The 262117-nt window shown below is 45.9% G+C and overlaps 10 protein-coding genes, 1 long non-coding RNA gene and 2 pseudogenes across 35 annotated transcripts; 5 read left to right on the forward strand and 8 right to left on the reverse strand.

Annotated features, from left to right (window-relative positions):
- Positions 1–257: 257 nt before the first annotated feature.
- CADM4 (cell adhesion molecule 4) lies at positions 258–13954 on the reverse strand. Of its 2 annotated transcripts, XM_036107325.2 has the most exons (9): positions 13822–13953; positions 4823–4969; positions 4345–4497; positions 4015–4149; positions 3474–3638; positions 3255–3345; positions 2667–2839; positions 1699–1827; positions 258–1153 (listed from the first exon to the last, which is right to left on the reverse strand). In XM_036107325.2, exons 1-9 carry the CDS (start codon positions 13883–13885, stop codon positions 1044–1046), a joined length of 1167 nt encoding a protein of 388 aa, XP_035963218.2. In that variant the 5' UTR covers positions 13886–13953; the 3' UTR covers positions 258–1043. The 2 variants fall into 2 exon arrangements, with proteins under 2 accessions (XP_035963218.2, XP_035963219.2); XM_036107326.2 differs by lacking the exons at positions 258–1153; positions 1699–1827 and adding an exon at positions 2350–2483 and having other exon boundaries at positions 13822–13954.
- Positions 13955–21567: 7613 nt separating this feature from the next.
- On the reverse strand, positions 21568–35152 carry PLAUR (plasminogen activator, urokinase receptor). Its single transcript, XM_036107354.2, is given in 9 exon segments — positions 21568–22116; positions 23222–23276; positions 23278–23309; positions 23312–23368; positions 24769–24903; positions 25481–25639; positions 31891–32034; positions 33343–33453; positions 35001–35152. Coding segments are annotated over 9 exon segments (1005 nt in total). The 5' UTR covers positions 35059–35152; the 3' UTR covers positions 21568–21862.
- Positions 35153–70532: 35380 nt separating this feature from the next.
- Positions 70533–71976, forward strand: LOC118545220 (interferon-inducible GTPase 5). Its single transcript, XM_036107360.2, has one exon. It carries the CDS (start codon positions 70533–70535, stop codon positions 71925–71927), a length of 1395 nt encoding a protein of 464 aa, XP_035963253.1. The 3' UTR covers positions 71928–71976.
- Positions 71977–75210: 3234 nt separating this feature from the next.
- LOC118545223 (interferon-inducible GTPase 5-like) lies at positions 75211–77073 on the forward strand. The gene is made up of 2 exons (XM_078063572.1): positions 75211–75814; positions 76433–77073. Exons 1-2 carry the CDS (start codon positions 75211–75213, stop codon positions 77071–77073), a joined length of 1245 nt encoding a protein of 414 aa, XP_077919698.1.
- A 1442-nt stretch (positions 77074–78515) lies between these two features.
- SMG9 (SMG9 nonsense mediated mRNA decay factor) lies at positions 78516–98838 on the reverse strand. Of its 7 annotated transcripts, XM_078062619.1 has the most exons (15): positions 98563–98837; positions 96355–96420; positions 95855–96010; positions 93164–93238; positions 92810–93074; positions 92610–92707; positions 90957–91069; positions 87040–87151; positions 85100–85195; positions 84610–84695; positions 81659–81765; positions 80826–80933; positions 80528–80656; positions 80109–80289; positions 78516–79038 (listed from the first exon to the last, which is right to left on the reverse strand). In XM_078062619.1, exons 3-15 carry the CDS (start codon positions 96002–96004, stop codon positions 78960–78962), a joined length of 1599 nt encoding a protein of 532 aa, XP_077918745.1. In that variant the 5' UTR covers positions 96005–96010; positions 96355–96420; positions 98563–98837; the 3' UTR covers positions 78516–78959. The 7 variants fall into 7 exon arrangements, with proteins under 7 accessions (XP_077918745.1, XP_077918746.1, XP_077918744.1 ...); XM_078062620.1 differs by lacking the exon at positions 96355–96420 and having other exon boundaries at positions 80528–80611; positions 98563–98838; XM_078062618.1 differs by lacking the exon at positions 96355–96420 and having other exon boundaries at positions 98563–98836.
- ZNF283 (zinc finger protein 283) lies at positions 98757–212614 on the forward strand. Of its 12 annotated transcripts, none has more exons than XM_078062607.1 (8): positions 98757–98895; positions 99711–99765; positions 100514–100656; positions 189550–189603; positions 194950–195052; positions 196941–197028; positions 198830–198956; positions 207010–212614. In XM_078062607.1, exons 5-8 carry the CDS (start codon positions 194988–194990, stop codon positions 208710–208712), a joined length of 1983 nt encoding a protein of 660 aa, XP_077918733.1. In that variant the 5' UTR covers positions 98757–98895; positions 99711–99765; positions 100514–100656; positions 189550–189603; positions 194950–194987; the 3' UTR covers positions 208713–212614. The 12 variants fall into 12 exon arrangements, with proteins under 12 accessions (XP_077918733.1, XP_077918732.1, XP_077918731.1 ...); XM_078062606.1 differs by lacking the exon at positions 98757–98895 and adding an exon at positions 98915–99272; XM_078062605.1 differs by lacking the exon at positions 98757–98895 and adding an exon at positions 98915–99154.
- KCNN4 (potassium calcium-activated channel subfamily N member 4) lies at positions 107407–123218 on the reverse strand. Of its 4 annotated transcripts, none has more exons than XM_078062624.1 (10): positions 123126–123218; positions 119839–121748; positions 116617–116712; positions 114973–115400; positions 112853–112988; positions 110602–110712; positions 110362–110480; positions 109963–110032; positions 108436–108603; positions 107407–108011 (listed from the first exon to the last, which is right to left on the reverse strand). In XM_078062624.1, the coding sequence occupies exons 2-9, from the start codon at positions 119995–119997 to the stop codon at positions 108439–108441; spliced, it is 1284 nt and encodes a 427-aa protein (XP_077918750.1). In that variant the 5' UTR covers positions 119998–121748; positions 123126–123218; the 3' UTR covers positions 107407–108011; positions 108436–108438. The 4 variants fall into 4 exon arrangements, with proteins under 4 accessions (XP_077918750.1, XP_035963254.1, XP_077918749.1 ...); XM_036107361.2 differs by having other exon boundaries at positions 119839–120047; positions 123126–123205; XM_078062623.1 differs by having other exon boundaries at positions 119839–123212.
- LYPD5 (LY6/PLAUR domain containing 5) lies at positions 131740–136139 on the reverse strand. 3 transcript variants are annotated; one of them, XM_036093646.2, is made up of 5 exons: positions 135998–136139; positions 134014–134142; positions 133302–133478; positions 132942–133088; positions 131740–132524 (listed from the first exon to the last, which is right to left on the reverse strand). In XM_036093646.2, the coding sequence occupies exons 1-5, from the start codon at positions 136053–136055 to the stop codon at positions 132280–132282; spliced, it is 756 nt and encodes a 251-aa protein (XP_035949539.1). In that variant the 5' UTR covers positions 136056–136139; the 3' UTR covers positions 131740–132279. The 3 variants fall into 3 exon arrangements, with proteins under 3 accessions (XP_035949539.1, XP_077918752.1, XP_077918751.1); XM_078062626.1 differs by lacking the exon at positions 135998–136139 and adding an exon at positions 135333–135837 and having other exon boundaries at positions 131740–131956; XM_078062625.1 differs by lacking the exon at positions 135998–136139 and adding an exon at positions 135333–135469.
- Positions 142307–143937, reverse strand: LOC118536653 (elongation factor 1-alpha 1-like; annotated as a pseudogene).
- On the forward strand, positions 164904–165387 carry LOC118536657 (centrosomal protein of 19 kDa pseudogene; annotated as a pseudogene).
- Positions 212615–228691: 16077 nt separating the features above from the next.
- On the reverse strand, positions 228692–249604 carry ZNF404 (zinc finger protein 404). Of its 2 annotated transcripts, XM_036093652.2 has the most exons (6): positions 249474–249604; positions 249112–249191; positions 238781–238856; positions 238497–238572; positions 236149–236275; positions 228692–230768 (listed from the first exon to the last, which is right to left on the reverse strand). In XM_036093652.2, exons 5-6 carry the CDS (start codon positions 236180–236182, stop codon positions 229246–229248), a joined length of 1557 nt encoding a protein of 518 aa, XP_035949545.2. In that variant the 5' UTR covers positions 236183–236275; positions 238497–238572; positions 238781–238856; positions 249112–249191; positions 249474–249604; the 3' UTR covers positions 228692–229245. The 2 variants fall into 2 exon arrangements, with proteins under 2 accessions (XP_035949545.2, XP_035949544.2); XM_036093651.2 differs by lacking the exon at positions 238497–238572.
- Positions 249605–250096: 492 nt separating this feature from the next.
- Positions 250097–251944, forward strand: LOC118536658 (uncharacterized). Its single transcript, XR_004917784.2, has 2 exons — positions 250097–250504; positions 251285–251944. It is a non-coding gene; the product is annotated as an uncharacterized LOC118536658 (long non-coding RNA).
- Positions 251945–258422: 6478 nt separating this feature from the next.
- Positions 258423–259341, reverse strand: LOC118536656 (zinc finger CCHC domain-containing protein 17-like). The gene is made up of 2 exons (XM_036093653.2): positions 258954–259341; positions 258423–258735 (listed from the first exon to the last, which is right to left on the reverse strand). Exons 1-2 carry the CDS (start codon positions 259277–259279, stop codon positions 258423–258425), a joined length of 639 nt encoding a protein of 212 aa, XP_035949546.1. The 5' UTR covers positions 259280–259341.
- Positions 259342–262117: the final 2776 nt, after the last annotated feature.

The following is a 262117-nucleotide window of genomic DNA, read 5'->3' on the forward strand; positions in this document are numbered from 1 at the left end:
GCTTGTACTGTCCACCAGCAACCATCTTACTCCTCTCCCTCCTCCCTCCCTTAGTTCAGTTCCCCTCACAACATAGTGCAGCTCTGGGCAGAGGGACAGACACACAGCCACCCCAGACACTTGTTCTCTCCTCAGTTTAATGGTGGTTAGTGGGATTGCCAAACCCCCTCCCCGTCCCCTCCCCATACAAAATGTGTTTGTTTGTTTTTTTTTTTTACAAGAAAAAGGGGGCAAAAGCCAGGAATGAGGGGAGGGGGGTGCAATCTGATATTTTCATACAGATTTTTAATTTTTTTTTAATATATTATATATAAAACCATAGAGAGCAACGCACCCCCCAAACTCCTTTCCCTCTCCCTGGAGGGCCTGGAGGAGAGATGGGGAAGGCCCCCCCAGGAGTGGGTGGAAAGAGAGACAAATATGGATAGGACAGATATGGGGGGAGGAGGTGGAGGGAAGGGGAGCCCAGGAACCTGGGGATTGGAGAAAAGGGTTGGGGCTGTCTCCCTCACCGCCCCCATCGAAGTTATGACACAAAGACACAGAATCCCTGTTTCCATGCCCTCCCCCCACCCTTACCCCCACCGTGCAAACATGGCTTTGCAAAGAGGTGCCCAGAGCTCTGTGGAACTCCTACAATGGCTGGCATGGGGTCTGGGACCCCCAAAGAAATCTGTGTTCCCCTTCCCTGCCCACCCCACCCTTCCCAGAATCTGACCCCTTCCCCACAAGACCTGGTTCTGCAGCCTAGGGGCCCTGGCCTTCCCCCAGTTATCTTCCCCCAACCCAATCCCTACCGCCCTCCCTGGACTTGGGGGGTCTGGACCTTTGGCCCCTGCCCCCTGGGGGGCCCAGACCTCTGGGCCCTTGCTTCTGGCCTTTGCAGAGACCCAGGATCCGACACCCCCATCCCTGCCCAAGCGTCTGAGGTGTTAGTGGTGGGGGGAGAGGCCCACCATCCCAGACTCTGGTAAATGTCTTTGCAGCTGGCAGTGGGGTGGACCCCAGCCCAGGACCAGGCCCAGGCCTGGGTAGAGGTGGGGTCAGATGAAGAATTCTTCTTTCCTCTTGTGTCCGTCGCTGCCATTGAGAAAGGCTTCTCTTGCTTCTCCCTGCTCATCCAGGCCACTGGCCTCATGGGTCAGATAGGAGCCTGAGGGGTGGCAGACCCCCAGGCACAGGCGACACATATGTGGACCCAGGAGTTGGGCAGAAATATACGGGAAGACGGAGACAGACAAGACATACCAGGCGAAGAAAGAGGGAGAAAGGGAACATACAGGGAGAGGTCATCACGTCCAGGGGATAGCAAAACAGGGGCAGAAAAGAGGTAAAAGCAGAATTAGGAAGACTCCAAAAGTTCACAGAAAGACCACCCTTATCCGTTCTCTTGGCGGTGTCCCCTTGCTCTTCTCCCAACGAATCCAACAATTAGGAAGATAAATGTTTTATTCAAACCCACGGCCTTAATTGGCCTTCAACGTTTCACCCCTTTTAGAGTCGTGGCGGAAAAGTCCGCCCTTTTGGAATCTTGGCCTCAGGTCCCGCCAGATTTCGAATCCCGGATCTAGGCTCCGCCCCCTTATCACCTCGGCTGTATGCCCGCCCTCTTTCCAACCCGGACTCTAGGCCCCGCCCCCTTCCGGATCCCACAACCAGCCACACCTCTCGCTGAATTCAGACCCCGCCCCCACTCACCCTTCTGCCGTACTGAGCACCAGACCATGCCCACCAGCACACATATGATCAGAAACACCAGTAGCGCCAGGATGCCGCCCACAATGGCGTAGGGCACCGACGTCTGAGCCTCTACCACCGCACCCGGGTCTGCCAGAGAGACAGGGCGCAGGACCAGGTCATCGGAGGACGACCCCAGCCTGGCCCCATCGCTGTGGATCGCTTAAACCAGTCCACACACTAACCGCGCTTTTACGTGTCACGCCCCTCAAGTTATTGCCGCTCCTGGCCCCTTGTCCTGGCTCCACTCTTTCCTGATGCTCCACTTCCACAAAGAATGCGCGCGTGTTGGTTTGCACACTGCCCGACCCAGCCCCTGAGTCCTTTTGCCAGTACTATCCCACTTCCTTCCCCCACCCCATTCCCCACAGAACAGAAACAGCACATCCCTTTTCTTTGGACTCCTTGACCCACAGAACCTCAGGTCCAAGTCCCTTCCCCCCTTGTCTAAAACGCTCCAGGTATTTAAAATGCTGAGCTATAGGGCCCAACAACTTCCAAAATTCCTGCCCCACCGTTATAAGGGCTAACCACATAACACTTATTTTGTGCTAGGGGCCATTTCAACCCCTTTATATATTTAGCTCATATAATCTTCACAACCCTATGAGGTAGGTGCTATTGTTTATTTCCACTTAACCGATGAGGAAACTAAGGCGCAAAGTTACCCGCAATAGGATGCTGCAGAGCCCAGTGTGTGAACCCAGACGGTCAATCTGGCCGCAGAACTCCAGGAATTCTGTTGGCTGTTGACCCCAAGGAATCACCCTTTGCACAGGCCCCTCAAACACCCTTGGCAGGTCTTGAACCATCCAATCCAGCTCGCCCATTCCCAAGGCCCCGCCCCACCCAGGACACCCGGAGACCTCCTCCGAGGCCCCGCCCCTGCCTTGAGCCCCGCCCCCAGGCCGGCCGCTGCCTGCCCTCACCGTAGACCACGAGTACATAGAGCGCCCTCGCGTGGCCGTGCTTGTTCGACGCCTCGCAAGTGTAGGTGCCATTATCGGCTGATACCAAGCCTGGCAGAGTAAGCGTCTCCCCGACCGCCTCGGCCCGCTCTGGCAAAGATTCATTCCCGCGGTTCCAGCGGATCTGGTTTGGTCTGGGCATGAGTAAAATATAGTGAGAGTTAGGGACACAGGTGCCAACATCCAATTCTGAGTTCTCAGTAATCTAGATATGTAGCATCTCCAAATAAGAGGGTCCTTACTAGCCAGCCCTATCCTTCCAATATAACTTGCAGTCCCGGACCCAGCTTCCACCCGACACCAGTCTCAAGAATCCTAGCCTCCCGCCCCCCGCCCGTTCCACCGTCAGAATCCAGGAGTCCAGGGCCCCACAGCTTCCTTCCTCAAGATCCACAAGCCCAAACGCCCAGACTCCTCCTCCCTCAGGGCGCAGAAGTCCGGGCCCCAGGCCCCTCTGTTCGTCCAGTCCTCTCTTTCCCGAGACACAGGTGTCCAGGTCCCCGGTCTTCTTCTTGTCAGGACCCAGGAGTCTCGGGTCCAGCAGCTCACCTGGGGTTCCCTGTTACAGCACACGTTAGCACCAGCGTGTCTCCCTCCCTCACCACAGCTTGGGAGGCATGGATCCGGGCCGTGGGAGAGTCTGTGGGCGGAAATGAGATGGGAGAGAGGTGGTCCGGGTCATCACGCGGGGCTGGAAACCCTCCCGGGGGCAAGCGGCTGGCGTTGGGACCCTCCGGCCCCCCGGGTCCCGACCCGCCGGGCACTTACACTGCACGTCCAGCACGTACTGCGTCTGCTTGCTGTGTCCGGAGGGCAGCGCCTGGTTCTGCGCCTCGCAGATGACGATACCGCCGTCGTCCTTGCGGTCCACCCGAAACCGCACTGTGCTCGCCACGCTCCAGACCTTGCCATTTTCCTGGCCGCTGCTCACTCCTGCCAGACGGGGCAGGGAAGCTGTCAGGCCAGGGTTCCGGCTCCGCCCACCGAGGGTGTACCCCCCGGCCCCCCCCCGCCCAAACCAAAGCATGTCATTTGCCAAGCTCCGCCCCTTATCCGCAGGCCTCGCTATGAGTCCTCCAAGCCACGCCCCTCCCCGAACCAAGCCCACCGCCCCAGGTGCCTCGTCCCAAAGCTCCTCCCTCTTTCGCTCCCACGCCCTCTCCTCTATCAATTTATTCCGTAGAGGCGTATTGAGTGGCCAGTGTCCGCCTGTGCGCTCTTCTCCAAGCCCCGCCTCCTCTCAGTCCCACCTCCCGCCGGCACCTCCCCTCCCACCCCGCCCCGTCCCGCCCCCCACCCCAGGTAGTACCTTTCAGCTCCTTGCGGTCGCGGTACCAGCGCAGAACCGCGGCAGGGCGGGACCGCGGAACTAGGCAACTGAGCTCCACCTCGCCTCCCTCCACCGCCTGCTCCCGAACCTCCACCACGGGATTCTCTGGGGCCACTGCCGTAGGGAGGAAGGGGTAAGGGGAGGCGGTCAGCGGAGACACCGAGGGAGACTCAAAGTAACTAGGTGGAACAAGGATCCCGGGTGGCAGAGGTCAAAAACAACCAGGTTAAAAAAAATCAGGTTTCAGGATAAGAGAGAAGCAGAGGAGAAAGGAGGAGGGGATGAGTCTGAGGAGGGGGGTGGCGTTACCCAATACAGTGAGCGTGGCAATCTGGTGGTGGGTATCCTCCGTGTAGAGCTGGCAGAAGTAGCCCCCCTCGTCCTCCAGGCGGGCATCTGAGAGCCGGATCCGCACGCGGCGGGGGGAGAACTCCTCAAGCTGGAAACGCTCGTCCTTCAGGGCTAGACAGAATGAACAGGAAGGGATGAAACTGGGGAGTCCTGGCCTCAGGGGTCCCGCCCTTCCGCCAGGAGCTTAGAGACCTGCTCTCGGCGTCCTCTCTCCAGCCAGCCATACCTGTGCCTCTAAGGGGCCCACCTAGTTACTCCCTTGGGGACCCAGAACGATTCAGGCCCTCCTGCCCACAGGACCAGGAGTCCAGACCCCTAGCTCCATGCTCTGTCAGGACCCAAGAGTCCACACTCTCCGCTCTGTCCTCTTTCAGGACACAGGGGTCAGGTCCCAGCCCTCCTCTTTCAAGACAGCATTCCCTACCCCAGCACTCACCGCGGGTGCCGTTGAAGAAGAGGGTCTGCCTCGCTGGGTTCTGAATGACAACTATGGACCCATCATACTGGTGCAGATGGCAGGTTATCTCGGCCACCCCTCCCTCAGCCACGGTCACATTCTCTGTCTGTACTTCCTGTCCAGCCCCTGGGCCAGTAGACAGAGAAACTCGTTGAGGGCTGCAATTCCATCTTTTCTCTCTCCCTCTTTTCCTCTCCCACCCAAACCTCCAATCTCTTTCTTTTCCCTCTCATTCAGTTCATTGCACCCAACATTTCCTGAGGGCTGGACTTTGGGAGATGGAGAAAACCTGCTCGAGAGGGGCTGCCAGTCAAGATCCAGTGGTATGTGCTCTAATGGGGGCAGCATAGAGCACACTGGGAGCCCAGAGGAAGGGGAGAGACTAAGGCCACCTAGGGAGATGGGTGATTAGAGAAGGTTCTGGAAGGAAGCTCCATTGGATCCACATCTTACAGTGAGCAGGAATCACCAGGTGTGGGAAGCTGCTATGTGCTCACCAAATCCTGTCTTTCACACCTGGGCACACATTGTAGTTTGCCTGCAAAGATGGCCACAATATTCTTCCCATCCTTGTGCATGTCCTTTGTAAGTTGACTTCTCTCCTCCTCTCATTAAGGAGGCACTCCGACCCTGTGAATCTGGGCGGGCCCTGTGACTTGCTTTGGCCAACAGAATTTCCTAAAAGTGATATTGTCTGAGTTCTGGAGCCCAGGCCTTGCAGTTTCCATTTGTGCCCTCTTGCTGTCCTGAGACCATCGGGTGAAGATATCCCTCCTAGCTTCCTTGAGGGCAAGGGACCACATGGAGAGAGAAGCCCAGCCAGGAGTCAGCACCAACTGCCAGTCATGTGAGTGGGGCCATCCTGGGCCCTCCAGCCCCAGGTGACTGCAGGCACATGAGTGACTCCAGCTGAGACCAAGAGAAGAACTGCCCAGCCAATTCAGTCCGAATCACTGACTCCCAGAGTCATAAGCAAATAACGCGACTGTTGTTCCGAGCTACCACGTTTTGGAGGGTCTGTTACACCGCTAAAGTTAACTGGTACAACACACGATTGGGCTACATTTCCTAGGATCTCTTATACTTAGTTGGGGCCATGTGACCAATTTCTGGCCAATGGGATGTAGGTGGAACAGAGAGACACCCCTTCCAGCCTGGCTCCTGTCACTCAAAATCCTTCTTGCTGCCTGAATGGAGAGGACCCCGAGGAGCCTTAGGAGGACAGGATCACAAGCTGGAAGGAGCCCGGGGCCCTGACTGACTGTCCCCTGCAACCTGCATGCACAGGACTGTGACACGAATGAGAAATTCACTTTTTTGTTAAGCCGTTGAGATTTCAGGGCTCATGTTATTGCAGTCAACCTAGCCTGATTAATCCATCAGAGGAGCAAGGTAGGGGATTAGTAAGGGGGTATTTTCAGCAGAGGCAGTAGCCTGGAGTAAAGCTCAGAGCTGGGATTAATCAGCATCAGCATCACCATCATCATCGTCACGGTCATCTTCAAAATAAAATAACCACAGAGTGGTAGCTGGTGTTTATTAGGCACTTGCAGTGCCAGGCTCTGTGCTAAGGGTATCAGCTATACAATTTCCACCTCATCATCACAATACCCGGATAAGGTAGGCACTATTATCAATCCCCAGGTTTTTTTAATTCCCATTTTAGAGATGAGACAATTGGTCCAGAGAGAGAAAATGACTTGTTCAAGGTAGTAGTCAGAGGGGCAGTGGGGAGGGGGGCAGGATCTGCATCCAGAGCTCTCTCTAATTCTACAGTTTGCTTTCACATCCCCTCTTGGCTGTCTGGGTAGAAGGAAATGTGCAAGAGGGGTTGTGGGATTTGCTAGTGAAGGGCCACAAACGCCAAGCTCGGGAGATGAGCTTTTATCCTGAAGGCCGGGGGAGGGAGGTTTTTAAACAGGAAAAGTGCCATGATCAAATGGGGTTATTTCCCTTTAAATGTGGGATAACTGTAGCTTCATGTCTCTGACATTCTGGCCCATTCATTCGAGTGTTTCCTGAGCGGTAGGTAGGTGTTTAGGGGCCAGGTGCCCAGAGATGAGTCAGATGAGATCCCTGCCCTGGAAGGCCTTCCAGATTTACAGGGAGATAGACACAAATCACTGTAATAGCCCATCAGAAGCGTTATGTTCCCTGTAAGAGGACTAGGTAACCTGATTTGGCTGCCGAGGGGTAGAAAAGATTAATTCTGGAGGATGGAGGCAGAGACAGCTGGCTTTCTACCTGGCATCCATAATTCCCTTTTCTTCTTAGTAAAAGAACCCTGATTGTATTTATGGATGCCCTATGACCCGCAGAAAGAGATATTTCCCAGACTCCCTTGCAGCCAAGTGAGGCCATGTGATAATGTTTTGTCCAATTTGATAGAAGGAAAAGTAATTTCTCTGGTAATTCATGTGGTAATTTTGGGAGGACTCCCTCAAGAAAGGGGACAAGTCCTTTTTCTTCCAGGTCACCTTTATGCTGCCTGGAAGTAGGATGTGATGCCTGGAGTTCTGGCAGCCATTTTGACAAGAGGACAAGGGCAGTAGGGATGGTGGAACTAAGAGCCAGAAGGTGCCTGAGTCTCTGGTGATGCTGTGGAGCTGCCTCAAAAGCCCTGGATGCCTACTTCTGGACTTCCCTTAGGTTTGAATATCATGCTTTGTGTATTTAAGCCACTATTAGGGGTTAATTTAGCACCTCCTGGCACATCAAGCTTGACATGTCCAATCCTGGCCCCAAATATTTTCCTCCCCATGTTTTCTCAATCTCAGTAAATATCACAACCATCCATCCAGTTGCTCAGGCCTAAAAACCTTTCCCTCACTCTCACATCCATTCCATCAGCAAGATCTATCCATCTACCTCTAAAAATCATATCCCAAATCAATTCATATTTGTTTACCTCCTCTACCACCACCCTAGCCCGATGACACCATCTCTTACCTTGACCTTCAAGAGCTACTCATGGGGCTCCCTGCTTCCATGCCTGCTTCCCCTCAGGCCATTCTCCACACAGCAGCCAGATGGATTTTTCAAGAAGGTAAATCAGATCAAGTCACCTCTCTGCTTAAAACGCTCTGAAGGCTGCCCATGACACTGAGAATAAAATCTGGTCTCCTTCCCTGGGCCTTCAAGGTGCTATGTGGCCTCGCCCCTCCCTGACTGCAGTTCCAACCACCCTCCCGCTACTTCTTCACTCCAGGCTCATTGGCCCTTGATGTTCCTCAGACTCACTGAGCATGATGCCACCTCAGGGCCCTTGCACTTCCCTCTGCCTGGAATGTCCTTCGCCCTTGATCTTCCACGACTCCCTCCCTCCCACTCTCAGTTGGATCTCTGCTCACATCCACACCTCCTCCTGGAGATCTCCACTCACACCCCGTCCCACCACCTCCAGAACACTTTGTCATTGCCATTGGCTCTATTTCTTCTACAGAAATGTCCCTGAAGTTATTTTGTTAATTTGCTTACTTGTGTATTGTGTTTGTCCCCCATCACTAGAATACACACCGCACACACCCCATGAAGGCAGGGGTGTCATCCGTTGGTTTTACTGCTGCACCCCTAGTGCCTAGAAGTGTGCCTGAGACTTGGTCCGTGTCTGGGAGATGGATGAATGAATAGCTTGGGTCAGGCAGGATTTCATTTCCACCTCACAACGACTTTGTGACATCGTCATTCTCCTCCTAAACACCTGGGTTGATCCCAGCTGGACCACCGGCTGTCTTTGTGACCTTGGGCAAGTGGCGTGACTTTTCTGATGCCTTCCATTTAAAAGGGGGTCGATGCCAGCGCCCGAAGCTCAGGGAGCCCTTCCTGCAAACCTGCTGTTATTACAAGTCCAGAAACATGCCCGTGCACATGAAAACTGGCCTGTCTGCACATTTTGGTGCTTAAAAAAAAAACAAACAACAACAACAAACAAAAACCATCCTGAAACCTATCCATGGATTCTGGACCTCAGGGCTAACCCAGTGCTACCCCCCATTTTACAGATGTGAAGAATGAGGCTCAGGGTTCCCAGGCAAGTCAGTGGCAGAAACTCAACATTTCCTGGGAGCCATCAGGACCTCGGTATCTCCCCCCCCAATTATTCCTCTGCTCTCTGCTTGAGGGTGCACATGGGGTGAGGGTGGGGGGCTTTTGTCTTGTTCCCTCCCCCTCCTGAGGAGTCAGTAACCAACAGTGTCTGTGCCTGGAATATTAATGTCCCAGGAGCTTTTGTTTCGGGGTTGGGGGGTTGGGGGGTGGTGAGGCGGGACTTTCTGGTCTGAGAGGGCTAAGCTTTTGGGACTGGGGCACTGGCCCTTTAAACTGTGTTGACAGCCTGGAGTCGTCATGGGGATGGTGCCTGGAAAAAGGGACTGGGGAGGGCTTGGGAAAGAGTGGCCGAGCAGGTGATATGTAGAGACCCAGAATCCAGCCCTCTCTTCCCTTAGACCCAGGAATCCAGCCCCCCAACTGCCTCTTCTCCCAGGATCCAGGAGTCCAGGCTCCTAGCCCCCTTCTCCAATCAGGATCCAGGAGTCTGGGTTCTTAGCCTCCTTCTCCTTCAACTCCAGAAGTCCTGAGCCCCAGCTTCTCCCCCTTCAAACCCAGGAGTCTGGGCTTCCAGCCCTCTCCTCCTTCAGGACCCAGGAGCCATGGGTCCAGAGTACACAGCTGCTGGATGTTTCCATGGAGACTAAACGGGGTGGGGGGAGCACTTCCTGGGTCCTGAGTCAGCGAATACCCAAGGGAGTCTCAAGGTCATGGTTCCGGGAAGGTCACAACCACCCCCTCTGTATCCGCTCCCCAGGGGGCTCATGGCTTCATGCCTCCTTCCCCCACTTCCTCCCCTAGGGAGGTGGTACATCCCTGCGTCCTGAATGAACCCCCCCTCAGCCCCCCATCAATGGCGGAGTCCGAACATCCTAGCACAAAGCATCAATTCTTCCCCAGCTCAGCCTTGTGAAGGCGCCTGTATTCGCAGGACCTAGGCATCAGGGTCCCAGCCCCTCCTCCCTCCGAAACCTGGAGTGGGACCCCCCGGCCCCTTCCTCTCCCCAGGACTCAGTAGTCTGTACCTCCATTCCTAGGAGTATGGACCCTCAGCCCTCTTCTCCCCTTAGACCCAGAAGTCCAAGCCCCCAGCCCCTTCCTCCCTCTCACACACATGTCCAGGACCCTTAGCCTCCTCCCTCAGACCCAGGAGTCCAGGCCCCCAGCCCCTCCTCCCTCAGACCCAGGAGTCCAGGCCCCCAGCCCCTCCTCCCTCAGACCCAGGAGTCCAGGCCCCCAGCCTCCTCCTTTCCCAGAAACTTGACTCCCGGGCCATAGTCCTCAACCCTCAGAACCACAGTCCTGCCTTCCCCCAGCCCCCTGTCCCCCTCCCACCTGGGGACCAAGCATCAGGTGGGGGCGTAGGGGTGAGTCAGCAGCCTCACACACAAAGTGCCCCCTGTGGCCCCCACGTTCCTGAGATATTCGGAACTCCCTAGATTCCAGGCCTCAGGCCCAGCCGGGGGTGGGAGATTCCCCCTGGGTGTGGGGTCATGGGGGAATTCTTGCTCCCTCCAGGAAGGGTGCACGCTGGCACTGAGCCCTCACTGTCCTATCCTCCAGCCCCAGTGCCCTCTATTCACCCCCTCCCAGGAGAGCCCAGGCTCTGTCACTGCCCTCTTGCCCCACTGAGTGCCTGCAGAGGAGCCTTGGGGCCCGGTTCCCAGAGGACCTATGGGCCTGGGATGGGCCTGGGGTCCGCACTGGCAGGAGCCAGTGGGTGCTTGGGTCTTGGTGCCACAGGCCATTGGGCGCTGGCAAGTCTGACTGTCTCCAGCCCCCCCACCTCCCCCACCCAGAGAGAGAAAGCTGCCTTTGTGTTCCCCAAGATGGGGACAGGCCAGGCTCGCACGACATTAACCCACCCCGGGCCCCAGCCCTGCTGTGTCTAAGGTCTTGGAATCCATTGCAGAACCTGACCCCTGCTCTGGGGACTCAGGCATCTGGCTCATGGGTGGGTGGGGGTCAGTGACAGAAACCTCCCAAGACCTGCACCCTGGGGTGACTCATAATTGGAGGGGAAGGTCCCCCTGCTCTCAGAGTGGCCTGTCAGAACTTTAGCAGGGAAAAGTGAATCACTTGGGAGGAAAACATTTGGGATCAACAAGCCCCCCCCCCCCCCCCAAAGCCCCCTAACTCTTAACAGTCTCTCTGTCTTGTCTTCGTATCTGGATATCTGTTTCCTCAGTCCCTTTCAGTTCAATCCAATCCCTGGCCTGTGGATCTCTGGTTCTGCCTGCGTGCATCTGGGCAGGCAACGAATCTCCCTCTTTCTCACTTCCTCTCGCCTGCCCACCCTGGGCCCTTCTTTCCTTTGGCGTAAATCTCATCATCCTTCCCCGGTATTCTTGGCAGATATGTAAGCCAGGAAAGAGAGAGAATTCGTTTTTGAAAGGGCACAAAGGGACCCCATCTTCCATCCCCATTCCTGCTGGCTGGCCAAGGACAGAAAGGGGGTGATGAAGAGGAAGATGAGGTGGGGACCATGGGCAACCCCTAAGATCCGGTGGCCAAGGTCATTCAGAAATATCCAGTGAGAAGGAAAGCAGACAGGGCCCTCTGACACCATGTACTCTGGCTCCCTAGCTCATGCTACACAGAAGTGGAAAGTGAGGCTCAGGGAGTGACAGGGGCTGACATAAAATTACACCAGGGAGGCCTAGTCCCTCGGTTCCCAGTCCAGAGGGCTCCCCATGACACCCAGCTCTCTCCCAACTTGTAAAGCCCTATGCCGTTTAATTTAGAGAAAGTTTACAGAAGGGATTAGGGTGCCAGGAAGCAGTGACTTTAAAATGAAACGAGAAACAATCCTATCGAGCTACCTCCCAGGAATGCTGGAGAAAAGATTCTTGAGCCGGGTAGGCCGTCATCTTAGTCCACCTTCTGATTCTGAGAATCCATCCCCATGACAGTCTAAACTGTCAAGATTCCAGATGTCAGAGGTGTCAAGATTCAGGATCTCCTGGAGGTCAAGATCTCAGACTTTTAAAGATGTCAAGAGGCTAGAACCCTAATGCTATCAAGGTTCTAGAATTTTAAAGGTGTCAACATTCTAAAGACTTTGGGATTCTAGGATCCTGAAGGTGTCAATGTTTTAAGATACCCATAGGTTCTTTGTTTCCTGGACTCTTTGGTTCTAGGATTCTATGAACCTGGTTTGGGGGTTTCCTAAAAAGGAAAGAAAGAAAAATAAAACTGGATGGCAACGTAGTTAAGGTACCAAAGCGCTCATCTGGGAAATTGTGGCACGTTTGATACAAAGAAGGAAGAAATGAGGAAAGTTGCGAGCAATGGCAGAAGACTGTAGAATGAAGCAAAGCGCGGCACGAGAGATCAGCTTTGCCCCTCGCCTTGTCCTGAGGAGAGGAAAGCTCTTTCTCAAACCCTGCAGGGGTGGGGGGGCGGGTGTTGTAACCTCATCCCACTTGCCAGAAACCCCTTGGGAGCTCTGAGCTGGAGTTCCCTTTCAGGTCCCTGAGTTCAAAATCCTCCCTTTACAGAAAGGGGAACCGAGGCCCAGAGAGAGAGGAGGGTGCTTGACATCCACCGCTGGGGCAAATGGCAGGGGGCGGGATGTAAATAAACTCAGGCCCCCCAGCCCTGTGTCATCTGGCTACAGGCCTCTCCCAAATCTCTGCACCACTTCCTGCCCTGCCGCTTCCCAGTCCTCCACTCCTCCTAAGAGCGGCCTTCCCCACCAGGGAGGAGGGGGTGACCTGTCGTAGGTTCGAGGCACCCGCACTGTGAGAGTGTGAGTGTGTGGGTGACGTTTCCTGACCTTGTCCCCAGCCTCAGGGTCACCCTCTCTTGCAGGTCTCCGGCTTTTCACAGAGTGTGATGAGGATATGCGGACGGACCCCTGGACGTCCTGGAGCGGGGGGCTTCTCTGGAAGTTATGGCCTGGGTGTGTGAATGGTTGGGGAGGGGCAGCATTTGCGAGGCATTTGCTGAATCCACGTGTGTGCCCACATGCCGAGGTTCCTCACACACTTCCCCACACACATACATACACACACATTTCCCTCCAAGGCCCTTCAGGGTGCCCTGTCTGACTCAATTCCTCTCCAGGGGCACAGAGGGATAAAGGGATGGAGGCATGAAGGATGGAGATGGGGGAGGTTGTAAGGGTAGAGAGGGGAGGGAGAGACAGGGGACAGGGACATCCTGGGACAGAGAGGGGGATAGGTGGTGGGGGGAATGAGGAAGAAAGGTGACAGAGGGGGCTAGAGAAACAGGCAGGAAGGATAGGGGATAGAGACAAGGGGATGGGGCAGATGGGGGACAGAGAAAAAGGGACAGAGAAACAAGGGTGACAGTGAGACAGGGACAGAGAAGGAGAATGGGGGCAGAGAGGGAGGGCAGAAATATAGAGGGACAGAGAAGGGGGAATAGAGAGGATGATGGGGGGGCAGAGTGACCCAGTAAAAAGGGACAGAGACCAAGGGACAGAGGTGGGGGACAAAGACAGGATGGAGAGGTGGGGGACAGGGAGGCAAGGAGAAAGGGGGACAGACAGGGGGACAGGACTTCCAGACTGAGGGATAGAGGACAAGGGTAGGGGGACAAGGAGAGAGACTGAGGGACTCAGAGACAGGCGGACAGAGGGACGCAGAGACCGGACAGAAGGACCGCGGGACCGGCCCGGAGAAGGCGGGCTTGTGTGTGGGGGGGTGTTCTCGGTCCCTTTGTCCCCGCCGGGATCGGGGCCTGTGCGGGGTGGGGGGGCTGCGGCACAGCGGCCGGGGCCCGCGCCCCCCTCCCCCCGCTCCCGGCTCCCGGCTCCCGGCCCGCGCTGCGCTTTGTCCCGGGGAGGGGGCCCGGCCCGGCCCCGCGCGCATTGTTCGGCCTCTGCGGCCCCGCGGCAGCCGGGCTGTCACCGCAGCGCGCCCCCCGCCCCGGCCCGGCCGGCCGACCCCGGCCCCCGACCCTACCTGGCCCCGCCGCGGCCGCCCACAGCAGCAGCAGCGGCCACTGGAAGCGCCGGGCCCGGCCCATGGTGCCGCCGCCACCGCCGCCGCCGCCGCCGCCGCCGCTCGCTCCCGGCCCGGCACCTGCACCGCCCGCGCCGCCCGCCCCGCCCCCGAGCCCCGCCCCCTGCCCGCCCGGGGGCGGGGCTCCGGGGCCGGGGCGGGGCCGGGGCGGGGCCCAGGCCGGGACGAGAGAGGCGGGAGACCCAGGGGGGCCACGAGACGATGGGGAAGGGGGATGGTGGGGGTGCGACCCCCAAGAGCTGGGGGTGCAGGGGGTGCCGGAGAATGGGAGGGTGCCGGGTGAGGGCAGAGGTTGTGGGTGTTGTGTGAAGAGGTGAGTGTGAGGGTGTTGGTGGAAGGGTGTGTGAAGGTGCAGGTGTTGTGTGAGGGTAAGGGGAAAGGGGAAGGTAACTGAGGGGTGTGTGTGAAGGTTTGGGTGTGTGCGGAGGCGAGTGTTGTGTGAGATTGTGAGCATTGAGGGAGGAGGAGTGTTTTGTGAGAAAGGTGAGTGTGAGAGGTGTTCTGTGGACAGGTGAGTGAAGGTGAAGGTGTCACATGACAGGTTGTGAACTGAGCCACCTCGAGATCCGGGAAGGCAGCAGAGGGATGTCTGGGCCGGTCCAAGAATTCCCAGGGCAGGGCTGGGCGGGGCTGGGGTGAGGCCCCACCCTTCCAGACCCGGGAATCCAGTGTTTCCATATCATGCATCATTCTCCCAAAAGGGGTCCCTGGAAGTGAACCAGCTGGAAGGAAGCCTGAGTCCTGAGCCCCAGAGAGGGAGAGGCTCCTGTGGATGCCTCCCAGGCCCTAGAGACCAGCTTCCCCACCCAGCTTCCCTGCTCTTCCTGCCCCAATCTCTTTTAGTCCCCCACACTCCATGTGCCCTTCCCATGTCTCTCCCATCACTGTTGCTGCCTCACCCCTCCAGACTTGGGTCCCTTCTCCCTCCTGGGAATGGGTCTCCCTGAGCCCACTTCTGTGGGACCTTGTAGACCTGGTCCAAGTTTAGGACCCGGGAAGAGTGAGAAACCATGGAAAGTAGGAGATCTCAACCTCTCCCATGCCCTTTTGACAACTAGGTAAACTGAGATATGCTGACTATGAAAATTCTTGCTCTTTATCTCCGTCACTACCAAAATAGTCTACATCCAGGTCCACCAGGGAACTTCAGCTCCAGATACCCTTTCTGTCCTCAGTGTCCAGCTCCCAGCATCCTGTCTGTCTTTGGGACCCAAACTCCCATCAACCCCCAAGTCCTCGGGACCTCTAGGATCCTCACTGTTCTCGGGACCAAATCTCCCATCAACATCTGTGTCCCCAGGACCCCAGCTCCAAGCAACTCCTTTCCTTTTCCATTCTCAGGTTACCCTTCGGTAAACAGGGAAAGAGGCCTCACATTTTCTGTCTTAGGATAGGTGGAAGAGAGGTGTCTGACCTAGATGTGGGATACTGGGTTAGGGGGTAGGTAGCAAATAGTTGTCTTTCCCCCAAGAACCTATAGGTCCCCTTGCCCTCATGGCTCTAACCAATGTCTCCTGCTCCAGCTGAAGAGAATCCAACACCCGGGAGATGTTGGTTTGATTCTCATCTGTTTTCTTTGGGACCCACCATTTCTCCCTTCTGAGGACACCAGGAGAGTGGTGGTCCTGTCCCCATCCTGTCAAAGACCAGGGTGCTTTATCCATTAGAGTTTTCATGCAAGTGACAGCAAATCCAACCCAAGTGGCTTAAGAGAAAGAGAATTGGGTCACATATAAAAAAGTGTCAGCATGGCCTTTCTGTCTCTCTGTCCTAAGGGTAAATGGCTGCCCTCATGTTGCGAGATGCCTGGGGCCACACCTTTCCTTCTTATGTGGAGAGGGGCAGAGAGAGAAAATGGCAAGACAGATGGAGAGAGCCAGACTGAAGGAGACTGAGGGGGGATGAGAGAAAGGGGGAGCAGAAGCTTTAAGAAGCTCCTTCAGCAGAGTGGGGAGATAACTTCACCCAGAAGCTTCTAGAAAACTTTTCATTAGGTTTCATTGGCCCAGATGATGCCACCTACCTATCACTGAATGAGTATCAATGGCCAGGGGATGAGATTATGCTGATTAAATTAAACATGAACCACAGGCTCCCTCCACCCTCAGGTCAGAGGTGAAATCAGCTTTTTTTTTTTTTTTTTTGAAGATTTTATTTATTTATTTGACAGAGAGAGAGATAGCGAGAGCAGGAACACAAGCAGGGGGAGTGGGAGAGGGAGAAGCAGGCTTCCTGCCGAGCAGGGAGCCCGACGTGGGACTCGATCCCAGGACCCTGGGATCATGACCTGAGCCAAAAGCAGACGCTTAACGACTGAGCCACCCAGGCGCCCTGAAATCAGCTTTTTTAAAGAGAAATTATATTGGGGAGCCCCCTGCTGGGCTTGCTATGGGGGGTGGGATGGGTACACCATGAGTTGACCATTCTTGAATTTTTTGAAGTGTTGGGATAGTGCAGACTTTGTTAGTTGTTTACTCAATATCATTCTGGGAGGTACTAGAAGTGTGTATTTGGTCTCTGCCCCTGGTTCCTGGCACAGAGCTCCTGAAATCCTTATAATTTCCTGGGTGATAGGAGTGTCTTTTATTTTCTTTTTAAAGATTTTATTTATTTATTTGACAGAGAGACACAGAGAGAGGGGGAACACAAGCAGGGGGAGTGGGAGAGGGAGAAGCAGGCCTCCCTCGGAGCAGGGAGCCCGATGCGGGGCTCGATCCCAGGACCCTGGGATCACGACCTGAGCCAAAGGCAGACGCTCAATGACTGAGCCACCCAGCCGACCCAGAGTGTCTTTTATTTTAATGAGGAGACTCTGGGTGGGCTTCTGGACGGCTCCTGGAAGAGAGCTGGTCACCCAAGAGAGCAAACTGTGATTAGAAGCTTGGAATTTTCAGCCCTGCCCCCCATTCTCTTGAGAAGGGAGAAGGGTGGAAAATGGAGTTAGAGAATGATCATGCCTATGGAATGAAGCCTCCATAAAATTGCAAAAGTTACAAGGTTTGGGGGGCTTCCAGGTTGATGAGCCTGTGAAGATGCTGGGAAAGTGCTCGCCGTGGAGAGTTCCATGCCCCTTCGCGCATACCTTGCCCTACGCCTCACCTCTGTCTGGATGCTCATCTGTATCCTTTGTCATATCCTTCTATAATGAACTGGTAAATGTAAGCACACTGTTTCCCTGCGTTCTGCGAGCCACGCTAGCAAATTAATCCAACCCGGAGAGGGGGTCATGGGAACCTCTGATTTTTAACCAGTGGGTCAGAAGTACAGGTGACAGCCTGCTCTTGTGATCGGCATCTGAAGTGGGAAGAGCAGTGTGCTTGTGGGCCTGAGCCCTTTGCCTGTGGGATCTGATGCCTTCTCCAGGTAGATCGTGTCAGAGTTGAGTTCAGTTGTGGGACACCCAGCCCATGTCACAGAGAATTGCTGGGCGTGGGAAAACTCCCCCAGATTTGGTGACCAGAAGTGTTGTGAGTGTGACAGTGAAGGAAAAGGAGGCACACAGGGGAAAGACACAGTGGGAAGAACTGGGTTTTTCCATCTATGGGAGAAAAACTGGGTGTTTTTCCCCCCTAATACACATTCCCTCCCCCTTTTTCCTTTTTTTTTTTAAGATTAATTTGTTTATTTTTTAAAAAAGATTTATTTATTTATTTGAGAGAGAGAGATATATGTATAGAGAGAGCACCACTGGAGGGAGAGGGAAAAGCAGTCTCCCCACTGAGCAGGGAGCCTGACTCGGGGGGCTCAATCCCAGGACCCCAAGATCATGACCTGAGCTGAAGGCAGATGCTTAACTGACTGAGCCACTGAGGTGTCCCTATTTGTTTATTTTAGAGAGAGAGAGAGCATGAGCAGGAGGGGCAGAGGGAGAGGGAGAGAGAATCTGAAGCTGACTCAGCGCTGAGCGCTAGCCCAAGGCAGGGCTCGATCTCAGGACCCTGAGATCAGGACCTGAGCCAAAACCAAGAGTGGGAGGTTTAACTGATTGCACCACCCAGGCGCCACCCCCCCCCACCACCACTTTTTCCTTTTTAAGAGAAGCCTGATTTTGTTCAGGCATCTCCTTTCTTTAGTAGCCAGACGACGCAAGGGAGACCTCAGGAGTGGGGTCTGAATATATTTTGCTCAGTATGATGGTTCCATGCCCCCTTCCAGTGATTGTTGTAGGCATAGGTGTATGAAACAAATCAGGCAAATAAAATGTGAGGGCAAGTCGGCTTGCAAGTGTTGGGTTAAATTCTCTTTGTTTTAAAAAAAAGAGACCCAAGAAGAGATGGCCTTTTGTTATTGCCTCTGAATGTGGCTATGATGTCTGGAATTGCAGCGGCCATCTTGGGGCCATGAGGTGGACAAGCCTGAATGGATCCTTTAGGGTATGATCTCTTGTCATTTAAATAATCAATTTCTTCTTTGTTTCAACCAGTTTGAGTTGGGTGTCCGGTTGCATACATCCCTGACCTCTGTGTTGTTTCTGATTCATATAGAGTATAAGGAGGCAGCCCTGCTTGCAGATTAAAACACTCCGAGTGACAGTTCACTTTTTCAGCTGGTCTCCCATCCTCGTGGTAGGATTCCTCTCAGGCAGATTGCTTTTCCAGCTCCGGCTGAGTGGGCTGCATACCATGTACCACGAGAGCTGCAGGAGCAGTGGATGCCTGTTCATGACCTGAACAACTGTCCCAGCTTCCTGACTTAGATGTGAACTTCCCTGGCTGTAGCAGAGAGGGTCAGAGGCAGAGGACTGACCCCAACTAGACCCCATCAGGGTCTGTCTGCTAGCTCAAGTTTTAGAACTGGGACATGAGGAGTTCTTGGTACTTGACATTTCAAGGGCATATTTGGCTACTGTGTGTGAGGCGGAAGAAGGGGGTCTATGCGGAGACAGAAAAATAAAGTGGAAGCCCAGGAGGGAAACCACACATTCAGAGAGAGAAAGAGAGAGAGACAGAGACAGAGACAGAGAGAGATTCTGCAAAAGGGAGACAACCTTGATTTCACACAGCTTTTCAATTCTATTTCTTGTCCCTAGTGAGGCCCAGAGACCCAGCTCTTGCTTGGATTCTAAACTTCCAATAATGTCGTTTTGCTTAAGTCAGCTTAAACGGATTTTATTTCTTGCAACCGAAATCCCTGAACAAAAACTTGGGAGCCATTAACGATGAGGTCCTGATCACAAACTCTGTTGTAGAACATTATGAGAAATGTATCCTGAGCCTCAAGATCTGCTGTAAGACATCATGGGACATGTATTTCAAACCTCTGATCCTCACTGGAGGGCATGCTGGGAGATGTAATCCTAGCCCCCAGTCTCTGCCACAGGGTCTCATGGCAGATGCAGTCCTAACCTCCATTCCTGCTGCAAGACATCATGGGAAATGTATTCCTAGCCTCCAGGCTCTGCTGGAGGGCATCCTGGTGGATGTAATCCTAGCCTCCAACTTCTGTGGTAGGCAATCACGGGAAAGGGGAAACTACCCTCAATTTTAATTGTAGAGCAGCTCAGAAAATGTTATCTTGGCCTCATCTCTGCTGTAGGGCATCATGAGAGATAGAGCCCTAGCGAGTTTTTGTTGTAAGAGACTAAAGATGTGATCTTTCCTTCCTCCTGTCCTTCCTTCCCTCTTTTCTTCCTTAATTACCTGCCATGTTCCAGGCATTATTCATCTCGGTACTGTGAATACAGTAGTAGTGAGCAAATGAAGGTCTTGCCCTTTATGGAGATTATAGTGGGGAGGGTTAGCAAACTACCAAACAAATGACTATTCCCATTAACATTGCAGCATAACAAAATGCCCCAAAACTCAGTGGTGTGAAACCATAACCTTTTTCTTTTTTTCCAAAGATTTTATTTATTTATTTGAGAGAGAGAGAATGAGAGAGAGAGAGCACATGAGGGGGGGAGGGTCAGAGAGAGAAGCAGACTCCCTGCCCAGCAGGGAGCCTGATGCGGGACTCCATCCAGGGACTCCAGGATCATGACCCGAGCCGAAGGCAGTCGCTTAACCAACTGAGCCACCCAGGCGCCCCCATAACCTTTTTCTTTTACCATTCTGTGGGTCAGGAATTTGAGCAAGGCACAGCAGGATCAGTGCATATCTGCTCCACGATGAACCGGGGCCCAAATGGGCTGGCTGGAACAGCTGGAGGTGGGTGCGATGGTTCATATGGGGCCACTTAATCTGAAACCTTGGCTCTGGCTGCTGGCTGGGGTCGTGGATTGAACTGTGTGTCCCGCCCCGCCCACCCCCCTCACCCCCCCGCCGCCCCATACATCGAAGTTCTAACCCCTAGGACCTATGAATGTGACCTTATTTGGAAATAGGGTCTTTGCAGATAGGATTAAGATGAGGTCACACTGGATTAGGGTAGGTCCCTAAATCCAATGAGTGGTGTCCTGGTAAGGAGAGGGAGAGATTTGGAGCCGCACAGCCACATTCACTGAGAAGGCCACGTGAGGACAGAGGCAGAGATTGGAGTAGCGTGGCTGCAAGCCCAGAAACACCAAGGATTGTCAGCAACCCCCAGGAGCCAGGACGAGGCCAGGAAGGATCCTTCCCCAGCGACTTTAGAAAGAGCACGGCACTGCCAACACCTTGATTGCAGACTTCTAGCATCCAGAACTCTGAGAGCATACATTTCTGTTGCTGGAAGCCACCCAGTTTGAAAGTTGGTTACTACAGCAGTCCTGGGAAACAAAAACAGCTGGGCTTCCCGACTCTCCTGCACGCTACATCTGCTGGGGTTGCGACGTCTAGGGCCCCTCCTTCGCCCACTTGTCTGGTGTCTGGGCTGAGATGGCTGAGACATCTGGGGCTCTCTCCCCACATGGCGTCCATGCATGAAATAGTGTGGGCGTCCCCAGAGCACGGCAGCCTCAGCACAGGAGGCTTTTGACATGGCAGCTGGCTTCCCCAGAGCCAGTTTCTTGGAGCCCAGAACGTGGCATGGTCAAAGCAGTCCCAGAGCCACGCACGTTCAAAGAGGTGGAGATACTGAGGCCACCTCTTTAAGCCACCACGGTGACGCTCAGTGCTATGTGATTTGAGGAGGTCCTAAAAAGAAACCCGTCCCTTCCCTGCCCTCAAATACCATGGAAGATGTCTTATCCTTTTCTTCATTAGCCATAGGGTCCTGGGGAACGTAATTTTGTCTCTTTGGGCTGCCTCAGCAAATCATAGGAAACGTAAATTCTTCAATATTGTGCCCCAAGGGTGCCAATTGAAATGAGAGTTCTTTTTCTCAGTCAGTCTGAAGGCATCCTAGGAAAAAGAGCCCAGCTTTTATCTCTTGCCACCGGGGCATCTGGGGAAATGTAGTCCTGTCCTGATTCCTCACTGCAGGGCCCCCAGGGAGTTCTGGCCATCAGATTATCCCTCCCATTCATCTCAGGTCTCAGAACCCCCTAGGAAATGCAGATGCCTCTCCTTAGAACAACAATGTAGTCTTGACCTTTGGAGCTTGGGAGAAGAGACTGGAAAGTTAGTGCTTGAGTGAGTGAGTTGGAGCCCAGAAATTGATGTGGAGGTGGCTTAGGATGGAAGCCCATGGAGAACTGCTCCCAAGGCTGGGGCCCCAGATGCCTGGGTCCTACAATGTGACCCCTAATTCCAGGCGGTGGGCGAAAGGTGCCCCCCCGCCCATTCATCCTCCCAAAGAGAGATGCTACGGAGAAGGGAAGATCAGGCCTTGTTCCCTGGTACAAAAATCTTTAAGTATAAAATATTAAATAAAACAAATATTAATTAATAATAACAACAATGGTACAACAATGCTAACATAACAAGACCTCTCCTGGTGGCCTGCAGTCTTTCTCCAGCTTTTCTCCCCTGGTTCTGCAACTCCGTGAGACAGGTGGGAAAACTGAGACCCAGAGAGGGCAGCACACTGGCCTGAGGTCACACAGCAAGTCTGCAGGGCTGGGAGCTGAGGGGAGGGCAAAGGGCTCCTCTGGATCCAGCCAGGGAAAGGGGAGTGTGGGGGGTCAGGTCCAGAGGAGAGTGCCTCCCCACAGTCTGGCAGTTATAAGCAGGGTGGCCATGAGGCTGAGGTGGGCAGGACCAGGCCGGGGGGCGCTGCCCATGCGGGGCTGGTGACCCAGGACTGGGTGGTTACAGCCGTTTCCAGTACAGCATGAGACGTTGAGATGGGTCAGGCTGAAGGCTTCAGCCACGTGGAGACTCTGGCACCATGAGGAAGTTGCACAACCTCGTACTGTGTAGCTCGGGTTGCCCAGCCCTGAGGAGAGAGAAGACTGTGTGAGACTCCCAGCTCCTGGGGCTGGGCCTGCAGTGCTCACCGGGTGACCTGCCACCTTGTGGCGGATCCCACCTGAAGAAAGCAGCAGTTTCAAGTGTGGTCCCTCAGACCCTTCTGGGGGAACCGAGAAGTCAAAACTACTCTCATAATAATGCTAAAGCATCATTCGACTTTTCCACTCTTGTGAGTGTACAGTGGGGGTTTTCCAGAAACCCTGGGACATGTGATCTTGCAGCCGACTGAACGCAGAAGCCCATATGAGGATGAGGATCCAGCCATCTTCTATTAAGCCAGACATGAAAGAGATTTGCGAAATGGTAGAACAACACCGGTCTTCTTGTTAAATGTTTTCATTGTGGAAAATGTCATTTTTTTTTTTTAAGTAAAAAATGTTATGTTCACATGGAATGAGGTTTTATTTTGTATTTTTCTTTTAAATTAATTTATTTTAAAATAAATTAATAGGGGCACCAGGGTGGCTCAGTCGGTTAAGCGTCCAACTCTTGGTTATGACCTCAGGGTCATGAGATCAAGCCCCGATGCGGGCTCCATGCTGGGCATGAAGCCTGCTTAAGATTCTCTCTCTCCCTCTCCCTCTGCCCTCTCCCCATCCCCCACTTGCGGGCTCTCTCTCTAAAAAAATAAGTAATAAATAAATTAATAATTTTCATCTCTTAAAATATCTCAGTTTTAATCCTAATGCAGTAAATATCTATAGATATATCTGCCATAAGTAATAATTTTTAAGAGCACGAAGGAATTTTGAGATGAAAAGGTTTGAGAACCCCTGGAACAGAGACCTGCCCAGGATGGCACAGGATGGAAGCCCGCCACGCCGGCAGGAAGTCCCACCCCCTCGCGGGAAGTCCCACCCCCTCGTGGGAAGTCCCACCCCCAGAGAGGTCCACATTTCTGTGGCGGGAACGCTCATTTCTTAATGAAGTCCTCATTCCTGACGACACTTTGCACCCTCCTGAAGGAAGTCCTACATTTTCCACAGGAAGACCCAGCTCCCTGAAGTCGACCTGTGGCCCACAAGCCCCCACCCACAAGTATACTCTCCCAGCCTCCTGGAAGGGCTCACCATTAGTGCCCGTGGCTTCCAGACATTGATTCATGGGGCCTTGGCAGGCGATCAGGGAAATCTCTTCGGAGGAACATCCATGGGTGCTGTTCCCCTCACAGCTGTAACACTGGAGGCCATTCGGAGGCAGGTTTTGAAGTTCCAGGACTTGGGAGAAGACAAGTGACACAGAAACCAAGGAAATTAGTATGGGGGTGCGGGCAGGTGGGGTGAGGGGTGTCCTTCCTTGCACTACCTCCCCTAGAACTGTCAACTCGCAGCCTGAGATGTCATGGAGCCACCTAGTGGTCAGGCATTGGAACAGCACTGTCTTCAGAGGGGGAGGGCTTTTTTTTTTTTTTTAAAGATTTTATTTATTTGAGATAGAGTGGGAGAGAGAGCACGAGCATGAGCCGGGGGAGGGGTAGAGGGAGAGGAAGCAGACTCCCCGCTGAGCTGGGAGCCAGATGTGAGACTAAATCCCAGGACCCTGAGATCATGACCTGAGCCAAAGGCAGACGCTTAACTGAGCCACCCAGGCGCCCCTTCTGGGGGGTTCTTTATAGAACCTGTGAGAGAAATCCCACCTCGCCGCTCCTCCTGAGCCCCTATCTGACCAGGCACTGGGCGAGCAGCTGTGGAAGACGAAACAGTCCCTGCCGTACAGCACTTACCACTTAGACCTACACTGTCCAATATGGTTGCCACCAGCCACGTGTGGTTGTTTACATTTACACGGAAATGAATTCGTATTAACTAAAATTCAAAGTTCAGTTTCACATTTCAAGTGCTCAACAGCCATATGAGTTAGTGGCTACCATATTGGACAGTACAGATATGGAACATTTCTATCACCGTGGAAAGTTCTGTTGGACGGTACTGGTTTATGGAGACAGAATAACACCAAGGAGTGAGATTATAGTGGAGAGGAGGGACAGGGAATGTTTCCCTGAGGACAATACTTTAAGCTGAGACCTAACAAATGAGAAGTAGCCAGCCCGGTAAACTCTTGGGGGAGATGTGTTCCCGGTGGAGGGTACTGAATGCGCAAAGGCCCTGAGGCAGGAGAGAGTTTGGCAGTTGCAGGAACTCAATGTAGACCATGAGGCAGACAGGTGCTGGATTACAGAGGGCATAGGATGGTCTTTAGATTTTACTCTGAGAGCAAAGAAGAGTTGCTGCAGTGCCTGAGGAAGGAGAGTGACATGCTCTGGTTTACATTTTTAAGAAATCACCCTTGCTGCTGTGTTGAGCATCGGCTGTAGGCGGCAGAAGCGGAAGCAGGGGGACCAGTGAGAAGGTTATCGCAACAATCTAGGCAAGAGCTCCCGGTGGCATGGACCAGGGCGGTGAGCTGCGGAAGGATTCAAGGAAGTATAAAGCAGGAGTCTTTGGTAAAGGTTTGATGGGCACGATGAATTTCCACACAAGCCTTCTTTGAGGAGGGGCTTTCAGGGGAGATGGACACCTAGAGAGGAGGGGTGGCCTGCGAGTGAGGGGCAGCAGCCCGGGTACACCTCCCTGCCCCGACCCCGGCCTCATGCTGCGTGGGTCCCCTGCCCCCTCACCTGGGCCTCCATTGCATTTGGTGGTGTTGCAGCACCGCAGGAAGTGGAAGGTGTGGTTGTTGTGGAAGCCGGTGGGGCCTGGGCAGCCCGGAAGGTTGCCACAGCCGCGGGTGTGGTGCTCGTCCCTTGGACTGCCTGTTGGGGGCAGAAGAGAGAGGTCAGATTGTTCAGGGGCTGAGACTGGCCTTGCCCACCACCGCAGCAGTCATCTGTCCATTTCCTGCCTCACTGTTCATTATAGGACCCTCATTTTATTTGGGGCAGCCATATATCTAGGCAAAACCACATTTTCCAGCTTCCATAGGTATAATCATGTGGCTAAGTTCTGGTCAATGTGATATAAATAGAAGGGTTTTATGGGACTTCCAGAAAGGCGAACCCCCACAAAAGGAGGGGTGCCTATTTTTTGTTCCTTTTCTTCTTTCTCCTTCCTGGAACTTGGACATGAGGTTTGGAGCTCTGGCAGCCATGTTGGACTATGAGGCATTTGTGCAAATGGAAACAATATTCAAGAAATGAGAAAGCATCTGGGTTCCTGGTGATGGTAGAACTGTCCTAGTGGCTCAGGACTTCCTATCACTAGACTTTTTTGTGTGTGAGAGAACTAACCTTCTACCTTGCTTAAATCCTTGTTATGCTGGGGTCCTTGTTAAGGGCAGCCTTGGGGAGGAGCAATGCAGGGGGGAGATGCTGCTGGCAGGTTGGAGCTCACCTTCCAGGCTCTGGTGGGTCACCACTTCCACGCACTGTTCTGTAGGGCTGCGGCATTGCAGGCTCTGGTCCCAGCCCCTCTCACAGCTCAGATCTGATGAGGCGCAGGAAACACATTCGAGGTAACGGCTTCGGATTCGGGGAAAGGTGGAAGTCCGACCTGTTTGGGGAGGGGCAGGAGGGTGAGACTCCATGGGGAGAGTTCCGGAAATCTAGCTCCTTTGAAGACTCAACTTAGCATCAATTCCTCCTTCAGCCAATCATCAAAGCCCTGCCCATCCCACCTCCTGAATCTTTCTAGCATCCATCCCCTCCTTTCCAGCCCCATGACCAGGTCAGAACTTCTTCAAATACCTGGCCTCCTGGTTTCCATCCTTGCCCCCCTACCCCATCCAGTGCAGCCCCACATGGCCCTAGAAGGATGTTTCTAATACTCAAATGTGACCCTGCCTGCTCTGCTCAAAACCTCTCCATGGCTCCCCAGTGCCCTCAGAATAATATCCAAGCTACTCCGTGTGGACCTCTGGGTCCTGGCCACCTCTCCTGTCTCATCTCCCTACACTAGCCCCTCAAACTCTACTCCCCATGACTTCCCACAGTCCCTGAACGTACATGCTGACTGGCATCCAGCCCTTGCCTAGAACACGCTCCCTCGGCTCCTTACTTTCCCTGTCTCCTCCTACTCATTCTTCAGGCATCATCTCAAATTTCACCTCCTCTAAGAAGTCCTCCCTGACCTCGGAGGCTGCATCAATGTGCCCCACTGGGCTCCCCAATCCCAGCCACATCCACTTTGGGTCATCCCCGTCTGACTGGACTCTGAGCCCCAGGAGGTGGGGCCAGGGCTGCCTGATCATTACTGTGTCCCAACACCACCCAGCACAGGGCCAGAGCCAGAGAAGACATCCAGTAAATATTTGTTAAATGAATGAATGAAGAATTGCTTAAAACCCTGCTATTGTTCTCTGTGGTAGCCAACCTCCGAGACGGCCCCCAGTGACCCCTGTTTCCTGGTACGCACACACAAAGAATAGGGCTGACCTGTGTAACTAATGGGATATTGCGGAAATGATGGTGTATGATTCCTGTGCTAGATCATAAAAGGCATCACAACTTCTTCCTGGCTCTCTCTTGGATTACTTGGTCTGGAGGAAGTCCATCTGTCATGCGGTTAGAACACTCGGACACCCCATGGCGAGGTCTACGTGGCGAGGAACTGAGGCCTTTGTCCAAGCCACGGGAGGGGACCAGCCACGTGAGTAAATCTCCCTTGGGAGCCTTGGGATGATGGCAGCTCCGCTGTCATCTTGACCACACCTCATGAGAGATCCAGAACCATCCTACTTAAGCCACTTCCAGATTCTTCAGAATCTGACCTTCAGAAACTTTGTGAAATAATACCTGCTCATTTTTGTTTTAAGTTTTGGGACAATCTGTACTGAGGCGATAGATAATTAATGCACTACCCGATTGGGTCAGGAATCCAAGCCTCGCTTGATTGATTGATCGGTGATAAGCCTCTCACACCTGCTGGTCCAGGCCAAGGGGGTGAATTATTTTTCCCTGGAAACACTAGAGTCATTCCTCCGGCCAGGCCTTGGCTCACACGGAAGCCTGGCATGCCCTCCCCTTCCTGATCCCAAATATCCAAGTTGAGTTGGGGCCAAGTCCTACATAAGGGAGAGGGCTGTCTCAGCCACTCTCTCAACCGGCAGGCCAGCTGCTGGAATTAGGTGAATCACTTACATCCAAGGCCAAATCTTCCCCAACCCTAAAGAAAAAATAATTAAAATGCCAACAACCCATGTCTTCTCACATGAACTTCCATGAAAATGAAAACACGGATTGCCATCACCGCCATCATACCACCCTCAGGTCCCCTCATAAACTCTTGTTCTTATGTCGCTCTTCTAAATGTGGGTCATCCTCAGGGTTCTGTCTTAGGCCCTTTTCATTTCTCACAGTGCACATTCTCTCCCATGGGGATGTTATCCATTGACCTGGCTTCATTTCCACGCATCTGCTGGGAACTTCTCTCTGAGCTCCACACCCGTACACCCAACTGCCTCCTGGAGAGGCCATCTTGCTATCCCTCAAACACCTGAATCTCTACATGCCCCAAAGGAAGCTCTCCATCTTCTCTAAACTTCTTTCTCTCCTGAATTCCATATCTCTGCGGTGGTCCCATTCAGTCCCCCAGGGCAGAAACCTGGCAGGTTCCTTGATCCTCCACATCTAGGCACCAATCTGGAGACGTCTCCTGCCCTGTCTTCTAGTTCTTTAATCCTTTTGCCCCACTGCTTCTGGGCTCTATTAAGCACATCTATTGAGTTCTTAATTTCAGTCACTATTCTGTGTTTCCTGTTTGACTCTTTTTTTTTTTTTTTTAAAGATTTTATTTATTTATTCATGAGAGAGAGAGAGAGAGAAAGAGAGAGGGAGGCAGAGGGAGAAGCAGGCTCCCCAAGGGGCAGGGAGCCCGATGTGGGACTCGATCCCAGGACCCTGGGATCATGACCTGAGCTGAAGGCAGACGCTTAACCATCTGAGCCACCCAGGCACCCCTCCTGTTTGACTCTTTTAAAAAAATGGACTCCCAGGGCGCCTGGGTGGCTCAGATGGTTAAGCGTCTGCCTTCGGCTCAGGTCATGATTCCAGGGTCCTGGGATCGAGTCCCGCATCAGGCACCCTGCTAGGTGGGGAGCCTGCTTCTCCCTCTGCCTCTGACTCTCTCTCTCTCTGACTCTCATGAATAAATAAATAAAACATTTAAAAAAATTTTTAGAATTAAAAAATAGACTCCACATTTCTGTTAAAGTTTATCCTCTCTATTTTTTTGGACTATATATATATATTTTTAAAGATTTTATTTATTTATTTGACAGAGAGAGACACAGCGAGAGAAGAAACACAAGCAGGGGGAGTGGGAGAAGGAAAAGCAGGCTTCCTGCTGAGCAGAGACCCGATTCGGGGCTCGATCCCAGGACCCTGGGATCATGACCTGAGCCGAAGGCAGACGCTTAACGACTGAGCCACCCAGGCACCCCTTTTTTGGACTATATTGATCATGGCTATTTTAAATTTCCCTGTCTAATAACTCCACTATCTGAATCATTATGAGTCTGTTTCTACTGTTGGATTTGTCTCTAGGTTTCTTGTTAATTGGTCCTTTCAATTTTCTTTGGGGTACCTTGTAAGTTTTGATTAGATGCCAGACATCACAATGAAAATTTGGAAAGGCTCTAAATAATGTTATTTTCTTCCCAAGAAGGTCAGTTTTCTTCCCGCTGAAGATCAAATGTAGGAATCTTTTTTTTTTTTTTTTTAAAGATTTATTTATTTATTTGAGAGAGAGAGAATGAGAGAGAGCAAGCACATGAGAGGGGGGAGGGTCAGAGGGAGAAGCAGACTCCCTGCCGAGCAGGGAGCCCGATGCGGGACTCGATCCAGGGACTCCAGGATCATGACCTGAGCCGAAGGCAGTCGCCCAACCAACTGAGCCACCCAGGCGCCCCAAATGTAGGAATCTTTAGGGCTGGTCTCTCTCAGTTTTGCCCTTACACCTAGGGTATGGTCTTAGCAGAAAGCTTGGGGTGGTTACCAAGGCCTCTCTCTCCAACTTCACAACTTTGGTTTCTCCAGCATCATATGCCTGCTGGAATCCTTTTTCAGTTCTGTAGCTTCCCAGATACTATTTTCTGCTGAGTTCCTTGGAGTCTCACCCTGTGCATGTACAGCTTGCCAATGACTTAAAGGAAATATGCAGATTTGGGGACTCCCTTTTCTGTGGTTTCATACGTTCCCGGACTCTACCTCTCATTCTTCAGACGCTCTGGCAGCCAGAAAGACTCTAACCCCTGGCTTCTCAGTCTAGCAATGATCTCTCTTATTTGGGTTTTATTTCCCCTTCATAGCAGTGAATTGGAAAGTGCACTCAAGGATAAAGCCAGCTTTCTGCATAACTCAATTTCTGTGCTTCCCTTATTTCAAAGATTGTAGCACCTCAAGGTCCTCTCTTCATTAGCTGCTCTCCAGTGACCTCAAGTAATTGTTTATAATTTGTCCAGCTTTTCTGGCTTTCACTGGCAGATTAGTCTGATACATGTGACTCCATCATGACCAGAACTGCAAACCTACCCCCATGTCTAATCCATCACTAAGTCCTGCTCATCGACCTGCTAAAGAGTTCTTAAAATCCACCCACTTCTCTCCATGAGCATGGTTGACATTCTAATGCAGTTACTCTCTTCTTCATCTGGACAACCTCACCCACCTCCAAGTTGGACTGCCCTCATCTACTTTCCCTCCATCATTGCTCTCCTCTGAGGTCAGAATCATTTGTTCAAAGTACAAATCTGATCGTGACACTCTCTGCTTAAAATCCTTTTATGACCGGGGCGCCCGGATGACTCAGTCGGTTGGGTGTCAGACTCTTGGTTTCCGCTCAGGTCATGATCTCATGGTTGTGGGATCGAACCTTCTCCCCTGCCCAACCCGTTGGCTCCACATTCAGTGGGGAGTCTGCTTGAGATTCTCTCTTTCCCTCTGCTCCTCCCCCTGCTCACGCTCGCTCTCTCTCTCTCAAATAAATAAAAAAAATCTTAAAAAAACCCACAAAAACCCTTGGGACACCTGGGTGGCTCAGTCGGTTAAGCGTCTGACTCATAATTTTGGCTCAGGTTGCGATCTCATGGCTCATGATGTCAAGCCCTGCATCAGGCTTCTCCCTCAGTGGGGAGTCTGCTTGAGATTCTCTCCCTCTGCCCCTCCCCCCACTTGTTGTGTGCTCTCCCTCTCAAATAAATAAATAAATCTAAAAAACAAACAAACCAACAAAAAAACCTCAACCCTTTTATGACCTCCCCCTGCTGCCTGTATGGTCTATATTCCTCACCACAACCTAGAAGGCCCTGTGTAATATGACCCTGCCAATTTCCAGCTCCTCTTGCCTTGTTTTTTCCTTCCTCCAGTCATACTACTTTCATCCACCTTTGGGCCTTGGTGTCTGTTGCTCTTCCTAGAAAACCCTTTCCAGGGCGCCTGGGTGGCTCAGTCGTTAAGCGTCTGCCTTCGGCTCAGGTCATGATTCCAGGGTCCTGGGATCGAGTCCCACATCCGGCTCCCTGCTCGGCAGGAAGCCTGCTTCTCCCTCTCCCACTCCCCCTGCTTGTGTTCCTGCTCTCGCTATCTTTCTCTCTGTCAAATAAATAAATAAAATCTTTAAAAGAAAAAAGAAAAAAGAAAAAGAAACATAGTACTAAACATGTTTAAGTATCCACACCTTTAAAAAAAAAAAAAAAAAAGAAAACCCTTTCCACTGTCTTTTTAACAGTCTGGCTCCTGCTCATCCCTCAAGATCCAGCTTAGTTGTTGCTTCCTGGAGGAAAACTTCTTTGACCAGTTATCTCCCCTAGGGTCTCACAGCCCCTATTCTTCATTCATCCCAGCCCTGATCACTCGGGCCGCTGTTTCCCTTATCTTAGCCCTGAAAATTCTGGACTGTGCTTCCCAACTACAGCTCTGGCCCCTCTCAGACCAGAGGTCTCATGGTCCTGACCCCTCTGCTCGTGCTTCCCCATCCTGGCTCTGACTAATCTGAGCAGTCACTGCTTGGTGATGGGTCTGTCACCCCCACTCCCACCCCACTGACCGTAAGCCCACGCTAAGGCCCAAAGCTGTCTTGGTCACTTCTGTATCCCCGTATCACATAAATACAGGATGTGGTTTAACCAACTATTCCAGTCGCCACAAGCAGGGTCAAATGGCCTGAGAAATGGGGGCTGATAATCGCTTTACCACTTATTAAATTACTGAATTGACAGCTGCGCTCCAAGCTTGCTGGTGGACCCTTGACCACTCCCAAGTCTCTCTTTAGAACCCTATGTCTCCAAGATCCATCAGCTAAAGAGGGGGGTCCAGGATTGATCAATGCCTTCTGCATTGACTGATATTGTTAAATCTTCTGAATATTATCTATGATTTGAACAATTACTTAGACTCGATTATCAGTGCTTTCCTTAAGCACATCTAACAGAAAGCTGAAGCCAGCGTCCCCTCTCTTGTCACTTCCTTGAAAATAAACATCTGATTCAGCCTCCGCCCAAAGACGAAAGTTTGAGGTCAGCATGGCTGAACGAGAAACAGGTTGCGTAGGTGCTCTTCTTACTGACGTCACTGGGACGGGCCTGGCCTTAACCAATTTCCTTTCTTGCCAGGCCCAGAAAGAGGAATCTGCACACATGACCATGCAACATGGATCTGTGGCTTCCCACCCTCTCCTGTGGGAACTGGAGAACTTGAGCCTCTCTAAGTCTTTTTGTTAAACTGGCATTTGAGAGTCGGGGCTGGTGGGGACAGGATCAGGAGAATGATGGGTGCGGGGTTGGGGATCGTGAGGGCTGCCCAGCTCACCAGGGGTGGGTCGGTTGCACAAGTCAGTCCCACACAGGGCCTCCGTAAGAGTGATGATCTGCATGCCTGTCCGATAGCTCATGGTCCTGTTGCTCTTCTCTGGGTGGGCACAGCCTCTCTCCACCACCTCCAGCTCTTCACCTCCTGTGAAGAATGTATCTTTGTTACTCCAAAGGCTGCCCTGGACCCAACCAGCCTCTGACGCTCCTGGTCCTAAGGTCACCCACTTCCAGGGCTGATCCTTGCCAGGCCTCTTCTCTGGGGTCCAGCTGTCTCCTCTCCTCGCCCTCCCACCACAGGGAGCCTACTCCCTCTTAGTGACCACACTGTCACTGAGGCTGTCTGGATCCACCTACCCCTCCCTCCCAGCTTAGTGATTTTAGCAGGGAGATGCCTCTAATAGGAATCTTTAAAGGAAAAATGTTACAAGCTTGCCAAAAAGCATAAGAGAATGATACAATAAATAACTGTGCATTCATCACCAAATTTTATAAAATATTAGAAAATTTTGCTATATTTGTTTCAGATATTTTTTAGAAGAACTTAAATTTAAAAGATAGAGTTAAAACCTCCTGCTCACTCCCCCAAATCCCATTCCCCTTATGCCCTGTCCAGAAGCAACCACTGGTGTAGGTGATTTTCACACTAGGTACACATAATAATGTATACTATTATTTATTTATACATTATTTATTGGCTATTGTTATATACTATTTATATTAAAAGATATCATACCCTGAAACATGCTTTTTTCCCTCTCAACCTGATGTTTTTGAGATGTATCCACTTTAATACCTACAGCTCAAGTTCCTTCATTTAAACTGCTGTGGAGCAGAGCGCCTGGGTGGCTCAGACGTTAAGCGTCTGCCTTCAGCTCAGGTCATGATCCCGTGGTCCTGGGATTGAGCCCCGCATCGGGCTCCCTGCCCCTTGGGGAGCCTGCTTCTCCCTCTCCCACTCCCCCTGCTTGTGTTCCCTCTCTCGCTGTCTCTCTCTGTCAAATAAATAAAATCTTTAAAAATAAATAAATAAATAAACTGCTGTGGAGCATTCCATTGTGTGATTATACCATAATGTTTCTCCTCGACTGATGACTAACCCGTATCACAAACATAACTGCTAAGAACATTCTTACACGTGTGTCCCCGGGCATGTGTGTTCAAGGTTCTTCGGGGTTTCCATATTCCTAGAAGTTGGATTGCTGGCAGGAGGGTATGCTAATCGTCATCTGTACTAGATATTGCCAAATTGCTCTGTGCGGTGCATGCACGAATTTATCCTCATTAACCGGGTCTGCAGCTTCACATCCTCATCCATCCCTGCATTGTCAAATTGTTTAAAAGCTTGTCTATCTGGTGGGTATGAAATAGGGTCTCCTTGTCTTTTTCGTTTGCATTTCCTTGATTACTGGTGAAATAAGGTTCCCTGTCGCGCTGTAGTGGGGAATCTCACCTTCCCATATGCGCATGATCGTGGTCCTGCAGAGGTCCTGGCCACGGGCACACTCTTCCACCTGGCACATCCCGATCCTCCCACACAGCATGCACTGCAAGCTCCAGGAGGCTGCGGGGTAAGAGGGAGGAGAGGAGAGATTGTTATAGCTCCGAGCGGTCCTCCCCCTCCCTGCTCCTTCATGCCCCAGTACCAGGACCAAGTCTCCAGGCCTTGTGCACTCAGGTTCGCGCTCCACATTCTGTCCGCCCTTTGGTTCCAACACTGGGTTCGGGTCAGCAGTACTTCCGGTCTATTTATAACCCCACGTTTTATCTACACCCCCTACCCTAAAGTTCTATCCCTTCCAACAGTCTTTCCCTAAAGTCACGCCCTGGCTCATTTTCCCTTGAATTCTGTATCAGCGCGGGGCCTATCCTGAGTCCAATCCCCACCCTCTCTGTCCATCTGGATATTCCAGCCAGCTCCAATTTAGATCCTTTCCCCCATTCCACCGGCCCTCGGTCTATTTGGCTTCGCAAGCTCTCCTAAGGGCGTTCTACCCTCACCCAACTGCAGCTGATCTTTACATTCTACCCCAGTTCCCGGTGACCCCCACTGACTATCCCCCCCTTAATGCCCCCAGACTCTACTCCTTTCCATAGCTTCTCCCCAACATTCTCTCCCCGCCCATCAGTCCAGGCCAAAGTTTTAACTTCACCCATCAGCCCTCGGGAAGTTCTAACCCCAACTGCTATAGCCTCCCCGAAGTTCTCTCCCAGCACCTCAGCTCCTCCTCGCAGCACCTCAGCTCCTCGCCGGAGGTTCTCGCCCCGCTCCCAGCTCCTCCCCCGAGTTTCTCGCCCCTCCCACTAGCGCGTCCTGTGGTTATAAGTTGGCCCACTAGCCCCGCCCCAACACCTTTACCCGCCCACCCGGCCTTCCCTGCTGGGGTCCATTCCCCACCACAAATTCGCAGTCTTCTAGAGTCATTACTCATTCCTGGCCGCGAAAGATCCGGAGACCTTTCCGGGTTATTCATGGCTGAACCGCCCCGCCCTGACTCAGTGCCTTCTCAATTTCCTCTCGCTTTTCAACCCTCTCCCGTACATTTCCCGGGAAAGGAGTTGAGAGGGTAGCTAGGGGATAGTGAAAGGGAAGGGTCCTCCAGGGACAAGCCCTGGCTTCCCCCAGCCCCTGTCTCTGCGACGTTCGGCCTATTTAGATCTTTTGTAACAGAAGGCTCCGTGCTCCCGGTCTTTCCAGGGGCTGGGTGGGTGCGGGGGCGGTGGGGAGCCCCGACCTGGCGCAGAGAGTTGCGGGCCAGAATCCCCCTTACTCCAGGACCGCTCTGAGCCTGTTTCCTTCTCTGTGAAACAGGGCTAGAATAGTTCTGCCCGTCCAGTTTGAAACTGCAGGGAAGGAGGTTAGAGGAGCGCACTCACTCGGCGGCTGTTAACAGCCTTCGCTCGACGAGTATTCCCGAGCACCGACTGCTGGCCGGGTCCTGTGCTGCGTGGGGCTGCAGCTGGCTGGAGGATTACTCCGTGAGGGGGAGGGCTGGGGGCTGAGCCGCCCTCCTCCAACTCCTCCAGCTCGGAGCCCCCCGCGCCTCCCCCCTCTTCACTGCGTTCGGGCCCCGGTGCCCCGCGCAGGTGTTTTGGGCACCCGGTCCCTACCTGGAACGCAGGTCTGAAGCGACAGCAGCAGCAGCGGCAGCAGCCCCGGGCGGCCCATGTCTGGCCGCAGCTCCAGTCCGTGTGGCTCCCTGCCCCTCTCAGTCTGGCCCGGGGAACCAGACAGTTTTGTGCCCCCGGGGCTCCTCCCAGAGATTTTGCGAAAGAGCGAGTCAGCCCCAGATGCGTGGGTGCTTCCCCCTCCTCCCCCTCTGACCCCTCCTCCTCAAAAACTTCCTTTGCCAGGGCGCGGCCAGCCAGGAGTGGGGCGGGGGGGGGGGAGGCTCGGCTCTGACTCATGTGGCCGTGGTCACACAGCCGTCTCCACGCTGCAGGGGCGCACACTCAGTGGGCTTTCACAGCTCTCTTCCCAGAGCGCGAGTCCCAGCAAGAGGCAGGGCCAGCTGAGGGACACCCTGCAGCACCGAGCGAAGTCCCTGCAGCAGCGCCAAGCCCTGATTGCAGTTTATCGGACACATCTTGGTGCTGCCCAGGGTCACACGGACGAAGATGTGCCGCCTTACTCCAGATCATACAGATGCGGCAGGGGCTGGAGGGCTAACAGCAGTGCCGGCCAGCCGGTGTGGGCTTTAGGTGCTGGTGCTGAGCATTCCCCATGGCCTTCCTGGGCCTTCTTGTGCTAGTACAATTGAAATAAAATATGTTTTGTTTCACCAAAAAAAAACAAAAAACAAAAAACCCACCAACCCAAAAATTCCAGTTCTCCTTCCTCCTGCTCTGGGACCTTGGGCAAAGGACCTCAGCACTCCGATTAAAACTTGTCCTGAGGGAATCAGAGAGGGAGACAAACCATAAGAGACCCTGAACTCTAGGAAACAAACTGAGGGTTGCTGGAGGGGAGGGGGGTGGGGGGATGGGGTAACCGAGTGACGGGCATTCGGGCATTAAGGAGGGTCCCTGGTGTGATGAGCACTGGGTGTTACATGCATGCAACTGATGAATCACTGAACTCTTCCCCTGAAACTAATAATACACCATATGTTAATTAATTGCATTTAAATAACATTTTAAAAAAAGAAACTTGTCCTGATGGGACATTTGTGGCTGATCATTAGTTATCGTTAGGATTTTTGTTAGTTTTGTTAGGAGGGATAATGGTGTTGTGGTTATGTGGGGAAATGTCTGTATCATTAGAGATGCACACTGGAATATTTGAGGGGTGAAAGAATATAATGGCTCTAATTTACCTTCAAACACTTCAGCCAAGAAGTAGATATTGCTGTTATGAAAATGGTTTTGTGGTTATGCAGGAAATTGTTCTTAGTTTTTACAGACACTCACTGAAATACCTGGAGGTGAATGTCATGGCTGTCTGCATTTACTTTAAAATGCTTTAGGAAAAAAGAAAGGCAAAATATTGTATCAGTTTTTTATCAGGGTAACTTACATGCCATTCTGTTTCCTTTTTCTATGTGTTTGTAAAGGTCCTCACTAAGTTTTTAAAAAAGTAAAATAAAATGTAGGGGCACCTGGGTGGCTCAGTTGGTTAGGCATCTGTCTTGACTTCTGCTCCGATCATGGTCTCTATCTGGGTGGTGAGATGGAGCCCCCCATCGGGGTCTGCACTGAGCATGGAGCCTGCTTAAGATTCTCTCTCTCCTTCTCCCTCTGCCCACCCACTCCCTCCTCCCGTGTGCTCTCTCTCTCATTTTCTTAAAAAAAAAAAAACTAAAATAAAATGTAAAAGATAAAATCATCTAGTCTCTCCATCTCCACGTGTTTCTGACCCATCAGAGCAATTTAACACAGGTGAAAATGCCTGAAACAGTTGCTGGCCCACAGGAGGGCTCAACAAGTTCCTTCAGCATTTACCAAGAACCTACTCTGTACCAGGCAGGCACTGATCCAGGAGGAGCTGGGGACACAGCAGGAAACAAAGCATAGTCCCTGCCCTTGACAATGAAGAGTAAATATGTGTTATTTGATCTATGGCTGTCAGGCAGTGATAAGTAAAACAGAGAACAACAAACCAGGAGGCAGGAAGTACAAGGGTACGAGTGAGGTGTGGTTGGTTGTAGGTGGGGTGGTGCTGCCCCGGCTTCCCTGAGCAGGTGGCATTTGAGCAGAGGCTGAATGTGGTGAGGGCAGAGGTTGGGTAGATGATTCAGGAAGAGTTCCAGGGAGAGGCAACAGCCAGTGCAAAGGTCCTGAGGCGGGGATGTCCTGATAAGCTCTAGGAAGAGCGAGTGGCCAGTGTGGCTTGAACAGAATAGGGGAGGCCGAGGATAGCAGACAATGAGTTAAGTAGTAGCGACCTCTACCACTATAATAATGAGGATAGCATTATTATTCTTACTAATTCATTGAAGCATTAGGGTAATAATTTTAAGGTAAAGCAAGAAAAGTCCCAAAGAAATCCTCTCTTCTAAGAGGCAGTGGAGCCTAGCGTTTAAGATATGGGAGCTGGCACCAGACTGGGAGGGTTCAAATTCCAGCTACTCACTGCTGTGTGGGCTTGGGCAGGTTACTTAACCTCTCTGTGCCTCCAGCTCCTTCACCAGTGCCTCTCTCCCAGGGCTGGTGTGCTAGGGGCATAAAACAATGCACCCAGGGTTCTTGCACACCGCCTGGTGTGCGGAAAAAGACTGTAACCGCCATAGATTATTGCTGGGCCGGCTCTCCAGAGCTTTCTCTCCATGGGGGGTGGGGAGAGGGTTTGAGGTCAGGGGAGATAATGGCTGCAGAACTGGACTACTCCTTGGCTACCCTGGGCCAACAGATGTCTTCCCTTGAGAGCCTAGGCTTCCCTCATGTGGAAAGTAGGGCCCCTCTTGCTGTTGGTGTGAAGACCAACTGAGGTGGGGAAATAGAAAGTTGGGCTTGTGATCCAGCTTCCTGGCAGGATGACCTCACTGCTCTGAGGCCATCCCCTTTTATTTGTTTTTTTATTTAAAGAATGAGGGGATATCTTGGAGCCCGTCATCCCCACCTCAGACTGCTCTAGTCTCTCCAAATCTGTTGTTCCCCTCCTGTGTCTCTCCGTCCGTCTTTTTCTGTTTTGGTCTTTTTCTTTGTCTCTGTCTCTGTTTGTCTCTCTCAATCCTGTGTCTCTCTCTTTCTGACTCTGTCACTCCATCTCTCCCTGTCTGTGTCTCTGTATCTTTTTTCCTGTCTCTTTCTGTTTCTCTCTCTGCTTCTCTCTTTTCTGTCTCTGTTTTTAATGTCTCTCTAGGCCTGTCTTTCTGTCTCTCTGTCTCTGTCTTTCTGTGACTCGTTCCCTCTGTCTCTCCCTCAGGTGACACACACCTGTGCGGTCCAGTGACGTGTCACGGGAGGGAGCGGGCAGGAGGCTGGGCGTGTGCGCAATCCCAGAAAAGCGGCAGGAATGTCCTCTCTTTCCTCCTCATGACTCATCTGGGCCTCGCCTGGTTCCTATCTGCCTGCTGGGTCCTGAGGGAGGCCCACAGGTTTCGGGGGCTTCCCCAGGCTGAGGAGGGGAGATTCTCGTGCAGAGTCAGAGAGGGAGAGAGATCCAGAGAGACAGAGGGGGATAGACAGCGAGAGAGATAGAGGGACAGAGACCACTGACGGACTGACTCCAGGGTAGTCAGAGAGGGAGAGAGATCTCTCCACCTGAGGGAAGCACAGAGACGGTGAGAAATGGAGGGACAGAGACAGAGGCAGAGACAGAGACAGAGGCAGAGGGAGTTGGAGAGAATGACCCCTGATGGCCCTCAGAGAGAGCAAGTAGAGATGCAGAGAAATTGCGCATGTGAGCGCACGTCCGTCTGCGACCGTCCTCAGCCTCCCGCCACCTGCCTGAGCTGGCGACCGGACCGCCTCGGGACCAGACCGCCTCTGGCCTGGCTGTCGGTGGGGGTGCAGCTGTGGCCATTTCCTCCCTAGCTCCAGGGGACACTGATGTGGCTTTCCCATCCTGGCCTGGCCACCTGCCGGATGTGGGGACGTCTCCTCTCAGGGCCTCCCTCTGCAAAAAAACAAAAAAAGGGGGGGGGGAAGAGGAATCGCCTCAGGGAATGAAAGCTGGAAACCCCCGAACTCCACACCCCTCTTTCCAGGTAGAGAAACTGAGGCCCAAAGTGGAAACGTTTATTTTTATTTTATTATTTTATTATTTATTTATTTATTTATTTTTAAAGATTTTATTTCTTTATTTGACAGAGAGAGACACAGAGAGAGAGAGAACACAAGTAGGGGGAGTGGGAGAGGGAGAAGCAGGCTTCCTGCCGAGCAGGGAGTCCGATGCGGGGCTCGATCCCAGGACCCCGGGATCATGACCCGAGCCGAAGGCAGACGCTTAACGTCTGAGCCACCCAGCTGCCCCTTTATTTTATTTTTTATTAAAAAATTTTTTTTTTCAAAGGGGAAACTTTAAATGAGGCTCCCCGCCTCCCTTTTATTGAGTCCTCGTGCTAAGCCCGGCGTTGTTCTGAGCGCTTTCTCTGGATACATCAGTGCATCCTCACAGTATCTTATTTTACAGTTGAGGGAACTGAGGCTTAGAGAGGCATGGTCGGCTGAAAACTGGCCCCCAAAGAGCTCCAGGACCCACGCCCTGGAAACTGTGAGTGGTACCGTATGTAGAAAAAGGGTCTTTGCAGGTGTGATTAAGTCAAGGATCTCAAGACAGGGACAGTATCCTGATGATCCCCGTGGGCCCTCCATGTAATCATAAGTGTCCTTAGGGAGGAAGGCAGGGGGACGTTTGACTATAGACAGGGGGAGGAAAGCAGGGTCAGCTTTGCTGCTGGTTTTGAAGGTGGAGGAGGTTGCCAAGAACAGAGGGATGCTAGGAGGGCCGCTCTAGCTACTGGAAAAGGCAAGGCGACCCTGGACCCTAGAGTCTCGGGAGGAAGCACTGGCCTGCTCACACCTTAATTTTGGCCCCTGAGGACTCACTTTCAATTTCGGACCTCCAGTGCTGTAGGAGAATACATTCCTGTTGTTTTAAGCTACTAAGTTGATGCTAATTTGTTAGAGCGACCACAAGAAAAGAATACAGGAGGCTACGTCACTTGCCTATGAGGGCCTGTAGGCACAGAGTCAGGATTTGGACCCTAACAGTCTGGCTCCAGGGCCAACACGCGCATAATGATCACCCTGAGTATTGCCGCTCTGGGGAGACAAGAACCAGGAGCTAGAAGCCCCCAGCCTCTTTCCATCCTCTCCTCCACTGGTCCTCCTGGCCACGCCTCCCTCTGGCTTCAGGGGGTCGAGCTGCCCTGGGGAGAAGAGGGGGTCCAGAGGAGAAAGAATCTGTACAAAGAAGAAAGTTCTCCCCATCTCTAGCCCCTTGCAGCTCAAATTCCACCACTGAGTTGTCGTGTAAGGAATCATCATTGCAATTCAAGAGCTAGTGTTGCTAATATATAAAGAGTTCTGGTTAAGGGTTGAAGGTGCCCTCCTCCACCTCTCCAAATCCCGCCCCTCCAAAAAAAAAAAAAAAAAAAAAAAGGGTATGTTGAAATCCTAATTTCTAGTACTCAGAATGTGACCTGACTTGGAAATAGGGCTGTTGCTGATGTCAGTGGTTAAGAGGATGTCACAGTGGGGTAGGGTGGGCCCCTAATCCAATGTGTCTGGCGTCTTCCTAGGAAGATGATCATGTAGGGGGCGCCTGGGTGGCTCAGTCGGTTAAGTGTCTGACGTCAGTTAAATGTCCGATGTCAGTTAAGTGTCTGACTTTGGCTCAGGTCGTGATCCCGGGGTCCTGGGATCGAGCCCCGCGTTGGGCTCCCTGCTCAGCGGGGAGTCTGCTTCTCCCCCTCCCTCTGCTGTTCCCCTCCCCCTGCTCATGCTCTCTCTCTTGCTCTCTCCCTCTCTCCCTCTCAAATAAATAAACAAAATCTTTAAAAAAAATAAATTATTAAAAAAAAAGAAGATGGCCATGTGAAGACAGAGACACGGGGAGAAGGCCTTGGGATAGTGGGAGCACAGACGAGTTAGGGAGCTGTAAGCCAAAGACGGCCAGCAAAACCACTAGAAGCTGGCAAGAGGCAGGAAAGACTCCCCCACGGGTTTCAGAGACAGCAGTCCTGCCAACACCTTGGTTTTGGATTTCCAGCCTCCAGATGCCAGACAGCACATCCCTGCGGTTCTAAGCCACCGGGGTCTGTGATGCTTTGAAGCCACGGGAAACTAACACAGTTCCTGTGAATCAACAGAAACATTAGCACAGGACAGAAGAGGAAACATGAATGACTCTTATAAAAGTCGCACTACAATGCCATTTGCATCCGTTAGCTTGTGCGGGGTTACACCACCCCAAAACGGAGAGGCTTCAAGCAACACACATCACGCCTCAAGGTTCTGGGGGTTGGCGGGGCCTGCTTGGTCTCGGACGTCCGTCCTTGTAGGTCCTTGCCCGGCCTGGCCGGGGGACCCGGAGCCTCCCTCCGCGTGGTCCTCCCCGCTGCAGGAGGCAAGCTCATCCCCACAGTGGCGGCAGAGGGGTCCCAGCAGCGAGGCGGGGACAGCGGAAGCTGCAAATCCTCCTGCTCCAAGACTCCCAACTCATGCAACATCGCTTCTGCCACCTCCTCTGGTCAAAGCGAGTTCCAAGCCTGGCTCAGAGTCCAGGAGAGGGGAACAGACCCCATCTCTTGACGGCACGAGCTACGTAGAGTTCATGGCCCTTGGCGTCCTGCCACGCCCCTTTCCCCTACAGGCTGGCAAAAAGACGACAGCTGGGTGACACCCAGAGTCGGTGAATCTGTACGGAAGAGGACACTCCCTTACGCAGCCGGTGGGAGTGCGAGCTGGTACCGTCCCAGGAAGGGTGATTCTGCAGTTGCTCTCAAAAATGACAAACGTAGAAAAGCCTTTTGACATAGTAAAACCACTTGGGGGAACTTGGCACACGTCTCAAGTGATATTGGCACAAAGTTCTTTATTGCGACACCGTTTGTAACATCCAGCGATGGGAAAATACAGAACCGCACAAAGGTGCGTTTATCCACCGGTGGGGGGGGAGGGGGGAAAGAGGAAACTGTAACTCAGGTTGCGTTATTTTCAAGTGGAGATTTTAGGGGCAGAACAGTGTTTTACTGCTTGGGCCTTTGAGGGGGCCGCGTAGGCCCATGTGCCTGTGTGTGCGTGACGTAACCCCTCCCACGGCCCCTCACCTCCAGGTTTCAAATTAAGGGCAAGGACACGTCCTTTGCCTGCCTCCCAACCCTTCCCACACTTCACCTCATGTTTGTGTGGCTCCCAGCCTGTTTGCCCAGCCTGAGTTATCAGCTGACCTTTGAGGAGATAGGCTTCTAGTCAACAAAGCACCAAGAGCCTCTCCCTCCTCCCTGACTCCAGACTCCACGATAGGGGATTGACTTACTCCCTCTTCTTCCCACTTCTCCTGGACCAAAGGACTCTGGGTCCACCTGGGAAGGCGGTGGGCCTCCTCCCTGCCAGAGCACCCCACAGGAAAAGCCGCCCCCTTAGGCACAAGCTCCTTGATTGTACCTGCTGATCGAGGCCCCCCCCCGGAATCTGGAAGGCCAGACAGGCCTGTGACTGACCGTGGACGGGTCCTTTCTCTTGTTTGGGATCTCTCCTCTGAGCCAAGGGGAGAGGCCAGCCCCAGCCTTGCCTGGCACCCTGCTGAAGGATGGTGACATACATCAACTCATTTAATCCTCACGGTGGGCCTTTGACACAAGTCCTCCTACTTTCCTTGTTGGACAAATGAGGACACTGGGGCTATGGTAGGTGACATGACCTGCCCAAGGCCACCGAGCTTGAAGTGGGCAGAACTGGAACTTGAACCCTGGCCATCTGGCTCCAAAGTGCTCATCCTCTTCTGGATGGGCATGTGGTTTCCTTAGAGCCTGAGCATCACTAGCACGAATCCTCCCAACACTCACTACGCAGCCACCATGTATCCAGCATCGTCCATGCCAGTTCAGTGGATGGACGCACTGAGGACCAAAACAAGGGAAGGGATATCCCCAGAGTTATACCTCAAAGGAGAGGCAGGTGGGGACTCAAAGCAGTGAAGAGGTGACTCTGATGGAGACCAAGCTCTGGGGCCCCTCGTGGGGTGCTTGAGATCGACCTTATTCCCATTGAACAGCTGTGCAAATCAAGGCTGCCCAGTCGGAGGCAGGGGCAGGAGGGAAATGCAGGCCTCCTCTGGCTGGGGCAGGCCATTTTCCAGGTAAGGGAAGGGGGCTGTCTTCCCTCTTCCTTCTAGGTGAAGCCCTTCAGTCAGGTCTGAGAGACCTGGGTTCAAATCCTGATTATGCCAATGTCCTCACTGGAGTCGGGCCTTCGTGACTCCGAGACTTGGTTTCCTTTCCTATACAGTGGGGAGAAATTCAGGGCTCATTTCAACCGTACCAGCTGTTAAAATACTGAAATACTTCCAGATCTGGTTGGTAAAAATCTGTTATCCCAAGACCCTGAGCGCCCCCTCCCCCTCCCCATGGCCTATCTGGGTCCCCCCGGGGCACCTCCATGTCCCAGCAACTCAAAGTTAAGCACCAGGTCACTGGAGACCACCAGGCCACTGCCCCAGCCATTGTGCAGAGCTGTGACTGCCACATAGCCTGGCCTGTCCCAATGGACAGCAAGTATTTGGAACCCTGTCTCCCTCCCGGGATGAAGGGTAATGGCTTGTAGGACTATTATAAGGATTCAGTGGGTTAACATCTCTCTGGAATGACCGGGTGCTTGTTAATAATAGCAGTAACAACAGAAGAAAGAGAAATTAAGGAGTCGATCCCATTTACAATTGCACCCAAAACCATAAGATACCTAGGAATAAATCTAACCAAAGAGGCAAAGGATCTGTACTCAGAAAACTATAAAATACTCATGAAAGAAATAGAGGAAGACACAAAGAAATGGAAAAACGTTCCATGCTCATGGATTGGAAGAACAAATATTGTGAAGATGTCAATGCTACCTAGAGCAATCTACACATTCAATGCAATCCCCATCAAAATACCATCCACTTTTTTCAAAGAAATGGAACAAATAATCCTAAAATTTGTATGGAACCAGAAAAGACCCCGCACAGCCAGAGGAATGTTGAAAAAGAAAAGCAAAGCTGGCGGCATCACAATTCCGGACTTCCAGCTCTATTACAAAGCTGTCATCATCAAGACAGTATGGTACTGGCACAAAAACAGACACATAGATCAATGGAACAGAATAGAGAGCCCAGAAATGGACCCTCAACTCTATGGTCAACTCATCTTTGACAAAGCAGGAAAGAATGTCCAATGGAAAAAAGACAGTCTCCTCAACAAATGGTGTTGGGAAAATTGGACAGCCACATGCAGAAGAATGAAACTGGACCATTTCCTTACACCACACACAAAAATAGACTCCAAATGGGTGAAAGACCTCAATGTGAGACAGGAGTCCATCAAAATCCTAAAGGAGAACACAGGCAGCAACCTCTTCGACCTCAGCCGCAGCAACTTCTTCCTAGAAACATCGCCAAAGGCAAGGGAAGCAAGGGCAAAAATGAACTATTGGGACTTCATCAAGATAAAAAGCTTTTGCAAAGCAAAGGAAACAGTCAACAAAACCAAAAGACAACCGACAGAATGGGAGAAGATATTTGCAAATGACATATCAGATAAAGGGCTAGTATCCAAAATCTATAAAGAACTCATCAAACTCAACACCAAAAGAACAAAGAATCCAATCAAGAAATGGGCAGAAGACATGAACAGACATTTTTCCAAAGAAGACATCCAAATGGCCAACAGACACATGAAAAAGTGCTCAACATCGCTCGGCATCAGGGAAATCCAAATCAAAACCTCAATGAGATACCACCTCACACCAGTCAGAATGGCTAAAATTAACAAGTCAGGAAATGACAGATGTTGGCGGGGATGCGGAGAAAGGGGAACCCTCCTACACTGTTGGTGGGAATGCAAGCTGGTGCAGCCACTCTGGAAAACAGTATGGAGATTCCTCAAAAAGTTGAAAATAGAGCTACCATATGATCCAGCAATTGCACTACTGGGTATTTACCCCAAAGATACAAAAGTAGGGATCCGAAAGGGTACGTGCACCCCGATGTTTATAGCAGCAATGTCCACAATAGCCAAACTGTGGAAAGAGCCAAGATGTCCATCAACAGATGAATGGATAAAGAAGATGTGGTATATATATACAATGGAATATTATGCAGCCATCAAAAGGAATGAGATCTTGCCATTTGCAACGACGTGGATGGAACTGGAGGGTATTATGCTGAGCGAAATAAGTCAAACAGAGAAAGACATGTATCATATGACCTCACTGATATGAGGAATTCTTAATCTCAGGAAACAAACTGAGGGTTGCTGGAGTGGGGGGTGGGGTGGGAGGGATGGGGTGACTGGGTGATGGACACTGGGGAGGGTATGTGCTCTGGTAAGTGCTGTGAATTGTGCAAGACTGTTGAATCTCAGATCTGTACCTCTGAAACAAATAATGCAATATATGTTAAGAAAGAAAAAAAAAAAAGAAGAAGAATGTAGCAGGAGGGGAAGAATGAAGGGGGGAAATCGGAGGGGTAGACGAACCATGAGAGACGATGGACTCTGAAAAACAAACTGAGGGTTCTAGAGGGGAGGGGGGTGGGAGGATGGGTTAGCCTGGTGATGGGTATTGAGGAGGGCACGTTCTGCATGGAGCACTGGGTGTTATGCACAAACAATGAATCATGGAACGCTATATCTAAAACTAATGATGTAATGTATGGGGATTAACGTAACAATAAAAAAATTAAAAAAAAAATAGCAGTAACAATGCCAGCACGCCCATCTGTCTTTCTTTGGCCTCAGGAGTAGCTCAGGCTTCTCCCACATGCCTCTCAGGCCTCAGTTTCCCCATCCCCATGCTCCCTAAGCCCCTGCCCCCAGCCAAGTGTCCCAGGGGCCAGGATGGCAGGTGGGGCCCCTATCTCCCTAGGCTGTTTGCTCTCTCTCTCTTCCGGGGCTGCTACCCTAGCCAAAGCCCTTGAATAAAAGGCCAGGTCACCTGTGTCCTTCTTCCTCCGCTCTAGCCTGGATCATGCTCCGGCTCCTCACTGCTCTGGCGCTCTTCGGAGCGCTGGCCACCCCAGCAGGTAGGCGCATTGTGTGTGGTCCCCGAGAGCAAGAATGAGAGCAAGAGCGAGTGCGAGCAAGAGAGGCAGTCCAGGTTCACATGCGTGAATCCAGCTTCAGGGTCTGAGGCCTGAAGGGGTCCCAGTCCCTTCTCCCTCGGCTGGCTTTTTGTCTAGAAGAGGCAGCTGAACTGTGCTTGAGGCCATAGTTCTAGAGCCAGGCTGCCAGGGTTCAAATCTTGGCTCTGCCCCTTCTTTGCTGTGTGACCTCTAGCAAGTCACGGAACGTCTCTGTGCTTCCGTTTTTCCATCTGTGAAATGAGGGTGATGATGACCCTGCCTCAAAGAGCTGTTGGGGAGGAAAAAAAAGAGCTGTTGGGGGCATCCATGGAGTTAATATGTTTGAAGAGCTTTTTAAGAGCTTAGAACAGTATCAGGCCATACGTAGCCCTGTCCAAAGGGACTCTTACCGAGAGCCGAGAGCAGTTACTGTTCCTTACTTTGCCTACCTGTCTCCCCATTGGTTCTAGTTCTGCCCCTAAGTTCTAGCACTTAGCCAGGATTTCACTGCGTGATCTTGAGGGAGACTCTGAGCCCACCTGCTTTCAGTTTCCTTGTGTCGTCATCTATAAGCTGCAGGTGTATGAATGAGGCTCGCTGGTTTCCAACCGTGCTTCTTCGAGCCTCGCGGTTTCTTGGAAGAGCCCCAGGTGCCCGGGCAGACACAGATGCCCCCAGCCTAGCCCAAGAAGGGACATTCCACTTTTATACGTTCAACTCCGGGCTTGCAAGGGAGATGTTTGGAGAAAATGTTCCCCGGGGAGAACTGGTAGATGAGCTGGAGATCTCCCGAGGCTCCGGCTTAGAGATGCTGATCCCTGCCTCCCAACTTTGCTCACATTGGGAACTCCGGTCACATACCTCTGGGAAAATGTCCCTTGATCTCCCAACAGCCCTCCCCCATCCCAGCCCTTAGTCCTATTCTTGAATCCTGTGTGTGTACACATGCCTGTGTTTTTCTTCTTAAATCGCAGGCTCTGATCACGCCTCTCTCCCCACGGGGACCTCCAAGACATGTCCAGCCTGCTCTCTGGTGGGAAACTGCACCGAGATAACCTGTCCTCCGGCCAAGGAAGCCTGCTTGTTTAGCCAGATGCAGCTGGGTGGGGGACTGAACAGGGGCTGGGTGGAGGACCGACAATGTGGGTGGGCAGGGGTTGGGAGGGGGAGGCATGGAAGAACCACCCTGGGACCGGAGGTTGCAAGCTTTGCCTCATAGCTCAGCTCCGGGCCACTGGGGTGGGGGTGGGGCTGCAGGGGGCTTCCATGCCAGCTGAGACCCCAGACGGACCTCTGGGGGACTGCTACAGACTGTGGTCCCGGGGTGGGGGGCTGGGTGGCGAAGAGTCTCTAATATCTCCTCCTCAACCTCGATCCCCAGAACATGGGACTGTCATCAAGAACAGGTCGTGTGTCACCCCTGGGGAATGCGGAGAAGGTGTCTACGCCCTGACCTATGGCCGCAACTTGAGTCTCTGGGTCAGCATGGCCTGTTGTGAGAATAACTGCAAAGGGGACACCCGACAAGGTTTGTTGGCAGGACTTGGGGGGCACACCCCCAGGTAGGGTGTTGTGGGAACTTGGCCTCGATTTCCAGCTCTGCCTGGCTGACCGGGGCAAGGAGAACCTCAGTATACTCATCTGGAAAATGGGTGTGAAATCAGCTTTGCAAGGGTTGCCTTCCAGCCCAAGGCTGGCCCGTAGCAGGCCCTGGAGAAATTGTGGTTGCACTCACTGAGTTACTGGGGGGCTGGAGAGAAGCCCCAAGGTTTTATTTCTCCTTAGGAGAGGAGCACCCCTGAGGGCTAGCCAAGCGGAGCAAGAAATGTAGGGGTGGCAACGGGCCCAGTCTAGGGTGAGGCCAGCGAGGCCCCAGGGTGCAAAATTTAAGGAGGCATTCACTTTCAGGCGCTGACTGCACTTGCATGACCTTGGGAGGGAGCGCCTCCTCGCTGGCCTTACTCCAGACCTGGCTCTGAGCAGTGATCAAGATCACCTTTTGTTGCTTGGTTATTTTTCCAAAGCAGGAATTTGTATTTGGCAGGTGTAGCAACAGGGGGAGATCCGAGACAGCTTCATACTCGGGGCTACTAGCCATCCTTTCAACCACCTGGGATTTCCCTCTTCCTAAAAATTGTGCCGCTCACCAAATAAAACAGCCAGTTCGAAGCTGAGAGGTTGGCATGCTGTGCAGTATATAAAATGCCGGTTATTATAACTGCATTAGACAAAATTCCTATGTGTAAAGAAAGATCAAAGGGACTACCTCGGAATACTTTGAGTAATGGCTTTTGGTGGACAATTTACAGCAGCGCCGCCCAGGAGAAATGCAATGTAAACCATATATGTAATGAAAGCTTTTCTAGTAGCCATGTTAAACAGTACAAAGGAACAGGGAAAATTAATTTTAATAATGTATTTTCTTTAAGGTAACATATTTAAATATTCTTTTGACATGTATATAGTCAATATAAAATTATTAATGAGGTATTTTGATTGTTTCAAACTAAGCCTCTGAAATCTAGGGTGTATTTTATGCTCACAGCACGTTCCAAAGGGAACAAACCGTTTCTTTCTTTTCTTTTTTTTTTTTAAGATTTTATTTATTTATTTGTGAGAGTGAGTGAGTGAGAGAGAAAGAACACAAGCAGGGGGAGGGGCACAGGCAAAGGGAGAGAGAGTTTCAAGTAGACTCTGCACTGAGTGCAGAGCCTGATACAGGGCTTGATCCCACGACTCCGAGATCATGACCTGAGCTGAAATCAAGAGTCAGACACTTAACTGACTGAGCCACCCAGGCGCCCCTCTTTAGTCAACTTCTGTTTGCCAATATTGCCGTATAAACCCACATGAAAACGATTGGTGGTTTAGTTTTGACTCAGGAAAAATAAGCTTAAGCAGTTGTCTCTTAAATGTTTCAGATCTCTAAGAAAGCTCTGGAATTGATCAGGTGGTGGAGAGCCCAGAGGCCACAGCCCTGCTCTTTGGCAGAACACCACAATATCTTAAAACCTAAAATAACAAGATCACTTTTTCATCGTTTTTGGAATTCAGTGTGTTCAAGGGAGGGCTTTTGTCAGCGCGGTCAGGGCTGTGTCTCCAGAACAAGGCCTGGCACACAGTACGTGCTCAAGCAATGTTTGTGGAGTGAATAATAGAGCCCATAGGATTCAGCCGGAAGGTTTACTTAGGACAAATGACCAGTGTGGGGCAGCCGCACCTTCGGCTCTGTTTGCTGCTCCTCAGAATATGTCTTCAGGGGTTGGAAGGAGGTGGCTGAGACGAGGCTGGTCCCGCTTCGGAGGAAAATGCTCTGGATTGTGGTTGGGGGTGGTGGTGAGAACAGACGGCTGCGGGGGAGGGGTGTCTCAGCCTTCATCCCACCCTGACCACACCCACTCCCACCAGAGGTGGCGCCCGAAGCCCAGCTCAACGGAGTGAAATGTCACTACTGTGTCGGGGATAAGTCAGCCTCGTGTGACTCCCGCTTGGTCATGAACTGCACCGGCGATCAGACTGTGTGTCTCACCCTCAACGGGACATGGAATGGAGGTAAGGGTTCCTTCTCCTCCGGAGGTACCCGGATGGCAGGCCTCCCTCCCACCTGCACGAATAAGTGTCGAGGTTCATTTGCACGTGCGTTCTGGTTACCTATTGCTCTTTAGCAAATCACTCACAAATGTAGCGGCTTAAAAGAATGGCCACCGTTTTATTAGCTCTCCTAGTTTCTGTGGGTTGGGAATTGTGGAAGAGCTCGGCTGGACGGTTCTGAGTCTCTCACGGGATCCCAGGCAGAGGGTGGCCGGAGCTGGAGCTGCAGGGCCCAGAACAACGAGGGGCTTGCCAAGCATCTCACACATGTAGAAGCCGGGTCTTTCCAATGTGGTTTCTCCGCATTGGGTAGATTGGGCTTCTCCACATCATGGCTGCCACCGCCTTTACATGGTTGACTGAAGACTTTAAGTGCAAGCATTCCAGCAAAGAAAGTGGCGGCTGCATGGTCTTTTATGGCCTGGCCTTGGAAGTCCCATAATGTCATTTTACTGTGCGTTATTGGTTGATACCATCACAGAAGTCCATCTGGTTTCAAGGGGAGGGAGCATAGGCCCTCACCTCTTTCACGTGCCAAAGAATTTGCAGATGTATTTTAAAATCACCGTTACGTGTTTGCAAATGGTTGGAGCAGAGGCTGTTTGAGTGAGAGGCTTGGAATAGAACCACACTGACCAGAGGAGAGACTATTAAGCCAACAAAGTGACAGGGAGAAGTCTGGGCTTCTGCTCCTGGGAGACTGGATCCTCTGAAGGGTCTTCCTGCTACAAACAGTGGCATACAGAGAAGGTGTGAGGTTGGGGGTGGGGGGGCACAGGTGGTGGGAGTAGTCTGTCTGGGGGCGGAGTATTTTATCACTGCCATTGTTTAGAAATGCTGTAATATGATGATAAAAAGGAGCAGACTGACATTTAGTCATTATTATTATTTCTTTTTTTAAAGTAAGCTCTATGCCCGACGTGGGGCTTGAACTCAGGACCCGAAGATCAAGAGTCCTATGCTCTACTGACTGAGCCAGCCAGGTGCCCCTAGTCAGTTTTATTATTGTTTTTAAATGTTCCACAGGGAGTACACCCCCTTAGAGCCTGCTCCCATTAGTCTCCCCCATGGTATGCCACTATTTACAGATCAGCCTCAACCAAATATGAGCTCACCCTCAGAGCTCATGAAATGCACAAGGGAACAAATCACCATGAGTGAGAGCAGAAGCAACAAACAAGAGATGTAGACTCATGAGGAGCTCAGCTCTCGTAATTATCAGCTGCAGAACATAACTGTATGTAACGTATTTGAAGGAATAAAATTAGAATCGCAAAAATGAGCAGGCATCAGGAGTTGTAAGAAATGACCAGGCAGATTTGAAAATCAATCATATAGAACTATCAAGAGAGATGGGAACTTTCAGACAGAGAAAGTCTGAAAATCAAGGTGGGAAGGCTTTGGCTCTGAGTCTCCCCCTGCAGCTTCCCCATGTTTCTGCAGGGGTTCCCCAAATCCTGAAGGGCTGTGCTACCCCAAATATCTGCCACCTGCAAGTGAACATGACCCTCGGCCCGGAAGCATCTGGATTTCATCTCATCAGCAAGCCTGAATGCGACTATGTGGCTACTCCCACCCCGTCAGGTGCCTTGAACCCTGACTTCCTGAGATTCTACCTTCTCTGCCCTTCCCAGATCCCACATGCCCTTCCCAATCCTATGCATTTCCAGGGTATCCCCTCCCCCTACCAATAATGCTCTCAGGAAGTGCAATTACCCATATAAGAGCACGTACACACACACACACACACACCCCACTTAACACACCTAGAAGCAGAAAATCCTGCTAGCACACACCCACACATCCATGGACATCTACATCTATATTCCGGCACCCAAAACACACTGACAGAGGAGTACACATTTCTAAACACGAGCACCCTGTTGTATAAATGAGATTAGAGATACAAACTCTGTTTAAACAAGAAATCGCATGGTCTTTTTCTTTCTTTCCTTCACTTCCTTGCTTGTGAGAGAAGACAGATTTGCCAACAGTATTCTTTCGGCTTAACAAAGAACACGGACAGTAAGTTTTGTCTTCCGGAAAAGAGAGATGCTAATTGAGATTGTATTTACCAGGGCAACAGTTTTTTTTTTTTTTTTTTTTTTTTGAGACAACTGAGCAGAATCACAGACGTTTTGGAGGTGAGAAAGGCAATTTTCAAAGCTGGATAGAGCAGCATTCCCTCAGCTGCGGGGATGCAGAAGCCTCTTTTGTTAGAAATGGCACAGTGAAGACAGATCTGCAATGCAGAGGAGAATCCATTCTCCCTTTGGCTTCCTCAGATTACCAGCTGTTGGAGTTTTACTTTTGTTTTATTTTTATTTTATTTTTTTAAGATTTTATTTATTTATTTGACAGAGAGAGATACAGCGAGAGAGGGAACACAAGCAGGGGGAGTAGGAGAGGGAGAAGCAGGCTCCCCGTGGAGCAAGGAGCCTGACGTGGGGCTCAATCCCAGGACCCTGGGATCATGACCTGAGCCGAAGGCAGCCATTTAATGACTGAACCACCCATGCACCCCAGAGTTTTACTTTTAAAAACTAAACAGTGGAGGGCGCCTGGGTGGCTCAGTTGGTTAAGCGACTGCCTTCGGCTCAGGTCATGGTCCTGGAGTCCCGGGATCAGGCTCCCTGCTCGGCGGGGAGTCTGCTTCTCCCTCTGACCCTCCTCCCTCTCATGCTCTCTGTCTCTCATTCTCTCTCTCTCAAATAAATAAATAAAATCTTAAAAAAAAAAAAAACTAAACAGTGGATTAAATTAATGATCACAATGAAGGAGGGAAAAGAAGGTGGACCCAGGAGCTCAAAATGTATGATATGACAGGAGAAAGGGCAAAACAGGAAGACAGGACATGGAATTTTTGCATATACGGTCCCTACAGGCACGTAACACATCCGGGCAGGGACTCCTCTGTCGTTGGGTCCGTGCACGTGGACGGGTACAAGCACGCAAACGTATAAAAGTACAAAATATACACAGACATGCTGAAACACTTTATCAACATCTGCAGAGACATTCACATCTGTACCCCAACATCTATATCCAAGCTCCCTAAACCTTGCTGGGAACCCAGACACAGCCAGACACAGAAACACATTCAGACCCACAAAACCAGGCTTATATGTGTTCACATAAACAGGTGCTCTGTTCGCACAGAGAGGCACCTAGACCCCTTCAACCCTCACACGGGGGCCCACGGAGCTGCATGCAAACACCCCCACCCTTCCGCAGAGAGTTCCAGAACACACAAGAGTTCAACAGTCAACAGTAACGTAGTTTGCATGCACGAGCACGCAGACCTATTTCCCTGTGTGCATGCATGCTCGTGCATGCAAACTACATTATTGCAGACGCGCACACACGCAGCACATTTATACCCAAGTGCTCAGAAAGGTACACACACACACACACACAGATTGTTCTCCAGCTGGCTTATCTTCCTCTCTCCCCAGGTCCCTCTGCAGCTGCGACGCTGACCAAGGATAAGGTCACCACCTGTTTCACCTGCTCAGGCATCAGTAATTGTGACGCTGTCCTCTGTCCAGCAGATAAGAACTACTGCCTTCAGACAGTGGGCACCCTGGGTGAGTGTTCCACGGTTGCGTGCGGGAGGCAGAAATGGGGCCTGAGACACACCAAGACCTCTCCTTGCTGCCCACCCCCCATGTTTGCTGCCCTGACTCCAGCCATGGAGGCCAGAGGCTGGTTGCCGGGGAGCATGTGGGTTTAAGATCTGATGCCACATTGCTATCGTTATTTATGGCTGAAGAACAGATCAACTCAAGACGTAGAGGCCTAACTAGTCACAAAAGAACAGATACTGTATGACTCCTCTTATAGGAGAGACCTAGGGTGTCAAGGTAAGAGAATGGTGGTAGTTTTATGAAAAGTTCTAGGGGCGCCTGGGTGGCTCAGGTGTTGGGCGTCTGCCTTTGGCTCGGGTCGTGATCCCAGGGTCCTGGGATCGAGCCCCACATCGGGCTCCCTGCTCGGTGGGGAGCCTGCTTCTCCCTCTCCCACTCCCTCTGCTTGTGTTCCCTCTCTTGCTGTCTCTCTGTCAAATAAATAAATAAAATCTTAAAAAAAAAAGCTTTTAAAAAAAATAAAAAAAGAAAAGTTCTAGACATCTGTTGCATAACAATGTAAATACAGTTAACACCACTGAATGTACCCTTAAAAATGCCTAAGAGGGTAAATTTTATATTACGTGCAGTGTTTTTTTTTTTGTTACAATTAAAAAAAAAAAACTTTGTGTCTTAAAACAACAATTTATTATTTCTCACTATTCTGTGGGTTGATGAGGCTCAGCTTAGGCAGGTCTTCTCCTGCAAGGGGTGAGGTCTTCCATGTGCCGCATTCAGCTGAGAACCTGGTGGGGCCTGGAACATTCAATATAGCCTCTCACCTTGTGGGGTGTCTGTGCATGTGGTCTGTCATCATTCAGTAGCCTCGCTGAGCTTCCTTACAGTATGGTGGCTGCCTTGCAAGAAGGAAGAGGTAGAAACCATGGGCTTCTTAAGAGAGAAGCCCAGAGCTGGTCCAGTGTCAGTCCTGCCTTGATGAGAGCAAGTCTCTTGATGAGAGCAAGTCACAAGGCCAGCTCAGATTTGAGGGGTGAAGAAATGGATCCCACCTCTTGGTATGGGAGTGGTAAGGTAAGATGCAGAAAAGCACTGGGGATGGGAGATCAGCTTGCAGCCATCTTGGTATTTAGGGCAACATTCTGGGCAAGGAGGCCTCCGTCGGTCTGTCCCATAAAGGGAAAAACTAGACTCTTCTGTAAACAGGAAGAGGGGTTTGAACTGGAAACCAGCTCTTCTCTGTCTCCTTCTAGCAACATAAGGAGGGGTAGGAAGGATAGTGTACCAGGCCTGGAGGTGGGCATTTCTGGGATCCTTGAGAAGTTTCTGGCTAAGCCCGTGAGGTGCTCGTAGATAGGTCAGGAGACATCACAGGTACAGAGCCATCCTGTTCATTGGAACCCTAGTGGGAGAAGGCAGAAGAAGGAAAGCTTTCTGCGCTCTGTGTCTTGGTGAAAAATGATAGGCTTTGACTGTATTGGGGGGGTGGAATCTTAAGCAAAGTGAATGGTGAATACCAACAATGACACCCAGAGGGATTTGGGGGGTTTCTAGTTAGGGGGTGGCTCATGATCACCTTTCCTCACAAGCCTGCCCTCCCCATCTCTCCAGCCTTAGGGGAAGGTAGCTCTTCTGTCTGGAGAAATGGTTCCTGTGTGACCTCCAAGGACTGCAGATTTGGCAACTCCGTCTCTGCCTTCACCTACAGCGTTGACTTTGGCTTCTGGATCAACTCCACCTGTTGCCAAGGCGACTGCCAAAAACTCACTCCTCTCGGTACGCCGCTACCAGAAAGCAGTTGCGGGTGACAAAGGACGCAGTGGGGTGACTTTGGAGGAGAGTTTGTCCTGAGTTGAGGAAGGCAGGCCGGCAGGAGCATCCCCATTCCCCAGCCAGGCTGCCCGAAGGCACCCTGACCCCAGCTAAGTGGGAAATCCCAGGAAGGTCATCCCCCTGTGGGAGAGCCTGTGAGTGTACAGAGGGCCCTGGAGGTTCTGAAAGTCCTCCTCGCTGACTGTCACCCTCCCCTCTACAGAAGTTCTGCCAACCTCACACACCCTGAGCGAGTTCCTGTGTCCTACATGTCCTAACGGCCAACTGGGGCCCTGCAATTCCTCCTTCTATATGCAGTGCCCCAGTGGGGAGACGGAGTGTGTCCAGCTGGACCTGGTGCTTGTAGAAGGTAATATGTGTGTGTGTGTGTGTGTGTGTGTGTGTGTGTGTGTATGCGTACACACGTGCCCAAGAACGAGCCTGAGCACGTTGGTTTTGGATTCGGGCATGCCTGAGTTGGGGGTCTCTGAGTCCATGAGACTTCTGGATGGGTACTGTCCGAAAGGAATAGAATGCAAGCCACATGTGGAATTTAAAGTTTCCGAGGAGCCACATTAAAAAGTAAAAAATAACAGATGGAATTAGTTTAATATTTTATTTAACCCAATATATCCAATAGTTGTAATTTCAACAGGCAATCAATATAAGAAATTATAAATGAGGTATATTACATTCATTTTTTTCCTACTAAGCCTTTGGAATCTGGTGTGGATTTTATACTCACAGCCCATTTCAGTTCAGACCAGCCACATCTCTAGTGCTCGATAGTCGTATGTGGCTAGTGGCTACTGTATTGAAAATTCTAGAACAGGGGCACCTGAATGGCTCAGTCAGTTAAGCGTCCCACTCTTGATTTCGGCTCAGGTCATGATCTGAGGGTTATGGGATCAAGCCCCATGTTGGGCGTTGCACTCAGCAGGGAGTCTGCTTGAGATTCTCTCTCCCTCTCCCTCTGCCCCTCTCCCTGCTCGCACTCTCTCTCTCTCAAATAAATAAATCTTTAAAAAAAAGAAAGAAAATTCTAGAACATAGTAAGTGCTGTGTATGACATTTCAGTGAATCTACGACCATCATGGATCTGCGAGGAACACACTCCAGTTCAGGGCAAACTGAGACAAATACAGACTGTGCTGTGAGGTTTTTTTTTTTTAATGGAGAAGGTCAAAGATAAATAAAGGAGTGAACAGTTTAATAAATCCCATGTGCCCTTCCCCCAACCCCAGTAATCATCCATTCACGGCCAATCGGTTTCATCTCCACTCCCGCCCCACATTATTTTGAACGCAACCTCAGATATCATATCACTTGAACCCTAAGTATTTCCATACATTTCTTTAAAAGATAAGGACTTAAAAACAAGCCACAATTGTGGTGAGGTGTTGTTCCTCCTTGGTAAAATAAGACAGGATCTCTTTCATATCCCCCACCAAATCCTCAATAAACCGGTTACGTTTGTATATTAATATAAGAATGGATCACATCGTACCATCTTCCATCATATGTAGCTCTGAGGAAGCATAGGAAGAAGCTGAGAAAGCTGTGCACCAAGTCCGTTGGAGGGGTGTGTGAAATAGAGTGACCTCCCAGGGTCACAGTTATTAATACATTCAGTATTATGAATATTGAATACAAGTAAAAGAAAGCCTGCAACATACATGTAAGGTATAAAGAGTAACAATGAAAGGCACAGTGGGACCAGGCTCCAGCTTGAGGATCCCAGCATTTTCCGGTGAGTTTTCCCGAAGGACGTGGGGCAGAGGGCCTCCCCAGCCTCCAGGGTTGGCCCGCTCCCACGTTTCCTGTTGGATGTGACAGTCTTGTCTTTTATGAAAACTCGGCGATGGTGACGCTAGCAGATCCCAAGGCTCTGTCCGACCTGGGGAGACAGGCGGCCCCGCGGGGCTGCAGGGAGTTGCGGGGAAACGGGCTTGGTCAGGGGCCCCCTCCGAAGCCCGGGCGTGGGGACGGGGGCTGGCCGGGCTGGCGTGCGGTGGCAGGTGCGTGTGCGCAGCGGGGACACCTGCTGGCGTGCGGCGTCACCCGCGTCCTCCCCGCGTCTCCGCAGGCGGCCAGAACGTGAGTGTGAGCGGCTGCGGCTCCCGGGACCTGTGCGCTGCCCCCGCCGCCACCGAGGGGCTGCTGGAGCTGCCCGGCCACCGGCTGGCCCGCCGGCCCCACTGCAGGCCCAGCCAGCGGGCCATCATGGACTCCAAGTGCCACTCGGGCGCGCCGCCCGGCCTCTGCCTCGCCCTGTCCGTGCTGCTGGTGGCCCTGGGCGCCGCGGCCCTCTCCTGAGCAGGCCCGCCTCGACCGCCCTCGCCCCGCAGCCACTCAACCCCACTTGTGTCCCACCTCGCTAGCTGGCGCCCTGGCTCCCCCCTACTTCCGGCATCTCTAGGCCTGGAAGCTTCTGGTGAGAAAAGTCAGAAACCAGGAGGGTGAGCCTCCTCCCTCAGACTAAGGGCTTCCCCAAGGCTAGTCCTCTTTCTTAACACCAGGGTCCCAAAGGCTATACCTCCTCCCTCAGACTAGGCTGTACTTCCTCAACCTCAGACTAGAGACGCCTCCATGGGCCCCAAAGACTAAGCCTCCTTCCTCAAACTCGGGGGTCCCCAACACCACGTTACTCCCTCCGACTAGGGCTGTGTCTCTTTTCCTGAACATTGGGAAGCAGCGCCTTCTGTCTCCCTCTTTAGGGTCTAGCAAAGCCTCGGGCGGCCAAGATGGGGTTTGAGGACCAAATACACCCTCTTCCCAGGCTTTTAGAACACCCCTTCCACCCCTACCACAGTCCCTCTTCTGTCCGGGCTCAGTCTCCCCACTGTCACCAAATGTGAATGAATCGCATCCCACAATGCCAAGTGGTTTGGGTTTCCTTCTTGCATCGCAGCCTCAAACAGGGCCCTGATGTGGTCTGCTCTCTCCTTCGGGGATGCGAGGACCCGAGGGGACCCGCAGATGACGGTGTCTGGGAGCCGGGGGTTGGGGGGGCATAAGAGCAAATGCTTAGTCTGGAGTGAGTGTCATTTTTGAGCCAGCATTGGACCCAGAGGATTGAGCAGAGAGGTAAAGCTGGGGAACTCAACAGGAGGCGGGAAGCCAAGAGCCATCTGCTTTCAGCTGAAAGTAATACAAAGTCCAACAAAAAGAACCGAAAGCATTCACTCGGTGCTAATTAGACAAATATTTATTGATCACTTGCTGTGTATCAAGCACAGTTCTAGACACCGAGGATACATAGTAAAGAAAATTCTCTGCTCTCAGGAGGGTTATGTTTCAGTGGGGGAGACAGATAATAAACACAGTGCAGGGAAGAGGAGTGGGGGAGGCCTGCAGAAGGGGTGCACTTTTATAGGAGAGGCCTCAGGAGGGTGACATCCGAGTGAAGACCCGAAGGGGGTGAGGTGGAGGGCCATGCAGGTGTGTGGGGTGTGGATGGGGGCATTCCAGGCAGAGGGAACTGTAAAGGCAGAGGCCCTGAGGTAGGAGCAGTAAGGAAGAATGGAGGTAGGGGCCCCCAGGGGTCATTAATTCAGCGGTTCAAAGGAGTCACTGAGAACCGAGCTTGCTGCCCTGCCATCCTCAGCATGTTGCTGTGTGCATGATGGTGGCTGGAGCTCCAGCATCGTGCCCTCATGCGACCAGACCCAAAGCCGGGGGAGGTGGCCTCCCATCCTTGTCTTCCCAGAAACCCTGTCCCCTGGCCGACTTTCCTCATGTCCCCATTGGCCAAAATGGAGCCAGCCAATCCCTGTCAAGGTGATGGTAATCCTGATTGACTTCACCTAATCAAGATTCCATCTCTGGGGTTGAGAGAGGCCTCTCATAAGGTACATGGCTGCCCCCAGATTTTGCACAAAATGGGGTTCTTTTTTTTTTTTTTTTTTTAAGATTTACTTATTTATTTTAGAGAGAGAGAAAGCACACAAGCAGCGGGGAGGGGCAGGAGAGGGAGAGAATCTCAAGCAGGCTCTGACTCCCCACTGAGCAGAGTCGGACTCGGGCCTCGATCTCACCACCCCGAGGTCATGACCTGAGCTGAAATCGAGGGTTGGCCGCTTCACTGACTGAGCCACCCAGGCTGTGTGGCCAGGGCTGGGGCCACGCAGGAGGCACCACGGCCAGTTCCATGGATGCGGCCAGAAGCAGGAGTGGGGGAGGAACGCTTCACCCTCTGACCTGGAGTGCTTCCTCTTTGCAAAGGTCAAGTGGCAAAGGAGCCTGGGAAATGTAGTTTTCCAACTCCCAGCCTCAGTGTGATAGGGCAGAGAGGGGTGGATATGGAAATGAAGAACCATGACATTGGGCCAGTCCCTTCCTCTCTCTCAGGCCCGGTTTTCTCGTCTGTAACGCGGGAGTAGTAATTGTTCCTGAAAAAGTGAATGTATCTAGATAGTGTTTAGCAGGTAATAAGCTTTCAGTGGATGGTGGTTGTGAGGATGCTTCTTGTCTTAGTCAGCTCGGGCTGTCATAACCACACACCACAGTCCCTGTGACTTACACTACAGACATTTTCTCACAATTCTGGAAGTTGGAAGTGTGAGGTCAGGGTGCTAGTGTGGTTGGGTTCTGGTGAGGACCCTCCTCCTGGTTTCTGGGTGCACGCTTTCTTGCTGTGTCCTCATGTGGCAGAGACAAGGAGCTTCTACTGGTCTCTCCCCATTTCATGTAAGGACGCCAATCCCATCACGAGGCCCCGCATTCATGACCTCTTCTAAATGATCTCTCAGAGGCTCCACTTCCAAATACCATCATCTTGAGGGGCTAGGGCTTTCACCTATGAATTTTAGGGAGACACAAACATTCACTTCCTAACACTGCTGAGAGAGAAAAGGGAAGGATTTGTGGTGAGCACCCTGTCAGTGTTGCAGATCATTTATCTTAATGCCCTATGACGTAGGCATTATAGACCCTCATTTTGCAGATAAGGGATGGAGACCTCTGAGTCTCCATCTCAAGGTCACGCATCAAGTAGCTAGACTCATCTGTAGCTACTGATTCATGATTCCTGTGGACTGAAGGGTCACCGGGCCCAGTGTTGAAGGATGGGGATGTCCTTGTAAGGACTCTCCACACAGAATCCATCAGCCTCACCCATAGTGGACATGCCGTGTGAGTCGGAAATAAACTGTGTTGTTGTTGTAAGACGTCGGGAATCACCTGGCCCATCCTGACTGGTACAGAGATCACAGAGGGAACGGAAGGCAGATGTGGGGGGTAGAGCCACGCATCTCAAAACTGCTGCCTTAGACAGGGTCGTGGTTAAGATCTCTGGACTCAGACTTGGGTTTGTAGTGTGGCTTCACAAGTGATCTGTTGTGTGGACTTGGAAAATCTCGGGACACCTCTGAGCCCTGCGTTCCCATTTGGAAGAGGGAGGTAGTAATCGTTTGACCTCTCATTACTGTCAGGTGTGCCAAGCAAAAGGCTTGGCACGTCCTAAACTTTCAACGGATGGAAGTAGTCACATCCTAGGATGTTAATCATCACGACAGCTGTACTATTTGTTATTTGTGTGAAAGAGACAATGGAGGCTCACAGGAGAAAGTGCTAGTAAGTGGCAGCCATGGGATTTGAACCCACATCTGCCTGATTCTAGAGGATAAACTTTTGCCCCCGTTAAACACCGAGGAAATGTCAAAACACACACAAGAGTAGAGAAAATAGTATAATGAACCTTCAGTTATCTATCCCACCCTCTACCTCCCCCGTGTCAAAAATTACCCACATTCTGCCAATTATATCCCCTTTCCCTTCTCCTTCCCTCCCTCCCTCCTCTCCTCCATATCTTCCTCTCTTCCTCTTTTTCTCCCTCCATCTGTCTTCTCTTCCTTCTGCCCTCCCCCCTCCCTCCCTTCCCTTCCTACTCCTACCCCTCCTCCCTTCCTTCCGCTTTGTGCCAAGAAGTTTTAAAACAAATCCCAGACATCGCGTTTTCCCCAGAAATACCTCATTGTGCATCAGAGCCTGCATGCATAACCTCTGCATTACGTGTCCTTCCTGGGAGGGAGGACAGACTAAAATAAAGCAGAGAGCTTCCCTGACCTGCCCGCATCCCTGTCCATTAGCAAAAGGCCCTGGAATGTCCTGGCCTTCCGGGGGAGAGTCCCCCCTCACCCCCGGGGGCTGTGGTATTCTTCCCCATCTTCATAGAAAAATCATGTCAGAAGTGCCTATCTCGATATGCAGATGGGAGTCGCACCCAAAAGAGAGATGGTGGTTAAGAGTGTGGACTCTGGGGGCACCTGGGTGGCTCAGGTGGTTAAGCGTTTGCCTTCGGCTCAGGTCATGATCTCAGGTTCCTGGGATTGAACCCCGCATCGGGCTCTCTGCTCAGCGGGGAGTCTACTTCTCCCTCTCCCTCTGCCCCTAACACCTGCTCCTGCTCATTCTCTCTCTCTCAAATAAATAAATAAAATCTTTAAGAAAAAAAAAAAGTGTGGACTCTGGGGGCGCCTGGGTGGCTCCGTTGGTTAAGCGTCTGACTCTTGATTTCGGCTCAGGTCATGATCTCAGGATCATGAGCTAGAGCCCCGAGTTGGGTTCCACGCTCAGCGTGGAGATTCTGCTTGAGATTCTATTTTCCTCTCGCTCTGCTCCTCCTCACTCTCTCTCTCTCTCAAAAAACAAAACAAAACAAAAAAACAAGAGTTTGGACTCTGGTCCCAGTCTGTCTGGGGTCATAATGCCAGGTTTGCCAGTTACTAGTTCTATGACCTTGGGTTAGGACAATACATGCACAGAAATCAGAGTTCAATACAAGTAAATAATAGCCTTTAACTGCTATCATTGGGGAGGGGGAGCGCCCTCTGGGTCACACGGCCCAGATGTGTGTTTGGGGGTAGTAGAGTGTGGGATAGATATCTGATAGATAACCCCTTTCTTTCTGCTTACCCAGTATGGCCTCCTGTCTGCCTGGATGGATGCCTGCTTTAAGGTGGGGTGCAGAGGAGCCTGGGGTGGTGAGGAAGGAAAGAGATGTTTCTGTGAGATTGGAGGCCCAGGGGATGGGGCCAGGATATGATCCACCTGGCCTGAGCTGGGAGCCTACCGAGGTGCTCAGGAAATGCTTGCAGGCAGAAATAGCCATCTGGTGACCGTGACCCTGGAGTCCACGGGGTTGGGGGTGTGGAGGGGTGAGGGGGTGCTGGGAGTCGAGCCTGAGCAGAGAGTTTAATTTTATTGTACATTCCTAATTTTCTGTAAGGGCACCAATGTGAGTGTATTATTCAAGTTTTTCAAATTTATTACAAATTACTTTTTTTTTTTTTAAAGATTTTATTTATTTATTCGACAGAGAGAGACCCAGCGAGAGAGGGAACACAAGCAGGGGGAGTGGGAGAGGGAGAAGCAGGCTTCCTGCTGAGCAGGGAGCCCGATGCGGGGCTCGATCCCAGGACCCCGGGATCATGACCTGAGCCGAAGGCAGACGCTTAACGACTGAGCCACCCAGGCGCCCCTACAAATTACTTAAAACGTACAAAAACAGAGAGTAAGCGGTGTCTCTCGCCGCTCAGCAGACAGGAAGCATCCAAACAGCTGCAATCCCCCGCGGCCCCTTCCCTGACCACTGCCTTTCCTCCTTCCTCTCCTGAGATAAGTGCTACCCTGAACACCATACTTGTAATTTTGCTACAAATATACACGCTTTGAATTTTTCCCCTTTTCCTTTTCCCTCCTCTCCCTCTTTCCTCCCCATAGGCTCTCCCTGGGGACCTCCCCCTCCCAGGGATTTCATGTTAACAGGCTCCCCGAGCTCCTCCTGTTATTCCCCAAAGTCAAATAATCCCCTATAGACGTTTGGTGCGTGAATACACATAGATACATACATACGCGTGTGTTGATACCAGTGTATGCAGACACATACACACATACACATGTATGTTGGTCTATAAGGGTGTTTTGGTCTTTAATAGGATATTAGCCATCACTCTCTGCGTCTTGTTTTCCTCCCTCAACAGCACCTCGTGGAAATTCTCCAAGTCTTCTGATTCACCCCCTTTCAGTGGCTGGATGGTGTGGTCTTCCTGGCCCATGGAGTGGATGTACCAACATTGATTCAGTCGCAGTCCTACCGATGTGTGGTCGTGTGTGATGTGTGTGTGATGTGTGTGTGTGTGTGTGTGTGATGCATGGTTTCCTTTCTGCCCCTCCCCATCATCAGAGTCAGCCGTAAACATCCTGATGACAGCAGTGTATATGTTTCTATACGTCTTTAGAAAATGTCTGCTACATTTTAAAAGTTTGGATGACATATGTCTTTAATGCATTGAAAGACAATTCTAAAATGTATAATGAAGTGGAATCGAAAGTTAAGAATGAAAAGACAGAGAATCGGGGTGGGGGGTGTGTGGGCTGTTTGAAGGAGCAGCTTCGCCTGCCTTCCCTGGTGTCATGGTGCCACCTTTACCCAGCTGAGGCCTCCTGGACATCCCTTCCCCCCACAGACTTCAGGAAGCAGTCAATTAAACTGCTTCAGCCCTTGAACATCTATGGGATAGATTTTCAGGAGAAGGGATGTGGGTTGGAAGGAACGTGTGCTTTTAATTCACTAATGGGTGATGCAAGCTTGGCCTCAAGTGTTTCTTCTTTAGCCCGACCTTCTCGTGGGGGCACCTATCTCTCTGCAAACAGACCTTGACTTCCCAGCCCTCCCTCTTTGCTTACCACCTTCAGGAAACAGATCTGCCCTATCTCCCTGACCCTTCTCAGCAACATCTTGGGGTTCTGACCAGTGCCATGCTGAGCCATATTGAAGCCTGATGGGAAAGGCCCTGTATACATACTTTGGCTTCTTTTTTAATTTTTTTTTTCCCAGAACACTAAAGTAGTTGAAATAAATATTGAAAAAATATAAGGGGGGCATATTAAAATTCACATTATTTTTATTTATTTATACCAAGACAGAATTTAACATAATTTTATTTCAGTGTAAGTTAATTAAAATTTATTTAACATCATCATTTGGTCAAGAGAAACTGTCAATCATGAAAATTCTCTTGATTGAAAATACAATAAGGGGAGCCGAGGTGGCTCAGTCAGTTAAGCGTCCAACTCTTGGTTTCAGCTCAGGTCATGATCTCAGGGTCGTGAGATGGAGCCCCACGTCCAACTCTGTGCTCAGTGCAGAGTCTTCTTGGGATTCTTTCCCTCTTCCTCTCCCTCCTCCTCTGTTCCCTCCCCTCACTCCTGTGCATGCATGCATGCTCTCTCTCTCCCCCAAAAATTCTAAAACAAAATGTGATAAGCCAAGATGCAGATTAAAAAAAAATATATTATTGATGAGTTTGCTTCCATCAAAGCCAGGGGTGCACGTTTTTCCTTTTGTTTCAGGCACCAACATGGTCCAGCATGGTGCTGGTCTTTATTTAAAATTTTGGGAACTTCTTCATTGAAATATCATGGATTTTTGCATTAATTTTTATTTTAGAAAAAGTATTACATTACAATATCATTTATCTCGATAACTGAGTTTTTTGGCACCCCCTTAAATTTTGCACCTAAGGCCAGTGTCTCACTTGTTGGCCATAGTCCTGGCCCTAGTTCTAACCAAACTGTGTCATTGAGTGCAGAAGGATCCTTGCCTCATCCCTGTGCCCCTCTCATGACACTCTCCAAAAGGCTTCTGATGCTCTCCCAGGTAACAGGTGTATATATCGTCACTGTGGACTATCATGAGATCTGGGCCCTGATTGCCTCTCAGATCTCATCTCCTAGAACTCTCTCCTCAGTCACTCTGCTCCAACCACACCAGCCATTGTGATTCTCCCCCAGACACATGAGACTCAGTTCTGCCTCAGGACCTTTGCATGTCCATGCCCTCTGTCTGGAAAGCTCTTCCCCCTGATGTCCACATGGCTTGTTTCCTTACTTCATTCAGACCTCGGCTCAAATAGACTGTCAGTTTCTCAGGCCTTCCTGCACCACTCTATCAAAAATAGAACACTTCCTCCCCCAAGTCACTTGGCTATTTAGTGGCCTAAAGCAATGCTTTATTTCCCACAAGTCTGTCCCACAAGTGGGATCTTCTAAGCTCAGCTGGTCCTTCTATTCCCATGTGGTAGCAGCTGGGGTGGTTCTTGTGGCTGCATTCAGCTGGAAGTCAGTGGGGACCTGAATGTGCTGGGTGGCTTCTGTCTCTCCATGGGGTCTCTCCAGCTGGGTAGCAGGACTTCTACTTGGCAGCTCAGGTTCTGATAAAGGGAAAACAGAAGCCACCACCCCCTAAGCCTGAGCTTGGAAGTCCCAGAAAGTCCCTTCAGCTACATATCGTTGATCAGAGCAAGCCACAAGACCCGCCCAGGTTCAAGGGGAGAGGGCAGAGACTCCCGCTCTTGGTGGGAAGAGTGGCATGTGACTGCAGAGATGGGAGAAATGGTTGGCGGCCATAGTTACAGGTAACCTACCGACCTCATCCTTGCTTTCTTGTTCTTTTTTCTTCTCACTATTTGATACTACCTTATTTTGGTTTACTATCTTTCTCTTTCTCAAAAAAATATAAGCTCCATGAGGGTAGGGGCCGTCTGTCTGTCAGTGCCTACAACTGTGTCTAGCCAGTACGTACTGGAATGGATAAATGAATGAATGAATGAATGAATGAATGAGTCCTTGGGGACTAACTTCCGGTTTCCTCAGGATTATGGTGAATGGAGACAAGGTGAAGACCACATGTGTCGACGTTCCTAGGGAAGTGCTTTAGGCTTTTGAAGAGACACAGGGGGAGGACAGGGAGGAGAGGAGGGTTAGGAGTAGGCAGGAGAAATGGGAGGAAGAAGAGGAGGCAGAGGACCGGGAGCCTCGTGAGGGAGGCAGGGCCTGGTACACAGCAGCTGTTCAGCAAGTGTGTGTTCAGTGAATGAACTTTCTCCAAAAAGCCTTCCCCGACGCCACCCCGTCCCGCGCTGGGTCAGACATCCCCTTGGCTCTCACGCTCGTCCGGGGACTCCATCCCCACTTTACCCCCTGTGGGTTGTCTCTGTCAGGGGAGGGTTCTGTGACCCTCACTGGACTCTTGTGAGTCCTGTGCTGGGTTCCGAACATCAACCAACGGGTCCTTGGTGCACCATGATCATGCGCTGCGGAAACCGCCCCGCTGTGGGAAAGGGCTGTCGCCGTCATTGCTGTCCCCAGCCTGGCAGACACCGAGCGGACACTCAGGAATCACCTTCATTGATTCTAAGACGCACCGCCCCCGCCCCCACGTTTTAGCAATTCTGAAATCAGGACGAGTCGCAGCTGATGGCACCTTACAAACACTGTGAGCCAGGAGGCCATTGTGACACGGCTGTCACTGCCTGGAGGTGATAATGGAGCTGCTTTTAATAGCATCGTCCCTGCTCCTGATGGCACGGAAGGACGCGGAGTGTGGGAAAGCAGGGGCGACCCCTGCTCGAGGCAGAAGTGAACCCACAGAGTCAGACTCTGTGGTTAGGAACAGCTTAGCCAAGTTATTTCCCTTGTATTTTCCCAGTTAGATACACACACAGTGATATATGATAAAAAAAAAAAAAATCTGTGTTTTCCACGTAAGTCTATAAAGAGTAAGTGTGAAATAAAAATTTTAAGTGGTAAGGAAATGTCATGTCCTATTGGTATTGGCAGCAATTTGTCCCCCCGTTCGGGGGATGGAAAACGATGCAGCCGACAACCAGTAGCACCTTTGATCTGATTATACAGGAAACCCGTGGAAAGAAGGAATGAATAAATGTGTAAATCTCATTTGTCTCTGTCTTCCTCTCGATTCTGGTCTCAGCTCCTGGGTTTTACGTCTGTCTGGGGATGACAGGTGGGAGAAGAGAATTCTAGTCCCTGTTAAATGAGCTACCTCACCCGACGGGTTTCCCACGGCGCTTGGCACGTTGTAAACACCCAGTACGTGGGCGCTCTGCCTCGTGTGTGGCCGTGTCCGCCGCCCCCAGCAGCCTGCGAGGTCTGTAATGGCAGGGATGAGTGCGACTCACACCTCTGGACCAGTACAGGGACTGGCCTAGGGCCAGGTCGAAGCAAATGTTTGTGGAGTGACCAAATAACCGTGTGAATTACTGGGTGAATGAGAGCTCTCTGTCAACTCAGGGTCTTTGCACGCGCTGGGCCATGGCCTGGGATGCAACTCCCTAGCAGGCCACCAGGCTCACAGATCTCAGCTCAGGTGCCTTCTCCTCCAGGAAGCCCTCCCTGACCCCTAGGCTGGGTCAGCTGCCCCCTTGGCGTTCCCACAGCCCTCCGGAGTCCTCCATTCCAGTCCTGGGTCGTCACTGTCTGCGGATGGATGGGACTTGCACGGGACAGAGCCCAGGGCTGTCTTGGTCATTGCTGCCCAGGATGGGGCCTGGAGAAGTGCTGAAGGTATGATGAATGAACACGGAAGACAGGCCAGGAGCTGGTAGAGGTGCGCCTGGCAGCGTGCCAGCCTGCGTCGGATGCATTTCTGCAGGTGCCGGGCACTGTCTTGGCCCTCAGTCACCCCGGGCTGTGACCATCTCCCTCCCCTCTGACCGGGAGCCCCCTGAGGGCAGAGCACTGGGGATCAGGAGCAGGGGCCGAATGAATGAGGGCTGTGAAGGGGGAGGTGGGCTCCAGGGGCCATGGCCCGTGTGTGTTGTCTGCGTGTAATGGAGTCTCTCCTGGGCTGCAGGTCTGTGTGTGCCTGAATGTGTGTGGGCTACACATTGGCCTGACTTCTGCTTTTTGGTAATAACTGTGTCGGAGGGTCCGGGACTCTATACTTTCCCTCTTGGGCCGGGTGCGCGTGTCTGTGAATTTAGGGGAGGAGTCCAGGTCTGTGTGTTTGGTGTCTGGGAACATCTGCAAATATTTTTTGATCAGTTGACCTTCGGCTCCCTCCCTGCGTCTCCGTCTCTGCCCCTTGGTCCCATTTCTCTGGCTGTGTCCTCTCATCCCCTCTGTAAGCTGAGCCTCTGACCTGTCTTTCCCTGGTTCTCTCTGAGGTGGTTTCTCGCCCACTTGGTCTTCCTGCCGGACGCTCCCTCCGCTTTTTTCTTGGGGAGTCTCCCTTTGTCTCGGGGGCCTTTGCCTCAGCCTCTCTCCTCGTTCACATGGCTCCCTGCTTCCACTTCCCAATTTGTCACAGCGCTACCACCTTCAGGGGTCGTGAGGAAGTAGAGGAGGGAGAGGGACAGAGGGGACCGGGGTGTTACACTAGAGTGGGCACTGAGCTGGGATTTGGACGGGCTAGGCTGGGCAAGGAGAGGCCTGGACGCCAGACACTGGACTGGGGAGTGGCCCTGTGGGGCTGCGGCGCGGGGGCCAGTCCTGGCCAGGGCAGGGCGGAGGCGTGCTGGCAATGCCCCTGTGGGTGGGTTCAGACCTGGCCTCTCCCCACAGCCAGCGCCGGCGAAGCTAAACCAGCACCCCCGGAGCTCGCACAACACGTCGCCGGGCGGTAGGTGAGTAGACAGTGCGGAGAAGGGGACATGAATGACTTGTTTGGGCAACAGTCCCCTGGAAGGAGGAGAAACAGAGGGTGGGTGGTGAGCAGGGTCAGGCCCTTGGATGCCAGGTGGTGGAGCCGGGACTGTGTCCTGTGGGTGACAGAGACCACAGACGGGTGGTGAACAAAGATCTCTGTGGGTCCCTTGTGGGGGGACTGAGGGCCCAGTGTGACCGAGAGGGGGGCCCTAGGAGCAGCTGGGGGGTGGGGACCCCGCCCCCTGACATCACTGTCACATTATTGCGCTAGGGTTGGCTGACCAATCAGCTGCTGCTTGCTGTTATAATGGGTCCTAGCAACGGGTCTGACCTTGGGCTAACAAGAGAGGAGACCCCACCAGCGGGGAAAGTGTGAGGGGAGAGGGAGAGCCTGCAGGGCAGGTGAGTCCCCTGAGGGCAGGACTGTCTGGCTGGGCCCTGTGGGTGAAGGGAGGCAGGGGCTTCCAGGACCAACCCTAGATCCCTCAGCCCTATTCCCACCCCAGGGGCCACTGACCTGCCTGGCCCCGGCTGCTGGGACCTGCCCCGGCACCTGCTCACCTCTCCCTGGGCCTTATCCTTACATGGCTTGGGGGGACAGGGTGCAGGGAGAGTGGGCATAGCATGGGAGAAATGCCCCCACCCAGGATGGGGGTTCAGACCCGGTGGGAACAAGGTAATAAGGACAAATTTCTGTTGGGGGGGTGGACAAGGACAGCCCAGAAGACAAGGAGGGAGGCAAAGACATGTAGCTGAACAGAGCTTCAGAGGAATGAGGGAGCCCAGGGTCGTGCCTTTGAATCCTGGCTGGGCCTCTGTGCAGGGACCTCATTGTGTAGTCTGAGCCTTGGTCCCTCTCTGTCTGATGGGGACAGCGATCCCTAGTGTGAGCTGAGCTTAGCAACCCAGGGCAGGTCTGGGTGTTTAAGGAGGAGGACTCCCACTGTGTGGGCATCCCCTCATTCCAGGCTCCTTCCAACCCCAGAAGGCTGGCCTAGGGATAGATGGGCGGGCTCACGATCGCGCAGGCCTCACTTGCCCTGTGCGGTAGCAACGTTGTCTTCCGTGGTGCACTCAGAGAGGGCAGGGGATGGCTTCAAGTCACACAGCTGGGACTACTAACAAGGATAATAATGACGCTGCTGCTGGTAACCCAGACCACCTGCTGTGGGCCAGGCGCTATTTCAAATGCTTTCTATGCGTTAACTCAATTCTCAACAAGCCGAGGAGGTGGTTTGCTATTATCATAGTTACTGGCCTCATCGTACAGATGACGGGAACGAGGCGGAGAGCTTCAAGTCACTTGCCCCAGTCACTCAGCGCATACATCGGGGAGTCAGGGTCTGACCCTGGGTTCGGCTCCAGGGTCTGGGTCCCCTTCATCCCCCCTTCCCGCTGCTCCCAACCCTAGCAGCTGCAGGAGAGTGGCGTGCTCTGCCTGCGCCCGGGTGCTGGGCGTAAGCCCTTTCCTTTGCAGGCCTGGCTCCCACATTTGTGGGGCCCGGTGCAAAATGAAACCACAGGGCCCCGGGTCGAATATCATTAAGAGTTTCAGTGTCAGAAGAGCATTAAGCCGAGAGCTGAGGCTTCCAAGCTTGGGGCCCCGTGTGGCTGCCTGGGTCACAAGCCGCCATCAAACCTTTACCCTGAAGACTCCTGAGCACCGCAGAAGGCACGTCAGTCACTATGCCCTTTATGCAGAGGAACAGGCTCAGAGAGGTACCTCACTCTGCCCCAGGTCACACAGCAAGTCAGTGGCAGGGATGGGATGTGAGCCTGGGCCTGTGAGACTCCAAAGCCCCCTACCTCGTGTCGGATAATGTACCCGGGGTTTTTTGAGAAGGGGCGGGCCAGAGGGATTTCCCTTATATCCTTGGTGTCTCTCTCTCCCTGCCCTGTGCCAAGGCCCAGGAGAAGTGAACGGCTCCCTTCTACCCCGCAGACGCTGAGAACCCCGCGTCCCGTGACTCTCCCCCAGCCCCCGCACCCTCTGAACCGCTGGTCACCATGGCTACTTCGAAGTTGCCAGCAGTGCCCCGGGAGGAGGAGACCACCATCCTCATGGCCAAGGAAGAGCTGGAGGCCCTGCGCACGGCCTTCGAGTCGGGCGACCTCCCGCAGGCGGCCTCTCGCCTCCGGGAGCTACTGGCCTCGTCCGAGAGCATCCGCCTGGAGGTGGGCGTCACCGGCGAGTCGGGCGCTGGCAAGTCCTCCCTCATCAACGCCCTCCGCGGCCTGGGGGCCGAGGACCCCGGCGCGGCCCTCACGGGCGTCGTGGAGACCACAATGCAGCCCTCGCCCTACCCGCACCCCCAGTTTCCCGACGTGACCCTGTGGGACCTGCCGGGGGCCGGCTCTCCGGGCTGCCCAGCTGACAAGTACCTGAAGCAGGTGGACTTCGGCCGCTATGACTTCTTCCTGCTGGTCTCCCCCCGCCGCTGCGGGGCCGTGGAGACCCGCCTGGCCTCGGAGATCCTGCGCCAGGGCAAGAAGTTCTACTTCGTGCGCACCAAGGTGGACGAGGACCTGGCGGCCACACGCACCCAGCGGCCCTCGGGCTTCAGCGAGGCGGCCGTCCTGCAGGAGATCCGTGACCACTGTGCCGAGCGGCTTCGGGTGGCTGGCGTGAGCGACCCCCGCATCTTCCTCGTGTCCAACCTGTCGCCGGTGCGCTACGACTTCCCGCTGCTCGTGTCCACCTGGGAGCACGACTTGCCGGCCCACCGGCGCCACGCCGGCCTGCTCTCGCTGCCCGGTATCTCGCTGGAGGCCCTGCAGAAGAAGAAGGACATGCTGCAGGAGCAGGTGCTCAAGACGGCCCTGGTGTCGGGCGTCATCCAGGCCCTGCCCGTGCCGGGGCTGGCGGCCGCCTACGACGACGCGCTGCTCATCCGCTCGCTGCGCGGCTACCACCGCAGCTTCGGCCTGGATGAAGACTCGCTGGCCAAGCTGGCCGAGCAGGTGGGCAAGCAGGCGGGGGACCTGCGCTCCGTCATCCGCTCGCCACTGGCCAACGAGGTCTCGCCGGAAACCGTCCTGCGGCTCTACTCGCAGTCGTCCGACGGCGCCATGCGGGTGGCCCGCGCCTTCGAGAAGGGCATCCCCGTGTTCGGTACCCTGGTGGCCGGAGGCATCAGCTTCGGCACCGTCTACACCATGCTCCAGGGCTGCCTCAATGAGATGGCCGAGGACGCCCAGCGGGTCCGCATCAAGGCCCTGGAGGAGGACGAGCCGCAGTCTGAGGTCAGCCTGGAGGCGGCCGGTGACAATGGTGTGGAGAAGCGGGGCTCCGGGGAGGGAGGCTGTGAAGAAGCTCCGCTCTCGGTCCGCCGGAAGCTCGGCCTCCTCCTCAAGTATATTCTCGACAGCTGGAAGAAGCGTGACTTGTCAGAAGAGAAATGAGCGTGCGGCCCCCACCCCCTGCCTCACCCACAAACCAAGCCTTAACAAAACCAGCTAAACAAAGCCAGTGTAGTGAAAACGTGCCCTGCACTTGCTGAGGGCGCCAGAGCTCCCAACTCGGCGGGGCAGGGAGGGAGGTGTGCGGGGAGGGAGGCTCGGAGGGGTCTGAGGAGGCCTGTGGGACACACTGAACCGGGATGGGCCTTGCTCCGGGTGGGCAGAGCTTCAAGGTATGCATGGCGGGCCAAGGGCACCTTGGTGGGATCTCTCTCCCTGGTCCCCTGGGAGCCAAGGGAGATTTATGGGGCAATAGCCCGGCCTGGATCCAAGACAGGCGTCAACTGTCAACGTGCGCGGGTAGCTTAGTGGAGATTGGGGCTGGTTACGGTACTTATTTTTGCTGCCATCTCCAGTCCCTTTCTGGGAAGCCCAGTGTCCCACAGGCCTCCTCTGGGGGGGGGAGGGGCGGCCAATCGGTGCCCAGGATCGGCACAATGGTGCCTAGCAACCGGTTAAACAGGGCAGGGGACAGGGGACATCCTGGGCCAGGCCGGCTGCTAGTGAGTGATGGTGGGTGTGGGGAGCCGGGGAAGGGGAGGCCCGATGGCCTTGGGCTGGAAGGCTGGTGGGCTCTTTCTCTGCCCACCAAAGGAGAGAGGGGGCAGAGGGCGAATCCCGCCACCTAGAACACGTCGGTTTGGAGAGCGTGCAGGTGTGTGTGGGCACGTGTGTGGCGATAAGCTTTCCGGTGTGTCTGTGATTGGGAGGAGCACGGGTAAGTGTCCGGGATTTTGATGCTGTGGGTCTGAGGTTGTGGGTCTGCCGACTGGGGTTTCACCCGCTGTGTCCGCATGGCTGTGCGGGTGCACGAGTGCTGGGGTTGTGCTGAAGGCCATGGGGCCGAGCCAGGCGGCGGGGGCATGTGGCTGCAGGTGTCGCTGGGCAGGCGCAACACGGGGTGAGGGGGTCTGTGTCTGTGAAACCAAGCCCCGGGCACTCCCTCTTGCTTTGTCCTTGGCTCTTCGGTGGGAATGCAAAAGTGAAGCTGACCCCCTCCTACCCGCTCAAGCCTGACCTCACGTGCCAAGTCAAGGGTCACATACGTATAGAAGATTAAAAAACTACCTGATTAGGGTCTTTGGGCAGGACAACGGCTGCCCCGAGGGCTTCTGTGGACTTGGACAAGGGGTCAGAGAAGGGTCGGATTTAGGTGTCTTTGAGAAAGGTGAGTTTCCAGGAATTCGCAAGAAGGCTCTGGAAGCTGTGTACAAGGCCGGTGGTGGAGTGGGGACTGCAGTGCAGGGGAGGTGGCCTCACCCCTAGGTGTTCACACATCCCACCTATGGATACTCCCAGATCTGGGGATGGTTCTATTTGGGGCCTCAAATGACCTTGAACCTAGGAAACAGTTCCAGACAAAGAGGGGCCACTTTCACTTGGAGGATTAAAGGGGGTGCCAGTCCGCTCTGCCGAAGAGCTCTGTGAAACAGGATTCTTCTCTTTCTGGAAGGCCTTCCCGGTGGCTCTGCCTGGACTACTTTTGGGTTCACATGGACCTTTCTGCACCCATGAGGGTGTGGGGGGGATAATGGTAGGGAAATCCCGGGCCCCCAGATATGAGGACAGATGGTCCACTCCAAATCTGTTCTCAAAAATCCAGCTCACATCTCTACAGCTGTGCACCCTCAGACATCATCCGGAACACAGGACTCATGGGCTCCGCCCAAGAGGCTGGGATGGAAAGGTCAGGCATGAATAGTGATGCTCCCTACACAGGTTAAGATCAACTGGTCGCCCTGTCCTGTCCTTTCTGCCTCCAGCTCTCCCTTTCCCACCCCCCATCTCCACCCCCTCAGCCCCTGTTTTAGCATAGGCCTCACCCTCTCCACCACCACCTGCCCCTGCCCCTTGCCTCATCTCCCAGGCTCCAGTGTCATTCCCCAAAGGCCACAGGGGGCTCTTCAATGTCCACCATGCACCTCTCCCTTCCCTGCTCAATACCCTTCCATGGTACCCCAGAGAAAGATCAAGCTCAGCCTGATGCTCCTAGCCCTTCCCAAGCTGGTCTCTGAAGCTTGTCAACAGTAAGACCCTGAGTCTTCCTAAAACAGGGGGAATCATCGCTCCATTTCACAGGTGAGGAACCGAACAGATAGGGGAAATAAAGCCTGCAGAGGGGACATGACCCACCCACCGGCACCCAAGTCCCTGGCACGGCCGGGACTGGTTGCAGTCATGCATTCCGTGTCAGCGCTGGTGCCCCAGGCCATCACACCAGTGAGGACTCTGAGGCTCAGAGGCCGGGTGGGGCTTGTGGTTCCCCGAGCAGATGTGGGTACGGGGAAGCCAGCAGCACTGGGCGCAGCGTCTTCACAAGTACACCAGGCCTGTCCCGTCGAGTCTCTTTTCCTGGTGCTGGAGCTGCAGTGCCCAAAGAGGTCCTGCCTGGCCCATAGCGGGTGCTCAGCTGTGCAAGGATGGGGTGGGGAGGTTGTATGGCAAAAGGATGGGAGGGCACTGGTCCATGTCCTGGCTCCGGTGCAGGCTGGAAGACATTTAGTGAGCGACTTTTACCTCCCCGTGCCTCGGTTTCCTACTCCGCACAGTGGGGACTTAATGAAATGATGCTTGTGGCTAGAACAGTGGCTGGCCCCGAGTACACAGTGAACAAACAAACATTAACTGCTATCGGCGATGATGACGGGTCCAGCTCTTCATTACTGCCCTGTATTGCTGATCAGAGCGCCTGGTGCACAGTAAATACCATACAATGTTATTTAAGAATTTGAATTCTAGAGGCCTCTGGCTGGCTAGGGCAGTGGAGCGTGTGACTCTTGATCTCAGGGTTGGGAGTTTGAGCCCCATGTTGGGTGTAGAGATTACTTAAAACTAAAATCTTAAAAAAAAAAAAGAATTGAATTCTATGATCATAAGACCCAATTCCCATTCCCAACGCTCCATGCACTAGCTGGGGGCCTTGGGCAACTGATTTCTCCTCTCACTGCCAAATGTGGCTAGTAAGGGAATCTCCTCTTCCGGCTGTTAGGAGGATTTTCTGAGATACTCGAGGAGGAGAACCTGGCAGTGATGAATAAAAGCGAAGCGACCTCAAGCATTTAGCACCGGGCCCGGCATATGGTTGCACTCTCAGTACGATGGCTGGTGACGCCTCAAGTACTTGGGGCATGCTGAGGGATGTAGAGAAGAGAGGGCAAGTGCTCCCTTACCTGTCCTGTTGAAGGTCACCGATCCTGAAGACGGAGTCCTGGATGTCGGGTAGCCCATGGCGAGCAGAGTCTTCCAGTCGAGCCTCAGCCTGTCCAAGATCCCGGAGCTATGGAGGGACACCAGTGCTCTGAAGGGAGCCTTCGAGGAGGGCGACCTGTCGGCAGTAGCCGCCAAGCTGCAGACCACACTTCATTTGCTGGAGAATGCCAGGCTGGACATTGGCATTACCGGGGGCACGGGCTTAGGCAAGTCGACCTTTGTCAATACCATCAGGGGGCTGGGAGACGAGGACCCCAAATCGGCCTACACGGGCGTGGTGGAAATGACGGTGGGGCCCACGCCATACGCACACCCTAAGTACCCCAACGTCATCATCTGGGACCTGCCGGGCATCAGCACGCCCACCTTCCAGGCTGAAAAATACCTCCAGCGGGTGCTGCCGGCCCGTTACGACTTCTTCATCATCATCACCTCACAGAGCTTCACCGCCCACCACGCCCAGCTGGCCCGTGAGATCCTGCAGCTGGGCAAGCACTTCTACCTCATCCGCTCCGAGGTGGACGTGGACATCGCCGCCTCCCGCAGCCGGCGCCCCAGCACCTTCTCGGAGGAGAGAGTGCTCAGCCAGATCTGGGAGGACTGTTGGCGGCGGCTGGAGGGTGAGGGGCAGGCTCTGGGCGGCTGGGCCGGGTGGATTCTGGAGGGACCGCCGGCCCCTTCCCCTTCCTCCTCCAGCGGAGGCCCGCAGTGGGGAAAGGGGTCGTCCAATGTCACACTGCGTGACCCAGCTCGGCCCCGCAGCGAAGTGATGCTCACCGCTGCCATTCATTTCCTGAGAGTTGGCGCTTCTCAGTCACAGGTGACAGAGACCAATCACCTGCATTAAGGAAACAGTACGTGTGCTGGCTCGTGTATTTGCCAAGTTAGAGCAGTGCAAATGCCACGTGCCCACGGGATGCTGGCACCTGTGGCCGAGGGCAGCTAACATTTATTAAGGGATTACACCGGCACCATTTTCATGCACTCACTTTACCACCACAGCATCCCTAGGAGGGAGGTGCAATTATCCATCCCCTTGTTTGATTTGGTAACTTGCCCAAGGCCACGCGGGTGGTAGGGAGCAAGGCTGGGATCGGAACTCAGGCAGCCTGGCTCCGGGGCCAACAGTCTCCAGCCTCGTGCCGTGCGCTCCTGGCAAGTGCTCGAGCCTCGGCAGCTGTCAGGACACCGTGGCCTGCCCCGGTGCCAAAACCGCTCAGTGCTCTTGTCTCTCGCAGCGGGGGGCCTGAAGGACCCCAAGGTCTTCCTGCTCTCCATGTTTGAGTTGGGCAAGTACGACTTCCACCTGCTGGAGGAGGTGATGGCGAAGGACCTCGAGAGCCACAAGCGGCACGTGCTTCTGCTGGCCATGCCCTCCGTCTCCGAGCCTGTCCTAGAGAGGAAGGCAGCCTCGCTACGGCAGCTCATCTGGCTGGTGGCCGCAGTGGCCTGTGGCGTCAACCCAAGCCCCGTGCCGGGCGTCCAGGATGTGGTGTGTGACCTACACATGCTCATCGACTCCCTGGAAGGCTACCGCCGCAGCTTCGGCCTGGACAAGGACTCCCTTGTCACGCTGGCGGGCCAGACGGGCCAACCCCTGCACAAGATCCTGGAGGCGGCACGGGGCCCGAAGACCGTCACCGAGGCGCTGGTGGTGGAACTGCTGGGCCAGGCCTCCCGGGATGCCTCTGCTTTCACCCAGGAGCTCCTCAACGTGCCCGTCCTCGGCACCCTGGCCACCTGTGGCCTCTCCTTCGCCACCATCTACCAGATGCTCTGCACGTCTCTGGACGAGGCGGTCAAGGACGCCCAGAGAGTGCTGCTTCAGGCCTTCCTCGACAACTCCGACCACGAGCTCCCGGAGAGATCCGATCAATGATCCCAGCCCTGAGCCTAGACCAGCTGGAGGTGGCAGCGAAGGACTGGGAAGACACAGGTTCTATCTGTCCCCAGGCTGGGTGGTGTCGGGGGATGGAAAGAAACTCAAGCTCCAACTCTCCTGGACTGAGCCCGTGTGCTGTGTTTGTGCTTTTGAGCCCTGGGTCTTATGCCCTCTCTGGCCATTGCCCCCACCTTCCCTGCTCTGAACCCCCACGGCAACCAGTAGTGCCCCCTGGGATGGAGAGGGAGGGGGCAGGACATGGGACAAGGGAGGGAGGAACTCCGTCGTCTAGCTAGAGAAGGCACTTTGGAAGGTGTTGGTGTAGGTCAGGGCAGTGGGGCAAAGGGTTCAGAAGCATTTCCCTAAGAGGACAGTGAACGTCACAGCTCGGAAGGGCCTTGAGGATCATCAAGGGAGGTTCTTGCCTAACGTTTTCTCGGTCAGCAAGTGGCAGGGACAGAGCCTGCCCTGGGTCTCGGGCCTCCCAAACCTTAGCGCCTCGCTCTTGAGAGATCTGCTCAAGAGAGAGAAAATACTCCTGGCTTGAGTGTTTTCTTCAACACCCCCCGGGGATTCCCATGACAAGGACACCAGGACTGTATGGGTATGCCCAAGGGCAGGAGGAAGGCAGGGGGACCAAAGGGGTATGGGGTAGCGGGCAGACTCGGCTGGTGACTGGAACCAATGTGAAGGGTGGAACAGCAGGATTTGAAGGTCAAGACTAGTTGGGGTTGGGTGAGGTGGCCAGGCCAATTTGGAGACATACTTTGGGAAACACCAAGCTAAGACGTAGCCTATTTAAACTGAGCAGATGAGGGTAGGTCCTATATTGAAGTGTACGGTGTATCTGACTGAGAGTCAGTTCTGGATTTAAAGGTAGAGACTACTTTTAAACAAGGGTAGATGAGGTCTGTGGGGAAAGGAAGCCACCATATTTAACCAACAGTAGGCACTGTGTGTAAGTAAGGTGGGAGTACTTGCATAAGGGTAGAAGCTGTTTCAACACAGGGTAAGTACTATCTTGAACCGGGATAGGTTCTATTTTTTAAGCATGTATTGAATTAGGCACTGCATTTAACGAGGCATTTCACCGAAGGCAGGCACTGTCCTCAACTGAAAGCAGAGGACACGAGGGTAGGAACTGCATTTAGCCAAAAGAAGGCACTGTATTTTCCTATCAGTACCACGGAGATGGGAGGCTTGATGTCACCCCAGGAAACAGAATACCCCTTTCTAGGGGCTTCCTCCTTAGCAGAGACTGGTCTCCATCTGCTCCTGCCAACTCTATGACCTACAGTGGATGTGTTCCCATGGGAAGTTCACTCAGGCTCCAATGGTGGCTGCAGGTACTCTGCCCCCAAAGGCTGGGACCCCAATTTGCCCTGGTCCCCAGGACAGCATGCTGGGGAGAGGGGAAGAAGAGAAGCACCAGAACAGGCTTGCGTGACTGTTTTTATTCGAACCACCAGACCTGCCCCAACGAAGAGCTCCCAGACCCTGCTGCACCTTACAGGAAAGGGCTTACAGTCAGGGAGGAGGACCTGTTGCTCCTGTCCCTGCAGACGGAGGTCAAGATGGAACCTGGGATTCTTGGGGACCATTCAGACTACTCCCACTGCCTGTCCCTGCGGGGAACTGAGGATGGGCCGCCCTGTCCCAGGTTGGAGGTGGGATCTCAAAGTTGCCCCCTGAACAATACTCCACTGAGGGTGGGGGGGCCTGGCCCTGGACACCTCATGTCTCTGGGCGAGAATGTCGCGGTCCCTCATCCATCAGGCCTGCTGCCACTCTCCAGCCCACCAGGGGGGTAGGACACGTGTGCTCCCTCACCATCCATGGGGACCCAGAAGTGGGTTCTCTGCATGACGTGCCTTCCCTCGGCCTCAGGCCAGCAGGCGGCTGTACTCTGCCAGGGCAGAGGACTTCTTCACGCCGTCCCAGATCCGGGCAGCGTAGTGGAACCTGTGGGAGGAGGTCAGCAGTCAGTTGCCCTGGCTGCGGCCGGCCAGCCTTGCACTGACCCCGGTCAGGTGGGAGAACAGGTCCTGCGTACGCCCCATACGCCCCGAGACAAGAGCCTCCTCGGTCGGGACGCAGGGAAGACGGTAATGCTGACGGGACTGGCCCAGGTGCTCAGACCTCACCCAGGGTGAGCCGAGCTGAAGGTGCCCGGTCTGGACCCTAGGCCTCAGGCCCCAACTCCGAGTCCAAACTTCTCCCCACTCCACTCGGTGTTGGCCTTTGTGGGTTGGCGTTCCACCTCTATCTCCCTCCAGAGTCTTCTAATGATGAGTCTAACAGCTGCGTGACCCTCGCCCCCCTGGGCTCTGCCATAGGCAATGAGAGGAACAGAGCTCCCGGCCCCTTCTGGCCACAGCTGAGCGCAGACCCCGGGGAGCCGTGCTAGAGCTGCCCCAAGCCAAGCCATCTTCCTCTCAAACGTGTGTCTCCCGGAAAGGAGATGGTGCCGACCTGGATCTGGCAGACCTGCCGTGGGCTCCGGACACAGAGTCGTGTGAAGTCGGGGCTGGGGAGGCTCAGGGCTCTGTGAGAGCAGGGGAGGGAAAGCTAGTCGGCAGAGAAGGAGGGAACGTGGCGGGGGACAGTGCGACTGTGCCATCCGGTGAGAGCTGGAGAATGCAGCTGCTGTGGGGACATTCCAGTGTCCCCTCCTGTGAGGCCACACGTTCTGCCCTCAGGGCCTCAGAATAAACACTCCTCAGGCTGACTGGGCTCACTGTTCCTACTCCTCACCATCAAATGACACCTGGCCACAGGTGCGTGACGGTGCTATGTGACATTTCCTTTCTCTGAGCCTAGATTTCCCCACTAGTAAAACTGGTGACAAGACTTCAACCCTGCTGGCTACTCGGGAGGACTCCAGATCACATGAAGCAGCATGCTGCCCGGCATGGAAGCAATCATCGATGTTTCAGAAAAGGAAGCTGAGATGTGGAGAGATCACTGAGACCTTCCTCTTGCCTGCACCAGGGTGGGGCCCTCACGCCGACCCCTCTGCCAAGAGCTCTTACCAGTTCTTCTCAGTGAGGATTGTGTGTGACAGCTGTGGCCGGGCCATGGACATCACTTGGCTCCGGAGCTTGCTCACCAAGGACTGGAAACTGGGGTGGCCCCGGTACCCAGGGAGCAGGGAGAAGAGCGGGCTGGAACCGGGTCCTGGAACGTTGAGGTGAGGAGGATAAGAGGGCCAGCCTGCCAAGAAAGGGCCTTTCCTTTCTCCCGGTCACCCAGCATCCTGGGCTGGAATGCCAGGAGTACCTCCCCGTTCAGACCCAGCCCAGCTCTTCCTGTACTTCCATGACTTGGACACACACTCCTAAGAAAGGGTCCGAGCACCTTCGGGACAAGCCAGAGTCTCCCCTCAGACCAGTGTGGGTCCCTACCACCCCACACGAGGGCATCCTGTGTCTCCCTCCAGGGGGAACCATACCTGCTCTTGGTGGGTTTTCGCTCTCTGCTTCGCTGTCCATGAAGGGCACCAGGAACAAGTTGACCTCAGAGTCCAGGAAGTCAGCTGGGAGCCCAGGGAAGACATTGCACTGTAACATGGACAGAGTACCTGGAGGAGAGAACCCATCAGCCTGCAGGTACTATGCTGAGGGGCAGGGGAGGTACATGGATGAGCGTCAAGCTAGGGTCAGGAGGCCAGTCCGGACGTCTGGGCCACGGGATCAAATCAGGAATCAAGAGGCCGTTGGCCAGCTTGGGGGTGGTTCAGGGACCCTCACCCTTGTAACGCAAGTGGGAGTGAGCCATGAGCTGGTCAATCATCAGGTGCATCTGTCGCAGCTTTCGAGGACAGAAGTCTTCTCGGCGAGCTTTGTTCTGCAGGAAGACTGAGGGGTGGGAAGAGAGATGCAGTCCTGTGAGGCCGTTGGGGCTTGGCTGTGTGGACTTCCCCTCTCGTGCCAAAGATCTGCCATTACCCCTGGGCTCAGAGCACTCGTGAATGTTTACGTGACATGTTACTTTGCTTTAGCACCAGGCCCTGTGCTGGGTGATGCTGGGGACCCAGACGTGAGTCAGATGTGGTTTCCGCCCCCAAGGAGCCCCCGGTCTGATGGAAACGACAAAAGAGGAAGACAGGCACAGGCTCAGGAGTAAGCCGGGAAGGCACCAGGGGCTTGGTGAGACAGAGGAAGTAGGGAAATCCCGGCCTAGGGTGACCTAAATGAACTAGACCCTCGTAGAAGAGCAGTGCGTGGGCAGAGCACAGCGGAGCAAGGACAAGGACGGAGCGGGCACAGGCTGGCCTGCGTGCGGCTGAGGGAGGGGGAGCAGGGTGCCTGGGGCCACTCGGGTTACTGCAACACTCACTCCCTGAGTCTGTGCCGGGAACACCAGGGTCACAGAAATGGGCATACGTGGGTCCTGTCCGCAAAACGCTCTCATTCGGATCAGGAGCCGGACCCAGACTCGGGGTTTGTACCCTTGGTGGCCAGGTGGGACCCTCAGAGGAAGGAGCAGCTATTCTGCTCTTTCTTCCTCCCAGCTCCCCACTTCCCCAGTGCTGTTTTTGCCCCCCATTCCTCCTCTGCCCAGCCCCCAGAAAGTCTCTCACCCAGGTGGGGGTAGTACTCAGTGCCTTCATCGGAGCCTGACGAGCTGCTGGACTCATGGCTGGGGGATGGGGTGGAGGGCTTCACCATCTCTGCTGTCTGGAGGAACCTGGGGTTTGGGGTGAGAGGTTGGCAGTCTGGCACTGGTACCCCCATCCCACAGCCTAGGGACAGAGCTCTTTGTGGATCTGATAAAACCCACAACCACACTGAGATAAACGCTGCATCCACACCCTATTTCTCACACAATTGTAGGGAATTCAGAGACAACTCTCTCAGACACCAATCCATGGACCCCTGCCAGATGTGTGCATTTTTTAATGAGCTTATGCTATTAAAAAAAATACTTCTAACAAAAAAAAAAAACCAACAGGGGCGCCTGGGTGGCTCAGTCGTTAAGCGTCTGCCTTGGGCTCGGGTCGTGGTCCCAGGGTCCTGGGATCGAGCCCCGCATCGGGCTCCCTGCTCGGCGGGAAGCCTGCTTCTCCCTCTCCCACTCCCCCTGCTTGTGTTCCCTCTCTCGCTGTCTCTCTCTCTGTTAAAAAATAAACAAAAAATCTTAAAAAAAAAAAAAAACAACAAAAAATACTTCCATTTTTTAAAGCGTCTGTGAGATCACCGCAAAACTGAGTACTAAGTATAGGGATTTCCATAGACACCCAGCCCCCACACACGCATAGCCTCCCCCACTATCACCATTCTGATGGACCTATGACACATTATTATCACCCAAAGTCCATGGTTTACATTAGGGTTTCCTCTTGGTGTTGTGTATTCCGAGTTTTGACAAAATGTCACGTATCTACCACACGTATTATAATGAACGGTTTCACTGCCCTAAAAATCCTCTGTGCTCCACATATTCGCCCCTCCTTCCCTTCCCAACCCGAGCTTTTCACTTGTCTCCACAGTTTTGCCTTTTCCAGAATGTCATATAGTTGGAATCCTACAGTAGCCCTTTCAAATTGGCTTCCTTCACTTAGTAATATGCACTTAAGAATATGTACTTTCTCCATGTCTTTTCATGGTTTGATATAATATTCCATTGTCTGGATGTACCACAGTTTATTAATTTACCTACTGAAAGATATCTTGATTGCTTCCTAGTTTTGGCAATTATGAATAAAGCTGCTTTATTTATTTATTTGAGAGAGAGAACATGCACGTGAGCACGCAGAAGTGGGGAGAGGGGGAGAAAGAGAATTGCAAGCAGACTCCACGCACAGCACGGAGCCCGATGCAGGGCTTGCTACCACCACCCTGAGACCATGACCCGAGCCAAAATCAAGAGTCAGACGCTTAGCCGACTGAGCCACCCAGGAGCCCCATGAATAAAGCTGCCTTATAAACATCCATGTGCAGGTTTCTGTGTGGACCTAAATTTCAATTTATGCTATTTTAAAATAAATTTTCCAAATATGTAAATAAAATAAATGCTATCTGAGGTAGGGGATAATGGGACCCAATAAAAAGCTATGCATATTCTCACACAGACACACTTATATATGTCATCCAGTTTCAAGGGGTTCACCCGCTAAGAAGCCCACCGCTAGGCTCTGCCATGTGCCATCCTGAGTCTATGCCCCAATCAGAATGTAAACTCCACAGGGCAGTCTGTTTTATTCAAACCTGTGTCCTCAGTGCCCAGAACAGTGAACGGCATCCATAAATGTTCAATATATTTGTCATGTGAATGAATTCAAATACACAATGGTGGGGGGGGGTGTTTCAGAAATAAGACACTTCGATCTAGTCCCAACAGCTGGCTCTCCCAGAAAGCCATTTTTACTGTTGGCCAGACCCACAGTTCACCCCCACCCCCGGGGTTACTAATATAAATGTTAAGCTTCCATTCATCAATTGCTTACTATGTACCAGGTACTACGCTATGCTGAATGCTTTGAATTCCTTAACTCATTTAATCTGCATAAAACAATCTGCCTATGAGCAGCTAAGGAAAAAAAAACACTCATCTAATAAGAGCTGGGGTTCAAACCCAGGGCTGCCTCACTTTGGAGACATCTGCTTCCCTTGGCTCAGCTCTCCCCTCCCCATGAGCTCCTGTTCCTTCCTTCTGTCTGGGCCCTGTGCCCAAGGCAGCTGGCCTCCACACCGCTATCCCCTAGGGCCTGAGGCCAAGAGGAACCCTTGTGCCTCAGGTTCTAAGCCAGTTCTGTCTGGGGGGGCATTTCTAGAACCTCCAGCTGCTTCAGGCAGGACTCCTGCCAGATCCCAACTCCTTCCCTTTCCCTGTCTGCCAGGGTACCAACGGAATGGTACCCATGCCTGGAGGAGATGGACAAGATGGACAAGCCAGATCCTGATGATGCTCTTCACTCAGCAAACATGTATTATCTACCTTGTGCCAGGCACTGTGTGAGGCACTGGGGCTCCTGGGGCTTACATTCTAATGGGGGGGAGACGGACCGGTAGAGAGATCTGCAATGTCCTATCAGGGAGTGATAAATGCAAATGAAGGAAAACACAGTAGACTAGGAAGTGGGGAGTATAGGGGGGTTGTATCAGGAAGGCCTGAGGTGGTCCAAAGGACATGAGAGAGTCTGAGGTTCGCAGGAAGAATATTTCCAGCCGAGGGATGGAGTGCAGAGGTTCTAGGCTGCATGAAGAATGGCCGTGAGGTCATTAGGGCTTTAACGGAAGGAGTGAGGGAAAGTGGTGAGAGAGAAGGTCAGTGAGATGACCGGACTGTACCTGTAGGACCTTGTAGGCCATGCTTGGGAAGGACTATGGATTTCATTCTGAGTGACGTGAAAAGTCAGTGGAGAGCTGTAAGTATGTGACCCACTCCCACTCATATTGTAAAGGGGTCCCGTGGCTGCTGTGTGGAACCTGTGAGACCTGGCCAAGTAGCTGAGTCCCTGGCCCCATGTCTTGCCTGCCCCCCCCCCACCTGCTCCCCCTCCCCGCCTGCTCCCCCCCCCCACCTGCTCACCTGTACAAACTGAGGTCTGTGAACCAGTCCTGGACGACGATCACCACGTGGCAGACCGTGAAGAGGAAAGCAGCAATCTGGAGGGACTGAGAGTGGGCAGGAAGGGACGAGAGCTGAAGGGCCTCTCTGCCCAGACTGGGCCCCTGTTCCCAGGACTTAGCCGAGGGGGCAGCAGGGCAAGGGCCTCAGGCTATGCTGGCACTTCCTTTATGGCCATCCCTAAGTCAGGCGAGGTAGGAACGATCACCCCCATCTTACACAGGCAGGTAACGAGGCCTGAAGGGGGAGGGGGCAGGAAATGACTTTTCTGAGGAGCACAGTCAGGAGTAGAGCCAGACAGGACTCTCAATGCTATTCTTCCCTACAGCTCTTGGGGCACCCAGGGCTCTTTACGAAGCAGAAACTAGGTAAAACCCATATCCAACTCCCCATCACAAATCTTGAGGGGAAGGGTGAGACCTCTCCCCTAGGACTGGCTTGGCCCCCTCACCTGCATCTCAACGTAGGTGTGGGGCAGGTTGTACTCTGGAGGCAGCTTGCGGTCATTGTTGATAAGGTGGTCCAAGATGGAGGGGCTGAGGATGGGCTGCAGCAAGGAAGAGAAGGTGTCAGGAAAGGGGCTGGTGGTCGGGACCCTCAGGGTTGCAGCCACCCAAGTTCCACATGTTGAAGGCCAATACCTCGCCTCTCTCAGGACAAAGTGAGGTGAGAGACATGGGCAGTTTCTAATGAGTAAGTGCTAGTCAGCAAGAGGAGGTGAAAGAAGAATGTTTCAAAGCAAATACACTCCCCCCAGCTCTTTTGCAAATCATCACTGCTCTCCAGTGCCTCATGCTCAAGAGAACTCCCCTAGTGCTAATAAATGTAATACTGACTTGAATGAGTCATGTCCCTTCAAGAGCCTTTTCTTCCCTTGTTTCAAATGCTTTTAAAACTTCACTAAGATAATTACTTTGGTCAAAAAAACAAGGATTAGTGTGAAAATTGTGAGGATTTAAAAACTGCATCAGTGGGTGTAAAAGAATCACTGGTGAGTTCATCACCTTTTCTCAAAGGAACATTCCATTCAAAAACCATTAAGAGTTAAATCAGCTGGGCAGTCTTCTTGACTTCTTACGGCCACGAGTGGAATTCTTTAGGTAACAGGCTCTCCCAACTGCTCGCTTTCTAAAACTCCCAACGCTGCACGCTCTATTCTGTCTTGACTCCCGTTCTGCTCCATGTGGGTCTTGGACCCAGCACGCAGCAGTGCGGTTGGTCTCTAGGTCCCGGTGGCCCCTGCAGAGGGCCTGCCTCACAGACCTCATGCCACATTTGTGGATTTTCCACTCTCTGTGTCATCAATGCCTGTGGTGACTAGAACTTTGTTCCATCAACATTCAGTGAGCACCAACTATGGGCCAGGCCCTGACCAGCAGAGCTGCTCCCTGAAGAGCCCCAGGCAGGTGTGGAGTGGGGGCAGTACCCACAAAGCAGGCTGAGAAAACAGTGCTGTGATGGAGGGTGCACACGGCACTGGTGGGTGCTCGGAGGAGGGGAAGGCTTCTGGGAGAAGGCATCAGCCAGGCAAAAAGGCAAGGGGAGAGAGGGTGTTCTCATGATCATGATACTGCCAGCTAAGAGTAGGAAGTACATACTTCATGTCCGGCACTGTCACTAGGACTTCACTTGTATTCACTCACTGAAGCCTCACAAAACCCTACAAGGTAGGCAATCATATTCTTCCCACTTAAGAAAACTGAGGAATAGGCTGTTTCAGATAAAGGGAACAGGATGAGGACAGCCCAGAAGGGAGAGAGATCATGGCAAGGCCTTGTGGTGTGTGTGGTGGAGCTCGACACTACACCAGAGAGGGGAGCTGGAGTATGAAAGAGGCAAGCCCCACAGGCCTTGAACACCATGCTAAGGAACAGGGACTCTGCCTGAGGGCAAGGGAGAAGATGAGGAAAACTGCCAAACACATGACAGTTCTAATGATAGTGATGGGCCTGAACACTAACTACATGCCAGGTCCTATGCCAAGTACTCTGCCTGGGCTGTTCTACTGAATCCTTGCAATGATCCTGTGAGGCTGAGAACAAATTACCGTCCCCATTTATAGACAAAGAAACTGAGGTCGGGGGGGTGGGCAGGGGAGGTAAACACCTGCTTCAAGTCACCCAACTGGTAAGAATTGAAGGCAGAACCTGGACATACACAGACCGACTCCAGGGCCCACACATTTAACCACTCTGCTGGAGGATTCTTTAGGCTACTGTGTACAGGATGGATGGGAGGGGAGGGAGGCAAAATATGCTAAGAGACTAAAGGCCAAGAAAAGACACAACTTGGCTGAAACCACGTGGAATCCAAGCAGGATTCTAGCTTAAAAATATTCAGAGATGGAGCTGAATGCGGCATGCAGTAGGGTGGGGCGTGTGGAGTTGGCACCTGTGTGTCCAGGAAAACAATCCGCTCTTGGGTAATAAAGAAGTCTATGCCACTGGTCTGGTTGCCCCCTCGTTCCTTCATTTCGGCACTCTGGGCCCGGAAAACATATGCCCTGTGGAGAGGAGCAGGTGGGGTGCATTAGAGGTCTGGTTCTCAGCCTTTGACACCTCCGGAGTATGACCCTGTGAAAGGAGCATGTGAGGCATGGTTCCCTGCCTGCCCACAAAGCCTTCCATCTGTGGCCCCTGCTGTCTGGGGGCCTACATTTTATTCCGCATGACTTTACCCTTACTCCTAAGTAGATCTGTCAACTCATTTAATGAAGTCAGTAGCCTGAGGTATTTAAGAGTAGGGACTTTGCTAGACTGCTGGGATTCAAATCCCAGCTCTGCCTCTTCCTGGCTATGTGGCTTTGGGCAAGTCCTTAATGTCTTTCTCCTCTGTTTCCTCATCTATAAATGGGGATAACAATGGTCTCAAAACCCTTAGGGTTACTATGAGGCTAATACATGTAAGGTCCTGAGGAACGTGCCTGATAGCTGTTAGCTATTAATTACCAAGTGCACTTGCCACAGGTCAGGCACTCAAGATAGAGCACTGAGTACTCCCCACCCCACAGCGAGAGGCTGTTTGGTTGTAGAACTTGGTCCCCAGTTCTTCCCCTGTGAGGAGAGTTTCCCTCGATTCTACCTGCACTGGATGGGGAGAGGAGAGCAAAGAAGGCAGAGCTGCGCCTTGCCCTAAACCAACTAAACTAACTTGGTCACATTCTGTGGCTCGGACAAAGACATTTCCTCTGGGGCGCCTGGGTGGCTCAGTCATTAAGCGTCTGCCTTCAGCTTGGGTCGTGATCCCAGGGTCCTGGGATCGAGCCCCGCATTGGGCTCCCCGCTCTACGGGAAGCCTGCCTCTCCCTCTCCCACTCCCCCTGCTTGTGTTCCCTCTCTCACGCTCTCTCTCTGTCAAATAAATAAATAAAATCTTAAAAAAAAAAAAAATCCCTCCCCAAACACCCCTACGTTCAGAAGGAGTAGGGCCAAGATCAAGAAAGCCAGTGTGTTGGGGGCACCTGGGTGGCTCAGTCGTTAAGCATCTGCCTTTGGCTCAGGTTATGATCCCAGGGTCCTGGGATCGAGCCCCACATCGGGCTCCCTGCTCAGCACAGGAACTTGCCTCTCCCTCTCCCACTCCCCCTGCTTGTGTTCCCTCTCTCATTGTGTCTCTCTCTGTCAAATAAATAAATAAAATCTTAAAAAAAAAAGAGAGAGATTTCCTCTTTCAATCTGTAAAATCAGGGTAATGGCACCTATCTCTCAAAAGGTAATCCCTACCTCCCTGAGATGCTTAGTACGCTGTCTGACACAGAGCAAGGTCCTCCCACTTAACAAACACTGTACTGAAGGCCTCCTATGTACCAGATACCAGGATGCGGCAGTGAATGAGGACAGGCTCTGCTTCCATGGAGCTTCTGGTCTACCTTACAAAACAAGAGAAATCAGTAACTTCAAGTGGCAGGAAGGAGAGGTATGTAGCACTCTGAGTGGGGATAACTCAGTTGGCAGAGCTGGGAAGGGATGCCATAAAAGAGGCAAAATGACCACACTGAGTGAGAGAGAAGAGAGTTAATTAAGCAACTTAAGTTAAAGGGGAGGTGCAGCGGGGATGGAGGATGGAAGCAAAGACTGTCCCAGGCAGAAGACAGGTGGTGTATATGAGGAGTCAAAGATCAGTGTGGCGAGAGCAGAGAACAAGGGGGCCTGGGAGCAAGAAGAGGGTACGCAGGCCTTTGTGGGAAATGGTAAGGAGCTGGGGCTTTGGCTAATGAGCCTGAAGAAGCCCTGAAGACATTTAAGTAGAGAAGTGACAGGACTGGATGTGGGTTTTGAAAAGCTCCCCTTTGTGCTATGCGGTGAGGGCTGTAGGGCGGAAAGAATGGATGACAACTTACAGGCCCGTCACCCCAGGCCTCCCTTATCCTTTTTTTTCTAAGATTTTTTATTTATTTGAGAGAGAGAGCGAGTGCACAAGTGGGGGGAGGAACAGAGGGAAAAGCAGACTCCCTGCTGAGCTGGAAGCCAGACACGGGGCTCAATTCCAGGACCCTGAGATCACAACCCGAGTCGAAGGCAGATGCTTAACCAACAGAGCCACCCAGGCGCCCCTCCCTTAACCTCTCTGACCTGATAGCCTATGACTTCCTGCCTTGCTCACTCTGCTCCAGCTCCATGGCCTCCACACTGTGCTGCACACACACCAAGCAAGCTCTCGCCTCAGAGGCCAGCTTTTACCATTCCCTGATTAGAAGGCTCTCCCTCCTCCACGTCTGCTTTTTCTCAATGTCCCCCTTAGTGAGGCCTTCCCCGACCACTGGATGTAGAACTGTAATCTAGCGCCCATACCGCTTCCCTATAATCCCTTCCCGGGTGGTTATCATCTTCTAACATGTCAAATTTTGTTTGCTATCGACAAAGATTTTTGCTAATTTTCTTTGCTGTTGTATGCCCGGCATCCAGAACAGTGCCTGGCACATCATAAGTACTCAATAAATACTAGTTGAACAAAAGCAGGGAGACCAGTAAGGAGGTTCTTGGCATCCTCCAGGTGAGATGTCAGAGGCTTGGACCAGGAGATAGAAATGAAGAAGGGGAGAAGCAGATGTATTCTTACCATAATCAAGAGACCCGATGGCAAGAGTTGGTATCAAAATCCACCACACCACAGTCTGACATGGCTCAGAAAGACTAGCTAGGCCAGTAGAATTCTCTCTAGCTCAGGAATCTGAACTCAGAGCTGGGGGGAAATTTCGCTAGCTGGGGGAAACTGAGATGGAAAGAATGCTCTCTGAGAGAGCTGGAGCTGCTCCCAAGTGGAGCCAAGATGAGCTTAAGTTACAAGTAAGTAAGTTACAAATTATAAGAGAGGAGATGGCGCAGACCTGGGAGGAAGGGCAACCCCACAACTCTGGTTCTAGAGGATGTATATTCTCACAATAGTGGTTCTTAACCTGTTCTGGGTCTCCATCAGACCCCTCTAAGATCTAGTGGAAACTACAGACCCTTTCCCTAGAAGAAAAGCCTGACTGCAGACACGTGTAAAATTCTGCATTTACTGTTAGGAGGTTCATGGACCCCGATGCCCACTCATGGAGTACAAGGTAGTATCACCTGTTTTATTAAAAAAACCAAACCCCTATATTTTTTTAGACCATCCCAAGTGGCTACTACCCTTTCTCCTTCCCCAGTTTGAGTCTTCCTTAATCAGACTGTGTATGTTCCCTCCTCCCTAGTCCCTGCCTTTTTCCCTTTCCTCCCCTGCCCTCAGTTTTGGCCCCTAGTTCTTAAGCTTCCTCTTCCCCCAACTCCTCTCCTGTGACTTCATACTTTACAGTCATCCCCGTCCTTCCTCAAAAATGCAGGACTGAGGCTGGTCTAGAACCCACACCCTACATCTGAGTCTCTTTCCCCATTCTTTTTACCAGGCCTTATCAACCAATATCCTGCGAGCATTTGCTCTGTGTCACGTTCTTGTTAACGTTTGCCTTCCTGATCTTATCCTTCAAAAGACCACTTTACAGACGATGAAGTGAGATATTGGGAAGTGAAGTAACCTGCTCAAGGTCAAATAACTGGTGAGTGGCAGGGCTGAGACTGAGGTCAGCCTAAATCCAAAGCTGGGCTCTATACCATTCCTGGGGGCAAGGCAGAAAAGGAGGGAGGGAGAAACAGGATTGGTTACCTTGGAGCTACACAAAGATTTCGTCCAGCCCCTAACCACTCTCATCTGACAAAGGCATTGAGGCCATGGGAGGTGAAACATTATCCCAAAGTCCTTTGGTAACACCACTTGCCATACCCAGGCCCACCCTTCCCTGTCCCAGGTGGGTGCCCACCTCCCTCCTGGCCTTCCACACCCCTTACCTCTGGTCCTCCTCAGGAGTGTTGGCCGACAACAATGACATGACCATGGACTTGCCTGTCCCCTGGAGGCCCAGGACACCAACCACCAACACATCAGTCTGATCCAACAGGTACTGTGGGAAGATGAAGGAATGTGACCCTCATAAATGTGTCAGTTGCTGGAGTGGAAGTGAGACTCGGGGGAGGGGGGCGGGGCAGAGACTTTCATGGCTGGCCTGCCTGCCTCTTCAGATATGAAGAAAAACTTCGATGGCTTCAAGCCCCTGAGTTGGGCAAAGGGCCTGTGGATGTATGTGATGGCACACAGAGTAACTGTTGTGAGAGCTCCCAAGTAGAGAAGAGCCTGGCATGACCAACATGCTAATAGTGTGGCTGGAACACAGTGGGAAAAAGGGGAACCTGACTTTGCTGAAGAGAAGGAGAAAGGCACAGGAAGGAAGGACAGGTGGAGGAAGACAGGACTTGTAACCGAGGGCTACTGGAGCAGACTCCTGGAGGGCTTTCGGCTTCTGGCAGGTTGGGAAAACACATGAAAGCATGAAAAAGGGAAGAGAGCGCAGGAAGGGGAGGTCAGCCCATCCTGGCTCCTGTCTGTGGGATTTAAGGGTCCTGGAAAATCCTGAGACCTTCACCTCTGGCCCACCAGTTCTGACGCCTTCCACCACCAGGGGGTGTGAGAGACACTCCTCAAGAAAAACACAGAAGTCCTCAACTGGCTCCTTAGAATCACCTCGGGCCTAACCCTAGACACATTAAAGCAGAATACCTAGGCCTAGCCCTGTTCAATAAGGTAGATGCTGTCCACATGTGGCCATTTAAACTTAATTAAGATTAAACAAAGCTAAAAATTTAGCTCCTTAGTTATACTAGCCACATGTGGGGATATGTGGCTAAGTGCCCATGAGCCACACAGAAGGAGAGTGGCTACCACACTAGATGGTGCAAATACACTCTCAACACTGCGGAGCGTCCTACTTGAAGAGTAGGCCTGGACACTGGCTTTTGTTTTGTCTTGTTTCGTTTTAAAGCTCCCAGTTGGTATCAGTAAGACAGTGGACACAGAAAGGCAGCAGGCCAGGTAAAAGGTGGGCCTGGCATGTTGTTTTAGTAAGTCCAAGCTGTTGCAGAAGGAAAAGGGACACATCTGGGAGAATCTGGGCAGGGATGGGATGTGATGGGTCTAGGGGGGGAAGGCAGCAGGAGAGGAGAAATGAAGCCTGGGAGACTGGAGGTAGGGCAGTCCAGGAATGTGAGGTCTGAATTAGAGCAGGGGCCACTGTGATGGACGGGGAACCTCTGGGGAGTGAGATTCAAACCGCTTAACACTGGTACAGCTTGGGTTTCACCCAATTAGGAAAGGAACTGGAGCAGAGTCCAGGGCTGCCCTGCTGTGGGATGGCATCCGGGGGGTAGTGGGAGTCCCTCCTTGCCAACCAAGAGCAAACTATTTCAGTATTTTAACAACCAGCACAGCTGATCTATGGATCAGCTGTACTGCCATTCAGCCCTGGCGAGGTGAGGACTTTCCTTCTCTCTCCTCGTTGCAACTGCCCGAAAGCTGTCCAGTCTGGTGCTGCCTGCCGAGCGGGTGGCGGTGGGGAGGCGGGGGGGACGTGGCGAGACGGGGACCTGGGCGAGCTCAAGCATGCGTACCTCAATGGCGCTGTCACACCAATTCATCTGGTCGTCTACCAATTTGATGCTGTGCTTCATGCGTTCTGGGGGCAGTAGTTTGGCCTGGCCCACGACCGCTGGAGACGGGGGGGGGGGGGGGAAGCAGGAGACAGGATGTGATGAGGGTCTGTGTGAGGGCGTTCCAGCCCCCAGCCAGATCCTGCCCGGCCCCAACTCACGGTCCATGGCTGCTGGTGCGGCAGTGCCCATGCCTCGGTTCTGGATCTGGTACACAGGCTGGGTGGGCCTCTGCCCCTCCTTCTCTCCCTTGGGCGGCGCGGGGGCTGCGGGGGGTGCAGGGGCAGCGCCCTCAGGGCTGGACGCGTTTGTTGCAGCCGCAGGCCCTTTCCCCTCTTCCCGTGGTTTCATGAGGACGATAGGCTTCTCCAGAGGGGCTGGGGCTGGTGGGGCCGCAGGGGCTGTTGGAGGTGGTGGCTGCTTTGACTATGGGAGAGAGAAGCTTCCAGTCAGTGGGAGAGATCCTTGCCCTAACTGCTCCCAGCCTCCCCGTCAGAAGATTCTTCCCTGCTCACCCGCTCTGCCGGAGGTTTTGAGAGGATGATCGGGGTTTTCTGCATGACCGACGAGCTTGTCTCTTCGCTGCCATCCTGTGGTGAGGGAGGGCAGTTACTCAGGAACAGCTCCCCTGGCTCTCCTGGACACTCCCGAAGGCCTTCCATGTGCCAGGTACAATTCTAAATGCCGTCATGTATTAACTTTTCAATTCCACCAACAACCCCGGGGGATACATATGATTATCCCCATTTTACAAATGAAGACATTGAGTTCCAGAGAGGTCAACTGCCTTGCCCAAGGTCACACAGCCAACAAGCAATGGAGCCAGGATTTGAACGCTGGAAGCCTGGCTCCAGAACTGCATTCAGCTGCCTCTGCCAGACAACAAAGCCCAGGTAGGAGGAGCTAGGGCCCTGGAGCTAGATCTGGGTTCAAACTTGACCCTGCCTTTTGTTGGCTGTGTGAACTTGGATAAGGAACCACCCTCACTTCGGCCTGTTTCCTCATTTGGCCAACAGGGAGAGGCATTTCTTCACGGGACTCCCACAAGGCTGAAAGTAGACGAACTTGTAAGCGGTCCACGTGGCAGGTGCTCACTACCTGATAGCTGCCATCCTCGCTCCTCAGCTCCACTCCTGTGCCTGCCAAGCCAGTGGCCTGATTCCCACACCTTGCCCTCCTCATGCTTCTTGTGACTCACCCCCGACCTGCTTGATAAGAAAAGGGAGAGATCTGAGTTTGCGTCTTGTTCTTTTCTGGTTCCCTGAGGAAACTCATGAACCTTCACCAGGTCTGTTTCTTCACCATATGTTGGGAATACTGGCCGATGGTGAAGAACACACAAAAGGGCACAAAAGTGCTCTGGAAAGAACAGTTGTGACAGAACTACAAGCGAGGCTGTGGGCCTTCAGAAGGCCAGGGAGGAGGGGAGGATATGTGGGACTGAGACTGTGAGGGCAGCAAGGAGATGGTGGACAGGAGATGTATTCAGGAGGCACAGCGGGCAGCACTCATGTCTGACTGGCATGGGCGGGGGGTCCAGGATGAGGCCCGATGGGCTGTCATGGATACTGGGAGGAGGAGAAATGGGAGGAAGTTGCTGAGGTCAGCAGGGGACACGGGGGATGTGAGGAGTCCACTGGCCAGTCAATGGCAAAGTCAGGGACAAAGACAAGAGACTTTGGAGTTGCTTATCCAGGGACTGAAGCTGACAGTACAGGAAGATGGTAACGTTCCCCAGGATATGTGTGGAAGGAAGAGAGACCCTTTGTCCTGCAACCCAAGGGAAGGAACAAGTAAGAGCTGAGCTCACTGTGAATAAATTATTCTTCATGTTTGCACTTTTATGGTTCAGAAACCGGTCCCAATTGGTACCTTCTTCCACCCTCCCCCCAAACCTCTCTCAGAGGTGGAGAAAGAACCTGAGTGGGGGGCAGGTTCTGGCAGTGAGTCACCTAAGCACACGAGGGGAGCAAGGCAGGACCTGCGCCCACGCCGAGGCTCCTGATTCCCAGCCCAGGACACTGTAGCAGACAGAACAGGCTGTGCTTGGGCTCGGCTGGATCTGGGCTTGAGTTCTGGCCCCAAAGCTTACTGACTCTTTGACTTTGGGTAAGTCCCTTCTCCTCTGAGACGCATTTTCTTCATTAGTGAAAATCAAATCTATCCTAGCTTCTCCTTCATGGGGTAACTCTCAGGGTTCAGGAAGACCCCAAAGGATGTTAAAGCACTTTGAGCGGTTGGGGCGCCTGGGTGGCTCAGTCATTAAGCGTCTGCCTCTGGCTCAGGTCGTGATCCCAGGGTCCTGGGATCGAGCCCTACATCGGGCTGTCTGCTCCACGGGAAGCCTGCTTCTCCCTCTCCCCCCCCCCCCCCGCTTGTGTTTCCTCTCTCGCTGTGTCTCTCTCTGTCAAATAAATAAAGTCTTTAAAAAAAAAAAAAAGCACTTTGCGCGGTGCCCAGCATGCTGCATGCCACTCAACAGATAGTAACAGCTGCTGTTGTTATGGGGCGCCTGGGTGGCTAAGCGGCTTAAGCATCCGACTCTAGATTTCGCTTCAGGTCATGATCTCAGGGTCACGGGATCAAGCCCTGCATCAGGCTCCATGCTCAGTGCAGAGTCTGCCTGTCTCTCTCCCTCTCCCTGCTTGCATGCGTGCTCTCTCTTCTCAAATAAATAAATAAAATCTTAAAAAAAAAAAAAAAACAGCTACTGCTGTTATTATACGACTCTTTAAAATATGAGCTTATGGCACCGCTCAGCTCAAACTCTCCAATGCCAATTTCATTCGGTGAAATCCAAACTCCTTTCCCAGGCCTCTCAGGTCCAACGTGATCTGGCCTGTTACCTCTCCGACATGATCTTCAATCACCTTCTGTTCTTCAGCCTCTGCAGCCACACTGGCTTCCAGCTACTCCCTGAATTCACCACACACAGGGCTCAGGGCCTTCACATTTGCTGTTCTGTCCCAGAATGCCCTTCACTCACATCCTGTCATGGTGTATTTTGTCACCTCTTCAGGGAGGGTCTCTCTGTCCACTTCATCTAAGACAGCCCCTTTGTCACTCTGCCCTTACTCCATGAGGCCTGTCAGTTTTGTTCATAGAGCCCCAGCATCTAGATTAGTGCCTGGCACATGGCAGGTGCTTAAAAAACATTTGTGGAACGAGTGGATACGTGGATGTTACCCTTGGGTCCACTCACTCACCCGTCTCTCTCTCTCCCACGGGGCAATGTAGTCCCTCTCCCGACCACCAGGCCCAGAGAGATTCTGGGGGCCGCCAGGGCCAGGCTCCTTCCACCGTCGCCGCCTCTCTAGCCCATAGAGCCCAGGCTGACTATGGCCAGACTCAGACATGGTTGCCTACAGAGAGAAAGAGGTTGATTTCAGGGTGAAGAGACGCTCTCTGATCTGGCTCACTCTGGACTGTAAAAAGGCACTTTGTTTCCAGAGAGCTCTGTGCTGTGGCAGCGGCTGCCAGCTGGCTCTCAAGATCTAATCTTCCTTCACTTCTTCCAAAAAATATAAAACCCTCAGTTCTGAGCAGGGCACATGGCTGTCCAGAACACACTTCCCAGCATAATTTGCAGGTAGGTGGCCATGTGACTAAGTTCTTTCTGGCCACTGATATGAACCAGAAGTGTGTTTTGGCAACTTTCAGGAACTTTCCTTCACAGACATTGGCACATTTTGGCACTGGTACTGGCCTTTTGCCCTCCTCCTGGCTGGAAGGAATGTGGTGTGCAGGCTGGAGCTCAAGCAGGCACCTTGGACTGGAAGGAAGGAGAGAAGGCATGATAGAAAAAGATTAGGGGGTCCCCTATTATTAACTTTACGTTGTCTACTTCTGGATGTGGTGATAAACAAATACACTCCTCTTACTTGTAGCCAAAACTATTCCCAACTATTAATCCCTTTGCCCCAACATAAGTACAACTCATAGGGGGAGGGTCACATAAAATGGGACATCTTCTTTCCCAAACTGCAGCAAAGCATTTCCTTACAAATCAGTAACATGATCCTCAGTCCGACAACTACTGTTTTGATTACCGAATACTGGCATATGCAGGGCATTCAAGGGCCTATTTTCATCTGGTGTCTCATCTGGCATCAGTCTGTTTACCCTCCATTTCTGATGGTCTGCCATCCCTCACACACCACTCACCAGTGGTTAATCTAAGATGTTATAAAATGTACTGCTACCGATATGATCCACTCCCTACCATTTAATTATCTTTATAGGTCCCACTAGGGAGTTTCCCCAGCTGTTTACACTTCATTCTAGGGAAGTGTCTGAGTACTTAACAGTCTGCTTGCAGGACTATAACGCCATTTACTATATAGCTCACAGGTCAAGTTGGCAAACTGTAGCCTATGGACCAAATCAGGGCTCCCTTCTGTTTTTGTGAATAAAGTTTTATTGGAACACAGCCACGTCCATCAATTTATCAATTGTCTACAGCTGCCTTCTTCATACAATGGCAGAACTGAGTAGTTGAGACGGAGACAGTACGGCCTGCAGAATCTCAAACAATTCCCCTCTGGCCCTTTACAGAAGGTTTGCTGACCCTTGCTTAGCTCTTTGGTGTCTGTGAAATCATCCTATGAACCCCCCCCTCCCACCCAAGCAAACAGTGACTAACAGGTCCCTGTGCAAGATTCTTTCTCCAGAACTGCAGTGTTTACAGGATGTGGGAGTAATTTTGCTAGCCAGGCAGGGGCTTGTCTAGCTCCTCATTGCTCCAAGTGACCTCTTCAGCCACAAACTGAGCTCAAACTGCCTTCTGAGACAGGAGGGCAAGGCCTGTTTACACATGCTTATGGAAAACGATCCACTCAGCACTTAAATGACTGTTTACAATCTCTGAGGGAGATTCCCCCACAGAAATCGGGACTCCACCCTCCCCTGCCATTAAGTGTTGGTTAATGGAGACCAGTCTGGAGACAGCCCCACCCCCCACCCGGACCCTTAAGTATCTTTCCTCAATGGGGATTCCGCTCAAGCATCTGTTTACACACCAAGGGAACCCCCTTCCCACGCAGTAAGGGGTCCCTTTGCATGTTATTCTGGGAACTTGCACAGTATCTGCTTCTACTTGACAGCTCTAAGGGGGAGCTCCCCAGAATCTGAGTCCACCTACATGCAATTTGGGGACCCCCAATGTTTCCAGGCTCCTTTGAGGGTTCTCCCAAAATGCTTGAAGCCAGTCTGTGTTTATTTACAGGACTCTGACGGTAACCTCGCAGACGTTAGGAATCTAACAAGGCATTCTCTGGGCAGCTTCCTCACCACCTGCGCATCTCTTCACACGACCCTTGTGGGGACTCTCCCCGAACCTAAGTGTCTATTTGCAAACTCCTGACTCCATATCTATGCCCACCCCCCGCCCCTAGAACGTTAAGAGTCGATTCACACTCTTTTTCTAAGGACCCTCTGACACCTGAACACATAATTTTACAAGTTTGATATGGAACTTACGAGTTTATAGATTGCTCAGAGGGCACCCCCCATAATTAGGCACCTGCTTGTAAGCCTATGGGGAACCCTACAACTTAAGTTTCTTTTTACGCAGTATTTAGAGGACCTCCCGGGCACATAGGGTCTGTTTGTAGACCCTCTGCGAGCGTGATCCCAAAACTTAAGTTTCCCTTTACACGCTATCGTTGGGACCTTTGCAATACTTAGGCCCTCCCAGAACCGAAGTTCCTATTTACACATTATTTATCGGTCCCCACCCAAAGCCGGCCAACCCGGTATTTTAAGGGTTGCTCTTCGCTCCCTACTCAGTTACACACACCCGCCGGGCGCCCGAGCGACCGTTTAGCGGTCGAAAAGGGGGCGGGGCCCCGAAACGCGCCCCGCGCCCCGCCCCCTGCCGGCGCACAAGCCTCGCGCGGGCTTGCGGGTCCCTTACCTAAGGCGGCTGCTGATTGGCTCTTGGGGCGCAGCGCTACGCGCGCTTTGGCTGGTGGGGGGAGGTTCCACCACAAGCCACGGGCCTGTAAATGGCGTCTGGGGGACAAGGAGCGTGGGGGAGACCGAGAGAGCAGGCACCGGCCACTCCGGAACCGGTCTAGGCACCCCGGAAGTGGCACCCAAGGAACGCAGGGCCGAAAGAGGAAGACGAGGAGGTAGCGCGGTTCCGAGCTGAGAGCAGGACCCGCGGGGTGCTGGCCTTACGCATGCGCCGAGGGCTGGGCGAGCGAGAACGGAGCGTCTGCGGCGGACTGAGCATGCGTCGATGGAGGTGGTTGGCCTCAGCACGCATGCGGATGACGGAGGGGGCGAAGGGAGAACGCTGCGGTTCCGCCTTAGTGCGCGTGCGCGTCTATCGGGGCCTCTGTGGGAGTGTAACACAGAGGGAGAGAGGGTGGTTACGGAGATAGCAGGTTCGAGTCCCGCCTCGTCAGTGCCGTTGGCTGGATTCGGTAGGGTGGAGCGGCAGGGAGGCATTTTGGGTCCTGGGCCGAGGAAATGCTGAGAACACAGGAATGAATCAGACCGGCGTGAGTGCTGGAAGACAACCCGCTCTGTGGAAGGAGACAGATCAAATCACTTAGGGAAAGGGCTCAGGTCCGGTTGGACCCTGAAGCACGGCCAGGAGCACTCCAGGCAGAGGGAAAGGTCTAGACTGTTTTGGATTCAGAGTTCCCCCGGGGTGGGAGGTGAGGCCGCACAGATGGGCAGCTCAGATCCTGAAGGGTCTCCAGGGGCAGGTTCTATCCTGAAGGTACGGGAGACGGAGACGGGGGGGGTGGAACAGGACCACGTATTAAGTCCCTCGGTGGCTGCAGTGGAGGAGGAACCCAGGACTAAGGGCCGAAAATTGAAGACGCCTGTGGCGGAGCCCTGTGCACGCCTGAGGGGAATACCGGGCTGAGAGCGCGGCCCGCGGAGAGCGCATGCGCAGCGCCTTAGCGAGGGCCGGCGGTTACCTTTGGGGGGAAAGCTCGCTCCAGAGGACGGTGATTCATAAATATGTCGGCGAATGGGGGGGTGGGGGATTTACCATTTTTCTTTTGAAATCTTACTTAAAATGTTTTCTAATTTCTGTTTGAACAGGGAATACAGGTACATTCTGACAGAATTCAAGCACCTAATGGGGTACACAATAAAAGTAAGTCTCCTGCTCTGGTTCCCATATTCCGTTCCTAAAGCACCGGCTCCCAGTTTCCTTCTGGAACTACTCTTAAAGCATTGGCGTTAAGAGCTTGAGTTCGCATAAATGTGGGTTCACATAAATGGCAGCCGACCTTAGCCAAGTTCCTTAACCCTCTCTGCCCCCGTTTCTAAAATGAAGTTGGCAGCACCTTGTGATATTAACGGCAGTTAAATGGATGAAAGTTCCCAGAACAGTGCCTGGTGCATAGTAGCACTATGTGTTGTCATGTTTTGTGGTTTACAGTTGGTAATGATAGTGATTGATTCTGAGCCGCCCTCTCCCCTGCAAGCCTCATCCCTGTTGCCATTTTCTCAGTACCTGTGCCAGGTGGAACTGTCTCCGGGCTGCCACAGGCTTGGTGAAAACACTAGTCACACAGACCTAAGTTGAGAGCCCTGTTGATGGATTCTCCAGACTGTGGGTGTTTCCCAGAGACACACATGACAATCAGGCCATCTGTATTACGTCTTGTCAGTGTTCCTCTTTAGCATCTTAATCTCGGTTAGGTCGTTATCAGTTTTTCTTAACTGAATTTCTCAATCCCAGAACACCCTCCATGCCAGTTTCACAACTCCGAGCAACCCTCAGGTGGAAATGACTTAAAAAGGAAAAAGAAGGGGCCTGACATTGACATTGGGCCCACTGTGTACCAGGCTGTGTTTTATATACATCACTACAACCTTTTCCCCTCCCCATTTGACAGATGCAGAAAATGAGTCTGAGAGAGAAGGTCCTTACAGAAGTCCCCTAGCCAAGAAGCAGCAGGGCCTGGATTCAAATGCAAGCCTGTCTCACCACAGAGCAAGCCCACATTTTTTCCCCTGGCAGCGGGCAGCCCGCCTAGTGGTGAGTCAGTGGTGCAAACAAGCACCCAGAGACCTGCCTTTTCTCATATTAGTGACATGGTTGTGAGGATGTACCATGCTTTTTATCCATTTCCCTATTGATAAACATTTAGGCTGTTTCTGAACTTTAGCTCTCACATTTGCTGCAGTTAATATCGTCATACATCTGATTGTATGTATATGGTAGTATTATCAGTGATATCTTGTTTGAAGTAGAATTGCTGGGTCCAGGGTATAAACTTGGGAATTTTGAGAGCTATTGCCAAATGATCTGTTCATTTCTTCATTCACTTGTCTGTTCATTTTATTCATCTGTTGAGTGAATTATGGAAGTTTAGTAAGCTGCCAAGCGTGGCTGTAGGCTAGAGATCCTACAGTGAATAGGAAAGAGCACTTGCCCTCTAGCAGCAGATGTTCTAGTAGAACAGATGATGTCAGGTAAAAGATACTTGGAAGGAAAAGTCAGGGTAAGGAAATTTTGAGTGACAGAGGTCAGAGAGTGCAGGTGGTTGGAGAGGGCTCTCTGAGGAGGTGACATTTGAGCAGAGGCCTGAAAAAAGGTAAGGAAATGAGCCATATGAAGATGCTGAAAAACAGTCAGTGGAAAGACCCCTGGAAGAAGCAGGAGTGGAGCCGGCTGTTCAAAGATTGTCAGGGTGACCAGGTGACTAGAGCAGAGCAAGGGGAAGAGAGCAAGGATTGTTTAGGAGTGGAGCTATGGAGAGGAGCCAGGTTACATAGGGTCTTAGAGGCCATGATAAGGACTTTGGAAGTTACTTCTCAGGTATAACGGGAAGCCATTGGAGGCCGTGAGCAAGGACCAGCATGTTGGGATGTATGTTTTATAAAAATTTCTGTAGTGAACACGCCAAATTAATGACAGTGGTTGCTTGTGGGGATGAGGGTCATAGACCCGTGGATCAGAGTTGTGAGGATGACTGTTTAAGACTTCTGCATTTTTGAGCCATGTGACTGTTTATGCACAAAAATGTTAAAGCAGTGCTGGTTGCTGTGGGGAAGATGGCCTGCAGCTGGGCAGGCATGGACACAGGCGATGAGGAAACCCATGTCCCTGCCTGGACGGGAGATGATCGTGACTCAGGAAGAGGGTTGTGTGAGAGGAAGCATGAGTCAGGGATGACTTAAAAGTTATCCTAAAGGTTTTGGGCTTGACCAACTGGATGAAGAGTGATGCTTTTTTATGAAGATGAATTATGAGTCATCTTGATGGGAAATTGACAAGTTTGAACTTACTCTGAGATACTCACTAGATATCAAGTAAGGAGTGACACTTTGGGGGAGAAACCAGGATTTGTAGATATACAGGTTTTACTGACTTTATGAAATTGTATTTTATTAAAAAAATTTTTTTTGCATTATGAAATTTTAAAAGCAAACACAAAGGTATTGTGGTATAAAGAATTCTCACATGCCCATCACTCAGTATTGATAGTCATCTATGTTTTACTTCTCTTGTTCTCTTTTCCCCTCCCACACATAAGCACACTTTTTACTTGGAATTTCTTTACTTTTTTAAAAGCACATCTCAGATGTCTTGTCATTTTATTAGCAGCTCTACAAGTATGCTCCATTTGGAGCTTTTAGTGTATAGATGGTACTTAAAGCCCTGGAATTGGCTAAAACCATCCAGGCTGAGTGAGTAGACAGAGCAGAGGCTAGGCCCTGGGGCCTCCCACATCTAGAAATCAGGGGAAGGACCAGCACCCCAGAAAGGGGCTGACAGAGAGTAGGAACATCAGCAGAGGAGGTGACCTGGAGCCAAGGGAACAAAGGGTTCCAAAGAGACGGTGATCAGCTGGGGACCAGAGGTCTGGGGAAGTTGTTAGAGGTAGGCGTGGGGTCCACCATGAAGAAAACATGGCTTTTGGGGCACCTGGTGGCTCAGTCAGTTAAGTGTCTGCCTTCAACTCAGGTCATGATCCCAGGTTCCTGGCTCCCTTCGCGGGGGGGGGGTGGAGTCTGCTTCTCCCTCTTACTCTGCCCCCCCCCCCCGGTTGTGCTCTCTCTTTCTCATTCTGTGTCTCTCTCAAGTAAGTAAATAAATAAATATTTATTTTAAAAAAGAAAAAACATGGCTTTCTTTTTATCCCCCAGTCTAACTTCACAATATCGTAATTCAGATTCTGTGAGGAAAAGTTTACAAGTATTTTTCTTCAACCCTTTTTTGGTGAGATGGAGCTTACGTGTGATAAAGTGCAAAGGGCACAGACCTTAAGGGTACAGTCAGTGAATTTTTACGAATTTTTACGAATCTATGTCCTGCTGTAACTACTAACCAGGTCAGGATAGAGGTCATTTGCAGCACCCCAGAAATTTGTTTGGTGCTGTTTTCCTGTTAGTTCCCCCACCCCACATTGATCTGATTCCGGTCATAGACAAGTTGTGGCTGCTCTTGAACTTCGTATAAATGAAATCTTACAGCAGGTCTCCTGTGCGTCTGGTTTCTTTTGCTCTTTATGTCTGCGAGAATCTTCCATGTTGTTGTATGAAACGGAGAGTGACTCTGTAAGAACTTGCTTTTAAGGATTTCTACATCCCGGTTATTTTACAATATCTAAACTCTGAATTTGAATTCCAGATGTTTTGCAATTCGGTAAGTACGTAGTGAACTTTAAACATAACACAGGATCTAAGGTGCTTGAAGTGCTAGTGGGGTGTTTTTAAGGCGGGAGAAGTTTCATTATGTTCATACGCTTCGGAACAGGGTCCTGAAAGAGGAAAGGGGGGGTTGCTGACAGAGGACAGGTGGAGAGAGGAATTGGACTTGAATTGAAGAGGGGCCCGTTCATCCTGGTAAAAGAAAGGAAAGCTGTGCCATCTGACATCCCCTCCAAATTGTAAAAACCACTCTTGTGTCTTCTGTGTTGGCAGTTATTCCACACAGCAGAAAAGCTCAAGATAGGTCTGCAGTCTGGTGCTGATGTAAATGGTAGGGTTTCCTTTATGAACATGATGAAGAACTGGGTAAATGCTGGCAATGTTTGTTCTAAGTGGATGCGGCAAGAGGGAGAGGACAGTGGTGGGCAGGTACAACAAGGAATGTGGGGGAAGAGGAGTCCCCTGGCAGGAGCAGCTGTGATACCATGATTTATAATAACATATTTGGTATTCGTCCCATTTCTGGCTCATAGCACCTAAAACCATTGGAATTTTCTGTGGTGAGAGTGGTAGCTGTGTCTTTTGTGATGTTAATGAGGCAGCTTTTGGAAAGTACCCAGGTAACCTAGGGCTGGGGGCTTATTGCCAGGGACCCAACCTTGTGATTAGAGGTTAGAATCTCAGGTCTGACCCTTGGCCTTCGGGGAAGGGAGAAGGGGGTTGGAGCAGTTGCCAGTGGCCAGTAATTTAATTAATGATGACTATGTAATGAAGCCTCCATCAAAACCCAAAAGGACAAAAAAAAAAAAACCCAAAAGACAAAAAACCCAAAAGGACAGGGTTGCGAGAGCTTCCAGGTTGGTGGGCACGTGGAGATGTGGGGAGAGCGGTGCCCCTGGAGAGTCTGGTAGCTCCCACCCTTCCCCATACCTTAGCTGGGTGTCCCTTCCATCTGGCTCTTCTTGAGTTTTATCCTGGTGTATAGTAATTACTGATATATGATGTACGAGGAATCCAGTAAGTAAAATGTTTCTGTGTTTCTCTGAGTTCTGTGAGCCGCTCTAGCAAATTAATCCAATCCAAGGGGGAATTCGTTGGAACCTGTGATCTGTAGCTGGTTGGTCAGAAGCACAGGTGTCAACCCGGACTTGCCACTGGCGTCTGAAGGTTGGCGGCGGCGGTTGGGGGCGGGCGGGTGCAGTCTTGTAGGATTGAGCTCTTAACCTGTGGAATCTGACTGTCTCCAGGTAGACAGTGTGGAATTGAGTTGAAGTGTAGGACACCTAGCCAGCGTCTGAGAATTGCTTGGTGCTGGGGGGAAAAACCCATGCACTGGAATTGGATGCAGAATCATTAGCAGCCAGGATGGGGTCGGGGGAGGCTGGAGGAGGGGTGGGGCCAGAGCCTGAAGAGCACCCCCAGGCGAGACCTGTGGGTATAGTAACACAATGGAATACTATTCTGCAGTGAAAAAGAGTGAGCGGCCTGGATGGATCTCGTGGTCACTGTGTGGAGCCCAAGAAGCCAGTACACACTAGCATATAGGGCATGGTTCAGAGTTGGGCAGAAGAGGTCAGGATGGTGGTTACTGAGGATGGAGGAGGGTAGGGAGGGACATGAGAGCTTTGAAGGGGCCAGAAACTTCTAGCTTGATCTGTGTGGTGGCTGCTCAGGTGAATAAATCCGTAAAAATTCATTGAGACTGCATTTAAAATGTGCGTGCTTTATGTAAAATGGTTCTCGATAAAAGAAAAAAATGAGCTGAGCTAAGGAGCTAGACTTTGACAGAAGGGCAGGTGGGAGCCCCAGAAGAGTTTTGGGCCAGGGCCAGACCCAGTCATATTTGAATGTTGAGAGAGTCCTTGGTGTCTGGGGAGGCGGGTGCATGAGAGAGGCCAGGGTCTGCCTCAGCCTCAGTTCCTGACTAGCTCTTTAACCCTAATAAGCCCCCACCCCACCCCACTCCGGGCCCTCTTTTCCCCGTCCAGTCCTCTCATGGGAGTGGGGGCAAAACAAGCAGGGGAGGGAAGAAGCCCAAAGCACTGTGAGACACCCCTTGACAGAGCTCTCTGATTCATGCCTACAGCCCTAGCCCCTGGTGCAGGGCCTTCAGGAAGTACTGATTTTGTGAGGGGAAGTGCAGAAACTGCTGGAAGGGGGGGGTCTCAAGACCGATGCCCCACCTGGGGGAATGGGTGCGGGTAGGCAGGGGCAAGATACTTCAGAGCAGGAGATCTCTCATGTGTTCTCTTAGTTTCTTAGTGAAGAGCCCCTTCTACCCAGTTCCTACCTTGTCTCACAGAAACCCCTGTGATAGAAGGTGAGGAGTTTGGGCCACCCCAGGTATTCGGTGTTTTCATTCAGTGATCTTCACTGAGGCCCTGCATATGCCAGCCCTTGACATTGAAGACACAGTAGAGAACAAACATGAAAATATGGTGCAGTCATCTCTGAGTTTCTGGATGGGCCTTTTGGCTAAGTGGGGGGCTCCGGAGCCAGGCTGCCTGGGTCATATCCCAGCTCCCCCATCTCTACTGTGACTGTGGGCAGGTTTCTTAAATCTCTCTCTGCCTCAGTTACCTCATATGTAAAACAGGGCCACAATACCCACTTTGCCTCCTTTTTAGAGATTTTGTGAGGTCATTCATCTATAAAGGACTTAGCATGGCGCTGGGCTCAAAAAATATTGTGATAGAGGGGCGCCTGGGTGGCTCAGTCTGTTAAGCATCTGCCCTCGGCTCAGGCCCTGATCCCAGGGTCCTGGGATCAAGCCCCTAGTCGGGCTCCCTGCTCAGTAAGGGACCTGCTTCTACCTCTCCCTCTGCCACTCCCCCTGCTTGTGCTCTCTCTCTCTGTCAAATAAATAAAATCTTAAAAAAAATATATTGTGATAGAGACAGATTCATGGGGCTGCGAGAGCTTCAGAAAGGGCTTCCTAGAGAAGGGGACATCCAAGCTGAGGCCTGAAGGAGTGTGCCGGTGGCAGTGGGGTGTGACTAGGGGGAATGAGTTTGGTAGGGGATCTGGCAACACAGGAGGGCTTCCTGCAGGGGGAGGGTGTTGGAAATGTCATCAGACATCCCATCTAATTCCTGTCTCCTTTACTCCCAGGTGGGCTGGCGTCCAGAGAAAGGGCAGTCTGTGGCAGTGGGTGGTACAAGCCCCAGTTTAGCTCTCAGGGCTGAAGCATGAGGCTAGCTGTGGATTTGGAGGGAAATCCAAAGATAGCTCAGCAGAAAAGGATGACTCGCAGCCCAGGCTTCCCCCCAAATTGAAGGAAGCAAGGATGAATCAGCCTCTCAAAGTAGAATGAAGCTGCTGTGGGAAGCGAAACCTCGGTTGGAGGTTCAAGGCCACTCTGCCTCTGACTCACCTCAGACAGGGCAGAAGGAGGGCTTAGCCGCAGGGCGGGCAGGGTGTGAAATCGGGCCTGCAGCCAGATTCCTGGCCTCTAGACCTGGCTCCTCTTGAAACCTCAGTTTCTGCATCTTCACAATGGGGTGGAGCAGGGCAGGAAGTGGTTGTGGTGATTTACAGAAAGGGAGCACACAGTTGGACCTCCAGAAGTCCCAGCCCTTTCCCTTTTCTTGTCTAAGTCTTAGCAGATATTGAAATGAGTATGTGGGATGGTTTGGGGTTCTTGTTGAGTAGTCATCTAGGTTCTGGTGAGATGAGTGGGGGGGAAAGGGCAGCAGAAGAAAGCAGCTACGTGTTGTCTGAAAATCAATAGCAATAATAAAAATGATCAACTATCTCTTGTGTGTTTGGTTCTTACAAAATACCCGATCCTCTGTGCCACTCTCTGTTTCCGTCTTCACAGCAGTTCCATGGGAACCCATCTTAGAGGTGAGGTGAAGCCACTTGCCCAAAGTCACACAGCCGGTGGATGGCAGAGCTAGGCTTTGGACCCTGAACCAAATCCTGGATTTGAAGCCCTTGCTCTTAGCCTCAGATCTGGGCGGGGGGGGGGGGGGGGGGGGGGGGCGCTGTTGAGGACATCTTGGCCTACAGAGCTGGGAGGGGACTTAGAGGAGGCGTCTGCTTTGTAGATTGGGAAGTGGACAGGACAAGGGCCTTCCGCTTGATGACCTGCCTGTTGGGAATATACATACGTTTAGAAAGAAACAGCAGCTTCTTCTGGCTTTGTTGAACATTTATTACAAAGTTAAGAGCAGAGACTGGTGAGCTGTGCTCCCCCCCGCCCCACCTTCTCCCCACCAGATATTCTCTGCAGCTCTGGAAAACTGTGTTCTCCTTGCTCTCCCGCCAGGGGGCGCTCCCTCCTGCCACCTCAGCCTCAGGCCTGGTTCCTTTAGCTCCGCTATCCAGTGGTAACTAAGGCACCCCAGGATCCTGGACTCTGGGACCCAGGAGTCTCAGCCCCCTCCTCCTCTGGGACCCAGGAGTCTCAGCCCCCAGGCACCTCCACTTCTAACTGAAAGCTGGAGGTCATCCATAGCAGCATAGTAAGGATGTTTTGTCCAGGGTATATGGGGTAGTAGTGACCATTTTCCCATTTGGGGCAGGGGTTTGGGTGTGTGTGTGTGTGGCCACAGCCTTTCTCCTTGAGCCAGTGTCTCCTCCAGCAGCCATCAGTGAGTGAGCCCACCCTAAGGTGGGGCCCCTTTGGTCCTTGCACTTGAGGTGCTTTATTCATAGGGCTGGGTCAGGAGTAGCAGGGACAATGTCCTCCACCTCAGTCCTGGGGAAAGTAGCTTGGTTCTTCCTCCATGGGTCCTGGGGAGACAAGCAGAGAGATGGATAGATAGGCCAGAAACCAGAGGGAGAGTAAGAGCAGGGACACTGAGGTGGAGACAGATAGACACCAGTGGACCGAGGAGGAAGGAAGAGGATGGGTGTACCTGTCACCAAGAGACTGGGCTCTTGGACAGAGACCGGGAACATGTCCAGGGACAGGCAGACAGACCACACAAAGAAAAGGAGAGGGTATTGAGGGTCAGCAAAGGGGAGAAGGAATGTCTCCTTCCTCCCCTGCCAGTCTAGCCCCAACCTTAGAGTCCTTTCCTCCAGACAGGCAGAGCAGAAGAGAAAGAGTAGCATTGTCTCCAAGGCCATCCCCTCCCCCTTTAGCCACATGAGGTGCTATCCACAGGCACCCTTTCTCCAGGATGTTTTTCTGCCCGAGTCCCAGCCGCCTCACCAGCTACGTGGCCTCCTGGCTTGGTTCTGGAAGCTGCCTCGACCCCAGGGCAGTGCTAAGCAGCTCAGTCAGGGTGTCCAGCTTCCCTGCCAGTGCATCCATCCGCTTCTCCAGGGCCTGATGTGAGCTGCTCAGACCCAGCTGCAAGTCACACAGGATCATGTGCATCTGGGCAGAGAGAGGGTCGGAGGTATCAGCAGGCTGAGGTAGACTTCCTCCTTATCCCAGCTGCTTGGCTCGGTGCTTTTCACACATGGTTTAAATCCTCTTAAAAGTGTGGGGAGTGAGAATTCTGTTCCCATTTTTACAACTATGGAAACGGGCTTGGAGCAGTTAAATGACATGCCCAAAGCAGCAGCTAGAGTAAAGCCTGGTACATAGAAGGTAGGTGCTCACCTAGTATTTGTGGAATTGATAAATGACTTCAAAATCCACATAGCCCTTTCATTACCTTCTCAAACTAGGAGTCACAGCTTCATCCCTGAGGGTGTGTGAGCTTTCTATGAGAATTCTCTAATTCTCAGTTTTTGGCTGGATAATCTTCAAAAATTATGACCTGCCAATTCTGGCAGATCTAGGCCACCACCTCCTCACTGAGACCTGCCATGCAGGCCTGTGGGCCCACATCTCTGACTGTGCTTGCCATGGTATTGATGCCAAGGGCCACTGTTTGATTTGTCTTGGGCTAATGAGAAAAAGCAAAGGCCGCTTGATAAGCAAAAGGTGCTGTGAGCCAAGAGAACGGGTGTGACGTCACCATCCCTAAGCACTGGCTGAATCAGGTGGTCCCAGCCGAAGAAGGGCAAGCTGAGTCTGCCTCGGCCAGGCAAGCCTGCCCAGCACAGAAGCACCTGTGGCTCTGGGCCCCTCTTACTGACTTTTACTGAAACAATGTGCCCCGTCTGTGTCAGTGTTGTTAATTTGCGTTTTATTGGTTTTGCCATTTGTGTTTGAACTTGGTTTTTGTATATTTGCTTTGGTTTTATTGTTGTCTAAGAGTCATAGTTGGAAGGAATTTTATTTTATTTATTTATTTATTTAAAGATTTTATTTATTTATTTGACAGAGACTCAGAGAGAGAGGGAACACAAGCAGGGGGAGTGGGAGAGGGAGAAGCAGGCTTCCCACCGAGCAGGGAGCCCGATGTGGGGCTCGATCCCAGGACTCTGGGACCACGACCCGAGCCCAAGGCAGACGCTTAACGACCGAGCCACCCAGGTGCCCCTGGAAGGAATTTTATATCCGTCCACATTAACTCGACAATAAAAATAATGTAAAACCAAACACTGGAGTTCTTTGTGCAATTTCTCTTCCTTTTTTTTTTTTTTTTTTTATAAGCTTGAAAGGGATCAGTCCCCTCCATGAGTTTAAGAAACCATCACATCATTCATTCAACCACAACCCTTTGTCGAGTGCGTGTGTGTGCCAGACCCCTGCCAGTGTTCGCTATGCTGGGGCCAGATGTCCCTGCCAGCCGCCCCGACCTCCCTTTTCTTCCAGACCCCTCCTCCCACAGGGCCCTGGTACCTTGGAGATGTCCACCATGGAGTTCACTTGTTCCCGGAGCTTTCTGTGTTTCAGCCGCACCTGGCGGAACCTGTGGGAAGAAGCCGGAGGTCAGAAGTGACCCCAGCTCGGGGATGGGATAAGGAGAGGAGAGACTCGCATAGACGCGGTCCGGTGAGGAAGAGTTGCCAGAGCTAGAGCACCCCTGAGCCCATCTCTTAGGTATCCTGACCCCCACACAGAGTGGCACGGGCCCACAGACGCAGACGTGCAAGACAAGCCATCACAGAGTCACCGTGAGGTCTGGGTGGACACTGTTCGGTGAGCCCAAACACGGGTGTCCTGACCTGGGCACACATTCACATTCGCTCACACACACCATGCAGAAGGGAGGAGATGTGCACAGAGAGAGGCCCTCACCTGTTGATGGCGGCCAGCAGCCTGCGCTGGTGCTTGCGGGCGGCCCCACGGTCCTTCCTGCGCGTGTGTTTGTAAAACATCCAGGCCTCTTGCAGCACTCGGGCAGCTGATTCCTTCATCTGGGGGTGGGCACAGTGTCAGTGGAGGCAGACCCCTAGGGCTCTGGGACGAGGGGGACGGCGTCTGGACTCCCGGGTCTGAGGGAGGCGTGTGCTGTGGGTGCCATGTACCCATTCTCACCTCTTTGGCGTACTGGATGTCCATCATGAAGTTGTGCACATGCTTCTCTGCCTTATTAAACTCCAGCTTCCGGGCCACCACAGCCACCAGCAGGGCTGTGCAGCAGACCCCCTGTGGGCACAGCAGACACTATGACAGGAGGGCTGGGGGGCTCCTGTGCCATCAGACTCCCTCAGCCCCTCCCGACAGCCACAGAAGGCAGCAAGACCACCCCTGGTTGACAGACAAGCAGGCCCAGAGAGGGGAACCGGGGTCCCACAGCCCCGAGGGGTAGAGCTAGAATCAGAGGTCATGTGTCTGAGTCCCACTTGTGTGTGTAGTGTTTATACCACCAGAATGCCCTCTTTTGTTAAAGGTGTGATTGGAGAAGGGGAGAAGGGCTGATTCTGGGTGAGAGGCAGAGCTCGGGCTCCTGCGGGAGCCCTTCCTCCCCACTGCTCACACCCAGTTGGCCATCAGGTCACCAAAGGTGTCCTTCCCCTTCCTCCCACCCCCATGGCTCCTGCTCAGTTCTGGCCCTGTCCCTTCCCTCCTGGACCATCTCCAGCTTTCCTCTCTCCTGACCCGATGCTAGGGAGATCTAACAATTATGACCCTGCCCCCTTACCCTAATCTAGGCTCCCACTGCCCCAAACTTCTTACCCTTGCTTTCAGAGCCTTCAGAGCTCTAGGCCTCTCCTCCAGACAACTCAGCCTGGCCTCATTCTGCCTCACCTGCCCGAGCATCTTGGTCTGAACACTCTCCCCTTCTCCCTAGGCCTCTGATCCATCAGCTGTTTGGTGGTACCTGCTGCTCTTCCTTGAGTTACAGTGAATTTTCTTCTGAAGTCTTCCCCTTTCCCAAGCTGTGTCTCAGCTCATGAAAACTCTGAACAATTTACTAGTCACAAACGCTGGCTCCAGGACCGCTCGTGTTCCAAGCCCAGCTCTGAGCACGTTACTTAATCTCTCAGGGTTTCACTTTCTTCCCTGTACGATGGGCATGCCCTCACAGTAGTACTCTGTGGATTCCTTAAGCTAACACCCGGAAAGTCAGAGCAGTGTCTGGTACAGAGTATGTACTCGATAAAGTTAGTTATGATGATTCCATTTTGGGGGGAACCTCTCTGCCAGGAGGTGGGCTGTGAGCTCAAGTGCAAATCGCCTGATCTCTCTTGGTCTGTTTCTCTTTGTGTCAAATGAGGGAGGAGGTCCCAGGCAGCCCTGAGGGTCCCTGACCCTTTGGGAGTGTTTCCCTGGCTGAATCTCTGCCCCTCTTTCCCACTTCTGTGGGGAGGGGATCACGCTTCCCCATCACCCCATGCACCACCAGTGGAAATGTAGCGTATCCTTTCTGGGACATCAGGGCTGGGGCTGGCAGCCTGAGTCCCTGAGGGTGGGAGGAGCCAGAGCTCATGCGTAGGTGAAGGCCAAGGCCTTGGGTGCTGGGTCCTGGAAGAGGATAGGGGCTAGGTAGGGGGAACTGGATGCCTGGGTCTATGAAGGGAACGTGGTAGAAGTCTGGATTCAGGAGGAGGCCGACTCTGGGGAGCCTCTGCTTCATATCTGACATGAGCTAGAGTAGGGGCAGCTGGATGCTTGGGACGAGTTACAAATAACAGCCTTCCCTCCCCGCCCCGCACCCCTTGACCCATTTACCGAGCATTTCCTATCTGCTGGGTGCTGAGACCCTTTACGTGGTTTAATTCATCTCAGGAACTCCATGAGGAGTACACTAGTATCAGCATCCCCATTTTATAGATGAGGAAACTGGGAGATTATAGGCTTGATCCTAGCTGGGAAGTGGCAGATGCAGGATTTGAAGCCAGGCAGCCTGACCCCACAGGCATGCTTTTGATGAAGCCTTAATGGAGGCTGGAGACTGGGTTCCTGGGTCCTGGAGGAGCCTAGAGCTGGGAAACCAGGGGCCTGTGTCCTAGATGATTGGGAGGGCAGGGGGGTGAGGGGCAGGATGTCTGAGCCTTCATGAGGCTCAGGGCTGGATTCCTGGATTCTGGAAGGAAATGGGGCTGGGAAGTCAGGGGCCTGTGTTCCCGAGGACGGTGGGGCCTAGGGTCCTAAGTTCCAAAGAGAGCAAGGACTTAGGGGATGGATTCCTGGATTTTGAAAGGAAATGGGGCTGTGGCATCCAGACACCCAAGTTTCTTGGGGGTGGTGGCCTTGGGTGCCTTTGTTGGCTTCATGATTTCTTTGGGCCCAGGGGATAAGCAGTTGGGGGTAGGGGTAGGGTCCCTGAGGGGGCTGTACTCACCATGACTCCAGTGCAGAGACAAACAATCTTGCCCCACACGGTGCCTGGCACCACGTCTCCATAGCCAATGGTCAGGAATGTGATGGGGATCAGCCACAGTGTGTCTGAAAGGTGTCCGGTGGCATTAACGGCCTGCCTGTGGGGAAGGATGGGTTAGTCCTGAAACGCTACCCCAGGGGTTCCCGTGATGTCTGATACTCTCCTTCCTAACACACCTACAGTCCCCAGAAGCACTCAGAGAAAAAGTAAGTTCTGGGCTTTGGAGGGCCTGCCTGGCTTCCTCTCAGCTGTGTGAGCTGGGCAAGATTCGCTCAGCCACTCTGGGCTGTGGGATTTGAACCTGGATCCAGCCAATTTCAAAGCCTGTTTGGTTTTAGCTGGGCTACCAGGACTGCTGCTTTCAGAGCAGGTTGAGGGGTTGAGAGGGGGCAGAAACCCAGCCCAAAGTCCTCTTGTCACACCCTGTCAGCATCCACCCAGAGGGAAGGGGTGACTTTTTCTCTTCTTTTTTTTAAAGATTCTATTACTTTTTTAAACTAATCTCTACACGCAACGTGGGGCTCAAACGCACAACCCCGAGATCAAGAGTTGCACACTCCACTGATTAGGCCAGCCAGGAGTGCTTTTTTCTAATGTCCATAAAGATGCTCTGTGGCCTACAGGTGGCCCTGTTAAGACTAAAAAGGCAGGACCCTGTCCTCCCTTCCCCTCACTTCATAGAAGGGGACATTTAGTTCCAGCCATGGAAGGGACTGAAAATCCTGATGTATCTAAACTTGAGCCCACAGACCATTGCATCAGGGTCATCAGGGAAAGCTTCATTCATGAGGCCCCAGACATGTCAGACCCACTAATCTAGTGTCTGAAGGTGGGGACTGAATTTGCACTGTTAGGCCCTGCTCCCCTCATCCAGAAGTACATTCAGGTTTGAGGAACTTCTGCCTTGGGGTTCAGAAATTTGACCTCCTGCCTACCCTCCCATTTTTCAGATGAGAAACATGGTGGGAGGAAAACATCCTACAAGATGAATGAGTTTAAAATCGTGAGAGATGAGAATTGCTGGGGAGACTTCAAAGATGGTAAAATGTGACACCCCTTTTACAGATGAGGAAACAGAGGGTCAGAGAGGAAGGATCTAAAGCCAGTTCTTGTCATTCCCCACTTCCCCTCAAGAATCCTTTGCCAGGGCGCCTGGGTGGCTCAGTCGTTAAGCGTCTGCCTTCGGCTCAGGTCATGTTCCCAGGGTCCTGGGATCGAGCCCCGCATCGGGCTCCCTGCTCAGCCGGGAGCCTGCTTCTCCCTCTCCCACTCCCCCTGCTTGTGTTCCCTCTCTAGCTGTGTCTCTCTGTCAAATAAATGAATAAAATCTTTAAAAAAAAAAGAATCCTTTGCCAGATGTACCAAACCAGAGGTTTCCAAACTTGAGCCTGGGTCAGAATCCCCTGTTAAAACAGATTGCTGGGTCCCCACCTGCCAGAGTTTTGGATTTGGTAGGTGTGGGTAGGGCCTGAGAATTTGGATTTGCAGTAGGTTCACAGGTGATGCTGCTGGTCCTGGAACCACACTTTAAGACCCACTGGCTAAGATTACCATCACTTTCTTTATCTGTAAGAGAGAGAACCTGAGGCCCGGCTTCCAGTCTGTCCAGCAGGCAGCCTGGAATCCTGTATCCATTCCCTGCAGGAAATTCCCTTCCAGAGCAGCCCCAAATCACCACCGCCCCAGGATCATGGGGAGCACCTACAGGGCATCTGTGCTAATTCAGAAAAGGTGTCACCGTCCTCCAAGGAGGCAGTTGCAACCTTTGGCCGGGCCCCAGTACCTGGCTTTAGAGACTGAACAGGTGCCCCGAGACCTGAGGCAGGACAGGTGTGGAGGCAGGAAAGGAAGGGCTTGCTAGGGTGTGTGTGTGTCTGGGGAGACGGGAGGCGGCAGGTGGAGGAAGGGCAGAGCTGGCCCGTTGGTTCCTCCCACCCCAGTGGATGGGTGTGGACAAACAGCTTTCTCTCTGCTCTGGCCCAAAGGGGCCCAAGCTGTACCACTGCCCGCGGCAGCTGTGGCTGTGAAGGGCTCCTCAGATGCGCCAGGGACCCCCCACCGCTCACCCCCAGCACCCTCACCTCTCGGCCACCGACAGCACCCAGGCGGTGGTGAGCCAGAGGCCAAGCGTGAGGCAGAGCAGCAGGCGGCCGGGGTGCGTGTTCATGTACAGCTTGGCCACGAACCAGTGGCGGAAGCGGACCTGGTTGAGGGCGCCGATGCTGCGGTAGGACGCGTTGAGCAAGACGCCGCTGCGCAGGAGGACGGCGCGGGGCACCAGGTAGAGGCGCAGCAGCATGGCCAGCGACAGCAGCGCCTCGCCCTCATCCAGGAAGCCCGGCCAGGACTGCGTCGCCATGGGCCGGGACCCCAAACCCTGGGCGCACGGCGGGCCCCGCACCGGCGTTGGGTGCAGCCCGCACACAACCAGCTCCAGCACCATCTGCGCCGCCCGCCGCCCGGTCAGCGCCACGCGCCAGTCCCGGAGCCCGTTGTCGGTCATGAACAACTGCGGGGAGGGGACAGACGGGGGAGGGGGTCACACGGAGGTCAGGCGGCCTCCCGCCTGCCAGAGCCAAGAGATAAGGGGGGGGGCGCGCCCAACGGCCGGGGAGGGTGGGGAAGGAGTGGGGCAGGACCTCGAGGAGGACGTCTCTCCACTTTCTTCCTCACCCCCTCCCCCTCAGTCTCAGCCCACTTCCAGAATTTCCTGTGTACCCCACATTGTTCTATATATCGAAGATACAGGTGCACAGAGCAGAAAGCCCTGCCTCCCCGGAGCTTACAGTCCAGATGCACGGAGCCATCTCCTCCTGTTTCTGGGGGCAGGGGTAGTAACTAACTGAAAACCGCACATACCATTGGCAATGACAATAGCGAACATTTACAGGCCACTTTGAACGGGCCAGGCACTGCTCTGTCTCCTTTGCATGTTATGACTCAGGGGATGCTCACAACACAGTGAAACTGAAAGCCTTTTTACTCCCATTTTACAGATGCAGAAACTGAGGCCCAGGTCTCTCAGGTGTAGCAGCACAGCTGAGCTACAGATCCAGGCCACTTAACTGTTTCAATGGCTGCTATTATGTACTTTTTACTGAGCAGGCACTGCAGGGGGAATTACTACACATGATGGATAACCCGCATTTTATATACAAAGGTTTCCGGGGATGGGGGAAGGGGTAAAGGCAACAGGATATAGGGATGTGGGGGATGGGATGAGGGGAGAGCTCGGGTGGAGAGGTGAGTGTCTGGGTGGGACATGACATGGGAGGGGGGCAATGGGTGGGAAGACCCCCCCTGGGTATAGGGGGTAATTGGCACAGAGGTGGGGAGCTCAGGAGTAGGGAAGGACCCTCAGGTGCATAGCCTGGATTTCAGATTGCTTGGGACTAGAATAGGTGGGTCCTCGGGGATGGAGGACAGAGATCTGGGGGGCTGGGCCTGGAGTGAGGCTGCCTGGGGGTGGGAGCTCTCAGCATCCATGGGCATGCAAGGGGAGACAGGGCTGCAGGTGGAGCATGAGACTGGGTTGCTCCAGGAGGCTCAGTCTGTCTATCTGTGGTTATTCTCATCTTGGTGGGTGAGGGTGTGGGCAAATCTCAGGGTGGAGAAACCTCATTACTCAGACCAGGAGGAGGAGGAGGGTGGAAAGTGTGAGCTGACAGGGAGTGGTGGGGGCTGGGGGGAGCAAGGAAGGGGCCCAGGGATGGGGCCTGCCCTACCTGGACCTCTTTGGCGTGAAATGCCACGATAAGACAAAGGAGCAAGAAGGTGGAAATGCTGATCATGCATTTAACCAGGAACAGGTAGAGCGCCCACTGTGGGGAGGGACAGAAAAAGGGGTAAGATCCTAGGTCCCCAACTGGTCAGTTCCCTCCATCTTCCTCCCATAATGCCATCCCTTCTCAATTCCCAATCTCCTGGCCTCCTCCACCCATTCCTCCCTGCCTGTTCCCCCCCCCAACCTGATTCCACCCGATGTCTCAGGTTGGGGGAACTCTCAAAACCATCATCTGGTCCCCAGGGAGAGTGCCCTCTTCCTTCCCAGACTGACAGCCCTGGCTTAGACGCCAGTATATACCCTCCTCTTCAGCCATTCTCCTAGGATCCACACCTGAGGGGAGACCTTGCAACTTACAGCCCTTTCTAATTCCCCCATCCCCTTCCCCACCAAAAATAGTTCCTCAGTTAGGGGGTGGGGGAGTGGGGAGGTCTAGAAACAGACATCTGGCCTCTAAAAAGCTTCCCTTCCCTTCCCTGACCACACAGCTGGTCCAGCCTGAGAAAGCAACCTGCCCTAGAAGGTCCTACCACCTTCCCAATTCCCCAAGGAGCCTAGAAATGATCACCCAATACCCAGGGAGTGAATGACACCCTCCTACTCCCCACCCCATCCAGGGCACTTGGTCTCTCAGGGGCCCTGGCCCCTGCATCTCCTTCCCCCTGCCCTCTCTTCTGGCTCTAAGCCCAGGGCAGATCTGGCCGGAAGCACATGGCCTCCAAAAACCACGGAGAGATTTTTTTCCCCCTCTCTTTGTGTGGCAATACCTTGGAGAGATCTAGAATTCTGGAAGGAGAGGTTTAGTGGGGACTGGGACTGCTGGATTCCCTAGGAGGAGTGGGGAGGGGTCCCTGTGTGAGGAGTGTTGTCAGGGAGAAGGATCCACCTGGGCTCCCATGCTGAGCTTAGCACCTGTTTCTCCACAGATGTCTGCCAGCTCCCCACTGCAGGGCCAGGGCCCCACCTCCGTGCAGGGGAAGAGGGCCAGTTTCCTGCTCCAGGGGGCCTGCCCCCCCAGCCCTCCCCGAACAATGGTGCTGTTGTTCTTAGCCCTCCCCTACCCCTTCATCCTTCTAAGGCTCCCTGGTTCCCTGTCTCTTTCTTTAGTTTGTCCCAAACTCTACTCCACTAGACATACCCCCTGCCCACACTGCACACCACTTCTCTCTACTTGGCTGGTTCCTCTTCCCCCAAATCCCTGACTCAGTCTGAAATTTCCCTGTCTCTGGGGATGCTTCTGTTTCGATCTCTATTTATGTCTGAGGGTCTCTGTTTCTGTCAGACTTTCCATCTCTCTGTGTGTATCTCAATTTGGGGAGCTCTGTCTTTCTCTGTGGCTGTACTTCTGTCTCTTACTGCATCGTCGTCTCTGTCTCACACCGCCTTTGTCTCTCAGCGTCTCTGTCTCTCGGTCGCAGTCTCTCTCCGCCCCTCCCCCTGCTGATATCTCCATCTTCTTCCCCTGCACTCCCCCACTTGGGCACCTTCCTCCCCTCCAGCCCCTCCCCCCTGGGGAGCAGGTGTCTGGGTCCCTGCAAAATGAGCTCCTAAGACTGAGATGGAGGTGGGGAGGAGGCATGGATGTTGTTGAGGCACAAGTAGAAAGGGGGCTGAGGAGGACCCCTAGGGTCACATATCTCACCCCTCACCCCCAGTTTACAGATGGGGAAACTGAAGCTCAGAAAGCTGCAGCAGCTTCCCCAGAGTCCAGCTGCTGGAGGCAGCAGCCTGGCAGATGGCAGAGGGAAGGAAGAAATGAGAGGTGAGAAGGGGGAGAGAGGGAGTGGGGTAGGAAAGACCCCCTGTCCCTTCCCATCTGCCAGGAGCTCAGGTCCCCACCTCCCCTGCTGGGTGGGGTGCTGAAGCGTGGGAGCGGCGGGTAGGCCCTGGCCATGCTTCCTGTTGGCATGGGCTTCGGCGGCCCCACCCCCTCTGTGCCTGCTGCCCTGGCCTCGGCTGCCCGGCCAGAGGAAGCTGGCCTGCCCTGACCCTCCATGTGGCTCCTGGTCACTTCGGAACTGCCCTCCTCCTCCGCGGCCCCCGAATCCAAGCCTGAGCTTCCCTCCTCCAGGAATGCCCCCCAACTCAATCCTCAAATCAGCGCCCCCCAGCCAGCCCGATTCCACATTCCTTACCCTAGACAGTTCTCCAACCCCTCCTTTCCGGTTAAGCAATTCTGTTCTGTCCTTAATCCACTGATTCTGACCCCTGTCCTCCATCTGCCCCATTGCTGCCCAGACCGAGGCTGGAACGTGCCTAGAGCCTGCTCAGACCTGTCCTGGCCCCACCTGTCCTTTTCCTCCCCACTCACACTAGCCTCAGTCAGGCCCCCCTTCCCCCCAAAGACGCTCTAAGCCTCCTTCAGACCCAGGAGCCTGGGCTCCCAGCCCCCTCCCCTGGGACCTAGGAGTCCAAGCCACTGTACACCTACTTCTCCACTATGCCCCAGACTAAATAGCTTGCAGACCCTGGGGAGGCTGGGAATGATGGACATGGGAGGGGCAGGGGGTTGTTTTCCATATCCCACCCCCACCCCAGCCAGTTTCTTTTAGTCTCTGCCCTTCGCTGCTGCTGAGGCACTGGGTAAACCTGAGTTTAGATAAGGACCGAGGAGCTGCCGCCTACTTGGAAGAAGTTAATCTTTCTCCCCACCCTCCCTTCACTGAACCTGAGGCTACCTCTCCCCTGATCTGTTCTTGGGAGATTGGAGGATCTGATCAGCCACCCCCCTGGCCTCCAGGGGTCCCGGACCTCCAGCTGTCCCATTGCAAACCTTCAAAGACTGAGGCACTGTGACCCCTGTTCCCTTCCTTTTGCAGAGACAGCCCTGAGCATTTACCTCCCTTGGGTCCCAGGAATCCAGAACCTCAGCCCTCTCCTCCTTCAGACCCAGGAGTCCTGACCCCCAGGTCCTCCCCCCTCAGACTTAGGACTCCGGACCCCCAGCCCCTCCCCTCTCAGACTTAGGACTCCGGACCCCCAGCCCCTCCTCCCTCAGACCCAGGAGTCAGACCCCCAGGTCCTCCCCCCTCAGACTTAGGACTCCGGACCCCCAGCCCCTCCCCCCTCAGACTTAGGACTCTGGACCCCCAGCCCCTCCCCCCTCAGACCCAGGAGTCTCAGCCCCCAGCCTCCCATAGCCCAGGACAAGAGCTCCACTCACCGGACACCCTCCGAACCATAGCATCTCCGCGTGTAGTACCATGAGTCCGACGCCAGTTCCCGCCAGCACTAGGGCCCAGCCAGCCAGCCACTTCTCCTGCTCCAGCAGCTGCTTGCGCCTCTGCAGGGCCCCCAGGCCTGGCACCAGCTCCCCGCCCATGGCCCCTGCGGTCTTGGGGCTCAGCCAGCTTCCTGCCCAGGGTCCCCCACCTCGCAGCACACAAAGGGCAGCCACTGTGGCTTGCAGGTCCTCGGCCTGCTCTGCTCCTCACTCTGGGGCTCTTGCTTTGAGGCACAGAGGAGTCTGTGCCCTCTGGGGGTGGTGACGGCTGAGCAGGGCAGGGAGGGGCTGGCGTGGCCCTTGGGCAGAGGGGAGGCTCCCCAACCTCCCTTCTCAGCCTAAGGAGGGACTGGGGTGTGTCCTGGGGCAGAGCAAGGAAGAGGCGTGCATCCACGTGGATAAAGACACATACTGGCACACAATAGATTGCGTCACACACAACGGTCTGCGCTTTATAACACACACCTAAACTCAGCCACACCCAGACACCGCAAGACACCAGGGGGATAAACCCTCACACACGGCACGGCCAGAGACGCAACCGAACACACATGGGGCACACAACACAACCTACAGTGAGTGACTCACAACTCCCGATGAGCTCTGCAACCCACAGCCACACCCAGACACCACACAGATGGTGTGACACACGCCGGCACTCAGCACGGCAGGCAGTGCCCCGTGGCGCCCATGACCACCCAAACTGTCCACACACAGGCACAGAGACTGCGGCTGTAACCGGTACAACGTCCTCTTGCACAAACAGCCACCCCCAGACTCTATTGCTACATTAGCACAACACGTACCAGTGGTTCCGCGGACACACAACATTCTACTTAGTGACACCCACATGCCGCACTCAGCATACCTGTGTGGACCAGGCGCTAACAGCGTCCCGACGTGATACACCCGTGGAATGGTAGCTGACACGTGCAGACACACAACGTTTGGGGACACGCCATGGCAGCCCTCAAGCACCCAGCACATAGAGAAATGCACGCGGAGACACATTGTGGCACATGGCAAGTCAAATATATACGCTCGGAGAACGATTCGCGGTACATACAGACTCACCACGACATGCAACACGCCCCACACCCAGAGCCATTCAAACATATGGTCAGAACAGTGTGAGCGGACACGTGCAGAGACCCACAATGCACAGCGACACATACAGAAACCCAAACGGCACAAAGTAAGACATTCTGATATATTTTGGTGCATCCCAGGGACACGACCCAGAATGGTACCCCAGGGGTTGGGGAGGGGGCTCAGGCTACATGGACCCTGATGCCCAAATGCATCATCTCCTCTGACTGACAAACCACATCCGAACCACGCCCACCCACGGCCCGGCACACCATCTACTCCAACGCACAAACACAGAGTGACAGAAAACACGCTGCCACAGTTTTTCCCAACACAACCTTTTCTGAACACCACGGATCACATAAAACGTCAGGTGTGACCCACTGACACAGCCAACACCTGGGCCTGCAACAACACCACACCCAACCCCAGGGGACACCCTCCGGTGCGGTGTAATACACAGCCACACAAACACAGCATGCTCTCGAGTGTGGGCACCCAGGCTGTGTTCTCGGCAGGGAAAGGAGAGCCCGCCCAAATGGACACACCCCTGGGTGTGACACACAGGGTCACATCTCTGAATGATAGCTCGCCGTGGCACACACAATGCACATACAGAGACACAACACACAGTGACATACGGAACAGCAAATGCAGTGCAGGGTGATGCACTGCGACTCCCAGGGTGACCCGCAACGTGGCCTGTCACTGCATGCAGCAGCACGTACGGTGTCCCGGACGTCGGGAAACAGATCCAAACCCTGGGGAGACACCGGCCTGGTAACACAAAACACCTCGCACACATTGACCTCCGAGACCCAGCCGGCGGCCCCGCGGGTCCCACTGGAGAGGGAACGCACAGACACAACCCTTCTCCCTCGCGTGTCATCTGTCATGCAGGAACGTGGACCCGCCGGCCACGGGGAAACGAGACACTCACGCACAGACATGCCTGGCAACGCACCAACACAACCCACGCAGACACGCCCGGCGACGAAAACACCGCGCGTGCGGGTGGTCCGCCCGCTCCAGGGCACACGTGTGGTTCCCACTCTGGGTGAGACGCGGCGGGAGAGCGGGGAGAGTGTGCAGACAGCCGCGCACGCCCAGACACCAGGCACGTGCCCGCTGGGAGCAAACGCTGCCGCCGGCCCCCCCCCACCACTACCTGCCACCCCTGTGGCCTGGCAGGGGTCTCTGCACCTCTCCTCCTCCCTCTCAGGTTCTCGGGCCTGACCTCCCTCCTCCCTCAGTCTCTCCTGCTCTGGAAGCCTCTGTCTCTGCCTTTGCCTGTCTCTCCTGTCCTCTCCCCTGTTTCTTGACCTCTGTCTCTTCCGGCTCTGTCTCTCAGTATCTCTGACTCTCTCCATCCATGTGTCTGTTGCCATTTCTCTCTCTCTGGCTCTGTGTCTCTCAGCCTCTTTGTGTCTCTGTGCCTCTCTTAGCATCTCTGTCTCTGTCTCCATCTTTGTGTCCCCCTGTTTTTCTATTTCATGCTCTCTCCCTGTAACCACCCCCTCTGTCTCCATCTCTGTGCTCTCTGTGTCTCTGCCTGTGACTCAGTTTCTCTGTCTCCCTGTCTCCCTGCCTCCCGACCTCCCTTTGAAAGGCCTCTCTCTGTCTCTCTGTCTCTGGTTCTGCCTCTCTCTGGACCTCTCCATGCTTGTCTCTGCCTCAGTTGCTCTCTTCCGTCCACCAGCGCAGCTGGGGGCAGCCTTGCCCTTTCGGGTTCCACCAGCCCCACTCAGGGGCAAGAGGCCAGAGACACAGGCTGCGGCTGCCCGAGTCAGAGGCCTCGGAACGGAGACCTCCAGACCCAGCCCCTGCGCCGCCGATCCCCAGTGCGGGGCCTAGTGAAAACTGATGGGGCAGGGGGAGCAATCAGAGAGACCCCGAGGGGTCCAGCCAGGCGGGGAGAGAGACGGAGAGGGGGAGAGAATTTGAAAAAATCAAAGAGGTGGAGAGAGGAGACATGGAGGTGAAGGGAAAGCAGACGCCCAGATCAGGACATGGAAGTTAGAGCAGACAGAAGTTTCGTCTCCAAAGAGACCACAACTAAGAGAGAAAAACGGAGCGAAGGCGGCCATGGGAGAGGCCAGGGTGGGCAGCAATGGGGTCACAGTGGGAAAGGCACTTGCCTCCAAACGGAAGTTCTGGGATGTGGGGGTCAGTCGGTAGGACACACAGCTCCAGAGCCAGCTCCCTCCAGCCCAGGGAGGGGCTGAGCCAGGGGGTGGGGGTGACTCAGGGCCCCAGAGCTTCCTGTGACTCAGCCCTCCGTCCCAACCCTGAAGGGGGAAGTGGAGAGGGAGAGGGGTCTCTGTAAAAGAGAGGGAGGAGGAACACCAGAGGACCTCTCTGCCTAGGTTGCCCCCCTCAGAGGAGGAGGTGGGCTGCTGCATGGGACTTTGAGCGGGGGAGGGAGTGGGGTGTGGACTCCTGGGTCTGAGGGAGGAAGGGGCTGGGGCTGTGGACTCCTTGGTCTGAGGGAGGAGGGGCTGGGGGTCCTGACTCCTGAGTCTGAGGGAGGAGGGGACTGGGGGCCTGGGCTGCTGGGTCTGAGGGAGGAGGGGGCTGGGGGCATGGACTCCTAGGTCTGAGGGAGGAGGGGCTAGGGGTGTGGACTCCTGGGTCTGAGGGAGGAGGGGGCTGGGGGCCTGGACCCCTGGGTCTGAGGGAGGAGGGGGCTGTGGATCTGGACCCCTGGGTCTGAGGGAGGAGGGGCTGGGGGCCTGGACTCCTGGGTCTGAGGGAGGAAGGGCTGGGGGTCCTGACTCCTGAGTCTGAGGGAGGAGGGGGCTGGGGGCGTGGACTCCTGGGTCTGAGGGAGGAGGGGCTGTGGGTGTGGACTCCTGGGTCTGAGGGAGGAGGGGCTGGGGGCCTGGGCTCCTGGGTCTGAGGGAGGAGGGGGCTGGGGGCCTGGGCTCCTGGGTCTGAGGGAGGAGGGGCTGGGGGCCTGGACTCCTGGGACTGAGGGAAGAGGGAGCTGGGGCCTGGACTCCTGGGTCTGAGGGTGGAGGGGGTATGGGGCTGGACTCTGGGTCTGAGGGAGGAGGTGTTGGGGGTGTGAGGGAGGAAGGGGCTGGATCACACACTCCTGGTCCAGGAAGGCTAGAAGAACTGATTCCAAAGTCCCTGGGACTTTTCCTTGGCCTTGTCCCAGCTGCCCCACCTTCATCCCAGCCCCATCTCCGGGCCTGGAAAGGACCCAGGTGCCTTGGGGCCCAGCCGGAAGGGGCTAAGGACAAAGGGTTGTTTAACTGGGCAGTGTGGTGGAGGGCAGTGAAGAGGGTGTCTCAGGCGGAAAGGTCACTCGTCGCCCCGGGCTTGGGCAGGGAAAGGCGGGGCTGAGCCAGGAGGAAGACATCCTTCATGAAAGTCAGAGGCTTGTGGAGGCAAATCCACCACGGCTGGTCTTTTTGATTTAGGCATTTGGAGGCTTCAGGGCATGGGATACTGCCACCTAACGGTGGCCTTGGGAACTGCAGGCACCTGCTTGTCCAGGCTAGTTTCCTGTCAGCATACATTGAGCACCTACCGAGTGCCACGTCCTGCTCTAAGTGTTGAGGGTGTAGTAAAAACAAAACAGACAAAATCCCTGCCCTCATGGAGCTTCCAAGCTAAAGGAAGTTTTGTGGTTCCGGCAACCTCTCTCACTCTGTCTGAGTCTTTGCTTCTCTTTCTCTGTATCTCACTGGCCTTGCTTCTCAGTTTCTATATCCTGGTCTTTGTCTTCAAGTGCATGCCTTTTTCTTTTCTCCTTTTTGTTTCTCTCTGTTTTTGTTTACTTTGTCCTTTATATATCTCTGTTCCCCACCAATTAAAAATTATGTATATCATTATTTTTTTATTAAGTTCAATTAGCCAACATGTAGTACATCATTAAAAAATTATGTATATCATTTTGTTAAGTCAATTTAATTATAAATTATAAACTTAATTATAAATAGTGTATAATTAAATAATTATATCTCACAATCTGGGAGTCCACAGACCTTGGTTAAAATCTTGCCGTGGCCACTGACTATTTTTGTGTGGAATATAACACACATACAGCCTGGGTTAGGGACGGACCAGTGTTCACATCTAGCTCTGCGATCTTAGCTGTATGTCCTGTAAAATGGGGATGATACCCATGTCACAGGGATGCTTGAGAATTAGATGACTATCCACGGTCCTCGACACAGGACCTGGTGTATGTGTTGTTGTTATTGTTTTGTTTTGTTGTTTTTAGAGGGGGTGGGCAGAGAGAGAGAGAGAATCTTAAGCAAGCTCCACGGCCAGTGTGGAGGGGGCTCCATCTCAGGACCCTGATGAGATCATGACCTCAGCTGAAATCAAGAGCTGGATGCTTAACTGACTGAGCCACCCAGGCACCCCCTGGAGCCCCTTCTTTGACTCTTTTGATCTCTTTCATACTTTCCTCTCTCTTTCTCCTGTATATCTATTCCTATCTTGCCAAAACCCTTCCTGCCACTTTCCCCTCCATTTACTTTGCTCTACCACAATGGCCTTCCTGCTGATCCTCAAACCTGCCAAGCTCTTTCCTGCCTCAGGATGTTGGTGCTTGCTTGTCCCTCTGCCTGAGTGCTTTGCCCTCCAATCTCCTCATGAATCATTCTCTTGCTTCATCCTGTTCTTTGCTCAAATATAGTCTCTTTCTTGACCACCTCTTTAAAAATGGTCCCCTCCTGCTCCACAAAGAATCCCGTATCCTATTTAATTGCTTTGTCTTCATGGCACTTGGATTATCTAAATAATCCTATTTTCTTGTTTGTCTAATTGTTTGGGACAGGGATCTTGTCATCCCCAGTGTTCAGAACAGTGCCTGGCAATAGGTGATGCCCAATGGATATTTGTGAAGGAATGCTCTTATTCAATGGTACTGATTGACTGTCCTTTGACTCTGCCCTCTTACCCTGTTCCACACTGTCCTGGAGGTGGGAAGGATGTCATTTCTTCATTTCCCTGTCCTTTGCCCCCCCAACCCCAATTAGTTGAAGTTGCTGTCTGTGGTTCTGAGACCCAGTGCTACAGATCTGTCCTTGGTGCTGATTAGGGCTCCCACTTCCATTACGCTGGAGAGGTCAGACAAATCTTGGGAAAGGAGTGATGTGTGTGTGATCCATCTAGGCACTGGAACTTCTGAATCACTGAGAGAAGAGACATTTGAGTTCTCAAGGGAGGGAGTGCCTGGGCCACTGTGTGTTCAGTAGGTATCTGTCCTAACTATTTATGTGCTTATCTATTCATGTATACACACATTCATGTATATACTTTTTATTTTGGAAAACTTCAAACGTACAGAAGTGAAAAGAAGAGTATAATAAACCGCCATGCACCCACTTAACAACTACCAACTCATGGCTAATAGCATTTCACCTTCACCACTTCCTCACTTCCTCTATTATTTTAATGCAAATCCCAGACATGATATCATTTAATTATATGTCGTATTTTGAATTTTGTTTCTTTTCATTGAGGTATGGCTTACACATTGTAAGGTTTGCAAATCTTAAGTATACAGATTGATGCAGCTCTACGTGTGTATGGACATGTGTGACCAGCACCTGAGCAAGCCGAAGGGCATCTCCATTGTCACAGCAAGGTCTCTTGTACTCTCTCCCAACTGACACAGCAGGGGTGGTCACCATTCTGACCTCTATCATCAAAGATTAAAAAGCCACAATATGGGAGTCCAAAGACCTGGGCTCTGGCCTTAACTTTGCTGTTGGCATTCTTTTTTTGTATGAAATATACCATACGTGCAGAAAGTACATAACATTCAGAGGTCTACTTTGGACAAATAATTATATTGTGAACCCCCATGAAATCACCCTGGACACCCAGAGAGAATATTGCTACTCCCCAGAATCTTCCTGGGTGCCCCTTTATGACAATATTCCCTTCCCAATTTCCAGAGGAAACCACTATCCCCACTTATAAGGAACTTTACTCCTCCTAACCCACAGCCCTCATGCACTGTGCTTTCTTAGTTTCTCCTTCTCCCTCCGACCCTTCAACATTATGTGGCCCCTGGCCCCCTGACCACAAGTGAGAGACCACCTCCTTTCTCTTCTCCCTGTCTCCAGTCTCACTACCCCCTGGTCTGTCCCCTGCATGGTCACAGGGAGAATGTCCCATCACTGGGCTTCCACCATGCCTTTCCCCTCCTCTAAGCCCTTCCACGGATCCCCATCAGCTGTAGGGAAAAGTTCAGGGGACTTTATCTTCACCTGACAATTTAGGCCCTTCGGGGACCCTGCCACCCTCTTCATCCTCATCTTCCTTCCTCACACTGTATACACATACCATGCCTTTGTGAGTACTGTCCTTCCTACCTGGGATGCCTTTCCTCCGGCTGCTTTGCCAATTCCTATAGATACGCGTATTTTCTTCTTCACTTGTTTTTCCCCTCTATCCCTTCCTCTCTTCCTTTCTTCCGTTTTTATCTTTTCATCTATCTATCATCTACTAACTTCTTTTAATCTTGCCTCTTCTTTCCCTTTATTCTTTTATATAAGGATTCGTAGTGGTGGTGGTCCTGACATTCATAGATGAAAATTTTGTCAATAGCATCCATGCTACTTCTCCACTGCCTTTTCCTTCTCATCAAGACCAGATATTTCTCAGGCACTGCAGTTAGGAAATAGCAATAATTAGTTGTTCAGTGAGTAGTAAAAAAGGGTTAGATGACCACAGATCAAGGAGACAAAGAGATGTGTGTGAAGGGATAGGCAAAATGAATGATGTGCAAATTTAAGTCCATTCAGTCAGAACACAGATAGTAACAATACTAAACATCATTTGGATAATTCACAACCAACCAACACAATAGAGACCACATTTCCTGGATCTATTCAATCAGTCACTCCTTTTCTTTTAACACATTACCTAACATGCAAGGGTTCATGTCATGAGATGGTTAACTGAAGTCTTTTTTATCCCTTTGCTCATTAGTTGTAACCAAATAAATAACTTTAAGAAAGGGGGTATGTTTTATTTCTCTCCACCCCCATTTGCCATTTCTGCACCAAGAAAGCATTTAAAAAATTTTTCCCACCTTTTATGGAAAATAATATACATATAGAAAGGACACAAATCATCAGTAAAGAGCAGGGTGAATTCTTGGGTCAAGAAACACAGGTGAGGGCGCCTGGGTGGCTCAGTTGGTTAAGCGACTGCCTTCGGCTCAGGTCATGATCCTGGAGTCTCTGGATCGAGTCCCGCATCGGGCTCCCTGCTCGGCAGGGAGCCTGCTTCACCCTCTGACCCTCCCCCCTCTCATGTGCTCTCTCTCTCTCATTCTCTCTGTCTTAAATAAATAAATAAAATCTTTAAAAAAAAAAAAAAAAAGAAACACAGGTGGGCGCCTGTGTGGCTCAGTCGTTAAGCGTCTGCCTTCGGCTCAGGTCATGATCCCGGGGTCCTGGGATCGAGTCCCACATCGGGCTCCCTGTTCAGCGGGAAGCCTGCTTCTCCCTCTCCCACTCCCCCTGCTTGTGTTCCTGCTCTCGCTATCTCTCTCTCTGTCAAATAAATAAATAAAATCTTTAAAAAAAAAAAAAAGAAACACAGGACCAGATCCCAGAAATCCTCTTGTCCCCTCTTCCAGCCACTGAGTATCCTGACTTTTTTTTTTAAGATTTTATGTATGTATGTATTTATTTATTTATTTATTTTAGAGAGAGAGAGAGTGAGCGAGCACACGCACACTCGAGTGGGGGGAGGGGCAGAGAGGGAGAGAATCTCATGCAGACTGCACACAGAGCACGGAGCCTGATGCGGGGCTCAATCTCACGACCCTGAGATCATGACCTGAGCCAAAACCAAGAGTCAGACACTTAACTAAGCCACGCAGGTGCCCCTGAGTATTCTGACTTCTAATTGTATACATTAGTGTTGCCTACTTGGGAACCTTGTATAAACGGAATTGTGCAGAATGGTCTCTTGTGTGTATTGTCCTTTTGCTCAGCAGTTTGTGAGACTCATCCATGCTGTTGCATGTAGGTGCAGACTGCATTCTCATTGCTAAATAGCATTCCACTATGTGATGAGGCCACAATTAATTTATCCATGCTACTGTTGATAATTATTTGAGCTGTTTCCAGTTTGTGGTTATTATGAACTGTCCAGCTGGGAACATTCTAGGATATGTCTTTTGGAGGAAATATATAAACTTATGTCTGTTGGGGAAATACACCCGGGTATACCCATATATTCTGTGTCCCAAGGAAGGGCCCTGTGCAAATGGAAGTGCTCTTAGTGTAAACAGAAAAAAATTCCAGATGTCGAACATCCAACTGTTGATTCTCACTCACTTCCATCTGTCCCTCTCTTTGGTAAATGGCACCACCATTTCCCCCGTTCCTCAGGCCAAAACTTTGGAGTCTTTTCTTTACCTCACACTCATCAGCCAATGTATCAAGTCCTGTCAGCTCTACCAACAAAATCCATTGGGCTCCAGGCTCAGTGGGAAGCCTGCTTCTCCCTCTCCCACTCCCCCTGCTTGTGTTCCTTTTCTCTCTTTGTCTATCTCTCTCTCAAATAAATAAATAACATTTGAGAGAGAGAGAGAGGGAGAGAGAGAGAGAACACGAGCTGAGAGAGGGGCAAAGGGAGAGGGAGAAGCAAGACTCCCGCTAAGCAAGGAGCCTGATGCAGGGCTCGATCCCAGAGATCATGACCTGAGCCGAAGGCAGACCCTTAACCAACTGAGCCACCCAGGTGCCCCAGACACAGGGATCTCTAAAATGTAAAGCATGTACACAAGAGGACACGCTGTGACTCCATTTATATGACGTTCAATATTAGGCAAAATTGATGTATGATAAAAGTCAGAGAAATGGCTCCCTCCAGGGTGGGAAGTGCCTGTGAAGGGCTACGTGGGAGGCTTTAGGGACAGGGACCAGAAATGTTCTATATCTTGATCTAGTGGAGGTTATTCAGGTGTATACATATGGAAAAATGGCACGTTGTGCATTTTACGGTATGTGTTTTATGTTTCATTGAAAAAGTTATATATTATCTGTGATTACGTATACATATAATTATATATGTATGTTATAATACATAAAATTATGTACACACCACATAAGATATAATAATATACTATACATATACTATTATATGATATATATTTATGTGAAACATGGCAGCTCCCTGCTATAAATTCTCCAATGGATTCTGTATCAGTATGGGATCAACCAGAAAAACAGAACTAGCTGGAGATATATATTAAGATAAGAGATTTATGGCAAGGCTTATGTGATTGCGTGGGCTGGCCAGGCGAGTTCAAAATCCATAGGGCTGGCTGTAAGAAGAGGCAGGCTGGAACTCTTGAGCACAGGCTGAAGATGCTGTCCATAGGTGGATTTCTTTTTCAGGCAAGCCTCAGCTCTGCTTTTAAGGCGTTTTCAGCTGGCTGACCCAGGCCCACCCAGATGATCTTGGATAATCTCCCTTATTCATAGTCACCTGACCACGGACTATAATATCTACATCTACAAAATACCTTCGTACTTACACTGAGAATAGTGTTTGAGTGACTAACTGAGATTGTAGCCTAGCCAAGTGGACACATCAGACCGACCATCCCAGCTTCAAATCACATTTGCAATAAAATCCAAAGTCTGCTTCCCATACTAGAAAGGTCAGTTTCTTGGGGTGCCTGGGTGGCTCAGTCGGTTAAGCGTCTGCCTTTGGCTTGGGTCATGATCCCGGGGTCCTGGGATCGAGCCCCACGTCAGGCTCCCTGCTCAGTGGGGAGTATGCTTCTCTCTCTCCCTCTCCCTCTGCAGCTCCCCCTGCTTGTGCTCTCTCTCTCTGTCAAATAAATAAATAAAATCTTAAAAAAAAAGAGTTAGTTTCTTGAAGGCCGGGACTTTTGCCTGTTTTGTTCGCTGCTGTATGCCTAGAAACTAGGTCAGTGCCTGGATATGGTAGGTGCTCAGTAAATGTGATGAATGAATGGGTATTAACATTCAGCTTCTCCTTCTATGTCAGGATGTGTAGACATCTAGAACGCTTCTCCCCTTGACCTCACAGGAAGGTAGGAGCATCTCTGAGATGACTTCCTCTTCATTAAGGAAGTTAGAAGATGTGGGGATCCATCCTTGCTCTGCCACTTACTCTGAAAATCACTGCCTCTCACTATGTCTTGGGCAACTTGTCTGCCCAATGGGGATGCAACTACCTTTCTTGTGTGCCTCTCAGGATCATCGGGAGGATCAAGTGGGGGACAGGATGTGAAAGGACCTTGTAAAAGTGGACGTGGACAAGAGGACATCCCATGTTTCTGTATACACCTCTGCCTGCCCTGTGTCCCTCCCAACCTCTGGATCTGTGTCCAGGCTGTCTCCTCCACCTGGAATGCCCTTCCTCCTGCTTCTCTTTGCTAAGACCTCTTTATCCTTAAGGAGTTGGCATAAGATTCACTTCTTCCAGGATGTCTCCCTCAATCTCCACAGGTTGGAGAATTTTTCCCGGTTCAGCTTTGCCTCAAGTGCCTTTCTGTCCAATTCATCAACACCTGTGTGTTTGGGATGTAGAATTGCCTAGCGGTTGATGGGGCTGGGAGTCACACTCCCGGCTCTCCATTCACTAGATACATGGGAGCGAGCACGTGCCCTCACCTCTCATTTGCTCACGGGCATTGGGATAATAGCCCAACTCACGTTGGGTGGCTGTTGCGTCCCAGGTAGTCCATGTTCCTCTCATTAAATTCTGAACACAACCACTGCGAAGTAGAGCTTGTCATTAGTGTAGGTTTTATTTTCACCTCTGCCTTATAGGTGAGGAAACAGGTGCAGAGAGGTTGAGTAACTAGCCACAGGCTAGATGGTAGAGCTGGGATTTGAACCCGTGCAGGCTGGCTCCAGAGTTTGTGCTCCTAGCTCCTAGGATATGCTGCCTCTCAAACCTCTCATGATGATACAAATAAAGACCTTCTTGTAGCTCCATGCTGGCTCTAGAGGGAGGAAAGTGGGTTGTGGGGTGCCCGGGCCTCCCTGGTGTCAGGATTGCTCTTCATGTGGGCCAGGATGTGGCTGTGTCTCCCCACCCTGGGAGGATGGGGACGTTTCCCAATTTCTCCCAGGCCTGCTGGTCGGGTATGGGCAGGGCAGGGGTAGGGAAGTGGCAGGGGTGGGGGGGGGGTGGCAGAGAGAGACAGGAGTGCAACTCTTGTGTGACATCATTTCCCAGTGAGCCACATTACAGAGGCTGAAGTTTCTAGAAGCGGGTGCGTGCCGGCCCCCAGCATCCTGCTCATAAAAAGGCCGGAGGGGCTGTCTAAGAGAGGGGCACAAGGGGTCCTCCCAGAGTGCCCACCAGCAGGGGGACCATGAGGAAGGGCGCCTGGGAAGGGGCGGTGCCCGAGGCAGTGGTGAAGGGCTGGGTCACGGAGTCCCTATTGCAGAGGTGCCCCTCACAGCAGGAGCCCTGCAGGTCGATGTTTGTCCAGGGGCTGGAGGTGCCCTTGATGGTGCAGGAGGGCCGATGGCAGGTTCTGATGTACACGGGGACTGAGAAATTGCCTGGGGGGGTGGGGCAGTGAGGAGGGGTCAGAACTGAGGGAGGCAGCTGTACCTGAACCTCCACCTCAGAGGCTGGGGCCACGACTGGGTCCTCAGACTTACTTCCGGTCTCTCTCCTCAGACTACAGTCCTGCCTCCTCCCTCAGAGCAGGGACATGGCTTCCTCCTTCAGACCAGGCCATGCCTTTTCCTTCCAGACCAGGGCTCTGCCTCCTGTCTCAGACCAGAGCCATGCCTCTTTCCTCAGACCAGGGCCATGCTTCTCCCTCAAAGGACAGCCATGGCTCTTCCCTCCCAGCCACGCCTCCTCCTTCAGACCGGAGCCGTGTCTCCCTGTCAGGCCTGTCCGGTGCCTCTACCCTCAGGCCCTGCCTTCACACCCTTTGCCCAGGCTCTGCCCCGCTCCCAGCCCCTCACCGACGGTCATTTGGCCATTGCCCTGGAAGCAGACACTTTGGTCCTGGTGACAGTGGACCTGTCGAGACTTCTCCGGGGTGCAGTCCTCCGGGTGGATCCCCAAGCAGGCGTAGCACTGCAAGCCGCTGAGAGTCGGCGGGTTGGGCGCTGGCAAGAGAGCGTAGACGCACACTCAGGTAATGGTTGCGAGGTACGGTCGTGTGGGCTGCGCACTGCATCGGGGCGCCCACCTGGCCTGACTGACGTGAAGGTCTGAATCCTTGCACGATGGAGGAGGCGCCCAGTGGAGGCCACGCCCCTTCCCTGTCCGGCGGGGGGCCCCTCCCAGCCCACCCCGGCCAGCCCCGCCCTCCCGCTCACCCGGGCTCAAATTGGGGATGGAGTCGTGGGTCATGAGGTCGGCGTTGCACAAGTCAGTCGCGCAGCCGCGCACCACCGAGTAGTCGGGCGGCAGCGCGTGGTCGTTGGACAGCATTCGGCCGGTAGGCGGGCCTGTCCAGCAGCCTTTCTGTACCATGGTCACTGAGGCGCGGTACCCTGGGGGCGGGAGGGGACCGGGACCTGGTGCGTTGCCTCGTCCCAGCCTCCTTCCTCCTTTCCTTCTTACCTCCCCGCTCGGCCTCTCTAGTCTCCAGTCTCTCCCTCCTCCTCCGCTCTTCTCTGGCACTCACCTCGCCTGTCCCTGCTGCCCTTCTCTTTCCTCCCTCTCTCCCTGCAAACTCCGCTTCCCCTACTCCCCCTACTCCTCCTCCCCTCACCAATCCCTTCCCACCCCCTCCCCACTCTGTTATCCCCCTCCCCCCCCCCACAGTCTCCCAGGGTCTCCTGCCCTACCTCACGCCCCTCATCCTCCCCGGTCCTTCTCCCTCCCCTTTTTCCTCCTCGTGTCCTCCACCTCCGCTCTCTGTCCTTAGCTCTGCCCTTCTCTTCTCCCCAATCCCCCCAACCCCTTGAAGTGGCAGGGCTCTTCCCCTCTGCCCCCTCCCTCCCTAATCTCTCATCCCCGTCTCTGCCCCCACCCCTTTGTCTTCTGCACAGGCTTCTCCTTTTCCTGCCACTTTCTGTCCCTCACCAGTGTCCAGGGACAAGACAGCCTCAGAGCATCCATGGGGACAGGAGACATTGTGGAATTTCATGCTGCTGAGGTCAAAGGGCCCAAAGTAGATGTGTTGAAAGTTGTAGCATTGTCGGGCCTGGGACGCTGAGGAGAGAAGCCGGGTGGATGTGTGTGTGTGTGTGGCGGGGGGATAAGCCTGTTCCAGGAACTCCCCCGAGCTCCCCCTAGCAAATGACAGTCTCACCAGCCAGGCTGCTCTGCTCTGAGGGGAGCCAGGCCTTGCTGCCTAGACAGAACTAGGCACGCTAGGATTCAGGCCTTCATGTCAGGCTAGGCAGGCCCCCGATGCAGTGCGCAGCCCATACCACTGTACCTCGAGACCACTGCTGTGGCTGGTCATGGCAGTGTCTACCTCCTGGCAGAGTAATGGCCTCTGTGCACCTGCCAGTCCAGTTTCCCTCCCCCAGCTATTCAGGATCTCCACCCTCTTCCAGGAAGCCCTCTAAGATTAGATAAAGGAGGAAGTGATTCACTCCTGCTCTGCCTGTCCCTCTTCCAACTAAACTCAGGATGTCCAGTAGCACTAAAAGGCCACGGGTAGAAAACAGACTCCAGCACAGGTAATGGGATGTGCAATCTTGTACTACAAATGTACACACACAGCCAGCCCCGGCGACACACACACAAAACACTTGAACTACTGACATAAACACAAAATAACAAAATTGACACAGGCTCATGCAAATCTCACACACAGGCACAGAATATCCTGAGCATTCATGCAGAGTTCTATATTCAAATATAAAATAAGTACCACCCAGACCCTCCAATGGAAACTCTCCCAGCCAAGACACATGCAAGATCATACCAACAGACAGAAAAATGTGTGGATACAGAAACAAAAACAACACGCAGAGAGACCCAGGGACATAGGAAGTCATACCCAGAGAGAGACAAATATGGCCTCAAGAATCATAGACACACAAATAAAATGAGAGACCACAATTATGCAAAGTTAGAGATACAAAAAAAGATCCACAAAACCATAGAATTTTAAACCATAGACAGATCCAAGACACAGAGAGACATGGGGCACAGATACACAGAGAGATAGACACACTTCAGTACCCAGACACGTGTGCACAGAGATAAATATAGGCCTACCAGTCACAGGGATGCACGAACACAAAGAGAGACACAGATATGCAAAATTATACACACATCTCTTCTACAAAGAAAGTGAAACTCAGAGAAAAACAGACCCCGAAGCGTTTGTTCAAACACTTGTTCACATGTGAAATCTGGTAGAGAGAAACACATGCACAGAGACCCACCGGGCATGCCTACATGGACACACACAGAAATCGAACTCTCTTCCGTGGATGACCACACACACAGTGGGTTGGGCTCGGGCTTAGCTTCCTCTCCCCGCTCTGCTCCCATCTTTGCAGCCACTTCGGTCCTGATATGAGTATGTCTCTGTCTTTTCCCAAACTGGGGGAAGAGGTTGCCTGAGGGTGAGGCCAAAGTTCTCTGCCAGTTCTGGAAAGACCCCCAGGGTTCCCCAGAAGTACCCTTGAACAGGGGCATGGGCAAGGAGGATGAGAGGTTGCAGTGGAGGGGGGGGCGGATAGAGACGTCAGAGAAGATGACTGATGGGAGAACAGAGGAGAAGACACATGAGGACACAGTCTCCAGTCGGCTCCTCCACCAAGACCCAGGAGTCCAGGCCCCCAGCCTCTCCTCCCTCAGACCCAAGAGTCCAAACTCCCAGCCGCCTCCTCCCTCAGACCCAGGAGTCCAGGCCCCCAGCCCCCTCCTCCTTCAGACCCAGGAGTCCAGACCCCCAGCCCCTCCTCCCTCAGACCGAGGAGCCCAGACTCCCAGCCGCCTCCTCCCTCAGACTCAGGAGTCCAGGCCCCCTCAGTCCTTCCTCCCTCAGACCCAGAAATCCAACCCCCTCCCCATTTCTTAACACTGGGCTCAGAAGTCTGGGTACCTGTCACGCAGAACACAGCCCCAAAGAGGCAGAGCAGGATGGTGCTGGGGACTCCCATTGCCAGTTTGTGGAGCTGAGCTGAGACCCCGAGGACAGCTCCTCCTGATCTGATTTCTGTCTGGCTGGTTCTCCCTGCTGAGCCCCAGGCATCCCGGCTCTCCAGCCTGCTCCGGATTCCTCCACCCCCGCCCTTCCTGGTTTCCTCCTAGGTAATCATGATGGGGCCATGATGAGTCCTTGGTGCTGAGGAGGGAGAGGGATTGGGGTCTGGATTTCTGGGTCTGAAGGAAGAGGGAGCTAGAGGCCTATAATCCTTAATTTGGGGGATTTGTTATTTGCAGGCTGTCTTGATTTCTCTTCTCTTTCTCTACTGGAACACACATTATGCATAAACACACACACACACACACACACACACCCCCTCCAATGCTGGGGCCATGTCTCCGGACCCAGAGACACAAACATCACCTCCTCCTAGAAGCCTCTTCTGATCCCGATCTCCCCCACTCATCCACCCACTCTCAGCCTCAGGCACCTCCCTGTCTCCAGCCATGGTCACCCTGGGTTGGACTGCTGTCTGTCTCCCCTATCAGGCTGAGAACTCCTCAGAGGCCTCAGGGATGTTTGCAATGTTGTATGAATGAATGAACCAATGAATGTACAGAGAAGCAGAGACAGACAGACAGACAGATGGAGAGGCAGTTACACATGGGATGCAGAAAGACAGTCACTCGCAGTGTGGACAGATGTAAATGTAGACACCCAGACAAACCCAGACATGAAGGGGGACACCCTGATGAACAGGACATGCCTTTAATAAATGTTTATTAGATTAGTAAATGAATGAATAAAAAAAATTGGAGGAGATAGAGACACAGGCAGACAAGCAGAGGGACACGGAATCCCCCGAGGACACAGATCCATGTGGACACTCAGACACAGGGCTGTGGGGACATGCAGACGGATGCCCCTGCAGGCAGCTGGAGCTGGGGCAGAGACCCCAAGTCAGCACCTCCTGACCTGCCTCACTTCTGCCCCTTGGTGGAGCTGCCCCCTGCGATCACAGCCCTCACTGTGCTGTGCAGGGTGGGCACCAGGCATGTGCAGAGACCTAGGGTCATAGACCCACAGATGGATGGGACAGAGTTGACATAATGGCAGTGACCAGGATGGCCTTAATGGTCCCCCGAGCTTGATTAAATTTTACACAGCTTTCTTCCTGACTGCAGCCCCCTGACCTCCCTTTCCTTAAGGCATTTGTTTTAGAAAACTTGGCATTGCATATTCTTTCTCTGTCTCTTTGAAATGTAGGTAAATCTCCCAGCCTCTTAGTAGTTTTGCAACCCTGGAATGTCTTTCTCAGGGACCTGCAAGCCATCCCTTTGAAAAGTCATCATTGAAGAAGATAGCACCCCCGCCCCCCTTCTCAGGCTCTGTGGGAGGGTAGGAGCCGAACTTGAATAAGGGACAATTAGCAAATACAGATGGCCTTATCGCAGAGAAAAACACTCGCAAACTCAGAAATAGCTCAGTGTGCTGGACACAGCCCATGGACCAGCCTCTCTCCTATCACCGACCAGCACTGTTCCACTAGCCCATTCAGGGCTTAAAAACCTTTCCCTATTTTGTTTTGGTGGAGTCTCTCCGCTATTGTCATAAGTTTTTGTTTTGTTTTGTTTTAAGTAGCTCCACACCCAGTGTGAGATCAAGACCTGAGCCAAGATCAAGAGTCGGTTGCTTAACCGACTGAGCCACCCAGGCGCCCCTGCCATAGTCTTGAATAAAGTCTCCTGTGCCTGTTTAACTTTGGTGAAATTTTTCTGTGACAGCAGACACCCAGGCACTGTGGACACTCACCAGATTCTGAACTCTCATAGGCATGGTTCCCCTCTTGCCAAATCACTGCTCCTCCCATCAGGCATCACTTCCCCAAACCTGTTTTGCATCCAAATTGTTCTTCCTGCTGCTGCTGTTCCTTCCCCAGGCTCTCTGTTGGGTGCTAGCCACAGAGGAGCAGGGTGGAGCGAAGGGCCCCTGGAGAGCAGAGACTGGCCAAGGAAGGAGGCTGGGTTTTCTGAAGCCCCTGTGGAAGGTAGAGGCTTTGGAGGTGTTCACAGTGGTTCACAGTTTCAGAGACTGAGGCTTGAAGAATCGTCAGACCAGCCGGTTTAGGGTGTGAGTATTTGTGTGTGTATGAGAGAGTGTGTGTAAGTGACTGTGTGAGTGTGTGGCTGTGTGTATGTGATTTTGATTCTGATCGCCTTAAGGTACCTTTGGAGACTGTGAGATATTAGGTGGGAAGCTCTCCATTGTAGGAGGTAATCAAGTGGAGACCTGGTGATCTAGATCTAGGGATTTGGGCAGGGCTCTTATATCCACAGGGGGCTATACAACATGAACTCTGAGCTCCCTGTGAACCCAGGGATTCTTTTTTTTTTTCAGTAATTAAACTTCAGGAACCAAATAATTAATTATTTAAGAGATTGGGGGGAAATTGAGGATGTTTGGTGGTAGACATTAAGGTGCTATTTTAAAAACTTTTTACTGTTAGAAATTTTCACACACACATCAACCTATAGAGAATAGCATGCTCGCCACCAAGACTCAAAAAAAAAAATTTTTTTTTAAAGATTTTATTTATTTATTTGACAGAGAGAGACACAGCGAGAGAGGGAACACAAGCAGGGGGAGTGGGAGAGGGAGAAGCAGGCCTCCCACTGAGCAGGGAGTCCAACACAGGGCTCTATCCGAGGACCCTGGGATCATGACCTGAGCCAAAGGCAGACGCTTAATGACTGAGCCACCCAGGCGCCCCAAGACTCAAAAATTTTTAACATAACACTGATCTTGTGTTATCCTTTCTTCTTTTGGTGCTTGTAAGGGCATTGAATTGGATTCCTGCATTATTTTGCTCAAAATACTAATTTCACTTAAAACACCATTTAAGAGTAGATGATTTGGTTTGTGTAAGCAGTTTAGTAAATGCGCCATCATCTTTTCCCCAAAGTGGACAAAATTCCCCAACATGTTTACATATAGGAATAAGTGCAGTCCTGAAATCTGCCCTTCTAGAAATAATTATTAACTGATTCGTTAACTACAAGCAGACTTTGTAGCCAAAATAATTGAGAAATACTTAGTATTCCTTATTCAAAATGATTCCATTAATCAAACATGCTATGATTGTAATGATTATTTAAATGCCATCCCCTCGATCATGTGTAACCCCACATGTGACCAATCTTTTTTTTTAAAGATTTATTTATGTACTTGAGAATGAGAGAGGGGGAGAGAGAGACACACACAGAGACAGAGAGAGAGAGAGAGGGAACATCATGCATGAGCAGGGGGTGGGGGGTGCGCAGTGGGAAAGAATCTCAAGCAGACTCCCACTGAGCACAGAGCCCACAAGGGGCAGGAAGGGGGGCCCAATCTCATGACCCTGAGATCATGACCTGAGCCAAAACCAAGAGTCAGAAGCCAACCAACTGAGCCACCCAGGTGCCCCTAAGACCAATCTTTATTTCTGCCTAAGTGTTTTTCCGTAAGTTGTCAGAATTGTGGAGTTTTGCTCTGGAGCCCTAGTCAAAAACGGAATCGTGTACATTGTGCGCCAATGTTTTCTTTTGTTATTTTACACAGAAACTGAAGGCAGCATCGATATCTATGTATATATAATTTTTGAATCCGATCTTATTTATTTATTTATGTATTTACAGTTCAGCAGTGTGAAGTATAGTATTCACACAGTTGTGCATCCCACCTCCTGGACTTTTTCATCATGCAAAATTGAAACTCTAGGCCCTGTTTTTGGGGCCACCTCGGTCCTGATATGAGTATGTCCCTGTTCTTACCTAAATTGGGGGAAGGGGTTGCCTGAGGATTGCCAAATTAAGTGTACAATACAGTATTGTCAACTGTAGGCACCCACTACCCCCTCTACACATTCTCTTTTTTTAGTTTGGTTTTTTTTTTTTCAAGTAGGTTCCATGACCTCAGCCAAAATCTGGCGCTCAACCGACTGAGCCACCCAGGCATTCTTACACATTCTCTCTTTCAAGTGTATTTTTTTCCACCTCCAGAGAAACAAAGATTAATTACAGGGTCCTTTGAGATGAAATAAAGTTACCCAAATCTGATCATTTATTCCCCCATTGGAAGAATTTGTGTGAAGTGATGTTTCTGTCTACTGCTATGTCTTCCAAAAGTTAAAATTTCTTGGGGGGCCTGGGTGGCTCAGTCGGTTAAGCGTACATCAGGTCTTGATCTCAGTTCCTGAGTTCATGACCTTCGTTGGGGTCCACATAAGTGTGGAGCCTACTTTTTTTTTTTTAAAGTTAAAATTTCTTACTTAAAGTGAATAATTTTTGGACAACCCTCTTGGATCCCCTCTCTTTTTGGGAGCTTTGTACTATCAATAAACTTTGCTTTGCTGCCCACTAAATAAATAAATAAAGTGAATAATTTTTTTAAAAATTTATTTGACAGAGAGACACAGCGAGAGAGGGAACACAAGCAGGGGGAGTGGGAGAGGGAGAAGCAGGCTTCCCAGCGAGCAGGGAGCCCAATTTGGGGCTCGATCCCAGGACCCTGGGATCATGACCTGAGCCGAAGACAGATGCTTAATGACTGAGCCACCCAGGCGCCCCTAAAGTGAATAATTTTTAAGAGTTTTAGTGTTTAATATTCAAACACTGACATTTTAAGAACTTAAATTTAGGAGTCTAATACCTGAATTAGATGGATGGATTGGCAAAAAGCTATTAATGAAAGGATTCTTCATTTTCCCTCTTCCACTCATTTCTTGAAATTTTTCCTTCACGATTTATAGAAGGTAAATTTATGTCAATCATTAATGGTTCTGGATTTAGCTACATTCTGCTGAAATAACCACTATAGAATTTTTTTTTCTCCTGCTACCTTAGTTTTTGCAAAAATTTATCCAATTATCCAATTAGTTTTATTAGCTATTAAAACAATGAGCTTTCTATTTTCCAATTCTGATTATTTTTCCTTCTTGATATATGTCAAATGGGGTTAATATTTTACCCTAGAATTTTAACATCTTAAAATAATATGTAGATGCCAAGTCATTAAATTTTAATAATTTAATACTGATGAAATTGTTAAAGCAATAATAAACAACTGCTATAATAATATAATTAACAGACTGTTGAGTAATATTCTTCAATTTCCACCCACATACATTCTTTGTGGATTACTAAGGATAATTGAGTATTAATTATTATATAGTGATTCATGCCAAGTGAAAGGATCTGTGGACTTAAATTTGGAACTCAATAATTCTAGTCTGTACAGTAAATAATTAGAAAATATGAACTGCAATATGAAATATTAAATGCAGCCAAAACACAGATACCAAGAGGGATTTTTTTTTTTTTCTCATTAAACTTTTGTTTTAATGGGTCTTAAAATTCTGTGACAGAGTTTTGGTCAAGTTGTTTTCATTAAAAAGTACTGATCTTGGGGCGCCTGGGTGGCTCAGTTGGTTAAGCGTCTGCCTTCAGCTCAGATCATGATCCCAGAGTCCCAGCATCGAGTCCCGCATTGGGCTCTCTGCTCAGCAAGGAGTCTGCTTCTCTTTTCCCTTGGCTTCTCTCTCTCTCTCTGTCAAATAAATAAAATCTTTTTTTAAAAAAGTACTGATCTTAGGGGTGCTTGGGTGGCTCAGTTGGTTGAGCATAGGACTCTTGGTTTCAGCTTAGGTGGTGATCTCAGGGTCAGGAGATTGAGCTCTGGGTTGGGCTCTGCCCTCAGCAACGAGATTCTCCCTCTCCCTCTGCCCCTCCCACTTGTGCTCTCTCTCTCTCTCTAAAACAAATAAATAAAATCCTTAAAAAAATAAAAATTCCTTCATAAAAAAAATACTGATTTAAAAAACTAATAAGTTAAGGGGCACCTGGATGGCTCAGTCCTTTAAGCTTCCGACTCCTTATTTCCACTGGGATGGTGATGTCAGGGTTGTGGGATTGTGCCCCTCAATGGGCTCTACGCTCAGTGGGGAATCTGCTTCTCTCCCTCTTCTTCTTCCTCTGTCCCTCCCTGCTCTCTAAAATAAATACATAAATCTTAGAAAAAAAAAAACAAAAAACTAATGACTTAAAACTGTCATACACACAAAAAAATCAAATGGCCCACAAAACATTCTCCTTTCCTTCCGGAGGTTTTACAGTGCAGTTATCATTAACTGGTCTTTTACTGTTAAACTTAAATGACCAACTGACACAAACAGTTCTGAGACCGTTCTTCCACCACTGATTAAGATGGGGGTGGCAAGTATTGGGGATAATATTCATTTAGCCTTCTGAGCTTTCTGGGCAAGCTTGATGACCTTACCAGCTCCAGATGTCTTCTTGTCCACTGTTTTGATGACACCCACAGCAACTGTCTGTCCCATGTCATGAACAGCAAAACAGCCTGGAGGAGGATAGTCGGAGATGCTCTCAACATGCATAGGCTTGCCAGGAACCATATCAATGATGGCAGCATCACCAGATTTCAAGAACTTGGGGCCATTTTCCGGCTTTCTTCCAGAATGACGATCAGTCTCCTTCAACTCAGCAAACTTGCAAGCAGTGTGAGCTGTGTGACAATCCCCCACAGGTGCATATCCAGCACTGATGGGCCTGGATGGTTCAGGATGATCACCTGAGCTGTGAAGTCAGCTGCTTCCATTGGTGGGTCATTTTTGCTGTTACCCACCACAATGCCACGACGAACATCCTTGACAGATATTTCTTGACATTGAAGCCCACATTGTTCCCAGAAAGAGCCTCACTCAAAGCTTCATGGTGCATTCTAACACACTTGACTTCATTTGTAACATTGACTGGAGCAAAGGTGACCACCATGTTTAAGAACACTAGTCTCCATTCAGCCCACAGGGACAGTACCAATACCACCAATTTTGTAGACATCCTGGAGGGGCAGACACGAGGGCTTGTCAGTTGGATGAGTTGATGGCAGAATGCAATCCAGAGCTTCAAGCAGCATGGTCCCACTGGCATTGCCATCTTTACGGGTGACTTTCCATCCCTTGAACCACTTAGCGCTTGGCTCCAGCAGGTTGTCACCATTCCAATCAGAAATTGGCACAAATGCTACTGTTTTGGGATTGTAGCCAATTTTCTTAATATAGGTGCTGACTTCCTTAACGATTTTCTCATATCTCTTCTGGCTGTAGGGTGGCTCAGTAGAATCCATTTTGTTAATACCAACTATTAGTTGTTTCACACCCAGTGTGTAAGCCAGAAGGGCATGCTCATGGGTCTGCTCATTCTTGGAGACACCTGCTTCAAATTCACCATTACCAGCAGCAACAATCAGTTGCTGAGATATAGTCAGCCTGAGATACATCTGTAATCATGTTGTTTTTTTTTTTTTAAGATTTTTTTTTTTTTTTAATTTGAGAGAGAATGAGAGAGAGCAAGCACATGAGAGGGGGGAGGGTCAGAGGGAGAAGCAGACTCCCTGCCGAGCAGGGAGCCCGAAGCGGGACTCGATCCAGGGACTCCAGGATCATGACCTGAGCCGAAGGCAGTCGCTTAACCAACTGAGCCACCCAGGCGCCCTGTAATCATGTTTTTGATAAAGTCTCTGTGTCCTGGGGCGTCAATGATGATCACATGTTACTTGCTGGTCTGGAATTTCCACAGGGAGATATCAATGGTTCACATTCGTGTTCAGCTTTCAGTTTACTTGAAGTTTCAGGCATACTTGAAGAAGCCCTTTCCCACCCCAGCAGCCTCCTTTTCAAAATTTTCAGTGGTTCTTTTGTCGATCTTACCACATTTGTAGATCAGATGGCCAGTAGTGATAGACTTGCATGAATCTAGGTGTCCAATGACAATGATATTGATATGAGTCTTTTCCTTTCCCATTTTGGTTTAAATTTAGTGGTGGTTTTCATGACACCTGTGTTCTGGGGGCAAACCCATCATGGAAGAAAGGGGATTTTTTTTTTAAAGATGCTTTGTACATCAGGTGAAAAGCAAATCCTTGTTCAGAAGCACAGGATGTTTTAGATAATATGAGATCAATAAGGTCTTCCCATTTTCTTTCTCTTTTGTGAGTATTTTTAAAAAATTGTTTTTGTTAATTTATTTTTATTCTTTTTTTTGAGGTATAATTGACATACATTATATTAGTTGCAGGTGTAAAACATAATGATTCAATATTTGTATATGTTGCAAAATGATCACCGTGATAAGTCCAGTTTACATGTGTCACCGTACAGCGACCTTAGATTTTCAAACTGATTGCTCTGTAAGTGGAAGAGGAATGGTAGCTACCCACCGTGTTGGACCAAGACACTTTGCTGCCATCTGCTGGAACACGATTGCAATAAATTATAAATAATTTACTTTGCAGTCGGCAAAAGAATAACACAATACACAAATATTTACAAAATCTTTTTCAAAATAATAAAGATATCTGTGATATGAATGGCACCTCCTTAGGTATAGTACTTTTGTGCAGTGTCTAACATGAACAACTGTACATGGTGACTGTGGAAAACCACACACAGATGGGGCAGGTGTGGGAGGAGGATTGGTTCATAACAAAGTGGAAGACAGTCAGAAAGATTTTAGGAAGAGATCCACAGCCAGGAATAGCAGGACTTGAGGATTAGATAAGAGCAAATTTTAGGACCATCCAAAGGGGTGTTTGAGGTCAGGGGTAGGCAATCAAAGTGGAAGGAGTTTTTGGAAGGTGATCAGGTGTGGGACAAGAGACCAGGCTCTACCCTGTGTTTACTGTGTGTCCTTAAGAGAAACCTTCCTCTTCCCTGAGTTCTTTTGCTCCTTTCAGCCGTGGGGGAGGGCAGGAGTTGCTGCACTCTGGGAGCCCTGCCCTCTTTGACCTTCCAGGTTTCTGAGAACTAAAGAGACTGGGGTCTCCAGGAATGGGTCAGAATGAGGGGTGGGATCATAGGTTCTCATTGTAGGAGGAGATATGGCTGAACTTCAGGGAGGACTTGGCAATGTTCTGGCCATACCAGTGTATACCCCCACCCACAGTCTGCACTAATGTGGGGAGGGACCAGAAGATCTCAGGTGAATGCCAGCAAGAACACTCAGAAGAGTCTCCCTGGACCCCTAGATTCCTCCATTCCTATCCACAACCTTCTGAATATGCCAATATCCCTCTGTATTCCAAACTTCTCTGCCTTTTCCAAGGATCTCCATTGCTTGCCCTTTCTCTGCCCTTCCACCTCTCTCCCATCATAGACTCCTTTACTCTCCCTACATCCCTCATCTCTTTCTCTTTGCTTTCCTCCAGCTTCCAACTCTCTCCAAGTTGACCTTCCAGTTCCCCTCTTCCCTTGCCTCTCATTTCCTGGCCCTTCTTTCCTGAGTCCATTCCAATGCCCCCTGCCTGAGGTTGCCAGATAAAATATAGGATGTGAACTTAAATTTGAATTTCTGGTAAACAACAGATAATTTTTAGTAGAAGTATGTCCCAAATATTTTATGGTACATACTTACACTCATTATCTGAATTTCAAATTTTATTAGGTGTCCTGTATTTTTTTAAGATTTTAATTTTTTAAGTAATCTCTACACCCAACATGGGGCCCAAACTTACAACCCCAAGATTAAGAGTCGCATGCTCTACTGACTGAGCCAGCCAGGTGGCCCAGTGTCCTGTATTTTTATGTGCTCTATCTGGCAAGTCTACTCTTGCCTCTCTCCAACTTCCCTGGCCATGTTCACTCCACCCCAGCTGGTCTCCTTGGAGACCCTGCAGCAATTAGGCAGGCAGTCCGGTGCTCCCCCACCTGCCAACTCCAGCTTAGCTCCTCACCAGCCACTCTGGGCCTCCTCAAAACCCAGCAATGAAAGAGTTTTCACCAGAACTGTCTGGGGAAAGTCCCCTGCAGGGACCTACAGGACATTGCACAGCTCTGTAGCCAGTATTGGTTCTGTTTGGTTGCTACCAGGGCATATTCATTGTTATATGGTTTATCCCATCGATTTTGTTGAATCTACAGATTCATTTGGGGGAGAATTGACAGGCTAACAATACAGAGTCTTCCAATCCATGAATATGATATATCTCTCCATTTATTTATGCCTTCAATTTTTCAATTTTATAGAATTTACTGTAGGCCATTTGTTTATCCTTAGGTCTCTACCATACTGACTTAATTAGTGTAGCTTTAAAATAAGTCTCAAAATAAAGTGGTGTTAATTTCTCCTTTTTCTTCAAGATTGTCAGGGCTAGTCTAAGCCTTTCCATATAAATTTTAGAATTATCTTGTCAACTTATATTTTAAAAAGCTGGCTGGGATTATTATTGGAATTGTGTTGAATCTACAGATTCGTTTGGGGGAGAATTGACAGGCTAACAATACAGAGTCTTCCAATCCATGAATATGATATATCTCTCCATTTATTTATGCCTTCAATTTTTCAATTTTATAGAATTTACTGTAGGCCTTGCATATCTTCCATTATATTTATTTTTAGATAATTAATTTTAATGTTTTTAATTGAATTATAATTGACATACAATATTATATTAGTTTAAGGTATACAAGATAGTGATTCAATATTTTTATATATTATGAAATGATCACCAAGGTAGGGCTAGTCACCCTCTATCACCAAAGTTATTACAATATTATTGACTATATTCTTTGTGCTGTACATTACATTCCTCTGACTTATTTATTTTATAACTGGAAGTTTGTACCTCTTAATCTCTTTCATCGATTTTGCTCCTCCCCCCACCCTTTGGCAACCACCAGTTTGTTCTCTATATCTATGAGTTTGTTTCTGTTTTGTTTGTTTGTTTTGTTTTTAGATTCCACATATAAGGGAAATCATGTGGTATTTGTCTTTTTCTGTCTGATTTATTTCACATAGCATACTACCCTGTAGGTCCATCATGTTGTCACAAATGGCAAGATTTCATTTTTTTTTTACAGTTGAGTAATATTCCATTCCATATACAACATCTTCTTTATCCATTTATCCATTGATGGACACTTAGATGCTTCCATATCTTGGCTCTTGTAAATAATGCTGAATTAACTTAGGGGTACATATATCTTTCCAATTTAGTGTTTTTGTTTTCTTTGGATAAATATCCAGAAGTGGAATTGTTGGATTGTGTGGTAATTCTTTTTTCTGTGATTTTATGGTAATTCTGTTTTTTAAAATTTTTTAGGAAACTTCATACTGTTTTTCATAGTGGCTGCACAAATTTACATGAATTTACTATTACTACCAATAGTGCCTGAGAGATCCCTTTTCTCCACATCCTTGTCTTTTTGATACTAGCCATTCTGACAGGTGTAAGGTGGTATCTTATTTGGCTTTGATTTGCATTCCCCTGATGATAAGTGATGTTGAACATCTTTTGATGTGTCCATTGGCCATCTGGGTGTCTTCTCTGGAACACTGTCTATTCAGGTCCTCCACCCATTTTTTAATCAGGTTGTTTGGTTTTTTTTGCATTGAGTTGTATGAGTTCTTTATATACTTTGAATATCAACTCCTTCTTGGATATATCATTTGCAAGTATCTTTGCCCATTCAGCAGGTTGCTTTTTCATTTTGTTGATGGTTTTCTTCACTGTGCAAAAGCTTTTTAGTCTGATGTAGTCCCATTTGTTTATTTTTGCTTTTGTTGCCCTTTTAGAAACGACCAAAAAAATATTGCTTAGACTGATGTCAAAAAGCTTACTGTGTATGTTTTCTTCTAGGAGTTTTATGGTTTCAGGTCTTACATTTAAATTACATTTTTGAGTTTATTTTGGTATATGGTGTAAGAAAGTGGTCTAGTTTCATTCTTTTGGATGTAGCAGTCCAGTTTTCCCAATGCCATTTGTTGAAGAGACCATTCCCCTGCACCCCCTGCATTGTATGTTCTTGCCTCATTTGTCATAGATTAATTGACCATTGAAGTGTGGGTTTATTTCTGGGCTCTCTATTCTGATCCATCCCTCTATGTACATTTTTTTTGTGCCAGTACCACACTGTTTTGATTACTATAACTTTGTAGTATAGTTTGAAATCAGGGAGTGGGATATCTCCATCTTTGTTCTTTCTCAAGATTTCTTTGGCTATTCAGGGTCTTTTGTGGTTCCATACAAATTTTTGGATTATTTGTTCTAGTTCTATGAAAAATGCCATTGGTATTTTGATAGGAATTGCATTGAATCTATAGGTTGCTTTGAATAGTATGGACATTTTAACAATATCAATTTTTCTAATCTATGAACATGGTATATCTTTTCATTTATTTGTGTTGTTTTCAATTTCTTTCATCAATGTCTTACAGTTTTCAGAGTACAGGTCTTCCATCTCCTTGGTTAAATTTATTCCTAGACATTTATTTTTTTGATATAATTGCAAATGGGATGATTTGCTTAATTTCTCTTTTTAATAATTCATTATTAGTGTATAGAAATGCAGCGTATTTCTATATATTAATTTTGTATCTCATAACTTTACTGAATTTATTATTAGTCCTAATAAGGTTTTCTTTTGTAGAGTCTCTTGGGTTTTCAATATATAGTATCATGTCATCTGCAAATAGTGACAGTTTTACTTCTTCCTTCCAATTTGGATGACTTTTATGTTTTTTTCTTGCCTAATTGCTGTGGCTAGGACTTCTGGTACTATGTTGAATAAAAGTGGTGAGAGTGGGCATCCTTGTCTTGTTCCTGATTTTAGAGGAAAAGATTTCAGCTCTTCACCATTGGGTATAATGTTAGTTGTGGGTTTTTCATATATGGCCTTTATTCTGTTGAGGTACATTCATTCTATATCCACTTTTTTGAGAATTTTTGTTATAATGGGTGTTGAATTTTGTCACATGCTTTTCCTGTATCTATCTATTGAGATGTCCATATATTTTTATCTTTCATTTTGTTAACATGGTGTATCAGATCAATTGATTTGTGGATGTTAAACCATCTTGCATTCCTGGAATAAATTCCACTTGGCCATGGCACATGATCCTTTTAATACATTGTTGAATTCAGGTTGCTAATATTTTGTTGAGAATTTTTACATCTATGTTCATCAGGGATATTGGACTTTTTTTTTTTTTTTGGTAGCATCTTTGTTTTTGGTATCAGGGTAATGCTGGCTTTGTAAAATGAATTTGGAAGTATTTCATCTTCAGTTTTTTGGAATAATTTGAGAAGGATAGGTATTAATATTAAGTTTTCTTTAGATGTTTGGTAGAATTCACCTGTGACGCCATCTGGACCTGGACTTTTGTTTGTTGGGAATTTTTAAAAAAATTACTGACTCATTTTCACTACTGGTAATTGGTCTATTCATATTTTCTTCCTTTTCTTTCTTCTTTAAAAAAAGATTTTATTTATTTATTTGCGAGAGAGATAGAGATAGCGACAGGAATAGTGAGAGAGAGCACAAGTGGGGAGGGGAGGGAGAAGCAGGCTTCCTGCTGAGCAGGGAGCCCAATGCGGGACTCAATCCCAGGACCCTGGGATCATGACCTGAGCTGAAGACAGATGCTTAACCGACTGAGCCACCCAGGTGCCCCTGGTCTATTCATATTTTCTATTTCTTCATGATTCAGTCTTGAAAGATTGTATGTTTCTAGGAATTTATCCATTTTTTTCTAGGTTGTCTTATTTGTTGGCATATAATTGTTCATAGCATTTTCTTATGACCCTTTATATTTCTGTGGTATTGGTTGTAATTCCTCCTCTCTCATTTCTGATTTTATTTATTTGGGCTTCCTTTTTTATTGATGAATCTGCTAATGGTTTGTTGATTTTGTTTATCTTTTCAAAAACTAGCTCTTAGTTTCATTGATCTTTTCTTTTTTTAAGTTCCTATTTCACTTATTTCCACTTGGATCTTTGTTATTTCCTTCCTTCTACTAACTCTGGGCTTTGTTTTTTCTTTTTTACCTAGTTCCTTTAGGTGTAGGGTTAGATTGCTTTTTTGAGATTTTTCTTGTTACTTGAGGTAGGCCTGTATTATTATGAACTTCCCTCTTAAAACTGCTTCTGCTTCATCACAAAGATTTTGGAACATTGTTTCCATTTTCATTTGTCTCAAAAATTTTTAAATTTCCTCTTTGAGGGGTTCCTGGGTGGCTCAGTCAGTTAAGTGTCTGCCTTTGGTTCAGGTCATGATCTCAGGATCCTGGGATCAAGTCCAACATCTGGCTGTCTGTTTAGCGGGGAGTCTGCTTCTCCCTCTCACTCTTCCTCTGTGCTCTCCCTCTCTCTCAAATGAATATATTTTTCCTTTTCTCTCCCTCTCTCTCAAATGAATATATTCATTCAGAAGAAAGAAAGAAGAAGCACAGAAGAAAAGAATATACTCATTTGAGAGAGAGGGAGAGAGCATGAGTGGGGGGAGGCGGAAGGGGGAGAAGCAGACTCCCCACTTGAGCAGGGAGCCCAATGTGGGACTCAATCCCAGGACCCTAGGATCATAACCTGAGCTGAAGACCAACACTTAACTGACTGAGCTACCCAGGTGCCCCACAAATAAACTCTTAAGAAAAATAAATTTCCTCTTTGATTTCTTGGTTAATACATTGGTTGTCTAATAGCATGTTGTTTAGTCTCCATGTGTTTGTATTTTTTCCAGTTTTCTTCTTGAAGTTGACTTCTGGTGTCATACCACTGTGGTCAGGGGCACCTGGCTGGCTCAGTCAGTAGAGCATGCAACTCTTGATCTCGGGGTTGTGAGTTTGAGCCCCACAATGGGTGTAGAGCCTACTTAAAAAAATAAAATAAATTCATACCATTGTGGTCAGAAAAGATGTTTGATATGATTTCAATCTTCTTAAATTTATTGAGACTTTTTTTGTGTCCTAACGTGTGATCTATCCTGGATAATGTTCCATGTGCACTTGAAAAGAATGTGTATTCTTCTGTTTTGGGATGAAATGTTATGTATATATCTACTAAGTCTATCTAGTTTAATGTATTGTTTAAGGCCAATGTTTCCTTGTTGATTTTCTGTCTGGATGATCTATGCATTGATGTAAGTGGAGGTATTAAATTCCTCTACTTCTATTGTATTGCTATTTCTTCATTTATTCCTGTTAACATTTGCTTTATATATTTAGGTGCTCCTGTATTGGATGCATAAATGTTTACAACTGTTATATCCTTTTGTGAGATTGACCCCTTTATCATTGTGTAATGCTCTTCTTTGTCTTTTGTTCATCTTTGTTTTAAAGTCATTTTGTCTGATATAAGTATTGCTACCCTAACTTTCTTTTCATTTCCATTGGCATGGTATATCTTTTTCCATCCCTTCACTTTCAGTCTATAGTATCTTTAGGTTTGAAGTGAGTCTCTTGAAGGCACATATAGAAGGGTCTTGGTTTTTGTTTTTTAAAATCCATTCAGCTACTCTGTGATTTTTGATTGGAGAAGTTTATCTATTTACATTTAAAATAATTATTGATAGATATGTTATTGCCATTTTGTTAATTGTTTTCTGGCGGTTTTTGTAGTTTCTCTCTGTTCCTTTCTTCTTTTTCTCTATTTTCTTTTGGTTTGATTGTTTTCTTTAGTGTTATGTTTACATTCCTTCCTCTTTTTCTTTTGCATATTTACTGTGTTTTTTCTTTGTGGTTACCATGAGGTCCACATATAACATCTTATGTATATAACAGTCTCTTTTAAGTTGATAGTAACTTAATTTTGAACACATTCTGAAGCTTTATATTTTTACTTCACACCCCCAACATTTTCTCTTTGATGACACATTTTACATCTTTTTATGTATTCCTTCACTGATTATTGTATTTTAAATTAATTGTGCTACTTTTGTCTTTTACCTTTCATACTTGCTTTGTAAGTGATTTATACACTAGTTTTATTATTAATTTACCTGTTCCAGTGAGATTTTTACTTTTGTATGTTTTCTTTTTTTTTCTTTTTAAAGATTTTATTTATTTATTTGACAGAGAGAGACACAGTGAGAGAGGGAACACAAGCAGGGGGAGTGGGAGAGGGAGAAGCAGGCTTCCCGCGGAGCAGGGAGCCCAATGCAGGGCTTGATCCCAGGACCTTGGGATCATGACCTGAGCCGAAGGCAGACGCTTAACGACTGAGCCACCCAGGCGCCCCCACTTTTGTATGTTTTCTTATTATTAATTAGTGCCTTGATATCATGAATCATGATATCATGAAAATAAAGGTTATTTTCCTAAATTTTATTGTGAAAAAAATTAAAGGTGCAAAGGTTTTGAAATATTGGTTCAATGATTGTTTATGTATCTACCATCTAGATCAAAATTATTAACATTTGTCATATTTGTTTATCTGTGTTTATATATCAGCTTTTGATGCGTAATAAATTGCAAACAGAACTTAGTGGCTTGAAACGATAAGCATTTTATCTTCTGGTATGGGTTGACTTGACTCATCTCTCTTAGGATCTATCATGTGTCTATGGTCAACTGGTGGATTGGATGGTGGCTGGATGATCTCAGATGGTCTCACTCATAAGACTGGTAGTTGGCTGGCTGTCATCCAGGCCTCAGTTCTCCATGTGGCTTCTCATCCTCCAGCTGGCTAGACAGGACTTCTTTCATATGGGAATGGCAAGGTTCCAAAGGGCAGCAAGAAAAGGCAACTTCCAAAAAACAAGTGCTTTTCATGCCTTTGCTCAAGTTATGTTTGCTAACTTGTCCCATTGGCCAGAGAAAGTCACAAGGCTAACTTGTCTGTGTGGAAGGGCAGTAACAAAGGGTATGGACAGACATTTTTGCTATCTCTTTATGTAGCTATCTATGTATCTATGTATGTATCTATGTATGTATGTATCTATCTATCACTAATGAACCATTAAAAGCAAATGGCAGATATCATTTTGCTTCACTCCTAAATAAAAATCCTGGAGTAGGCAAGGGGTCTTTTTTCCAATGTGACCCTCCTCTTTCCTCTCTGCACGCTATTCCGCCCCCCCCCCCCCGCCCCTGTGGGCCATTTTTGAAAAGCTAAATGATTTGAACGCACACACACACACCACTCCATCCGTCATATGACATCTTTACTCTGTCGTGTGCAGTCATGCAAATGCAACACCACCTTTCACACAGTGAGACACGCTCTTGAGTCTGTCACGTGCACGATGTTCACACACAACCCCTACATCGTATCTGTGCCTCACCGTCACACACTCCGGCCCTGTCCCACGCCTGTCGCTCCATCACGCACGGCCAGGGAGACACCCTGACCCTATTTTGCTCCCCCTCCCCCTCAAGTCTGTCACACCATCACCTCCCTAAGCTGCTCGTGTTCACCTCCAGCGCCTCTCTCCTGCTACCCCCACTGTCGGCCGGGGTCAGAGTTCCTAAAGCTCTCTGTGCCTGAGTCGATTTCTTTTCAGTCGTCTTTCTTCTCATTCTGAGTCTATTTCTGCTCACACGTGGAACCCAAGAACCACGAGGATGCTCTGGGGGACCTCAGAGACTCGTGGTCATTCGGGCCCGGTGGCCTATGGGAAATGTAGTCCAGTGCCGGAAAAGCAGGAGACTAGGAAACCCATGGGCCATTGGACCGCCCCGCCTCGGGAGTTTCTGGTAGTTGTAGTCGGTCCCCCATTGCGCAGGGGTCGGCTCGCGCCAGCCTTGCACTGTGGAGTACTTGGCGTGGGGAGGTTGGGTACGCGTCTAGGACTAGGGTCGGTAAGGCGGGGTGTTGTCTGTGGTGGCCACTCAGGTGTCCCAGGTCTTGGAGCAGCGCCGGGAACAAACACCACAGGCAGAGTGTGTGTGTGTGTGTGTGTGTGTGTGTGTGTGTGTGCGCGCGCGCGGGAGCGCGCGCCTGGGTGCCGGGGTGCGTCAGACGATTGAGTAGCGGTGGATGGATGCAGCGGTGTGCAGGAGCTAGTTCCTATTGGCACATTCTCAGAAAATTTGAAACTTGTGTTAAAGACAACCATTATTTTAAAATTATGTAAGTGCAAATAAATATATTAAAAACTAAGATAAATAGTCAAACGCACCACTTTCTTAATTATTTTATTATCTATGCTCTTGAGATTATGTCTACAGTGTCTGTATGGCGGAAATACTGTATCATTATGTACTACTACACATCCGTTTCCAGTTCCACCTTTAGTGATACCACTTTGGCAGCTAGAAATTGGCCATGATGGGACTGTTTGCATTGTGGGAATTGACAATCACTACAAATCATTGTTTCTGTATGCTTGATTTATTGTTTTTGTTGTTTGGGGATGGGGGAGTTCTCAAAGTCCGACCTCTTTTTCCTAAATGTCTCTCCGGCGCCCTCTTCTAGTAAAGCGTACTATTGTGCTCACTTTGAAGGAGAAATACCGTAATCGCTTTATCACAGAGCGTATATTGAAGCGTGCATTCGGCGCTGAGGAAATAAATTGATAGCAGAAGCAAATGACATATACCACGTTTGCACTTATCCAATTTCAAAAACAAATGTAGATAGTATACAATATTGTTCAGAATGTGGGGAAATGAGAACTCTCATAGGTACCTGTTGAAAATGACTATAGCCTTTCTACAATTAAGTTGAGTAGTAGCTATCACAATGTCTGAAAGCAAACCTCTAACAACCAACATTAAAAAAAAAAAAAGATTTGTTTATTTATTTTAGAGAGAGAGAGCATGAGTGAGAGGGGCAGAGGGAGAGGGAGAGAGAGAATTCCAAGCCAACTGGATTCCACCCACGGAGATCACCACCTGAGCTGAAATCAAGAGTACAGCACTTAACCAACTGCCACCCATTTTATATATAAGAATATAACCCACAAAAATTCTGACTTGAAAGAAAAAGATGTGGTTACAGTAATGTTTACTGAAGCCATGTTTGTAATACTGAAGAACTGAAATCAATCTCAATGTTCGTTTTTTTGAGGAATTGTTAGTCTGTGCTGACTAATATGGAAACTATTCATGGCTTAAAGATAAGACAAAAATATAGGCAAGTTAAATTTGATAATACGTAAAATAACCAAGGAGTCATTAAAATGACAATGTAGAATTACCCTGCCCAATCTGGAAGGATATGCGTAAGATATTAAGAAATGAAAAATATTGGTTACATGAGAGTATGCAAAGTATGACTATAATTTTTGAACAAAAAATACACAAGGATAGATACTGAAGTTTTAAATATATATTTTTTAAACTTTTTTTTTTTTTTTTAAGATTTTATTTATTTGACAGAGAGAGAGACAGCAAGAGGGAACACAAGCAGGGGGAGTGGGAGGGGGAGAAGCAGGCTTCCGGCCGAGCAGAGAGCCCGATGCGGGGCTCGATCCCAGGACCCTGGGACCATGACCTGAGCCGAAGGCAGATGCTTAACGACTGAGCCACCCAGGCGCCCCGAAGTTTTAAATATTTTAAGGGTTATTTTATAAAACTGAACTCTGGCTGACTTTAGCACGTCAATAATAATCTCTCAACTGTTTCCTCACCATTAAATGGAATAATAATTCCTACCATGCAGATTTTTTTAATAGAATAGTGATCAAGCCCTTAGACACTGAAACACAACCATCTCAGGTCAAACCCATGTCTTACCATTTTAATAGCTGGGGGATCATGGGCAAGTTTTTAAAAAATATGTGTATGCTTCATTTATTCTTACTGGTATAATCCTGAAGAATATTGCCACAGACAGGTTTTTTGTTTTTGTTTTTGGCTTGAATTTTACATAATTCATGCGAATCACATGTCAATGGATCTGGCATGTGAGCAGCCGTGTCACGCCCACTCCCACCAAACCCCTGGGCTTGCTGGATCAAAACTACAATACTGCTTATCATCACTTATCATCAAGGAAATGCAAATCAAAACCACGAAGAGCTATCACCTCACACCTGTCAGAATGGCTAAAATTAGCAACACGGGAAACGTGTTGGCAAGGATGTGGAGAAAGGGGAACCCTCTTGCTGTGTTTGTGGGAATGCAAACTGGTGCAGCCCCTGTGGAAAACAGTTACAGAGGTTCCTCAAAAAGTTAAAAATAGATCTACCCTATGATTCAGCAATCACACTATTGAGTTTTTTACCCAAAGAATACAAGACCACTAATTCAAAGGGATACATGCTCCCCAGTGTTTATAGCAGCATTATTTACAATATCCAAATATGGAAGCAGCCCAAGTGTCCATCGATTGCTGAATGAGATGTGGTATATATATATGTGTGTGTGTATACACACACACACACACACACACACACACACACACACACACACAATGGAATATTACTCAGCCATAAAAAAGAATGAAATCTTGCCATTTGCAATGACATGGATAGAGCTAGAGAGTATAATACTAAGTGAAATAAGTCAGAGAAAGACAAATACCATATGATTTCACTCATATGTGTAATTTAAGAAACAAAACAAGCAAAAGGAAAAACCTAAGAGAGAGAGAGGCAAACCAAGAAACAGATTCTTAACTATAGAGTATAAATTGATGGTTACCAGAGGGGAGGTGGAAGGATGGGTGAAATAGGTGATGGGGATGAAGGAGTGCACTTGTGATGAGCACTGGGTGTTGTATGGAAGTGTTGAATCACTGTATTGTGCACTGGAAACTAACATAACACTATATGTTCACTGACTGGAATTAAATAAAAGCTTAAAGAAGATACTGTGATTCTTTCATCAAAGAAGGAGATGGCTGTTGGTGGGACACCGCCAGTGACTGCCACACTAGGAAAACTCTCCTTCACATTGCAAGGAACAGAGAAGGACATTTCAGACCTGGAGGAACTTAGCAATTATGCCAACCACCTAAACTATCTGAAGGAACTCTTAGGAGAGGAGAGGCAGCCAAATGACATTTAAATCAGAACTAGGCTTTCAGGGGAGGGGAGAGGAGGTGAACAATGGGCAGTGATACTCCTTTCAGTCCCTTCCAAAGCCCCCAAGCACTTCCCCTCTCGAGGCCTCTGCAATGCCAGGAATTCTCTTCTCCCTGTCTGTGTCCGAGGCACTCATTCTCATCTTTCGAACTGTAGCTTAATTACAAATTTCTTTCACTGGCCTTCCTTACACCCGTATTAAATCATGATCACCCACTAGTGGTTCTCAAAAAACCCTCTTCTTTTTGTTCTTGTCACTTCTTGGGTAATTTTACATTTTTTATATTCCAATTATTCTTTGTGTGCTCTGGTCAAATAAAATGTCCATTAGAGCAAGAATTTTGACCCTTTGATTATTCATTGATAGAAGGCATCAAAAAACTATGGCCCCAGGCCAGATCTGGCCCACCACCTGTTTTGTACAGCTAATGAGCTTAGAATAGTGGTTATTACATTTTTTAAATGATTGAAAAAAGAAAGATGAACAATATTTATGGACAGTTGAAAGTTACAAAATTCGAATTTTACTGTCCATAAATAAAGTTTTATTGGAACACTGCTACACTGCCTTGTTTACATTTTGTCTATGGCTGCTGCAGTGGCAGGGTTGAATAGTTGCAACAGAGACCCTGTCTAAAATTCTTACTTTCTGGCCCTTTATGAAGTGTGCCAACTCCTGCTGTCTATTAAGTACTGAGAAAAATGCCTGGCAGATAGTGGAATCTATTGGTCCAAATTCAGTGTATCGCTTAGACATCAGTCATTTACCTCAAGAGCTGGACTTTAACAAGCAATCACGTTCTTCAGTAGTGGGAAAATAAGAGGTCCCTGTAGGGCTCACAGGCAAAGGGAATCCCTGGCTGGTGAAAAGTCAAGTTTGCCTTGCTTGGTCAGGCAATGAACCTAGACTAGCACAACCGGAGGGATGTGGTGAGTAGATTGTGGAGTCAGATGAGGAGACACTGGTAGGTGAAGATGTCAGCATGGGGACATGGGAGTTTGTCACTAATCCTGTACCTCACAGGCTCTGCATTCAAGCCATGCCAGTCCTCTCTGCACCATCCTCAAGACATGTTGGTTTCCTCATATCACAGGAAAGTTTCTCTACAAGGTACACTGGTCTCTCTGGACTTTTCTCACCCAGGTATTGCTCATGTTATTTATTTATCTTTTTACTGGAACCAACAGTTCCTCAGGGATATTATTGATTCCCCTTGCAGACACTGTCATTGCTACCAGTAACATTATAATTGCTGCACTGGTGAGAAATGAGATCATGGTGTCCGTAACCTATAACTTGGGGTCAGGTGCTCTCTCATACTCTCAGGCACATACGCTGGCGGTGACAGGCTCACCATCCAGATATCAGAGATCTGCTTGGTGAGTTATTATTTCTTTTTTCTCCTTTTAGAAAATGTCAGAAACAATGACTTTCAGTGTTAGAGCTTTATCTTGGAATCCTAATATGCTTCTTACTTGGGAAGGATGGAGTGCTATATTAAATCTGAAGATTATAGAGAAATGTGTAGATCCTCAGGATGGCACTAATATGTCTCATGTTTGTACTGTATTTAGAATTACCCTCTTTACCCTCCTTTCCTTTTTGTTCTCGGCTTCCTGAGACTTCTTGTCCACCCTTTCTTACTATTAGACTTGCCAGAAGGATTTCTTTCCCTTCCCACCTTTTAAATGCTTTCTTTAAAATTGGGGACCATAGAACCTCCATTGTAGGAATAATACAAGGAATAAATATAATAACATACATGTCTGGCTTTAAGCATGGACATAGAGACCGCGGGTTCATTTTTTCTTGTTTTCTCAGTGGTCAAGACTGGCTTCAGAACAACATTCATAGAGAGCCATTCCTTTGGGTGGTGTGAGGAAAAGGCATAAACCATATTCTTCTCAGGTTCTTCTTAGACCTCAGGAAAGGAATGTTAATTGTTGACTCTCAGTCTCTCTCTCTCTCTCTCTTTTTTTTTTTTTTTTTTTTGACTCTAAGCCTCTTAAGGAGAGAGATATTCCTGAATTTATTTCCCAGAATCAATAATGGACATAAAGCCACTCATTGACCACATCATCAGTGCTGAGCCAGAGTCATAAATGGGCCATGATATTAGACAGGAAATCCTGAGTTTGGGCTCTAATTCAAGATAATTCCTTCCCACATGCTCAGATCTGACCCTACCCTGTCCTTGGTGTGACAGAGGAAATGAACACAAGAAAATGTGCCATACAAGGGCAGGGCCCAGCAAAGAGACCAGCAAAGAGCCCATTGAATATAGGGCTATTTTCAACATTAGTTGTGGTACCTGCAGGAACCATGTGAAGGTTGCCACCTTGCTTCTCCCCACCTGGCTAAAGGCCAATGCCTAAAGAAGGGAAAATCTTCCTTACCTCAGGGCTGCCTTTTCTGCCTATCTGACTTCCTGCTATTTCCTCTTTAATGACCGACTCACTTCTCCTTTCTTGCCCTTATATATAGTGCTCTTTTTTGACAAAGGAAGCCTGGATCCTACATATTTGGATGTCCATGTTCTTATTCCATATTAATTCTCATTATCTCATACCTAGTCTTCTTTCTCCACACTAGACTTGTTTCTAATAACTTTGTTCATTCGTCATAACACTTTGGAAGCTGGGGGCTTAGCACAGAGTCTGCTTTGGTGTTCATGACTCTGCACTCCTCAAAGCCAGATTGAAGTGGGGGACCCCTTCAACATGGCTGGTGTACCCCTACCCCAGCGTCTGTGAGTGTTGGCTGCTACAGCCTCACACCTGCACCCCTCTCAGAATTACCCTTAGATGCAGTGCAACCTCCCCTACAGTGTTACCTGAATGGCCAGTGTCCAATGATGACTGAAATGGAGTCTGGAAGCCCAGCCTGTTGTCTCAGTGAGATGCTAACTATGCTTCAGGGTGTGTACCAGGGCCCCCTGTGGGACTGGGCCAAGACCACATCCTTGCCTAGCATCTTTCCCTTGCCCTCCCTGCCTCCCTCCCTCCCTCTCTCCTGAGAGTTCTCTCTCACTAGAACACTGTGGAAGCTTCCCCATCTCAGGCTCTGCTCCAGGGAACTGGACCTAAAACACCAACAGTTTTATTTAATAATGGACATGAGGCTCAGCAGAAAAGACATAAGACCTCAAATCTGAGCTGCCAATATGTGATACTCCCGTCATCAAAGACACCTCTGAATTAGAGTGTGGGGTCCCTTCAGTACCATGTGCTTGGGGCTGGACACAGGAAGTGGGGGCTTTCCCAGTGTGCCATTATCCCTGAACCCGTAGGAATTCATTTATTACCACTGAGAATGATACCAGGTTTGCCTGCCTGCCTGCCTCCTTCTCTCTCACCCTCCCTTCCTTCCCTATTGGTTTCTTCTCATTTCTTTTCTTTTCCTTTCTTTTCTTTTCTTTTCTTTTTTCTTTTCTTTTTTCTTTTCTTTTCTCTTCTCTTCTCTTCTCTCCTCTTCTCTTTCCTTTTCCCTTTCCTCCCTCCCTCTTTCTCTCTCTTTCTTTCTCCCTCCCTCTCTCTTTCTTTCCTTTTACTATAACTGTAGCGAGAATGGATTTTTATTTTTTATTTTATTTTTAAAGATTTTGTTTACTTATTTGACAGAGAGATAGAGAGAGAGCACAGTAGGCAGAGTGGCAGGCAGAGGGAGAGGGAGAACCAGATGCCCCACTGAACAGAGAGCCTGATGCGGGGCTCGATCCCAGGACCCTGGGATCATGACCTGAGCCAAAGGCAGCTGCTTAACCAACTGAGCCACCCAGGCGCCCTGAGAATGAATTTTTAAGGTGATGTTGCTAATGTGTGATTCCCCTCTCCCTTCAAATACTTCAGTTCCCTCCTCAGAATCACAAAGGGTACATACTGTACACACTCACAAAGAAAGGAGAGGTGACCTGACTCCTGAGATTCTGGGATGAGAATTTGTAGACAAGATACTTGTTTACTTCCTTCTCTTCTGAGAAGACTTTGTGGTTGGATGTAACATAGGAGTTGAGAGTAGGAGATTTGGAGATACCATGCTTGGATTCCAAGGCTCCTACATTACTATGGGGTGATTTTAGGTGATTTTATTAAATTTTTCTGATTTGAAAATGGGCAATGATAGTAACATCTCTATTTTTTTTAAAGAGAAGGTAATAAGTTAAAATATGTACTAAGAACAGTGCTTTTCTCCCTTGATTCTATATATGTGACACAAATGGAAGAGCCTGTGATACTTCCCCCAGCCCTTGACTCTCAGAGTTTATGCTTAGAATGAAAAAATCATTTGTTTTCCAAGCCAGGACTATTTAGCATAAAAAGGGGCTTTAATCAAACTCTGCAGGGTACATTTTTGCCTTTCTCATTCAATATTTCCATGTCTCTTGTTCAGTGAGAATGCTGTCTCCCAAAATCAACACATTTATTCCTTTGCTCAATGCAGTAAAAATTTATTTCTTATTTATTTTTTTAGTGCAGTAAAACATTTTTAAAAAGATTTTATTTATTTGAGAGATAGAGAAAGTGGGAGGAGGAGCAGAGGGAGGGGGATAAGCAGACTCTGCACTGAGCACGGAGCCCGATGTGGGGCTTGATCTCGCAATCCTGAGATTAGGACATGAGCCAAAATCAAGAGTCGGATGCTAGACTGACGGAGCCGCCCAGGCACCCCTAGTGCAGTAAAACATTTAAAATAGTTTCTGAATTGCTTCATCCATACTATTACAGATAACAAAACTGCTAAAGGGAGTTCAGGATTTGTTTGCAGTTAGTTTGCATTTCTCTACCTTCTACCTTGCCCAGGACTGAGGGAATGTATTCAAGTATTATATTCAGAGTTTTTGTTTGTTGTTATTCTTTCTTCATTGTGGTTATGGCAGTCATTGAAAGACAACTGGATTCATTTGTTTCAGTTTTAGCTTTTTTATCCCTTCACATCCTTGGTGATTTTATAAAATTTTATTTTTGGAAAATGTAGAACATTAACATGGTCCAAAAACTCAAAAGTATATACAATTTTATTTTCAGAGAAATGTCCTTCCCTCCCTTAACTCTTTTAGTCTGTGAGTGTGTCTTTTCCATCCCTGACTGGTTATCTCTTTCTTGTGGAAAGGTCACAACAAAGCTCTGGTTGGTGCCCTTGTTGAGTGTAAGGAGAGGAGAGGCAAAGAGCTGGAGGTCAGAAAGCCCCAGGTTCCACAGAACCCCTAAGGATCACCCTGTTTGCTCACACTCTGTTACCAAACCCCAAGTTGGGCTGCCCAGTGACTTGAAAGGCCAATACTCAAGAAACAGTTTTTATTGGAAAGGAATTTGAGATTTATTCAGGAGGCCAGCCACCTGGGGAGAAGGTGGGCTGTTGTCCAAAAGCCAACTCCAAGGTTTCTGCCTGGCCCAAGGGTTTTTAAAGGAGTTTAGGGCAGTTAATCATAAAGGGAGTGCAGTAGTCTGTAACATTCTTTTTTTTTAAGATTTTATTTTTAAGTAATCTCTACACCCAGCGTGGGGCTCGAACTCACAACCCTGAGATCAGGAGTCACAGGCTCCACTCACTAACTGAGCCAGCCAGGCACCCCTGTAACATTTCTTCATTATGTGCAGACTCGATGGTGCCAGCTACAAATATATCTCAGTGCTCAGGGGTTGTATGAGGGGGTCTGGTTCCTGTTTTGTGATGTGTAGGGGTACTCTTCTTTTTTCTTTTTTTTTTTTTTCTTTTTTTTTTAAAGATTTTATTTATTTATTTGACAGAGAGAGACACAGCGAGAGAGGGAACACCAGCAGGGGGAGTGAGAGAGGGAGAAGCAGGCTTCCCGCGGAGCAGGGAGCCCGATGCGGGGCTCGATCCCAGGACCCTGGGATCATGACCTGAGCCGAAGGCAGACGCTTAACGACTGAGCCACCCAGGCGCCCCTTCTTTTTTCTTTTTTTAAAAGATTTTATTTATTTATTTGTCAGAGAGAGAGGAGAGAAAGAACACGGCAGGCAGAGGGAGAAGCAGACTCCCTGCTGAGCAGGGAGCCCGATGTGGGACTTGATCCCAGGCCCCTGGGATCATGACCTGAGCCGAAGGCAGACGCTTAACGACTGAGCCACCCAGGCGCCCCAGTTTTTTCCCTTTTGTCTTGACAATATTTACCAATGTTAGACTGATTTATATATCTTTTATATTTTTGTCAATTATAGAATTATTTTTATTTCTATTTCATTAATTTATTATATTATCTTCAATGATATCTTCCTATTACTGTCTTCAGTAAAATTTAGCAAAATGCATAGGTTAATTTTAAAGTGTTTTTCTCAGTTTTATTCCATAAGATCTGTTAAATCAGGCAGGCTGATGATGTTATTCACATCCTCTGTATTTTATCTATTTTTGTGAACTGAGTGGCATTCTCAAATAGAAATCTGTTAAACTCCATCTTGTGTCCTTATATTTCCTAATGCTTTTTATGTATAAAGAGGCAACTGTCAATTCAAAATCCTACAGGGTTGATCCATTAACATGAATAGATAAAGCTGGTTTCATAAAGGCTATTATGAATTAGAGGGTGCCTGCCTCAGGCAAGGGAGGTGACATTATCTAGCTCCAACAACCATTTAACATGGGAGAACACTGGCCAGGACCATAGCATTTTCTAATTTTTAAAGAGAAACAAAAGCTCCAGATTGTTTAAAAGTTGGCATATAATCTAAAATTTTATTTATTTATTTATTTATTTATATTTAAATTCAATAGCCAACGTGGAGTATATCATTAGTTTTTACTGTAGTGTTCAATGATTCATTAGTTGCATATAACACCCAGTGCTCATCACATCATGTGCCCTCCTTAATGCCCATCACCCAGTTACTCCATTCCCCCACCCACCTCCCTTTAAAATATTTAAACTACAGAGTGGGAAAGGGAAGTGAAATATTGGGGCTATTTTCTGCTATTGTGTAGCCTATGTTTAGAAAAATGTCGTCGTTCATAAATATGCATCCACATATCCTAAATAAAATGCTAGCAAATCATATATACTTGGAAGGGAACCAGTTTACTTTTTCAGAGTAGTTTGAATCAATATTTGTATATCCAATAATATGAAGTAGGATTTTGCAAATATGAGTAAAGGTGAAATTTGTTAATATTGAATTTGCCACACTAAGGAAAGTAATACACATATTCTTTCTCTCTAGATTATCTGGCTTTGAAACTCCTTTTGGACATTGACATTATGGCTTCTTATGAGTTGGTAATGGGGATTCTCCTCCTCTTCCAGACTGTAGTTGGGCTTCTAGGGAATTTCTTATTCCTCTGTTTTTATATATTGACTTTGTTCACTAAACATACTCAGAGACCTACAGATCTAATTCTCAACCAATTGGCCTCAGCCAACCTTCTAGTCCTTCTCTCTAGGGGAATTGTGTAAGACTGTTGAATCACAGACCTGTACCTCTGAAACAAATAATACATTATATGTTAAAAAAAAAAAGAAGATAGCAGGAAGGGAAAAATGAAGGCGGGGAAATCGGAGGAGGAGACGAACCATGAGAGACTATGGACTCTGAGAAACAAACTGAGGGTTCTAGAGGGGAGGGGGGTGGGGGGATGGGTTAGCCCGGTGATGGGTATTAAAGAGGGCACGTTCTGCATGGAGCACTGGGTGTTATACGCAAACAATGAATCATGGAACACTACATCAAAAACTAATGATGTAATGTATGGTGATTAACATAACATAATAAAATAAAATAAAAAAATAAAATTGGTATGAGAATAGAAATGTAACATGAAACCTCCTATAGCTGAGCAGTTAACAGTCATAATAGATAAACACTGATCATTTATTTGACCAAAATATATGTATTTAAGCTAGTGTGGAGGGTTTACTTGCTATTCTATCAAATGCATCTCTAAATGATACACTAGCAAATATAATTGAAATATATTAGCTATGCCCGACCCCCAGGCTCAGTCCTGTGAGCTGGATCGGGGAGCTCCCTGTCTCCACCTCCACTTTCAGCAGGAAGTTTTCATCAGATTTCCTCTGATTTACCCAGAGGAATGTGAATGTGAATGTGTATGTGAAAATGATGTGCACTGCAAAGAAATGTGGAATTAGGTTCCAGCCTCCAGCTCTTAATCTATGAGAATGAAATGAAGGGGAAAAGTCGCCAACACATCATGCCAGTCTGATACTTTTCAAAGTTTTCAGATTGCAGCAGAGCTGCTAAACAATTAAAGAATAATCCACAACACAAGAATTACCTGGAACAAGTATCCCTGAGACATCTAGAGAAGTTATTCACTTTTTTACGAGGTTACTTGTGGGGGCAAAGTCTGGCAAAAACAGTGGAACAAATTCAACAGGAAACAACCACTGATCCTGTGGAAGACTTGAATAAACTAGATGACAAAGAACTTGCCAAAAGAAAGAGCATCATGGATAAACTTTTTGAGAAAAATCAGAAGGATGATCCAAATTTTGTTTATGCCACTGAAGCTGAGTTCTCGCAAGATGAACTGCAGTCTTGTGGCTCAGACACAGAGTCAGCTGATGAGTTCTGATATAAAAAATTTTAAAAATGTATTGGGATAGCAGAAAATCTGTGTTTATACAAAAAATATATAGGGGCACCTGGGTGGCCCAGATGGTTAAGCGTCTGCCTTCGGCTCAGGTCATGATCCCAGGGTCCTGGGATCAAGCCCCACATCAGGCTCCTGGCTCAGCAGGGAGCCTGCTTCTCCCTCTCCTTCTGCCTCTCCCCCTCCTCATGCTCTCTCTCTCTATCTCTGTGTCTCAAATGAATAAATAAAATCTTTAAAAAAATATATAAACATTGTTCTAGAAAAATCTGTAAGGAACACTAAATGTACATGTTGGGTCACGTTTGGATCGACTATGTTACTTTTCAAAACCAGGACATGAGTATCTACTATGTAGATGCATGAGGAATTCAGGGAAAACTGAGTATAAGAATCTGCCTTTAAGGAGCTTACGATCTGGGACACCTGGGTGGCTCAGTCGGTTAAGCATCTGCTTTCGGCTCAGGTCATGATCTCAGGGTCCTGGGATCGAGTCCCACATCCGGCTCTCTGCTCAGCGGGGAGCCAGCTTCTCTCTCTGCCTGCCGCTCCCCGTGCTTGTACGTTTCTCTCTCTGACAAATAAAATCTTTTTTAAAAAAAAGGAAGCTTACGATCTAGGGATGCCTGGGTGGCTCAGTAGGTTAAGCATCTGCCACTGGCTCAGGTCATGATCCCAAGGTCTTAGGATTGAGTCCCGCATCCGGCTCCTTGCTCAGTGGGGAGCCTGCTTCTCCCTCAGCCTCTGCCACTTTCCCTGCTTGTGCTCTCTCTGACAAATAAAGTTTTTTTTAAAAAAGGAGTTTACAGTTTAATTGGAAGATAAGTCAAAAACTTGTGAATAGCTAATTAACAGTATTAGGCAGAAAAAAAATTACAGCCAAATGCTTGATAAAGGTTAAAGAGGGTAGAGTAGTCAGGGAAGACTCTGTCCCTAGAAATGGTAGTGTTTGGTTAGAAATTTATATAGAATTCCAGATTACAGAAACCAGGAGGAAAAAAAAGGGAGAGGTGGGTAGTGGTAAAGAGATAGGGATTAGAACATTTTATTTGAGGAACAGTAAGCAATTTATAGTTTGATAAAATTAGAGGGCATATATGGTTCCCAGGGGATTATCCTGTATGCAGTATGTCTTTTTCCCCCTCAAAATTTTCTTGGCTATTTTATTCTTTCAGGCAAGATTCAGAATCAATTCATCAGACATTCCCTTCAAAAAAATCTTCCTGGAATTTTGAAAAATATTTACATTAACTTTACAAATAAGTAGGGGGATTATTAGCATCTTTTCAACATGGAATTTTCCTCTCTAGTAATATTTTTATATATGATATCCATTTATTGAAGTTTTATATTCCACAGTGATAATAACAATGTCAATTAGCATTTGTGATGTATTATGGACCTGGCACATAAGTCCTTGACATTTATTGTCTCATAATCCTCAAATTTATGGCATAGGTAATATTATCATTTCTGTTATATGAAGAAAACAGAAACACTCTTAAGCATTTAATATGCATTATGTCTTTATATGTATTTAGCTCTGTTTGCTATGTATTTTTTTTGTCTGTTTGTTATGTATTTAACTCTGGAGTAGAAGAGTAGCCCTGCAGAATGCCCTGCAGCTGCAAGTGGGTGTCATTTGACGAACAACAGGGGAATTCTGCCCCTTCAGGATCAGGAAAAAATATATGCTAAAGATATTCTGAAACCCTGAAGCTCTTCCCATAAATAAAGAGGTTTGTTTGTAAAATGGGAAATCTACCCATAATGAATAACAATAGGCATTGCCAGTTTAGGCCTGTTGATGAGTTTGGATCTACAAGATCTTTGGATCTATAAGATCTACAAGATCTTTGTTGAACCAGGTTATATGTGTACAACTACATCTTTCATCTTATTATACTGTTTACTGTTTAATTGGAAGAAATTCTGTTTTCTTCAAGGGAATTAATATTCATTAAATAAAACTGTACACATTTGTAAAAAAGAAATATATTAGGTAATATGAAGAATGGTAAAAGATGGGATCAGAGAAATGGACCGGGCAGATCGTGAAGGAGATTATAGGCTATGTAGATCATGCTTACGAGTTTGTCATTTGGGGGCGCCTGGGTGGCTCAGTTGTTAAGCGTCTGCCTTCGGCTCAGGTCATGATCCCAGGGTCCTGGGATCGAGCCCCGCATCAGGCTCCCTGCTCCGCGGGAAGCCTGCTTCTCCCTCTCCACTCCCCCTGCTTGTGTTCCCTCTCTCGCTGTGTGTCTCTCTCTGTCAAATAAATAAATAAAATCTTAAAAAAAAAAAAAGAGTTTGTCATTTGGCTCTCGTTCTGTGAAAGCATTTTTTGAATAGTTACTTCATTCTGTTAACTGTATACAGCTGACCTATGGAAACTGAGTTTTTATTTTGTAATGATAACCCGATTCTCACTTCCTTCCAACTTAACCAGCTCCAGTAACATTGTTAAAATATCTCTGCTGCCCAGAGCAATCTATAGCTTCAAAATTCCTTAATTCCTTAATTCCAAAATTCCAAAATTCCTATACCTTCATCAAAATTCCAGTGACATTTTTCAAAGTGCTAAAACACACAATCCTAAAATTTGTATGGAATCAGAAAAGACACCGAATCGCCAAGGAAATGTTGAAAAAGAAAAACAAACCTGGGGGCATCACGTTGCCTGATTTCAAGCTATATTACAAAACCGTGATCACCAAGACAGCATGGCAGTGGCACAAAAACAGACATATAGACCAATGGAACAGAATAGAGAGCCCAGATATGGACCCTTAACTCTATGGTCAAATAATCTTTGACAAAGCAGGAAAAAATATGCAATGGAAAAAAGACAGTCTCTTCAATAAATGGTGCTGGGGAAATTGGACAGCTATATACAGAAGAATGAAACTCGACCATTCTCTAACACCATACACAAAGATAAACTCAAAATGGATGAAAGACTCAATGTGAGACAGGAGTCCATCAAAATCCTAGAGGAGAACATCAGCAGTAACCTCTTTGACATCGGCCACAGCAACTTCTTTCAAGATACATCTCCAAAGGCAAGTGAAACAAAAGCAAAAATGAACTTTTGGGACTTCATCAAGATAAAAAGCTTCTGCACAGCAAAGGAAACAGTCAACAAAATAAAGAGGTAACCCACAGAATGGGAGAAGATATTTGCAAATGACACTACAGACAAAGGGCTGATATCCAAGATCTATAAAGAACTTCTCAAACTCAACACCCAAAAAACAAATAATCAAGTCAAAAAATGGGCAGAAGACATGAACAGACACTTCTCAAAAGGAGACATACAAATGGCTAACAGACACATGAAAAAATGTTCATCATCATTAGCCATCAGGGAAATTCAAATCAAAACCACATTGAGATACCACCTACACCAGTTAGAATGGCAAACATTGACAAAGCAAGAAACAACAATTGTTGGAGAGGTTGTGGAGAAAGGGGAACCCTCTTACACTGTTGGTGGGAATGCAAGTTGGTACAGCCACTTTGGAAAACAGTGTGGAGGTTCCTCAAAAAATTAAAAATAGAGCTACCCTATGACCCAGCAATTGCCCTACTGGGTATTTACCCCAAAGACACAGATGTAGTGAAAAGAAGGGCCATATGCACCCCAACGTTCATGGCAGCAATGTCCACAATAGCCAAACTGTGGAAAGAGCTGAGATGCCCTTCAACAGATGAATGGATAAAGAAGGTGTGGTCCATATTTACAATGGAATATTACTCAGCCATCAGAAAGGATGAATACCCAACTTTTACATCAACATGGATGGGACTGGAGGAGATTATGCTAAGTGAAATAAGTCAAGCAGGGAAAGTCAATTATCACATGGTTTCACTTATTTGTGGAACATAAGGAATAGCATGGAGGACATTAGGAGAAGGAAGGGAAAAATGAAGGGGGGGAAATTGGAGGAGGAGACGAACCATGAGAGACTATGGACTCCAAGAAACAAACTGAGGGTTTAGAGGGGAAGAGGGGTGAAGGGATGGGTTAGCCCAGTGATGGGTATTAAGGAGGGCACATATTGCATGGAGCACTGGGTGTTATACGAAAACAATGGATCATGGAACACTACATCAAAAACTAACTATATACTGTATGGTGACTAACATAACATAATAAAATAAAATTAAATTAAAAAAATAAAATTCCAGTATAGTTAACATACAGTGTTATATGAGTTTCATGTGTACAATATGGTGATTCAACAATTCTATACAACTCAAGGCTCATCATGGTAAGTGTACTCTTAATCCCTTCACCTATTTCATCCATCTCCACACCCACCTCCCCTCTGGTAACCATCAGTTTGTTTTCTGTTTTTTGGTTTGTCTCTTTTTTCTTTCTTTCTTTGTTTTGTTTCTTAAATTCCACATATGAGTGAAATCATATGGTATTTGTCTTTCTCTGACTGACTTATTTCACTTAGCCTTATACCCTTTAGATCCATCCACGTCATTGCAAATAGCAAGATTTCATTCTTTTTTGTGGCTGAGAAATATTCCATTATATATAGTTATAACCTTTTCTTTATCCATTCATCTAACAATGACCACTTAGGTTGCTTCTGTAATTTGGCTATTGTAAATAATGCTCTAATAAACATAGCGGTGCATATATCTTTTTGAATTAGTGTTTCATATTCTTTGGGTAAATACCGAGTAGTGGAATTACTGAATCATGTGGCAATTCTATTTTTAATTTTTTGAGGAAACTCCATACTGTTTTCCACAGTGGTTGCACCAGTCTGCATTCCCACCAACAGTGTACAAGGGTTCCTTTTTCTCCACATCCTCACCAACACTTGTTGTTTCTTGTATTTTTTATTTTAGCCATTCTGACAGGTGTGAGGTGATATTTCATTGTGGTTTGATTTGCATTGCTCTCTTAATGAGTGATGTTGAGCATCTTTTCATGTGCCTGTTGGCCATCTGGATGTCTTCTTTGGAGAAATGTCTGTTCATGTCTTCTGCCCATTTTTTAAATTGGATTATTTGTTTTTTTTGGTGGTGAGTTGTATAAATTCCTTATATATTTTGGATAGTAATCCTTTATTGGATATACCATTTGCAAATATTGTCTCCCATTCAGTAGGTTGTCTCTTAGTTGTTTTGATGGTTTCCTTTGCTGTGCAAAAACTTTTTATTTTGATGTAGTCCCAATAGTCTTTTTTTTGCTTTTGTGTCCCTTGCCTCAGGAGACATATCTAGAAAAATGTTGCTATGCCTGATGTCAGACTCTCTTCTACGAATGGTTTCAGGTCTCACAATTATGTATTTAATCCATTTTGAATTTATTTTTGTGTATGGTTTAAGAAAGTGGTCCAGTTTCATTCTTTTCCATGTAGCTGTCTGGTTTTCCCGAGGCCATTTTTTGAAAAGACTGTCTTTTTCCCATTGCATATTCTTGCCTCCTTTAAGGGTCAGAGATTAATTGACCACATAATTATGGGTTTATTATGAGGCTCTCTATTCTGTTCCTTTAATTTATGTGTCTCTTTTTGTGCCAGTACCACAGTGTTTTGATTACTACAGGTTTGTAGTATATCTTGATATCTGGGATTGTGATACAATTTTGTTCTTTCTTAAGATTGCTTTGGCTATTCAGGGTCTTTTGTGGTTCCATACAAATTTTAGGATTATTCTAGTTCTGTGAAAAATGATGTTGGTATTTTGATAGGGATTGTGTTAAATCTGTAGATTGCTTTGGGTGGTATGGACATTTTAACAATATTTGTTCTTCCAATCCGTAAGCATGGAAAATCTTTCCATTTGCTTGTGTTGTCTTCATTTTCTTTCATCAATGTTTTATAGCTTTCAGAGTACAGGTCTTTAACCTCCTTGGTTAAGTTTATTCCTAGGTATCTTTTTATTTTTGGTACAATTGAAAATAGAATTGTTTTCTTAATTTCTCTTTCCACTATTAGTGTATTAGAATTATTATTTAAATTAGAATATAATTAGAATAATTGGAATTATTAGTAGTAGTATATAGAAATGCAACAGATTTCTGTATTTTGGTTTTGTATCCTGTGACCTTACCAAATTCATTTATCAGTTCTAGTGTTTTTGTTTTTGTTTTTGCTTTTGGTGGAGTCTTTAGGCTTTTCTATATATAGTATCATGCCATCTGCAAATAGTGAAAGTTTTACTTTTTCCTTACTGATTTAGATGCCTTTTATTTCTTTTTCTTGTCTGAATCCTGTGTCTAGGACTTCCAGTACTATGTTGAATAAAAGTAGTGAGAGTAGACATCCTTGTTCTCGATGTTAAAGGAAAAGCTCTCAGTTCTTCACTATTGAGTATGATGTTACCTGTGGGCTTTGCATATATGGCCTTTATTATGTTGAGGTATGTTCCCTCTAAACCTACTTTGTTGAGGGTTTTTATCATGTATCATGAATGGATGTTGTACTTTGTCAAATGCTTTTCCTGCACCTATTGAAATGATCACGTTTTTATCCTTTCTCTTGTTGATGTGATGTATCATGTTGATTTTGAGTACTGAACCACCCTTGCATCCCATGACTAAATTCCACATGATTGTGGTGAATGATTTTTTAAAAAATGTATTGTTTGATTTGGTTTGCTAATATTTTGTGGAGGATTTCTGCATCTATGCTCATTAGAGATATTGGTCTGTACTTTTTAAGAAAGATTTTTAGTGGGGCGCCTGAGTGGCTCAGTCAGTTAAGCATCTGCCTTTGGCTCAGGTCATGATCCTGGGGCCCTGGGATCAAGCCCTGCATCGGGCTCCCTGCTCAGCGGAGAGCCTGCTTCTCCCTCTCCCTCTGCCTGCCATTCTGACTATCTGTGCTCTATCTCTCTGTCAAATAAATAAATAAAATCTTTAAAAAAAAGAAAGATTTTTAGTAATTTCTATACCTAACATGGGGCTCGAACTTATAACCCTGAGATCAAGGGTCACATGCTCTATTGACTAAGCCAGCCAGGTGCCCCTGTAGTTCTCTCTCTCTCTCTCTTTTGTATGTCTTTATCTGATTTTGTTATCAGGAGAATACTGGCCTCATAGAATGAATTTGGAAGCTTTACCTCCTCTACTATTTTTGGGAATAGTTTGAGAAGAATAGGTCTTAACTATTCCTAAATGCTTAGTAGAATTTGACTGTGAAGCCATCTGGTCCTGGACTTTTGTTTGTTAGGAGTTTTTTGATTACTGATCCAATTTCATTGTGGTAATCAGTTGTTCAAATTTTCTATTTCTTCCTGATTCAGATTTGGGAGGTTCAATATTTCTAGGAATTTATCCATTTCTTCTAGATTGTCCAATTTGTTGGTATATAATTTTTCAGAGTTTTCTCTTATAATTGTTTGTACCTGTGGTGTCAGTTATTATTTCTCCTCTTTCATTTCTAATTTTGTTTATTTGAGTCCTTTCTCTCTCCCCCACCCTTTTTGATGAGTCTGGCTAAAGGTTTATCAATTTTGTTGATCTTTCCAAAGAACCAGGTCCTGGTTTCATTGATCTGTTCTGTTGCCTTTTCAGCTTCTTCTTTTTTTTTTTTTTAAATTTCTGCTCTAGTCTTTATTATTTCCTTTATTCTAAGGGTTTTGGTTTTTGTTTGTTCTTCTTTTTCTAGCTCCTTTAGGTATCAGGTTAGGTTGTTTATTTGAGCTTTTTCTTGCTTCTTAAGGCAGGCCTGTGTTGTTATAAACTTCCCTCTTAGAACAGCTTTTGCTGCATTCCAAAAATTTTGGACAGCTGTGTTTTCATTTTCATTTGTCTCCATCTACTTTTTAAATTTCCTCTTTGATTTCTTGGCTGACCCATTCATTGTTTAGTATCATGTTATTTAACTTCCATGTGTTTGTATTCTCTCCAGATTTTTTTCTTGTGGTTGATTTCTAGCTTCATAGCATTGTGGTTGGAAAAGATACATGGTGAGACTTCAATCTTTTTGAATTTGTTGAGACTTGTTTTGTGGGCCTATGTGATATTCTGGAGAAGATTCCATGTGCAGCTGAAAAGACCATTTATTCCACTGTTTTAGGATGGAATATTCTGAATATATCTGTTAGATCCATCTGATACAATGTGTCATTCAAAGCTACCGTTTCCTTTTTGATTTCCTGTTTGGATGATCTATCCTTTGATGTAAGTCGGGTGTTAAAGTCTCCTACTATTATTATATTACTACCAATTATTTCCTTTATATTTGGTATTAGCTGCTTTAAGTATTTTGGTGCTCCCGTCTTGAGCACATAGATATTTACAATTGTTATATCTTCTTGTTGGATTGATCCTTTTATGATTATGTAGTATCCTTTGTCTCTTGTTATAGTCTTTTTTTTTTTTAAGATTTTATTTATTTATGAGAGAAAGAGAGAGAGAGAAAGAGAGAAAACACAAGCAGGGGGAGCAGCAGAGGGTGAGGGAGAAACAGGCTCCCCGCTGAGCAGGGAGCCTGATGTGGGGCTGGATCCCAGGACCCTGAGATCATGACCTGAGCTGAAGGCAGATGCCTAACTGACTGAGCCACCCAGGTGCCCCTAGTCTTTATTTTAAAGTCTTTTTGTCCGGGGGGGGGCAAAAAAAGTCTATTTTGTCCAAACTAAGTATTGCTACCCCAGCTTTTCACTTCCATTTGCATGGTAAATAAATGCTTTGCCATATTTTCACTATTAATCTACATGTGTCTTTAGGTCTGAGTCTTTTATAGGCAGCATATTAATGGGTCTTGCTTTTTTTTTAATGGAGATAGAGAAAACATTTTATTAGGTAAAAGAAAAATAGGCTCTACAAAACAAAAAAGATGGCATTCTATGTAATAATTACCATCCAATAAAAGAATGTAATGGGAAATGATACCTCACAGGAACACAATTTTACAATAATCATTAAGAGGACAGGCATCAAATGAAAGAGGTTAAATGCTTAGTACCGATACACATGAGGTGATAGAGACATTACCATAAGTGTTCAATGCTGACATATATGTCTACAAATTGTAGTGGAAGAATACATCTTTCCACAAAACCAGATGCTCAGTATGCAAACTACACATTGTAAAGACCAAAGATCTCAAGATAATGTCTGTATTTAAGTTATTTCAAATAAATAAATAATACTTTATTTTTTAGTCCAGTCCATCACCCTATGTCTTTTTATTGGCGTGTTCAGTCCATTTACAATCAAAGTAATTATTAATAGGTATGTACTTATTGCCATTTTGTTACTTGTTTTATGGTTATTTTTGTAGTTCTCTGATCCTTTCTTCTCTTGCTCTCTTCTCTCACGGTTTGCTGGCTTTCTTTAGTGATATACTTGGATTCCTTTCTCTTTATTTTTTTGCGTTATCTATTACTGGTTTTTGATTTGTGGTTACCACTGGGTTTATATATAACATCTTATGCATATTGCAGTCTATATTGATGGTCGCTTAAGTTTGAACCCATTCCTTACTCCACACCCTCCCCCATTTTAAGTATATGGTATCATAATTTACATTCTTTTATTTCGTGAATCCCTTAACTGATACTTAATTTTACTGCTTTTGTGCTTTCTTCTTTTCTTACTCCTGCTTATGGTCTTTCCTTTCCACTCAAAGAGCCCCTTCAACATTTCTTGTAGGGCTGGTTTAGTGGTTATGAATTCCTTTAACTTTTATTTGTCTGGGAAACTCTTTACCTCTCCTTCTATTCTGAATGATAACCTTACTGGATAGAATATTCTTGGTTGAAGCTTTATTTTCTTTTAGTACTTTGAATATATCACACCACTTCCTTCTAGCCTGCAAAGTTTCTGCTGAAAAATCAGCTCATCACCTTCGGGGTTTCCCTTCATGTAACTGTTTCTTTTCTCTTGCTGCTTTAAAAATTGTCTATCACTACTTTTGCAATTTTAATTACTGTGTATCTTGGTGTGAACCTCCTTGGGTTGATTTTGTTGGTTCTTTGTGCCTCCTAGATCTGGATTTGTTTCCTTTCCCAGATATGGGAAGTTTTCAGCTATTATTTCTTCAAATAATTTTTCTGCCCCTTTTCCTCTCTCTTCTCCTTCTAGGATCCCTATAATGTGAATGCTACATGCTTGATGTTGTTGCTGAGTCCCTTGGTCTATTTTCATTTGTTATTATTATTTTTTCTCTCTCCTGTCTAGCCTGATTGCTTTCCATTTCCCTGTCCTTCAGTTGCTGATCCATTCTTCTGCTTCCTCTAGTCTACTATTTATTCCATCTCATGCATTTTTAAACTCAGTTATTGAGTTCTTCATCTCTAATTGGTTCTTTTTTTTTTTTTAAGATTTTATTTATTTATTTGACAGAGAGAGACACAGCGAGAGAGGGAACACAAGCGGGGGGAGTGGGAGAGGGAGAGCAGGCTTCCCACCAAGCAGGGAGCCTGATGCAGGGCTTGATTCCAGGACCCTGGGATCATGACCTGAGCCGAAGGCAGACACTTAACGACTGAGCCACCCAGGAGCCCCTCTAATTGGTTCTTTTTTTTTTTTTTTTTAAAGATTTTATTTATTTATTTGAGAGAGAGAGAGCATGAGTGGAGAGATGGGCAGAGGGAGAGGGAGAAGCAGACAGCAGACTTCCTGCTGAGCAGGGAGGCTGATGCAGGGCTCAATCCCAGGACCCTAAGATCATGACCCAAGCTAAAGGCAGATGCTTAACTGACTGAGCCACCAGGTGCCTCTCTAATTAGTTCTTTTTTATGTTGAAGGTCTCACCGAGGTCCTCCACTCTTTTCTCAAGTCTAGTAAGTATCTTTATGATCATTACTTTAATTCTCTATCAGGTATATTACTTACCTCTGCTTTGTTTAGCTCTCTTGCTATGATTTTGTCCTGTTTTTTCATTTGGAACACATTCCTGTATTTCCTCACTTTGTCTAATTCTCTGTGTCCATTTCTATGTGTTAGGAAAGTCACCTATGTCTCCTGCTCTTGAAAGTAGTGGCTATATGAAGAAGAGGTCCTGTAGTGCAATGTTCCCTGTTCACCAGAAACTGACACTTCAAGGGTATGTCTTATGTGTGTTGCGTACACCCTACTCTTGTGGCTGAGCTGCATTTGCCTTTAGTCCAGTCATTTGCAATGGCTCTCTTTGCCTGCTGTGGGCAGGGTTTGGTGTCTGCGTTGTTAGCAGGCCAGTCTGGGGTTGCCTTGGCCTTGAGTTGAGTCATACCAGGTGTTTGGCACAGATGCAGTAGTACTGAACTGCAGGGCACTTTCCCTGTGTGGTGCCCTGAGAAGCTTTCATTGGTAGGAGGGGCCTGCAGTCAGACCTGATGTCTGCCCCCAGTCCACTGCTGGGGCTCCAGTCAGACTATTGTGTATGGTTATATTCCCCTCTCTCTGGGGCAGGAGTCACTTTGGAGTGGTGCTAGCCTGTTGGGGCTGCTTGCACACTACCAGGCTCATGGCACTGCTTTGGATGGCCTCCAGCCAAGGCATATCAGAGGGGGCAGGGTCCTCCAGAGAATGCGGGGGAGGGGTGCACAGTGACAGCAAGGTCTGTGCTGGCCTGGGTGCCTCAGTCGGTTAAGCATCCAACTCTTGATTTTGGCTCAGGTCATGATTTCAAGGTTGTGAGACTGAGCTCTGCATCGGGCTCTACGCTCTGTGGGGAGTCTGCTTGAGATTCTCTCTCCCTCACTCTCTGCCCCCCACCCTGCTCGCACTTTTTCTCTAAACAAACAAATAAATATTTTTTTTAAAAAAAGATCAAGATTAATGGTTAAGTAAAAACCCCAGGTATAAAGGAAAACTAATATCTAGGAAATAAATTACTTAATATAGCAAGAGAGTTTATTTAATAAATAGTGTTAGTTGAACTGACTAACACTATGTATGTTGGGGGTAATTAGATACCAATTTTATTCTTTACATATAGATACATTTAAAATGGATGGAATAATTAAATGACTCAGTGAAGTCCTGTAAATGTATATTTAAATCGATATAGGCATGGAGTTTCTTTTTGGCGGGATGCTCTGCATTGCACCCTATTTAGAAGTACAAATTTCCAGGCACCTGGGTGGCTCAGTCGGTTAAGCATCTTCTTTTTCAGCTCAGGTCACGATCCCAGGGTCCTGAGAGCTCCCTGCTCTGTTAGGGAGTCTGCTTCTCCCTCTGCCTCTCCTCCCACTCGTTCTCTCAATCACTCTCTCTCAAATAAATAAATAAAAAATCTTTTAAAAAATAGAAGTACAAATTTCCATTTGTCCTATGTGATGCTAAGTTGCATCATTTTATTAGAGTGGTCCTTGCCAGGTTTCTCCACTTTACTCTTTTTCTCTTGAAATTATTAAGTATTTTGGAAGGAGATAATTGAGACTATGTAAATATCCTACTCTTCATTAAACCTGCATCCTGTTTTGGTATCCATTGATGATTATTGCCTGAAAAAATTATTCCCACAGTGATTGTCAAATTGTGATTTTTTTGAAGTTTCTCATCCTTTCTACATTTATTAGTTTGGAATTCTGCTGTAAAGAAAAGTGTTGTAATTGGTATAATATAATGGTATAATATAAATAAATTATGTTTATTTATAGTAACATAGGCTCATGGGTTCAGTGTCCTATAATCCATTATTATCATTATTACAAATGGTCCCAGGTGAGATTAGTGAGAGCCCCTTCAAGCTGGCTTCTCTTGGAGTGTACCCTATACTCCTTGAACACCTCCTTCTTTACTGACACAAGATGTTCCAGGCTCATCTTGTGCTTTTCATTGTCAAGTTCTGGAAATAGCCATTTCTGTATGAGTAGAGAATGATACTGAGAAACTAAGATCTAGGTGCCTCTGCTCATTACTATAGGTGGAGGTGGGCGGCACTAGTTCAAGAGGTAAGAAGTATATGTATATACATATGCACCACATATACATGGTAGATACTATGAATTCATACCAAAACTTCCAATTCCAATACATTATAGGGTTTGTTCTAGCTTTCCTCTCTTTCATATTTGTAGCTCCTTTCTCATTCCTTGAGAAATCTGGCTTCCACTATCTCCAATATGTTTACTTATTTGGTAAGTTCTCCTCTAAGTGACTGACCTTTTGACCTATGCCACTTCTACCTCCCATAGCAACACCTGTCTTACCCACTCAATCACCAGCCTGGGCTGCCTTCCCTCATTCTCCCTACTCAGATGCTGTTTTTACTTTACATGGGCACTGATCCTGCACTGAGCTGGGTCATCATCGGCCATGTCCCTTCCACATTTTTCTACCAGATCCAACTAATGGATTTTGGACTGAGAAAGGGAGGACTATTTGATATTAATAATTTACTGTTAATTATGTATGTGTGAGAAAATAGCAATGAAGTTGTATTTTTTGAAAAGAATTTAGGAGATACTGAAATATGTATGCGTGAAATATGTTGGATTTTCTTCAAAACAATAAGGGATTGGGAGAAGTGGGTGGGGGTAGAGGTAAAGCCAAATTGCTTATAAACATAATTATGCATGCTGGTGGTAGGTACATGAGGGTTCATTATAATTTTCCATAACATAACAAAATATATTTTTAAAAAGCCAGTAAACAAATTCCCCTCCTATCATATAGTCCTCAAAATTGTTGTGGTTTTTCTTTTGTTTTGTTTTTTTTTTCTTCAATTTGAAATATAACATTCTAGCAAATTTTTGAGAAAAATATACTTTGGAATATTGTTTTGGGTGTAGTTTTAGAAAGAATTGAATGGCTCTAAACTTGAGTGTTTACACACAGGTTCAGAGCAATTCTTTCATTAATCTAAGTCTTAAGAAGTTTCTTTCAAAAACAATATATTTTCTGGGCCTCCTGTTCTCTGCAGCTTTCTGGCCTCTGGGGCTTCAGTTCCAATTAATCCAGGGCTTCTCTGTGTTGTAGCTTCTGCTTGCCTTGTAACTCCTGCAGCCTCTTCAATTCCTGTTGCCTTGCTACCTTGTGGCTCTTACAGTCTGATCACTTCTGCTGCCTCATGGATCATGTCTGTTCAAGCCTTCTGCTGCTTTGTGGATCTCAGATTCAGGGTTTTTCCTCATGGTTTCTGTTCCTCATGGCTCCTGCTACATTGTGGCTCTTGTTACTTCATGGCTTGTGTCCTTTTGGCCCATTGTTGTCTTGATGCTTTATGGCTTCTTCTGCCTTGTGGTCCCGCATTCTCATGATATGAGGCCCCCAAAGGCCAAAGACAAGCAAGAGAGCAGCAGAAAAAAAGGTAGTCAGTAGTACTAGGAAGAGTATAAATACAGCCAGAAAGTTGAGTCACCATTTTGGGAAGCACTAGAGTAGGGAGCAACAGATGCCTACAGCTGAGGTGTGACAAGATAAGCCAGGCTCTAGAGCTGCTTTGGATTGTGAACCACTTTCAAGTTTCTGTTCTTCCATGAGGCTGCCTGTGTAGCTGATTTTGTCCTCCTCCTTTCCCTGTGAATGCTTCAATAAATCTCCATCCCCCAAAATGAAGAAATAAATAAAAACAATATATTTTATTTTCTTAATAGAATTTCTATTAGTTTCTTATTTTTGCTTTAGGTATTTTCTGTTGTAACTGTGTGTAACAAATTAACTTTCCCCCCTAATAGTTTGCTGCTGGTAGCAGAAACATTCAATTTTGTTACTTAATGTCTGACTGCCACTGAATTCTTAATAATTCTAGTTGTTTTACTTGGTATCCTTGTTTCTTTTTAAGATTTTATTTGAGAGAGCAAGAGAGCACAAGCCGGGAGAGTGGCAGAGGGAGAGGGAGAAGCAGACTCCCCGCTGAACAAGGATCCTGATGTGGGACTCGATCCCAGGACCCTGGGATCATGACCTGAGCCGGAGGCAGACGCTTAACCAACTGAGCAATCCAGGTGCCCCTGTGTCCTTGTTTCTCAGAAAAACAAGAATATCAGAGGCATAATAAGCATGACTTTTCTTTATAATGATTACTTATTCCTTGATGAAGTAACATTTACCACTTTTATTGTGAGTCCTTATACGTGGGAGCTTATTAAACATTCAGGCACAGTCAGAGTTACATCAGCAAGATGGTGGAATAATAAGTTCCAGCCCTTGTACCCCCATAGAAACATTACTTAACAATGATATTTGGACCAAAATAGCCTAATGAGAATTCCAGAATGCAGTTAAGAAGTTGCAGAACCCCAGGCAAGCACAAAGTTGAGAACAGTTACATTAAAATCTGTAGGAAGAGCAGTGTCACTTTACCCGTCAGCCCCTCCTCCAAGCTTGCACAGATCAGCATCTAAGAGAGAACCCCTGGCTTACAAATTCTCCCTAGAGGAGAAAGAGGAGTTAAGCATGCATTCAAAATTCTGGCTTTTTGGAGGACTGCCCAAGGTACTGGTTTCTGTCTTGTCTCACTCAGAGTGCTGATGGAATTGGCATAGTTTGGATACCTGTGGACCACTGAGAACAGAGAAAATTGGGGAGAAGCTTGCTGTTGCTGGCATAGCTCGGTGTGATCAGAAAGTGTACAATTTGAGGCCTCTTCCTTGGTAGGGAGGGAGAAGAGTGGAACATGGATCCTGTGTTCTGGTTCTTCAGAGGGCTGCCCAAGGGACTGGTTTCTGTCCAGCTTCATTCTCAAGCACTTACAGAACCAGCATAGTTTGAATCCCTGAGGGCTGCTGAGAACAAAGAAGACAGGTGGGGAACAGCTTGCTGCAGTCAGTATGCTTTGGTTTGATCCAGAGGAGCATAACCTGAGGCTTCTCCCTTGGAAGGGAGGGAGAGAAGTGGAGCATGCATCCAGCTCCATGCAATCCAGCCTTCGGTGGATTGGTATTTATCTACCTCAGGGCAAGATTGGACAGACTGGTATTTGTCTTACCTTAGAGCACAAATGGGGAGCCAGCATAATTGGGATGCCTCCTGGCCATTGGGAATAAGGGAGAGAGGATAGCTTGCTGCTATAGAACCAGACAATTTGCAGTACCACAAACATATACCAGAGTGTGTAATACACTCCTATAAAAGAAACTGGCAAGCCTCTCTAATTGAGAAATTGCACACATAGCCCTAGAGAAGTTGCACCCCTCCAAAAAAAGATTTCAGAGGCCTCCAGAATCTCTTACCAGGCTTAGTGGCAAGGGTCTTCTATATAAAGCCTGTCCATAAAGACTGGAAAAAGTGGTTGAAATGCATAGATCTTAACACAAAGTTATGATACATATAAAGAAATAAGCATGGCTCAAACACAGGAGCAAAATAAACCTCCAGAAATTGATCCTAAAGAAGTGGAAGTATATGACTTACCTAAAAAATAATTCAAAATAACCATCATAAAGACGCTTTACATGCTCAAGAAAATGATGCACAAAATGAGGATATCAACAAAGAGACAGAAATTATAAAAAAGAACCAAACAGAAATTTTGGGAGTAAAGAATACAATAATTGAACTGAAAAATTCACGAGAGGGATTCAATAGCTGACTTGATCAAGCAGAATAATCAATGAATTTGGGGCGCCTGGGTGGCTCAGATGGTTAAGTGTCTGCCTTCAGCTCAGGTCATGATCCCAGCGTCCTGGGATTGAGCCCCGCATCGGGCTCCCTGCTCAGTGGGGAGCCTGCTTCTCCCTCTCCCTCTGCCTCTCCCCCTGCTCATGCTCTCTCTCTCTCTGTATCTCTGTGTCTCGAATGAATACATAAAAAAAAAATCTTAAAAAAAACAATAATCAATGAATTCAAAGATCACTTAAAATTATCCACTCAGAGGAATAAAAAGAAAAATGAAAAGAGAGTGAAGAAAGTCTAAGGGACTTATGGAATACCTTAAAGTGGACCAATATATGCATTATAGGAGTACCCAGAAAAAAGGAAAGAGAAGGGGGCAGAAAACTTATTTAAAGAAATAATGGCTAAAAACTTCCCAAGCTGGGGAAAGGAAATAGATAGCAGATTCAAGAAGCCCTATTCAAATAGGATAAATCCAAAGAAATCCACACTGAGACACATTGTAGTTGAGGCTTGAACCATGTGGGGATTGGGAGCACTGATCCCATCTTTTCAACATACAGTCAAAAAATCCATGTATAACTTTTGATTTTCCTTTAAACTTAATAGCCTACTGACCAGAAGCATTACTGATAACATAAACAGTGGATTTGATCTTAGCCAAAAGGCCGAGAAGCGATAAACAGTGGATTAACACATATGTTGTATGTTATCTATATTATGTACTATATTCTTACAATAAACTAGAGAAAAGAAAATGTTATTAAGAAAGTTATAAGGAAGACGGTGCCTGGGTGGCTCAGTCAGTTGAGCATCTGACTCTTGATTTTGGCTCAGGTCATGGTCTTGGGGTGGTGGGATTGAGCCCTATGTTGGGCTCTGCACTCAGCGGAGAGTCTGCTTGGTGTTCTCTCTCTCCCTCTCCCCCTGCTTGTGCACTCTCTTTAAAATAAATAAATCTTTAAAAAATTATAAGGAAGACAGAATACACGGACAGTACTGAGTGTATTTATAAAAAAAAAATCTGTGGATAAGTTGACTTGTACAGTTCAAACCCATGTTGTTCAGGGGTCAACTGTATAATCAAATTGTCAAAACTCAAAGACAAAGAGAATTTTGAAAGCAGCAAGAGAAAAGCAGCTTGTCATGTATATGGAAAACCTCGTAAGACTCTCAGCAGATGCTCTGCAGACCAGAGGGAGTGGGATAATATATTCAACGTGCTGAAAGAAAAAAATGCCAATCAAGAACTAATATATCTGGCAAAACCATCCTTCAAAAATGAAGGAGAAATAAAAACTTTCCCAGTGGGGTGCCTGGGTGGCTCAGTCGTTAAGCGTCTGCCTTCGGCTCAGGTCATGATTCCAGGTCCTGGGATCGAGCCCTGCATCGGGCTCCCTGCTCCACGGGAAGCCTGCTTCTCCCTCTCCCACTCCCACTGCTTGTGTTCCCTCTCTTGCTGTGTCTCTCTCTGTCAAATAAATAAACAAAATCTTTAAAAAAAAAAAAAAAAAAAACTTTCCCAGAAAAACAAAAGCTGAGGGACTTCATCACTGCTAGATCCACCTTACAAGGAATGCTAAAGGGAATCTTTCGAGTTGAAATGAAAGTATGCTAAGTAGTAATATAAAAGCATATGAGGGGTGCCTGGCTGGCTCAGTTGGTGAGCATGTGATTCTTGATATTGGGGTTGTGAATTCAAGCCCCTCATTGGGCGTAGAGATTACTTAAAAAAAAAGGAAAAGGAAATGAAAGTATAAAGCTCACTGTTAAGTACATAGACAGATACAGAATATTATAAAACTGTAACAGTGGTGCATAAGTCACTTTTAATTCTGGGTATATAAGTTAAAAGACAGAAATATAAGAAACTATAACTACTAAAGTATGTTAATAGATGCACAATATAAAAAGACACAATTCATGACATCAATAACATAAAATGTGAGGAGAGAGAAGTAAAAGTGTTGAGTGTTTCTATGCAACTGAAATTAAGTGTCAGCTTAATATAGATGGTTATAACCACAAGATGTTTTATGTAAGCGTCATAATAACCAAAAGGCAATACTGATAGAAGATACACAAAAGAAAATTTGAAAGGAATCAAAGCATGACACTACAAAAAAAAAATCACTGAAGCACAAAGGAAGACAGTAAGAGAGAAAAAGAGGGAGAAAAGAGACACAGGACAAATAGAAAACAATTAACAAAATGATAACAGTAAGTCCTTCCCTATCAATAATTATTTTAGATATAAATGCATTAAACTCCCCAATCAAAAGATACAGAGTGGCTGAATGTATAAACATAATCCAACTATATGCTGTCTATAAGAGAGTCACTTTAGATTTAAGGCTGAAAGTGAAGTATGGAAAAAGACATTCCATGCAAATGGTAGCCAAAAGAAAGCAGGGGTGGCCATAATCATATCAGACAAAAGAGACTTTAAGTCAAAAATTCAAGCAGGACATAAAAATATAAAGTGAAAACACCTGAAAGCCTACTATCTTGTGATAATTCTTAGTATTTTTTAAACCATATTTTAACATATATACATGTAAATAACAGAGATGTATTTTATAGTTTTAACAAGATCTTCATTGGTTACCTATCAGTTTCTCCTTTGTACATACACCTTCACAAGTTCCTACAGTCCCCCAACGTAGAACATATTAAAAATCTGGTGTATATATCCCACATCTTTCTCCATGTTCATACAGTCACATATATATAAATACACACAGTTATATATTCAATTCCTATATTAATTTTTTTTAATTTCATCACAGATAAACTAATACTTATAACTGATGAGGAATATATCAAAATAACAGTAAACAATTGTGTAAATATAACCCAGTTTAAGAAATACAATACATGAAATAACTTTTTGTTGTTGTTAGAACAACTCAGCAAAATAAAATTCCGGTTTATTGTTGGACAGCATTGTTCCACACATACATCAAATGGGCCAAAGAAAATAAACAGAAACTTCATAGGCAAAAAAGGTAAAAAAAAGAAACCTTTTACCTTTGGCCTTTTTAACCGTCTCATAGAAACCAACTACTTATAGTACAGCTAAGTACATACACACCAAAAAATTACTGATGTGCTCGGAATAAGATTTTTTGTTGTTGTTTTGCCTTTTTTGTTTTTTACAAGGTTTTATTTTCTTCTTTGAGATTATAATGAATATGGTCACACCATAAGTAAAGTCAGAAGTAGGGCAGAGAACGCTCAGAAGGCTAGTCTGGTCATCCGAGATCACTAAAAATGGCTGACCCCTAACAGTATGTAAAAATATATAAATATAAAATACAAATTTCCCCTTTTGAAATACTTTTAAGAAAAAAAGCAGGGCCTTGGAATTGTTGGTTCTTTTTTTCTTCCCTGTTTGCAGACTCCTGTTGTGGTTTTGGGTGGGGGTTGGATTAAGTGTGTCATCTGTAGGTGGCGCTGCCGACATGGGGTGTGGGCAGGTGGGACCCTCCACTTGAAAGTGACCACGTTTATTTTTTTTTTAGATTTTTTATTTACTTATTTGACAGAGAAAGAGATAACGAGAGCAGGAACACAAGCAGGGGGAGTGGGAGAGGGAGAAGCAGGCTTCCCGTGGAGCAGGGAGCCCGATGCGGGGCTCGATCCCAGGACCCTGGGATCATGACCTGAGCTGAAGGCAGACACTTGACTGAGCCAGCCAGGTGCCCTGAAAGTGACCACGTTTAGAGTCTGAGATGGGAAGTGGGCAGGTGGGGTGAATAGATCATGGTAGCCTTTGTTGTTGTTAAGTTTAACTTTTTCTTTTTTGCTGTCCAATCATCCTCATAGGTCTTCTGTTTCTTGGGGTCGACATCATCATACTCATCATCTTCAGCTGCCTGTGTGTGTTCCTAGCTGCCTAAGCCTCCCCATCTTCCTCTCCATCCTCTTCCTCATCATCACCTTCCTATTCCTCCTCCTCTTCCTCCTGCTCCCTTTTACCTCTTCATCTATCTTGTTGGTCTCCTGCTCCCCATTTTCCTCAGGAGCTTTCCCATTAGCAGGTGCATCTCTTCCATTCTCTGCCTCCTCCACAATTCTCCTGTTAAGTCCTTGGTGGTAATCTTGGAGCTGGTGTCCACGGCTGTCTCTGACATGACCTGGCACACCGGTGATCCAGTGCAGTGGATTAAAAAGAAAGCAAGAATTGGAGGGCTCTGGCGATGAAGCTGCCGGAGTCTGTGGTGGTGGAGGAGGTGTGTGGCAGAGGAGCTGGACACGGGAACAATGCAAAGATGGCATTTCAGAGCAGCCAGTGGGGTCATGAGATAACTTTGAATCCCTCTGCAAACTTATCTTTTCATGTTTCCTCCTCTCTGAACTTAACCACATTCCTGAATTTTATTTACCATATCCTTGTTTTCCATTATCTTCCACTTAAACACAAAGTATCATTTATTTTGCTTCTTTCTAAAATTTTATGAATGGAACACACTCTATATTTCTATGCCTCTTGCTCATCATATGTTAAAGTCAGTAATTTTCACTGCTCATCATATGTTAGTCAGTAATTTTCACTGCTGTGTACTCTGCCAATGTAAAAGTACTCCACACCTAATTATCCATCCTACTTTTTTTTATGTTATGTTAATCACCATACATTACATCATCAGTTTTTGATGTAGCGTTCCATGATTCATTATTTGCATATAACACCCAGTGCTCCATGCAGAATGTGCCCTCTTTAATACCCATCACCAGGCTAACCCATCCGCCCACCCCCCTCCCCTCTAGAACCCTCAGTTTGTTTTTCAGAGTCCATCGTCTCTCATTCCATCCTACTTTTGATGGGCATGTTTCATTTCTAGATTCGTTACTGCAATGATATTAGCAAAACCAATGTAACTGTGTTTTATGACAGAGAAAGCATTCAAGGATTTTTAGCTGTGATGAAGCCAGTTAGGATGAAACAAAAGAGACACATTTGGAGGAGAAACAACAAAAAAAGGTCAGAAAAAAACCATTTTTTTTTTTCCCCAGGAACATTTGGTAGTTTGTTCTGAAATTGTGATAGACAAGGAATTTTATCTTCTTCCCTCATACTACATCCATTAGCTCTTCATATATTTTTATCTACCATTTCAGGTCTGAAGAAAAAGTGTCAGAAATGTCAGAAGAAATACAAATATTTAGGTTCAAAATTGCCAACTGCAACAAAGGAATCAGGCACTGTTCAGGAAATGGTATCCTGGTTTTTGTTTACTCAGAATATGACAAAATGTAATTATCACTTTTTGAATAAGACAAGTAGTGTTCTGATAGACTAATTATGCAGTCTCAAACAGGTTCCTTGCCTTGCATGACCTATAAACTAGGATATCTGATTCCCTAATGCTGGGCTCTGCTCTAATCTACCTGCTTCCACAAGTAGGAAATTATTTCCTTAGTCCAGGGTTTTCAAAGTTATCTGGTTAAGTATCCTTAACATTACAGAAGATTGGAAACCTACAGCAGCCACTCCATGACTGGATGTTACTTTGATTTCTTGTTTCATCTTTTTAAAAAAAGATTTTATTTATTTGTCAGAGAGAGAGAGAGTGGCAGGCAGAGGGAGAAGCAGACTCCCCACTAAGCCAGGAGCCTGATGCGGGGCTCGATCCCAGGACCCTGGGATCATGACCTGAGCTGAAGGCAGACACTTAACTGACTGAGCCACCCAGGCATCCCTATTTCTTCTTTCTTTTAAAATGTTGATTTGCATTCTTTCCAATAAAACAGCATTGGTTCATTATAAAAATCATTATAAAATCATTTGGTAAATAAATTGCAAATATTTTTCTGCATCTCAAATTTGATGCTCCAAGATGTAATAACACTATTTTATAGATAATGAAACTGTGGAAATAATGAAACTCACTATCCTAACACAGTCACAATTATCCAGGCATATATAGTGATTGGCAGTCAGATAATCAAACTAACACCGCACTGTTTTTCGATCTCAGCTGGACAGTGATCCACTTTCATAATCATCATAGTATGCACACAAAAGGAAAGTCTATAAAAAAAACCTCACAGATATTAAGTCGTTCTCGGTTACTGATATTAACACACAATGTCACACATCTCGTCTCTCAGTCCAGAGACCTTTGCATATGATCACAATATCAATCCATGACCACGTATTGTTGCTATTCAACAGTGGTATGTAATTTCTAACACAAACCGCCTTACACCTAAGGAAACAAAGATTCACACTAACACAAACTATCCCATGAATGTAAACAACTCCACTTAAGGTCCCACTCACCGAATTGGACCCACAAACTCACCCAGAGGAAGACGCACCCATCTGTTCAACTGCCAGACCCTGCTCCAGTCTCTCGTAATCTAGATAAGCTCGCGGCCTAGCTCATTCCCACGGACCTTAACTGAGATGTTCCCGCTCACTGAAGCCTAAGTCCCTGGTCTCCGCCCCCGTCCCCCCCGCCGCCCTCCGCCCCCTTCCCGTCTCCACCTCCTCTGGAGTCCAGAATGCGTTCCTCAGCCTTCCTTTGAGAACCATTCATCAAAGACCACAACCATTCATCAAAGATGTTGTTTGACAACAACATAAAAGACAATTGAGCTGCGAGGTTCGCCGAGCAGGGACCTACTCCCTGCAGCAAAGACTAGAACGAACTCCGGGTTGACTTCGGAAAAAGCGCCTTTGCTACGCGTAGCCGAGTTGCATGCTGGGAGCAGCCTAAGGGTCCAGGGTCCCGGCTTCCGGGGATTTGCCCGCCGCGGACTACATTTCCCAGAAGTCCCCGGGCACAGGTCTTTTTCCGGGCGGGGCGAGTTTGCCCGCGGAGACCTCTTTGGATGGCCAGATTCCCAGCCTCCCAGGACGTTCCGGCTCTTACTTCCCATAAACCTGTGGGTCCGTTTCCGGTGTCCTGAAGGTTTTTGGACTCGGCGAGTTGAGGTGCTCGCGTCGGAGGAAGTAATCAGCGCCGGGTCAGAACCGGCAGCGAGGGTGGGGGTGACTCCGGGCAGCGCCCGAGTTGAGGAGGCCCGGGTCGCGGACAGGGCATGTCGCGTTCGGAGCCTCCAGCCTGTGTGCGCGCGAGCGGTTGAGGAGGATGGTGTGTGACAGCCGGCGTGGCCGGGCCGGGGTGTGTCTCCGTAATGGTGTTTGCGGTTGGGAATGTGTGATGGGGTGATGAGGTGCGTGGCCTTGTGGTTTTGCTTTGGCCGTTTGTGCTCCAAGTTCCCTCTAGACTTTCTTTGGGCCTGCCAAAGTTAAGTGACCGCAAGAGAAGGAGTCCTACGCTAAGAAGGCATAGGTCCAGTCTTGGGAGGAGCATTGTACATCCGGAAGTGTGCTCATGACTTGCTCCTAGGAAGACGTGATGGGGAGGTCCCAGAGGTAAGATCCATAGAAGGGGCGCGTCTGGGAACTCCTTGGGAGCCAGCTACCTGTTTCGGGGCCGCTGCAACCAGACCTCTGTCCCCAACAATTGCTGTCAGCTCAGAGATAGAGTCCAGCCTTCCTTTCAATTCCATTTGGTTTTGTGTGGATGAAGGCAGATATGACTCTAGACGGCGTTTTGGTTTTCCGTTTTGGTTTTTGTTTTGTTTTGTTTTTAAGTTAGGTCTGTGCTCCAAGAAATGTTGGTGTCTCATGATTCTTTTTTTCCCCCTACTGCTGCCGGGTTTTTAAGAAGCACCCTGAGGAGGAGGAAAGAACTGTTGCATATTTTGAAATCAAGGTTCAGGTGAGTGTGTGTTTCTTTCTTTTTTTTTCCCCACACAATTACTTTTGTTTTTAGATCATGGGAATATTTGCTTTCCTTGGCCTGCAATATCACTGGTAGTGTCTATCCTGGGTTTTCCTTCTGGTGAATGACCCACCCTACTCATGTATCTCTCTTCTTAGTGACCCTCTATTGCCCCTATTCTCAATCAGTAGCTAGCTGTTCAAATGGCAAATTATTCAAATCCTTCGGTGCATTCTCCTTTTCTGAGTATGCTGATGGTGTAGAAATACACCTCCTAGAGATTAGTGTTAGAGTTTTATTTTAGGCTATGATTACTTGAGGAGGTTGGTATTTAGGTGGTATCATGTGCAAACTATTCTCTGTCTTCTCCACAGTCATGATTTTTAAATCAAGGCACGGTAGAAGAATTGTTTCAGTTAATAAATGACAGTGTTGTGAGGCTTTTAGGGTGTGGGAATGTGGTTGGTCTTTGAGCATAGGGGTTTGCAGTTTGCACCAGCAAGGACAGAAACTTTCAGATGATCTTTAGGTAGAAATCTGTAACATTGCTAACATGAGTTATTTCAGGTCCTGCTTTGTGAGTGTTGTAGAAGCGGTACTGTGTTACGGTTAAGAGTAAGGCTCTGGACCTAGAGCATCTGTATTCAAATCCTGGCTCTACCTGTCACTAGCTCTGTGAGCTTAGGTGACTCAGGCTCTCTGTGTCACATCTACAAAATTAAGGCAAAATAATGCCTACCTCATGGCGGTTATAACGATATAAAATGAGTCAATGTGTGTAAAGCTCCTCAGAACAGGGCCTGCCCCATGATACAGGCTTAGTGAATATTAAGATTTGCTGTTACATGGTGATTCTGGATCATTTCACATCAACTTTTTATGATTGAAATTTGAGAGAAATATGAAGACGATTGTGATGGGTGCTTTAAGTTTAAAAAAGTGACCAGATGCTCAAATGGTCTAGTACAGGAAATCTTAACCTGAGGTCTTGTTCCATTTATGAGCTGCCAGGTGATCGCAAACCCCTTGAAATTGAGGCAGAATTTTTGTAAATATTTGTAAATTTATTTTTTTAAGTGGGCAAAATGTCTATAATTTCATTAGATTGTCAAGTGTACATGACCCAGAAAAGGTCTAGCTTCATTGGTCTGGAATTAAGATTTAATAGCTGGGAAGGAACTTTTACAAAATTAGGGTCCAGTGATACGGAAACAGTTAAGTAAATTGCAGTATATCCTGTAATGGAATAATGTGCACCTAATAAAAATTATGCCTATAAAGAATCAAAAGGAAAAATGTAAATAATAAAATATTAAGTAGTACTTGTAGTAATGAACAAAAGTCCCCAAGATTATGATGAGTTATATAAGAATCCCGTTCAGTGAAAGAAAGTTTTTTTGTTTTTTTTTTTTAAAGATTTTATTTATTCATTTGAGAGAGAATGAGATAGAGAGAGCATGAGGGGGGGAGGGTCAGAGGGAGAAGCAGACTCCCCGCCGAGCAGGGAGCCCGATGCGGGACTCGATCCCGGGACTCCAGGATCATCACCTGAGCCGAAGGCAGTCGCTTAACCAACTGAGCCACCCAGGCGCCCGAAAGAAAGTTTTGAAAGACATTTTTCAGGAATTGTATCCAAAATGTTTTTTAATTGACTCTTCAGTGAAGAAGTGGAGAGGTGTAGCCACACTTGTTGAGCATCTGTTCTGTACCAGATATTGTTCTGTTTATGTGCATATATTTCCTTCCTCCGACTTTGAAGGTGACTTACATAATTGGTGTTCATTGTGGGGGGATTTTTTTTATTTAAGATTTTTATTTATTTATTTGACAGAGAGAGAGACAGTGAGAGAGGGAACACAAGCAGGGGGAGTGGGAGAGGGAGAAGCAGGCTTCCAGCGGAGCAGGGAGCCCAATGCGGGGCTCGATCCCAGGACCCTGGGATCATGACCTGAGCCGAAGGCAGACGCCCAACAGCTGAGCCACCCAGGCGCCCCCTTTTTATTATTTTTTTTAAAATTTCATTTATTTATTTTCGTGAGACAGATAGAGTGGGGGGGCGAGCTTAAGCTGGGGGGAGGGGCAGAGGGAGAAGCAGACTCCCCCCTCAGCAGGGAGCCCGATGCGGGACTTGATCCCAAAGGCAGATGCTTAACCGACTGAGCCACCCAGGTGCCCATTACAGGGGAATCTTGGCAGTGACAGTGTCTCAGTGTAGTGGTGAGCTGCAGCTGCAGATGTTCGACAGCTAGGAGGTGTACTTTGTTTCCGGCACGCTGATTTTCAGTGTTGGGTCTGTTTTTTCAATTTTCTTAATGGCTGAAAGATGCCCCTTCCCTATCATTCAATTTTTTACATTTGGAAATATCTTTGTATTTCTGATTATGAAATTCATATAGGTTTGTTGCAAAAAATTCAACAATCCAGGAAACATATAGAGAAGGAAGTTAAAATTACATCCTCTGAAGTTAATCATTCTTAATACTTTGGTGTGTTTCAGTTTACATTTTTTGTGTGTGAGCCTATGTGTCTGGTTTTGTTTCTGCAGAATAAGATAACAGTAATTGGTGATACAGTTGAGTTGAAGACTCTCTAGCCCTTATTTTGAAGAAGAAGAAATCCAACCCAGATGTGGGTTTTATTTTAATCTTGAATATGTAGAAAGAAGAGGGAAGTGTCAGTGATTTCTTATTTAAAAACCTGAAGTATTAACAACTTTTAGGCATATAGAAACACCATTTAAAAATTAGTTATAAGGGCGACAAAGACAGACTTTCAGAATTAGATTATTTTAAAGGTTCCTTCCATAGAAAGTAGTGATAATTTTCCAGTGTATATGTTCCGTCTTATGAAAATCTATTTTATAGGGGTGCCTGGGTGGCTCAGTGGGTTAAGCGTCTGCCTTCAGCTCAGGTCATGATCCCAGGGTCCTGGGATCGAGTCCTGCATCGGGCTCCCTGCTCAGCAGAGAGCCTGCTTCTCCCTCTCCCTCTGCTACTTTTTTTCTCTCTCTCTCTATCAAATAAATAAATAAAAATCTTTTCAAAAAAAGGTGTTTAAAAAAAAAAGAAAATCTATTTTATAAATAATATTTCCAAAGACAGATACTAATTCCAGAAGGTAGAATAAGAAGGTTGTAGTGATCAATATTCAAATAAACCACCAATTTGCACAGAACAAGATCGCATCTTTGGTTAATGTTCTCTTGACATCTAATTGGGTAATATTTTCTGAGCCAGCTTTATAATGCTGAGTCCTATCTCTGTTTGCCGCTTCTGGGAGGAGGGGATATCTCCTGTATGTCTTTCTGAGACCCTGTTTTGCTTATGTTGTTATTTAGGAAGAATAGCAAGCTCAAGGCTGGGCTGTGAAACTTTAGTTAACTTTGTAAGAAAATAGGCCTGAAAAGTACAGATTTTATTATGAAAAAATGGAAAGGGGCGTTAACTTTCTTTAGAATAAGGGACAATAATCTTTTGCATCTTTAATAACGGCTAATTGTTGTACATCTGTTGTTGTTATTTTTGTTGTTGTTGTTGTTTTAAGTAATCTCTGCACCCAGCGTGGGGCTCAAACTCATAACCCTGAGATCGAGAGCCACATGCTCCTGTGAAGGAGCCAGCCAGGCGCCCCTATTGTACACCAGTATTTTTTGTGGATTTTCTTACATAATCGTCAATGCAGCCCTCTGGTGGTAGACAATGTTCCTATTCGTCTTTTTTTTTTTTTTAAAGATTTTTATTTATTTATTTAACAGAGAGAGAGAGAGAGAGAGAGAGAGAGCACAAGTAGGCAGAGCAGTAGGCAGAGGCAGAGGGAGAAGCAGGCTCCCCGCCGAGCAAGGAGCCCCATGCGGGGCTCGATCCCAGGACCCTGGGATCATGACCTGAGCCGAAGGCAGACCCTTAACTGAGCCACCCAGGCGCCCCCTATTCGTCTTTTATTGGCAAGGAAATAGAAGTGTTGAGAAATTGGTCACTGTCAAGCCCACTTTCACATCTTGAAAGTCCAACACCAGAGTTTTTATCTTAATTTCAGATACACTTCCCACATCGTGTATACTTTACAAACCTGCCTGCCTCCCTAAGGAATTGATTATGTGTGTCTTTCTTCATCAGTTGATATGGTCTAATACCATCAAACTAATGAGGACATAGCAGGCCACAATCTAGCAAACCATTTGCTTACTGTTAGGTAGTTTCTGATTCTGTTATCATAAATGATTTTTGGTTGAATATTCTTTTTTTTTTAAATTTTATTATGTTATGTTAGTCACCATACGTGATTAGTTATTGATGTGGTGATCCACGATCCATTGTTTGCGTATAACACCCAGTGCTCCATGCAGTACGTGCCCTCCTTAATACCCATCACTGGGCTAACCAACCCCCCCACCCCCCTCCTCTCTAAAACCCTGTTTGTTTCTCAGAGTCCATAGTCCCTCATGGTTCATCTTTCCCTCTGATTTACACCCGCTTCATTTTTCCCTTCCTTCTCCTAATGTCCTCCATGCTATTTCTTATGTTCCACAAATAAGTGAAACTGTATGATAATTGACTTTCTCTGCTTGACTTATTTCACTTAGCATAATCTCCTCCAGTCCCATCCATGTTGATATAAAATTTGGGTATTCATCCTTTCTGATGGCTGAGTAATATTCCATTGTATATATGGACCACATCTTCTTTATCCATTCATCTGTTGAAGGGCATCTCGGCTCTTTCCACAGTTTGGCTATTGTGGACATTGCTGCTATGAACATTGGGGTGCATATGGCCCTTCTTTTCACTACATCTGTGTCTTTGGGGTAAATACCCAGTAGTGCAATTGCTGGGTCATAGTGTAGCTCTATTTTTAAATTTTTGAGGAACCTCCACACTGTTTTCCAAAGTGGCTGTACCAACTTGCATTCCCACCAACAGTGTAAGAGGGTTCCCCTTTCTCCACAACCTCTCCCACATTTGTTGTTTCTTTCCCTGTCCATTTTTGCCATTCTGACTGGTGTAAGGTGGTATCTCAATGTGGTTTTGATTTGAATTTCCCTGATGGCTAATGATGATGAACATTTTTTCATGTGTCTGTTAGCCATTTGTATGTCTTCTTCAGAGAAGTGTCTTTTCATATCTTCTGCCCACTTTTTGACTTGATTATTTGTTTTTTGGGTGTTGAGTTTGAGAAGTTCTTTATAGATCTTGGATACCAGCCCTTTATCTGTAGTGTCCTTTGCAAATATCTTCTCCCATTCTGTGGGTTGCCTCTTTGTTTTGTTGACTGTTTCCTTTGCTGTGCAGAAGCTTTTTATCTTGATGAAGTCCCAAAAGTTCATTTTTGCTTTTGTTTCACTAGCTTTTGGAGATGTGTCTTGAAAGAAGTTGCTGTGGCCGATGTCAAAGAGGTTACTGCCTATGTTCTCCTCTAGGATTTGGATGGATTCCTGTCTCACATTGAGGTCTTTCATCCACTTTGAGTTTATCTTTGTGTATGGTGTTAGAGAATGGTCGAGTTTCAGTCTTCTGCAGGTGGCTGTCCAATTTTCCCAGCACCATTTATTGAAGAGACTGTCTTTTTTCCATTGCATGTTTTTTCCTGCTTTGTTGAAGATTATTTGGCCATAGAGTTGAGGGTCCATATCTGGGTTCTCTATTCTGTTCCATTGGTCTATATGTCCTAAAATTTGTATGGAATCAGAAAAGACCCTGAATCGCCAAGGAAATGTTGAAAAAGAAAAACAAAGCTGGGGGCATCACGTTGCCCAATTTCAAGCTATATTACAAAGCTGTGATCACCAAGACAGCATGGTACTGGTACAAAATATTCTTTTTTTTAAAGATTTATTTATTTTAGAGAGAGAGCATAAGTGGGAGGGCAGAAGGAGAGGGAGAGAGAATCTCCACACTCTGCTGAGTGTGGAGCCCGAGGTGGAGCTCAGCCCCATGACCCTGATATCATGACCTGAGCCGAAACCAAGAGTCGGACAGTTAACCGACTGTGCCACCCAGGTGCCCCTGGGTGAACATTCATGTATATACATCTGTACTTCTTTAACTGTTTAAGCATACATTTCCGTAAGGGAATTTTGGGTAAAAATTTGCCCCAATTTTAAGAGCCTGAGATAGTACTTGGGAGGTAATACAATAACTGAAAGACATGGTTGTTACCTTTAAGACAAGGAAGACTAAATCTACATAGGAATAACTAGGCTGCCAGCAACAAAGGCCAATGAGCAATTCAGGCAACCTGTCTTAAGAACTCATAGGAAGGTAATTATAGGAAATACTGTTGGGTCATGACCAGCTTTTTGGAGGCAAATGCAATTTGTCCTGAGTTTTATACCTTACAGGTTTTATCCTACTAATGTTTGTTGCTAAGTGAGACTAACAGGATCAGGTGATTCAGCAGTTATCGGGAGAGTATCATGTCTAAAAAGACAGGTCAGATACAAAATAAACCCATGTGTCAGAAGATGTGAAAAGAAACAGGCTTGCGATCTCATCAATATATCCATGACATTTCTTGGGGAATTTTAGCCATTTTTTTCTAGGCAGGACATGAGTGTATATAGAAATTATGTAGTTAGTATAATGCATGGCCCTGGTTACAACAACTCTACAGATACTTAAACAAAAAGAACATTATTACCACAATAAAAACTTTATTGTATATACACCTATAACTCCTAAACACTTTTTTCATCTATTGACATCTGATTGTCAATCTTTTCTATATTGATATATACATATACTTTATAAATATAATCATACTATACATTCTGAAAGCTATATTTTTTCCTTTTTTTATTATGTTCAATTAGCCAACATATAATACATCATTAGTTTTTGATGTAGTAAGCTATATATTCTATTGACAATATATCTTGATTATTTTCCCCAACTTAGCGTAGTTTTATAGCATTTTACTGCATGGATGTTCTGAATGCATTAAGAGGTCAGCTTTTGGGGCTCAGGCAATTGTACATCCTGTCCACTACTGTGTCTTGACCAACTTTCTTCAGCCCCAAGCCTGTGAAGGATGTTCTGGCTCGGACCATGTGCCTCTTTCTCAGCCCTGAGAAGTGGCGCTGGTGGGAGGAGGATCCGATCTGGGCAGCACTCAGTGGTCCAACCTCTGGCCCATATCAGCATCCCCAGAATCAGGCATTGCCAGAAACCTTCCTACTGAAGGACGTTTGGGTTTTAGGTGAGGGTTTAGATTCCACAGATGGTTGTGGGGGTGTGGAGTAGAAGCAGGAATGGAAGAGATAAAAGTTTATATTAGCTTAAGTCAAGATGGGATCACTTAAGCACACCTGGTCTAAAGCTTTTTTTTTCCTTCCCCAGCTCTGGCTTTTCTGGATTCTGTGCTTCACCAATCGAGGAACCCCATGGATTATTAATTAGTTCTTGCAGTTCTAGAACCATGACTGATGTAAGTTGTTATTTCTCTGTCCTTGAAATACTGTGATTTTTAGGTCATATGAATCTTCTCCTTAATTGTCCTAAAGCTTTCTGCATAACAGAACCCCAGTCCTGAACCTGCTTCTCAGTGCCTATTCCAGTAAAGGACAGTGCCAAATAGCCCAGTGTCCTTCCCATGTGCTTTTCCAATCAGTGTCATCATATCATTGAACACATTATCCAACATCTGTGTGCTCAGTCTTCTATCAAAAGCAGTGAAGGGATAGGAGTCTTTTGAGGGAAATACTTGAGCTCCTGTCAAAGAATAACTCAAAGAAATATAATTAACAGCACATTTTCACTTGTATACAAGGAAAACCAAGAGTAGATTGATTTCATCTATCAAGGCGCAAACAGGATTTCTATAAGAGAAGGAGAAAAGAGAGAATGAAAGACTATAGACATTTTGAAAACAACAGTTACTCCTTTTTCAGGTTAAGGTTCTGATTGGCAGGCATCTAGGGAAGAAACCAGTCAGGATACAATGCCCTTAGACAGCTGGATGGTCATCCAAGAGAACGCTTTCAATTGCTTGTGCCTTCTCTGGAAGAGCTTTGGTGTTTACTTAGGACATATCCACAGCAGGCTGTCTTGGGTAGTGCCCTTTGTTATCACCTCTGTCTTTTTTCCACTAGGGCTGTACGAGTTCCCTTATCAGAATTTCTTATTCTTGCGTCGGGTCTGTGAGGTGATGGTTCAGTGATGAGGGTCTCATTTGACCACACAGTCAAACTTGGAACTTCTTCACAGACCTGAGTTTCCCAGAGAGAGAAGATGGAATTTGGGTTTTCTTGGTCCCAGCCTCAGTTTCTGTGAGGCTTTGCAAGGCTTTTAGGATGAGGGGCCTTGTGAGTGGGTCTTTCCAGGGAAAGTGGTTCCCTAATCGATGAATACCAGTGTTAAGTTCATTTGGTTATTGACTAGGGTGCGCAGATATTGGGTGATAGCTGTGTCATTTACTTTGTGCCCTGTCAATGGCCTCCAACTCAGGAATGAGGAAAAGTGTTAGGTGAGGGGTGGTTGATGGTAACAAGAAGGTGATCTGGATTTCTAAATACTGGATGATAATAGATTCCTAGAATGAAGAAAATAGAATTTTTGTCCAACCTCACTGTATAAATACAGTAGAGATATTAATCTCATGTATCTATATGATGACCTGAATTGCAGCTAATAAAAACTTCTTATGTATTCATCATTATAAGAGAAAAGACTTATGATGTAATCTAACAGAGTGATTTACTTGAGGCTTAACGGTAATCCTTAATTTAGTGGAAATCATTTTTCTCAAATAGAGATTTTATAGTGCATTTGGGAAAAAAAGTTTTGTTTGTTTTTTTGTATTCCTTGAAAGTTGGTGCAGCAGGTCACGTTAATGAAGAATTTATGAGGCAGGCACATAGCAAGTTGTGTGTATGTATACACCCTCATCAACAGCCTTCCCCCACCCCCACTATTTGTATTTAATAGAAGAGAAACTGGGATTATTTTATAGATTACCAGACAGGTCTAGTTATTTCCCAATATCCTAGAAGTTTTTTTCTGTTGTAACAAGATTCTTCTAGAACACGTAGACACTCTGCTTTAGCCATACGAATTTCTTTACTTTTCCCTACCTGTACATATCATAGGCTTCCAACCTACTTGATTGTTATATTTTCCTCTTCTTGCAGTTTATCCTTCACAATCCTTTTTTTCTCCTCTTGGAAATATTTTCTTAAATCCTGAAATTTCTTGAATTGCACAAGTAATGTATGGGTTTTTGGTTTTAGGGCTTGGTGACTTTCAGGGATGTGGCCATCGACTTCTCTCAGGAGGAGTGGGAGTGCCTGGACCCTGCTCAGAGAGACTTGTACATGGATGTGATGTTGGAGAACTATAGTAACTTGGTCTCATTGGGTAAGGTCATCTGCCTGAAATATTTTAGAGTCTGTCTCTGCACCATCGGCTTTTGCTATGGGAATGATAGGGCTGTCTTTGAAGAAACCAGGTGAATCTCTTCTCCCTGTGTTCAAAGGGATGTTTTGATATTTGTTGGATTAGAAATGGGTTCATCAAGCTCCTTCCTCTTCCCATACCTTCACACCTTCCTCTGGCTTTTCCTGCAGTGGCCTCTCTTCTTTAATAACTAAGGAGCTGGATTTGCATTATGGAGCATTTAATTCATAACCATTGTCAAAGAAACCAGGTTTCATACTATGTTTAACTTTAGCATATCTAGAGATGATCTGTGACCTTGCTACTCAAAGTGTGGTTGTTTTGAGAAACCGTAGGAAGGCCAGAGCAGAGTTAGTGAAGGAGAAGATACCAAGAAGTTAGTGAAGAAGCTAGATAAGGCCCAGGTGATAGGCAGTTTTGTTGGTTTGGAGGAGGAATGTGGATTGTTTTCTCAGTGATTAGAAGCCTTCATGTGGTTTATGTAGGGTTTTAGCTTTTTTTATTGTTAAGTATTACATACTTAACATCAGCTTCTTCTGGGGCTTTTTAGGTCCTACCCTAGACCTTCAGAAGAGAGTTTGCATTTAGACAAGATCCCCAGGTGATTGTTATACACATTAAAGAAACACTGCTCTTTGTTATTTTTTGACCAAAATGCGGGGAGTACAGCTAGAAACAGGGTCTTGATGTACCGTGACTTTGCAAAGAGCCTCTCCATTTTATGTAGAGGAGGATTGGATAAACAGAATTCATTTTATACTAAGTGAACAAATTACTTTTCAACATATTTGAGGTTGAAAGTTGCAATCTGTGAACTTTGCATTTTACAAAGTTAAATTCGACACTGAATTAAATACTAAAAATGTCTCATGAAACTCCTTTTTTGTTAGCAAAATAACAACAGTAATAATACTAATCCTAATACTTAACACTGTGCTTACTATAAACCAGGCTGTGTTTTAAGCAGAGCAAATACTTTAGCTTATTTAACTTTAACAACATCCCCATGAGGCAGGTAATGTTTTTGTCAAACCCTTTTTATAGATGAGAATACAGAGACACATACAGTGTAAGTGACTTCCCAGGGTCACACAGCTACTGGGAGAAGTAGCTGCAATTGAGCCTGTAAGGAGGTCTGGCTCATGAGTCTGTGTTCGCAACCACTGTTTTCTATTTGCTCCAAAGAGAAGGCGCCTGAGTGAATAAAACAAGATCATTTTCCTACTGATGTGATCTCATGCTTTTCATTTCCATCATACTTCTCTTCTGTGAAGTCTTTATCAATATTATTTTTACTTTTTATTGCAAATTTAACCAAATGTTTTGAGCTCATCATTTAAAAAAAAAAAGTCTATACCATTTAGCATTTCTTTTCTTGCAAGCAGACACTCCATTTCTCAGTTGGATGTGACATTATGGGAGCAAGGACAAGAGTCCTGGATGGTTGTGGGGGGAGGGCCAAGAAGTTGGAACCCAGGAAGGCAAAGGCAGGAGGGAACCATCATTGCAGGGAAACAACCTCACAGGTCACACAGGAGGAGGAGAAACAGGTGGGATGGTGTTTGGAAAACTCCCTACGAAGGACGAAGGCCTCTGGAGGGAGGAAACTGAGATCTCATTTTGGGCTACCAAACAAACTTTCATCTGATCTCATTTCTTACTCTTTGATTTTCTTCTCGTATTTCCCTCCCATTTCAGCAAGGAAGGCATTCTCTTTTGTTTCTGGTGCAGCCATTCTACTTCTATGTTGGATTCAGCTGCTTTCCAGCACTTTTGCATTTCTGCAAGTGTATGAATGAATAAATGCATTCATTCATAAGTTCTGCAAATATTTTGACTGCCTGCTTCTAGCCAGGCATTGTATTGGGCACTATCGATACAGTCATGCACAACGTTGATAACTTGCCCATTCTCAAATGCAGTTTTATGTAGTCAGAAAGAAACTGAAAATAAGTACATAAATAAGTACATAAATAATGTCATATAATGAAACATATTGGTTAAAGAAGGTAAAGAGCATAAGAGAATAGAAAATGATAGAAATTGGGGCACCTGGGTGGCTCAGTCGTTAAGCGTCTGCCTTCGGCTCAGGTCATGATCCCAGAATCCTGGGATCGAGCCCCGCATCGGGCTCCCTGCTCGGCTGGAAGCCTGCTTCTCCCTCTCCCACTCCCCCTGCTTGTGTTCCCTCTCTTGCTATGTCTCTCTCTCTGTGTCAAATAAATAAAATCTTTAAAAAAAAAAAAAAAAAAAGAAAATGATAGAAATTGATAGGTCTAATTTAGATAAGATGGTCAGGGAAAGCTTTCTTGAATAGAAACATGAAAACTGGGATCAAATTTTATGACTATTTGGGGGAGGAATATATCTGTCACAGTGAACAGTAAATGCAAAGGCTCAGTGGTTGCAAAGAAACTGTTGGAATTGTAAGAAGGCCAGGGCAGAGTTAGTAAAGGAGCGTAAAGAAATTAGGTTGGTGAGATAGGTGAGGGCTCAATAATACAGTTTTTTTGTTGTTGTTTTAGGGTTTTGGGTTATGTAGCCTTTCAGTCTGAAAGAGTTCATACATCTTTCCTTGACTTGCATTCCTAGCTGCTTTTGAAGATTATAGGCCAGTTATTTTGTGGAGTGTCCCTCATTTGAGTTTGTCTGCACTTTTCTTCATGATTAGACTTAGATTTATGCATCTTTGGCAGTAATATCACAGAATTGATGCTGTGTTCTTGCATTCTGTCAGGTAATGCAAATGGTTTGTCATTACTGATGATACTTTGAGCGCTTGATTAGGTTAGTGTCTGCTGGCTTCCTCCTTGTAAAAAAAAAATTTTTTTTTTAAAGATTTATTTATTTATTTATTTGACAGAGAGAGAGAGCACAAGTAGGCAGAGCAGCAGGCAGAGAGAGAGGGAGAAGCAGGCTCTCCACTGAGCAGGGACCCCAACACGGGGCCCAATCCCAGAACCTCATGACCCGAGCCGAAGGCAGACTCCTAACCGACTGAGCCACCCAGGCGCCCCTCCTCTTGTAAAATTAATAATTTTTCCTTTAATGGGTATTTTTTGAGGAGGAACTTGGAAACTATTAAATATATCTGTCCAAATTTTCAATTTATTCATATATTGGATCTTTAGTTGGTGGGTTGTAAGCTGTTCTTATTTATTTTGAAGTTCAAAATATTTGAGCTTGTCCCAGATTTGATCTATGGGAACCCTCTCCTGAGGCTTCTGTGTCCTTTGGCACAACTCTGTTACTCATTGAGCATCTCCTTATTTTCTGACACAACAGCATGTTGGCTCATCTTGTACTTTCCCTGCTCCAGTCCTAAAGTCAACCATTTCTTCAAGGTGGCCTAGTTTCTTTTAGTCGAGAATGGTAGTTAGAAGCCAATATTTTCATACTAGGGTTGCTCATTGCTGTTGGGAGATGGCTGCTCCCAAGTCTCTGAGTGGTCAGAGCTAGGGAATATACTTATATACATACATACGTGTGTACACACACATTTACATCTGTGTATTGAAAACCATGAGATGACCCCCACCTCCCCTCCAGCAACCTTCAGTTTGTTTCCTATAGTTAAGCGTCTCTTATGGTTGGCCTCCCTCTCTGTTTTTATCTTATTTTATTTTTCCTTCCCTTCCCCTATGTTTATCTGTTTTGTTTCTTAAATTCCACATATGAGTGAAATCATGTGGTACTTGTCTTTTTCTGACTATTTCACTTAGCATATTATCCTCTAGTTCCATCCATGTCGTTGGAAATGGCAAGATTTCATTCTTTTTGTAGGCTGCGTAATATTCCGGTGTGTGTGTGTGTGTGTGTGTGTGTGTGTGTGTGTGTACCACATCTTCTTTATCCATTCATCTGTCAATGGACACTGGGCTCTTCCCATATTTTGGTTATTATGGACATTGCTACTATAAACATTGGGGTGCATGTGCCCCTTCAAATCACTATGTTTGTATCCTTTGGATAAATACCTATCCAAGGATAGGCAATTGGTGGGTCTATTTTTAACTTTTTGAGGAACCTCCATATTGTTTTCCAGAGTGGCTGCACCAGTTTGCATTCCTACCAACTTACTTTCTATATTTCTAACTCCCTTCTCTGACAGTGAAAAATTTGGCTTCCATTTTCCTTAATATGTTATTTGCTCAAACTCTTTGTATGTAGCCAATCTTCCATTACCAGTACCACCACTCTGATCATGTGATTGACCCTCTCATCCTCCTTGGGCTGTGACCTCCATGCCAGGTCACAGACACTTGTCTTTAACCTTCTTGCACATGGGACAACTCTTTTACACTGACACCCTCCTCACAGAGGGTAACAGTATTGTTTGACTTTCAGTACCCTACTCTGGGCTTCATTTTATTAAGTCTTGAGTATGCGTTTTAAAAATATTCATTGTGGTGAAATGGGAAGTATTCATTAAGCTCTTCTGTTGTATACCAAAGTGTGATGGTTGCCTTGAGGAAAATCAGTTTTGCAGTTGTTTGAATTGTGAGTCAAACTAGGTGTCCTTTCCCCAGAATACCACTTTGTTCTTGAAAGAATGGCCAACAGACAAACTTTTATTGTTCAGACTTAGGTAGTTGGAAAAATGTTCTTATAAGCACGCCTTTGAAGACAAATAACAGTATTTGTTGCCAATGATTAATTCAGACTTTCAAGTAAAAATTAGAATTGTGTGAAACAGCTACCATTTTGAGCTTTACAACTTCCCAACACATAAACATTTTTTTGATGAGATAGATGGTAATATTAACATACGATTTTTAATATATTGTGTAATGAAATATGTCAACATTTCAAAGATCTGCATAACTCAGTGAACCACTATTTTTCATATGACCAGTGCATGATATTACAAAATTATGCCTGGATAAAAGATCATTCATAGTGCAGTGGATTTTAAGGTAACCTAATATGAAAAGTTCATGGGTATAGTTGCATATTTCACATTGCAGCTAACCTTTAAGAGACTATCCCTTCTCGAGTTTTACTACAGTGTCAAAGAGTATCATATTTATAATATCAAAAAATAACAATTACATATATGTGGGAAGCTAGATTTTCTTCATATACTTCAATCAAAATAGTGTATTGCCACAGAGTGAATACAGAAGTAGATATGAGAATCCATTTCTCTTCTATTAAGCCATATATTAAAGAGATTCACAAAAAATTAAAATAATACTTATCTTTTGTTATTTTGGGAAATATAATTTTCACAAATTTGTTATTTGTGTTAACAGGCAATGATTTATTATTTTCAAGTGAATTAATAAATATCTTTAATTTCTCAGTTTTAATTTCTAATATGGTAAATATCAAAAACTATAACTCACAGAAAATCTCTTGAGTCCTCAATAATTTTTTAACATTTAAAAAGAAGTTAAAACTATATTCATTTGCTAGCATTGTTAAACCTTACTTACCAAGTAATTATAATACAGGTTCTTGCGTGGCAATTCAGATTGGTTGAGCTAAATTCAAGTTTACTGAACTATTTATTGATGTTAGACTGCACAGAAGTGCACTCCTTTTAGTTTACTTTGACCATCTCAAAGTAGTTGTAATATTAGATTGGTCAGTTTAAATACCTTGGCTTCCTTTTGGATATACACACAGTCCTTATACCCAAATGTTAATATATACAAAGCAATAAGACATTGTTAAGTAAAACAATAGTTACTGTAGTTTAGCTATGACCAACTGGCCATGACTAAAATTACTTCCCACAAATACATCCACAGTACTTCTCTACCCTTTAGTAAATCAACTAAAATGTTATAAAATCACCATTAGATAAAAATACTAACCTTATGTATTTTGTATTTGAAATAAATTTATGCACGAGCAAGCAAAGAATTCATCAATAATTTTTAAGAATGTAAGGGATTCTGAGACCAACAAGTTTGAGAACTATTGCTCCAGATGATGGGTCTTTCAATACATGGTCTCTGTGAGGCCTCAGATGAATGCCTTTTTCCACTCAGGCTGTGTTACTCCAACTACCTTGTGGAGAGTCACTGTATGGATACATAAATTAATATTTGGTTATAGATCCAAGGGAGGGAATCCCTGCATAGATTTCTGGGACTCTGTTACATGGCTCCTTTATTTACTTAACCTTGAACTACAAATTCCAGCTACCTTAGCAGCCCTGAACTCAGATCCTTTGCCCAGTGAGACCACTGCTCTCTATTTGGAGAGCATTTTCCTGTACCTTGTTTTGGAGGATGCAGCCAGGCATAAAGGGTGAATATGAAGTTCTCCTGATAATCTTCTCTAAAAGTTTCTCAGCCCTGTGTCTAGTGTCCTATTTTATAGCTTTTGGTTGTTTGTGGTTTGAGAGTTAAATCTAATACCGGATTTTTCTTCATAGCTAGGGCTGGAAATGTCTCACCCTCATTTTGAAGAAATTTTTTGCTTTATATAAAACTCTAGATTTTCTAGCTTTCTTCCTTCGGCCATTAAAGATATCATTCCATTGTCTGGTAGCTTCCATTGTTACAGATGTGAAGTCAGCCGTAATGTTTAGTTGTTCCCCTAACTTTAATGTCCCCCCTTCCCTGCCTCCTTTTACTATTTTTCCTTTATCTTCAGTTTTCAACTGTTTGATTATGTTCTCAATTGTTGCTTTCTTTGTATTTATCCTGCTTGCAGTTTGCTAAAAGTAGGTTGATTATTCATACATTTCAAGAACATTTCAACGATCTTTCCAAGTACTCACTTGGTTTTGTCCTCTCTCTAGAATGCTCTTGCCTGAAGTTGGACTGTTTGGTACCGTTGCACAGATCTGACACTGTTCTTTTTTTTTTCCCCTTCTTTTTTCTCTTTGTGCTTCTGTTTGGGTTTTTTAGTTGTAGAATTTCTGTTTTACAATTTTAGAGTTTCCATTTCTTTGCTGAAATTTCCCATCTGCTCACTGTCCATCTTTTCTTCCAGAATCTATAAAATACAATTGATTGGCCTTGCCTATTGATTCTAATATCTGTGTCATCTGTTCTTTGTCTCTTTTGTGTTTTTTTTTGGGGGGGGGTGATTATATGTTGCACTTTCCCTGTTCCTCACCTACCTCATAATTTTTTATTGTGTGCCACACATTCTGAAGAACAGTAAAGAATAGATGGTTCCCTGCCCATAAAAGTATATGCTCCTTTCTCAGTTATTTAGGGGGAGGGGGTGATAACTCAGATCCCACCAAGCATGGAGCTGAGCTGAGACTGAGTCTTAGCTTTTCTTAGTTTCAGTTTATTTCTGGTTTCAAATTAGATGTAAAAATCTTTCTTTGCCGTAAACTTCCCACATGACCATGTGCTTATCTCTCTGATTGTATCAGGATTTGAGCGAAGTGGAGGTTGTATTATGGTTTTAGTTGGTTTTGTTTCACACGTTTCATCTCCAGTAGAGCCTTGGAACTTAGTAACTGCTTGGCTTGCAGAATTTTGTCTGCTTTCTATCCCAGCACCCAATCACTCAGAAAAATTCCTGTGAAGAAGTATTACGTAGTTTAATGTTTTGTTTTGTTTTGTTTTTTTAAGTATAGTTGACCTACAATATTAGTTTCAGGTGTGCTTGATTTTGTTTTTGAGTTTGGGGATTTTCTAGATTCCAGTTCTTCATGCCAGCCTACACAGTCATTAAAAGTTCAGCTGAACCACACTTGGGCACATAAGGGCTTGATTGATGGAAGGGCACATTTGGTTTAAGGGGTCATCCATATGGGGAGATAAGGAACTTGTTAAAGTGATCTTTGTGGAATCCTCCAGAAAGCTGTTAGATCAGAGCATTAAGATCATAAAAGCTGAAAAGTCAAAGCTGAGATTGTTGTTCAACAGGGTAGAGACATGATGCTTAGCAGTGAGCTTAATAAATCTCCCAATTCACTTATGGGTATTATTTCCAATTTGTCTTGTATTTCTCTGCTGAGGGTTTTTTTTTTTTTTTTTTCCTGGTGAAGTTTTCTGGGAAAGGAAATAAAATCTGTGGTTTTCTTGTTTTCTTTCAGATTTGGAGTCAACATATGAGACCAAAAATACAATTTCAGAAAAAGACATTTTTGAAATAAATTTTTCCCAATGGGAGATGAAGGAAAGAAGTAAAACTCTTGGCCTTGAGGCATCCATTTTCGAAAATAATTCTAAGTGCAAAAGCAAATTTGAGGGACCACAGGGACATCAAGAGGGATACTTTAGTCAAATGATAATTAGCTATGGAAAAATGCCCACTTATAGAAAAAGTAAATCTTTTAGTGCACATCAAAGAATTCATAATAGAGAGAAACGCTATGTTTGTAAGGAATGTGGGAAGGCGTGTAGTCATGGCTCAAAACTTGTTCAACATGAGCGAACTCATACAGCTGAAAAACACTTTGAATGTAAAGAATGTGGGAAGGACTTTTTTAGTGCCTATCGACTCACTGTGCATCAGAGATTTCATACTGGTGAGAAACCCTACGGATGTAAGGAATGTGGGAAGACCTTTAGTTGGGGATCTAGTCTTGTTAAACATGAAAGAATCCATACTGGTGAGAAACCCTATGAATGTAAAGAATGTGGCAAGGCCTTCAGTCGTGGCTATCACCTCACTCAACATCAGAAAATTCATATTGGTGTGAAATCTTACGAATGTAAGGAATGTGGGAAGGCCTTTTTTTGGGGCTCAAGCCTAGCTAAACATGAGATAATTCATACTGGTGAGAAACCTTATAAATGTAAAGAATGTGGGAAGGCCTTCAGTCGTGGCTATCAGCTTACTCAACATCAAAAAATCCATACTGGTAAGAAGCCTTATGAATGTAAAGTATGTGGAAAGGCTTTTTGTTGGGGTTATCAACTTACTCGACATCAGATATTTCATACTGGCAAGAAACCGTATGAATGTAAGGAATGTGGGAAGACCTTTAATTGTGGCTCAAGTCTTGTTCAACATGAGAGAATCCATACTGGTGAGAAACCCTATGAATGTAAAGAATGTGGGAAGGCCTTCAGTCGTGGCTATCACCTCACTCAACATCAGAAAATCCATACTGGTGAGAAACCTTTTGAATGTAAGGAATGTGGGAAGGCCTTTAGTTGGGGTTCAAGCCTTGTTAAACATGAGAGAGTCCATACTGGTGAGAAATCCTATGAATGTAAAGAATGTGGGAAGGCCTTTGGTAGTGGCTATCAACTTACTCGACATCAGATATTTCATACTGGTGAGAAACCCTATGAATGTAAAGAATGTGGGAAGGCCTTTAACTGTGGCTCAAGTCTTACTCAACATGAGAGAATCCATACTGGTGAGAAACCCTATGAATGTAAAGAATGTGGGAAGGCCTTCAGTCGTGGCTATCACCTCACTCAACATCAGAAAATCCATACTGGTGAGAAACCTTTTAAATGTAAGGAATGTGGGAAGGCCTTTAGTTGGGGTTCAAGCCTTGTTAAACATGAGAGAATCCATACTGGTGGGAAATCCTATGAATGTAAAGAATGTGGGAAGGCCTTTGGTAGTGGCTATCAACTTAGTGTTCATCAGAGATTTCATACTGGTGAGAACCCTTATCAGTGTACAGAATTTGGGAAGACCTTTGTTCATGGCTCAAATCTTGTTCAACATGAGAGAACTCCTAGTAATGATAAGCCTTATGAATATAAAGGATGTGGGGAAGCCTTTATATGGACAACTTATTCAAATGAGACAGTTGATATTGGTGAAACTTTATGATTGAAGAGATGAAAGAAAATTTTTTATGTGTATAAACAACTTAACGTGAGGAATCTTAATCTTGAGAAAGCTTATGAATGTAGGGAATGTGCAAAAGCCTTATCTGTGTGTGGACAATTTACTTGATACCAGAAAATTCATACTAGTGAGAAATACTTTGAATATAAGGAATATGAAAAGGCCCTTAGAATTTTATACAGTCTTATTGAATATCAGTTTATACTGATGTGAAATCATTTAAATGTAAGGAATGTGTGAAGATCTTTATTCATGGCACAAAAGTCTGGTAAACATTGGGGAATTTGTACTCATTAGAAACACTTTAAGGAATGTAGGAAGAACCAAAACCTAATTCAGTTTTTGCTGTGTGCATTAGAGAACTCATACTGCTGTGAAATTTTATGAATTTAAGGAATTTGGGAAGGCTTACAAATGTGATAAATATCTTAGAGTATATCATAGAATGAATGCAAGTGAGAAACCCTTTAAATTGGGATCTAGGAAGGCCTTTAGACAAGAACTACTAAAACTGTTGTCTAGAGACTTGTGCCAGTCCACAAAATTGTTACCTGTCCATCATGAGATGAATGTGGAAAATAAGAGTAAGTGTTTGGAAACTTATAGCAATTTCATATTGCCATAACATCATTGTGTTTTATAAAAGTATCAATCAGTTCATGAATGATTAGAAGTTAAAAGTTTGCCCTTTCCAAGAAATAATTTGAGAGACAACATTCAGTTTTAAAAACATGAGACAAGTCACAATATAATTTAATTAGAATAAATGCTTCACTTGTCACCTCTCTGATTAGAATAGCAGAATATTCACACTACAGGAAGATTTGGCTAATGTGTGAGTCACAACTTCCTTATGCCTATAATAGCATAATTTATAACAAATAGTGTTCATTTAATGAAGGTATAGAAGCCTTCTGACACTATTCAACCTTTGTTAAACTTCAGCGAATTCATCCTGGAGAATAACCTTATCAATGTAATAAATACAGGAAATCTCTCACACATGGCACAAACCATACTTACTGTCCTCACCATTCCACCTTCTTACTACCTATGGGATGTTGGGGAAAATGCTTATCTCCTCTGGGCATCGTCTTTAAAATGTTGGTGATGGTAACTAATAGTCCTATTTCAGAGATTGCATGGATTTAGTATGCATCAGATCCTTGGAAGAGTATCTCGTATGTAGCCTATCCTCAATACATGTTTGCTATTGTTCTTATTATCTTCATCATTAGTATTACTATTAGTGAATTCTTATGAAAAGAATGCTCATTGGTGTAATGAATTTAGACAAGCTTCCATAACCACTCATCCATTTGAATTTCAGATAGTTCTCATTATGGATAAAATCTAGAAAAGCACAAACTTGAGAGGATTTTTATTCAGAGTTTATCCCTTAAGCTGCATAAAAAATGAAGGCTGAAAAGAAATGTGGACTTAGTGTTAAAGATGCTGGGAATATACCTATTGAAGAACCAGGGAGAGGTGTAAAGCAATTTGCCTGTGATGAATAAAAACAGAGAAGTAGCCAGTGATTAAGATTCTCTGCTCACATTTTGAGATAAATTACAAATTAAAAAAAACAAAAATTTGTCCGTTTGCGAATTCTTTCCCCAAATTTTATATTACAAATTTCAGACACTTAGAAAAATTTAAAGAACAGTATAATAAACATCCATGTACTCTATTTAGAATCAGTAATTATTAACATTTGATCATACTTGCTTTCTCTCTGAAATTATAGGTATGTATGTGTACGTATACTCACCAATATCTTATGACATAGAAGTGATACTTAATTCCTGAATATATTTGCATGCATCTTTTAAGAATAAGAACAGCCTTTAATACCATGGTCACACAAGAAAATTATCAGTAATTCTGTAATATTCTTTTATATTCACTTCATATGTCCCAATACTCGCAAGGTATCCTATTGCTATTTATTTTCTAACCAGCATCTTTTCTATGTTCATGTATTGCATTTGGTTATCATGTCTCTAGATTTTAATCTTGAAAAGACTTTTTGAAATGTTAAGGAAAGCTGTTTTATAGAATGCCGTGCATTCTGGATTGGTTTCTTCCCTCATGGTGAGCTTTAATTTGTGCCTCTATCCTTTGTATCTCTCATAAAGTCGAGTTAGAGCCAGAGACTTAAACATTTTTGGCCAGAATACATGATATTTGGTGATACATACTTCATATTGCAGTACACCAGAAACACATAATACCCATTTTTCTCACTACTGCCAATGCTAAGTTTGGTCATTTGCTTAAGATGGTGACTGCTAGAGCTCTCCATTATAAAGGTCCATTATACAGCTAGTAAGATTGGTGAACCTTTCAACTACTTTTGAAAATGTAGTCCTGTCATATGTATATGTAAGTTCTGAATTAAAGATAAAATGGAAACAATTACAGATTGTTCAAAAAAGAATGATAGTTAAATTGTGTATCAGAAGTTGTAGAATGTGCCTGAGGCTCTATTCAGTGGAAAATACCTTTTAATGTGTCTTGGAGGAAACCAAGATGCATCTGGCAAGATGGAGGGCCAGAACTATGCTTTGTTTTCCCCAGTATCTGCACCATCCCTGTCACACTGAACTAAGAAACTAGAAAAATAACAAACCCTAAACCAATATACAGAAACAATTTATATAACTAAAATTGTCCCAGAACTTCTGAAATTATGTCTCAAAAATTACCAGTACTGAATAGTACTTGACAAACAGTGGGATTCTCTGGTTAATGAAGCCTATGAAGTAGAAACTACTAAATCCCCTCTCAAGGAAAAATCAAAAGCACCTAGTCAACTTAGAAAACTAAAGAGTATTCTATTGAATGAAATTGTTTGACTTCGTTTAAACTGGTGATCTCAAACTTTACCATGGAAATACTGATTCCCATTACCTATTTGCATATTAGGGATATGAAACTGCTTTGGGAATGCTGCCATAACTAGGAGGCCCTAAAGTTGGATATTTCAGTCACTAAGTCTGCTTGTTATGATGGAACGGTAGTTAGCATCATGCTCTCAAATGATTGCCTTCTAATGTTTTCTTTTATTCGTGAGTAAAAATCTTTGTTGTATCTAAGTCAAAAGGGCTCCTGAGTTATCAAATGTCATTTCATCATCTCTTCCTGCAATTGTATAGTATTTAATTTGTTAATGTGATGATTTATATTGACAGATTGTTTGATTTTCTCCCATTCCTGGATATATCCAGGTTAATTATTGGTATATGTATGTATTCTGGTGCACTGCTAGATTTCATTTGCTATTATTTTATTTAGAATTTTTACATCTCATGAGTGAGATTATATAAAAGTTATACTTTTGAGGTATTTTTGTTTGTTTTTGTATTGCAATTACCTGTTCTTTAAAATTGTATGACTGTATTGGGTTGTTTTGTTTTGAATTGGAGATCTTTAATCACTTTTCTAGTTGCATCTGTTGATTTTCTTATCTTTGAAATTCTACTTTGGACACAACAAATTCAGAGTGCCCAGCACAATTCCTTTAAGGAGGCTTTGCAGCCATGTAGTACCAGCTAAGATTCACATAAAAGGAGCATTACAACATTGAAAATCCTTCATTATGTCTTCTTGGGAATACTATGTTGGGAAATCAGAGCTCCTTATCAGACTGTTATGATCATACTTGTGCATGTTTTTCTCCATATACTGAAAGTGGAGTTGCTTGGGTTTGGTCATGGGTATGCCTATGTTCAACTTTAGTAAGTTTAATTTTTCTAAATAGGTTCCAAAAATTCCAACTGGCACTCCCACCAACAGTGTATGAATGTTCTGCTTTCTCCATATCCTTGACAATATTTGGCATCATCAATTAAAAAGAAAAGTGTTTGCTACTCTGGTAGGTATCATGGTTTACATTTCCATTCTTTTCTGATTATTTATTAGCTATTTGGATATTCTTGCAATATTTGTCCACTCCTTCCTCCTGACATTGGATGTATTAGGTGTGTCTGGTTTCACAAAGCATTTGTAAAACTTGTAGGACAGCATTTACCGCCTAGGCAGTGACTCTGTGTGTGTGTGTGTGTGTGTGTGTGTGTGTGTGTGTGTGTGTGTTCCCCCACCGGACATGAGTTGGTGGCTGTGATGGAATCAGTTTTATCTCTGTATCTGTAGCTCCCAGTATGAACCATGACCCTTAGTTATTTGATGTAGTTAGGATACACTCAGCAAAAATCAAAATACCAGACTAGCCTAAGCAATGAGGAAGTATATTGAGTCATATAACAGGCTTTTTTGGGGGGTGAGGAGAGAAGAGGTTCCAGAGATTTTTGATTCATCAGCAAAATGAAATATTCAGAGACTCAGATTCTCTTCTGTTTTTCACTTTGTCTTCCCCAGTGTTGGCTGGCGTACCGTGATGGCTGACAGATTTCTAGACATTATATACAGGCATGACAATACTGAGGGAAAAGAGTAGGAGAGATCATTTTCTGTGACTCTTAAGGGCAAGGAACATTTCCCATTAGTTAACAGTATGTTTGCTCTTAAACCTAATTGTTAACTTGGGTCATAGGTAATTTCTGAAGTAATCACTGGTATACTTTAAATTAATTACAGACCCTTGGAGTTTTTATTTAAATGTAGCAGGCTCATAAATTTTACTATCTTTTTATGCATGTATGAAGAAAGAACCAGTGATCCTTTATTTTAACAACAAAAAATTTTACATGTATATATTTCATAAAACAGATGACAGTTTAAATTAAATGCATATATTAAGACCATCAAGTATAATTACAGACTAATCAGAGGTTAGTGTTTATTTCAAAAAGATAGCAAAAATTCTGAAGTATTAAATTCAGTATTAGAACATTTACTAGGAGTTTTTTATTTTCTGATTGTTTTTTTTTTTTTGTAACTATGAGGGACAGGGGAAATATTAATGGTTTAACCTTGTAAAATTTTTTCATTCTTCCAGAGTCAGAGAAGGCTACTTTTTTAAGTTTAATTCCTGGAATTCTGTTAGCTTTAAGGATGAGAAGGCCAAAATTAACAATGTGGAAATGAAACAAAGGTGTGATTAGAATTTGGGGGAAGGGCACCTGGGTGGCTCAGATGGTTGGGCGTCTGCCTTCGGCTCAGGTCGTGATCTCGGGGTCCTGGGATCGAGTCCCACATCGGGCTCCCTGCTCCTTGGGAGCCTACTTCTCCCTCTGCCTCTCTCTCTCTGTCTGATGAATAAATAAATAAAATTAAAAAAAAAAAAAAAGAATTTGGGGGAATATATTTACTAAGTTTACTTTTATAGCACACAAACATAGTGCTAAGTTCAAAAGAAATGAGTGTTATTCTCTCCCCTTTTCTCAAGCTATACAGTGACTCTTTAGGGACAACTACATTTTTCAGCATCTTCTGTATTCTTGGGCAGATAGTCTATGTAAATTAGCAAAATTTATTGCCTCAGAGTAGACAGTCAAGATTTGAAAATATTCCATTAATGCATCATAATTCAGTGACATCCATATACCATTATTATGGATTTCAACAATAAAAATTGTGATTCAGTTTAATTCTACTATTCCTGAATGTTTACTGTGGAGAAGTGGGTCTGCATTATCCTTGGCCACAATTTTTTAATATCCATCCTAACTGGTTGCCTTCTATGCCTGATGCTCAAGAGATGTGGCCTCCTCTACCACCATCACTATGGGGGTTTTCTTCACTTCTCTCCTATATTGAATTTTTACTTTTCCATTCATTTAGCTGGTGGAAAACCTCTAGTTGCTTTCTTGGAAGGGGTGATTTTGAAATAATTCATGTGGTTTAAAAAAATTACCCTTCTGTTTCTAGTATCTCCTTATTTGGGCCATATTGTGTTAAATTATTTATGCCTAGGTATAAGTGATTGCTTTAAAAATTTTTTTTAAAGATTTTATTTATTTATTTTAGAGAGAGTGAGCGGAGGGGGAGGGGCACAGAGAGAGGGAGAGAGAGTCTCAAGCAGACTCCACGCTCAGCATGGAGCCCAGAGCCCAATGCAGGGCTTGATCTCAAGACCCTAAGATTATGACCTGGGCCGAAACCAAGAGTCAGGCGTTTAACTGACTGATCCACCCAGGTGCCCCTAAGTTATTGCTTTTAAAAGTCCAGCCCCTGAGGTAAATGCCTGATGTCAGTGATAGACCAAACTTGGACCAATAGATTCCATTATCTGCCAGGCATCGGTACTCCATACTGAGCATAGTGCAGGAGTTGGCAAATGTTTTCTGTAAAGGGCCTGACAGTCAATATCCTAGAGTCTGTGAGCTACAGGGTCTCTATCACAGCTACTGAACTCTGAGGAGGTATCTTGAAAGAAGCCATAGATAATATGGAAGTGATTGAGTGTGGCTGTGTTCCAGTGACATTTGACATGACATTAGAATCTCATAATTTTCTTTTTTTTTTTTTTTTGAATCTCATAACTTTCAACTACCACAAAGGACTGTCCTTTGATTTCTTCCAACATTTACAAATGTAAAAGTACGCCCCCCCCAAAACTGTAAAAATCATTCTTATTCTTTGCTGATTGGCCAGCGCCACAGAAAAAAAGGCAGTGGGCCAGATTTGGCCCATAGGACAAAGTTTTCTTTTCTTTTTTAAAAAGATTTTATTTATTTATTGACAGAGACACAGCGGGAGAGGCAACACAAGCAGGGGGAGTGGGAGAGGGAGAAGCAGGCTTCCCACTGAGCAGGGAGCCCGACATGGGGCTCAATCCCAGGACCCTGGGACCATGACCTCAGCCAAAGACAGACACTTAATGCACTGAGCCACCCAGGCGCCTCCCAAAGTTTTCTGACTCCTGTTAGAGATGAATAACTGAAGAGTCAACGATCATGCTGTAATGGGCATTTTATTTGACCCATGGAGATGGACATAGGAAAATCCAAATATAAATAAAGTTACAAAGTATGATGAATGATACTGAAAAAGAAGAGGATTTTGAGAACCAGTGATGGATGATCTTGATTTAAATAGAGATATAAGGAAGGCCTGTAAGAGAATAAATAAGCAGCAGTTTGAAAGGTGAGAGTAAAGCTTATGGCAAAGACAGGGAGAAGAGAATTGCCAGTATTGCAAAAGCCCCAAGAGAAGAAAGTGCTTGAGACTTTGAGAGGAACTGGAAGAGGTTCAGAGGTGTGGGAACATCACTGCTTTGTGTTCACCTCATCTCCCCTTCATGAAAGCTTAGTTCTTTTTTTTTTTTAATTTTTTTATTGTTATGTTAATCCCCATACATTACATCATTAGTTTTAGATATAGTGTTCCATGATTCATTGTGCATAACACCCAGTGCTCCATGCAGAACGTGCCCTCCTCAATACCCATCACCAGGCTAACCCATCCTCCCACCCCCCTCCCCTCTAGAACCCTCAGTTTGTTTTTCAGAGTCCATCGTCTCTCATGGTTCTTCTCCCCCTCCGATTTCTCCCCCTTCATTCTTCCCCTCCTGCTACATTCTTCTTCTTCTTTTTTTCTTTCTTAACATATATTGCGTTATTTGTTTCAGAGGTACAGATCTGAGATTCAACAGTCTTGCACAATTCACAGCGCTTACCAGAGCACATACCCTCCCCAGTGTCCATCACCCAGTCACCCCATCCCTCCCACCCCACCCCCCACTCCAGCAACCCTCAGTTTGTTTCCTGAGATTAAGAATTCCTCATATCAGTGAGGTCATGTGATACATGTCTTTCTCTGTTTGACTTATTACGCTCATCATAATACCCTCCAGTTCCATCCATGTCATTGCAATGGCAAGATTTCATTCCTTTGACTGGCTGCATAATATTCCATTGTATATATATACCACATCTTTATCCATTCATCTGTCGATGGACATCTTGGCTCTTTCCACAGTTTGGCTATTGTGGACATTGCTGCTATAAACATCGGGGTCCACGTACCCTTTCGGGTCCCTACTTTTGTATCTTTGGGGTAAATACCCAGTAGTGCAATTGCTGGATCGTATGGTAGCTCTATTTTCAACTTTTTGAGGAACCTCCATACTGTTTTCCAGAGTGGCTGCACCAGCTTGCATTCCCACCAACAGTGTAGGAGGGTTCCCCTTTCTCCGCATCCCCGCCAACATCTGTCATTTCCTGACTTGTTAATTTTCATGAAAGCTTAGTTCTGATTTAAATGTTTAAATGTCATTTGGCTGGATCCCCTTTCTTAGGAGTTCCCTTAGACAGTTTATGTGGGTCCCTACAGTAAATGGCATAATTGCTGAGCCCTTGTATGCCTAAAATTTCTTTCTTTTGCTCATGTGTTAGTCTGGGCTTTCCAGAGAAACAAAACCAATAGGATGGGTGGATGGATGGATATGGATGGATGGATGGATGGATAGATATAGATAGATAGATTATAGAGATAGATGATAGAATCTATAGAGCTCTGCATCTATCATCTATCAACCATGTATCTATCTATCTATCTCTATCATCTATGTATCATCTATAGAACCAATAGGATATATAGGGAGAGGGAAAGGGGCAGGAGAGACAGAAAGAGAGGAGATGGGGGCCAGCAAGTCCCAAGATCTGCATTTGACAAACTGGAGACCCAGGAGAGTCAATGGTATAGTGCGAGTTGGAGTTTGAAGGCCTGAGAACCAGGAGAGTTGATGGTGTAAGTTCCAGTTGGAGACTGAGTCAGAAGGGAGGAGGAGACTGATGTCCCAGCTTCAAGATAAACACAGAAAGCTTTCTTATTTAGCCTTTTCATTTTATTCAGGCCTTCCATGGATTGGGTGAGGACTGCTCACATAGGGGAGGGCAATTAGTCCCCTGATTCAAATGTTAATCTCATACGAAACACTCTCACAGACACACCCAGAAATGGTGTTTAACCAAATACCTGAACACCTGTGGACCAGTGAAATTGGCACATAAAATTAACCATCACAGCTCTCACTTGATAGGGGGATTTTGGCTAAAGCAGTAGATGATGTTGGTGTTCAACTCAATCATTGTCAGTTTTTTCCAGCAACAACATGCCTTATCCCACGGAGGGTGACTGAGTAAATTATGTTTATGCTTAACATGTGCCTGGTACAGTGCTAAAAGTTTCACATAATTAACTTTTTTTTTTTTTTTTTGAGAGCGAGCACGAGTGTGGGAGGGAGACGGAGAGAGAAACTCTTAAGCAGGCTTCACGCCAGCACAGAGCCTGATGCAGGTCGGATCTCTCAGCCCTGAGATCATGACCTGAACCAAAATCAAGAGTCAGATGCTTAATCGACGAAGCCACCCAGGTGCCCCATAATTAACCAATTTAAATCTAGCAGCAAACCCCTGCACGTGTGGTAATAATGTTGCCATTATAACAATGAGCAAAAATAGAGCTTATGAATATTAAGCAACTTGCCCAAGGCCCACCATTTCCAAGTGGGATGATATGGATTTGAGCCATATTGGTTGTGTTTCAGGGCCTTTAGGGCTGAACCACTCTTTATTATACAAATATTAAAAGGAATTATCTTCTTAAGGATGATGAAACTTGAATTTCAAATTTTTATCAACTAGTTAGAATTAGCCAGTGCCTAATATTAAATGTACCTTTAAAAATACTGTTTATATTACACATTTATATTTTACGGCACATCTATAACTTTACAAAGTTGGGGAGACCTATTTTTTTTTTAAAGATTTTATTTATTTATTTGAGAGAGAGAGAATGAGAGACAGAGAGCATGAGAGGGAAGAGGATCAGAGGGAGAAGCAGACTCCCTGCCGAGCAGGGAGCCCGATGCGGGACTCGATCCCGGGACTCCAGGATCATGACCTGAGCTGAAGGCAGTCGCTTAACCAACTGAGCCACCCAGGCGCCCCAGGGAGACCTATTTTTATATGTAACCTATTTTTTCTCATTTCTTGAGATCTTGTATCAGTCATTATACCTCTACATAATTATTATTAACACCTGCCCAGATTTCCGTTTTTTGGAACAGAATACTTTATTTGCCTATTCATAATTATTGTTTCCAAAGTTTGCTAATATAAATAATCCTATGGAAAATATAACTTGTCACTTTAACCATTACCATGAAGTATATTCTTTTAAATGGGTTGCATTCAAGAACATATTTGTTTTAAATAAGGGCATAAAATACTCTCTAGGAAAGTTGTATATGAGTTCTTTTACACCAAATTCATTTGGAATTAATAGTGCATGAAAATTATGGTACAATGGATATGATTTTTATAAAAATTTGCTAGTTTTTAGGCCAATATGGAATATTTAATGACATATCCATATTATTATCTCATAAATTTAGATATATTTTCTTTTTTTTTTTAATATTTTATTTATTTATTTGACAGAGAGATAGCGAGAGCAGGAACACAAGCAGGGGGAGTGGGAGAGGGAGAAGCAGGCTTCCCACTGAGCAGAGAGCCTGATGTGGGGCTCGATCCCAGGACCCTGGGATCATGTCCTGAGCCAAAGGCAGATGCTTAACGACTGAGCCACCCAGGCATCCCTAGATATATTTTCATGTACACATTTATTTGTATTAAACCTCCACTTATATCCTTAGCTCATTCTTTTTCACATCAGTGTGTTCATCTGTGTATTGATATATAAAAACTGCTTATTGGGGCACCTGGTTGGCTCAGTCAGTAGAGCACATGACTTGATCTTGGGGCTGTGAGTTCGAGCCCCATGTTGGATATAGAGATTACTTAAAAATGAATCTTTTAAAAAACTGATTATTAATTCAGTCAAATATTTTGTTTCTCATATGTAGAACAAAAAATTTGTGCTTAATTTGCTTTTAACTTGGCAAGGGGGTATTGAAACAGGAGTGTTGTTTTCACAGATAAATCTGTTAATTATTTACTTCATGATTTCACTTGGATATCATGCACTCAAGATTAAGAATTATAGGGGCGCCTGGGTGGCTCAGTTGGTTAAGCGACTGCCTTCGGCTCAGGTCATGATCCTGGAGTCCCGGGATCGAGTCCCGCATCGGGCTCCCTGCTCAGCGGGGAGCCTGCTTCTCCCTCTCCCGCTCCCCCCTCTCACGTACTCTCTCTCATTCTTGCTCTCTCAAATAAATAAATAAATCTTTAAAAAAAAAAGATTAAGAATTATAATAGTCTTCATTTCTATTTTATAAATACATTGGTAGTTTTTTTCATTATTTTTCTTATTGTAATATATGTTAACATAATGTTTACCATTTTAACAATTTTTAAGTGCACAATTCAGTAGCACTAAGTACATTTACACTGCGCAAGCACTACCACTATCCATCTCCAGAACTTTTCACCATCCCAAACCAAAATTCTGTACTTCTTAAGTAACTCCCCATTGCCACAGTCTCTACTCCCCCAAACTCCTGGTAACTACTATTCTACTTTCTGTCTCTATCGATTTGACTTTTCTAGGTACCCTATATAAGTGGAATCATACAATATTGTCATTTTGTGTCTGGTTTATTTCACTTAGCATGACGTTTTCAAGGTTCATCCATGTGATAGCATATATCAAAATTTTCCTTTCTTAAGGCTGAATAGCATTCCACAATATATATACATATATGATAACATATATATATATATGTACATATATGTATATATATCACATTTAGTTTATCCATTCATCTATTGTAGACACTGGGTTTTTACTACCTTTGGCTATTGTGATATAATGTGAACATTGGAGTACAAATATCTGTTGACATCCCCGCTTTCAATTTTTTGGGTATATATGTAGAAGTGGAATTGTTGGGTTAAATGATAATTCTATATTTAAAATTTTGAGGGTTGGGGCACCTGGGTGGCTTAGTCATTAAGCGTCTGCCTTTGGCTCAGGTCACGGTCCCAGGGTCCTGGGATCGAGCCCCACATCAGGCTCCCTGCTTGGCGGGAAGCCTGCTTCTCCCTCTCCCGCTCCCCCTGCTTGTGTTCCTTCTCTCTCTGTGTGTCTCTCTGTCAAATAAATAAAATCTTTAAAATTTTGAGGGTTACCATATTGTTTTCCATAGCAACTGTACCATTTTACATTTCTACCAGCTGCACAAAGGTTGTAGTTTCTCCACATCCTCACCAACACTTGTTCTTTCTTTCTTTTGTTTTAAGTAGCCATCCTACTGGGTGTGAAGTGGTATCTATTTGTGGTTTTGATTTGCCCAATTTCCCTAATGATTAATATTGATCATCTTTTCATGTGCTTATTGGCCATTTGCATAGCTTCTTGGGAGAAATATCCAATTCATTTGCTCATTTTTAAAAAAGATTTATTTATTTATTTTAGAGCACGAGCATGGGGAGGGGGGAGGGGCAGAGGGAAAGGGAGAGAGTCTCAAGCAGACTCGGCACTGAGCACAGAGCCTGACACGGCTTGATCCCACAACCCTGAGATCACGACCCAAGCTGAAACCAAGAATCCGATGTTCAACCAGCTGAGCCACCCAGGCACCCCCATTTGCTCATTTTTTAATTGGGCTGTTTGTTGTTTTGTTGCTGAGTTGTAGGAATTCTTTATATATTCTGGATATTAATCTCTTGTCAGATAGATAATTTGAAATATTTCCTACATTTCTGAGGGCCACATTTTCACTTTGTTTATAGTGACTGCTGATATACAAAGATTTTTGATTTTGATGAAGTCCAACTCATCTATTTTTGGTTTCCTGTGCTTTTAGTGTTATATCTGAGAAATCACTACCAAATCCAATTTCATGAAGTTCCCCCCCTATGTTTTCTTCTAAGAGTTCTATAAGCTCTTCCTTTTAGGTCTTTGATCCATTTTGAGTTAATTTTTTTATTTTTTAATGATGTGAGTTAGGGCCCAGCTTCATTCTTTTGCATGTGGGTGTTCAGTTTTCCCAGCACCATTTGTTGAAGAAACTGTTCTTTCCCCATAAAATGGTCTTGGCCTCCTTGTCAAAAATCAATTGGCAATATAGTGTATGGGTTTATTTATGGTCTCTCAATTCTATTCTATTGATCTGTGTGTCTATCACTTATGTCAGTAACAGTTTTGATTATCATAGCTTTGTCATAAGTTGTGGAATCAGGATGTTTGAGTTCTCTAACTTGGTCAGGTTTTAAAAATAATCCATATGCACTTCAGCATGTATTCAGTGCATATTAAGTGCATGGCTTTTATAATATGCTCATGAGATCAAATATATTCATCATGCAATTTTTATCTGCTTGAAGTATCATTTACTGAGCGATGTGTTAAAATCTCCCACTATGTGTTTGAATTTGTTGCTCCTTGTAGCTTCTAGCATCACTTTTGTCTCCAGGTTCGTTCATTTTGTAACATCCCAGGTAGCCCCAGCATTATTGACTTTTCAGTTTCTGTTTTCACTTTTGCCCCCAGTGCAGATTTCTTTAATATTCTTAGATACTCTGCTATATAAGCACTTGATAGAATATCTGTCAGTATTTGAGATAATTTTTCTATTTTACTGAGCATTTTTAGTTAATTTGTAGGATTTTTCTGCTCCAAATAGAAGTCTTCACATCATTTCATGAAGTCCTGCCAGGTTCTGTTTGTTTTTGGTGCCTACCTACCTCAGCCCCCTTTACTATTATTTCATAGCACCTAGTTGTACTGCATTATAAGTCTCATATTACTGGTCTACCTTTCTAAGTCAACAGGCAGATATATTTCAGATTCATCTCTGTGTCCTCAGTACAAGGGCTATCTCTGTAGGTTAAAAGAAGGTTCTTGGTTCCAGCATCCTGATGGGAAATGAAATCACAAAGTGTCAGAGGTCATGATTGGAACTTACACAAATGTAGTAAATAGTAGGCTGGTGGAAGAAGGACTTTAAATATTTGTTTCTGGGCTAGGTGGAAGAAGGGTCAGTCACATGTCTACAGGGGATAATTTGAGTCTGAAAATTCACAGGAGTACTTACTTATTCCAGGTCCCAGGGCAAAAACTTTCATTCTTACAGTGTCAAGGACATAAACTGTGTATCTGGTTCTATCAGGAATCAAGCTCAGGACAGATTAAGGATAGACATCTTGGCCTAGACCTTAATCCTGAGACTTCTCTCTGTGGGTCTAGTTTCAATTCTACCCTTTTAAGAGAAATTGTAACACCCCTCTGCAAACTTTAAATGAATCAGTATGGCATCTCTGATAGGCTGGAGTACTATTTCCACTCTTGAAAGAACCTAGGGTTCCCAAGGTTGGAGGTAGCAGTTCAGATTTATCGAGCCCAAGTTTCAGAATGGAATTATTGTAAATTGGCTAGTTAGGAGATACAAAACATGACTGTTCTTTCATGGATTGTAGCTGCTCTTTCTGTACCTGCCTTAAAGCAGTTTTCTATCTCAATTTCACAAAGATAGACATGGGGGAACACTCAGTTTAAAAGCCAAGTATAGCAGGCTTTGATAATTCCACTAACTTCTGCTAATGCTCATTGCTTATGTTTCCCAAGCATAGAAGCATTTATTTTATTTAAGCTCCTATCTTGTAATATTCTGTTTTTTATTATGTTCTGTTAGCCACTGTATAGTACATCATTAGTTTTTGATGTAGTGTTCAATGATTCATTAGTTGCATGTAACACCCAGTGCTCATAATATTCTATAAATTAACTTGGCTCCTCTTCCCCGAGGGATGGTCTTAAATAATAGCCTCTAATGACTTTTCTTCCAAAGCTCATGTAGTCTTTCAAAATGTCATTTGGCACTATTTGAATTCTTCTAGAAAAGCAGAAAAGTATGTCCTAGAAGGGAAATAAAAATGTCTCCCCCTTGCAGGTATTCTGAATTTTTGATGAGGTGGGAATGAATACTTACATGGGAATATTCATGTAAAATCTCTGCTCTGTTTTTGATTGAGATGAGATAGGAACATGTGATGACTGTTCTTAGTGTACAGTAACCTGGATGAATCAGTAAAGATTGTTAGGCTGTAAAAAATGACCCAGAATGACTGGTTCAACCAGGAAAATTTTTCTGTCACATAAAATTCTGGAGGTGGCAGTCTAAGCCGGGTGTGGCTCTGCTCCAAAGTCCTCCAAACCATCTTATCCAAATCCAGGCAGTGGAATGGAGGCATGGAGGAAGGAAGAAAGGGAGATAACCAGGTATGTTTAAGGTAGGTTCCTTCAAACTGCCACACAATTTCAATTATCTCCAGTTGGACATAACAGAAGAGCCATGGACCAATAAGGTGGGGGAATCATCATCCTAGTGGTGCACACAAGGAAATAAAGAAGTGATTGTTCTTTTATTATGGAAGAAAGGGAGATTGATATGGGGGGGTAATTAGCAGACGCCCTAATTCAAATACCAACCATGGAACCCGACTTCCTGGATGCCAGTATTGAACAAAAGATCTAGTAGGCTGGAATTAAATGATTGAAATGGGGGCTTACCGGTACACTTGCAGTATTTGAGAATCTTTGTGGAATTTGTGGTCTCTCACATCCCATCATGTCCTGCTGATTCTACTTAATGTATGAAAAATATTTGATTTTTTTCTACCATCACAGCTGTAGTGAATCTTCCTTATGTCCAATCAGGATTATTGCAATGCCTAGTAATATTGGACAGATACCTTGTATTCAGTTTTTTCTGCTGCTCATCTCATTCCCACCCTACATCTAATATAGTGTATATGGCCACCAAATTGAACTTTCTGAGACACAAGTCTAGTGTGACTGAGAAACTGATTTAAATTTCATCCAATTTTAATTAATTTAAATATTAAAAAAGCAATGTAAAATATTTTACCATTACTGACAACTTTATTGTTTTGGTAGGACTACATTTCACTTCAACCATTGCATTGCATAGATCTTATTTTTGTATTATAGTGTGCATGTAGTGTATATGTTGTTTCTAATGTTACACATAAACACATCACTGACCTAGCTGATGTCAAGCAATTGATGTGTTTATTTGGATATTTTATGAAAGCAACATGAGTTACAGTGATATGAAGGAAATAATTGGTAATTAAATATACTTATTACTTTAATTACAGTTAAATTATTCTAGGTTAAATAAGTGTGTACTGATTTTAAAACTTAAAATGAATACATATTAATGATGCATAGTCAAGTAGAGGCCAGTACTGTGGCCAGAATAGTAAAAAAAATAAGAGACTGGAAGAAGTACTGTGAATTTCACAACAAATGCCAATTACAATTTGCTGTGAATAGAGCAAAATAAAAAAGCTGTTAGATAATGTACAAAAATTAAAGTAGAGAATATTGTGAGACATTTGCAACAAATACATAACACATTTGATGAGAATTTTCCTTTTGATAACCAAAAAGGAATAGATAAAATTAGTTGCCTGAAATCATAATTAAATGGGCAACCAAAATTTTAAATAACTTTGAAACATAATCTGAGCTTATAACTTTGTGTAGCTATAAAATGGCTTTGTGTGTTACATACATAAAACACCAAATTTTAAGTGGAAATATGGGAAGATAAATTATTACTGTAGTTATGGAAGTTTTGTTAGGATATTATGAAAAAAGAAAAATTATATTTGTATAAAAAGTAAAAAAAAAAAAAATTTAAGCCACCAGTCAACTGCCTATAAAAGATCTTTCTAACAATATCAAAGACTAATTCAAAATTAGTAAAGCTACATATATTCTTCTCTAGCTTTAGATGAGTTGTACAATATGAAATATTGCCCACTTAATACTCTGGGTCATTTTGCCTCAAAAGACTTCCAAATCAAATAGAAATGTTGTCAGTTTGCAGCCTACAAAATCAGAGTCATAGCATAGATATTTTAAAATATTTTTTATATGTCAAAAAAGAATTTCCACTAGATATGAAAAAAATAATTTCTATTATGATTAAACAGCTATGCTAAGTTAAAAATGTGAATTCCGTAAATTTTAAAGAGCTTTATGTCTCCCTCATTGATTTGCTCCACAGTATGAAAAGTATGATGGTTTAGTATATATGGGTAAATATGAATCACTGTCACTTTATGGAACTGTTGAAAGAAATAGAAAACAATGAATTTATTTATGTTCTTTGCCAATGTTCATTGGTTCAATGGTTGAAGAGTTTTACAGATCTTTTACAAAGATTTACTGTATTTTGAACTCCAAGGCTTTCTTTAAAAAAATACTTGGCAAATATTTCATAATCAAGACCCCCAAAATGACAGTGTGATTTGTTTTCTTACCAGTATCACACTACATATAAACAAAGAAAATCTGGAACGCCAAGGAAAGGAAAAGCTGTTTTTGTGACCTAACTAAAAGGGTAGGAATATTTCTTGAAACTGATACTTTTCATAAGTTAAAAATAATTTTACTTATTTTTCTATCATGAATCAATATATGAAAGATTTTCACTGGAATCAAAAGCATTGTCAAAATATACAATGAAGAAACAGGAAATCTTAGTAAAGAAATAGAAACTATATTTAAAAAACACTAAATGAAGATAGTAGAACTGAAAAGTGCCATATCTCAAACATTTGATAGATAAGCTTAACAGCATAATTGAGATGACAAGAAAAAGAATCAGTAAATTTGAAGATAGAGCAATAGAAATTATCCAATCTGAAAAAGAAAAAAGGCTGGAGAGAGTCACTAACAGAGCCAGTGACCTGTGGGACAATATCAAAAGATTTAACACAAGTACCTGGAATCCCAGAAGGAGGAGAAGCAAGGGCAGAAAAAAATATCTGAATATGGACAAAATTTTCTGAAATTTGGGGAAAAGTATAAGTGTACAGATTTCAGAGGCTCAGAGAACCCCAAACAGGAGTAACATAAAACCACACTTAGACCAGCATACTCAAATAGATGAAAACCAGAGGTAATGAAAAATCTTGAAAGCATGCAGAGAGAAATGACATATACAGAGGAAAAATAATTCAAATGACTTCTCATCATAACCCATGGAGGACAGAAATCAGTGTCTATCTTTTTAAAAATACACACAAACCCCAGAATTCTATAGCAAGAAAAATAATCCTGGGGCACCTGGGTGGCTCAGTCGTTGGGCGTCTGCCTTCAGCTCGGGTCATGATCCCAGGGTCCTGGGATTGAGCCCCGCATTGGGCTCCCTGCTCGACGGGAAGCCTGCTTCTCCCTCTCCCACTCCCCCTGCTTGTGTCCCCTCTCTTGCTCTCTCTCTCTCTGTCAAATAAATAAATAAAATATTAAAAAAAAAAAGAAAAATAATCCTTCAAGAACAAAGGCATTTGGTAAAAGAAACTGGTAATTCACCACCGGCAGATGTGCACTCCAAAAAATGCTAAATTAAGTTCTTCAAGCTGAGGGAAAGTGATACCAGATGGAAATTCAGACAATTGGGAATTGGTAGTTGAGAAATCAGGAAGAGCATGGGAAAGGGTAAATATATGGGTAAATGTAAAATATGAGGGTTTTGGGGGGGTGTCTTAATTTCTTTTAAAAAAATTTTTTTTAAATTATGTTCAGTTAGCCACTGTATAGTACATCAGTAGTTTTTGATGTGGTGTTCAGTGATTCATTCATTGCGTATAACACCCAGTGCTCATTACAACACTTGCCCTCCTTAGTACCCATCACCCTGGAGAAGATATTTGCAAATGACATTACAGATAAAGGGCTGATATCCAAGATCTATAAAGAACTTCTCAAACACTCAAAAAACAAAAACCCCAGTCAAAAAGTGGGCAGAAGACATGAACAGACACTTCTGCAAAGAAGACATACAAATGGCTAACAGACGCATGAAAAAATGCTCAACATCACTAGCCATCAGGGAACTACAAATCAAAACCACAGTAAGATACCACCTTACACCGGTTAGAATGGCAAAAATTAACAAAACAGGAAACATGTTGGCAAGGATGTGGAGAAAGGGGAACCTTCTTACACTGTTGGTGGGAATGCAAACTGGTACAGCCACTCTGGAAAACAGTATGGAGGTTCCTCAAGATGTTAATTTCTTTAAAATAATAGCCTGTTTAAATTTCTGAGTGGAGTGCCAATGTGACTTTACATGGATTACTAATTGCAAAGAAAAAAATATACCAATACAATGGAGGGAACTGGTGGTCAATCCATGAATCAAGAGATCAAACATAGTTTCACTTGTATGCCACCTGATATTTTATATTAAATACACTGTTATCTATGAAGTAGTCTTATAAAAAATGTTTAATCTGAAACTTAATCAAGCCTCTAGACATAACCTTCAGTTCACAATAAATACAAAGGATAGAGGAACAAGTTAAGCCCACCTTGAGAAAAAGCAGGACAAATATGGAATCACATTATATAGGTTACTTCTTCTGAGTCTTCAAAAAATGTAAGGAGGTGGAGGGTAAATTCTTGACCAATTCTTACTAGACCCAATAAGCTGCAGTCATATAAAATATATGAGCTTAGTTTGGTTTTTGGCTTTTCAAAAAGCTGGCACTTTTAGAAGATATTCTTTAGCCAATCAGAGAAATTTGTAAATGGGCTGAATATTGTAGAACAATATAGGATTATTATTAGTGTTTTTTAGGTAACAGTGGTTTAATGGTCATCTAGAAGATTACCCTTAATTCTAAGAGTTGTATATTGACTTTTTAGAGGTGAAGTGATATCTAAAACACAGCAAAATGATATATGTAAAATATATTCAATATATATGATATATATATGCATCTGTATATATACATGTTCATATTTATGAGAGAAATATCATATATATTGAACCTAGGTGGAGGGCAAACAAACTTCATTGTAACACTGTTGTACCTTTTATGTAAATTTGAAAACTTTCAAAAACTCAAGGAAAACCTTTCCAAGTCAACCTAGGTCTTTGGCTACCAAATTGTTAAGTTTTTAATTTATTTCAGTTGTAGGGCATGTGGAATGTATGTTATCTGTATTACAGAATTTATTGTAAGAAACTTACTTCAAACTACTCTCCAATTTTTCAACAGCTGAACTCACAATATCCAATAAGGGCACAGTGTTTCTTTTTTTAAACCTTTTTTTTTTTTTTAAGATTTTATTTATTTATTTGACAGAGAGATAGAAGAGCACAAGCAGAGGGAATGGCAGAGGGAGAGGGAGAAGCAGGCTCTGCACTGAGCAGGGAGCCCGATGTGGGACTCTATCCCAGGACCCTGGGATCATGACCTGAGCCGAAGGCAGATGCTTAACCATCTGAGCCACCCAGGCGGCCGGGCACAGTGTTTCTTATTATTAATCTTCAGGGGGTTGAGCTTTGAATAAAAAAGTGTCTTGTTTAATATATTCTATGGGATTTTGTCCAGAATTAATTATCTGAAGAAAATATGGGTGAGCACTGATGCATTTTAAAAATATGCTTATAGGGTCTTCCTTCCACATGAATTTATGTATAGTAATAATGGTGATTATCATTAAAAAAACACAATACTTAGTAAGCAAATACTATGTGCCAGATGCCCCTCTAAGCATTTAAAGTTTGTGTTAAATAATCTTTACCATAACATCATTGGGTGGTAGAATAGTGATAATGGTAAAGGATGTGCCAAAGCTAAATGCTTTCTGATTCTCATTACAGCAGGAGTTTCTCACCACTATGAAATCTTTGATGTTGAGTAAGTTGATAGCAACGAGTAAAGGCCTTTCCACATTCCTTACATTTGTATGGTTTCACACCAGTATGAATTCTCTGATGTTGCCTAAGTCGATCACTACGATTAAAGGCCTTACCACATTCTTTACATTCATAGGGTTTTTCACCAGTATGAATTCTCTTATGTTGAGAAAGACCTGAGATAGAACGAAAGGCCTTCTTACATTCTTTACATATATATGGTTTCAAACCAGTGTGAATTGTCTGATGATAATTCAGTTGAGAATTAAGTCTAAAGGTTTTTCCACATTCCTTACATTCAAAGGGTTTTTCTCCTGCATGAATTGACTGATGTGTTTTAAGGTCTCCAACACGACTGAAGGCTTTCCCACATTGTTTACATTCATATGGTTTCAAATCAGTATGAATTATCTGATGTTGAATAAGGTACGAATGAAGCTTAAATGTCTTCCCACATTCTTTGCATTCATGTGGCTTCTCGCCAGTATGAATTCTTTGATGTTGTGTAAGTTGAGAGCCTCTACAGAAGGCCTTCCCACAGTCCTTACAATCATAGAGTTTCTCACTACTATGAATTCTCTTATGTTTAAGAAGGCTTGAACCCCTGCTAAAGGCCTTCCCACATTCCTTACATTCATGCGGCTTCTCGCCAGTATGACTTCTCTGATGTTCAATAAGTAGATAGCTGCGAACAAAGGCCTTTCCACATTGTTTACATTTATATGGTTTCTCACCAGAATGAATTTTCTTATGTTGATAAAGACTTGAACGATGACCAAAGGCCTTCCCACATTCCTTGCATATATAGGGTTTCACACCATGATGAACTTTCTGATGTAGGCACATATGTCGGTACAATCTAAAAGTTTCCCCACATTCCTTACATTCATAGGGTTTCAAACCGATATGAATTTTTTGATGTTCAGTAAGGTGAGAATAACGTCTAAAAGACTTCCCACATTGCTTACATTCGTAGGGTTTTACACCAGTATGAATGATCTGATGTTGAATAAGCTGTGAATAAAACCTAAAGGCCTTCTCACATCCATTACATTCATAGGGTTTTAAATCAGTGTGAATTTTTTTATGTCTAATAAAATGCTGGAGAACTATAAAGGCTTTTCCACATTCCTTACATTCATAGGGTCTCACACCATTATGGTCTCTCAAATGTTCAGTAAGGTGTGAATATTTTCTAAAGCCCCACCTACATTCCTTACATTCATAGGATTTCTCTCTAGGGTGAATTCTCTGATGTAGAGGAAGAGATATATGTTTTATAAATGTCATTTGACTAAAACATCCCATGTTAGGCCCCTGTTCTCTCCCAAATTCAATTCTGCACTGTGGGTCATTTCTGAAAATAAACCTCGTAAGGTTGAAGGTTTTACTTCTTTTCATTGTCTTCCGATGGTATGAATTTACTTCATAACTGCTTTTTTCTGAAGATAACTTGTTGGTCTCAGTTGTAAAATCAATGTCTGAAAGAAAACAAGAAAATAAAAATAAACAAAAAAACAAAAATAAACAAATAAACAAAGCTATTTTCCTATACTGGGGATGAGGAGGGGCCTTCTAGAGTAAAAATAGTGATGAATTGAGAAGTATATTCACTAGAAGTAAAAGGGTCATAAAATCCTAAAATACTGTCATGAAATTTTTAAAAAGGCAAGAAGGCCTCAGAAAATTATGAAAGTTCATATTGAGAACTATAAAGTTTGTGAGTAGGCAAAGAGAAAAAGTCAGTAGTTCTCATATTTAGTGTGGATCAAAATTATAGAGGGAGCTTCTTATATACACTACCTTTTAGATATCTGCTGAGACTGAGTGAATCAGAATCTAGAGGAGTAGGTTCTGGTCATCTACATTTCTAACATTAATCTATCAGATGGCTTTATGTAATTTTTTCAATGGTTTGTCTTTATTTTAGAATAAAACCCTAAACACATAATCATGAATAAAAAGGATCTGTCTTTTTACACAAATTCATCTCAAGCCCTTGGCCTCTTTTGTTCCCTATATACTATCCAAATGCATCTCTTCAGCTACTAAGACATATATAACCTTTCCCATTTCCTGGGGCTTCACACAGGTGCTCCACCTTTCAGAAATCCTTTTACCTAGTGCCTTTAAATTATTATCTTGCAGATTAGAAATCACTTCTTCAGAAAGGCTGCCTCTGCTAACTCCTAAGTAAATTCATATCCTTTATTCTATATTCCAACACCTAATTTTTATCTTCAAAATACTTTTCTCTATTACATATTTATTTTCTCATTTGTTTTACTACTTATTTTCTTACTCTAAAACTCAAAACTTCTTTTAACTACTACTGCAAAACAAGTCCTTACCACAAGGTAAATATTAATTGTAGGATAAAATACTGAATTTTAAAAATGAACTTGGATGAAGGTAAAAGTAAATAAGAATGAAAATTAAGGTTACTGGGGAAGGCAGCTGAGTAAAATATCCATTTAGTTTCTGAAAATTATGCAACAGTTATCCACCATCTCTCCCTGACTAATCTCTCATACCTTATTACAGTAAAATAGGTTTTCTATCATTTACCTTCTATGGCCTTTAACCATAGAAGGTTATCATTTACCAATCTATGGCCTTTAACTGTAGTGCTGCAAACTCATAGACTAAAAGGCTTACATCTAATGAAAAACTAAAGAATTAAAATGAATGAATTAAATATTAAATCAAAAATTAGAAAAAGAATGATAGTCTGCTGAAGGAAAACAGAAAAAGGGAAATGAATATAATAAAAACAAATTTTAAGTAAAATTGTACAATTAACACATGCAAACAAACCTGTAGCCTACCTATTCAAGGAACAAAAGATAGGAGGAAAATCTAAACACAATGACAGTAGGGAAACAGTCATCAATAAGGAAATAAAAAATGTTTAAGAAACCCATACAAGATAACTATGCAAATAAATTTGAGATGTACATGAAACGATGAATTTTTTGAAAATATAATTTATAAAAACTGACCCCAGTTAAATTTACTGACTTGCTTCTAACAAATAAAATATGAAAAGGGGAAAAAATAATAACTTTTCAATGAAGAAAACCGGCAGACACCGCTTTATACAAGTTTTTAAAGTTAGCACCCCACTGATAAATCATGTTGATATCATGTGCCCCTAATATACAATGAGAAGGGCACTTCTCTGGTATTCTTCCTCCAAATCCATAATCTCAGTTTAATAATAAGAAAACACCAAACACACCAAAATTTGGAGGCACTCTACTAACCAAACAGTATCTTCAAAAGTATCAAGGTCAAGAAAGAAGGAAAAACAGAAACTGTTACATTTGGAGGAAACTAAGGACACAGGATGACTAAAAGTAATGTGGTATCCTGGATTGGATCCTGAAACAGAAAAAAAGACATTAGTGCCAAAACTGGTGAAATCTAAATAAAATATTTATAGTATTGTAAAATGTTAATTTGATAGTTTTCACAAATGTACCATGGTTATGTAAGATGTTATCATTATGGGAATTATATACTGGAACTCTTTGTACCACATTTGTAAATCTTCTGTGAATCTAAAATTATTTCAAAATAAAAGTAAGACCATAACAGAAACAGATTCCAGAAGAGATGGAAAATCTAAACAGACCAATTTCCACAGAATACTTTTAAAAATTGTATATTTATCCCACAAAACGGTGATTACAATTAGCTTCCCTGTTGTCCAGGTTTCAGTCCCTGTAAACTATTTCCCACTGATGTTAATGAGGGTGCCTTAGAGAAATAGCTAATTCCTAGTCCAGGGCAGGGAAGATACAAGGTGAATCTAAGACCTCTTGTACGAGAGTGCAAAGAAACTTTCAAAGACAGAGTTAATAATTTGTGCTTTTGGTCATGTAACATTAAGAGGGATCAAATTTGCCTTCTTACCTTAAACAACTAGAAAACCAAACAAAATATATGAAACAACATTTTTCAAATATTGGAAAATAGTACAGGATAGAAATCTCCCAAGGGAGGGGAAACAAATGAAGTGTGCCCCACAAGTACCACAGCTGACTGTCTAAAGAGAATTTCTAGAAAGAAGCACATGGAGGAGAAACTAAGTGCAGCTGTATCCCCAAGTTGAGAAGACAGAGTAGAGAATTAAGGGAAAGAAGTGCAGAATTTGCAAGGCAGAGTACTAGAGAGGAGGGAGCTGCACAGAGAGATCTCTGGAGATCTGTAGAGGAATCCCCTTGATACTGTGGCTGAATGTGAATCTGGGCATCTGTATGAGGAAACTAATGAGAACAAAGAATGTACTACTAGATAGGAGTAGGCAGAACATCCCCTAGAAGTCACAAAGGGCAGGGGATAGTTCTCGTTTCCACCAACCACAGTGGAAAGGCCCCATACCACACAAGGCATCAAACATAGTCCCCAGAAGGATATTGCCTCAGTAGTGGGGCCAAGTTAGCCCTAGACTAAAAGCTGTTCTGGACCCACCCTAACAAAGCCTAAAAGCAAACCATGAAAGGATCAACAGATTCCAAATTACATACCTACATCCAAGAACAAAGCCCAAATATGTAAAAGAATATTAGAAAATCCAACATCCCAACACAGTAAACTTCACAATGTCTGGCATCTAATAAAAAATTATTAGGCATGTAAAATAGCAGGAAAGTATGACCCTTACTAGGAGAAAATTAATCAAAAGAAACACAACAAGGAATGATACAGATAATATAATTAGTAGATAAGGATATTGAAAGAGCTGTTTTTACTTTTATTTTTAAAATATTTTATTTATTTATTTATTTGAGAGAGAGGGAGAGTGAGAGAGAGCATAAGCAGGGGGAGAGGCAGTTGGAGAGGTAGAGGCAGACTTCCCTGCTGAGCAGGAAGCCAGATGTGGGGCTTGATCCCAGGACCCTGGGATCATGACCTGAGCCAAAGGCAGACGCTTAACTGACTGAGCCACCCAGGTGCCCTGTTTTGTTTTGTTTTTTTTTCTTGAGTGGAATTTTTTATAGATTAAAAATTTCTAATGATTTATTTCATTTGATTTCTCAAAGTTTTTGGCAAAATGTTTTTCAAAATACCATATTTTCAAGGCTTCATGGTTTGTAATGTGGTGCCTTTTTTCCTTACATAAATTTTTTTTTCTTGATTCATGTTGATAGAGTTGCACCACTTCTATTCATTCTTTGAGAGAACCAAATTTATACTTGTGACTTGCTCTTTTGTATGTTTGGTTTTTATTTCATTAATTTCTGTTCTTTCCTTTATTATTTCCTTTCTTCTACTTTCTTTAAGTCTGTTGTGCTCTTCTTTTCCTGGCATATCAAATGGATGATCAGCTTATTAATTTTCAATATTTCTTCTGGAATCAAAAGATCCATTGGGAGAGGAAGCTTGAAATCAAAACACATAAACAATAAGAGCCATGAAGAAGTGGTGAATTGGCCCTGAGGATCTACCACTTTTCCCCTGCAGAAACTTACTTATTCTGAGTACAGCTAGCAGTAAAGGCAGTGATTAAAAAAAAAAAAAAGGTAACTAAGAATTACCAAAACTGAAAACCAGCACCAACCCAGCTCAATCCCTGATTATATTATAGTGATCAGCCTGCCACTCTATCGATTAATAGAGGAAAGTATAAATACTCTGGTGGAAGATACCATCACCGGAAACCATTCAGTTATTTTTTTTAAAAAAAATATTTTATTTATTTATTTGAGAGACAGAGAGAGAGAGAGAGAGAGGGAGAGAAAGCAGGGGGAGAAACAGGAGGAGAGGGACAAGGAGACTTTGTGCCAAACACAGAGCCCAATCGAGCGGGGCTCAATCCCACAACCCTGAGATCATGACCTGAGCTGAAACCAAGAGTCAGATGCCCAACCGACTGAGCCACCCAAGTGCCCCCGTTCAGTTCTTTGGTACACAATATCCAGCATACAATCACAGTTACTAGTAACTTGAAGAGGAATTACCATATGATGAATAACAAGAGCAAAGAAGAAATATAAGCATGCCCACAGATGAAAAAACAGTAATGAAAGAAAGTAAATAAAGAATGAGAAGAATTTATATAAAAGTAGATGTTATAAGACAAATTGAATTTCTAGAACTGAAAAAGACAACATATGATATGAAAAACCCATCTTTATTATCATAGCAGAATACAGGTAAGTGAGCTGAAATACAGGTCAACAGAAAATAATAGAGATAAAAGGAGATATATACATGATAGAACTGTGAGATACACTCAAAAGATCTAACATAGGTATAACTGGAGTCCCAGAAGAGAGGAAAGAATGGTCAAGTATTTTTCAAAAACTGAATGAAGACTTCACTTCTCAGTAGAAACTATAAAATCACTGCAAGCCAACATTTCCATTGCTATAAGTATAAAAATAATACTAAAAAGATAATGTTCTTGATTTATTCTACACTGTAAAAATTACCAAGGTTCATTTGTAGCAAAGAGAAAACCAGGACCCCATGTTACCTGTTTTCCATGTAGGTAGACCAGCAATTAAAATGGAATATTTGTAGATATTCTGAACATACACATAATATGAAATTTGTTTTCTTTGCCATTGGCTATTCAGAAAAAATCCTAGAATTCAAACCTTTATTTTAGAAAAAGAAGGAATTGCAGGATGGGGCAGAGGGAGGTAGGAAGGTAAATGAAAGAAAAGATTCAGGTGCTGAATAGAGATGCCCATTTCCATCTAACAAAAGTCAAACTAGGCTCTGAGAATATGGAGAATATGAATATGGAGAAATTTATCTAGTTTCTCGGCATAGAGCATAAAATATACAGTGGAGAAAGCAGCTATTCCAGATAGCAGATTCTACATCACTTCAGGCAGATGTCCTTACCCAGTGAGACCAAGTTAGTATAATTCTCCAACATCACATCTCTGTACAAATCCCTCTGATAGGAATTTAGGCATTCCCACTCCTCCTGAGAGAAGTCTATGGCAACATCACTGAATGTCAATGGCACCTGAAAAGACAAACCCATGTATTATTCATAACAGTAAAGAAAAAATGTTCAAGATGGAATGACCGAATTGCAGTAAGGGGGCAATATAGAAAACAAATAAGCTGAAGTTACAAGATCATGACACGATTAGATGAGAATAAATACATTAGCTTCTGAAGTAGAGTACCAACACAGTCTTGAAGAATCCTGTTGGAGTGCACAAAATTTCTTTAAAAATAAAGGAAAACTCAAATACCTAAATGTATGAAAATGAATAAAGTAAACAGACTTTCCCAATTAAATGAAACAGTATATATAAGAACATTACCTACTATGTACCTGAATCACATACTATTAGTAAATACAAGTTCTTATGTCTTTTCTCTTCAAGGGCTATGTAAAAAGAATTGTTCATTTTTTCTCCAAAATGAATTATAAAATCTCTTACAGCTAAGATGGAGTAACATGGATTGGATTTACCCTCCCATGTGAAATAACAAAAAACATAGACAAATTGTATGAAACAATGGTTTTTGAGGCAGAAAATATTGGGTAGTGATCCCTGAAAGACAAGTAACAAATGAAGTGAGCCTTATGATTGCTGTGGCTTACTGTTAGGAGACAGTATTATTACACAATTATTAGAATGGCTAAAATTTAAGACTGACCATTTTAAGTGTTGCCGGAGATGTGAAAAAAAAATGGAACTCTCACACACTGATGGTGGGATTGTAAAATGGTAAATCACTTTGAAAAATAGTTTATTGATTTCTTAAAAAGTTAAACATCCATATTCCCCAGTCATTCCACTCCTAGTGTTTATCCAAGAGAAATGAAAACATATGTCCACACAAAGGTTTGTGCATGAAGCAGCTTTACTTCTAATAGCCAAAAAGTGGAAAGAACTCAAAAATCCATCAACAGAGGAATGGATAGACAAATTTTTGTATATACTGAGAATAGAATACTAATCAGCAATTAAATGGATGAGCTAATATATGTAACAATATGGATGAATCTTAAGATAAATATGCTAAATGAAATAAGATTAAAAAAGGACACATGATGTATGATTCTATTTATATAAAATTCTAGAAAATGCGAATTAACCTATAGTGGCAGAAAGCAGAACAGTAGTTGCCTGGGCATGAAGGGCAAGTTTGGGGGCAGGTAGGAAGGGGCAATTATAAAGGGGCATGAGAAAAAATCTGGAATGATGGATATGTTCATTATCTTGGCTGTGGTAATAGTTTCACAGGTATATACATAAGTCAAAATTTATCAAATTCTACACTTTAAATATGAGCAATTTATTGTCAATTATATTTCAATAAATCTGCTTTAAAAAGACAAAATACTTACACTTAATTATATGTCAATTATACTTCAAAAAGCTGATAAAAAGTTCCTATCTTAGGAAATGGAGTTTGTGTAAAATTAAGTAATTTTATCAAAGCATAATATATGTCAGATTATGCATCATAAGCAGTTCCTTTATTCTCACAAGTTAATGTTTTCATTTAGTCCCTCTTAAAGACATCAGATTTAATCTTTCTTAAAGTATTAGGTATTATTAATAATATTATTAAAGTAATATTAAATTTTAAAGTATTATACTATTATGATATTTAGGTTGGACACAAATTCTAACCTCTTCCCCACTGTTCAGTATCATCTACCACTTGTAGTTCTAGATGATCTTCCTTTCTACAATCCCTTACTGAACTCCTGTTCCTAGTTAGAACACACTAATGTAGGATGATCAGAACAACACTGATTTACTCAAGACCAGCAATTTCTCTTTCACTACAAAATTCTCAGTGATTTCTGTAGCCAAGGCCCTGATATCTGTCTGTCTGTCTGTCTCTCTCTCAGCAGGCACCAATAACATTTCTACCCAAACCTAAAAGCTTTCAAAGCTGAGTTCTCATCTCACACCTGAGTCTGAGACCATTCATAACCCCAAACCCCCTTATCTTCCTGGAAAACTAAGGAGAAAGTTTTCTCTCCTGTGGTCAGACAGGGCCACCATTTATTTTCCTTTCCTTTTTTTGTTGGGGGGGGAGGCAGAGGGAGAGAGAGAATCTTAAGCAGACTCCATGCCCAGCACAGAGCCCAACATGGGGCTCGATCTCACGACCCTTAGATCATGACCTGAGCCAAAATCAAGAGTCAGATGCTTAACCAACTGAGCCACCCAGGTGCCCCAGGACCATCATTTCTATAAAATAAAACCACAAACCTGACAAAGGAAGCTCAAATATTTCCTTCAAGGTACTTCACTCGTGCACTGCTCCAACACTGCTCTTGAGAAAAGACTGAACACATAGAAGATGAATAATTGAAAATCAGTTAGAAAAAAAGGGAGCAAATGAGGAGGACACCATCCTTCTCTGTGAGGGGAGAAACCATGAAATAGGGTCAGAGATACAGCTTTCCTAGGTAGGAAGTATGGGGATAAAGAATGAAAGTTTTACCTGAGTTAAAAATCATAGGATTTCAGGAGGGAGACAGACATCCACTTACCTGGGCCATGGTTTTCAAACTGCTGATCTTCCTCAGGTTTCCTCTATTAGAGAAGCCGATTTCAGAGAAGCCAGAGCTGGGAGAGGAAAAAGAGGCCTTGAGATCTGGTGTATCTCAGAACTCCAAAAATTATTTAAGGTAATATAACCTTTCTTTGTTCTTCTTTATTCCTGTTTCCCACTGTCCTTGCCCACTCTCTACCCTCCCAAACACATGAACACATGTCAGGGGATATGTGAAGTCTAGACAAACCCAAGCCCTTCCCCATACCTACAGATACAAGCCACATAAGAGTGGATACAGAACAGAGGCACTCTTGCACCAAAGCTAGATCCAGACACCCACACTGCTTTATTTCTCATACTTATCAAGCCAACTGAACCCAGCCTGGGTTGTTCAGTGATACTGAATAGATCCTCATCCAGGCCTATCTTCCAGGGTAAAGACCAAGCCACACAACAAACTGCAACAAACTTCGTGTCTTTGGGATGGACCTGGACGTGAAATCTTTTGCACCAGATAAAAGACAGAAAACAGTAGGGACCAACCTGGAAATCTTGACCACTGAAAACTGCCTGCCCATGTGAAGCCTTTCCCCTAAGCCAGAACTATGATTCCTAAGATCCTCTGGGCTAACCAGCCTGGATTTCCCGATCAGGATCTACTTTGCTGGCGTGAGTCATTCCCTGTGCCTCAGCAACCAACCCACCCGGTACCCACTAGAGAGGAGTGAATTCATTCTTACTGAAACCATATAAGCAGCACATAGATTTTTTGCAACCTTATATGTGATAGGTAGTCTATACACATTGACATTTAATTCCACAATGTAGTTATTATCTCAGTTCAACAGATGAAAAAATGAAAGTTCAAACAATTAAAGACATATCCCCATATCACAAACAATAAGTAGAAGTGATGTGTTTTGAATCGCATTTCTATAGTTATAAGGCCAATATTTCTCCAACTATTGCCTTTTAAACCCAGATTTTTTGTTCCCTTGTGTGAAACTTAAGAACAGGTAATTAAGACATCACCTATCAAAAGATTTACTAAAGAGATGTTTTTAAGTAACAAGGTACTATCATTTATAAGTATTCAATTTTCAGATTGTAAAGGTTGATGATGCACCACATATAGTAAGGTTGTAGGGAAAGGAGCATTGTTATGGTGTCCTGTAGACTTGTGAAAACCTAGGGCATTTGAGACATGTAAGCAGAATTATGCATAAGAATTTAACCATGAAAGGTGATTTCTGAATCTCCATCCAAAGGAAATAACTGTAAAATGTGCCTAGAGATGTAGAAAGGAATATGATAGATACTAGTGAAAATTTTTAAAAAACTGGAGAGAAATTTAAAGGTACTAAATCTAAAGGTACTTAGATGGGTGGTTAATTAAATAAACTATAGTGCATTCATACAGTGGAAAATGAAGTAGACTTTGAAAATGATTGTACAGACCACTGGTTCTCAATAGTGGAACATTCAGCAATGTCTGAAGACATACTTGGTTGTCAAAATGTGGGAAGGGGTGCCATTGTTTCTATTCGGTAGAGAACCAGGGATGCTGCTAAACATCCTATAACGCACAGGAAAGCCCCCCACAACAAAGAATTATCTAGCCAAAAATATCAACAGCACTAAGTTTGAAAAACCCTGAAGTAAACTCATTAAAGAAAGATAACATAATCCAGAATCTGTATATTATCCACAATGCCACCTTACAATAACAAATATTAAACATGCAAAGAAACAGGAAAAAGTTAACTGATAATCAAGAAAAAAAATCTCAGTAGAGGGTGGGAGGATGGGTTAGCCCGGTGATGGGTATTAAAGAGGGCACATTCTGCATGGAGCACTGGGTGTTATACGCAAATAATGAATCATGGAACACTACATCAAAAACTAATGATGTAATGTATGGTGATTAACATAACATAAAAAAAAATCTCAGTAGAAACAGACCCAGAAATGACCTACATAGTGGAGCTAGTGGACAAGGACTTGAAAACATTATGACTAAGATGCTAAAAATAATAGAGGAAAACATGGGCAAAATGGGGTGCAAAATGGGTTCAGTTGATAGAGCATGCTACTACTGATCTCAGGGTTGTAAGTTAAAGCCCCATGTTGGTGTAGAGCTTACTTAAAAAGTGGGGGGGGGGGAGTGCCTGGCTGGCTCAGTCAGAATACAAAATGAAGCATATCAATAGAGATTTAGAATCTTAAAGATTCACATGAACACTTTATAACTTAAAATATAATATTGAAAATTAAGAATGCATTGGGTAGTCAATGTAAAGTCAAATTAACAATAATCTTATGCAGAGAGGAAAAAAGGAAAGAACAGAGCAAAATACAAAAGAAATATAGGAGACAGGGTGCCTGGGTGGCTCAGTTGGTTGGGCGACTGCCTTCGGCTCAGGTCATGATCCTGGAGGCCCGGGATCGAGTCCCGCATCGGGCTCCCTGCTCAGCAGGGAGTCTGCTTCTCCCTCTGACCCTCCCCCCTCTCATGCTCTCTCTCTGTCTCATTCTCTCTCTCAAATAAATAAATAAAATCTTTAAAAAAAAAAGAAATATAGGAGACAGTCAAACCATGAAATTGGAAACCTAAAAATATAGGACAGAAAATTTATTTGAAGAAATAATGGACAAAAACATCACAAATCTCATGAAATGTTTCGATACATAAATTAAAAACTCATCAAACCTAACCAGATAAAATAAGGAAATCCATACCTAGGCACAGTGTAGCCAAACTGTTGAAAAACAAAGTTTACAAATATATCATAATAGTATGTATTTAAAAAAAAAGCCTGGTGATGGGTATTAAGGAGGGCACGTACTGCATGGAGCACTGGGTGTTATACACAAACAATGAATCATGGAACACTACATCAGAAACTAATGATGTACTGTATGGTGACTAACATAATAAGATAAGATAAATAAAATAATAAAATATAGGGCGCCTGGGTGGCTCAGTTGGTTAAGCGACTGCCTTCGGCTCAGGTCATGATCCTGGAGTCCCGGGATCGAGTCCCGCATCGGGCTCCCTGCTCAGCAGGGAGTCTGCTTCTCCCTCTGACCCTCCCCCCTCTCATGTGCTCTCTCTCTCTCTCTCTCTCTCTCTCTCAAATAAATAAATAAAATCTTAAAAAAATAATAATAATAATAATAAAATATAAAATAAAATAGAGTATCAGTTATAAGAAAAAGTTCATATCTCAATAGAAACTACAGTGGCCTGAAGAATGGAATTATATCTTTAAAGTATTGAAAGAAAAAAATGACAACTGTTAATTTTATACCTGGAGAAAATATCTTTCATAAATGAAAGTGAAAGAAAGATCTTTTCTAACAAAAGCTTAGACAATTTCTTATTAACAGACCTACAATATGAGAAATACTAAAGGACAGCAGTCAGACTAAAGGCAAATAATCCCAGGTGGAAGCATGTGCAAAAAACTATGACATAGTAAATATATGACTAATATGACTAAACAAATGGACTGTTTAAAGCAACAAAAATAATAATTCTTGTGGCGCTTGTAATATAGGAAGAAGAAATGACAATACTAGCATAAATAGCATAAATAGCATTAAAATGTTCTTATATTATTTGATATGTAGTAAAAGCCCTAATTTAAGGGAGACTGTCTCAAAGATGCATTCTATAATAGCTCAGTTAACTACTAAAAGAATTATACAAAGATGTACAACCGGAAAAACCTAATAGAAGAGATAAAATGAAATAATAAAAATACCTGATTAATACAAAAGAAGACAGGAAAAGAGGAATAAAGAAATAAAGAATGAACAGGACAAACAAAATATATTTCAAGATGACAGATTTAAACCAAATTTTATCAGTAATTGTAGTAAAATGTAAATGTACTAAACATTGCAATTAAAATCTAAGATTGTCAGATTAGATTAAAAAGAAAAACAGGATCAATTATGCTGCTTATAAGAAATATACTTTAAACACAAAGACAAATATGTGAGACAGTAATAAGAAAAATGCTAGTATTAGTGTATTAATAACAGATACAATAGGCTTCAATGCAAGAAGTATTAAAAGTAATAGAGACATTCATACAATTCAAGAAGAATATAATGGTAGTCCTACATTTCTTATCTACCTAATAACATAGCTTTAAAATACATAAAGCAAAAGTCAACAAAATTAAAGGATAGACAAAGTTATAATTGAAGTTTGAGAGTTTAGTACCCTCCACTGGTAACCAATAACAGGAAGAGAAAAAAAAAGTCAGCAGGGCCATAGAAGTTTGAACAAGATTAATCAAATTGACCTAATTGAACATTATACTCCCAAACTATAGGCTATATGTTCTTTTCAAATGCTCACAATATATTTATCAGAATATTCTGGGCCATAAAACAAGCATCTATAGATTTCAAATAATTAATATCAAAAAGAATGCATATATTCTGAAGCCCTTGGAATTAATTTAGAACTTAAAAACAGATATTTCTCAAATGTTTCCAAATATAAAAAGTTCACTTCTAAATAAGTATAGGTACAAACAATGAATCATGGAACACTACATCAACAACTAATGATGTACTATATGGTGACTAACATAGCATAATAATAAAAAAATAAATCAAAGGAAAAAAATAAATAAGTATAGGTCAAAAACCAAATCATAATATGGAAACCAGAAAATATTTTGAGCTGAATGATCATGAAAGTATGACATAACAAGTCTTGTGAGATGCAATCCAACCAATGCTTACAAAGACATTTTTAGCTTTAAATATATTTTTGTTTTGTTTTTTATAAATGCTGCAGATAAATGCCATTCATTGTTTAATCTCCATCATAGTTGTTAGGTGTACTACAGATATATTGACATAGCAAGTAAATTAGTAGTGAAATTATGATGGAAATCCTTTGTCAAATTATGTCCATGCTAAATAAATCTGGAATTTATTTTCTCCCAGTGGATAGCATGAGCATTTTTTAAAATTTTTATTGTTATGTTAATCACCATACATTACCTGATTAGTTTTTGATGTAGTGTTCCATGATTCATTGTTTGTGTATAACACCCAGTGCTCCATGCAGAACGTACCCTCTTTATTTTTTATTTATTTATTTGTTTATTTTTTAAAAAGATTTTATTTATTTATTTGAGAGAGAGAGAGAGCACAAGAGGGGGGAGCGAGAGAGGGAGAAGCAGACTCCCTGCTGAGCAGGGAGCCCGATGCGGGACCCGATCCCGGGACTCCAGGATCATGACCTGAGCCGAAGGCAGTTGCTTAACCAACTGAGCCACCCAGGCGCCCTGAACGTGCCCTCTTTAATACCCATCACCAGGCTAACCCATCCTCCCCCGCCCCCTAGAAGCCTCAGTTTGTTTTTCAGAGTCCATCATCTCTCATGGTTCGTCTAACATGAGCATTTGTAATAATTGTCCTCTTATTTTCTTCTTTCTTTTAAATATTCTTTGACCTACTTCATCCAAACATAAATGTATGTATTATCAAAGTAGAAAGGTTAAAAATCAATGATCTACCTTTGGAAGCTAGAAAAAGAAAAGCACATTTAGTCTATAGAAAGTAGAGCATACTAAAAGAAACCAGTCACATAAAAAACCCAGATATACAACAAAGAAAAATCAATAAAGCCAAAAACTATTTCATTGATTAGATAAAATTGATAAATCTCTCACTATGCTAGTCAAGAAAATAAATGCCAATATCAGGAATATGAAAGGAGATATCACTACATATATTACAGACATTAAATTGGTAACAAATTTCATGAACAACTTTATGACAATAAACTTGAGAATATAGATGAAATTTTAAAATTCCTTGAAAACACAATTTAACTGAACTGATATGAAAATGGAAAATCTGAATATTGTTATATTCACTAAAGAAATAAAATCTTTATTAAGGACTTTCCCATATATGTCTGGTCCAGAGGCTTCAGTGGCAAATTCTCCCAAACATTTAAGGAACTAAAAATACAAGTCAAACTCAGTATCTTCTAGAAAATAGAAAAAAATGGACCATGTCATGAGGCATAACTGTGATATCAAAACCTGACAGGGACATTAATTACATGAAAAGAAAATTACAATACATCTCTCATGAACATAGATGTAAGCATATTAAACCAAATATTACAGGTGATATAGAGGGCAAGAGAAATTTAGTCTAGAAATATAAAGGTCATTTAATTTCCAAAAAATCAATCAACATAACCTTCCAACCTTAAATAAAAAAAAATGGAGAAAGCCATTCATACATTTCATTAGATGCAGAAACTGATAATATTCAACCACGGTTCATGATAAAAATTCTCAGCAAACTAGGAAAAGAAGGGAACTTCTTTAATTTGATAAAGGGGATCTACAGAGTAAAACTACAGCTATAATTATATGAGAGGTGAAATATGGATCACTGTCCTTCTGAGTTCAGGAACAAGGCAAGTTTGTCCATTTTTACCACTTCTACTAAATTTTGTACTGTAAGACCAATCCAATACCATAAGGAAAAAAAGTGAAATGAAAGGTATGAAGGTTAGAAAAAAAAGAAGTAAAACTATCTTTATTTGCAGATAACATGATTTTGAAAAAAATTTCAGTTCTACAATCTATTAGAATAAGTGAATTTATTAGCAAGATTGTTGAATAAAAGGTCAAAGTATAAAACAATTACTTGTATTAAAGCAAAGTTACTGGAAAATGAAATTTTAAAATCCCAACAGTTTATAAAAAAATCTAAAAAGTACAACGTTTTGGAATAAATCTAACAAAAGAAGGACAAGACTTTTAGACTGAAAACACCAAAACATTAAGGGACTAAAGAAGAATTAAACAAATGGAAACATAGTCTATGTTTATGAATTGGAAGACTCAATTTTAACTATCAGTTCTCTCTAAATTGATCTATTGATTTGATGCATCTCCAACAATATCAGCAGGGTTTTTTTTTTTTTGAGAAAATTAAAATTAACTTGTTCTTATAATTATATGGAAATGCAAAGAACCCAGAAGAGTCAGGGCAATTGTGAAGAACAAAGTTGTCAAAATCACATTAGATATCAAGATGTGATATAAAGCTACTGTAATTAAAACAGTGATACTGACATAGGATTGACAAACAGACCAAGAGAATAGAGAGTCCAGAAAGAGACTTGCACATATATAGTCACAGTTTTCACAAAAAAAAAGTCTGACTGCAATTTAGAGCAGAAAGGATAGTCAGTATTTTTCAACAAAAGGTACCTGAGTAATTGGCTATCTGTGTGCAAAAACTGATTTTCACTCTGATCCCACTACATACACAGATATAAATCCAAGATGGATCATACACCTAAATTTGAAAACTGAAACAATAAACCTGGAAGAAGAAACAGGAAAATATCTTCATGATCATGGCTATGCAAAATTCTTTTTTTGGTTTAATTTTTATTTTCACTTATTTTAGACTTAGAGAAAAGTTGCAAGAGGAGTAGAGAGAGTTCTTTTTACCCCTGACCCTAATGTTAACATCTTACATAGGACAATTATCAAAACCAGGAAATTAACATTGGTACAATACTATGGATGGCATATCTTATTCAAATATTACCAGTTTTTCACACTAATGTCCTTTTCTTTTCCAGGATCCTATACATGATCCCACATTGCATTTAGCTGTTATTTCTCCTTAGTCTCTTCCAATCTCCAAAGTCTTCTTATGGTAATAGTTTTCTTTCTTTTTTTTTTTTTTTTTAAAGAATTTATTTATTTATTTGACAGAGAGAGACACAGCGAGAGAGGGAACACAAGCAGGGAGAGTGGGAGAGGGAAAAGCAGGCCTCCCGCGGAGCAGGGAGCCCGATTCAGGGCTCGATCCCAGGACCCTGGGATCGTGACCTGAGCCGAAGGCAGATGCTTAAGGACTGAGCCACCCAGACGCCCCTTTATGGTAATAGTTTTCAACTGCTGCCATAACAAACTACCACAAATTTAGCTTAAAACAACACATATTTATCATCTCACAATTTTTGTGGACCCAGAGTCTGCACACAGTTTAGCTGGATGCTCCCCTTAGGCTGATCTCATAAACTGCAAACAAGGTTTTCACTGGGCTGTGTTTTCATTCAGAGGTTCAACTGGGGAAGAATCCACTTCAGAGTTCATTCAAATTGTTGGCAGAATTAATTTCTTTGCAGCTATGGGACTGAGGGCCCCTTTTTGCTGGCTGTCCACTGGTGGACACCCTTAGGTCCTAGAGGCCACCTGCAGTTTCTGGCAACATAGGCTTCTCCAGCATTGCCACTTACTTCATCAAGCCCACAAAGAGAATCTTTAGCTCTAGTCTGCTATAATGGGGTCTTACATGACATAACATAATCGCAACAGTGACATACCATTTCTTTTACCATATAAAATAACCTTACCACGGGAGTGACATCCCCCTCACCTTTGCCATTTTCTATTGGTTAAAAGCAAGTAACAGGTTCTGCTTGCACTCCAGGGGTGGGGATTATACTATGGCACAGACACCAGCAGGCGGCAATCACGTGGTCACTATAAAGTCTGGCCACCACACCTATCTTCATGACCTTTTCATTTTGGAGGAGTACCAATCATTTATTTTGTCAAATATCCTCCACTTGGTTTTTCTAATATTTTTGTAACTGGAATTTGGTTGTACACTTTTGGCAGTACCACGATGGTGTTGTGTCCTTCTCTTTGTATCATAAGACAGGGCTAATGACAGCAATGGCTTGATTAACCTCATTGTTAACCTCAATGGCTTGATTAAACTGCTTTCTGCTGGGTTTCTCTACTGTAAACTTACTATCTTTCCCTTTGTAGTTAATAAGCATCTTGGGTAGTGGGAAATATTTTGACACTGTGCAAATCCTTTTTCTCCTCAAATTCTCACTCACTAATTTTAGCATCTATCAGTTGTTTGTGTCTGAAACAACTATTACTGTGGTGTTTGCCTAAACGGCCACTTTCTGTGTCCCTCTTTCCTTCTACATTTAACAACTGGAATTCTACCGTAAGGAAGAGCTGTCCCTTCTTCCCCAAGAAAAGATGTTTTAAACAGAACAAAAATGCAATAACCATAAAAGAAAAAAATTGGTAAATAGCTCGTTAAAATTATGAACTTCTTTGCTATATCATTAAGAAAGTAAGAAGCTATAGGCTAATGAAAGACATTCTTTCTCTATTTCTTTCTCTTTCCACACACACACACAGGCATACATACATGTTTATACACACTCACAAAGGACTTGTATTCAAAATATACATAAAATTCCTACAAATCAATATGAAAATGACAAAAAAAGACTAAAAAATGGACAAAAGATTTGAATAGACACTTCATAAGAGTATATCAAAATGGGCAGTATCATATGAAAAGATGCTTACATCATTACTTATCAGAAAAATGAAAATTAAAATCACAACGAGATACTACTACACAGACATCAGAATGACTAAAGTTAAAATGATTAACAATAGCAAGTGATGGCCAGTTTGAGAAGTAACTATATCTTGCAGGGAGTGCAAATTAAGTCAGCCACTTCCACCCTTAAGTATATATCCAGGGAAAACATGAACATATGCCCACAAAAAAACTTGAGTTTTTTGAGTACAAAAACTTGAGTACAAGAGTGTTCATAGAAGGTTTATTCATAATAGTCAAATACAGGGAACAACCCATCATCATGAGAATGAATAAAAAAAAGTGTGGTATGGTCACACAAGGAAGTTTTCATAATGTGATCATATTCTGGCAGGGCTGCTAGAGACAGAATGATGTCTCTTCCTATGAACTCCCAAAGCAGGTCACCTGGATTTCTCTAGTGACATCTCACATCTTCTATCTTACTTATTCCTATTTTGATTTCATTTCCTTGGTGGATAACAGGTCATTTGAGGAGAGCAACTATGTCTTTTTGTCATTATATTCCAATGAGTACAAGCATATTGATATATTGTAAATATCTGGTATCTGACTTAAATTTCAAAACTAGAAATTCATCCTTAGGGAATGACTGTAAAAGGACATAAAGATCTATGCGTAATGATGTTCATTATAGACTAATTTAGTTGGGAGTCAAAAATTAGAAACATAACAGCTAATAGTAGGCAACAGGTTAAATAAATTATGGACAAAAGGGCTTGAGGGCCCTGAAAAGGGTGATCCATCTGCATGGCCTCACACACAATTCACAGATACGTCACTAATAGGCAGGACATTTCAGCGAAGGAAAAGAAAGGGTCTCATATCTTTAAAATTCAAGTGTATTTAATGAATGATGAGGACACACAAACTCACCTGAACTTTAACTTTTTGATGTGTAACAAAAATTCTTTTTTCTCTCAGTATCCTCTTTTTTTCTTTAGAGACAGGCAGCACTGGGAAAAGAGAAGGCAATCCTGAAACATCAGGCTTTTCTTGGATAGCACAGTAACTTAGAAAACACACTCCATGACCACACCCTGTCACCTAACCCCCCCTCCCCCCCCCCCGCCCCACAACCAGTATAAGAGTAGAAAGGATACTGGAATAGTGTTGACCTTCCCAGGATGAGAGAGGCCAGGGTCACTGATGTTCAGGGAGAAATCGGTCTCTAATTCACAGCAGGTTCTTGGGGCCACAGTTCTGGAAATGCTGTGGTTATGAAACATGTAACTGACCTTCAGGAGCTTCCAAGGGGGAACCTTCCAGGAGGGAATCCTACTCCTGGGACCTTATCAGGTCTTCCCAGAAGCCTGCCTTGAGGCCGATTGCAGCTTCAAAATATCTCATCTCAAGATCAAGTCTGTGTCATCTTGCTGTGATTCTCCATTCTTCCATTCTAAGGCTCAGGATCTGACTTCCCTCTTTTATCCGCGGCGGAGGGCGGACAGGGCGGAGGACCCGCGGAGCCTAGAGCCATGAGTTCCAGTGACAACCCACACGGCCACACAACCGTCGCTCACCCATAAGCCACGAAGTTAATTAAATAAGCACAATCAAGTATCTGATACACAAGCGCAGACGCCGTCATGGAGACACGTTGTCACGGTGTCACACATACACACAGACTCACACACGTCTCTCATAGGAACACAAATCTCTGCTGTTCACGTAGACACAGGCCTGAGACTCCGGGCTCCACACGCCCTGTCAGTTCCCAGATTGTCCTCGCCTGGAGAGCCTCTCACCCCATCCAAGGATTGCCGTCGGGCTCCGGTCAGAAACTGTGGATGCCTCCGCTGATTTTTATCTTTGGATAGGTCCTACTCACCACGTAGTGACCACAGCTGCTCGGACACCGGAAAAGGACCCAGGGGTCGAGGTGGGTGCGAGCCCGGTGGCTTCTGGGAAATGCAGTCCCGCCGGCTGGGAGCCGGAGATGCGGTCGCTAGTGCTCGGAGTGCGCAGGCGCAGGCGTGTGCCGGCGGGGCGCAGAGGATGAGCCGACCTGTGGAGGACCGTATTCTCAGGTGGTTCTACACGGGTGAGGGAAGCGAGTGGAATGTGAGTCCAGGCTGTAGAAAACAGAGCAAGGGTAGCGGACGCCAGAGCCTCGACCCTGCCTGCGGGAAGTGGAGGTAGCGAGCTCCTGGGTACAGTGGTTCTGTACTCCAGATGCGAGTTCTGTGAGGGGACCAGAACTTCTGTCTTTCGCACCCCAGGGTAGCACCAGCGCCTGGAGTAGAGCCAGGAGCACAGCAGGTGTTAGGTATGCATTTATTTTATTTTTAAAAATACTGTATGTATTTATTTGAGAGTGAAAGAGAGCGCGAGCTTGAGCGGGGGGAGGGGCAGAGGGCGAGAGAGAAGCAGACTCCCCGCCGAGCAGGGAGCCCCAAGCGGGGCTGGATCCCGGGACTCTGGGATCAAGACCTGAGCCGAAGGCAGACGCTTAACCGACTAAGCCGCCCAGGCGTCCCTATGCATTTGTTTTAAAGAAGCAGTGACTCGGCAGGTATAGGTGTGTTTGGGTTTTCATTCTTTGTGACACCGTGGAACCCATTGTGTGTCTGTAACTGTGTGTGTGTGGGGGGGGGCGGGGGGGTATTGTGTTCCTGGTTGTGATTTGTTTCAGAGTTTGTTCTCTGGATGTGATAGTGCCTTGTATGTCAGATTTTGAGGTTATATAAAACTTATTAAGCCCTGTTCCTCCTCACACCTACATTCCAACCCCCAAATTCTTCATGCCCAGTAAGTTCTTTCCATTAACAATGAGTCTCGGTGACTTTTGTCCAAGACACATCCTAGAAGGGCTGACTCATTCATGAGGCACAATGGCAAAATGCCTAGGGCCCACAATACTTTTGGAGGCACACAAAAAGTCTTGTATTTATTTATTTATTTATTGTTATTTTTTTATTTTATTTTTTTTAAGTCTTTAAAGTCATAATTAAGCAAATGTTTGTCAAAGAAACGTTAATATTTAATTTATTATTATTACTATACCTAAACAATCATAAAATACAATTTTTATTTTCTTTTTTTTAAGGAAGAAGGGGCCCATGAAAGTCATAATGCAGCCCGGCATCTTAGTCAAATCAAACCAGATTTCTATCCATCTTAATACCTCTTCCAGCTCCCCAATGGGACTTGGGAATACAGCACCATACCCTCCGACTTTAGGTGCAACTGCCTGTGAGCTCTGAGCTTCTCTCATGAGAGCCCCTCCATGGCCCCAGTATGGAGTGCAACATTTCCTTCCCCAGCTGCCTGAGTACCTTGAAAGTGAAGTTTGGAACATGTTTTTCAGTCTCCTAAAATTTTTTTCTTTCCCAGACTCTTGGGGAATAGGCAATAAAAAGTTTGAGTGCCTTTGTGACTGTGTATGGAATTATATAATATGATGCATTTTTTTGAGGCCTATTAGATTGTGACTTTAGCTATGAGATTATATGTTTTTATCTGTATGACTTAAAATTTATGTGATATTTTGAAAGATATGCTTTTCTTATGTGTGCGTTCTGTAGATACTGTAAATGTGAATCCCGGTGTGAACAGACTTGTGTGAGGAGCTGCATGACTTTGAGCTGGATATGTATGATTTTGATTATATGATTATAAAATCCTGTGATATTAAGACTGTGTATATTTGTGAGTGACCATAAACCTTTTTACTCTTCTCAGCAATGAAATAAAGAGAGGAATATTACATCTTTTCGGAGCAATAACTTTAAGATTTGGGTAAAAGAGGATTTGTCATTTATCTGTCAAATCATTTGGATATTTTATGTTCAGATAGATTTTTTTCAAGGGGAAGAATACAAATCAGCATATCTTTCACAAAAGAGGGAATTCATAGTCACATGCTCTGTATGCAAGAGGTTGCAGCTTTTGTGTCTGTCTTCTGTCCCAGAGGTAAGCTTCCATTCTCCTAAGCTGTGAAGGAATTTTTATAGTTAAGTTTGAAAAGTCCTGGACTAAAGACATAATTTATACATAGAGAGGCAGTTTGGCTTAGAGCAGATAAGTAGGACTAGGATTAGGGAGTCATGTCCTGAATTCTGTGTCAGGCATCATTGTTATTTCTATTTGCTGAAGAGAAAACTGATTCAGAGAAGACTGCCTGTTTAAGACCATTCAATTTGTCAACAGAGAACTACTTGCCATACTTCAAATTATAGGTAATTAATACATTGTTACCAGTAATCCAGTGAAATGCAAAATTAGAGTTTTAGTTCCTGTGTAAGGCCTTATCACAATTAAAAAATGTTAACTTTGAATGTCAAAGTGGTCATTATCAGTGATAATAGTTTTATTTTGGTGTTCTCTTTCTTTACATTGACTTTTAAAGTTATATTTCCTTCAATTTTTAATAAAATACTAAATACCTCAGTATGCATTTCTGTAGGCTGTAGTTCCTATAGTGCCTATAACTGTCCACTGTGAGTTGGGTTCTCTCAGACCCACCAAGTCATAACCGCCCACTGTAGACAAAAGTGGTACATCTGGAATCAAGCATTTTCAGGACCAGAGTGCACAAGCAGGTCACATGAATATGTAACCCAGGCTCCATTTCATTCACCATGGTTGCATCAGTACCTCTCCCTCAGCTCATAAATGTATGTATGGCTTCATGGGGGATCATTTATGACCAGCTGATAGAGGAGGAAAAATTTGATTCACATATTCATCCATTCAGTATACAAGCCAGAAATAGATGGACAGTACACTATAGCACCATTCAGGAGTGGCCCTGAAAATTCTCCCAGTGGAGTAAGAATTTTATGAGTATATCAGGGCTCCTGGGTGGCTCAGTTGTTAAGTGTCTGCCTTCGGCTCAGGTCATGGTCCCAGGGTCCTGGGATCGAGCCCCACGTCGGGCTCCCTGCTCAGCAGGAAACCTACTTCTCCCTCTCCCACTCCCCCTGCTTGTGTTCCTGCTCTCACTATCCCTCTCTCTGTCAAATAAATAAATAAAATCTTAAAAAAAAATAATTTTATCAGTATATGTGGTAATTCCCTTTGTGTGAAAGGAAAAGTGACCTAAAGTTAGAATATATATGGCCTCATGTGCAGTGGTGCATGGATTGTCAATTAGTAAGGTATCTGAGAACAAGATTGGAAGATCAAGGAAAAGGAGGCCTGGGGTGGAGGGATGTGGAGAGAAATGGTAGTAGGCATGAAGTGTATGTAAACAATTTTGTATTTTACATTAAAACCCACAGAGAGCATGTACTGTGAATGAGACAGTACATCAGGTAGACAAAATGATGTGGTCAGTTAATATCATCTATTCTTTGTCATTGTTTTCCTAATTGTGGCACGATGGTGGCAGGGATAGAAGTTACCCATGGGCCAAACAGCATGGGCTTTCATTTACCAAAGTTGATGTAGCTATTAGTGCCACAAAATATTCAGCTTGCTAACAACAGAGACAAATTCAGAGTCCCAGATATGGCACAGTCCCTCAAGGAGACCAACCAACCATTTGATGGCAAAGCAGAACTACTTCCACACTGGACAGGAATTAACACATATTCTGATTATGGATTTACCTTTCCTGTCCTCAGGGCTTCAGCTAGTACTAGCATATGAAGGCTTACAGAGCTTTTGACCATTGTCATGGACCCCAATAACATTCCATCCAGCCAGGAACCTACTTTGCTGGAAAGGAGATGCAGGAGTTGGCCCAGGACCATAGGTTCCATTGTATTATATATTGTACCAACAAAAGCTGCCAACCTGATAAAGCATCAGAAGGCCTTTTGAGGACACAGCTAAAATGCCAGGTTGGAGGATATACTTTACAAGAATGGAGTGCCATCCTCCAGGATACAGTACATCCTTGGAATAAAAATTTAGTGAAAAATATAAATTTACAGATTCAAGAAGTTCAGGGAACTCTAAGAAGGATAAATAACAAACTACAGGGAGACACAACATAATAAAACTGTCTTAAAGCAAATATAAAGAGAATTGTGAAAGAAGCTATATAAATAGGACACATTACATAAGGGGGAAATGATACAAATGATTGCTGACTTTTCATTAAAAAATTGAAAGACTGAAGACAATGGAGTAACATAATTAAAGGGCCAAAAGAAAAGAAATAAGAAAGAATAACCCCAAATTATTCATCCAGTAAAAATATCCTCCAACGGGCGCCTGGGTGGCTCAGTCGTTAAGCGTCTGCCTTCGGCTCAGGTCATGATCCCAGGGTCCTGGGATCGAGTCCCACATCGGGCTCCCTGCTCGGCGGGAGGCCTGCTTCTCCCTCTCCCACTCCCCCTGCTTGTGTTCCTGCTCTCGCTACCTCTCTCTCTGTCAAATAAATAAATAAAATCTTTAAAAAAAAAAAAAAATATCCTCCAACAATGAAAGCAAAATGAAGATACTTTTAGATTAAAAAAAAAGTTAAGAGAATTTATCATCAGAAGACCTTAACTACAGGGAATGCTAATGGAATTTCTGCAGGTTGAAGGGAAGATATCAAATGAAAACATAGATTGTTGTGATGAGTACTGGGTGTTATACATAACTAATGAATCATTGAACACTACATCAAAAACTAATGATGAACTATATGTTGGCTAACTGAACATAATAAAAAAAAACAGATTGTTAGGAAGAAAAGAAGTGTGCACAAAATAGTAAATATGTGGGCTACCTTTTTCTTTCTCAGTGTCTTTAAAACACATGACTGTTTAAACAAAACTCTAACATTTTGTTGTGTGATTTAAAGCATATATAAATGTAACATATGCAATAAGTTCAATATAAAGCATAAAAGTAAATGGAACATTACAGGCACAGCTGAGATGTACTAAGCCCACTACAGCCAATCTCCCCCATGGATTACAACCAAAAACTCTGGATAAAATACAAAGAGCAACTACCTGAGGATTTTGTAAAGCAGATAATAGCAGGCAGATTAAGGAGAGAATCAAAACTTGAAGATCAATTAGTATGGCAAGGTGAATTTCCTTCTATTTACTTATTTATTTTGCCCCTTCTTTTATCTCCTGGCTTTGAACTGACGGTTGGCCAAACTGGGAAACACCCTGGGAACAGAGAGGCAAAAATCCTGAGAGAAACTTATCCTCTGACCAGAGCACTAGAAAAGAGGGTCCCTGTGACCCTGAGAGTATTGGGGGGGGATCCCCCTTTTCTTCTGTTCTACACCCGCCCTCCATTCCTGGTGCCTGCCCAAGGTCAGCACCAGTGATGGAACTGCACTGATGTCAGTGCATATGAAATCCTGAGTTAAAACCCATTTCTCTAGATACAGGAACTGAGAAAAGAGCTTTTGTTATGTAGAGTGTGGGGAGGAATGGTCATTATATATCTAACTTTCTTTCACCACTGTAACGGTGGCCCAGTAGTACAGCAGTATGTGATAGGGTGGCTAAAACTCTGAGAGAATCTCATCTTTTGGGTCAAAGAAACTTGGAAAGAGGGCCCTTACAATCCAAAGTGTGAGAGGCGATTCAAAAGAGGACATTGCTAAAGAAGGAGATACTCAGGTTCTATGGATGAACTGATACAATTTCCAGGCTCACCCCTAAGCTGCACATTCACAGCATACCCAAAGAAGTGTAGAAAAGACATTGCTCAGAACTCAACTAATTTCTGGGGTGCCTGGGTGATTTAATCAGTTAAGTGTCTGATTTCAGCTCAGGTCATAATCTCAGGGTCCTGGGATGGAATCTGACACCGGGCTCCACACTCAGCAGGGAGTCTGCTTATGCCTCTCCTGGTCCCTCAGCCCCTCCCCACATTCATGCTCTCGCTCTCAAATAAATAAATAAATAAAATATTTTTAAAAAAAGAACTCACTAATTTCTGAATGGCTCAATGAATGACAGACCCAAACAATATATCCAGGGTTTTGGAACCAACACATACAGAAAGTGAGGCATAATTTGTGATTTGAACCTAACCCAGTTGAATGTCTGCTGAAACAAAAAATCAATATACTCCAACGATCTTAATAGGAACCACAGTCTTATAATGTTATATTAAAAATGTCCAGGATATAGTCCAGAATTACTTGATACACAGAACCCAGAAATATCTGATCAACTTCAAGAGAAAAGACAACCAAGAGTTATCAACCCCTAAATATATCAAATGTTTGAATTACAAGGCAAAGATTATTTTATTACAGTAATAAAGCAGATATTATCACCATTCTCCATGAAGTATAGGTAAACACTCTTGAAATGAATGGAAATATAAAAGTTCTCAGGAGAGAAATAGAAACTATAAAAACAACCAAATTGAAATTTTAGAACTTTAAAATACAATAAATAAAATTTAAAAATTCAATGAAGGGGCATAAAAGCAGAGTAGAGATGACAAAGGCAGCTCAGTAAACTTTAAAAGTGATCAGTAGAAAGTATCCAGTCTGAAGTAGGGAAAGAAAAATTAGAAAAAACTCCACTGAGCCTCAGTGACCTTTGGGTCAATATCAAAAAGCCTAATATTTGTGTTATGTCATTGGAATTCCAGAAGGAGAGAAGAAAGAGGAATAAGAGAAAGTTTGGAGAAATAATAGTTGAAAATTCCAATTTGGTAAAAGACATACGTTTTTCAGATTCAAGAAGCTCAATAAAACCCAAACATGTTAAAATCAAAATCATCAGACTTATCATAGTTAAACTATAAAAGTCCAAAGGTGAACTTTTAAAATGCTTAAAAACATGTAGAAAAAATTATACATTATAAATAGGAGAACAATGTTTCACATCACTGTGTATTTTGAATTAAAAACCATGTATGTGAGAAGACAGTGGAGCAACATCTTAAATGTGCTGAAAGAAATGAATTGTCAAGCCAGGAAAAAAACTCAAAAGTGAAGACAAAATAGACATTTTCTGATGAAGGAAAACTAAGAGAATTCATCACCAGCAGACCTACTCTAAAGGAAATGTTGAGAAATGATAGCAGATGAAAAATCTCAGGAAGCAACAGAAATGCTAAATATTTAAGTAAATATAATACAGTATTTCCCCTTTTAAGTTCTTTAACATATGCATGATGTTTGAATAAAAAATCATAATGTCTGCTTGGTTTTTCAATGTATGTAGATACAATACATATGACCACTATAACATAAAGGGGGATGAGAAAAGGACTTGGATAGTTGTAAGGCTTCCATGTTTTTGTTCTTGTTGTTTGTTTTTGTTTTGTTTTAGTGCCAGGAATTTAAGCAGAGACTTGAAGTGGAACCAATTGACTCATAACAGTAGTAAATACAAAGTAAAGCAATGATCTTGACTTGAGCTGTCTGGCTCAGTTTTCTGGCAGAATGTCACACACAAGCATGGTCACTGGAAACAATGGTTTTCTGGCTGTCACTTGTAGCATGGTAGAATCATGTTAGGGAGGGGATGGAAAAAGTGAGCACCACTTCTTACCATGTTCTCCCTCACCCTGCTGGTCTCCCTTGGCCCCTGTGTTGGATACCGCAGAGATCACTCACCAATCAAGCCAGGACAGACCCAACAATCACTCTGTCCTCCAACTACAGCCAGACTTGCCTCCATAGCAGTACCTGTGGCTATAGTCTGGACTCCTGTGCAGGAATCTGGCTTTGCCAGTGGCAGCTGGAGAGGGTAATAGGACCTCCTGCTGAATGAAGGCAATTGAGTGAATGAATGGGTGAGCTGCAGGAGTCACTTGCAAAGGGAGCAGGAATGATAAATTAACAAAAGCTCATTCAGGCAGATGCTTTTGACATCTAACTCCCAAACCTGCCTGCTGCATGAGGGGAAGACATCTCCCATGGGCAAGAAGTCAGTGAGGTAGGGCGCCTGGGTGGCTCAGTCATTAAGCGTCTGCCTTCGGCTCAGGTCATGATCCCAGGGTCCTGGGACTGAGCCCCGCATCGGGCTCCCTGCTCTGCGGGGAGCCTGCTTCTCTCTCTCCCCCTGCTTGTGTTCCCTCTCTCGCTGGTCTCTCTCTGTCAAATAAATAAATAAAATCTTTAAAAAAAAAAAAAAAAAAAAAAGTCAGTGGGGTAGGGGCCAGGGCTTCAAGGTACAAGACTCCTGGTTCTTCCTTCTCTCAAACACCCCCTCTACTCTCACTCCCACACCTTGTGCTCCTCCTCCCCCTCCCACTCCCCTCCTCCTCTTCTTTCCCTCCTCCTCCTCCTTCTTCAATGCCCTGCTGTCTTTTGATGTTTATCTTGCCCTCTTGCCTGTGTCATTCTCATAGTCTAAGCTGTCAGGGTCAGATGACTTCCTGTCTCTATGTTTCTTTTTCTTCTTTCTTTTTCTAGAAGAATTCCTCATGGGGTTGGGCTTCTCAAACTCTGCTGACTTTGCCTCTTCCTTCCTCTCTTCCTCATAAGGTATCAGAGAATATTTGGTGCCTCCTGGTTGCATAAAATAATCCTTTGCAAAGTGGCCTTTATAGCCACACTTCTTGCAGGTAGTGTTCAGGACAGCCTCAAGGGTGATCTGTCCAGTGTAATCCTGGAAGGACCACCTCCACCTCTCTTCTTTGTCTTTTTTTTTTTTTTTTAAGATTTTATTTGTTTATTTATTTGTCAGAGAGAGAGAGCACAAGCAGGGGGAGCAGCAGGCAGAGGGAGAAGCAGACTCCCCACTGAGCAAGGAGCCCAGTGAGGGACTCGATCCCAGGACCCTGAGATCATGACCTGAGCCAAAGGCAGACGTTTAACTGACTGAGCCATCCAGGCATCCCTCCACTTCTCTTCTTGCTCAGTGATAACATTGTTGGGGTTGAGGTCTTTCTTAGTCCCTTGGTTGATGACTTTCATGGAGAGGGATACCTTTATCCTATCATTTTTCATCGCTTGGCCAATAAGCTTCACCCACACTTTGTCTCTGACATCTATTTCAGAGGGCTTTTCCATGCGACAGGATGACATGTGAGTTTGATGACCCAGAGCTTGCTTCTGACAGCATGGGATTTTGATAAAGCCTCCGTAGTCTGTCACCATACGAACCTCTCCTTGGAAAATAGTGTAGAGAGCAGGCAAGTTCTCAATGGCCTTGGGTCTTCCTGAATTCATCCTTAATGTTCTATGGCTCCTCCATTTCTCTTCTGCTTAAGCTAATTCAGGTGTCTCTGTGTCAACTCTGGGTCTCCCAAGGCTTTTGTGTTTTATGTCAAGTCATAAAATATTTACTCAAAGTAGTCCACAAAAAGTCACGTATATGTATATATACATGCAAAGTTTCCCAGGTCAACACTAAAACAAGCAAACAGGAAACAAAAAAAACCAAATCAAAATAATAAAGCTTTAAAGACAATATGTAAATAAATATGGAATACTCAAAAATATACAAACAATCCAAAAGAAGACAGAAAATGTGAAAAATAGGAACAGAAAAAGACAAAGTAATAAAATGGTAACCTAAATCAAACCATATATAATTAAATGTAAAGTCTAAACACCGTGAGTAAAGACAATGTTTGTCATATTGTTTATAAAAAGATGACCCAACTATATGCTGTCTTCAGGAAAATCACTTTAAATATAATGATATAGAGAGATTGAAAATAAAATGATAAAAAATGTGCACATGAAGACATGAATCAGAAGATAACTGACACAAGTGTTGGCTTGAGTGTGGAAAATTGGAACGCTTGTGCATGTTAGAATGTAAAAGGTACTGCTTCTGTGGAAAATGGTATGGCAGCTCCTCAAAAAATTAAACATAGACTTACCATTTGATTAATCAATTCCACTTTTAGTATATAAACTAAAGAATTTAAAGCAGGGACTCAAACAGGTATTTGTACACCAATGTTCATAGCAGCATTATTCGCAGTAGCCCATAAAGGTGGAAATAACCCAAATTTCTATCAGTGGATGAATGGATAAACAAATTGTGGTGAATACATACAATAGAATATTATTCAGCCTTAAAAAGGAATGAAATTCTGGTACATGCTAAAATATGGATGAATCTTGAAGTCATTATGCTAAATGAAATAAGCCAGACACAAAAGGGCAAATGTTGCATGATTCCACTTATATGAGGTACTTAAAATAGTCAAATAGGCACAGAATGTACAGTGCTTACCACGGGCCGGGGGGAGGGAGGATGGAAAGTTATTGTTTAATGGGTACAGATTTCAGTATGAGAAAATGAAAAATTTGAAGATCGATAGTAGTGCTGGTTGCACAATAGTGTGAATATACTTAATGCTACTGAATTTTGCACTTAAAAATGGATAAATAGTAGGGGCGCCTGGGTGGCTCAGTTGGTTAAGTGTCCAACTCTTGATTTAGGTTCAGGTCCATGATCTCAGGGTTGTGAGATTGAGCCCTGCATTGGGCTCTGCACTGAGTGTGGAATCTGTTTAACATTCTCTTTCTCCCTCTCCCTCTGCCCCTCCCCCCCTGCTCGCTCGCTCTCTCTCTCTCTCAAAAATAAAAAAAATGGGTAAATAGTAAATTTTATGTTAGATATATTTTGCCACAACAAAAAAATATAAATGATGTGCTTACGTTAGTATCAGATGATCTAGACTATAGAATGAGGAAAATTAGTGGAGATAAAGTTGGATATTACACAATTATAGAGGATCAATTCACTAAGAAGACCTAACAATCCCAAATGTGTTTTATTTAGCAACATAGCTACAAGATAAATGAAGCAAAATGATTGAAATTGAAAGGAGAAATAGTAAGTACAAAATTAGAAACTGAAAGTAAAAAACACTATACTAGCATTAAAAAATGAAATAATCCTAGAAGACAGTCTCTTCAACAAATGGTGTTGGGAAAATTGGATAGCTACATGCAAAAGAATGAAACTGGACCACTTTCTTACACCACCACAAAAATAAATTCAAAATGGATGAAAGACCTAAATATGAGGCACAAATCTATCAAAATCCTAGAGAACACAGGAAGCAGCCTCTTTGTGGCTGCAGCAATTACTTGCTAGACATGTCTCCAGAGGTAAGGGAAACAAAGCAAAAATGAACTATTGGGACTTTATCAGGATAAAAAGCTTTTGCACAGCAAAGGAAACAACCAACAAAACTAAAAGGTAACCTACAGAATGGGAGAAGATATTTGCAAGTGACATACCAGATAAAGGGTTAGTATCTATAAAGAACTTATCAAACTCACCACCCCAAAACCAAATAATCCACTCAAGGAATGGGCAGAAGACATGAACAGACATTTCTCCAAAGAAGACATACAAATTGCTAACAGACACATGAAAAAATGCTCAACATCATTCATCATCAGGGAAATACAAATCAAAACTACAATGAGATGCCACCTCACACATGTCAGAATGGCTAAAACTAACAACACAGGAAAGAACAGCTGTTGGTGAGGATACAGAGAAAGGGGAACCCTTTTACACTGTTGATGGGAATACAAACTGCTGCAGCCACTCTGGGAAAAAGTATGGAGCTTCCTCAGAAAGTTAAAAATAGAACTACCCTATGAACAAGCAATTGCACTACTATTTCTCCAAAGGATACAAAAATAGTGATTTGAAGGGGCACGTGCACCCTGATGTTTATAGCAGCAATGTCCACAATAGCCAAAATATGGAAAGAGTTCAGATGTCCATCAACAGATGAATGGATAAAGAAGATGTGGTATATATATACAATGGAATATTACTCGGCCATCAAAAAGAATGAAATCTTGCCATTTGCCATTATGTGGATGGAACTAGAGGGTATTATGCTAAGCAAAATAAATTAGAGAAAGAAAAATACCATATGATTTTACTCATATGTGGAATTTAAGAGACAAAACAGATGAACATAAGGGAAGGGAAGGAGATGAACATAAGGGAAGGGAAGGAAAAAATAAGATAAAAACAGAGAGAGAGGCAAACCATAAGAGACTCTTAACTATAAGAAAGAAACT

The sequence above is a fragment of the Halichoerus grypus genome, chromosome 15, assembly GCF_964656455.1.
Source record: "Halichoerus grypus chromosome 15, mHalGry1.hap1.1, whole genome shotgun sequence".
Lineage (NCBI taxonomy): Eukaryota > Metazoa > Chordata > Mammalia > Carnivora > Phocidae > Halichoerus > Halichoerus grypus.

Excerpts from the sequence above, each read along its gene's own strand:
- CADM4 (XM_036107325.2), bottom strand. The coding sequence starts at position 13,885 with ATGGGCCGGGCCCGGCGCTTCCAGTGGCCGCTGCTGCTGCTGTGGGCG. Across the intron at positions 2,840-3,254 it reads GCTGTAACAGGGAACCCCAG|ACCAAACCAGATCCGCTGGA; the intron begins GTGAGCTGCTGG and ends ACTCATGCCCAG. Across the intron at positions 1,154-1,698 it reads GTGCTCAGTACGGCAGAAGG|GCTCCTATCTGACCCATGAG; the intron begins GTGAGTGGGGGC and ends GCCACCCCTCAG.
- LOC118545220 (XM_036107360.2), top strand. The coding sequence starts at position 70,533 with ATGGCTACTTCGAAGTTGCCAGCAGTGCCCCGGGAGGAGGAGACCACC.
- LOC118545223 (XM_078063572.1), top strand. The coding sequence starts at position 75,211 with ATGGCGAGCAGAGTCTTCCAGTCGAGCCTCAGCCTGTCCAAGATCCCG. Across the intron at positions 75,815-76,432 it reads CTGTTGGCGGCGGCTGGAGG|CGGGGGGCCTGAAGGACCCC; the intron begins GTGAGGGGCAGG and ends TGTCTCTCGCAG.
- SMG9 (XM_078062619.1), bottom strand. The coding sequence starts at position 96,004 with ATGTCTGAGTCTGGCCATAGTCAGCCTGGGCTCTATGGGCTAGAGAGG. Across the intron at positions 93,075-93,163 it reads CAAAACCTCCGGCAGAGCGG|TCAAAGCAGCCACCACCTCC; the intron begins GTGAGCAGGGAA and ends TCTCTCCCATAG. Across the intron at positions 92,708-92,809 it reads CGCACCAGCAGCCATGGACC|CGGTCGTGGGCCAGGCCAAA; the intron begins GTGAGTTGGGGC and ends CCCCGTCTCCAG.
- KCNN4 (XM_078062624.1), bottom strand. The coding sequence starts at position 119,997 with ATGGGCGGGGAGCTGGTGCCAGGCCTGGGGGCCCTGCAGAGGCGCAAG. Across the intron at positions 116,713-119,838 it reads TATGGTTCGGAGGGTGTCCG|TGGGCGCTCTACCTGTTCCT; the intron begins GTGAGTGGAGCT and ends CCCTCCCCACAG. Across the intron at positions 112,989-114,972 it reads GTGCTGTCGGTGGCCGAGAG|GCAGGCCGTTAATGCCACCG; the intron begins GTGAGGGTGCTG and ends CCTTCCCCACAG.
- LYPD5 (XM_078062625.1), bottom strand. The coding sequence starts at position 135,441 with ATGGGAGCAGAGCGGGGAGAGGAAGCTAAGCCCGAGCCCAACCCACTG. Across the intron at positions 133,479-134,013 it reads TGTCTTGTCCCTGGACACTG|GGTACCGCGCCTCAGTGACC; the intron begins GTGAGGGACAGA and ends TCCCGCCCCCAG. Across the intron at positions 132,525-132,941 it reads CAATGGCCAAATGACCGTCG|GCAATTTCTCAGTCCCCGTG; the intron begins GTGAGGGGCTGG and ends CCACCCCCCCAG.
- ZNF283 (XM_036093648.2), top strand. Across the intron at positions 197,029-198,829 it reads GTTCTAGAACCATGACTGAT|GGCTTGGTGACTTTCAGGGA; the intron begins GTAAGTTGTTAT and ends TTTTGGTTTTAG. Across the intron at positions 198,957-207,009 it reads TAGTAACTTGGTCTCATTGG|ATTTGGAGTCAACATATGAG; the intron begins GTAAGGTCATCT and ends GTTTTCTTTCAG.
- ZNF404 (XM_036093651.2), bottom strand. Across the intron at positions 230,769-236,148 it reads TACTAACTTGGTCTCACTGG|ACATTGATTTTACAACTGAG; the intron begins GTAAGGACATCT and ends GTTTTCTTTCAG.
- LOC118536656 (XM_036093653.2), bottom strand. The coding sequence starts at position 259,279 with ATGAATTCAGGAAGACCCAAGGCCATTGAGAACTTGCCTGCTCTCTAC. Across the intron at positions 258,736-258,953 it reads ATCACTGAGCAAGAAGAGAA|GTGGAGGTGGTCCTTCCAGG; the intron begins GTGGAGGGATGC and ends CAAAGAAGAGAG.